At 42.1% G+C, this 264,231-nt stretch overlaps 5 protein-coding genes across 10 annotated transcripts; 2 read left to right on the top strand and 3 right to left on the bottom strand.

Moving 5' to 3' along the window:
- Positions 1-21,524: 21,524 nt before the first annotated feature.
- Positions 21,525-44,121, bottom strand: LOC127574102 (myosin light chain 1, cardiac muscle-like). The gene is made up of 7 exons (XM_052022774.1): positions 43,993-44,121; positions 39,364-39,391; positions 37,193-37,342; positions 32,940-33,113; positions 24,308-24,385; positions 22,688-22,750; positions 21,525-21,715 (listed from the first exon to the last, which is right to left on the bottom strand). Exons 1-6 carry the CDS (start codon positions 44,119-44,121, stop codon positions 22,722-22,724), a joined length of 588 nt encoding a protein of 195 aa, XP_051878734.1. The 3' UTR covers positions 21,525-21,715; positions 22,688-22,721.
- A 14,188-nt stretch (positions 44,122-58,309) lies between these two features.
- klhl18 (kelch-like family member 18) lies at positions 58,310-74,652 on the bottom strand. Its single transcript, XM_052022943.1, has 10 exons — positions 74,488-74,652; positions 74,006-74,136; positions 70,286-70,426; positions 68,845-69,043; positions 68,124-68,284; positions 67,338-67,474; positions 66,150-66,372; positions 63,972-64,076; positions 62,199-62,310; positions 58,310-61,477 (listed from the first exon to the last, which is right to left on the bottom strand). Exons 1-10 carry the CDS (start codon positions 74,602-74,604, stop codon positions 61,091-61,093), a joined length of 1,713 nt encoding a protein of 570 aa, XP_051878903.1. The 5' UTR covers positions 74,605-74,652; the 3' UTR covers positions 58,310-61,090.
- Positions 74,653-78,779: 4,127 nt separating this feature from the next.
- zgc:162816 (uncharacterized protein LOC571260 homolog) lies at positions 78,780-116,416 on the top strand. Of its 3 annotated transcripts, none has more exons than XM_052023514.1 (8): positions 78,780-78,857; positions 79,768-79,931; positions 83,964-84,244; positions 96,112-96,292; positions 102,921-103,042; positions 105,854-106,043; positions 108,740-108,845; positions 116,100-116,416. In XM_052023514.1, the coding sequence occupies exons 2-8, from the start codon at positions 79,783-79,785 to the stop codon at positions 116,187-116,189; spliced, it is 1,119 nt and encodes a 372-aa protein (XP_051879474.1). In that variant the 5' UTR covers positions 78,780-78,857; positions 79,768-79,782; the 3' UTR covers positions 116,190-116,416. The 3 variants fall into 3 exon arrangements, with proteins under 3 accessions (XP_051879474.1, XP_051879475.1, XP_051879477.1); XM_052023515.1 differs by lacking the exon at positions 78,780-78,857 and adding an exon at positions 79,552-79,593; XM_052023517.1 differs by lacking the exons at positions 78,780-78,857; positions 79,768-79,931 and adding an exon at positions 82,399-82,491.
- A 14,600-nt stretch (positions 116,417-131,016) lies between these two features.
- On the top strand, positions 131,017-153,744 carry nradd (neurotrophin receptor associated death domain). 2 transcript variants are annotated; one of them, XM_052023163.1, is made up of 5 exons: positions 131,017-131,161; positions 132,838-133,049; positions 147,846-148,053; positions 149,538-149,680; positions 150,307-153,744. In XM_052023163.1, the coding sequence occupies exons 2-5, from the start codon at positions 132,986-132,988 to the stop codon at positions 150,612-150,614; spliced, it is 723 nt and encodes a 240-aa protein (XP_051879123.1). In that variant the 5' UTR covers positions 131,017-131,161; positions 132,838-132,985; the 3' UTR covers positions 150,615-153,744. The 2 variants fall into 2 exon arrangements, with proteins under 2 accessions (XP_051879123.1, XP_051879124.1); XM_052023164.1 differs by having other exon boundaries at positions 131,020-131,161; positions 132,843-133,049.
- Positions 153,745-166,237: 12,493 nt separating this feature from the next.
- setd2 (SET domain containing 2, histone lysine methyltransferase) lies at positions 166,238-263,956 on the bottom strand. 3 transcript variants are annotated; one of them, XM_052022974.1, is made up of 23 exons: positions 263,328-263,956; positions 240,717-240,836; positions 221,289-221,304; positions 213,133-217,859; positions 210,735-210,863; positions 209,410-209,538; positions 208,049-208,172; positions 204,872-204,949; positions 200,628-200,725; positions 199,572-199,707; positions 198,385-198,519; positions 196,691-196,819; positions 194,605-195,228; positions 192,582-192,636; positions 189,552-189,738; positions 183,734-184,409; positions 183,408-183,560; positions 179,817-179,956; positions 177,457-177,568; positions 177,032-177,100; positions 175,351-175,434; positions 169,084-169,185; positions 166,238-168,377 (listed from the first exon to the last, which is right to left on the bottom strand). In XM_052022974.1, the coding sequence occupies exons 1-23, from the start codon at positions 263,360-263,362 to the stop codon at positions 168,216-168,218; spliced, it is 8,220 nt and encodes a 2,739-aa protein (XP_051878934.1). In that variant the 5' UTR covers positions 263,363-263,956; the 3' UTR covers positions 166,238-168,215. The 3 variants fall into 3 exon arrangements, with proteins under 3 accessions (XP_051878934.1, XP_051878935.1, XP_051878936.1); XM_052022975.1 differs by having other exon boundaries at positions 179,817-179,953; XM_052022976.1 differs by having other exon boundaries at positions 184,235-184,409.
- Between the last annotated feature and the right edge of the window lie 275 nt (positions 263,957-264,231).

The raw sequence follows: 264,231 nt of genomic DNA, 5'->3' as shown, positions 1-264,231 counted from the left end.
AATTTGGGTTGTTCTGGAGAAGAGGAACAAGAACTAACTTCATCTTGCAAGTCAGAAGAAATTGTAAGGTGAGGGAGAAGTAGAAAAGGAAAAGGATGATCATGTAGCCTCATGATTGATCTCTCCAACACAGCCATGGGCTATGGTTTCAGCAATACCACTTTTCACAATGGCCAGCACTACCTCTTACTACCTTTCTCAGTGTAACAACATTCCTGCTCCCACTTTGCCAATCTGCCATTACTCTTGCTATTGCGTCCTGTAATGCACTACTTAATCTTTCAAGAAAGGTCATCAAGGTCTGTCAGTGTGTATCCCATTATAGTTTTGGGTAACGTAACTGTCATTGTTGAATAGTAGTTGGTGTGCATGAGCTGTGAGTTATGGCTGCAAGGCTTGCTGCAACCCTGAATGTGATGCAAGTTATTTATATTGAAGAGCTAAGTCCCAATTATTGAAACTGTTAACAAGTAGTCGATGAGGGCATAGTGAATTGAGCAGTGGATGAAACTAAAGATGCAGTTAGTAGGAAGTATATGCATCTGACAATAGAACTTACTCACCCCAACATGTGTTGGATTATGATCTTTTTTCCTCCACTGCTACACTGCCCTCTGCCATTACATCTTCCCACTGCCTCTTGAAAATATGTCTTAAGAGTCTTAGAGTCATAGAGTCATAGAACAATACAGCATAGATGCAGGCCGTTCAGCCGACCATGCTGTGTACCTAGCTAGTCCCAATTTCCTACGTTCAGTCCATATCCCTCCAGGCCCCTCCCCTCCAAGTACCTATCCAAATTGTTCTTAAATGATACCATTGTACCTGCCTCATCTACTTCCTCTGGCAGCTCGTTCCATATACTCACCACCCTCTGAGTGAGAAAGTTGCCCCTGAGGTCCCTTTTAAATCTTTTCCCTCTCACCCTAACTCTAAACTAAATCTAATGAGCAAACTTATCAACCAAACCCCAAGACCCAGGACTCAACACCTCCCTTTGCAACTGGATCCTTGAGTTCCTGACCAACAGACCGCAATCAGTAAGAATAGGCAGCAATACCTCTGGCACGATTATTCTCAACACTGGTGCCCACAAGGCTGCGTCCTCAGCCCCCTACTCTACTCCCTATATACTCATGACTTCCTGGTCAGATTCTGCTCTAACTACATCTACAAATTTGCAGATGATATCACCATAGTGGGCCGTATCTCAAATAACAATGAGTCAGATTACAGGAAGGAGATTGAGAGTTTAGTAACATGGTGTCACGACAACAACCTTTCACTCAATGTGAGCAAAACAAGAGAGCTGGTCATTGACTTTAGGAAGGGAGGCAGTGTGTGTGCTCCTGTCTCCATCAACTGTGCTGAGGTTGAGAGGGTTGAGAGCTTCAAGTTCCCAGGACTGAACATCACCAATAGCCTGTACTGGTCCAATCACGTGGATGCCACAACCAAAAAAGCTCACCAACGCCCTACTTCTTCAGGAGGCTAAAGAAATTTGGCATGTCCCTGTTGACCCTCTCCAATTTTTATCGATGTACCATAGAAAGCATCCTATCCAGATATATCATAGCTTGGTATTGCAACTGCTCTGCCCATGACTGCAAGAAACTGCAAAGGGTTGTGGACATAGCTCAACACATCACAGAAACCAAATTCTCCTCTGTGGACTCTGTCTATACTTCTTACTGCCTCGGTAAAGCAGCCAGCATAATCAAAGACCCCACCCACCTGGGATACTCTCTCTTCTCCCCCCCTCCCATCAGGCTGAATGTGCGAAAGCCTGAAAGCATGTACCACCAGGCATCCCACTTTTAAAAGACTATTGAACGGTTGCCTTGTACAATAAGATGGACTCTTGACCTCACAATCTACCTCATCATGACCTTGCACCTTATTGTCTACCTGCCCTGCACTTTCTCTGTAGCTGTTACACTTTATTCTGCATTCTGTATTGTTTTACCTTGTACTACCTCAATGCACTGTGTAATGAATTGACCTGTATAAACGGTATGCAAGACAAGTTTTTCACTGTACCTCGGTACAAGTGATAATATAAACCAATTCTAATTCTAATTCTATGCCCCCTAGTTTGGACTCCCCTACCCTGGGAAAAAGACTGTTACCGTCCACCTCATCTATGCCTCTCATAATTTTAAACATGTCTTTAAGGTCCTCCCCCCCCTTCCGACCTCATTCTCCTACGTTCCAAGGAATAAAGACCTAGCCTGGCAAATCTCTTCCTATATCTCTGGACCTCTAGTCCTGGCCACATCCTCGTAAATCTTTTCCGTACTCTCTCCAGTTTAACCATGTCTTTCCTATAACAGGGTGACCAAAACTGTACATGGTATTCCAAGTGCGGACTCACCAATGACTTATACAACTGCAACATAATGTTCGAACTCTTATACTCAGTGCCCTGACTGATGAAGACCAGCGTGCTGAACACCTTTTCCACCACCCTGTTTACCTGTGACATCACTGTCACCAAACTCTGCACTTGTACTCCTGGGTCCCTCTGTTCCATTACACACTCTAATGCCCTACCATTCATAAGTCCTACTCTGGTTTGACTTTCCAGAACACTTTTCTGTATTGAAATCCATTCGCCACTCCACAGCCAATTCCTAACTGATCAAGATCCCCCTATAATCTACAATAATCTTCTTCACTATCAACAACACTCCTAATTCATGTCATCCGCAAACTTGCTGATCAAGCCTTATCAAAATCACTTATATAAATAACGAATAACAAGGGTCCCAAAACTGACCCCTGTGGCACACCACTAGTCACCAGTGTCCATTCTGAAAACAATCTTCAACCTTCACTCTCTACTTTCTACCTCCAAGCCAGTTTTGAATCCACCTAACTGGTTCTCCCTGGATTCCATGGCATCTAACCTTCCAGACCAGCCTCTCATGTGGGACCTTGTCTAATGCCTTGCTAATATCCAAATAGACAACATCCATTGCCCTACCCTCATCTACCCTTTTGGTTACCTCTTCAGAGAACTCTAAAAGATTCATCAAACACGACTTTCCTGCACAAAGCCATGCTGACATCCTCCTAACCAAATGCTGGTAGATCCTGTCCCTCAGAAATCCCTCCAGTATCTTCCCACCACTGATGTCAGGCTGACCAGCCTGTAGTTTCCTGGCTTGTCCTTGCTACCCTTCTTAAACAACGGAACGACATTAGCTACTTCCCAGTCTTCAGGAACTTCACCAGTGGCTAACAATGAAGCAAATATCTCACAAGTGCCTCCGCAATTTCTTCTCTCACCTCCCACAAAGTCCGAGGATGTACTTGATCAGCCTTAATGTGTCTTAAGGCTGCAGATACCTCCTCCTGGTAACATGAATGTTCTCCAAATATCTCCACTTGTTTCCCTTATCTCTTGAGCAACCATGATTTTCTCCTGAGTAAACACCGGGAGAAATATTCATTAAAAATCACACCCATCTCCCGCAGCTCAAGACATAGGCAGCTGTGCTGATCTCTAAGGGAACCTACTCTCTCCCTAGCCACCCTTATACTCTTAATATATCTATAGAACCTCTCGGGATTTTCCTTAACTTTACCTATCTTCTTTCCCTCTGTGGAAGCAGACTGTTTCTCTTCTGAATGCTCTGCAACAAGCCCCTAGTACAATGTCAGAAAACCTTGGGCACACTCTCTTTTAGGCTGACCACTTTAAAACAAAATCACAACTATAAACTTCTGACATCACTTCTGGTAGCCACCTTACACTGCTACTTTAGAGATGACAACTTCTTCAGTGTATGTTTCAGGCCTTTGCATGTAGATAATAATCACTCAGGTAGCATTCCACTGCCCCAATCATGGAAATAAACAGCCAGCATAAATGTAATATTTTTGTACATGCATCGACCAAGCATTTCCAACTTTTATCCGGCATAATCACCATTAACTCCATGGCAAAAATGCAATCTACCTTTCACCTACATCATCATTGCTCCTTATTCCATATAGAATGTACTTCTCCTTGACATGGTAAAGAAAACATAACAACTTTTGATTATGATAGAAAGTTAAGTATAACAGAATTGTAATTATTATAGGGATTTAATTGACGCTCCCAAGGGTCAAATTTTAGTTTGCTTTGTTTACTTTCCAAACGTGTCTTGTCAAAAGTTTTGTTCAATTAATTTAAGAGGTTCTTGTGAGTTAGCTGGGTGCCTGAGATTGTAAGAGAGACATCCATATCCTTAATAGACTCCAGGCTACAATGCTGCTTCAGGTCACATACCACTTAAATAAGCAAAGATATCTCTAATAGTTCACAAAGCACTGCAGGGGGTTTAACTTATTAAACTGCACCATTTGGAGAGATTCTCACTTCTTCACTCAACCACTAAGAGTGTCAGATTGTCTCAGTCAACCCTCTTGCCTTTAAATTAGAAAGCTCAAGGCTCAGTTTAAAAATCACAGTATACAATTTAGTCTGACAAAGCTGAAGTACTGAGAGAGGGCTGCTGTATTAGATGAGATATTAAACAAGAGCCCCATCTGCCTTCTTCAATTGATATAAAATAAATCCTATAGCAGTATTTGAGGAAAAGAGGTGTCTAAATAAAAGATCTGTATTTTAGTTCTATCATTTTCAACCAATATAAACCCATGAAGGAGACAGCCTACAAAAGAGGTTCATTCAGTCAATGTGGCAACATTATTTCAGTGAAATGAAATGTTTAATTAATTGCTGGAAATATTTCCCTTAGAAGGTGGTGGAAGCTGTTATAACTTCTTTATTTATTTGTTCAAGGAATGTCGATGTTGCTGGCATTTGTCCAAGAATTGAGGAAACAATTAAGAATCAACCATATTGGAGGATGAGTGGTCCCATATAGGCCAGAGCAGATAAGGATGGCAGATTTACTTCTTATCAGCCTTTTTAAACATAATCTAATGGTTTTACAGTTACCATTATGGAGACCAGCTTTTTTAATTTAAATTCCAAGATTTATTTAATTACTTAAATTTGAATTCCCTGGCTGCCATGGTGGGATTTGAACTTATGCCTCTGGATTAATGACGTAGCACAGTGGTACAGCTAATAGAGTTGCTGCCTCACAGTTCTTGTGACCCAGTTCAATCTTACCCTCCAGTGCTGTTAGTGCTTATGATGCCATTCATTACAATACTGTGGAGCTATGGTTACCATATTGAGTGATTTTTGTATATTTTTCAACTTATGGAGAAAATTGACTTACGGATATCTGTAAAAACGGAACCTGTTATTACCTGGGTTTCCTGCATTACAAACAACAAAGGTCCTAGTGCTGATCCCCATGGTATACCACTTGTTACAGACTTACAGTCAAAAAATACCCACCTATAACTATGCTCTGCCCCCTAACACCACGCCAATTTTGGATCCAGTTTGATCATACTCTTTGTGCCTTAACCTTCTGGACCAGCCTACCATGAGGGACCTCGTCAAAAGCCTTACGAAAATCCATGTAAACTGCATCTACTGCATTGTCTTCATCAATTTTCTTCTTTACCTCCCCAATAAATCAGCTAGATTTGTGAGATATGATCTTCCCTGCACAAAAACATGCTGACTCCTCCTAGTCATTCCCTGCCTTTCCAAGTGAACATAAATCCTGTCCTTCAGAATCTTCTCCAACAACTTCCCTGCCACTGATGTAAGGCTCATCAGCCTGTTGTTTCCAGGATTATCCCTACTGCCCTTTTTAATGGCAGATACATTAGCTACCCTCCAGTCTTCTGGCACCTCACCCACTGCTAATAAAAATGCAGAAATCTCTGCCAGATCCCGTCTAATCTCCCTTGCTTCCCTTAACATGCTGGTCAGGCACTAGGGATTTATCCACCCTAATGTGCTCCAATATTTCTAACACTTCCTCCTTCCGGATATAAATATGCTCCCTCTGCAACTGGATCCTCAACTTCCTTATCAGGAGACTACAGTCAGTGCGGATCAGTAGTAACATTTCCTCCTCGCAGACAATCAACACAAGAGCACCTCAAGAATGTGTGTTTAGCCCACTGCTCTACTCTCTCTACACTCATGACTGTGTTGCTAGGCACAGCTCAAACGCCATCTATAAATTTGACGATGACACTACTGTTGTTGGTAGAATCTCAGATGGTGATGAGGAAGCTTACAGGAGTGAGATAGATCAGCTGGTTGAGTGGTGTCGCAACAACAACCTTGCACTCAGTGTTAGCAAGACCAAGGAATTGATTGTGGAGGGGGAGGTCGGGAGAACACACACCAGTTGACATTGAGGAGTCAGTGGTGGAAAGGGTGAGCAGCTTCAAGTTCCTGGGTGTAAACACCTTGGAGGATCTATCCTGGGCTCAACACATTGACGCAATCACGAAGAAGGCATGCCAGTGGCTCTCCTTCATTAGGAGTTTGAGGAGATTTGGTATGTCACCAAAGACTCTTGCAAATTTCTATAGATGTACAGTGGAGAGCATTCTGACTGGTTGCCTCACAGCCTAGTATGGAGGCTCCAATGTGCAGGATTGCAAGGGGCTGCAGAAGGTTGTAGACTCAGCCAGCTCCATCATGGCCACAATTCTCTCCACCATCGAGGATATCTTCAAGAGGTGTGCCTCAAGAAGGCAGCATCCATCACTAAGGACTCTCACCATCCAGGACATGCCCCCTTTTCATTACTACCCTCAGGGAGGAGGTACAGGAGCCCGATCACCCACACTCAATGATTTAGCTTGTTCCCCTCCACCATCAGATTTCTGAATGGTCCATGAAAGCATGAACACTACTTTGTTATTCCTTTTTTTGCACTATTTACTTATTTTGTAATTTATAGTAAATTTTATGTCTTTGCACTGTACCGTTGCTGCAAAACAACAAATTTCATGACATATAAGTCACTGATAATAAACCTGATTCCAGAACACTCTACGCAAAAGATGCATTTCACTGTGTGTTTTGATGTACATGTGACTAATAAAGAAATCTTATCTTATAAAAGAAAGCTACCATGTTAATTCTAAAGAAGCTGATTGTTCTTTCTGGAGAGAAGAAGGTTAAGAGGAGATTTGATAAAGCTGTACGAAATCATGATAAATTTGGGGGTTGGGGGTGAACAGTGAGAATCTGTTCCCATTGATAGAGGGTTCAAGGACCAAACATGATAGATTTACAGTGATTGGCAAAGGCCCTGGAAAGAGAATTTCTTTTACTGCATACAGTAGCAAAGAACTCACTACCCTAAAAGGAAGAGGAAACAGAGTTAATCAGGACTTTCTAAACGGAATTGCAGAGGCATTTAAGGGAAAATAATTTGCAGGACTATGGACAAAGAGTAGGGGAATGAGGCTGACTGAATTGCTCAACGAAGAGCCAAAGGACTCAATGGGCCAACTGACCTCCTTCTGTTCTGTAATGATTTTAAGATTCAAAGCCAGAGCCCAGTACTGAAAGGGCAATGTTCCAACCCAATTAATACCACCCTGTCCCATCTTTGTAGTTGTTTTGAAAAAAAGAAAATAATTAAATTTATTGATACAGAGTATCTCTCATGACTTACAAATAAAAACAGCAGTCAAACAATGAGTTATTATTTGATGTTGACAGAATGTTTGAGTCCAGAGCTGGTTCTGGTAATAATTTATAGAAATGGATAAAATTAAAGAGATGCTCCTCCCCTCCATTCTCTCATAGAACCTTTTGCAATAATGCATCACAAACCAGGCAAAACCATTGATGTTTATATATGTTTTATTGATCTTCCATTATATTGATTTGTACTGAAGCTCATTCAGACTAAAATGGATCTTTGGCCACTGTCCAGCTGTGCCAATTAATAACATGTTGTAATTATTATGCTTCTGACAACCCTGAATGGTTCTAAGGCATTACAATACTGTTAGGCTGATAAATATTTATTTTTTATTTACAGTTAACAATTAGTCACTGAAAGTATGGAGCAGAACAAAAGACTAACTATTTAAGATGACAAAACACCAACTTGCATTTATTTAGCACCCCTAATAGAATCATAGAGTCATTTGTGCTAAATTGTTTCACAGAATGGTTCAGAAAAGTGTATTGGCAACCCACTTGAAATTTTAGTTCAGGTGACTGCAAGGTTGATCAAAGGTTAGTGCTTTTAAAGGAATAGCTTAAAGGGGATTTGGAGATACGGTGAAGCAGAGAGCAGGAATTCCAGAGCTTAAAGGCTAGGCAGCTAAAGGCACAGATACGTATCAATTGTGGGGCAAGGAAGTCAGGGATGCACCAGACATCAGAAGTGGAGTAACGCATGTCTCTTCCTAAGAAATTGGAAAATAGTCAGTGAATCAAATTAACAAGTGGACTTAATTAAACAAAAGACAGGCTTACAGTGACAGTCAATATCCTTGATGTGGCTTACTTCCACAGAAGGAACACACACAATAATAATAAGCCATATATTAAATCCCTTCTTTAATAATGAAAATAAATGAGAAAACAACATCCGAAATAACTGTCCAATCACTATGTGTTTTTATGTGGCACAAAGTTCCAGATACTTGGGTTGACTCATTGCCCTTCCTAATCTGGGCCTACACCTGTTCTTCTTTTGTGGGATGCCTTCCCTTCATTATGACTTCATACGATCTGCTTTGGATCTGTGTCTAGCTACCACTGACTTTTCCCATTTTTGGTGTTGGTCTAATGTGAACTTTATTCTCACTGTTTCTCCAATCCCAGTGGGAGCAGGTTTTGGCACCTCTGTGGTAGCAGTGTTTCTCTTTTCATTTTGTTGCCTCTGTTTGTCTTCCTTCTCTTTTTTGCACTTCTGGTTTCCTGATTTTGGGAATAACATCTGTACATTGATCTATCTGTTGCACATGTGAAGTGATTTCATGCACTGAAGTAACCTTCATGATCCATAACATTGTCCTTTTATGGGCCTCATCCTTCTCCCAGCAAAGCCATGGAACATTAAAAAATTGGGGCCTGACTTTATGGTATGTTCAGGAAAAGAGAAGAGCTAACTGAAGGAGAGATATAGTCATCATGGCTGCTCACAAGAATCAATGCAAATACACACAGTCTGTTGGTTTGTTATGGTGCTAAGGGAAATTTGTCTATAGCTTGCAAGAAAGCCAAGCAAGACATTGGCAACCTTAAGAAATCAAGTAGTGTGAACTGTATTGGGAAGCATAATAAATGGTGTTGTATAATGAATTGCAGTGCACCACTACTGATCAAGCTGGCTGAGTCCTGAAAGACATTTCCAGCAAGAGTAAGTCTGAATCACCTACCCTTAATAGTTAATGACATTACTATTGCTGACTCCCCAACCGTCAGAGTGAGTTAATATTGACCAGAAACTCAACTAGACCAGTGATATAAATACTTTGTTACAAGAAGTAACCAGAGATATCCTGTGGCAAGTAACTTGCCTCTTGACACCCCAAAGCCATTCCACCATCAACAAGGGAAAGGAGAAGACCATGATGGAACACCCTACATCAGCAAACAGAAAACTAAACATCATCCAGAACAAAGGATGCTACTTGATTGGTCATCCATCATCATCAACATTCATTCCTTCCTCAGAAAGCTAAAGAAATTTGGCATGTCCCCTTTGGCACTCTCCATTTTTTATCAATGCACCACAGAAAGCATCCGATCCGGATGTATCATGGCTTGGTATGGCAACTGCTCCATCCATGACCACAGGAAACTGCAGAGAGTTATGGACGCAGCTCAGCACATCACGGAAACCAGCCTCCCCTCCATGGACTCTGTCTATATGTCTCGCTGCTTCAGTAAAGTAGCCAGCATAATCAAAGACCCCACCCACCCCAGACATTCTCTCTTCTCCCCTCCCCCATCGGGCAGAAGATACAAAAGCCTGAAAGCAAGTACCACCAGGCTCAAGGACAGCTTCTATCCCACTGTTATAAGACTATTGAACAGTTCCCTTGTACGATAAGATGGACTCTTGACCTCACAATCTACCTCGTTATGACCTTGCACCTTATTGTCTATCTGTACCATACTTTCTCTGTTACTGTAACACTTTATTCTGCACTCTGTTATCGTTTTACCTTGTACTACCTTAATGCACGTTTGTAATGAATTGTTCTGTATGAACAGTATGCAAGACAAGTTTTTCATTGTACCTTGGTACATGTAACAATAATAAACCAATTTACCAATTTATCACTGGTACACCATTTCTGCAATGTGTACAAATCACCAAGGCTACTCATCTAGGCTGCTGCAACAGCACAAGCCCACATCCTCTGCCATCAAGCAAGACAATGTTGTTCTGGACCTTGTGATCATCATTTTGAAATAAATGAAGATTTTCCAAATCACGTTTCCTCATCTTCCACTGAAACCGATGTAGTGCAGGAGGACACAGCTTGAAAAGAGATATTACCATCTACTGACAATGTTCCAGCACAAACTGAGTTGCATCATTTGCATCATGTGAAGAAATTGGCTTTGTAAATAAAGAAATATTAGTTATCTAGTTTCTTGTTGCATTAAGTTTTTTTTAACTATATGCTTGTTTTCATCCATATTAAGAAGGAATGTGGGAGTTGTTTAAGAGAAAAGGTTCCTTTGAGAGACACCATGATTGTAATGTCATCAAGTTCATCTAGCAGAAATGAAAATGGCTTTGCTTACAGCAGTAAATGGTAAAGCTACTGGAATGTAGGTTTTGTTATTGCTTGGTTTGCATGATCAGAGTGCTGCTGTTATGATACAAGGGCACTTTATTAAACAAAGAAAGGAATTCCAATGCCACATAACTAGTGCAGTGACAGCGACAGTCAACTATACACTGAAACTTGACTCCACTTCTGTATGTGATGATACTATGTGGTGGCTATAGTCTCCTATAGACATACTTCCATTTCAGTAATCATTATGCAGATGCAAGACTATTCTGCCATTTGCCTCCACACTGTAAGAGGAGAAAGAAGGAACTTGAATTTATACAGCACCTTTCATAAACTCAGTTCATGTCCAAACACTTCGTCAGTTAAGTATTGTTGAAATTTAGTCCCTGTTGTAGTAAATGTGACAACCAATTTGTGCATAGCAAGGTCACACAAACAGCAATGAAGTAAATAACCAGACAAATTTGATTTTGGTTGAGATAGAAATATAAACAAGCCAGTCACCCTGTTCTTTTTTGAAGTACTGTCACAGAATATTTTATTCACAGGACAAAGAGCAGCTGGGTCCTTGGCTTCAAAAGTCAGAATGTAAAAGAGTGCAGTATTCTGTCAGCACTGATGAGAGGGGTCAGTCTAGACTGTGTGGTTAAGTCTCTGGAGTGGGACTTTAACACACAACATCAATGCAGAACTGAAAGCACTAGTACAGAGACTTAGCTGAAACCTTTCCCTTCAATTTTGAGCTGCCTCTTCTGTTTTAGTGAGCTGCCTCTTCTTTGTTCACCATCCTTTCAGAATTGATAAAAGATAATGGGAGGCAGAGAAACAAAGGACTGCAGATGCTGGAATCGAGATGAAAAACACCATGATGCTGGAAGAACTCAGCAGGCCAGGCAGCATCCGTGGAGAAAAGCAGGCGGTCAATGTTTTGGGTCAGGACCCTTCTTCAGGACTGAAGATAGGAAAAGGGGAAGCCCAATATATAGGAAGGAAAAGCAGAGAAGTGATAGGTGGACAAAAGAGGGGAGGCGGGTTGGGCACAGGGAGGTGATAGGTAGATGCAGGTAAGAGACAGCGATAGGAAGGTGCGGGGGAGGAAGGGAGAACAGGTCACCGGGGGATGGTTAAAAGGTAAGGAGAGAGAGGGAAAAAGGGCTAGGAAAGGGAAGAAGAGAAGAAGCGGGGGAGGGGGCGTTTGTGGGGAAGGGGGGTTGGGAATTACCTGAAGTGGAAGAATTCAATATTCATGCCATTGGGCTGCAACATTCCAAGACAGAAAATGAGGTGATGTTCCTCCAGTTTGCGCTTGGAATTCTCCTGGCAGTGGAGGAGGCTGAGGACCGATATATCAGTGATAGTGTGGGGGGGGGGGGGGGGGGGAGGGGAGTTGAAGTGACTGGCAAAGGGAAGATGCAGGTTGCGGTTACGGACAGAGCACAGTAGATAATATTAAGGAGGTGCAGGTGAGTCTCCGTCTCACCTGAAAGGACTGTTTGGGTCCCTGGATGGAGGTCATGTAGGGGCAGGTGTTGCTCTCAGACCCAACAGGGATAGGGTCCCCTTGTTCTCATATTTCATCCCACCAGCCTACATATCAACACATAATTCTCCACCACTTCCGCTATCTCCAACGGGACCCCACCACCGAGCACATCTTCCCCTCCCCACCCCTTTCTGCCTTTCGCAGGGACCGCTCTCTCCGCGACTCCCTCGTTCACTCCTCCCCCCCCCCCCCCCCACCCCACCCCACCCCACCACCCATCCCACTCCCATCCCGGGAACTTTCTACTGCCCCACCATGGGTGTAACACCTGCCCCTACACCACTTCCATCCAGGGTCCCAAACAGTCCTTTCAAGTGAGACAGAGATTTACCTGCACCTCCCTTAATATCATCTACTGCATTCAGTGCTCCAAGTGTGGCTTCCTCTACATTGGTGAGACCAACTGCAGACTAGGTGACTGTTTCGCAGAACACCTGCGCTCTGTCCGTAACCACGACCTGCACCTCCCCATTGCCAGTCACTTCAACTCCCCCTCCCACACTATCACTGATATGTCAGTCCTCGGCCTCCTCCACTGCCAGGAGAATTCCAAGTGCAAACTGGAGGAACAGCACCTCATTTTCCATCTCGGAATGTTGCACCCTAACGGCATGAATATTGAATTCTCCTAATTTAGGTAATCCCTACCCCAGTTCCCCAACCACTCCCCCCCCCCCCACCACCCCCACCATGCTTCTTTTCTTCCCTTTCCTAGCCCTTTTTTTTCCCTCTTTCTTCTTACCTTTGACCCATCCCCTGGTGGATCTGCTCTCCCCTCCTCCCTTGCACCTACTTATCACTGCCTCTTACCAGCATCTACCTATCACCACCCTGCCTCCCCTCTTTTGTCCACCTATCACTGCTCTGCTTTTCCATCCTATATATTGGGCTTCCCCTTTTCCTGTCTTCAGTCCTGAACCGAAACGTTGACTGCCTGCTTTTCTCCACGGATGCTGCCTGGCCTGCTGAGTTCCTCCAGCATCATAGTAAAGGGAGGCAGTACATTCTGAGGTTCTTCAAATAGTATCAGTGTTCTCATTCTTTTTATGTATTTTCATATTTATTCATTAAATTTAGAGCCATAGAGTCATAATTTGAATTACATGGAATTTTCACCGCCAATGTCCACTTTTCTATTACTTACAAATGTTATTTATGTTGGAACATTCAAGCGTAGGCTTAGAGCTAATATTGTAGGACATCATTGTGTTTTCAGAAATGTTTAAATGAGGTATAACAGCTGTACGAAACATCCTGCAAAAACAACTCTTAATTAGTGTTGCTTTTCCACAGGTCACAGATGCCATCTAGTCAAAAAAATGATGTAAGACAGCTGTGCCTAGAAACTGGATTTCCCCCTTTTATTGGTGCACTAAATAGGCATTGTGTTTAGTCGTAATACCCACAAGAATCATCAAATTAGCCAAAAGCACCTTTACAAAATTTGATGAGGAGATTTGCATCCAGACTTATTCGTTATGTTTTAAAACAGGACTTGCACTGTTCCTGCAAGGATCTCAGCCAATTTAATGCATCTGCCAACAATTATCTGTATGCTGATAAGGGTTGCAGCAACAGCATATATAATTGCTACCAATGAGAAGAGAAAGGATCTGATAGGGAGGGAGAGAAAAAGAAATTTGAGTTGAATTAATTAAGAATTCCAGGAGATTTATAGGGCTAGAGGAGTTTTCAAAGGTAGAGAAGGACAAGGCTATAAGGGATTTGAAAAAAAAAATTCAGATGGATAGTGTTGGGAGGAAAGATGCAGAAGAACTGAAGGAATGTGGGGTAATTGGTAAATTGCTTTATTATTGTCACATGTACCAAGGTACAGTGAAAAACTTGTCTTGCATACTGTTCATACAGATCAATTCATCTGTGCATTGAGGTAGTACAAGATAAAACAATCACTGAATCCAGAATAAAGTGTTACAGTTACAGAGAAAGTGCAGTGCAGGTAGACAGTAAGGTGCAGAGTCATAATGAGGTAGATTGTGAGGTCAAGAGTCCTTCTTATTGTACTAGGGAATCATTCAATAGTCTTATAATAACAGGATAGAAGCTGTCTTCAAGCCTGGTGGTATGTGCTTTCAGGCTTTTGTATCTTCTGTCTAATGGGAAGGGGAGAAGAGGGAATTTCTGGGATGGGGCCTTTGATTATGCTGGCTGCTTCACTGAGGTGTTGAGAAGTATAGACAGTGTCCATGGAGGGGAGGCTGGTTTCCATGATGTACTGAGCTGTGTCCATAACTTTCTGCAGCTTCTTGCGGTCACGGGCAGTGCAGTTGCTATACCAAGCCATGATGCATCCAGATAGGATGCTTTCCATGGTGTATTGGTAAAAATTGTGAAGGTCAAAGGGGACTTGCCAAATTTCTTTAGCCTCCTGAGGAAGTAGAGGTGCTGATGATCTTTCTTGGCCTTGATGCCTACGTGATTGGATCAGGACAGGGCTGTTGGTGATGTTCACTCCTAAGAACTTGGAGCTCTCAACCCTCTTGACCCCAGAACAGTTGATTTAGACAGAAGCGTGCCACCCCCCTTCCTGAAGTAAATGAACAGCTCTTTTGTTTTGCTGACGTTCAGGGAAAAGTTGTTGTCATGACACCATGTCATTAGGCTCTCTATCTCCTTCCTGTACTCCAACTCATCGTTATTTGAGATATGGCCCCCTATGGTGGTATCATCTGCAAACTTGTAGATGGAGATAGAGCAGAATCTGGCCACTCAGTCATGAGTGTATAAGGACTAGAGTAGGGAGTTGAGATACAGCCTTGTGGGGCACCAGTGTTCAGAATAATAGTGGTGGAGGTGTTGCTGCCTATCCTTACTGATTGTAGTTTGTTGGTCAGGAAGTCAAGGATCCAGTTGCAAAGGGAGATGTTGAGTCCCAGGTCTTGGAGTTTGGAGATGAGTTTGCTTGGAATTATAGTATTGAAGGTGGAGTCAAAAAACAATAGTCTAATGTAGGTGTCTTTACTGTTCAGCTGCTCCAGAGATGACCGTAGGGCCAGGGAGATGGTGTCTGCTGTAGACCTGTTTTGGTGGTAGGCGAATTGCAGTGGGTCGAGGTTTTCTGGGAGGCTGGAGTAAATGCATGCCGTGACCAGCCTCTTGAAGCACTTCATGATGGTGGATGTCAAAGCCACCAGGCAGTAGTCATTATGGCACCTTACCTTGTTTTTCTTGGGTACCGGGATGATAGTGGTCTTCTTAAAGCAGGTGGGAACCTCAGACTGAAGCAGGGAGAGGTAGAAAAATGTCTGTTAATACTCCTGCCAGCTGATCGGCACAATATCTAAGGACACAGCCAGGGACACTATCCGGGCCAGATGCTTTCCTCGGGTTCACACTCCAGAGGACTGATCTTGCGTCCACAACAGTGACTATGGGTTCAGGTGCATTGGAGGCTGTCAGGGTGGGTGGTGACATTCCAAACCCCTTCTGTTCAAAATGTGCGTAGAATGTGTTAAGCTCATCGGGAAGGGATGTGCTGTTGTCAGCAATGCTGCCCGACTTCGTTTAGTAGCCTATTAGAGCATGTAAGCCCTGCCACAACTGATGGCTGGTCTGGGAGTCTATTTTGGACTGATATTGTCTCTTGGCATCCCTGATAGCTTTAAAGAGGTTGTATCTTGATTTCTTATATAAATCAGGGTTACCTGACATGAACGCTGCAGTCCTGAACTTCAGTAGGGAGTGGATCTCTTGGTTCATCCATGGTTTCCGGTTTGGCAACACCCAGATTGTCCTCCAGGCTTGCAGCTGGGCAGGTAAATGTTGTAAACCAACTGCATATCTGGAGGTAGATGTGAACACTCCAAAACATGTGGTTGTGACAGCCACTGACTAGTTGGTTGCAACAGCCACAGACCAGAAGGTTATGAATTAGATTCTGGAGAGGTCTGCACTAAAAGTCCATTATAGTACAATCCTAGCATAAACAGGAATACAGTAGCATAATTTTGTTTAAATTTGGTGTTGCCAAGCATTGATCCTCTCAGGTGGGGGAATCGCATGGCTCTATTCTTTCTAAGGCAATGCTGTGTTCTGGCCAATATTTATACCTCAATTAAGGAAAGTATTGGATTTATATAGTACTTTCATTTCTCTTTCAGACCATCTAAAAGTGCATTACAACCAATAAATAACTTTTATTGAAGTACAGTCACTCTTTTAGTGTAGGAAAGAGAGCATTCAGTTTGCACTCAGTAGGTTTCCCTAAACTGCAATGTGATAATGATCAACCAATATGTACAGGTGACCCCCATGTTGTGGGGTGGGGGTTGCATTCCTAGAAAATGATCCATGTTGTGATTTTCTGTAATGCAGCCTACCACGTGCATCTGCTGCATGTGTCAAGAGAAATGAGTTGAAAAGAATCTTTAGTGTTTAGTTATGTGAGAGCAAATTTTATTGCGTATCTCAAAATTTTGGGTAGTAATTTGTGAATTCTGTAAGAATGAATTTCCATCACCTGAATGGCCATAACGCAGGGGTCGCCTGAATTGATGAGGACTCTGGAGGAAACCCACCTGCTTCAAAATAGTGCCATGCCATATTTATGATCTCTTGAGGGAACAGGAAGAGTATCAATTTGAATTCTCATCTGAAATCCAGCCCTCCAACAATGCAGCACTCCCTAATTATATCACTTGGTTATCACTGTTGGATTTGACTGTTTTAATTCATTTTTTTAACATGTAGAGTGTTTAATACACCTCAAGTGGCTGCACAAGGAATGGCCACTTCCTAGCTTATTGGTTCGTCCATCAGGTGAATATATGTGTTCTCATTGGTTAGTTTGGCCACAGGTATCTAATAGGTTTCCTGATTGGACTATTGTTAGCTAAGGAATACTTCTTATCTCAGGTATAAAAGGTGTTGTTTTTTCTTAATCTCTCTCTTGCTCCTCCTCCTTCTCCTCCACCTCCTTTTTCCACCCCCCCCTTCCCTCCTCTCCCACCCCACCACCCACCGGCCCTTTCTCATCTTTAGTTCCTTTTGCCTTGGCTCATCTCCTAGTAGTAAAGCTAGTGCCATGTGCTCTGTGACTGTTTCTTTGTTTTAAATTTTTCCAGTAAAACTTTGTGAAGCACCAAGTTGTTTTCAACTTATTCCTGGAGTCCTGAAAGAACCTGCAGACTCAAAAATAACCAGATCTGCCATCACCCCATACACTTAGGCCCAAATCTCTAGAATGGAATGAACACCAAACCTTCTGACTCAAGGTGAGAGTATTACTAAGGGAGCCACAACTAAAAACCAGCATTATTAAAGTAGATTATTAGGTCATTATCTTATTGCTGTTGTGTTTGGGCTTGCTGTGAAAACTAGCTTACTTACATTAAAATACCGATTACATTTTGAAACAACTTAATTGGTTACAAAGAGTCACCACCCATGGGCCAAATTTCTGTTGAAACTGGAAACCAATGAAACTATGGGGCTTGGTCATAAGGGAATGAACATTCTAGAAGAAAATTTATACAGTCAGTGATCGTTGATTCACAGGCAGTGTCCAAAGGAATCAGGTCTATAATGATCTATAGTCAGTTGTTCAAAGTAAACCAACCCTTGCATAACCAGGTCTTGCACATATTGACTGCATCTCAGATTCCAAGCCTCTTTTGCCACAATCAATCTCTAACTATTATTTTGCTCAACCACTCCCTTACCTAAAGTCATGTATGGGAGCGGCAAGCAGGTATATGGATTCATCCCACCCCATCCCATAAATCATTAAGCACATTGAGTATACATTTGTATGTCTATATGATTAAAAATATATGGGTGTACTTGTATACTCCTCCATCTCTCCTGTCCTCATTTCTATATTTCCTAACATTGTCTTTAGTTTCCCATGTCAAATTCCCTGTATAGCAAGCAATGACACAGATACAGTGGGCTGAATACATTCCTTAAGTTTTAAAAATTGCGTGGTAATTACTACTTATCAGTTCATGAGAATTCCATGCATGTTTTTTCAAAATAGTGAAGAAGGTTCGATTATATCCATGTGAGAGGGCTTTGTCATCTCAGTCAAAAAATTGCACAACTCAGCATAGTTTATGTACTCAGGTCTCTGGAAAAGAACTTGAACTCTCTCACTACTCCTCAGATTCTAGAAAGATCTCAGCAGACTAGAAAACTGCAATATTTAAGAAAAGACAGCTAACATTGGTCACCAGGAAAATGCTGGAGTAGATTATAATGTTATTTTTCTATTAGGCAGAATCAACATAGTCTTATAAAGGGAAATTGTGTGATAAATTTACTTGTATTCTTTGAGAATGTAATTAGCAGAGGATAAAGGTATATAATTGACACCCATGTTATGGCCATTTGGGTTACAGAAATGCACCCTTACAGAATTCAAAAATCAGAGATACAGAATAAAATTCAGTCTTAATATTATTTATGTGAGAAATAAATAAATGAACACAAAGTGCAAAAGAAACAACACATTTGATGTATTTTTATTATTTTCAACTCGCATTTCTTGATGCAAGTGTAGATAATGTGTCTCTTTTTTCAACACAGTAAGTTCATGTTGCAGTCTAGCAGTTTTTTATCCAAGCATTTTCCATACTATTTACCCTCAAGATATCTGGAATAGGGCCAGCAAGTTTAGGTGCAAGTTGTAAACCTAAACTGAAGACTGGACGGTAATAAGTGGAGACATAAAAGGCTGCAGATGTTGGAATCTTGTAAGTAAGGAAGGTGATAAGTGGAATCAGTCATTTTAGAATTTATTATCTGTCTCTACCTATCACCTTCCAGCCTTCAGTTTGTTTTGTTGCTCCAGATTACAGCATCTGCTGTCATTTCTGTCTCCAAAAATAGCCGTTGGCCACTTAAGAGATTTGCTTTGAAAACCAACAAAACAGTCTCCATGAATCTCCGCTGTGAACCAGCAGCTGCAGTACAATCATTACTGTTGAGAGAAAAACATCCTGTAGGAATGCATCTCCACTTAGAAGATGGAATTGAATGGAAAGTAGGATTTTGGGTTATGGAAAATCGTGATGTGGACATTTTTCTAGGAAAGCGACCCCTCCGTAATGCAGGGGTCACCTGTAATTGCATTGCATATGTGGCATAGAGTCTGGGCATTCAACCTAAAATGTCTTTATCAGGGTTTGTACTCCTTTGAGGCCTTCCTCTGGTCTTTCTCCATCTAAATCTATTGGCATAACACACTGTTCCTCTCTCCTTCATACGCTTGTCCAGCATCCCCTTGAATGTATTAATACCATTAACTTCAACCACTCCTTGCGCTAGCGAGTTTTACATGCTTACTACTATTGGTGATTATCATATATTGATGATTCTCTAGATATGCTTTTTCCCCCATATGGAAATATTCTCTATGTAGCCAGTCTATCAAGAACTTTTACAATTTTAAAGACCCCCATTAGGTCATCCTTCAAACCTTTTACTTCAGGAGAAGAGACCCACTCTATTAATCCTTTCCTAAAATCCTTGCATTTTTTCTATCGCTCTTTTAAACACCCACTCCATTGCTTCCATATTATCCTAATAATATGACAACCATAACTCCACAATAAGCTAGATGTGGTAAGCAAGAGTAAGACAGGTTTAGTATATCTTCTCTGCTTCTCAATTCTATCCCTTCTGAAATAAAGTCTAGTGTTTGGCTCAAAAAAAAAATTGCTGGAAGAACTCAATGGGTCAAGCAGCACCTTTGGACACAAAAGAATGTTCGACATTTCAGGTCAAGACTCTGTATAGACAATAGTGCTCGGCTCACTTCCTTAAAGGCTTTACTAATCTATGGTCTTCAGTCTGTAACATTAACTCCGTTTCTTTTTCATAGATGCTGCCTGACCTGTTGAGTGTTTCGAGAATTTTCTGCTTTTATTTCGCATTTCCAGTATCTGCAGTTTTTTGCTTTTTGCACAGTGGTTAATGATTGGTGTATTTTTATTCCAAGGTCCTTCGTCCCTCTACACTATCTGGACCTAGATCTTCCAAGTGATGTAGTGCATTTAGATTTCCAAAAGGTTTTTAACTGCCACATAAAATTTTACTTGATACAATAAAGGCTCATTGTACTGAGAGCAATATATTAGCATGGAGAAAGGATTGATTAACTGACAGAAAAAAGTATAGGTTTACATGAGTCATTTTCAGGTTGGCAAGCTTTGTGGCTTATTCCTGTTTCTATTTCTTACATACTTATGACCGCACATGCTTCTGATTCAGAGCCAAGAATGCTACTGTTTACAGCACTTCTATTGAATTAAACATAATACCCTGTGGCATTGATTTTTACTGCATGGGATTTAACAAATTGTAGAACCTGCAAACGGTATGGTTTTACCAAATAGTTTCACCCATAAATCAACATTAAATCTGGCCTAATTTTAAAATACTATCAAGATATTTAATCCTAGATTATCTAGTAAAGTGGATTTAAAATTTTAAAATTTGAGCCCGTCATTCAGATGCCCACATTTTCCCAGTGCATTCATCACTAAAGCAGTAAATTTCTTTCCCAACCTGATAAGATGGCTACAATGCTGCTGCTGATCTATTGTAAGGTTTGTAGGAACATGTTGAGACTTTTCTTATTTATTCAGTTGGTTACATTAGATGAAAGAGGGAAATGCATTTATGCAGTTTTTTCACATCTGCATGACATCCCAAAATACTTTATAGTCAATTAAATGTTCCTTAATTTATTGAGTGTTATAATGTGGGGATACATGGCAGTTAGGGTACCCATACCCTTATAAAGGTTCCAAAGGTGGCAGTGACCAGGGGCATTTGGAGAGGGACATTAAACAAGCTATATATGTAATACACATGTGTGTGTGTCCTCAATGTGTTTCATTATTACTGGTGGAGCCCATGCCCTCCATGGTCACTTCCTGTGCCTGCTTCAGACAATGAGATAATGAATATATCTGACTAGCCAGAGAGCAAACAGGAAGAAAATTGACTTCCTCTCCAAAAGGAATTGAATTTGTGGGAATATATAAGAAAAACAAGGGTAAAATCCACATTAAAAGTAAGCCAGTGAGTAACTGACTGTAGACAGACTAAGTGCAAGCTTAGATCTTTGGTCAGTAAACTGAGCGAGTGTAAGTAAACCTTTCCAGATAGTGCAGTGAGTGCAAGAACACTGGAAATATTTAAGCAAAAATTGGATGTCATAGGAAAGAATTATGAAGGGTCAAATCATTCTCCTCCTCTATAATTGTGATCTCAGGAGAGATATTAGGAAAAATATAAATGAATGTAACAAAATATTTCCTTTAATCACTTGAAAGGGTAATTTTATTATACAGAAAACAATGACTTTTAGGCAATACAAGGAAATCCTTGATATTAGTTACTGACAGTTTTACAGAAAGGTTTCAGTTCACAAGATATTTCACGGATATAAGTGTTCAATGGAATTTCAGGGCTGTTGAGATCAATAAGGGCTCAAAGGATGAATGTCCTGTCAGTCGAAAGGGAGGACAAGGCTGGAGAAGTCTTGAAATAAAACAAACAGAAAGGCGATAAAGTATAAAGGCAAGAAAAACAAAGGGATAATTTAGAAACACACAACATGGGCACTTCTGGGTTATTTTGTCTCACCAGGATACTTCCTGAAGAGACAAAATAAACACCTCTCACAACACAACTTGCTCACAACAAATCAATGCACTACTTGTCTCTTAATTTTGAAGTAGTATATTGCCAACCCTATCCTGCAGAAATATGCTGGCCAGAGATGATTGGCTTCCAACAACCATAATCATCTTCCTTTTTTCATGGTATAACTCCAACCAGTGGATTTTTTTTCCTTTGACTTCAGTTTTGTTGGGGTTTCACACTGCCATTTAGTCAAATGTTGCCTTGATGTCATGTGCAGTCATACTCACCTTATCTCTGGAATTCAGCTCTTTGGCCCATTTTTGGACCAAGTTTGCAATGAGATCTGGGGATTAAGTGCCACTTGATAGCATTGTCAAAGGCACTTTCTATCACTTTGCTGATGATTGATAGTTAATTAAAAGGGCACCTGGATCTGATCTGACTGCATTTTTCAGAAAGAATATTAAGGGCAATTTCCCACATTATTGGTTAGATATCGTGTGGAACTGTTTGACTTGGTACGTCTTCGGCTTTACAACCAAGACCTTTCTGGTTCCATTGCCTTTGCTGTTTTCAGCTCTCTCACCATTTCTTTATATCACCTGGAGTGTACTGAATTTTCTGAGGACAGGCTTTTATGGAGGAAGGTGCTTCTGGAGAAAGCCAGGATGGACCATCCACCCAGCCCTACTTCTTCCTGCATTAGTAGCCTTGTTGAGAGTTGTTGGAAGCAACCAACTCCCATCAGCCAATGAAGGACTCCAACAATATATCAGGTCTCAGTAACATTGAATGTCAATTGAATCACCTAATTTGATTAACAAACAATGTCAACAGAAAACAGATTATAATGAGCAGTCTTCTCACCAAAGGAAACATATTCTTCAACAGCTCCCAGTTTTCAGCCAGCCATGATGTGTTTTACAAAGGCTATGAAAAAAAAACAAAGAGAAAAATTATTTGAAATTGTTAAATGTGGAAGAGTTGTGATAACAACATTCATTAACTTGTTAGTATCTAATTTATCCCTACTTTTATCCATTTTGATGGAATTTCAGCATTGAGATTAGGCTGCAGAGTTTAAATCATTGGCAAAGCACAGGATTCAATAGACAAATATTTGTCTCCAAAAGGACCCTGAGGTCTAGTAAGGCTGGCATTGGATTCTGTATGAACCCAAGGAACCAAATTAACTGGTAGATAGTATTGAACTGAAGCCAAAGGAGTACTCTGCTGTACTCTGAATGCATAGATACAAAAGATTCCATAGCATTGTTCAAAGAGTAATGTGTCCTGTTGAATATTTATCTTTTAACAAATATAACTATCAGATTATCATGTTGAACAAACTTTCTGTTCATAGTATGAGTGGGGCTTTAAAGCTACTAAGTATACTTTGGACTGGACTCTAGATTTATTGGTCAGCTGATGTAGTTTGGCCCTAAGAATGGAATATTGGTGACTGAATATTGCTCTGGGTCAGGAACAGCACAGGATAAATGTAGGATTCTTTAACCCTGCCTCAACCAAAATGGCAGAGTTCCTACTGAATCAATCTGAAAAGCTGAATAGTTTCTCCACATCTCATCTCTGAGAGGGAATGAATTATCTCTGCTGCTGAGAGATGTGCCTCATCCTTCTGGAGCTGGGAAAATTCAGTTCACAAAGGAGCATTATGGACAGCTGTCAAAAGAGGCTGATATCTCATCAAACTCAGCTGGATTCAAACACAGGTTCAAAGATGAAAGAATTGTACCAACTAAACCATGAATATAAATGAATATACAGGCTGTCTGTAAAGATTTGTGTGTAGCTATGAATAATTTATTACTGCCAATTGAAGCAAACTGCTACTGTACTGCCTTTGCCTACTCAACATTTTCCACCTAGATATTTAATTATTTTGTTGTTCTAACCTTCCATGACCACATACTCAACCACCTTATTGTTAAACCAAGGGGTTATATTTCTCATGCAAACCAGAACGGTTGGAGAGATTGGTTGGGTGGGGGTGGTGGGGGAACAGTGTCAGTATCAGTGGGTATTCAGCAGTGAAAGAACTTCTCAAGAAAATCCAATTTTAACTACCACCCAGCATCCAAACACACGTACTTCCCAACAGGAGTAACAGGATACCAATCAGGACAGGAAACCTGGGAGGCATTTACCACTTCATCATAGAACAGTACAGCAATAGAACAGGCCCTTCAGCCCACGATGTCTGTGCCGAGCATGATGCCAAATTAAACTAAATCCCTTCTGCCTGCAGGTGATACATATTCCCCCATCCTTGCATATTTATGTGCCTATCCAAAAGCCACTTGAATGCCACTTTGTTTTGAAATGATGGGGCCAAGTGGAGTACACTCAACATAAACTGCATTTGTGTCAACAAGGGATTTACAAGACCAGTATGGCTTATTACAACAAAGCCCATTCTCTCTGTCCTATAGAACCCTACTCTTGACGTTGATGTTAATAACTTGCCTTCATAGTTAATGCATCCATTCGCATCTTCTTGACCAGCCAACAGTTGCTCTACTTCATCCTCTGTCATCTTTTCACCTGTTGATAAAATTTGAATAGTGTCATCAGCACAAGGAACAAGGGTAAGCCCTTATTGGGCGTAATAGCTGCAGACTCCAAGTCCATCATGATCACTTTTAATCATCTCGCATTTTCTCCCCTCTACTCCATGTTGCTGGGCCAGAGATGATGGTAAATGTCATGCAGGCATACCTCACAGTGGGTGCAGCAAGAGTTGAGGGGATCAGTTTGGCTGCATGTGGTCCCAGTGATTGAACCTAAGCTGCTCTTTTAGGTGGGTTAGCAAATTACTCTGGGCAATCAGAGATGGGCAATTAATGCAAAGTTTGTCCACATCCCAAGAACTAATTTAATAAATGGGAAAAAAAAAACTTGCCATTCTGCAGAGAGAATCTGAGCGCAGGATGACAAATGTTTGAGTTGAACTGAATTCATTTGGCTGGATAAGGCAAAGAAAGGAAGGTAGGATCTTTACCAGGGTTTCTACTTATAGTTCCAAAAGTCAGCAGGTCCCAATCACAACAATTGCACCTTAATTGATTCCACTGATGCATTTCAGCAGAAGTTATGGAATCAATGAGAAAATATTTCATCAGTAGCATTTATTTATATTTGGTATCAGCATATGTGATCCAGACTAATCTCCCTCCCCCAACCCCACCCAGCCCATGCCTACCATCTCCATACTTCCAAGGAAACTACTGAGTTCCTCCTTTCCCTTCAACCTCTACTACTCACGTCTCACCTTCTTCCAAAGGGCACAAGCTGACCTACCCTCCATTCTTGGTGGGGGACCCACTGACTGTGTATGGAGTTATTCCTTCTGAGGATGTCACCTGATATCATTAGTCTTGCAAAAGACAGGCTCCTTTCATGGTTTACCAAATAACTCAGAGTTGGCAAAACTCAGTTCATCCAGCCCCCTTCCTAGTTCAGGGTGCTCTGGTGGAGTTACACCAAATGTTTGTCCAAATATTTGATTGCATTCCTCCTGTCACACCAACTACAGCTGAAATATAACTAAAGTCTTTGAACAAAATGTTGGGATTCATTTTCTTCTGAAAAGCTAAAATTGCTTAGTAAAAGGATGGTATGGACATGAATACATACTCTGGGATGACGTTTTGTACAACGGGGAGGGACATTCAGATGTACTGACTTTTTGATGAGGTACCATCTGCCTTTTCTGTTGAATTAAAAATACCTTATGTAATCTTCAAGAAACAGCTGGGAGTTCACTTGTGCCTTTACTAATATTTCTCCTGCAACTACAACAGTAAGAAGGCAACACAGATTAATTGTCAGTCTTTTATTTGCTGTTTGTGAGTCTTTTCTGTGTACAAATTGATTGCTGCATCTACCTGTGTTACAGCTGTGATTGTACCTCATTCATTGACTGAGGAGTGTGAGAGGTGAAAGAAGAATACATTTAAACACTACTTGACAATTCACTTATTTGTGTTAGGCTGATAATAATAGGATAGTTTTAATGGGTTTATTATATATTATTTGTGCTGGCTGATTGAGCTGACACATGAACCATCAGCAAATTAATATTGCAGACAGTGATGCTGGTGTGCAAATATCTTTGCTCCCACAATGTTAACATGCACTATTAATCTTCTGAACATTTCAAGTGTTCACAGAGTAAGCTGTGTCTGCTGAGCCAGCTGTCTCTCAGCAGGGGATGGGTTGCTGTAACTTACTGCAGCTTTTTGCTGGGGAGAGAAATGTTAGCTAGGTTCTTACTCCTGGTCACCCTCCAATGAGCCTTATTAGAATGTGCAGGCATCTGTGGACATCAAGTTGATGAGACGACTAGATTCTGCTGTGATGTCCTCTGTAGTAGAGTCATGAGCTGAAACTCAAGGGGCAAGTGTGCAATTAAAACTGGGTGACTCAACCACCCACGATTCTAATTTCCTCCATTTTATTCTTCCACCTACTTCCTTGAGCAGGCAAGAAGAACATCTCCCTGAAGCCAATGACTCCTCCTTTAAATATATATAGAGGGTCCAAAGATGTCATTTAACTTTGATCTGAATGTAGAAAGCCGCACCAAGTTAAAATTCCCCTTGCAATTTTTATTTGCACGGTGCATTGTCTCATCCTTGGGTCATTTAAAAACATTTCAGGGTTTGCAAAACCAAAGTTAAAGTTTCCCCTCTCATCTGGACTCACCTATCACCTGCCAGCCTATGCTCCTCCCCCTCCCCCAACCTTCTTATTTCTGGCTTCTGCCCTCTTCCTTTCCAGTCCTGATGAAGAGTCTCGATCCAAAACGTCGACTGTTTATTTCCCTCCATAGATGCTGCCTGACCTGCTGAGTTCCTCCAGCGTTTTGTGTGTGTTGCTCCAGATTCCAGCATCTGCAGAATCTTTTGTCTAAAGTTAAAATAGATTGCTATTTCAAGAGAACTTGGATGTCTTTATGTTCCTCTGATATTATTACTTCCCATTTAACTGCAATGACTTACAAATATATAAAAAAATACTTTAAGTGTTAAACATCAATTAAATATTAGGAGACAATTCTTTGACATTATTTCCTGAACGTCTGACTTTTTACAGTGAAAGGGGACACCATCACCTCTGAGTCTCACCTATTCTGATTTAAACTTAGACATCTCCACTGGGTTAAAGTCCTGGAAGTTTCATTTTCATCAGCACTATGGCAGTAAGCACCCTCACAACATGGACTGCAGCAGTTCAAGAGGAAAGCTCACTATAACATTCTAAAGGGTGAGAGGATGGGCAATAAATGCAGCTTCCCCAGATGTACCCACATCTCAAGAATTAATGAAAAAACATACTGTGAATTACTTTTGGAGAGCAGTTATGGTTGCATCATTTATTAATGGAACACTCCACCAGCAAACATGAGATGAATGATCAGTTTAGTAGTTGTTTGGAGGAATGCCTGCCAGGCTGCTACATAAACGTCTTGTGTTTCTTTCAATAAAAAAAAGTTGTTCGAGTTGTGGGAAATATTGCTGAGGATAGTTACTACCAGGAATGACCTTTGAGTCTGTTCCTGAAATAAAATTGTTGTAGCTTCCGGTGATAAGCAGTATGGTGAGAGTGAACAATGAAAAAGACACAGGCTTGTTGAACCTAATGGCATTTCCTCATTACCAGAAGTATTAATGCTCTCATATACTAACCAATAATATGCAAGATAGAGGTGAAAAGGAATGATAATTGCTATCACTGTTTCTGGTAGCTCGGCCCTTTGCTGTTTATCATATATTTACAAAGGTCAAACCAGTCATTAATATATCTTCAGGCCACTGTCAATGATGTTGGAGGACATCTTGTCTTCATGTGTGCTGTGATATGTATCCATTTTAGATACTCTGACTTAATACCCGAAACAGCCATTGTCCCTCCTCCCCCCCCCCCCCGCATTAAATTGGCAGATGTCCCAGGCAGGTGCAAGTAAAGGGACAGCCCTTTTAATCCATTCAAGGGCAAGTTGTTGCAGTGATGCTGTTCTTCCATATTGGGGAATTTTCTGAATGAGCTAAATTCTCAGATCAACCAGGAATAGACATACCCTTGTAAACCTGGAACAACGCCCAGTTTGGGTTAATCTCTCACTGTGGCAGAGCCTGACTCTACCACAGTGCTAACTCCTTACTATAATCTTGTTCTCAATAGGATCTCTTTCAGAAGAAAGACCAAGGATAAGAAAAGCAATTGAGATCCATTCTAACCATGTCAATAATTTTCCTTTGAGTACCCTATAGCGTTCATCTATTACCTTACTTGCCAAGTTATTCCAAACATTTGTTCAGCCTTTCCATGTAGAAGTCTTTCTGTATCTGTTCTAAGTCTATATTCCACATGTGTTCTTATATAATAGCACTCAGAGTAAGGAGAACACATAGGCAAACATGGCCAGTTTTAACCCACAAAGGCAAAGAATTAGCATACTTCCAGAGACTTAGTTTTGTTTCCAGAAACCATTCTTATTGATGGCAAATTCATCCTGCTTTCTAGCAGCTAAGCAAGATACCAGACAGAAGGTAGCAGGATGCTTCCTTAAATAAGCAAGTCATACACAGGCTGATGTTATCTAGCTCCTTTATGAACCTCTGAGAAAATGTATTGTGACTTTTTCTACCAGACTAGTCTGCAGATGTAGGCGAGGAAAACTATTAACCTCGGCTTCAGTCAAGTGATTGAGATGGCCCATGCAGGTCTAACATCTTCCATTGTGTTGGATTCTGTGCGACTAAGCTTCTTAAATACACGAATCTCATCAGGAGATAACCTTTGGGCTGGTTTTAACTCCTTTCATTTTTATTATAAACTTTTAGCTTGTTTCAGCTCATCCATTCACAAATAAAGCTACATCGCATCTTCTTAAATTGTAATCATTGGTGCTTGGCCTATATAGTTATTTGGAAGTGAATTCAATAATGATTTAAAAAGGAGCAAAATAAAAGGATATATGGGACGGGGTAAAATGGATTGAATACTGGCACCAGTGAAATGAGCTGATTAGATTGATGTAACTTTCGTGACTCTTTAGGATTGCAAATTATCGACTCCTTCCAAGGAAGGGGAGATGGGCTAACCTCATGTCAGTGGTAAAGTTTTGGAGGCAAAAACCTAAGAAAATAATGGTTTCGCCTGTGAAAAATTAAGGACTAATGGATGAAAGTTTGTTAAAGGTAGATTATGTCTGACCACCTTCACTAAGTTTTTTGTTGAAGCAATGGAGTTGGATTGATGAAGATACAGTGATTGGAATTTTAAATGTAGTTTCCAAAAGTATCACATAATAGACTTTTAAGCAAAAAAAAGTGCATGGGATTAAAAGAGCAGTGGTACTGTGGATAAAAAAGGACAAAAAGGCAGAGAGTATAAATTAACAGTTGATTTTCCAACTTGAAGAAGTATGCAGTGTTGTTCCCCAGCAATTAGAACTACTGTTCATTCTTCTACACATTCATAATCTGGCTTTCAATATATGTGGCACCATTTCAAAGCCTGCACATGAAACAAAGCTTGAAAATAAAGTATGTAATGTGGAGAATAGCAACAAACTTCAGGAAGATATAAATAGAGTATTGAAATGAGCCAACAGATGGCAGATGCTAGAGGTAGGAAGAATGAGTAGCAAAATACATTAAACAGTGCAATTTTAAAGGAGATGCAAGAACAGAGAGCGATCAATACAAACCTTTGATCATGTTTGAACAAGCAGAGAAGAATGTCAACTGGCTTTATTAAACAAACGTAAAGTACAAAAACAAAATTGTTATGATGAGTCTAAAAATCTAATCTATAAAACACCAGTTAGGCCTCAGCTGGAGCATTGTGTCCATTTCTGAGCACCACACCTCAGGATTGTTGCTAAATGCTTAACAGAGATGTAGAAAAATGGTGTCAGAAATGAAGGACTTAAATTTTATGGATTAACTGGAGAAGTAAGAGTTCCTTAGAACAGAGATGATTAAGAGGAGACTTGATAGGGGTGCTTGATATCATGAACCATTTTAATAGCATAAGTAAGGAGAAACTGTTTGCAATGGCAGAATTTAGCTGATAGGCAAATAAACTAGGTGACATGAGGCTTTTATTCTCATGCAGCAAATTGTTGTGGTCTGAAAAGCACTATCTGAGAACACATTTGATAGTAGATTTCTAAAGGGAACTAGATAAATGGCTACAGAGAAAGAGCAGGGGCAATAGACTAGGTGGATCGTTCTTTTAAAGAGTTAGCAGAAGTTTAATAGGCCAATAATATTATCATCTGTTGCATAATATTATCAATTCTTTAAATCCAAGTCAACAAGGGTAAGGCAAACTATGTGCTGCTTCAAATCACTGATGAACTAGTGCTCCCCCACATTGGAAATCATTTAAGGAAGCATTATAACTGCAACATCAGTATTGCCTTCACCACTAAGTAAGAGGTTAATGAGATTGAACACTAATAAATCCCAAGCGTCTCATAATCTACATCCCACAGTTTTAAAGGAAGTTGCTATGGAGATAGTGGATGCTCTGTTTATCATCTTTCAAAACTGTATAGATTCTGGAATGGTTTCTGCAGATTGAAGGACAACATATGTGAGTTCACCACTCTAGGGAGGATAGACTGAGGAAACAAAGAACTACTGGCATGTTAACCTGACATAGGGATTTGGGAAAATGCTGCAAACTGCAAAAATGGATGTAATACTAAAGTACTTGGGAAATAACAATGTTTGAGCAATGTCAGCATGGATCTGTGAAAGATAAACCATGCTTGACTATTGGAGTTCATTTAAGATGTATCCAGTACAGTAGAGGAGGATACGCCAGTTGATGTGGTATAAATGGATTTCCAAAAAGTGTTTGATAAAGTCTCATACAGAAGTTTAGAGAACAAGGTTAGAACACAAAGAATTGGGGATAGTACATCAGTGTGGATTGAGATTGCCGCAATCAACTAGTGACATCAGCTTCATGCACTAGATTCATCAACCAGACACGCCAACCAGTCAAAGACACCAGCTCAATTAACCAGAAACATCAGTTCTTTGAATAGAAACCACCAGCTCCATTAACCAGAACTATCAGCTCAATCAACCAGAATTACCAGGTTATGGTAAGCCATCTAAGAATAGAAGAATGTACAGTGTGTACAGGGACTTGAAGGTTGATGTATACAATGATAGCTAACAGTTTGTGACATTATTTGAGAATGCTAAAAAAATATATAAGCAAGGAGATTGATAGTGATTTAATTGTAGGAGTGAATCACAGGTTGAATTAGTCCGATGTGAGATAAGGGGCAATATCGCATTATAACATTTTCTCGACTTTGTTGAACAGAAGTGATAAATTGGGGAGTTAGCTCGTTTTACTCAGACTCAAAGTGAGAAGTGGCCATCTGGTTGTAGTGAGATAAGAAACAACAGGTCCACACTATGACATCTCCAATTACATCCAAAGCCTCGATGGCGGACAGAAGAGCTGGAAGTTACTATGGATATAAGACATAACTAGATGCCTAGTTTAAAACTGCAAAATACCTAAGTGATGAGACTTGGTCATGGAATCCACATTGGGAATGCATCTATGCATGAACTGTCAGGAGCAATCAATTTCACGCTCCTCTGTACCTGATTGGCTCAGTACCAATAAATGGTGAAGCGGAAAATGGTGGTGATACTGTGGCAGTCAATAGTCCAGCTGCAACAGGATAGAGATGCAAGAAAAACATCATACTTGTACTGGCCTATTGATGTGGTGCCATCTCATTGGAGGAGAACAGAAGGAATAGGTGGGAAATGGGTCTTGGAAACAGGGTTTAATTCCTTAATGAATCTGGGAACAGCACGAGAACCTGGGATTGCAGAGAGACCCTTGGGCCCACACTCTGAGGAGAGACCCTGAGTCTGGGACTCAGACAAACATGGGGAGGACAAGTCTGACCGAGAATGATCACTTTGTAGTATACTGGTTCAAGCTGTGAGACTTTGTAATTAAGTGTTTGAACAAAGTATTACCTCTCACCAGTTGTTAGTGGTGTGAATCTAATATAAGAGAACATTCGGCATGACAAGCTCAATAAACCAGACACTTGCTCCATCAACCATCAACAGCTGCTCAAGCAACCAGAACAGCAGCTCAGGGACAGCACAGTGGTGAGCAGTTGGTGCTATTGCTTCACAACTCCAGGAACTCTGGTTCAAACTTGACCTAGTGTGCAGTCTCTGTCACTTTTGCATGTTCTCCCTATTAACATGGCAGTAGGTCTTTTTTTCTCCCTCCATACAGGTTCTGCAAGGTTTTTCTGGCTTCCTCCCACCTCCCAAACATATGCTGGTAGATTAATTGTTTGCTGTAAGATTACCCCTTAATATAATTAAATAGCAAAAAGAATCAAAGGAGAGTTGATGGGTATGTGAGAGAGGATAAGTTGCAGGGCTACAGGAAAATAAGGAGATGGAGAATGGGACTAATGGGATTGCTCTACTGGAAACTGGCATGGATTCAATGGGATGAATGGCCTCTTTCTGTGTCATAGCATGTAATTAATTAACCAGAAACACCAACTAAACAAACTGGGAACTCCAGGTCAATTAACCAGAAACACCAGTTTGGGAGAATTGAAACACTAGCTCAGCAAACTAAGAGCACCAGCTCCTGAGACTAGAAGCACCTGCTACATCAACCGAAACATTTGGTCCATGAGCTGGGGCTGCCAGCTCTGTGAATGAGACCACTAAAGTGAATCTCAGGTATTTCTGTGGTGCATGTTTTCTTCAATAGTTTCAGCTTCTCTCACGTTAGAATTTCAACAAAAATACTGCATAAATCTAAAACAAAACCAAAATCCAGCAAGTCCAAAGCAATGGTTCGGTGGGTTTGATATACAATTGAATAGAAGTTTGGTAATTTTGTTTTAAGGAAGCAAAAGAAAATAGGCAAAGAAAAACAAAAAAAATGGACAACTGCCTTTAGGCTGGTGGCAAGCCATGTTAATTTGCTCCCTCCTAACCTCAGTGTGATAAATGCCTTTGAAGTTACACATTCGGCACCTTTTATCGCTTAGTCCTAAAATACATACCCAATGTGGCTAAGACATGTCGAAGTTCAGCTCCCATTACTGTGCCATTTCCTTCTTTATCAAATACTCTCAGACCTTCAACAAAGTCTTCAAATGTTCCTTGGTCCTTAACCTTGCAGATATGTTGATGCATTGGCAGAAAGGTGTCAAAGTCCAGCATCTTGGTATTCATATCTAGAAAATAAATGAAGATAAAATTATCTTACAAATGACATCCACTGTAACTTGATGCAACATTGCAGGAAGAATTCATGAATTTTTATATCTGTATGCTGGACAATGGCTTCCACTGTAATTAAAACATAAAATACTGGGAATACTCAACAGGTCAGACAGTATCTTTAGATAGAGAATTAGGTCAATTACCTATTGCACTATGGCTTCTGTTTTGTTTCTCTATTCTCCCTCTATTTATACCCCCTTCAGACAGATTAGCTGTCCTGAACAAGTCTTCATCACCTCCTTAAATCAACGCCAGTCTGGGTCATCCATTTTCTCTTGGTCTTCACCCTATCACATTCATTCCCTTTGTTTTCTCCATCCCTTCCTTTCTCTTTAATTTAAACATGTCTGTTTTCTAGATTTTCCCAATTCTAATTGAAAGGCCATTGACCTGTGAAGTGTTAATTGTCTTTTTCCTTCCAAAGGAGCTGACGGACCTGGTGAGTATTTGCATCATTTCATTTTTATTTCAAATTTGAAGTGTTTTGTTTTTCACATCAACTGTAAATGCACTTAAATAGAAGGCCATTTAGCTCCTCCTGCCTGCTTTTTCATTCAGTAAGATAATGGCTGACCTTCTCCTTAGCATCACTTTCTTGTGCTAAGATTCAAAATTCCAACAATTGATTTCTGTCTTGAATATTCTCAGCAACTGAGTCTTCATGGCCCTCTTGGGTTGAGCATTCCAAAGGTTCGCTGCCCTCCAGCTGAATCATATTCTTCTTTTGTCTAAAATGGCTGACCCTTTATTTTGAGACCATGATCTTTGGTTCCAGAAACTCCAGCCAGGAGAAATATCATCTCTGCATCTACCATGTCAAGCCCTGTAAGAATTTTTTATGTTTCAAAGGAAAATTCTTCAAAACTCCAGAGAGTATAGGCCCTTTCTAGTTACTTTCTCGTCATTGGACAATCCCCTATTGCAAGAATAAATTAATTGTAAATGTATGTTTCCTTAGATTTGGAAGCCTAATCTGTACACAATATTCCAGCTGTGATTTCTTAGGGGCTACATGCTTGGAGTAAGATGACTTCAGTCTTGTACTCACATCCTCTTGCAATAAAGACCAACATACTGTTTGCCTCCCTAACTGCTTGCTATGCCTGTGTGTTAAATTTCAATAATTTGTTAATAAGGACATCCAGTTTTATCTAAACACTAACACCTTTCAATCGTTTAAAAAATATTCTGCTTTTATACTATTTTTATTAAAGTGAATGAGTTCAGATTTTCTCACATTATAGACCATCTGTCATGTCCTGGCTCTTAGCCTGTTTATATCCCACTGAAATCTCTCTGCATCCTCCTCACTGCTTACACTGCTTTCTGTCATCAACAAACTTGAATATATTACACATGGTCCCTTCATCCCAATCATTGATATGGTATTTGAACACTAGGCATTGGATATACAGATTTTTTAATATACTTTATTGTTTTTTATGATTATCCATGCCATGATTGTTCTCCCGATCTCTTTGTATTACATGTACAAACATTGATGTTATATATTAATCTGTATTAATTTGAAAACTAATAAAAAGATTGAAAAAGAAAGAAAGAACACTAGGCCTCCAGCCTCTCAACCCAAAATCATCAAGTAACCTCCCTCTGTTGGGACCTGCTCCAGATTCCATGGGAGATGACCTGTGTATGCAGGCAGCTAATTGCCAATGTAGAGGAATGTTCTGGGAGCTAAATACAGGCTGTCCTTTGGACCTGTGTGATAATTTATGCATGTTTTTATAGCAATTCACATCTTCACCTGAACTTCTGAAATGGTTTGGGAAGGTACTGATGAATCTCTGTGGTACAGGCACTCTGTGATTAATTTCTCACCAACTCCCAAGACAGGTGGCAGAGATTTAGAGGTTAAAATTAAACTTAAATAAATGTGAACTCCAACCTGCCACACATTTGTCTACTTAACTTTTAACCCTGGTGAGTTTGGGGCTGACCTAGTAATTCACTTTTGAAAAAGTGGTTGATTATTATTATGTTTAAATTGGAGTTGACTTGCAAGTCAAGTTGCAAAGGAAATGTGGCAACTGAATAGAGAAAATAGCTTCCATATTCAGCCGTGAGTCTTATTTCCCCTCCATGATCTATCCCACCCCATGATATTTCACCTGCAATCTCTGCATCTTTGCAATCTCTTCCTGCTCTCTCACAGTATTTCCCTGTCTTTGGGATCTCTCCAGGTGCATTCCCTGAAGTCTTTTATTTCCACAATATGTGTCTCCACATGTTCTTCCCTAAGAGCGTTTCCTTCCCAGTGAATTCTCCAGACATTTGTCCCTCTCCCTCTCTTGCTCTTCCCCCTCCTTCTCCTTCCCTCCTTTCTCTCTCTCTCTCTCTCTCTCTGCCCCAATCTAAGCACCAACAAACCCCCAATAACTAGTCCCCTTCACCATTTTCAACAGAGATGAGGATCTTGTTTTCAGAAAGATGGTGGGTTTTTGGAATTCTCTGCCTCCGAGGGCTTTGGATGCTCTGTTATTATATTCTGAGTGCTTATTTTTATCATTGACATTTAAATAAGGTAGGAGAACACCTGTAAAGATATTATATCATTGACATTTAGCTAAAATCCTCATACAATATTACTACATTTAACTGAGGTAAGATAATGTGTATAAATGCTCAAACTATATTACTGTCATTAAGAAGCAGGGTCTATAAATGTTCATATCATATTATATACATTACATTCAGCTGAGGAACCAGGAGGTCTAGAATTGCTCATACTGTGTCAGTGACCTTTAACTGAGGAACCAGGATGTTGATAAATTATAGAAATCACTATTGAAATGAAAGAAAATTTCCAAAACAGAGTGAGGCCCTTTGGCCCATCTTGTCTGTGCCGCTCAATAAAGAGATATCCAGCTGCGTCCATAGGTCTGCAAGTCATTAATCAAGTACACATCTTCAAGCACTTATTAAATGTACATGGGTTTCTGCCTTAACCACCCTTTCTATCAGTGTGTTCCAGACACCTACCCTCCACAAGCAAAAAAAAATTCCTGCAGCTCCCCCCAACCCTTCTACCAATTGCTTTAAATTCATGCTTCTTGCTTTTGACCCCTCTATTTACTCAATCTAGGCCCTCACAATCTTATGTACCTCTCCCTTCAGCATCCCCGTTCCAAAAAATAAAAACACCAGCATATCCAATCTCTCTTCATAGCAACAATTTTCCGGTCCTGGCAACAGCCTCGCAAATCTCCTCTGCACTGTCTCCAGTGCAATCACATCCTTCCTGTGACCAGAACTGTACACATTATTCAGACTGTGGAATAACTAATGTATAGAGTTCTAGATTAACCTCTGTGTTTTTATATTCTCTCCCATGGCTAATAAAGGAAAACATCACTTATGTGTATCTTTGACATTTAACTGAGGAGGCAGGATATCTATAAATGCTCACTGTACAGAACTGACATTGAACTGAGGAAGCAGGATGTCTATAAATACTCAGATTATATCACTGACATTTAACTAAGGTAGGAATATGTCTATAATTGCTTAGACTATATCACTGACATTTAACTGATATAGAACAGTGTCTATAACGCTCATACTATAACATTAACTGAGGAATCTGGCTCATGGTTAGAACACTGATGTTTAATCACTAGAGGAATGTCTATAAATATACCTTTCTGACATGTAACTGATTGTCTATGATTTCTCATACTCCCTCACTCATACCTAAATTAGGTTTGAGAGTATGTAGTTATGGGATTTAATGCAGGAAAAGATTTTATAACTTTGTGAAGAATAGTAAAGCATTGTCTGTATACCAGTCTCTAAATAGCTTTGTAGGAATTCCCTTCATTATACAGTGATTCAAGAAACAGGCACTGCCTTCTTCTAACAACGGATAGACAATAAGTACTGGTTTTGTAACACACATACCCACATCATAAGAATACATTCTTTTTAACTCATAAAGGGTCCATGGGACGGTGCCTGATTGCCTCCTCGTTAATTTACTCTTTTCATTTTTCCATTATCTTCAAACACTTACCTTCTTGTTTGGGTCTTCCTAAGACCTTCATGACCTCTGCATTGGTTGGGTTCTGACCCAGGGCACGCATGACATCACCACACTGGCCATAAGTAATCTTCATCTCTAAGTTGGGTGTTCTATCAAACAGGGTGAATGCTTCCTTGAAATCTGAAAGAAGGAAACAGTCTGAGAATGAACGTAGGGACTTTCTGTGCTTTATTTGAATTTTCTCCCCACCTTAATCAGGCTGATGCAGGATGCTGTTGATTCCAAGTTCTTTTTTTTAGTTTTTACAGTGACTATATGGCAAATCATTGTCTAAAGTGTGCCCATTCCCAGTCTATATGCTTCTTGTTGACTGATGCAGACAAGTGACCCATTTTAATTATGAGTTGATTTGTTTCAGTGTTTAGTTTCAGAAATAAGATATGGAAACGTATTAAATACAAAATGAGTGAGTCTCACTGCAAATGAATCAGTAGACCTCAGCTGTGTGCCTGAGTCTGCATGCTGTATCAGTGGAGCATTAATGCCTGTGGAAGAATTTGCGGCACTGGTAAAAGGCACAGAGGTAATGTGGCTTCCCTGCTATAATCTCACAATTCCACATGATTACCAGTGGGGAAAGGACATGTGCATTTGTACCTGAAAATTGCAGGTGGAGTCATACAACCCACTGTAAAATCCCTCATGGTAGGCTGGTCCAGAAGATTAAGCCACATGAGATCCACAGTGATTTGGTAAATTGGATACAAAATTGGCTTGGTCATACAAGACAGAGAGGGTAGTGGTGGTGGGGATGTTTCTCTGACTGGAGGTCTGTGACCAGGGGTGTTCCACAAGAATCAGTGCTGGCACCTCTGTTGTGTCTGATATATGTATGAATGATCTGGATGAAAATGTAGATGATCTGATTAGTAAGTTTGCAAAAGACACGAAGATCAGTGGAGCTGTGGATATTGAGGAAAATTGCAAAAGATATAGCAGGACATAGATCAGTTGGAAGTATGGGTGGCGAAACGGCAGAGGGAATTTAATCTCGACAAACGTGAGGTGTTGCATTTTGGGAAATCAAATGCAAGAGGAAAGTCTACAGAAAATAGCAGAATCCTTCGGTTCACTGATGTACAGAGGGATCTTAGGGTGCAAATCCATTGCTCCCTGAAAATGGTAACACAAGTGGATAGGGTGTTTAAGAAGGCATACGGCATTCTTGCCTTCATTGGTTGGGGCATTGAGTATAAAAGTTGGGAAGTCATGTTGTAGCTATATAAGACTTTAGTTAGGGCACATTTGGAGTATTGTGTGCAGTTTTGGTTTCTACAATAATAGGAAGGATGTGGAGGCTTTGGAGAGGGTGCAGAAGAGGTCAGACAAACCTGGATTGTTTTCTCTGGATTGTCGGAAGCTGAGGCGTGACCTGACAGAAGTATATAAAATTCTGAAAGGCATAGATAGGGGTAGATAGTTAGAGTCCTTTTCTCATGGTGGAAATGTCAAATGCTAAAGGATATACAATAGCTTTAAGGTGAGTGGGGGAAAGTTTAAACAAGATGTGCAAGGCAAGTTTTTTTTACACAGAGAGTGATAGGTGCCTGGAACACACTGCCAGGAGAAATGGTAGAAGCTGATATGATAGCAACATTTAAGAGGCATTTAGACAGACACATGAACAGGCTGGAATAGAGAGATACAGACCATGTGCAAGCAGTTGGGATTAGTTTAGATTGGCATCATGGTTGTCCCAGACATGGTGGGATGAAGACCCCGTGCCTGTGTTGTACTCCGTTCTACGTTCTAGGTCATAACTTGAAACTTCATATATTGCGTCCAAATCCGTAACCAGAAGACACAGATGTGTGATTATTAAATCATCCAGAAATAACCTTACAAAGCATATTTAAGTATAACTGGTAGTTTTGATTGGAATGCACTGCCTGAAAGGTGGAAGCAAATGCAGTAGTAATTTTCAATAAATTATTGTTGTGGAGGCTATTGTGAGTGTTGGGTAAAGAGGAGGGAATGGGAACAACTGGATAACTTTTACAAATTGGCAGCACTGGTTTGATGGGTCAATGACTTCCATGTTTGCTGTAATATTCTATGATGCCATGAATAGATTTTTGATATTTTCTTCCTTCTGTAACGATGCTGAGCACATGCAGTGTCAATGATGTCAGGACACTCACCTTCAATCTGATCAGGAGTGAATTCAAGCTGGAAAGGAAGGAATACTTGTGTTAGGTAAAAGTTTTAACTTAAAAAAAAGTAAAATAATTATTTATTTTAAAAATGATTAAGAATACACAACAGTACTGAAATATTTGTGTCTCTAATTGGAAATAAACTGTATTTATATAGTGCTTCAAATAAAATAAGACATCTCAAGGGACATTACAGGAGCATCATCAAACAATATTTGTTGTACAGTCATATAAAGAGCTATAAGGAGAGACAAAAAGTTTGTTCAGAGAGATAGCTTTTTTTTGGGGGGGGCATCATAAAAGAGGAAAGATAGGAAAATGTAGGAAGGGAGATGTTAGGACTCTGGTAGCTAAAAGACAGAGTCACCAATAATAGAAAAACAAAAATTATAAAGAAATAACTTGTGAAACATCAAGATTTCCTATACGGCCAAAAGAGTAGTCTTAGAAATTTAGTTAATGTTGGAGCAAAGGGAAGCACAGTAACCAATTTGTGTAACTTCCCAAGAACCAGTAAGATAACTAACTGAACAGACCATTTTGGTGATGTTGGTTAATGGAATAAATGTTTGCGAGTACATGGGCAAAACTCCCTTGTTTTTTGTCAAGTGGTGCCATAATCCCTTTTTAACTTCTTGATTACATTTTGGCAGTCTGACACTCAGGTGACAATGGTGGCAGAGTAGATAATGCTGCTGCCTCACAGCACCAGCAACTGTGGTTCAGTCCTGACCCCTGGTGCTATCATTGTGGAATTTACAGGTTTGTCCTATGACTACATGTGTTTCTGCCTGCTGCTCCGATTTCCTTCCACACCCCAAAGATGTGCAGGTTCATGGGTTATTTGGCTACTGTCAATCACCCCAGAATAGGTGGGTGGTAGGAGAATTAGGGTGGAGTTGATGGGCATGTGAGAGATGGAGGGGATGGAATTGATGGGATTGCTCTGAAAACTGGCATACACTTAATGGGCTGAATGGCCTCCTTCTATGTCCTGAGAAAATATTGGAATGTCTTCTGTGCAGCATGACTCATTCTCCAAAATTTATCATGTAATATTTTGCTCTATGGTGCCTTGGTCCTTTATGCTTTATGGATATAGATTCAACAAGAAACAGAGCCATAATCAAGCAGCACACAGAGAATCCACAGAGCTGACCCCTAGTGCCAGGGTCAGAGTTACAAGGAAAGGCAGAAGGAACTTAGACTTTGCAGCCTGGAATGGAGGCTTTTATTATGGAAGTTTGAGAACTAGTCAAACAAGTTGATTGTTTTATCACTTTAAATTATGAGAGTAGGACAGGAGTCATCAATTCAAACTTCTACTGTTTTATTTAAGGACACATCAGGAAATGCTTCTTCACAGAATGAATGCTCAATATCTGGAATGTTTCTGTGTCTTTCTTTAAGCAGAATGGTTGTTGCATTTTTATATATACTGGCAGGAACTGTTCTTCATTGAAATAATTGATTGGTTGATCTTTCATTACCAGGACTTGTATTCAACTTTAATCCTAACTTCAAAGTCATTCCCCTCTGCCAGCTATGTTTGCAAAATCAAAATATTGTGAATGCTGGAAATTTGAAATAAAACATAAAATGTTGGTAATACTTAACAGGTCAGGCAGCAGGTTTGGAGGGAGGATCACAGTAACATTTCAGGTCATTGATTTTTTAACAGACTTGAAGAATGCAACATGTTACAGATTTTAAAAAAATATAAAAGCATGAAAAGAAGGAAAGGGAGGAAAATGCCAAGGTAAAGCAGGAGAAATTAGATGACAAAAGGGGATAACTGTGCAAGATGAAAATGGATGTAAATGAAACAAGCAAAGGAACAAAACAGGACAAACACAAAATACTCTGAATTATTGGAAAGCAGAAATAAAAATATAATGCTGGAAATACTCAACAGATCAGGTTATCCTATGGACATTGAAGTAGTTAATGTGCAAGATCAATAACCTTTCAAATGGTTTAAATGTGGTGTAAATGAGAATAGTAGGATTATTGTCTGAAATTGTTGACTTAGTTCAGAAAGCGTAAGATATCGAACATAAAGATAAGGTGGTTTACACAGACAAGATAAGATAATAAGAAAATAAGATAAGGTTTACACAGGGCTTTGTTGAAGCCATGTTGGTAACCCAGAACAGAGAGATTGGAAGGGGAAGGGACGGGGTTGGGGAGGGGGAGGGGGTATGGAGATTAAAGTTAGAGATGACTGGAAGTTTAGGGTCATGCTCACTGGTTGAAATTAGACATTCAAAGAAAACAGTTCAATTTGTGTTTCATCCCCTACATTGTGATCAGTGAGTACAGTATGTTATATTGAAAGAAATCAAATAAATCTCAGTTCCACCTGGAGGAACTGTCTGAGACCCTGGATATTAGGAAGAGGGAGGGAAAATTCAGGTGTTGCATTTTTTGCAGTTGCACGGGAAGGTGCTATAATTTAAGGAAGGGCTTTGAATATGGAGACTGGTAGGGTGGAAGATAGGAGGGACTCTATCATGGTTCTTGGAGAGAGGGGGAGCCGTGAGGGTGCAAGTTTAGGAAAGATATTGGACGTAGCAGGAGCTTTGTCAATTACAGCAGGAGGAATTTGCAGTTGTTCAAAAAAGATTATGTATCAGAAACACTGGTATGGAAAGTAGCTTTGTCAGAACAGATGCAACAAACACCGCACTAGTAATTAGGGAAGTTTTCCAGCTAAGCAGAGCATTGGCTCTGCAATTCACTCTCTAACCCTCTCCATCGTTCTATCTTTCTGCCTTCCTTTGAGGTGGCCTTAAACCAAGTACTTTGGCCAAACTTTTGGTCACTTGCAGATGACACTAAGATAGGTGGTGTCATTGACAGTGAAGATGGTTATCAGGATTTACAGAGGGACCTTGATCAGCTGGGTAAGTGGGCTGAGGAATGACAAATGGATTTTAATTTGGATAAGTGAGAGGTGTTGCATTTTGGAAAGGCAAATGAGGGTAGGACATTCAAAGTGAATTGGGGAGTGTTGTAGAACAGAGGGACCTAGGAGTACAAGTCCATGGTTCCCTGAAAGTACTTGGCTTCCTGTATGACTCTATGACTTGCCCTAAGATATCTTTTCATGGCTGAGTAAAAAAATTTGTTTGAAAATGTTCCTCTGAAGTGAATTTGGATGTTTAACTACATAAAAGGCGCTACTTACAAGAATAGGCACATTTGATTATTTCATTCTTCTGCAGGAAATGGAGGTGTTACACTTGTACATTAAGACCAAGGTTCATGGGTAAAGTAAAACCAGATCTCTCATTTTTAATAATTCCCCGCTTCTCAAGCAGAAGAGTGAACTTGTTATTTATCCACTTCAGGTACACAGTGTCAACGTCAAAATCCCAGAGAAGGTAAAACATGCAATAGGTAAAAAATTAACCCCCACTCTTTGACCATCCTCACTGACTTGTGGAAATTTGTGGCCAGTGATTGATCAAAATGGAGAGGAACATCCAGGAAGGTACAAAGGCCTTGAAACTATTTGTTGGGAGCACACAACCCAGCAAATATGGTGAGAGGAGTGCACCACCTCCCAAAATACCCACCCACACCATCAATCACCTCCAGGATTGGAAGCAAGTTACCTTGACCCTGAGGACTTCCCAGGTAAAGATACTTTATCATTCTACCTTCTCAATGTCTTGTTCCAAGCTGAGCTCAGCCTCAATTCAAAGCCCACATTTTAACTACCAGATTCCCCATTTCTATATCTGCAATTTCTTTATTCATCTTGCAGCTGAACCACTAATTGATAGCTTTAAGCTTTCCATCATGAGGCACAATCATCCAATATCCTTATTCTTGTTTCCACCTGCAATTATAAGTTATATAAATTTCTTCCTGGTTATGGGGTAAACATGATAATATCATATTCATGGCCTGAGAATGTTAAACTAAGCTTTCCTTGTGAATGGTAGCATTGGTTTTTGCAAGTGCGTGGCTAAAAGGGCGGGTTAATTGGAATTAAGATTCAGTAGAATAATATCAAAGTGGAAGCACATGTAGGCCAGATTGAGCAGAGGTGGCAAAGTACTTTCCTTACACTGGTGAAACAGCAATTCTGTTTCTTTCTGGTGCCAGTCCACAATATATCTTTTGCTAAATGAGGAGAGTCCAAGGTTAATCCAATTCACTTTTTACTATCTATCCAGCAGCCATATGATACAATCCTTCCAGGTTTATTAAATTCAATTTCACACCTTGCCAGCATTTGAGCTTCTAGTTTGCTGGTACTGCACCATATCTACTATACAGTCCAAACTACAACATGCCAAATCTGTTGTCTACAAACTGTTCCATTCGAAGCTCTGTTCACTTACTGCTCCTGACCTTGACATCAAAACCTTTGTTCCCATTGACAAGCCTCAGCTTGGTCTTGCTGCCCCTCCCCCTCCACAACCTCTAAGTAAAACTTTCATTATTTATAACTTCAGATGCTCAATGTAGTGAATTTTTCCATTTTGTAGAGCTGTTCCCACGACAAAGTTTGTCTTATTTTCAAAAGTCATTCAGCACTTTGAACCATACACTGACAGAAGGTGATCAGTTGCCCTTTCCTTATGGGGGAGATGTACTCACAGTAACTGTCTTGGGGTCGAATTCAGGCTCCTTGGGAACCTCCGGCTCAGGTTTCTTCACCTCCGGCTCAGGTTTCTTCACCTCCTTCTTTGGTTCTTCTTTCTTGGGTTCGAGTTTCTTGGGTGGCATGTTTAGGTGTCAGAAAGAGATGTCAGGACAGCAAAGGGAAGGGACAGAGGCTGAGAAGAGAATGGGGACACGAAGTCTGGGACAGAGGCCTTTTATCTCGTCAGCTCTCTCAAGCATGCCACAGTATCATTTCTCCTTGCATTCCAGGCCTGACAATACAGTCTTCACTATAAATGGAAAAAGCATCTGTTGCTATTTAAGAGCAGCTGAACTTACTATTGTTACCAATCAGCCTTAGGTAGAAAAGACTTTGAGTCGACAAATCACAAAGGTGACAAAGTCACAGTCCAGATTCTCTTGCTACACCAGCAACAACTTCAGATCCTTTTAGATTTGGTGGCACTCATTTAAAAGCAGTTTTGTTCAAAATGTAGTTTTATATTGTTTATTTATTCTGGTTTTTAATATCAGAGTTATACACCATGGAAACCACTGGCCCACCACGTTCACGCTGACTATTAAGCACCCGTTTACACTAATCCCATGCTGTTCCCATTTTATTCTCCCAATGTTCCTGTTTTACTTGCCCCACATTGTCCTATTCTCTCCTCACATTCTTTGCAGATGAGTCTAGAAGGTGAGTGTTAGCATAATTATTAATTTCAACCCTCTGAATAAAAGATTGAAGACCTATTCCAAGAATTGAGCGTGCAATCAGGATCAACAGTACAACACTGCAGGTGTGCTGCACCGTCAGATTTTATGCTGTAAACTCAAACTTGTTGCTCATTCCAGTACTTCTGATTGAAGATTCCAAGGTAGTTTTGAAGACATGGGAAGTTCTGCTAATGTACTGATCAATATTTCTTCTTTAAATCATACCGGAAAAACTGCTGCTCAATTTATTGCAATTTATGGACTCTGACTATGTGTGAACTGCTGCTGCCTTTACCCAAGACTGTTGCACATTTAGTTCTGTAAACACCTTCTTGGGTTCCGTAGCACCAGCTGCTCCCTTACATGGGCCCAATTTTTGTAAGAGTCGATTCACATTGCACTCTGCGTACTTGGTGAAAAGCACACTTGGGGATGCAGCAGGAACACATCCTTGATTTTTTGTTTGGATATCTGAGATTTTTGCAAGCATATTTATTCAAACTTTTAATGGTGGATTGAAGGAAAAGGTGAACTTAGGTTTGAAATGAAAGTTATTTTATTTTACAGTAAAATGCACAGAAGAATAAAAGGTCATAGTCCATCTGCTTCAGCTTCTGTATTCTGGCTATTTACACGATACAATGATAATGTAGACATTACTAATCTTAACAATCTTTACCAATTAGTTTATAGTAGATTAATTTATCTAGTGTAGAAAATAACTGTGGCATATAGCTCTGGAACCATGCGTCTAAAGCAACCTCTTCTTTTGAAGCATGTTATACTTATTACATGTCCTGTCTTAAATTATTAATTTCTGAAAGAAAATAACTTGAATTAATCAATAATAACGGTCTCTACAGGAAATCTGTTCCAAATATTGATCAAACAGAAATGTACTATCAACGGATGTGTTCAGTGTCATGTAGTTCAGTTAGTGCAGTTTATGATAGTGCAATAATGTAAAATAAATATTAGACACAATCCTATTTTGCTGGAACTTCAGCATAATCAGATTAAATTTTCAGCATTCTATCTTTTGGTCACAGGATAGAACCACATCATTGGAGTTGAGAAGAATTAGGGGTGATCTTTCTGAAACATATAAGACCCTAAGAGGGGTATAACAGGGTAGATGTTGACATGTTTTCACAAGTGGGAGAGTCTCAAACAAGGGGACACAGTTTCAGTCTTTTAAAACAGAGATGCATAGAGATTTCTTCTTGCAGAGGGTGGTGAATCTCTGAAATTCTTTACACCAAAGGGTTGTGGAGGCTAGATCACTAGAAGGATTTAAAGTGGAGGTAGATACATTTTTTGAAAGATTGGAGAATTGAGGGTATGTGAATCTGGTGGAGAGGAATTGAGGGCTGGATTAGATCAGCCATGATCATATTGAATGGCAGGGCAGGCTTGAGGGACCAGATAGCCTACTCCTGCTCTAATTTTGATGTGTTCTTATGTTTTTTTGTGAGCTTTTCTCTGTCTTTCTGGAAGCCTGCCATCGATGTTAATCATCAGTCAGATTTTGACTTTCTGTCATTTACCCTTCACTCTCCTTCATTGGAGGGTCCATCGGCCTTAACTTGGAAATGATTGCTGCTGAAATCAAAGGAATAGGAACAGGAATAACAATGAACATGAACAGTTACTGCAAGATAAAGTTATCTTACCTTGTCTCCGGTTACTGGGTCAGATTTCCCATGTGAAATCTAATAGTTACTTACCATCGTACTGTTTAATGACATTTAACCCATTGAGAGCTATGTTTTAACCCAATAATAGCAATTTTAACACCTAAAAGACCAAAGTACTCCATAAACAGTACAGATTTTGAATTGTGGAGCAATTCTCTGATGTGGTTATTGCAAATGTTTTAGTATTAAATTTTGGCTAAATATTCATCCAGAGAGGAAATTAATGATGTCTTGCAACATTAACAGAGAAAATAAGAAAGAACTTTATTTAAATGGCTCCCCAGAGAGGTGATATGCAAATATCTGATCTGCTCAGTCCATGAGTTCTATGGCCTTTGCAAAGTTAACTATTTCAGCAACTAGAATTCTATAATTAAACTCAATACTCCTGGCCAAAGATGGTGAAAATCCAGCCATGGTTCTCAGTCCTAATCACTATCGGGTGATTCCTGTGTCTTGACCACAAAAAGAGCTGGAGAATGTCAGCTCTAATATCGTCCCTGGTTGAATAGCCGACCAACATTGTCTAGGTTCACACAGGGAGAAGGATCATTAAGAAAAGCTTTTGAGGATCACCAGAGCCCATAAAACCATTACATTGCAAAAGAGAGCTGAATCCTGGTGTCGTCCACTCTCTAAAACTTGTCCGCTGAAGGACTGTTTTCTCAAAGGCTAAAATGTTCAAAGGTACATTAATATTCAGAAAATTGGGTGAATGTCTTGGTAAATCCTGTGGATGAAAAACATGCTTCAGTGATTGAACTGTCGATACTTAATGCCTCACAGCAGGAAACCTAAAATGCGTTAAGTCTCTTTCAGCTCAAAATGATGTCACACCAAAGTCATCCAATGCTGCTGGAATCATCAAAATGCTGGCACAAAATGCCCCTCCTCTCCTCTTCCCTTCCTTTGGTGTCTGTGACATGCCTGATGAAAGCTGTTTAAATAGCCTGTTCCATATCTTCAATCCAATTCTGGACTTTCCCCTGGGAGGCACCTGGCATTTGTCCTCTCAAAGACATGAAGATTGATGACAACAGTGGTTACTACCCTGCCCCTACAGCATATGACTTTTTATTTTTAGTAAAATATTCTGGAACCTTCTGTGCAGATAGATTCTGTTTTGTCTAATGTACTGAATAAAAGAGTAGTAAAGCATCCATAATTCCAACAGATTCTTCCCAATTTTTTTTTATATTTCTTGATCACATTGACATCACTTTGCACAATATTTCTCAGTTATTTCTGCAGAGTCGGATTTTCTTTAATATCCCACATTGAAACCAACGGAAAATGTAAGTAGGATACTGACACGGGTGTGAGACCATGCCACAACGTTCTCCAAGCCACACCTCCATTCAGTGCAGCTCCTGCTGGAAACATACGATTACAAAATTTACTGTCTGGGCTCACTGCAAGGAATCCGGCTTATTCTTTCCCAGGATCTGTGCTGTGAAACTCTTGCCTCAGTTTTCATTTTGTTCTACAATTTACAGGCCTCCAAACCCAAATGGTACTTTATTATTTGACCTTTTTTTCCCCAGAATTCAGATGCTCAGTCCTAAAAGCTGGATGTGCCTTTACCTATCTAGTGCCCAGATAACTTGTTGCTGATAGAAGGGTTGGAGAGAATATTGTTGCCACTGTATGTCCACTTACTGGTTGTATCATTTTCCCTTTGTGAGCTAACTTGATTTTGGAAGCCAACAAAGTAGTCCCTCGTTAACCAGAGTAAACAATAAGTAATGATCAGTAACAACAATAAAAACACCAATGGACAGTAAGAGTGATCAGTGTAAAACCTGTAGATCCACAGTAGCTAAGGGTTCGACAACGCTCCTTAAAACATAGGAGCAAAGGGTGAACAGAAAGACTGAAAGCAGCGTAATAAGTCGCAAGTAACATTCATGCACAAAAACGAGGACCATCTACAACAAGAGAGAGTCTAACCACTTACCCTTGATCCATCACCTTCAATGTTGTGGGGATCCCCATTGACCATCGATCAGAAGCTCAACTGGACCTCCAACTAATTATTGTGGCAACATGAGCAGGTCAGAGTTTGGACAACCTCAAGTCTTTCCACTATCTACAAGGCACAAGTTATGAATGCGATGGAATACTCTTCACTTATCTGCATGAGTGCACTTCAGGCAACATTCAAGAAATTTAACTCCATTCAGGACAAAGCAACTCACTTGACTAGCACCCACCACTCACCACCCTAAACATTGTAGGCTACTCTGATGGTGCCTCTCAAACATCTCTCATATATGCCTCCCCACTGAGTGGATATGTGGTTTGAAACCATCATTCTTTGTTCTGAACCTTCCCAGTTGATGAAGATCTTACCTAATGTCCTAATGTCCGTTCCCCTCCATTCAAGTCTACTATTTAATATAATTATCTCTGCTACTTATAAAACCTGTTGTAGTGAATTAGATGCCAAATTTTAAACTCTATGTTTAACATCAAGCCCAGTGTGGCAAAATGCTCACTATTTGCAAAGACCATCAGGCAGCATCCATGGAAAGATAAATTTACTTAACGTTTCTGGCCAAAGACTTTGTCAGTGACCAATGGTCCGTGACCTAAAATATTAACTGTTTCTCTTTCTACAGATGCTGCCTGACCTGCTGACGTTCCACCATTTTCGGCTTTTACTTCAGATTTCCTGCATCTACAGTTTTTTTGATTTTCATTAACTATAAGGGACAGAGTTATAATGAGACTGGACTATCATTCCTTTACTGAGACATCGACAAGAAAATTCAGACCATAAAAGTTAACATTAAGTGGAACCAAGTAGCAACTCTGTTGCATTCTGGGCCATAGGATAGTGGGTGTGGGAAATTGCAATAGGGATAAGAGAATATTCTTCTGAAATTTGGGTGAGACAGATCACTCAAGCTATGTTAAGGAAGCTTTACTTTGTATCTAACACATGCTTTACCTGCCCTGGGATCACTTCATGGAACAATCATGCAGAACATGATGTATTGGATTTCCAGCTGGAGAATTAAAGAAAAATTCAGAGATGTTGGGGAAGATCTATGAGAGAATCGCCTTATGTCTGAACTCAGTGACTTTAAAGCAAGGCTCCTGCAGTCTTCCATAACTATTATGTGAGATTATTTCATCCAAATGTATAAATAAATGTACAAGTGAAATTTACCTTTAGAATCCCTAATCCTGGTATAGAGTTTGTCTTTCCAATGCTAAACTGTACTGTATAAAATCCCATTACACTGGCTCACAAATATGTCATATATCTGCATTTCTTGTAGCTATTGGAAGAACAGAGGAAAAAGGAAAGCCTTGATAGGTATATTCTTTTAATTGTTATCTCTTGAGACCACGAGATAGCTTATCCCAGCCCAGCACCTATCATTAAATGAGCAAATAAGGAGAGATGTTTTTCTTTTTTTTAAACATTTATTTATGTGATGTGGATATCACTGATAAAGCTAGTATCCTTGTACATGGACACTATCACGTCCTCCCTGGTCAATCCCTTCCCACCTACGTCTGCAACGTATCACACGCTCTCCAACTCTTCCACAGCTGTAGATTCTCCGGCACGCACAACCTCATCTTCACCATGGATGTCTAGTCCCTATCTACCTCCATTCCCCATCATGATGGCCTCACGGCCCTCAGCTTCTTTCTTGACCAGAGATAGAACCAGCCCCCTTCCACTAACACTCTCCTCCCCCTAACACTCTCCTCCCCCTGGTTGAACTTGTCCTCACCCTAAACAACTTCACTTTCGATTCTGCTCACTTTCTACAGACCAAGGACATATCTATGGGCACTTACATGGGCCCCAGCTATGCCTGCCTCTTCGTTGGCCATGTTGAGCAGTCTCTGTTCCAAGCCTACTCTGGCCCCATTCCTCAACCCTTTCTCTGCTATATCGATGACTGCATTGGTGCCACCTCTTGTAGCCTTGCGGAACTTGACAGTTTCATAAATTTCACCGCTAATTTTCACCCTGCTCTCCAAATCACTTGAACTCTGACATCTCTGTCTCCTTCCTCGATCTTTCCATCTCCGTCTCAGGAGATTCCTTATCCACCGACGTCATCTACAAACCCACTGACACCCACAGCTACCTCGATTACAGCTCCTCCCACCCTATCCCTTTTTCTCAATTTCTCTGCCTCTGCCATATCTGCTCCCATGATGAGGCTTTCCACTCCAGGACATCCGAGATGTTCAACTTCTTTTCTAACCGGGGCTTCCACCCGACTGTGATCAAGAGAGCTCACACCCGTATCTCTGCCATTTCCTGCACCTCTGCTCTCAGCTCCACCCCTCCCAGACCCAGCAGGGATAGGGTACCCCTTGTCCTCACATTTCATCCCACCAGCCTACATATCCAACACATCATTCTCTGCCACTTCCACCATCTCCAATGGGACCCCACCGCCAAGCATATCTTCCCCTCCCCACCCCTTTTTGCCTTTTGCAGGGACTGCTCTCGCCATGACTCCCTCATTCACTCCCCCCCCCCCACCCCAGGAACTTTCCACTGCCCCCGCCATAGGTGCAACACCAGCCCCTACACCACTTCCATCCAGGGACCCAAACAGTCCTTTCAGGTGAGACAGAGATTCACCTGCATCTCCCTTAATATCACCTACTGTATTCGGTGCTCCAAGTGTGGCCTCCTCTACATTGGTGAGATCAAACGCAGACTAGGTGACCGTTTCGCAGAACACCTGCACTCTGTCCATAACCGTGATCTGCATCTCCCCATCAGCAGTCACTTCAACTCCCCCTCCCACACTATCACAGATTTGTCCGTCCTCGGCCTCCTCCACTGCCAGGAGAATTCCAAGTGCAAACTGGAGGAACAGCACCTCATTTTCCATCTTGGAACCTTGCAGCCTAACGGCATGAGTATTGAATTCGCCCACTTTAAGTAACCCACCCACCGTGCTTCTTCTCTTCTTCCTTTTCCTAACCTCTTTTTTTCTACTTTTTTTTTTCCTTTCCATACCTTTGACCCATCCCCTGGTGGATCTACTCTCCCCACCTCCCCGCACCTGCCTATCACTATCTCTTACCTGCATCTACCTATCACCACCTTGTGCCCACCCCACCTCCCATCTCGTCCACCTATCACTGCTCTGCTTTTCCCTCCTATATATTGGGCTTCCCCTTTTCCTATCTTCAGTCCTGAAGAAGGGTCCTGACCCGAAATGTTGACCGCCTGCTTTTCTCCATGGGTGCTGCCTGGCCTGCTGAATTCCTCCAGCATCATAGTATTTTTCATCTAGATTCCAGCATCTGCAGTCCTTTGTTTCTCACTGATAAATCTAGTACTTTTGTCCATCCCAAATTGTCCTTGAGAACCATTGCAGTCCATCTATGAAGATTTTGGCAGGGTGGTTCCAGAATTTAGGTCCAGCATCCATAAAGGAAAGGTGATATACTTCCAAATAAGGGTACAGGTACTCCCCAGTTTATAAACACCTCTCTTATGTATAGCCTGTACATATGAATGAGTATTTGGGAGACTGGCAGGATGAATTTGCCGGCTGCTGTGGGGTTGCAGGCAACTGTTCTTAACACTATCTGGAATTTGCCACATTGAACCCAAGAAAAATATATTCTAGTTAACACATTGATGTCCATTTTGCCAATCCTATTAGAGACACACTGTTGGGTCCAGCAGCAGTGTCCTTTTTTAAAACTGTCAATGGCATTTAAAACCTTGTCTGCAGTAAAATCTTTTAGAGAATATCATTAATTAGCCAGAGATAGGTTTGGGATAAATTGTTAATACCAGTTTTATTATTAGGAATGGCACAACAAGATATAAAATGCTTCTCCAGACTATCTATTCCCATGCTCAAGCCACCTCTGCTGTGAGAACTTGGTTCGCAGCTGCATTTCTGACTTGTGACCTGTTTGGGTTACGTACAGTTCTCAGGAACGGAACCCTGCCATAACGTGGGGAGGAGCTGTAGGGTGTGACTTTTAGTCCCTTTAATTTCTCTGATACCATTCTTTTACTATCACTAATTTACTTCAGCCTTTATTCTCAGTGACCTGCTGCTCTTTGAGTTCATCATTCCCCCAGAACTGTTGTTTCAGTTTTTAAATTGTGGGATTGAGTGAGCTCATCTTTTTCTAACAAATATGCCAGAACCACTATACCGATTTAATCAAAAGATGTACCTTGGAAAACTCAAATGACACAGCCACCCAGTCCTTTAATTAATCTGACTATGAGACAGCTCTGTCATTATAGCCCTTGTAGACTGAAAGGTAGTCTGGAGAGGATAAAAATTATAAAGTTCCAAGATGCACTAAACTTCAACAGTTGATAAATGGCAGAGTAAACTTGCTAAACATAATGCAGGCTACTGAAGCACTTTATCTGATAGCATGATGATGCTCAGAAGCACAGAGGCCACAATCCCAGCCACACTAGAGCTGGTCCTGGAACATAGAACAGTACAACACAGCTACAGGCTCTTCAGCCCATGATATCTATGCCAACCATGATGCCAAATTAAACTAATCCCATCTGCTTGCACTGGATGTGTATCCCTCCATTCCCTACCTGTTCATGCTCCTGTCTAAATACCTCTTAAACATTGCTATCACATGCACTTCCACTACCTCCCTGGCAGCACTTTTCAGGTACCTACCACTCTGTGTAAAATAATCTTGCCTCGTAAATCTCCTATAAAGCTTTCCCCTCTCACCTTAAAGCTTTGCCCTCTGGTGTTTGATATTTCCACCCTGGGAAAAGACTCTATATATCCTATCTATGCTTCTCACAATTTTGTATACTTCTACCAGGTCACCCCTCAGCCTCTGATGCTTCAGAGAAAACAATCCAAATTTATCCATCCTCTCCTTATAGCTATAGTTTTGAATCCAGGCAACATCCAGTGAATTCCTTCTGCACTCTTTCCAAAGCCTCTACATCTTTCCTGTAATGTGATGACCAGAACAACACCAATAGTCCAAATGCAGCCTAACCAAAGTTTTATAGAGCTGAAAACATGACTCCCCTATTTTTATACCTAACTCCCTGACCGATGAAGGTTAGCATGCATGTGCCTTCTTTACCACCCTATCCACTTGTGTTGCCACTTTCAGTGAGCTATGGACATGCACCCCAAGATCTCTCTGCACATCAATGCTCATAAGGGTCCTGCCATTTACTGTACACTTTCCTCTTACATTTGACTCCAGAAGTGCAACACCCCACACACTTGTCCAGATTAAACTCCATCTGCCATTTCTCCACCCATATTTCCAACTGATCTATATCCTGAATCAGAATCAAAACCAGGTTTACTATCACTGGCATATGTTGTGAAATTTGTTGTTATGCAGCAGCAGTACAGTGCAAGACATAAAGACATAAAAATTACTATAAGTTACAAAAATAAATAAATAGTGCAAAAGGCAAATAATGAGGTAGTGTTCATGGTTTATGGACCATTCAGAAATCTGATGGTGGAGGGAAGCTGTTCCTGAAACGATGAGTGTGGGTCTTCAGGCTTCTGTATCTCCTCCCTGATGGTAGTAACGTGAAGAGGGCATATCCCGGATGGTGAGGGTCCTTGATGATGGATGCTGCCTTCCTGAGGCACCGCCTCTTGAAGATGTCCCTGATGGCAGGGAGGGTTGTGCCTGTGATGGAGCTGGCTGAGTCTACAACCCTCTGCAGCCTCTTTCAATCCTGCACATTGGAGCTTCCATACCAGGTGGTGATGCAACCAGTCAGAATGCTCTCCACCGAACAGCTGTAGAAATTTGCAAGAGTCTTTGGTGACGTACCAATTCTCCTCAAACTCGTAATGAAGTAGAGCTGCTGGTGTGCCCTTCATGATCGCTTCAATGTGTTGGGCCCAAGATAGATCCTCTGAGATGTTGATGCCCAGGAACTTGTAGCTGCTCACCCTTTCCACCACTGACCCCTCAATGAGGACTGGTGCATGTTCTCCCAACTTCCCCTTCCTGAAGTCCACAATCAACTCCTTGGTTTTGCTGACGTTGAGTGCAAGGTTGTTGTTGAAACACCACTCAACCAGCCGATCTCTCACTTCTGTATGCCTCCTCATCACCATCTGAGATTCTGCCAAAAACAGTCTGCAAATTTATTGATGGTGTTTGAGCTGTACCTAGCCACACAGTCATTTGTGTAGAGAGAGTAGAGCAGTGGCCTAAGCATACATCCTTGAGGTGTGCCTGTATTGATTGTCAGTGAGGAGATGTTACTACCAATACACACTGACTGTGGTCTCTTGATAAGGAAGTCAAGGATCCACATGCAGAGTGAGGTAGAGGTCCAGGTTTTGAAGCTTGTTGATTAGTACTGAGGAAATTATGGTGTTGAACACCAATTGTAATCAATAAACAGCAGCCTGACATATGTTTTGCCATTGTCTAGATGCACCAAAGCCGAATGCAGAGCCAGTGAGGTTGCATCCATTGTCGACCTGTTGTGGCAGTAGGCAAAGTGCAATGGGTCCAGGTCTTTTCTCAGGCAGGAGTTAATTCTAGACATGACCAACCCCTCAAAGCACTTCATCACAGTAGGTGCAAGTGCTACCGTGCAATAGTCATTTAGGCAGCTCACCCTACTCTTCTTGGGCACCGGTATGATTGAATCCCTTTTAAAGCAGGTGGGAACCTCCGACTACAGCAGTGAGAGGTTGAAGATATCCTTTAACACTTCAGCCAGTTGGTCGGCACAGATTTTCAGTATCCTGCCAGGTACACCATTGGGGCCTGACGCCTTGTGAGGTTTCACCCTCTTGAAGGATGTCTGTCGTCGGCCTGAGACAGAGATCACAGGGTCGCCAGATGCTGTGGGGATTCACACAGTATACTGCTGTATCCTTTGACTACTTTCCTCACTATCCAAAACTCTGTCGATTTTTGTATTGTCTGCACATTTACTAATCAGATCACCTACATTTTTGTCAATAACCTGGATAGACCCCATCAGCCCCTAGGAACTTATCACCTTAATGTTGTTCAAGAGCCCCAACACCTCCTCCTCGATATCAGCATACCCCTCCCTAGGTTAAAGCCAAGAGCAATAACCTGCAACACTCTCACAGACATGTCAAGGCAAAAAGATTGCTATATTTGGAAACTTTCATTGAGCCCAAAAACCAATCTATTGGCTCCAGCTACAGCACAACTACTTCCACTTATATGGTGCTTTTAATTTAACAAAACTTTTCAAAACATTTTGATAGTGCAATATCAAAAATTGATGCTGAGCCATAAATTATTGGTGTAGACTTAAAGCATAGTAAAATCTGTAGGTTTTAAAGAGCATTTTAAAGATAAAAATGTTGACATGCAGATTTTTGGATAAGGAAATAAAAGGATATGGGGTTAGTACGGGAGAAGTGGCAAAATGATCCAACATAATATTATTGAAATAGCACATTAAGTGCTAATCTTGCTTACCCAGGTGTTAGCTCATGGAACTTGCACTTCTAAGGGAAGGTAGAAAAAGAGGTGAGCGATATACAGATAGGTTTAGAAGTACAAGAGCATACTCATGTGGACTATAAACATCAGCTCAGACCAGCTGGGCTAAGTGGCTGGTTGTATGTGATAGATTTTATGGAATTCTTTACAATATGCACCCGTCTACATCAATGGTGCTGAGGTTGAGAGGGTTGAAAGCTTCAAGTTCCTGGGTGTGAACATCACCAACAGCCTGTCCTGGTCAAATCACGTAGATGCCACAGCCAAGAAAGCTCACCAGCACCTCTACTTCCTCAGGAAGCTAAAGAAATTTGGTTTGTCCCTTTGACTCTCACCAACTTTTACCGATGCACCATAGAAAGCATCCTATCTGGATGTATCACGGCTTGGTATGGCAACTGCTCTGCCCAGGACTGCAAGAAGCTGCAGTGTTGTGGACACAGTCCAGTGCATCACGGACACCAGCCTTCCCTCCTTGGACTCTGTCTTTACCTCTCATTGTCTTGGTGTAGCAGCCAGCATAATCAAAGACCCCACCCACCTGGGACATTCTCTCTTCTCTCCTCTTCCATCGGGTAGAAGATACAGGTGCCTGAGGGCACATACCACCAGACTTAAGGACAGCTTCTACCCCACTGTGATAAGACTATTGAACGGTTCCCTTATACAATGAGATGGACTATGACCTCACGATCTACCTTGTTGTGACCTTGCACCTTATTGCACTGCACTTTCTCTGTAGCTGTGACACTTTACTCTGTACTGTTACTGTTTTACCGGTACTACTACATCAATGCACTTTGTACTAACTCAATGTAACTGCACTGTGTAATGAATTGACCTGTACGATCGGTTTGTAAGACAAGCTTTTCACTGTACCTCGGTATAACTGACAATAATAAACCAATACTAATATGATTAAACCTAGAAGCTCTTTGAAATCAGAAACAGTTCCTCTACAAATATATCAACTGACCCATGACAAGATGGCATTTGGATTTAACAGTGAGGAATAGCATGCAAAAATTATGGAACGCAGTGCCCGTACTATTTCAAAAATATACTAATTACCACAGATCAGACATCATAGAGTGGAGGGCAGGGAAGGAGAAGGGAACAATAGATGACTATCGTTTACTTGAACCATCTTGTTAAGAGGCAGAGACAGTGAAAATTTTTGTTCTCTGCATACAAGGATTGGAATGCTGCTAAGGGCATTACTATCCAGCAGTCCCCACAATGCAGCAGTTCAAGTTAGCCAGCAATTTGAACTGAGAATGCTGCTTTCTAGACAGCATCACTCTCAGCAGAACAGACTTTTCATGCAATATTGCTACTAAGATTTAACTGATAAAAGGGCTGGAACATAGGCAGGTATCCCATTCCTTCAAGGTCTGAGGTATGAACACATCAAATAATCTGTAAGGTAATGTACACCGCATACAACAGATGCAAGCGTATGCAACCTGTGATATGGAACATGTATCACCTTGTTTCATCAAATTGTATACAATGGAAGGTTATGGCATTCTTCACAAGCAATGGGTGATTAAGCAATTGGACTTTCTTTACTCCAAAGAACTGGTTACATCAGACTATTGATAAATGAAACACAGACTCCCATGATTGGGCTCAGTATGGATGCACATAATTTATTAGTTCTTACATTAAAAACATTCATGTATTTCCAAAATAATCTGGTAATCAAGATACTGTTTACACCTCAGAGGAAGACTGAGCATACAATATATACTTCATTCATGAACTGAAGTGTGACCTATCATTTGCTAGGGAGTTGCTGTCATAGATGTACTACAAATGGAAATACATTTCCACGATGCCCATATTCCGTATGGAGAGTTCCATTAGCCACTTTCTGATGGTGACACACTTCTGTTTCCATCTTAAACTTTCCAAATCAGAGAAAGAGACCACACTGGATGTGATGAGGAAGTTGGAAGTAGAGGGATCAAATTACCCTCCTTTTTCCATTTAGTAGAATAAAGCTCCTTCAGAGCAGAGTCAACCCAAATACTCGATAATGATTTGGAAAACAGAACTCATCTCAGTGTATTAACAATTGGTCAGACAACTACTTTCACTTGTCTATTGCACCTTTAATGTAGTAAAATATTCACTGACTCGAGAGAGATCACACCCTTAACTGCGGTGTCAAAGCTCAGAATCCAAGTCATTAAAGGAGTGTATTACTAATGAAAAAGTAACTCAGTAACATTGATTCCCACAAGCCCCCACTACAGTCCAGTAAAGGTCAATGGCTCAGGACTGGGTTAAGGTGTCCAATGGGAAGTGCACTGGGTCAGTACATCTTTAGCAACCAGGACATTAAAATGACAAAAGATACGAGTGTGAGGTCAGTAGAATTATTACTGGGAAAACTCATACACGGCTCCCAAGTCTGAAAGAACTAAACATACTATAGCTTAAACCACAAATAAAATACATGTAAATGTTGAAACCTTAATTAGATTTGGAAATATCAACCTTGGGGCCTTACATTTAAAAGAAATTACACAGAGCATAGGTCCCAATTAAACAGTGCAAAATGATTTATAACCTTTTGGCTAGGAAATGTATGCAAGAGGATAATTGAAGTGGACAACAATAGTTTTTTTTTAAAAGCTTTAATTAGTTATTTCACGCTGCAATTCATTTGGTAGAAGTCTTTCTCAGTCATTTTCTTCAAGTCTGATACTAAAAACCTGAAGCATTCTATTAATTGCAGAGTGAATGAGAAGAACCTGTGATGCTGACTTTATATGAGAATATATTTAAAAAGTGGGTGTGAATGGATTATTCCTTTTAAATGCCTGCACATTCGTGATGAGCTGAGTGGCCATTTACTCTGCTGTAATGTTCTCGGATTTTTGATCTGAAGAAAATGAACTGTATGTCAATGAGACATCGTTCCCCTATGGCATATTTTATCAGAGATCCTACTGCTTGTGGTAGATGTTGATTAACCATATTTCCAGCTGTTGAACTCAACAGTGGTATCAACAAGGCCCTGCAGTTATCCACAGTACTACAGAAAAAGGACAGGGGAAGGAGCTATCCAAAAACTCCCGCATGGGCAGGGAGGAGGAAGACAATACACTTCCAATTTTATTCATGAGCTGAGATTTACTGTTGGCATACATTAAGGATGGCTACGTAGTGGCAGCAAAACACAGACACTTATTGTTGAGCTGTATCACAGTGAGGGCTGACATCTGCAAAGAGAAAACAATACAAAATGCTGGACAGCAATTTCGGTGTAACAATATTATCTTGAGACTGTAATATTATCTGAAACTTGTAATCTCACCACTCTGTCAATCAATCATATTCAATAAATAAACCAACCAAACCCCTTGATTAGATTTCAGAGTGGAATTCACCATTGAATATCTGTTCTACACATAAATTATCCAAACCCTTCACCAAAATTTCAGCCTAATATTGCTATATTTCATTAGTACATAGTAGTTAACAGTACAATATTAAGAACAGAATGCAATTTTAGACAGAAATTAATTATGCAATATGCTTCCTGGAGAAAAAAGTATCCCACAGTGGCAAAATTAAACTAAATTTTATCCTCCTGCTCAAAACAACCTCTTCAGATACACTCATACTTGCAAAGACAGAATCTGTAAATCACACAGCCAGTGGTTTTTAGTTTAGGAGAATATTGCAGGAAAAGTTTATATTACCCATCAAGTCCATTCCAACATCTGGAAAACATTGCTTCACCCCCATCCACCTATTGCAATGCTGCTACCTTCTGTAAATTCAGCAAACAGAGGAATTATCTCCCTCTCCACCAGGATCTCACCAGTGTCCCTCACCATCATTCGAACTCGTGCAAACCAAGCTCTTTTGTATTTCATTGCTTAATCCAACAAGGCAATTTCAACCAGATAGAACTTAGAAATCCAATTGGACGTCACTAACAAACATCTCAGTGAAAGATCTGATGCAGAAGATCTCTAACTTTGATTTTCTTCATGGGTTATGGCTATCCTTGAACTGCATCCACACAGGCTACAGCAGACTTGGATAAATTTCACAAACAGAAAATAAAAAACTTTTCCTGTGTGATTACAGTCATCAAGAACAGACAATGGAACACATGACAATTCAACAGCTGACCTACAAACATTAAAACAAACATGTATTGTAGTGTTATACTCTGCCACCACTGTGCATTTATCTGGCTCAAACATTCACACATAAAATTACACACAAACCCTTCAAAGGAAGTGCATGACCACTGATTAATTCTAATCTGCAATTCATTCTGGACATTACTCTAACAAACAAGGAAAGAAAAGTGAAGACCCATGTTAATTATCATGATAGTTGTAAACATTGAAAACTTTGACAGAAGCTCCAAAAGGGCAAACAGCACATGAACTAAGGTAGAATTAGGTGAAGAGGAGTGAGACAAAGTTTGGGAACCAGGACAACTGAATTAATAATTATCAGAGTGTGTGCAAATTTTATCTGGTTTAGGGATAGCAGCAGACTGCACTAAAAATCTCATCCTAGAAATGTATAAGCAGACCCTTCCACATTTGGACACCAACACATTTAAAAAGAATTAGAGTTTTCTAACAAAAATTAACAGGGCTTAAGATTCTATTATACTTACAACTCGTACCAGTAACAAGACAAATGTATATGCATCGAACAATTAATCTTTCTGAAATGGTAGGCTGCCCACCAGCCAAGGACTCCAGGAAGGAATGGAATCCCCCTAACAAAACTGCAGAAGAGCTCCCTCTGGAATGCCAATTTTGTACTTCCGACAGAGATCCTGATGCTGAAGGGAAAGCACCTAATCCATGACAATACTAGTTTGAGGGACTTATTTAATTGTACAATGCTCTGCATCTGCATAATCACTGAAACAAATTATTAATAAGTTAATATTTGGATTTTAAGAGTAATTTATAAGGGATTTATTATTTTACTAAATGGATACCTTTAAAAACATCTGCAGACTGAACACTGATGACTAGCAAGTACTAGTAAAGTTACCAGTCTTTGTTGGGAGATTGTAATAATAGTCACTGGACACCACCAATGCGCCATCAAAAATGGGGTTTAATTTTCACCCCACAAATGTACCATTGTTTTGACACAGCTACCAAGCACTAGACTCCCTGATATGGAGAATGTTGACTGCCCTACACGCTGAGAAGTGGTATACATCCTACACCAACTCCACCTTCGTGGCACACCATGGGTGCCATGAATGTCCAACGATTCATCTCAGCATCATACATCTCCATAGAGTTCAAATTATATTGTCCATCGTAACCGCCAATGGCATACAAGCGGCCACAGTTTGACACAAGGGACACTCGGCTACGACGAGTGTTCATGGGGACGAGAGGATACCACTGGTCTGAAGAAGAGTTGTAAACTTCCACGATACTCAGGAAACCTGAGCCGTCATAACCGCCACAGACATACATCTGGCTGCCCAGGGAAGCTGCCCCATGGCGACAGCGTTTGTTGAGCATGCTCGGTGCAGGGTACCAGGTGGTGGTGTGATGATTGTAACATTCAACCTGTTTTACATATATATAAAAAAAGTTTTTAAACAGGAGTTAGATAAAGAAACTTAACTCATCTTGCTCATTCAGATTAACCAAGAGATCTCCCAACACTTCAACTAATCTATTTTTCAGCATTCAAAATTGTTTTGTCTTCATCACTGTTCAGAAGCCCCTCTCTGCAAAGAACCTCGAATGAACAGACTTCAAGGTATGCTTTTTACATTTACTCCTGGAATTACTGGCAAGGTGCCACATCGCCTTTTCCTTGCTGCACTGAAAATGGTGGTGGTTATAGGCCTTTATCTTGAACAGCCAAAATCTTTTACGTGAATGTACTCTTGCATTGCTATTGGGTAAAAAGTTCGGGATTTTGACTCCATGATCATGGAGAGTATGTTCAAATCAGAAGAGCCTATTCTTAAATTTTCTAGACTGTGGAGTTCATGAATTGGCAACTTGCTGTGGTCCATATGTAGATGCTGCACACTACTGCTCTGATGCATCTGAGGAAGAGGAGTGTATTATTGGGCCAGTTGTGTTGCAATTATGAGGAGGTATGTTTGATTCATTTATATTATCCTTGTAACCTGGTGAACTGTTTCTAACCTGACATTCTTTTTATACTTGTTCCATTTGAATTTCTGCACTCATGAAGCCTTGTAATATGGCTCATAATGCTATTTGCTTCATGTATACCTCTATTCCCTGCTGGAGTTTGGCTCTCAAAACATACCGTATTAAATATCTGCAGTCCATCATGGCCTCCAGAAACATAGATCCTTCCTTCAAACACGGTGACTCCTGCTGCACTACGACAGGCACTCATTGGAGTCACAGTCACCCATCTGTTGGAAACCGGAGCAAAGATCAATTACCCTTTGCTTATTTTGCTGTTAATCTTAAATTTAGTTAACACCAGTAGAATTAATTTTGTCCTCTTCATTTTGTTAGAATGACCTTGAAAACTCACCTCCTAGATCAAACTTTTGGTCACTCTTTCTAATCTCTTTAGTTTAGGAGTCTATTTTCCCTTTACACTGTTGAGGCTGTTAATCCTAAACAGAAGTGTGATATTAATGATATAAAAAATTTTGGTTGGCATCAGCTAAGTGATTCTCTTTTAGTGATGGCTGTGGCTCAGTTAGTAGCACTCTTGCCTGAGTTAGATGATGTGGCTTCAAGTCCCATGCTAAAGATCTGAATACAAGATCTAGATTGGTGACTACATTACTGAAGTAGTACTGGACCATAGTAGATGCCAACTTGCAGAAGAGATAATATGAGACCTCTTCTTCCTTCAAAGGAGCATAAAAGATGTCACAACTGCATTTAAAAAGTATGGCTCCCAAGCGCTTGACTAGCATTTATCTCTCAACAAAAGAACTACAGCAGATTTTTTTGCCGTTTCTATATAGGGAACTTGTAAGCAAATTAACCAATTTCTTACAACACAGCAGTCACTTTGCTACAAGAATAATTCACCAGCTGTAAAATACTTGGTAACATCCTGAGGTCATGAAAGGGCTAATATAAATACAATATTTTTGCATACATTCTATGGTCTTTTACCTTTCCTGAAGAAAGTCGATGGGAGGCCTAAATGACAATTTGCTCAGGTTTTGGCCCTGTATTTGACATTCCATTTAATAAACATAAATGAACCTTTGATTACTTTCCACATTGCCACCTATCCCACTTTATCCTTGCTTGTAAATCTGATCACCTCACAGTTTCCCTCATAGATGGCAAATAAAACAAATCTGTTCACCAAAAGTCTGGTGTATTTCTTCCTAATGCTACATTATTATTTTCAAAAAATGTTCTGATCATAGCATATATCCTCAGAGATGGGTGCCAATACTATTTACATTAATAAAAAGGCTCACATTTATACAGCAGCTTTCACAATTTTTGCATATTTCAAAATGTTTTAAATCAAATGGAATACTTGTGAAATACAGGCATCATCTGTCATAATATAGGGCACACTGCCAATCATGCTTCCACAAACAGCAAGAGGATAATGATCAGAGAATACAGTGATGTTAGTTAAAAATAAATATTGACTATCACCATCACACTGGACTTCAAAGTCCAGATGGAGCCCTGGTTTACTACTCATCATAAAGTTCGTTCTCAAGTCTTTACAGTGGACCTTGAACACCACATTCCAAATTATAGGCAACTGTGCTATTACCTTGTCATAAGTGAATACATTTAATGAAAAATAGCACATTCTTATCTTTAACTGGCATCCCTTCCATTCTACTACACTCATTTAATATCATACACATTAACAAATATTACTGACCACTTTGTTTATTAAATCTACATTCATAATATCAATGGCATTTATTTTACCAACATGAAAGCTCCACACAGACAGTGGTACCTTTAAGAACATAAGGGTATTTTCATAATTCTTTTATTCTTCATGGTATCTAATTTAACTCCTTTAGTTAATCCATGGTTTAAAAAACAAAAATGGACCATTAAAATATCTTACTTGTCAGTCTCTGGAGCATAACATTCCACTGAATTGAGGGAGGAGATTCCATCGTAGCCACCACAAACGTAGATATGTCCATCCATTACAGCTGTCCCCATTGCACTAAAACAAAGAGCAGAAGTAGACTGAGATATGGGCTATTTGCTCCCAAAAACTAGGACTCCATTTATGTCATAGACAGAAGCAACTTATCTGACTGTGCAGGAGTTTGGTCAACCATCCACTTAGAAAAGTACAAAATGATGTGCTTGAATTTGCACCCAGTTTCTTGTCACAACTGAAGTAATGTTTCTAATCAAGCTTTTTCTTATCATTTACTTCCTTATATCCCTCTAAATAATCACCCCTCAGGCAACCTACGAGGCCAAAACTCCCAGGATTCCTGTACTGTTCTTCATGATTTAAATAAACCTGATGTGTCTTTGCTGTACATAAAGAACCAAGATAAGGCTCAGTTTGGCATGCACGCTCCCAAGAGTAGAACTCATCTGCAGACACTGTGGGTCCCAACTTATTTTTTGGCAAGTGTTCTGGGCAGACTGTCTTTATAGTTATGTAACTTGAGAACAGAGAGAATAATTTAAATTAAAGCCAGTTTTAAGCACAGGACTTGGTTCAACTCTGCTGCCTCTCAATGTCAAACAGTTTGGTAGCACTCATTAAGCACAGTAGGTGGGAGCCATCCACCACAGAACCATATATAGAATGAATTCTAGTGCCTGTAAAACAAAAAAAAGTTAAGATGATCGAGTGGGTAAGGAATTGCGTCTGTAAAAGATGGCCCCTATAGAGTGCCCTTCTCTCTGACACATGCTGGGCTCTGATCCAAGGACACCAATTCCCCTCTTGCAGCTGGACTTCAATTGTTAGTCTACCACAGACCTGGAATCACTATGATGTCTGTGGTTCAATACAACACGATGTAGTCAGCTACTAATTTACTCAGGCAATCTTTTGTCAAGTCGTTAAAGCACCAAATTTAGTGATTTATTTTTTTTTTAGCTTTTCCTCTCCTCTCCCTAAGACCTCTCATTGGGTATCAATTCCACATTCAGCAGTAGGTACACAGCTAACCCAAAGCAATGTGCAATGACTGCCTGCAAAGGGCTGTGGCTGCTCAGTACTGCATCCTGTGTGGCCTGGTGAATGCAGGTCATTGCTGTGGACTGGCAGCAGCAGCTCCACGTGTGATTGTACAAATCCTATCGACTCTTTCATCACCTCCAGTTGGATGTGATGGAGGCTGCTCTCTCCCTCTCTCTGCTTGACTACAAAGCTTTCACCTTGCAGTTGAGCCTGTCCAGGCTAGAAAGAGCTGTGCAGTCAAAGAAAGAGAGGGGAAGGCAGCAGTTTTCATTATATCCAACATCCAAGTGTTGTCAGTAGATGGAGTTGTCACTGCTAGTCCCCAGCAATGGCTTGCACACCTTGCCCTGTGGTGGCCAGGTTAAACAGTTGCATTGCCTTGGTGGCTCATTCCACATCAAGCCTCACTAGGTCATTTTAACCTTTTCAGTGGTGCAATAGTGCTAGCAGGGTCTGAGCCTTCAACCAGGTTCCTGATATAGAAGCATCCATGGAGGGCAGGGATTCACGTCAGGTTCCGGGCACAAAATCACTATATATACTACAAGGTCCTCTTTTAGCACTGATTTCACTAGCATTCTCTTTCCTGGGAAATTACCCTTAGTATTAAGTGAGGTACCAGTGTAATTGGCTTTTTTTTAGAAAGAGGAAGGAAATATACAACTAGGAAGAAAATGAAGCCAAGCTGGACCCAGAAAGTTGACTATGGCTCAGTCTGTAGCACCACTACTTCTGAATCAGAGGACATGGGTACATATCTCAGCTAAAAGCAGCACAAAAACCCAGGATAACACTCAAGTACAGAGCTGAAGAAATGCTACACTGCTGGAGGTCTCCCTCAAATGAATTGGTGTGAGCTCTCAGGTAAACATAAATGAACCGATGGCAAAATTTTGAAGGGTGGCAGACTTGTGCTGTCCTGGCCAATATTAACCTGGAATAAACATCATTACCACAAACTATCTAGTCATTATCACGTCATTGCTTGTGGGAACTTGCTGTGCCCACATTGGCTACTTTGGGATGCTGCGAGGTCCAGCATGCTTCAGATGTTCCACGGTGTGGTTGGTCTTGCCCATTTGTTCCTACCTGCGCTTACTGTTCATGCTGGCCACTTTGGTCCATGTGTCCGTCTCTGGATTGTAAACTTCCACTGTGCTCAACCTCGACTGCCCATCAAACCCACCTATTGCATACAAGAGCCCGTTTACCATGGCCACACCCACACGGCTCCGGGAGGTCATCATCTCCTGACACCGTTCCCATCGATTGGCAATGGGGTCAAACACTTCTGCCACATTCAAAGAGTCACCTACAAAGTCAAACATGCAGTAGAGGAGCAGTTAGAGGAGGGAGGGCAGAATCTGTAGTACATCCCCAGAATACCAAGGCAATCTAGCATCTAACTATTTAATTATAGCTCCAGGGGTACTTTGCTTACGACAGTTAAGTAATATATGATGGTAAAGAAAATTACTGGTTAGCATTGCACTAGGCACAGGCTGTGAGGGCAGACAGATAGACCACTTCTTTCAGTAGTCCCACACTAGGGCACACAGCCTTTCTCCATTTGTGATGCCTCACAGCAAACAGCATCCAATCGCTGCTTTCAGCAAGTCTATAACGTGTTTAAAAATTCTATTTGGCTAGTTAGCCTTTCCCTTCTCCCAATGCATTCCCATAAACACAAAAGCACACCAAGTGGGAGCAAGTGGCTAATATATTTATATCAATGAATAGAAATATCAATACATGGTCTACCTCAGCAGTTCCAACCTAGCTGCCTCCTTTGTGTGCCATTGTCAATATTCTTATATATCCCCATGATACAAATCATATATGCTGTATGAGATTCATGTTCGTAATCTGTCAGATTCAGAGGTACAATCATGTGAAAGAGACATACACAGACACAAAGACCTTGACTGTCATCTAAAAGCATCAAGTCAATTGGGTAAACTCAGTCTACTGAAATTTATCAGAAAACTAGGGTGAAGGCAAGTGACACAGGCTTAAGTTCCTTTAAGGGTATTTGTTGTAAGGTGGATCTTGAATAACTTTTTAAATAAAATACAGACAGAGAACGAGTTATTTGCAGCTGGAGGCTCATTACTAACTTTTTACGAGCCTCCAGCCAAAACAAACACTTTTGCTAATTGCTCTGCTCTGTTTTTTGATGAACAAAATAGGAAAGCTGCTCAATGAGAAGCCCAAAAAGTGTCCTTTAAAGGAGCCAGACTAGTCCAGACTTTCTGAACATCCTGAATTAACACAAACCAGCAGAATTGAGACCTCCCACAGCATAGATCAAGCCAGCAATGGAAGTGCAGCATCTTGGCCGTGTTTTGAAGGACGGCAGGTGTGGTCGGCGCTCTGGCATCAGATGATAGTCCTTTGCCTCATCAACAAGGTCCCTGCAAAACAAAGTCAGTCTTGAGATACATAGATTTGCAGTAAAATGATCTATCATACCATATAACCAAGGCCTAGAACTCGTCTGCACGTGTGGGCCTGCAAGTGCTGGCAAGCTACTGAAACATCCCAAAGAGTGCACAATTATTAACCAGAACCACTCAGGTCCTTGCCAATGTCCATGTAGAGCACTCCCCAGGAGATTTCACTGGAAGACAATTAGAGCCTCACCCACTCCTTCCATCACTTCCACCAACAAAACCCTGTTTCTTGCCAAACAATGCTAGGACCTATTTTAATATTTCTACAAATATTTCTTAATCCCATGGTGGACTGAATCCTTAGTTCTCTGACTGAGAAGTGAGAGTGGTACCAATCAGCCTGGGATGAGACACCTCATTCATGTAGGAAATATACCTTTCTCCCCCCTACTTTCACCATTCACAAGAACACGAAAAGAGGAGTAAGCCACCTAGCCCATCAAGCCTGCCCAACCATTTAATGTGGTCAAGGCTGATCTACACAAGTGCAGAGGTCAATCTATCTTGCCTGTGATTACCAGAATGAAGAAGAAAGGAAAGTTGACTCTGACAAGATTCAACTTGTACCTTGTTCTTGAACACTGTCAGAGGGATTATCATGTAACCCTACCTGCACTTGTGACAGCACCGAACTAAGTCGTCTTGTTGGACTCTGTCAGTTAGGAACTGTGGTCGGCAAAGAGGGAGGCGTACTTTGGTTAGCAGCTGAGGCAGATAGTTTTCTCGATTTTCACGATTAAATCGTACCCAAGCAAGGACTGCCTCGAACACCTGCAGGACAGAAGGAACAGCAAATTATAAAACAAAATACAAAAATTATTCTAGCCCAGCCTACTCTTCTCCATATTCATCATAAAATCAATAGTTAACCACTGTTAGTTACATGGAGTGCCAAGCCCTCAGTGTGAACTTTTGTTTGTCAATGAGTCATTTCTGGTGTTCTCAAATCTCATGTTATTGATTCAGTTTTGCTAATGGAATGTACTGAGTTGTGTTTAAGTTTTTTTTTATTTCAAAAGGGATATTACTTAAATTTTAAAAGGGCCACAGATTTGTGGTCATCTATGATGATTAGAGGTATAAACCAGCAGTAAGTAAAGAGTCATAGCTTTCAGGGTCAGGAATAATCCAAAGTATTTTCTTATTTAAAAAGAAGCCCATCATCCCTCCCTGTGCCTTTCCAGTAATCAATCATCCACCCTCCAGTGTTGTAAAAACCACCTCACTTAGCTTTCTTTCTGTAAAGAATTCCCTCCTCATGGCAACGCTCTTGTCAGCACTCCATCCCAGCCCCCTCACACAAATCACCCAAACACTGTAAATCCCCATACCTGTTCTTCAGATTTCACATTGAGCTCATCTCGAGCAACAAGTTCCAAAACTTCCTCAAAGGATAACGCCAAGAACTCCTCAGACATGGACACCTCCACAAAGTGCTGATGGATGAAACTGTTGGCCGAGTCATAAAGGACAGTGCACATCATCGTCTCTGCAAACTGACGCACCCCCAAGCAGTTTTTAGGATGCAGCCTGGAAGGGGAAGGCAACATTTATTACCACACTAATAACTGGAAACTGATACTCAAAACCAAGCTTACAGTGTTGAAAGGGATTAGCATTACCCATTAGCACTGAAGTGAATTACAAATTTAAATCTAAATGATGTAATCAGTACTTCAAGTCAGTGTTGAAATGTATTTTGGCATTAAGGCAACAGTGCTGCTGCGGGACTCAAAGGTAACCAAGGAATACCATGTTTAAAAAAAAAGAGCCAAGTAATTATAGACCATCAGTTTAATGAAATTAAAAATTATGAAGTAAAACACTAAAAAAGTAATCAACTAAACGTTTTGAAATTAATTGAATTAATTACCTGAAAATTTTCTCCTTTGGAGCAGTTCCTGTCCATTGAAATTAAATGGAATTACAAACCTGTGCTGAAGGTTCCACACCCAGATCCCTGGGAACTACAGGAAATTGACACTCCAGCCACTGGACTCTAGATATTGCAACACTGTCAGCATACCAGCAATAAAGATCTCTCAATAAGTTCTGGACCTACATATTCGTAAGATTGACTCTCCAGTGTAACTATATGGCATAGCTTCAGAATAAGGGGTCACTCATTTAACACAGATGAGAATGAATTTATTCTCTTGGGAAGGGGGTTGTGAATCTTCGGAATTCTCTACAAATGAGGGCTGAGGAAATGAGGTTATTGAATATATTCAGAGTAGGGATTAATATCTAACCTACAAGAGAGACAAAACATATGGAGAGAGAGTAGGAAAGTGGTGCTGAGGTCAAGCTTAGATCTGCCAAGATTTTATTAAATGGCAGAGCAAGCTTAACAGACTGACTCACCTACTTATATTCCTGCTTCTTATGGTCTTATGTTGCTGGGGTTAAACTCCACAGATTACATTTATCCCTGAAAATAACTTGTTCAATAGCTCAGCATGAGTACATCTATAGGCACATTCCAGCTTCAAACTATGTAAACATCAGCCAGCCATTTGAACAGGAAAGACATTGCAGCCGAAATGAATTCTGCCCTTATCTGACATTCACACAAACAAACTTTCCAGCAGGAATCAGCAGAAAAGTGATTAAAACCAGAATTCTGGATCACCTTTTCCTCTTACTAGCCCAAAAACTGCACTTCTTTGTGAAATCGGTCTGTAGGTGCTGCAGTGATACGTTGAGCCCCAAGAAATCTGGCAACAATGCTTATATAGGACTGCAATTTCCTCTCCCACTCCAAACACTCACCTCTCTCTGAGGAAGGTACAGCACGCATCCTTTACATTCTGTAGTTGCAGGAAACTGGCACCTATCAACAATGACTGCACATTCTGTTGGTCTATTGCCAGTCGACCATTGTAGGCAAAGTTAATAAGTGCTTCCAGGGCACTGTAAGATAAACAGACTCACTTTAGACTTTAATCACTTAAAATTTTATCATACAAACACCAGCAGGATTTAATAATGCTCCTTCATATTAAAACAATCAGCTCATGTCCAAGGCATGTCCACGTATAGCTTTATAATCCAGAGTCTCTCTCCAGGAACTTGTTTCCTCCCCATTTCCCCTGAAGATGTTTGTTCACATTGGGCTAATTCTAGACTGGTTTAGAATTACTACAGTAACTTATCAAGTGATCAAATGCAATGTTCAGTCCCCTCAGAATGGGTATGTTCAATCAATTGTTTTCACTTAACAACTAGAGGGCACAGTCAGGCAGAAGAAATTTTAAGCAGCTTCAATCTGCCAATACGTGTAGTCAGGACCAGCTCTAGTACAATATTTTGATTTCTAACACATGCCTATATATGTTGTCAAGTGAGCTGTTAATTATATCGGGTACACAAAAAGTCTTAAAAATTCATTACAGAACAGCACAAAAAAATGCTCAATACATTTTAAGTGACACCTTTATCATTGACGTCTTTGGTAACAACAAATGATTGGTGCCATTTACCAAACATAGGTGCCCACCCACTTGTGATAAGTGAAGACTTTTCCCATAACCAATAATAATATTGATAATGTTGCAAGTTGATAGAAAAATAAATCATTAACAAAATTAGAAAAGCACAGAATACCTCATACAATGAATCACTTTCTCTGAGTCTTATGATTGCTACATAGTGAAATGCGACAACTTTTCCGTGATGGCCACATCTAATAAATAATCCAGAGATAAATTCATCCTTTAGTTTGCAAAGCAAGGAACTGACATTGAACCTGAAAGTCAAACTGACACTGACTGAAACAGGCCCTTTGGCCCAACTTGTCCATGCGGACCAAGGTGCCTTCCTGAGTTAGTCCCATTTTCCTGCATTTGGCACATATTCCTCTAAACCTCTCTTATCCACGAACGTATCCAAATGTTTCTTAAAACATTGTAATTGTACTCACCTCTACCACTTCCTCTGACAGCTCGTTCTACATACCCACTTCTAGGCATGACCTAGCTAAAGTCGATGTAGACAAGGTCCACCACCCTGCCTCATTGATCCTCTTGGTCACCTCTTCAAAAAAACTCAAATTTGTGAGACGTGATTTCCTACACACAAAGAAAGCCATGCTGACTATGCTAATCAGTCCTTGCTTTTCCAAATGCAGGTAGATCCTGCCTCTTGGAATCCCCTCCAGTAACCTATCCACCACTGTAGGCTCCCCGGCCTGCAGTTCTCTGGCTTGTCCTTATAGCCCTTCTTAAATAAAGGCACAACATTAGCCACCCTCCAAGCTTCCGGTACCTCACCCGTGGCTACTGATGATACAAAATTCTCTGCCAGAGCTCCAGCAATTTGCTTCCTAGGATACACTTGACCAGGTCCCAGGGATTTATCCACCTTTATGCACCTCAAGACCAGCAATACCTACTCTTTTGTAATAGCGATATGTTTCTGGACATCACTGTTCACTTCCCTGAACTCACCAGCTTCCATGACCTTCTTTCATGGTGACTATAGATGAGAAGTGTTCGTTTAACACCTTGCTCATTCCCGTGGCTTCACACGTAGACACCACACACCTATTCTCTCCCTAGTTACCTGCTTGTTCTGAATATACTCGAGAATCTCATACAATTCTCCTTTACATCTGCCAAGGACATCACATGTCCCCTTTTTGTCCTCCTGACTTCCTTCTTGTTAAAAACACTATGATGCTGGAGGAACTCAGCAGGCCAGGCAACATCTGTGGAGAAAGGCAGGTGGTCAACATTTCGGGTCAGGACCCTTCTTCAAGACTGAAGATAGGAAAAGGGGAAGCCCAATATATAGGAGGGAAAAGCAGAGCAGTGATAGGTGGACGAGATGGGAGGTGGGGTGGGCACAAGGTGGTGATAGGTAGATGCAGGTAAGAGATAGTGATAGGCAGGTGCAGGGCAAGAGGGGAGAGCAGATCCCCCAGGTGATGGATCAAAGGTAAGGAGGGGTAGAAGAAAGGAAGATAGGCTAGGAAAGGGAAGAATAGGCATGGTGGGTGTGGAGGGGGTGGGGGTTACTTAAAGTGGGAGAATTCAATGTTCATGCCATTAGGCTGCAAGGTTCCAAGACGGAAAATGAGGTGCTGTTCCTCCAGTTTGCGCTTGGAATTCTCCTGGCAGTGGAGGAAGCCGAGGACTGACGTATCTGTGAAGGAGTGGCAGGGCAAGTTGAAGTGACTGGAAACAGGGAGATGCAGATTGCGGTTACGGACGGAGCACAGGTGTTCTGTGAAGTGGTCACCTAGTCTGTAGAGGAGGCCATGCTTGGAGCACCAAATGCAGTAGATGATATTAAGAGTGGTGCAGGTGAATCTCTGTCTCACCCGAAAGAACCGTTTGGGTCCCTGGATGGAGGTGGTGTAGGGGCAGGTATTGTACCTATGGCGGGGGCTGTATACTCCTACATCCTTTATACTCAAGAGATTTGCTTGATCCCAAGCTGGCTATACCTGACATATGCTTCTTTTGCCTCTCCGCTCTCAGTCCCGATGCTGGGTATTGACCCGAAACGTCGTCAATACCTTTCCCTCTGCAGATGCCGCTCGATCTGTTAAGTTCCTCCAGCAGTTTGTTTTTTTGCTGATCTATTTCTCCTCATCTTTCATGATCAGGGCCTCGTATATCTCTGGTCAGCCGGGGTTCCCGAATTCTGCCAGCCTTGCCCTTCACTCTAACAGGAACATGTTTGCCCTGAACTCTCCAGATCTCACTTTTAAAAGCCTTCCACTTGCCAGACATCCCCTTACCTGCTAACAGCCTCTCCCAATCAACCTTTGCAAGCTCCTGTCTAATGCCATCAAAATCAGCCTTGCCCTAACTTAGAACTTAAATTTGTGAACCAGCCCTATTATAGAATGATGGTGTCTGGTCCCAAAGTACTCCCCCAGGCACTTCAGCCACTTGCCCAGCCTGATTTCCCAAGACGAGGTCTAGTGTTGGCCCCCTGTCTCATAGGGCCATCTACATAAATATAAGTAGAAATAGAAGGAGGAGACCATGCAGGTCATTGTGCCTGTTCTACCATTCAATTAAGATCAAGGCTCATCTTCAGTCTCAGCAGCATTTAACTGCAACAACCCCCGATTCCTTAATAGTTAAATTCCTACCAATCTCCACCTTGAACATACTCAGTGACAGTCCTCTTAGTCGGAGAATTCCAAAGATCCACTACCCTCCAAATGAAGAAACTTTTCCTTATCTGTCCTTATTTTGAGACTGTGACCCCTGGTTTTAGACAGCCCAGACTGGGGAAACACCAGCTTTGCATCTACCCTGTCAAGTCCCATTTTTTTTACACTTCAATGAGATCACTTCTCTTTTTCCCAAGAGTGTCAAAGGACACTTAATGTTTTACTAAACCAGATGATTTAACATTACATTCGCCCAAAACAGCTGTCAATCAGCATTGCACTGCAGCAGAATAATGGCTAGGAACTAACAAAGATAAACGATCAGAAGGCAGTGAGATAAGAAAATGAGCCCAACAACTAACCTAGGGTCCATTCCCTGCATGACGATCTCGTCCTGCTTGCATTCGATCATATCGTTAGTGAACATGGCATGGAAGTAGGGGATGGATGCAGCCAGCACAATGCGATGGGCACTGTACTTGTGATCACCAACCTTCAAGGAAAGGCCGTTTATTTACTCATGTGTGTATGCATTAATTCACAAGTTATTGGTGAGGCAGGCAGAGCCCACCCCCCCCCCTCAACTTCCACACACCTCCACACCCCACACCCCCCCACTTCCACACACCCCCACACTCCCACCCCACCCCACACTCCCCCACCCACCCCCACCCCACACACTCCCACCCCACCCACACACCCCCACCCCACACACCCCCACCCTCCCCATCGACCAGCCGCCCCAACACTTTCCCCACCAAGGAGAACAACCAGCAGACGGTTGAGGACGCCTTGTCCCCCGAAGCCCCAAGCTTCGAAGCAGCCCCGGTTGCCGGGCCCTTACCCGCAGGGTCACGTCGCACAGTTTGCCCTGCCGCCGGATCTCCTCCATCAGGCCGTAGCCGCGCACCGGCAAATCGCTGACACTGAAGAGCATCAGATCCTCCTCCGGATCCACCATCTTTCTCAACCTAACGTCACGTCCGGCGCTGTATAACAGCACCACGTGATCTCCACTGGTCAGGCTTCACTTCCGGTTTTGATGTCTCTTCGATTTTGCTTCAGCGCTCTTTGAGCATCTAGGGAGCGTCAACAAATCCCCCGCGTTGCAGGAAACGCAAAGGACGGGCAGGTAGTTGAAGCTATTGCTGAAGGAGTGCTGTCTGGTGACAACCCAAATACCCTTGCAAGGTCACCAAAATTATGTCCTCTGCACAACACTGCCCCAAACTTTCAAATCTGCCAAAGTCAAACCTCCACCCTTAAAACATGGAAAACAGGAGCGGGAATAAGCTATAAGACCCTTCAAGCCTGCTCCACCATTTGCTACAATCATGATTTATCATCCAAATCCAGTTCCCTGTTCCTGCCTTATCCCTTGATCTGTTTAAAGTTTGAACTACAGCTAACTCCTTGAATCAATTTGGCCTCAACTTCCTTCTGAGGATTTACCCCTCTTCTGTTGAAGACATTTCTCCAAATCTCAGTTTTAAATGGCTTTCCCCTTATCTTAGTCCATGACCTTTAGTTCTGGACATTCCCACCATCAGGAACATTTTTCCTACAACCAGTCTGTCCGGAACCATCAGGATTTTATAAGTTTTAGTGAGGTCCCTTCTCATTCTAAACTCTGGTGAATATAATCACAATTGTCCTACTCTCTTGATATGTTAGTCCTGCCATCCCAAGAATCAGTGGTCTGTTTTTGCAAACCACTGTCAAGCTTCCCTACAATGACTTCTCCTTCTATCTCTTTCTCAATGTATCCAAAGCCTTTAAATAATCTATTTTTTCTTCGTAATTGTTCTTGTCTAAATGCTTCCATTTCACAGATCATGCAAAAATGGATGACGATTATTACAGGAAAGATGTGATTGCACCGGTGAGGATGCAAACGAGATTTATGAGGATGTGGCCAGGACTGGACAAGTCAAAAACAAAAAAACTGCGGATGTGAGAAATCTGAAATAAAAACAAAATGCTGAAAATACTCAGCAAGGCATCGGTGGAGAGAAAAGCAGTGCCAACAGCTCAGGGTCAGAATTAGGAAGAGTTAGTAATCAAACATATTTTAAGATGAAGAGAAGGTGTGGTGGATTGGGATGAAGAGAACATATGGAAGGTCTGTGATAGGGTGGAGACCACACAAGTAGTGCTGGTTCTGGCTGAGAGTGGCGAAGGCTTGTGAATCACAGCCGATCTACCTATAGGAGATGAAGGTAGAAGGAGAGTCAATAAGAACAAAGGAAAGAGGGGAAAAATTAATGCTGGAACTGTGGGATACGAAACACTGCAGTTGCAGGAAGTACTCAACAGGTGAGACAGCATATGCAGATAGAGAAAAACAGGTTGATGAACTTTCATCTGGTTGGTGACCTTTCAGTAGCTCATCTTCTGCCAGGCACTTTACTGCCCTCAGAACTCAACAATGAATTCAATAATTTCAGAAAATGAGCATTTTTGGTTTATATAAGGCCAGTAACATTCCTGGTTGGAAGATGTGCAGCTGTTCCTGAGCTAACGTTGGGCTTTGTAGATGGCCAGTAACAGAGAGGTTCAGAGTGGGTGTGGGAAGTCAATTAAAATGATAGGCAATTGAAACACGGTCACCCTTGCAGACTAAAAAAGTGGTGTGCTGCAAAGTGATCAGTCACTCTATGTTTGGTTTCTCCAATGCAGCGGAGAGCATATTGTGAGCACTGAATACAGTATTCTAAATTGGAAGAAGTGCAAATGAATTGCTGCTTCATCTGGGTTTCTGGGAAGGGAAAGAGGTTAAAGGGCAAGTATTGCAATTCCTGCAATTGCATGAGAAGGTGTCATATGAAGGAAAGTGGTTGTTGGTGGAGTGGACAAAACTGGATTTTTTTCTCTGGAGTATCAGAGGCTGAGGGCTAACCTGATAGAAGTATGTAAAATAATGAAGAGGCATAGATAGGGTAGAGAGTCAGAGTCTTTCTCCCAGGGTAGAAATGTCAAATACTGGAGAGTTTAGCTTTAAGGTGAGAAGGGGAGAGTTTAAATAAGATTTATGAGGCAAGTTTTTTACACAGAGCATGATAGGTACCAAGGGAAGTGGTGTAAGCAAATCCAATAGCAAAGTTTAAGAGGAATTTAGACAAGCATGTGAACAGGAAGGGAATGGAGGGAAGAGGACCATGTGCAGGCAGAGGGGATTAGTTTGGATTGGCATCATGGTTGACACAGACATCATGGGCTGAACCCTATTCCTGTGCTGTACTGTTCTGTGTTCTATGGACCAGGGAGTCATGGAGGAAATAGTCTCTGCAAGGGGAGTGAAGGGGAAGAATTGCCTGATGGTGGCATTGTGTTAAATGTGGCGGAACTTATGGAGAAGGAATGTGAGACTGGTGGGTGGAATATGACACAGGGGAAAGTTTATCCTTGCCATTCTTAGGTGAGAGCAGTACAGTTGGGAAATGGAACAGATGCAGTCAACCATGGTGGAGAGAAAGCCACAGTTAAGAAGAAACAAATTCATCTTGGAAGCATTGATGTGGAATGTGTTGGCATCAGAATAGATGTTACGCAACAGAAAAAACTGGGGAAATGAAAAAGAGCCCTTAGAGGAAGTAGGGTGGAAGGAGGTGCAGTCAAGAGGAAAGCTAGGATTAAGTCAATTGTTTTTGTTTGTAGGGGAAGCTGAAGGGAGGCTTAATTGAGGTGTACAAAATGATGAGGGGCTTGGTTGGAAAAAGAAAGCAATTACAGAGGACAACTGTGTTATGACTGCATGGGTTACCGAAGTTCACCCTTACAGAATTCACAAATCACTACCCAAATATTCACGATATGGAATAACATTTGCTCTTGTGAAATTTATGTGAAAAAGAAGTAAATAAATCAACACTAACATATTTTTCAACTTGCTTTACTTGACGCATGCACTGGTGACCCAGCTTTGCATTATGGAAAATCATGATATGGCCCATTTTCTAGGAACACAACACCCCACAACATGGGGGTGACCAAAGGTTCAAAATCCAGGGGATATAGGTTTAGAGTAACTGGTAGAAGGTTTAGACGGGATATGAGGAAAATGATTTTGACCCAGGTGGTGGTAGGAGTCTGGAGAAACTGCAGAAACCCTCACTGCACTTAAAATGTATCTAGATGTGTACTTGAAGAGATGTGATCTGTGGGGTTTTGGACCTGGTGCCCAGTCGTGGACTTAGGTTGTGTAGCTTTGTTTTGACCAGCACAGATAAAATGGGCCAAATGGCCTCTTTTAGTGTTGTAAATTTTCTGTGATTCTGCAACTCCCAGTTCTATTTCCAGGTGATCCTGAGCCTTTCAGATTGTGGATGGTGCCTGAACGGCTCTCCAGCGACTGGTACAGATGCACTAATTAGAGCCTACAGCCTAACACAACTAAGTTCAGTGGTGCTCAGATAGACCCAAGGTTAGGTGACCAAGCGTTCACAGAAATGTCTCTGGGTCCCTGTTAATGTTCAATACTGGAGAGTTTCTTTGATATATTCATAGCCATTTCTCTCAGCTCAGTGCTGTCTCTGTGTTGTCAGGCTGCTTGTCTGATTGCTAGATGGCCTGCAATTTCTTTCACATAAGCATGCAGAAGAATAAAACCATAAGTTTTAATCACTCTAATCTCCACATCCAAACCACAGGTGATGCTACATACACTGCATTGAAGTGACAGCTTGGATATGAGGCTTGTACGTGCAAAATTCCCGCTGGTATAAGACTGATCCTGCGTGAAACTAATGAATGGTGAGACTCAAGAAGTTGCAGATGGACTGATGAAGGGTCTCGACCCGAAATGTCGACTGTCCATTTCTCTCCATAGATGCTGCCTGACCTGCTGAGTTCCTCCAGTATTTTGTGTGTTGCTAATGAATGGTAAGTTGTTTCAACTCCTGCCATTTCATAGAACTAAAGTTGTTGTGGATGCAAACATTCTCATGGTAATTCCTGACAAGTAGTACTTCAAGTTTCCTGGTGTCCTAATCAAAACTTATATCACATGCAACACCACTAGAGTAGATCATTTGGTCATGCATTTGCTACTGATGATATTTTATGCTTTTTGTCCTTGTTTCCTTAAATTCAATTGTGCATGTTATCTTTTAAAAAGCAATTTATGGATAGTCCCTTGACACTGCAACATTGAATCTCTGTGTCTAACATAAGCTTTGAAGTGAATAAACCCTGAGAGACACAGGCAGTGAAAAGGTAAAACAGTATTAAATATTTTCTTTTAATAGAATGATTGCAAAGATCTTATCCTTATAGTTAAATGTAGCTATGCTTGTAGTTTGGATGTGTAAGACTTTATTTTTGCCATTTGCTGTCCTTCTGCACCCTCTCCCACTGCCTGGTTGTCTCCCATCCTTTGCTGTGTTATAATTCTAAGCATAGCAGATACCTCAGTCAAAAGTTACCTCTACATGTAGATAATGGTAACGGATTGTTGTACCAGATCTTGCCTTCATCCAATATACAGATGGTGTCTTGTCTTGCAAGAATAATAATCTTAATGAATCCACATACAGGAGAAGTCTTTGGGATGTGTAAAACTTTAATTTGTTGGGAGGGGAAGGAATATTTTTGTAGATCTCACAGAGGAAGTCAGGGCAGCCTACCTTAGCTTGGCAAATTGACTTCTCCTTTGATTCGTACACCACGTCACTATTTATTAGATCCAGTAAACTTTATCGGTAGCCTTATCAACAGGTCCAGATGCCTTTAACCTTGCTAACCTTTAACCATTTTCCTCCTTAAAACTCCTAAAGTTATGGTGGATCATTGCTGTTCAGTATTGATGTATTTACATTGTGATGGGAAAAGAATGTTCTGCAGCTTCCGAAAGTTAAACATTAATCTTCAGGACACCATTGTGAACAAACTAGGAGGAACAAGATGATGAGGCAGTAGAGTAGTGGGAGGAAGACTGTTTGATGATAGTCAGGTAACGAGAAAACCTTTCAACCTCACCTGGATTAAGTGCTGTGTAGGTGGATGTGTCAGGCAACCAATGGTAGAAGCAGGACAGATTGCTTTTGTAACAAATCTGTGTCATTAACCTAAAGGAAATGCACTAGCTGACAAAATCATTGATCAATGTTTGCGCTTTTACCTCTAGGGTTCAAAAGAAACCATGGCTTCTGTAGCATCAGTTCAGCAACTTTTCACCCCAGCATTCACTGTTGATATCAAGAAAGTTAAAAGTAATGCCAGGAAAATGTCTGAGCGATGTCAGACTCTCGGAGTTCAACTCAGGCCACATATGAAAACTCACAAAACTCTGTAAGTACTGGGGTGATGAAATAGCAAATGTGAAAAATCTGAAAATTCAGAGAGCTGGTGGGGACATAATTCAGGGTCCTAGGGGTGGTGGAGAGAACATTGTATGGCGGAATCTGTTTTGGAACTGTGTGTGCTTAAATTATTAACATTTTCATTCTGCAGTATTCTGCAAGAGCTGAAAAATTAGCACAGTTAGGATCTTAGAACATTTTAAATACATGCAAAGATGATGGAGGTTATTAATCAAGGTGTCTCCAACTCTGTGACATTACAACATCAACCTCAATTCTTTTTTGGAGAGACTGTTTCGGTGGAAACAAGGGTCTGAGGCACAAGGCATTAGGAGTGGAGTGAGGCATGAGGTAATGGAGGGGGATTCTGAGATAAGAGGCAATGGATGGAGCTCTGAGTCATGTGGCAAGGGGGAGGGGAGAGTCCAAGGCCAATCAGGGAGGGGTGCAGAGAATCACAAATTCAAGGCATTAGGAGTGGAGTTTAAAGCATAAGGAATTGCCGAGGACACAAGGGAAGGTCAGAGAGGTGGGAGTTGGGGCAGGCAGGGGTTGTAAGCAGACTGTGGATCTTCAGAAATGCATTGCAGATGATTAGCCATCTCTGAAAACTTTGGTGCAAATAGTACCTTGATTGGGACAGTACAGCTCCTGATATAGAGGCTATATTATTGAGGTGTTTAGTCATCTCTGCCAAGGCATTTGAGGAGTGGAAGGATTTTCTGGATAGTTTACTCCAAAACCTAATCACACCAAGGTCCAGGACCGCCTTGGTGTGACTGAGAATCAGCAGATTAAGGGCTACTTGTTGGTGGGGGGAAAGGAAGAAGAAACACAGAAACTAACACAATTGTTCTCAGACTGAGAACGAGAATGATTGAACAAGGAGGAATAACTTGCAAGAATAATAGAATGTCTACAGTGTCGGCAGCTTTTAAAATAAAGATACTGATAAAGTAGATGATCACTGTGATCTCAGATCTGCATTCCCAGTTTCATGTGGTAATCCTTCACCTCCTTGCTTATCAAGCATCTATTTACCTCTGCTTGGGAAATGTTGAGTATGTACACCATGACTCTGGGGGCATGGGCCTTTCAGTCAGAGTTCATTCCAAAGTCCCAGGAAACCTGATAACTTGCATATGTTGGAGACACAAGAGACTGCAGTTGCTGGAACCTGGAGCAACACACAAACTGCTGGAGGAACTCAGCGGGTCAGGCAGCATCTATAGAGGGAAATGGACAGATGACGTTTCAACCCTTCAAGTGGACTGGAACGAAAGAAAGACTGGATAGCCAGTATAAAAAGGTGGAGGAAAGGGGTGGAACAAGAGCTGGCAGGTGATAGGTGAATCCAGGTGAAGGGGATGATTGGCAGATGAGGGAGGGGAGAAAGTGGGAATGATGTCAGAAGCTTGGAGGTGATAGGTGGAAGTGATAAAGGACTGAAGATGATGGAATCTGATTGGAGAGGACGGTGGAGTTTGGACTAAATGGTGAGAGGTGGGGATGGGAACCAGTGGGAGGAGTGTGTGGGTGATGGGCAGATGGGGGAGGGGAATGAGATAGGCTGATGGGGGCCAGTTGGATCAGGAGGAGAGAAAAAAGAGAAAAGGAGAAAAGGGACAGAGAGGGAGTGCTTACTGGAAGTTTGAGAATTCAGTGTTCATGCTGCCAGGTTGGAGAGTGCCCAGGTGGAACTTGAGGTGATGTTCCTCTAATTTGTGTTTAGCCTCAACCCAGCAGTGGAGGAGGCCGCGGGCAGGCATGTTGGTGTGTGAATGGGAAGTGGAATTAAAATAGCTGGCCACTGGGAGATCCTGGCTAGTATGGCGGAGGGAGCAAAGGTGCTCAGTGAAGCTGTCACTGAAGCTCGGTGAAGGTGTTCGGCAAAGGCTCGGTGAACTTTCATAAATTACTTGACACTTCCAGAGGTGAGGGGAGATTGAAATCAAGGCCAAATTTGATTGAGTGTGTCATCAAGAAGCCCTGGTAAAATTGACGTCAATGGACATCAAGGGAAGGAAAAACAATGGTTGGACTCATACCTCATGCAAAGGAAGATGGTTGTTGTTGTTGGAGGTCAATTATCCAGAAACAGGACATGATTGCAGGCATTACTCACATTCACTTGCTTCATCAATGACCTTCCTTCTTTCATAAACTGGGGATATTTGCTGATAATCCCACAAGATTTAATTCCATTTGTAACTCCTCAGCATATGAAGTCATCCATGCTTGCATGCAATAAATCCTAGGCAACATTCAGGCAGGGGCTGATAAGTAGCAAGTCACATTAGCACTACAAAAATACCAGGCAATGAACATTGTCAAAAGAGAGAGAGAGAGACTAATAACCTATACTTGATATTCAGTGGCATTATTATCACTGAGCCCCTGACCATCAGTATCCTGGAAGGCACCATTGACCAGAAACTCATCTGAACCAGCTGAGTAAATACATAGCTGCAAGAACAAATCAGAGGCTGAGTATCCTGCAAGTGGCTCACACCCTGATACTCAAAATCTTTCATTCATCTACAAGGCAGGTGAGTAGTCTGATGAGATGCTTTTCACTTCCCTGGATCAGTGCAGCTCCCAACGATTCTCAGAAAGCTGACACCAAGCAGGACAAAGCAACCCGCTTGATTGACATCCCCTCAACCACCCTAAACCTTTATTCCCTCCACTAATTGTGTATTGTGGTTGAAGTTGTACCATCTACAAAATGCAATGCATTTACCTACCCAGGATCCTCCATCAGCACCTATCAAACACATGACTCTATAACCAAAGGACCTCCATGTTCCTCTCCAAGTTGCATAGCATCCTGATTTGGAAGTGGAGATGGGCAATAAATTTCATAAAGCCCAAATCCTGAAAAATGAATAAATAAAAAAATGTGGTGCTACAAGATCAATATGATCTTATTAAATGGTGAGGAGGCAAAAGGTGCCTGATCATATACTCATGCTTTTTTTTGTTGTATTCGTAGCTTCACCATAAGTGGCTTTGCCTTCTGCTGACAATGGTCTAAGCTCTGAAATTCACTCCTTGCAATCTATTCCTTTTGACCAGGCTTTTGGGTATCTTACGTGCCAGGTATGCTGGAAATGCCTGTGAACGTAAGTCCCATACCCACCTTTCAACAGTAAATGAAAATCAGAAAAAACTGGAAATCTGAAATAAAAATTGAAAATGTTGGAAACACTCAGCAGATCAGGCAGCCTCTGTGGAAGGAGAAACAGTTGACATTTCCAGGTCAAACACCTCTTGTCAGAACTATGAAAGGCAGAAAACAAGTTATTTTGAAATTGCAAAAGAGGTGGACAAAGAGAATATCTCAGAGGCCAGGGTTACCATGGTGATACGTTGCTGATGAAGCCAACTGGTTGATACGTTGATGAGAGTATTTAGAGAGAGAGAACACAAACAAAAGCTGTGACATGTGGTGCTGAAGGAAGTGTCCAGTGGGTCAGGCTGTGTTCGTGGAGAGAGAAAACCTGACTCAATATTACATTCCAACCATTGACTTCATGTACTTGTAAAGCATTAGGTTCAAACCGCCTCAGGATTATGGCCCAACTTCTGCTCATTGACTCCGATCTGCAGAGCAGTGTTCAATATGGCTTGGAGCTGAGATGGCCCAGGCTTCACGATGACTTTGCCATGTGGACTTCCATCCCACTCAGATGGAAGTGCCTGCACCAAGTGAAAAATGAGCTAAAGTAAGTAATTGGAGTTATTGTTAAATTTGTGCCAGATGTTATGAAGGTAATTCTTGACAAATCTAGGTGGATGTTTTGAGTTCATTAACATGATGGATGGAACAATATCTGCAAATTTTGACTAAATGGGGTTGCAGAAGGCATCTGACAATGTTTCACACAAAATGTTATTAGCAATATTACAGCTTGCAGAATTGTAGGTAACCTATTTGATATGTGGGAGAATGGCAAGGTACTCTGATTAGTATCAAACATCCACACAAAGCTTGTGGCTTCTATTTTTCTAATTTCAGGGAGTGTGCAGATATAATGACTGGAGGCTCTCGACGCTGCATCGCAGTCTCTACGTTGGCTGAAGCTCATTTCTACGCTGACAATGGCTTTGATGATATCTTGTATGCCTATCCGCTTCCTGTTGACAAGGTGGGAGCCTGTGCAGAGCTAGCAGAAGGTCTGGAGATGTTCCACGTGCTGGTTGACAATGAGGTGGCAGTGATGGAGCTCAAGAAGAGACGTCTGCGAGATGAGAAGTCATGGCTGGTGTGGTTAAAGTTGGACTGCAACAATGGAAGAGGTGAAGTGGTTTGGTGTGGTGTATGGACTGGGAAAGAAAGAAAAATGGAAAGGAAAGGAAAGGAAAGAAGGAGGGTCTGTTCATCATCAAACCATTCAATGCAGGAAACATAGCAAGGATCCACCATGTGGTAATGACTGTAAAATCTGATGATGGTTGAAGGATTAAATGTTGGCTAGGGTGCAGTGGAGAAGATATAGGAAAATCCAGGGTACTAAGAGTAATGTGGCTATGTTGTGAAGGTTAGGGTATTGTGATACTCAGCCTTGGCTCAGTGGTGGCGCCTTAATCTTGATGTCAGAAAATAATTTATTAAAGCCCTGTCCTTGGGATCCTCCAAAATGGACTTCTTTTAATTCTAATTGTGTTCTTTCTTGTATAATTTTGTATAATTTTTGTTGCTAATTTTATGTTTTTCTTCTGAATGCTGTGTATCTGATGCTATATGCCTGTGATGCTGCTGCAGGTAAGTTTTTCATTGCACCTGTGCATACATGTATTTGTGCCTATGACAATAAACTTGACTTCCTGACTTACTGACTTATATTTGTAATTCAGCCTTATACTTCAGAGTCATTCCAGGGCAAATTGCCATAAGTCAATAGAGACATTAAAGTAAGATCCTATCATCCCTCTTGGGTGGATATAAAATTCCATTACCATGCAATATCACTTCTTTTCACATTTTATCTCTTCTGCCTTCCACCTTACCTCATACCTGGACTTTTGTTCTCAACTCACCTTTCCCTTTCTACCTACCCTAAAACATATTTATTTCTGAACTTTCGTAGTTCTGATGAAAGTACATCAATCTGAAACATTAATGATTCTCTCTCCATAGATGCTGTGTAACCTGCTGAGAACTTCCACAGTTTTCTGTTGTTGCTTTAGATTTCTAGTTTCTGCAATATTTTGCTTTTGTAAGATCCCATGGCATGACCAAAAGAAGAGGGAGGAAGGTGTAATCAACAATTTTCCCTCAACCAACATTTCTACAACAAATTATCCCACAGACATCATGTTGTTTGTGGGACATAACACTGGCTGTTATTTCCCCACATTGCCACAATGTTTACACTTCAAAAGGTAATCTATTGAGTTATGAAAAACTGAGATTTTCTGTATATACATGCAAGTTTTTTATTTTGCTAAAGTATTGTGCTTTGATGGGAGAGTTAGGTTACTAGATGAATTCATTTTGATGGGAACACTAAGGTTTAATTTCTTTGCCACTTCTTTCTTCCCCATTATAAATAGTTCTGTCTCTATTGGGCAGGGCTTTTGTTTGAAATCCTATGGAAGCTCTTCCAGTCTGTGTTCCTGTTTCCTGCCTGTTTGCTGTCATTCTATCTTTACATTCTTTATCGGTTCTGTGGTCCTCCTTTGCTAAGTTTTAAAATGCTTCCAGTCCTCAGGCTTACTGCTGTCTCTGGCCTCTGTAGTCTATCAGGTGAATCTTGTTCACTAAGGAGTTCCACAATTATGATCCAGTGCTGATGAAGGAATGGATGATAGGTTTCTAAGACCGGATCGTGTGCATGTCTTACAATCAGTGGCATTCTGCTGCATCTGCTTTCCTTGTTCCTTTGTAGAAGCTGCAGATTTGGGAGATTCTGACAAGGAAAGCTTAAGAAATTGCTACAATATATCATGTAGATGGAACAAACTGCAGCCAGATTGAGCTGATGTTGAGGGGAATGAGTTTTGGGTGCTGGATACAGTGTCATTCGAGTGTGTTGCTCTATGCTGAATGGTGCTGAGGTTCTTGAGAGTTGTTGGAGCAGTGCCTTTTCAACCAGTTAGCAGGTATTCTATCACCTTTATGACTTGTGCTTTGTAGATGGTAGAAAAGCTTTAGGGAGTTGGAAGAATAATCACTAGATATCCATCTCCTGATCTGCTCTTATCACCACAGTATTTTTGGGGTTGTCCAATTATTTTTCTGATTGCAGTGATCTAGGATGTTGATGTAATTGAATACCAAGTGGAGCTGAATAACTGTTTCTAGCTGGAAACTGTCATTGTTGTGCACTTGTGTGGCACTTCTTGCTATTTCACAGCCAGGCCTGAATGTTGTCCAAGCCTTCCTTCATGCAGAAATTAATTGTGACTGCATGCTTCAGATTCAGCCCATTACTTTTAATTAGGTTAACACAGCAGTCAGTTTATCTGTAGTAAAATTCCACAGACAGCAGTAAGACAGCTGATTAAGTTTATTTGTTTCTGGTAATGTAGGTTGAGGGAGAAATATTGGTCAGAGAACAGCTTTTTCAATTATTCTATTAAACTCACTTTGTTCATCTGAGGGCATTATATATGTGGTATAAACATCTCTGCAGAAGTAACTCTGTGGATTTGTGAACTAGATATACCCAAGGACTTTTTCAACCTGTCTAGAAGCTGCAGGGTTCTCAGTTGTTATTTTATACAATTGTCTCTTGGCATTGATAAGGTTTCTGCTCCAGAGGAAGGAGACTCATGAATAAAATACAAATTGGCACCCTCCAATGCAGTTAGGATTCCAGTACGTTATTAAATGTTTCTGCGTGGAGATTGGAGCCCGGTGAGTTTGCAGAGAGTGCAGGATGTAAAAGTATAGCAAGGTCAGTAAAGCAGCAGTCGAGGGTGATCTTTCATTTCATTGTGGACTGTCATTCTGTTGGAATAAAAACAGAAAATGCTGGAACTACTCAGCTGCATCAATGGGAAGAAAAACAGAGTTAATGTTTCAGGTTGAAGACCCTTTGACAGAACTGGACACTTCCTGAAAATAACATTTGCTGTTTTTATTTCAGATTTCCAGCATCTGGAGTTTTTTTGATTTTCGTTGTCATTCTATTGAATTTTGCTTGTAACTTGGACAATTTTTCAATTAAAAAAGACTGAGAACAGGAGCTACTTTAGCTGCACGTTCTATTGGAGTATAGAAGAAGATGAGGAAGGTCAAAGGATGGCTAATCTGTGGGGTGTCTCAATCCCTGACACCCCAGGGCTCAAATCAGCATATTGATGGAATATGCTAATATGATTCTGGAAACGTTGGAAATGGAAAGGTTGAGCAAGCTTGGGCTTTTCCCTTTAAAGCGACACAGGAGGAGAGGCGACTTGATAGAGGTGTATAAGATTATGAGGGGCATAGATAGAGTGGACAGCCAGCACCTTTTCCCCAGGGTGGCAATGGCCAATACCAAGTTTGTTACACAGAGACTGGTGGGTGCCTGGAACTCACTGCCAGGGGTGGTGGTGGTGGAGGCTGAAAGAATAGGGAAATTTAAAAGACTCTTAGATAGGCACATGGATGTAAGAAATATGGAGGGCAATGGGTTGTGTAGAAGGGAAGGGTTAGATTGATCATGGAGCAGGTGTTTATATAGGTCGCACAACATCATGGGCCAAAGGGCCTGTACTGTGCTGTACTGTTCTACGTTCTATGTTCTATGATTCACTGTAGCTTCAGCGACACTTAAAAATGTCAGACCCATCCAGGACAAGGTAGAACACTTGAATGGTCTCTATCTTCCACCCTAATCATTCACTCACTTAAGCACTGATGCATTGTGGCTGTGGTGCATGCATGTTTGCCTGACTAAAAATGAAAGAGGCAAGCTCCCAGTTGTTGCATCTCCTGTTTCTGTCTGGCTAATTACCATGTACAGGAGGAGGTGACAGCTGTGATTGATGATTTGACCAGAGATTCATGGAGGGAACAATTCCTCTGTAATACTGAGAGGGTAGTGAAGGGACAGCAAAGCCAGAACATGGCCTGACCAGTGGAACTGACTGAGTGCAGGTAGGGCCTCATCACTGGGATGTTGGCCTGAGAAAGGGCAGTGTTGTTGGTTCATTTATCCTGCCAGTAAATCTGGAGGATTTTGTGGAGAAGACAATACCAACTCAAAATAGAGTCCCTGACCAGCCGCCAGTTATGGCAGGGCTTGCATGCCATAACAGGCTACAAGACGAAGTCGGGCTGCATAGCTAACAACAGTGCATCCCCTCCTGATTAATTTAACGCATTCTGTGCGCGTTTTGAACAAAAGGGAAGTGGATTGTCACCATCCACCCTGACAGCCACCAACCTGTGATCACAGTGGAGGACGTAAGATTAGTCTTCCGGAGATTGAACACGAGGAAAGCACCTGGCCCAGATGGTGTCCTGGGCCGCGTGCTCATATCTTGTGCTGATCAGCTGGCAGAAGTATTTGCGGACATATTCAACCTCTCCCTGCTTCAATCTCAGGTTCCCTCCTGTTTTAAGAAGACCACTATCATCCCAGTACCAAAGAAAAGCAAGGTAACATGCCTCAATGACTACCGACCAGTGGCTCTGACATCCACCATCATGAAGTGCTTTGAGAGGTTGGCCATGGCATGCATCAACTCCAGCCTACCAGACAATCTGGACCCATTGCAATTCGCCTATCGGCGAAACAGGTCTACAGCGGATGCCATCTCCCTGGCCCTACACTCAGCTCTGGAGCACCTGGACAGTAAAGACACATACGTTAGACTATAGTTTATTGACTACAGCTCTGCCTTCAATACGATAATCCCAAGCAAGCTTGTCACCAAACTTCGAGACCTAGAACTCAACACCTCCCTCTGTAACTGGATTCTTGACTTTCTAACAAACAGACCGCAATCAGTGAGGATAGGCAGCAATACCTCCGGCATGATTATTCTCAACACTGGTGCCCCGCAAGGCTGTGTCCTCAGCCCTCTACTCCCTATACACTCACAACTGTGTGGCCAGATTCTGCTCTAACTCCATCTACAAGTTTGCAGATGATACCACCGTTGTAGGCCGTATCTCAAACAGTGATGAGTCGGAGTACAGGAAGGAGACAGAGAGCTTAGTGGAATGGTGTCATGACAACAACCTTTCCCTCAATGTCAACAAAGCAAAAGAGCTGGTCATTGACTTCAGGAAAGGGGGCGGTGTACATGCACCTGTCTACATCAATGGTGCTGAGGTCGAGAGGGTTCACAGCTTCAAGTTCCTGGGAGTGAACATCACCAACAGCCTGTCCTGGTCAAATCACGTAGATGCCACGGCCAAGAAAGCTCACCAGCACCTCTACTTCCTCAGGAGGCTAAAGAAATTTGGTTTGTCGCCATTGACTCACCAACTTTTACCGATGCACCATAGAAAGCATCCTATCTGGATGTATCACGGCTTGGTACGGCAACTGCTCTGCCCAAGACCGCAAGAAGCTGCAGAGAGTTGTGGACACAGCCCAGTGCATCACGGACCCCAGCCTCTCCTTGGACTCTGTCTTTACCTCTCGCTATATTGGTGTAGCAGCCAGCATAATCAAAGACCCCACCCACCCGGGACATTCTCTCTTCTCTCCACTTCCATCGGGTAGAAGATGCAGGAGCCTGAGGGCACGTACCACCAGACTTAAGGACGGCTTCTACCCCACTGTGATAAGACTATTGAACGGTTCCCTTATACATTGAGATGGACTATGACCTCACGATCTACCTTGTTGTGACCTTGCACCTTATTGCACTGCACTTTCTCTGTAGCTGTGACACTTTACTCTGTACTGTTATTGTTTTTACCTGTACTACATCAATGCACTCTGTACTAACTCAATGTAACTGCACTGTGTAATGAATTGACCTGTACGATTGGTTTGTAAGACAAGGTTTTCACTGTACCTCGGTACAAGTGACAATAATAAACCAATACCAATACCAATAGATATCTGGTGGTATCTATCCTGTGCATTGAGGTGCCTGCAGTAGGTAGTCCAAGTTTCAGAAAAGTATAGGAGGACGGGAGTTACTGCTGCCTGTAGACCTCAAACCTGATATCATTGAGAGGTGGCTCCTGAGCTGTGGGAAATGGTCCATACTTTTCAGGGTCCTATTGTGGATCTTTATTGACAGAAGCTAGTGTTGTGCCATGGGGCTGGATTGGTAAAGAATTGCTGTTTTGCAAATGTTCAGAGAAAGGCACCTTCTTTTCGCATGCTTCAATGAGTGACCTAGAGATGACTTGCAGCTTGGTCTTTGAATACGTATTTGTGGAAACATTGTCTGCATACTGCAGCTTGTGGTTGGGGGTGACCTTAGTTCTGGAGTGGAGGCCACATATGTTGAACAGCTTCCCATTAATCGTGAAGATTAGTTCTACTCCAGTGGGAAGCTTGTTGAAGGTGAAGTGTAGGATTGCAGTGAGAAAGATTCAAAAAAGTGTCAGGGCAATGATACAGTATTCTGCACTGAGATTGTCTGTATTGTGGATCTATTGGTTAAGATCACTGCTTGTATACCATAATGCCACAAATGTAAGATGGTGACAAATTCCTGCGGGTGGCCAAGTTTGAGAAGGAGGTTTCGTAACCCATCCCAATTGATGGAGTCAAAGGCTTTGACTCCAGTGTCCCTGAGGACTACACCTGTGGGAAGTGTGCACAGGTACAGCTCCTGACTTGGACATACTTAGGATCATCCGGAATGATGACATTATCATAGACAGGAGCTTTAATGAGATGGTCAACCTAAGGTGCAGGCTGCAGATAGTTGGGTGACCACCAGGAGAGGTAAGGGGCAGATACAGACCGTGCAGGGTCCCCCTGTGGCCATTCCCCTCAGCAACAAGTATATCCTTTTGGATACTGCTGAGGGGACGATCTTTCTGGGCACAGCAGCAGTAGCTATGTTGGTGGCACTGAGACCAACTTTGAGGCTCAGCGGGTCAGGGAGAAGTCAGGTAGTGTTAGGAGACTCGATAGTTAGGGGGACAGACAGGAAATTCTGTGGCCACAAAAGAGACGCCAGGATGGGGTGTTACCTCCTGGGTGCCAGGGTCAGGGACAGCTCGGAGCTACTGCAGAACATTCTCAAGTAGGAGGGTGAGAAGTCAGAGGTCTGGTGTATGTTGGTACTAACAACATAGGTAGAAAGAGGGGATGAGGTCTTTCATGGTGAATATAGGGAGTTAGGAAAGAAACTAAAAAGCAGGACCTCAAGGTTAGTAACCTCTGAATTACTCCCAGTGCCATGTGCTGGCGAGGGCAAAAATAGAAAGATATCGCAGATGAATGTGTGGGTGAGGAGCTGGTGCAGGGGACAGGGATTCAAGTTCTTGGATCATTGGGATCTCTTCTGGGGTAGGGGTGACCTGTACAAGAGAGACGGATTGCACCTGAACTGAAAGGGGACCAATAACCTGGCTGGAAGATTTGCTAGTGCTACTTGGGAGGGTTTAAACTAGAGTGGCAGGGGGTGGGACCCTGAGCAGTAGAGTGGCTGATAAGAAATCAGTGGATAATACTGGAGCAAATGAGAGCAAATTTAGTCATCAGGGTAGACAGGGGCACAGTAAAGGGAGAGGAAAGACCATTGGTTTAAACTGCATTTATTTCAATGCAAGAGGCTTGACAGGACGTGGATTGGCTCTGGGGACAGGGATATGCTAGCCATAACAGAACATGGCTGAGGGAAGGGCAGGACTGGCAGCTCAATGTTCCAGGATACAGATACTACAGGTGTGATGGAGGTGTAGGTAAGAGAGGAGGGGGAGTTGCCTTCTTGATGAAAGAGGACATAACAATGGTCCTTAGAGAGGATATTCCAGTGAGGCCATATGGGTAGAACTTTGAAACAAGAAGGGGATGGTCACTCTGATGGGAATGTGTTATAGGCCCCCCAGTAGTCAGCGGGAATTGGAGGACCAGATCTGTAGAGATTGCAGCTAGTTGTAAACATAGTAGGTTAGTATTAGTGGGAGATTTTAGCTTCCCTAATATTGACTAGGCCAACCATAGTGTAAAAGGCTTGGACGGAGTGGAATTTGTGAAATGTATCCAAGAGAACTTCCTTGATCAATATATAGAGGGACCTACTAGAGAGGGTGCAACACTGGACTGTCTCCTGGGGAATGAGGTAGAACAAGTGGCGGAAGTGTCTGTCGGTGAGTACTTTGGGTCCAGTAACCATAATTCTATTAGTTTTAAAATAGTTATGGAGAAGGATATGACTGGTTCACAGGTTAGGGTCCTGAACTGCGACAGAGCAAATTTTGGAGCCATTAGGCCGGATCTTGCAGAGGTTGATTGGGTGAGATTGTTTGGAGAGAAAGGAGCGTCTGCCAAGTGGGAGGCCTTTAAAAGTGGGATGTCAAGAGTACAGGGCCTGTATGTTCCTGTTAGGGTGAAGGGCAAGGCTGGCAGGTTTTGGGAACCCTGTCTGATGAAAGATATTGAAGCTCTGGTTAAGAAAAAGAGGGAGACATACACTGCACATAAGCAATTGGGAGCTAGTGAATCTCTTGATGACTACAAGAAGTGTAGGAGTGCACTTAAGAGAGGAGTTAGGAGGGCAAAAAGAGGATATGAGAGGGATCTGGCACTCCCAAGGTGAAGCAAAATCCCAAGAGATTCTATCGGCACATTAAGAGTAAAAGGGTGGCTAGGGAGAGAATAGGTCGCCTTAAAGATCAGCATGGCTGTCTGTGTGTGAAACCAAAGGAAATGTGAGAGATTTTTAATGAATATTTCAAATTAAATTTTTTTAAAATTAAATTTTATTTACAGCGTGGTAACAGGCCCTCCCGGCCCAACGAGTCCACGCTGCCCATTTTTTAAAACCCAAATTAACCTACCCGTACGTCTTTGGAATGTGGGAGGAAACCAGAGCACCCGGAGGAAACCCACACAGACACGGGAGAACATACAAACTCTTTACAGACAGCGACAGGAATCTCTTCAGTTTTTACTGTGGAGAAAAAAATTGAAACTAAGGAAACCGGGGAAATGAGTGGTGTTGTCTTGGACCACATACGAATTAGCAGGGAGGAGGTACTGGAGGGTTTAACGTGCATTAAGGTGGATAAATCCCCAGGGCCTGACCTGGTGCATTCTCAGACCTTGTGGGAAGCTAGAGAGGAAATTGTGGAGGCCTTTGCAGAGATTTTTGTTTCATCTCTGGCCACAGGTGAGGTTCCGGAGGACCAGAGAGTAGCTAATGTGGTACCATTATTTAAAAAGGGTTGCAAAAACAAGCCAGGAAACCACAGGCCGGTGAGTCTGACATCGGAGGTGGGTAAATTGCTGGAGGGGATTCTGAGGGACAGGATCTACTGACATTTGGAGAGACGGGGTCTGATTTTGGACAGTCAGCACGGCTTTCTGCATGGAAAGTTGCGTCTGACAAACCTTTTGGGGTTCTTCAAGGAGGTAACCAAGCTGTAGATGAGGGTAGGGCAATGAATATTGTCTATATGAACTTTAGCAAGGACTTTGACAAGGTCCCTCATGGCAGGCTAGTCTGGAAGGTTAGATCGCATGGGATCCAGGGGGAGATAGCTGATTGGATTTATAATTAGCTCGGTGGTAGGAAGCAGAGGGTGATTGTCAAGGGTTGTTTCTCGGACTGGAGGCCTATGTCTAGTGATGTGCCACAGGGGTCGGCGCTGGGACCTTCGTTGTTTGTAATTTATATAAACGACTTGGATGTGAATGTACAAGGCATGGTTAGTTAGTTTGCAGATGATACTAAAATAGGTGGTGTTGCAGTCAGTGTAGGTGGTTATGAAAAATTAAAGGGGGATCTGTGGGTTGAGGATTGGCAAATGGCTTTCAATCCAGATAAATGTAAGGTATTGCATTTTGGGAGATCAAACCAGGGTAGGACTTGTACAGTGAATGGTATGGTCCTGGGGAGTGTTATGGAACAGAGGGACCTAGGAGTGCAAGTGTATAGTTCGATGAAAGTGGTGTCACAGGTAGATAGGGTGGTGAAGAAGGCATTTGGCACGCTGGCCTTCATCTGTCAGGGCATTGAATATAAGAGTTGGGAAGTTACGTTGCAGTTATATAAGATGTTGGTGAGGCTGCACTTGGAGTATTGTGTACAGTTTTGGTCGCCCTGTTATAGGAAAGATGTTATTAAACTAGAAGGTGTGCAGAAAAGATTTAGCAGGATGTTGCTCTGACTTGGGGGCCTGAGTTACAAGGAGAGGTTGCGTAGACTAGGACTTTATTCCCTGGAATGTAGGAGATTGAGGGGTGACCTGAGAGAGGTATATAAGATCATGAGGGGCATAGACAGGGTGAAAGCACATAATCTTTTTCCCAGAGAAGGGGTGCTAAAAACAAGAGGACATAGGTTTAAGATCAGAGGTGAGAGATTTAAAAGGGACATCAGTGACAGCTTCTTCACACAAAGGGTGGTGCGTATTTGGAATGAGCTGCCAGAAATAGTGGTTGAGGCGGGCACATTGGCAACATTTAAAAGCCGTCTAGAGAAGTACATCGATAGGAGAGGTTTAGAGGGATATGGGCCAAACATGGACAGATGGGACTAGCTTGCTGGGCAACACTGTCAGCATGGATGAGTTGGGCTGAAGGGCCTGTTTCCATGCTGTATGACTGTATGACTCCAGTGAGATTGAAATAGGCCATGTATGGTGGTTGCTGCTGTTCCCTGCATTTCTCTTGGAGTTGTGCCTTGTAGAGAAACATCAGCCAGAAATCCACAACTTCATTACTCACATCTGCAAAGGGGAAGATATGCCAGGAGACCTTAAAAATGCTGTAACTGTGACCATCTAGAAAAAGCAGACAAATCTACAGAGGGGTCTCCTTGCTCTCTGCTATGGGGAAAATCTTCTCCAGTGTCCTCCTCACCCACCTCCTCCCTGTGGCCAAAGAACTTCCAACCGATTCACAGTGTGAATTCTGTCCATCTAAAGGCACAAGTGGGCATGATCTTCATTGTGGGGCACCTCCAAGAGAAATAACGTCACCAGATCATTACCATGGTACAGCCAGGAGGTGGCACTGTGGGCTGTGGATTGCATATCATCCAGCATTAACTAACAATGGGGACTTCCACATACGTCTGAGTACAAATCCAGGTTTCCACCTCATAGGTTCATAGAAAGTTTTGCAATACAGGAGGCTATTTGTACCATTGTGTTTGTGCTATCCCATGAGCAGCTACCCGACCTAATCCCATTTTCCAGATCTTGACCTATAACTCTGTAGCTCTTCAAGGATACATCCTGACATGTTTCAAATGTGGTGAGGATTTCCGCATTTGCCTCCCTCTTACACAGTGAGTTCCAGGTCCCCACCACCCTCTGGGTGAAATATTTTTTCTTCATCTCCCCTTCAATCCTTTTACCAATTACTTTAAATTTATGGCCCGTAGTTCTTCAACCCTCTACTGAGGGAAATAGGGTCCTTCCTATTTAACCTATCTTTACCCCTCATTATTTAAGACATCACAATTAAATCTCGCCACAGCCTCATCTTTTTCTAAGAAAATACCCCCATTCTATTCAATTTTCCTTCATAACTAAAATGTTCCTGTCCTGGCCATAATCTCATAAATCTCTTCTGCACCCCCTCCAGTGTAGAAGATAGCCACAGATCAGGTAGAACAGTATGTCCCTCTAGAATGGTTCAGGCTTCTACAGCACCCAGCTTTTAAGTAATGCCAAACCTATTATTTTTGTTGATATCTGTATTTATAAAAACATCAGTAGTACACTTACTAATTCACATTATAATAGCCTACTCCTGCTACTATTCCTTATGGTTAGTGTAACGCGATTACAGCGCCAGTGACCCGGGTTCAATTCCCGCTGCTGTATGTAAGGAGTTTGTACGTTCTCCCCATGTCTGCATGGATTTCCTCTGGGTGCACCAGTTTCCTCCCACATTCCTAAGACGTATGGTTTAGGAAGTTGTGGGCATGCTGTGTTGGCGCTGGAAGCGTGGCGACACTTGCGGGCTGACCACAGAATACTCTACGCAAAAAGATGTATTTCACTGTGTGTTTCGATGTACATGTGACTAATAAAGATAACTTATACTTATGCTCTTTATGCATTTCTTCCTGCCCAGCCGGAGTGCAACCTGAGGACTCAATGGCGTTGTTATTGGCGAAATCTATAGCAGACAGCGAGGGGATGGAGCTGGCGGGTGTGTATGCACACTGTGGGAATTCTTATGAAGCGACCGGAGTTAAGGAGATCCAGGCTGTGGCACAGGAAACTACAACTGCCACATTGAAGTTTGTGGAGAAGTATGAGTATTTCTTTTATAGAATAATTTAATTTCCCTTTTATTTTGAGGATTTTGGAGGAAGAAAAGCAGTGGGGAATGTATCCATTAATCCAAGAGGTCATCAGTAGCTAACTGGCAGCACTTTTCCCTCCAAGTCAAAAGATTGTGAGTTTAACCTTCACTGCAGAAACTTAAGCACAATATTTAGGCTGATATGCCAGTGGTGTACTGAGGGAATGCTGCATTGTTGGATGAGGTGGCAGGCTCCTCCCTGAACTAACTTGATCCTTTGACACTAGTTAGAAGAAAATGGGAGTATTAACCTGGGGTGCTGGCGAATATCAATCTATCAATAAACCACAACAAATAATGGATTAATTCCCCATCACCAACTTGCTGCATGCAAAATAAATGCTATGTTTGCAATATTTCATCAGTGACTAAATTTCAGAAGTACATCAATGGCTGGAAAGTGTTTTGGGGCATCCTGAAGCTTGAAAGAAATTATATCAGTGTCACACACTAAGCATCAGGCTCAGAGCCAGTTAAAGGCCTCGGGCCATAATCTCAGTCTTGGTGTTCTGACAGAAGGTTTTATCTACCATTGTGGCAACAGCCCTCTCCAAATCTCCAAGGTCATTAAGTTTGAGCAGGACAAACCATAAAATCAGGAATATGTAAAATTAGGACAGATTTTCAAGGATCAGACATCCTAGGCGCTTGGTCATAGATCTCCCTTCAGTTGTTCAGACAGTCCTGCATTGACAGCTTTTTATACCCCTTTTCTACTGTACGCATTAGGTCCATCACATCACACTGGCAGGTTTTTAACACCTCATTTAAATGACCATTCTTTAGTGTGGAAATCTAGACAATGGATGCCAGGAGGGCTATTTGACACCATAAATAGTCACAACTTGAATTCCTGTTCTGCTTTTGCTCAATGTCCACAAGCACAAACTTTTGAACTTTGCCATTGGGGTGAGAGTTAGAACTGAAGGTACGGGGAAATAAAGAGCTAAAGATTTTTCTTCAGTGGAAACTTTTTAGGTGCAGCCTAGTTAACATCTTCCTTAACTGACCCAGCCTGAAGGATAGAACTCCAGCTTTGTGCCGTGGAGACACTTGAGACATTTTAAGAAAAGCTTCTGGTAATAACACATCCTTTGAACTCAACCCCATCAAACATCAGGGAAGTGGGGGAGTCGAAAGGTTATTAAGGAATGATGAAGGCCAGTAAAAGAGGCCTGTAGCAACCCTGCTAGATAATGGCTGCTTCCATAACATGAATTGTTAAGTGTTTAACAACTTCTCGTGACACTTCCCTTTTGCCCCTTCTTCCACCCCTGCCCTCAGGGCTCTCATGTGCAAGCTTTTTATAATTGCATGCAGATACTACAACCTTTAATTATTCTCTGCTTCTGATGTTGAACAAGAATCGGGTTACTATAGACTTCATGCAGGAGGCACCATCATGACCCACCACTGCTATTATCTGTCATTGTTTGATTTTTTATTAATTCTGTATTGGCAGCAGAGGATTAGGAGAAATCAGTAAAGATGTTTCTTTTAAGGAGACAGACCAGGAAGACTTATGGTTCCATTTTAGATCATTGTGAGTCATAAGCTCATGAAATAATTTAAGTTGCGAGAGGACATATATTCTTTAATTCAATAAATTCTATCCAGTCTCATTGTATTATGCAGCCGTCCCTTAGATGGGTTCTTGCTTCCAGTACATTTGGACAATCCAATCCTATTTCCATTACTCTGTGTAAAAAAGAATTTCCTGCTGTCAATCCCAAAAATACCTTTTATGAATATACAACTGTTTCTTCTTGTTCTGTTCTCATCGTTGCAAGTTATTTTCTGGATATACCTTTTCCATTTCCTTAATTTTCCTGTATTCCTCATTTTAAAATTAGGTCCCTGACATTTTCTTTCCAGGGCATTAATCCAGAGCAGCAGATAAAATATACATGGATTCCAAATATTGCCTCAAAACCTTCTAAAACCTGCTAATATGTGAAATATACAACATTTAGGACACTTCGTTACCTTAAAGATACAAAAGCTTGTGCTCCAAGACATCGTTGACTTATTCATCAAAGCATACAAGAGGATAAGTTTTACGCTCAATATCCACAAGATCAAGATCCAAACCAGCCTTCCAATGCTGCACCATAACTGCCCTTCATCAATAAAGATTCATGAGAACCTGGAAAACATGGACCATTCCCCATATTTCGGAAGCCTCCTCTTAGGCAGAGTTGATGATGAAATTCATTGCTGCCTTCAATGTACCAGTAGAGCTGTCAGTCGATTGAAGGAAAGTATATTTGAAGATCAATACCTCCAATGTGGTACAAAACTTGTGGTCTAACAGGCAACAGTAATCCCTGCCCTCCTATAAACTTTTGAAACCTGGATTACCAACTGCAGGCTGTACCAATGCTGCCACTGCAAAATCCATCAAGTTTACTTGATGGATAAGAGAATCAGCATGATCTGCCAGAACAACATTGCCAACACTGAGACCCTCATTACACTCTGCCGGCTACATTGGGCTGGCTGTGCTATTCGCATGCCCAGCAAGAGACTCCCGAAATGGACACTCTGTTCCAAGCTCTTTTATTGGAGGAGATAATCATGTGGACAAAGAAAAATATTCAAGGATGTGCTCAAAGCTTCCTTAAAGAAGTGCAACATCCTTATAGCTGTTCCAGTGATTGCTTCTCTTCCCATCTTGCAATGCCTCCTTGGGAATTTTCTGTGGATTTGTTTGTAGCCCTTACTCCTACTCATCTACAACTACAGTGGCACAGCACTTGCTGTTGCTACCTCACAGCTCTAGGAAGCTGGGACTGATCCTGACCTTGTGTGCTGTCTGTGTTCTACCCTTGATTTTGTGTGTTTCTGAAGAGTGCTCTTGTTTCCTCTCACATGACAAAGATAGATTAATTGTCTGCTGCATATTACTGTATATTACCCCTTAGTGTAGGTAAGTGGCAAAGGGGAGTTGATCGGCATGTGAGAAAGAATGAGCTGCAGGACTGCAGAGAAATAAGAAGATGGACTGATGGGATTTCTCTGCTGGGTGCAGCATGAACCTGATTGGCCAAGTGGCCTCCTTCTGTGTAAGTAAGAACTCATTGTCAGACATGCAGCACTTTCCACATATGCTGCCAACATCTTCTCTAACATGTGGCTTAAACTCATCACTACCTTTGTGTTTTCAGACTATCCAACATCCATACAAAACTTCATCTGGTTAAGTGTGGATATGACCAAAGTCTTTGTCAAAAACTCTATAACCTCACCAATTCCATTCTCCTTCCTGGCTCTTCTATTATCAGGTTGAACTAGACAGCCTGAACCTCAATATTCTCCTTGACTGCAAGGTAAGCTCCAATACCCTATTCTTCATTATAAAAGCTGCTTGCTTCCATCTGCTGCTCTTGCCACCGGAACATGGATCTCCTCACACCTAAAATGAAAAAAAATTCCTGTATTTGCATTTAACTTACTAACCTTCTTCCCTCTACGTCAGTAATAGTTTCCTCCGAAGCACCCCTTGCGTCCCACCGCACCAGTGCTTAGCTTATTAGATTGAGGTAATCTTTGCATTCTCCTTCACCCCGATTCGTTGCTCTACTTTTGCAGTCAAGCCTGGTTTAATGAGGACTGTAGAAGCCAATATGGATGTACCTGAAGTTGCCAACGTGATGAGGCTGCAACACAGGACCATGTGCATATTAAGCAGTATAAACTGAATGCATTAGACAGAGCTAAGAGCCCCAACTAATGGATCAGATCAAAGCTATGCTGTCCTACCATATCTATTCCTGAATGGTGTGGACAGTTAAACAGCTGATGGGAGGAGAAGACGACTCCAAGAATATCTGCATCCTCAACAATGAGAGAGGATATTCTGTGGATATCCTGTGGTGAATGACTCATCTTCTTACACCCCAAGGCCTTTCTGCCATCCATTAAGTGCAAGTCAGAAGCATGATGGAATACTCTTGAATTGCCTGGATGAGTGAGGCTCGAGCAGCATTCAAGAAACTTGACACCATCAAGAACAAATTAATCCACATGATTGACATCCCATTCATTCATTCCTTCCCCCATTAGTGCACAGTGGCTGCGGTGTGTATCATCTACAAAATACATTGCAGGTCCTCACTTAAATTACAACAGCATCTACACAAATTCTACCACCAAAAAGTACAAGGGCAGCAGCCACATTGGAACACCACCACTTGCAGCTTCCCCTCCAAGCTGTATGCCATCCTGACCTGGAAATATATCACTGGTCCTCCTTCGTTGCTGGATCAAAATCCTGAGCCTCCCCATTAATGAAACTGTGGGAGTAGCTTCCCCTGAAGGATTGCAGCAGTTTAAGAAGGTGATTTGTCACTACCTTCTCAAGGGTAATTAGTGATGGGCAATAACCACGATGATCCCAAAAAAAGGAGTTTAAAAAAACTTACATTTCCTCTCTTAAAAGATTCCATAAATCTACTTCTTTGTTCTGAGGCATCCTGGGTTCTTTTCAAGAGATTTGTAAAAATACATAGTGTTGCATGGTTGCTAAATTAATGAACAATTGTTGGGTAAATTCATCTTGGGCAGCAGCATGAAACCTGCAGCAGTGAATTGGCAGACTTTTACACTGCCTGTTTTTGTACTTTTCCAATTGAAAGAGAAATCAGGTGGACTGTAAACTGAGCTGCCAAGTAGCTATTGCCTGTATTATCCTGCCATCCATCGTGTTACCCAGGCTCAATTTAATTGCAATTTGGCCCTGAGGGCTATGAGTGTTTACTAGGAATTTCAGAGAAAGACAAAAGTCCTTCAAGCATCCATCATTTTATCAATGATATCCTGTGAGAATGTGCCAACTATGTCACAATCCTGTGTGAGAAACCACAAATACATTTAAGCTCAAGAACATTTCTATCTCATCCCAGTGTTGTTAGCTTACTCATTAAAAGAGTCACTGTGCAAACACTTCCAACCAAATTTCCGCTGTCCACAATATGTGGGCCATCAGATCCAGGTCTATCACTTATTTTAGGAATCATACAGCACTTTTCCATTTTATTAGTTCCAGGAATGAGACAGGCTCTTTCAATTTACTGTGTTGGCAGTGATCTGTGTTATAGACGCTGTCTGGTCTGTTCAGTGCAATGGGGGAGGGTTAGCTGGATGAAAGAGTGTTGCAACATCACTGCTTAGTGGTTTTCTTTTCCCTCTTCCTCTCCAAGCCATCATGGAGATGCAGTTTGCTCAATGCTGACATCTCATTTTGGCCACTTCATATAGATAGGGCACCATAAACGAGAGTGGTGTTATTCTTCCCCTTATCCTTCCCAGTTTTTCACATGAGTACACATAACATATTAACCTCCTCTCTGCCACGTATTCACCTACACTCAGGGATTCACATATACACTCACACATGCACAGGACTTCATGTACATGAACATGCACAAATTCACATGTATTTGCAGATATTCACCTATACACTCAAACGCAGTCACTGAAGCATTCATATTCATACCAACATTCACATTTAAGTATGCACATTCAACCACATACGTGCACACAAGTACACTTACGTACAGATAGACACTTTGGTCCACACACCTACACATGCTCAAATACACACACATGCACACACAATTATGTATGCTGACAAAGCACTCAAAAACCCGCAAAAACTATATACATTTTCCAGCCAAAAAATGGTAAGTGATCTTGAACAGGTTCCAGGGATTATTTTTCCTATCCCAACGCAGAGGATGTTCAAGTCAATTGTAGCTGACTTCCACTGGGGATCAGCTAACAGCACAAACTAAGAATTTAAACTTATCACAATTTAACACCATCTACACCTGCCCTGGAATTGTTTGCAGGAATGGTGGAGATTCTTAAATATTAGAATTGTAGAGTTATACAGTATGGAAAACAGGCCCTTTGGCCCAACTCATCCATGCCGACCAAAAGATCTATCCGAGCTAGTCCCATTGCTCGCGTTTGGTCCATATCCCTTTCAACATTTTCTGTCTATGAAACTGTCTGAATGTCTTTTAACCATTGTAATTGTACCCACTTCTACAGCTTCCTCTGCAGCTCGTTCTATATACTGCCACCCTCTGTGTGTAGAAGTTGCCCATCAGGTCTCTTTTAAATCTTTCTCCTCTCACCTTAAATCTATGTCCTCTAGTTTTAGACCTCTATAAGGTCACCCCTCAGTTTCCTACACTACAGAGAAAAAAGTCCCAGCTTATCCAGCTTCTCCTTATAACTATCCTTGTCAATCTTTCCTGCACTCTTACCAGCTTAGTGACAACTTTCCTATAGCTGAGTGACCAGAACACCAACCATTAATGTTTCTATTTCTGCTGTGCCACAAATAAAACCAAATTTTAAAGTGTCAGTGAAAGCATAACCATTGGAAACCTTAAATAAACAGAGAGCATTCTGGAAGTACACAGCACATCTGTGAAAACAGAGAAGTTGAAACAGAGGAAGGATCTCCATCCAAAGAATTTGTTTTTCACTTTGTACTGGTGACAGCTTACAATAAGTTACTGGAGCCTTATGCACCTGTATTGAAATTATCCAACTCTTTGCAGGTTGGAGAAGGCAGGTGTGAGGTGTCCTCGCAGTAGCATTGGATCAACACCTTCCTGCAGTCACCCTGTATCAGACATGGAACGTCTCAATGAGCTCCACCCTGGAAACTACATCTTTTACGGTGAGAACCACTTGCCTTATTTTGTTGCTGATGTGTGTGCCAAACCTCATCCAGATTTGGTTGAGATCATCTGAAGCCACTTGAATAAAAGTTATAGTCCAACATTTTATGATATGTCAGAAAGTGGAGTTTCAAAATAATGCAGAGCTAGGCAGAGAATCAGGGTATGTGCTAGGTGGAGGTAAGCAAGGGCACAAACCCCCCAAATAATTATTTTTATAAATGTAAATTGATGAATCTGCACATAGGTTTGTCCATCACAGTAAGGACATGTGTCCTTGCCCTCCAAATGTTTGGAAAATTTGAATGCACAAACACACCCTTACAGAGTAAATGGAAAGAAGCTGTTCACGTTAGTAAAGGGTTAAGAACTGGAGGACCCAAATTTGTAACTTTCAAATATAATTTGTTATCGTAGTTAGTTTCTGGAATGGATTGCCTGACAAGGTGAGGGAGACAGATTCAAAAATAACCAATCAAATACTGTAGTGAGATAGTGAAAGGAAGTGGCAAAAAGTTAGCATGGGTTCAGAGGGCCCAATGGTTTCTTTCAACTGCTGTTACCATTTTAAGGTTATTGAAACCAGGACATAATTTCTGCTGTAGCCAACAGAGTCCTGAATGACATAACACATATTCTTATACATTTATTTGGTCAGTGAGAAAGTAGGTAAGGAAATGTCTGGCCCACATTTTTATAGCGATTGAACATAAAAATTATTTGCATTCAGTGGCCTAGAAATTTGATTGCATACCTCAAAAGTAAATGGTACTGGGCAATTGAAAATTGGTTTAACTCAGTGTAGATCAATGTCCTGTATACCTTTGGGTGTCTTAGTGCCTATAGGGAGATTTGACTTCTAACTTTTTGGTGGAAGTTTCATTTGCCCTCGTACCTTTTTTCCCTTAGATGATGTCAACAGCAAAGCGACATGCAAAATTCGTTGGGTTGCATTTTCAATCTCATTCTTTTTCTTCTTGTTTATGCACAGAACAAATAAGTTTTACTAACCTCATAATGCTAAAACAGTGCAATTTTAAGGGATAGCCCTCAAATTGTCATCCTTGTCCGCACTGAGATCCGTCATCTCCATCAACTTCAAATACAGCCTCATCTGCATGGCTGGATTGCTTTGCCCATAAAGGTTAAGGTCACAGTCACTCAGCTTCCTAGGAGCATTCCAGGCTACTGCTGCTGACCCTAGCGACACATCACAGTTTGTTGCTTTTTGCCATTAAGGATGTCTTCAAAATTCCAGATTCAAGGAGTGGAGACTTCATCTACTTTTCATTCAGCCTACAGAAGCAGGCAGAGCAGATATTGGCATTGCAAGGTTTGGAAAAGGATGCAAGGGTCCTTGTTGAGGTTCATTCTGAGCAGCTGCATAAACAGAGGTCTCTCTGATCTACAGGCTGTCCCCAGTGATGCCAATCGAGACAAACATCAAGTCAGTGGAGGATTCACTTTGCACTCTGCCCAAAACCTTGTTCTGTACTTGTTCCAGTATTACAAGATGTCTGAAAGGAATGCTGCTGATTGGCACATTGCAGGTCACAGGAGTACATGTTAAATGATGCACTGAAGCTTGGTGCAGTCAATACAAAGGCTTTGTAGGGAAGGACTTCAGTCTGAGGTCCTTCTGCCACTAGACACTGAGGGGCTAAGCCCTGTGTAGAACCTTCTTAAGCACTTGAAGTTTTTATCATCTGAGGAGGCCATAAGTGGCAATGGTGCTCTATACACAAAAACTGCTAACACTACTAATGTAAAGAACTCTGTGAATGTATAGATTGAATGACATTATGAATGTTAAGAAAGCCTTGCAATGTTTTTTGTATTTCTTGTACATATTTTTATGAATAAACTTTATTTTTGAAATTTAAAAAAAATTGGCTTCCCTCCCAAAGTGCGGGCATTCACAGACTGCACTCACAGCTTTTCAGAGACCTCCCTGAAAATTCCCTGCATGAGCATCTGACTATGGCCTTGGGGGATCTCCAGGGTCCTCATGCACAAATAATTTGGCTCCTGTAAGCACTCTTTTACTCTAGCCTATCCTGTGAACCCCGTTTCATTCATTTGGTAGCATGAAGAATGTTACTTGTATTGTTGTATGTCCCTTTAAAAGCTCACTGCAGAGATCCCAGTTACAGTATGGGAACAGCAGCAGAATGAAATAAAGTTACTGGACTAGCAGCCAGAGCTTTGTACTATTAATCTTGAGACTTGGTTCAAATCATACCATGGCAGCTGTAGAATTCAAGTAATTATATAAATATAAAATGAAAAAATATATAGCCTTAGTAATATTAACCATGATACTATTGGATTACTATATAAAAACGTGGAGCACTAATGTCCTTCAGGGAAGCAAATTTCCTGCCCTTTACTGGTATGGCCTATAATGTGACTCAGATCCATCAACGTGGTTGACTCTTAAGTGCATTAAGGGCATTAGGAATTGACATTAATTATTGGCATTATCAATGACATCCACATGAATGAATAAAAAAGCTTTGATTGGTAGAGAACACATGACAGTATTAAGTTCAGTATGACATTGCACAGGATAAGCTGAAAGTTCTGTGAACCTCACAGTTGAAAATCTCAATCTTTATGTGACATCTCAACAGCAAAAGAATGACACACAATGCTGTTAATTCCATGTAAAAGTAGTGAAGCGATTTCTAGCCTGATGATCCTTCAAAAATCTAAATTATTTCTAATGATCCTCTGCATTATGTTAGCATGAGTCAAACATTTTTCAGACCAGATCTTCAAATGGTAATTTTTGAATTATTTTCTCCCAGATGTCCAGCAGCTGATGATTGGTTCCTGCCAGATGGATGATATCGCTGTGCGAGTGTTGACAAGGGTCATAGGTCATTATCCTCATCGCAACCAACTATTAGTGGACTGTGGCTGGACAGGATTGAGCCTGCACAGTCTGGGAAAGCTGCCTACTGGCTTTGCACTTGTGGAGGGGCATCCTGAGCTGAAGTAAGAAAATATGAACAACATTGTCTTTCTGAGTCCTCTCTGTGTTTTGCCTAATAGTTGTAATAAAGGCTGGGTTACTTCTACTTGGGCAGCAGTTGTCCTCAAGTTCATCACTTAAGAGGATACTCATCAGTCAGAGTAAGGAAGCAGATCAAGGTAGCCCTTGGTCTTTGTGCTTTTCAACTGCAGAGGGCATCATATCCAAAGCCACTATTGCTAGTGCACTTCCCATGCAAAACCCATGATGTTCAGGCTGTTACCCCTACACATATTCACAAGGTTGGGTTAAATGCATTATTTCTCTGAATAAGTTGATTGGATCCTTGTAGATCAGAGGACGAATTTCCCTGACCATGAGTTCCCAGACTTGATGGAGAGCAAACTCATTCTAGACAACAAAAGGAAGTTCTTCATATATATAAAATGCCATTCATGACCTCAGTACATTCCATGCACCTTACATTCTATTTAGTACCTTTTGTAGTTGCTATGAACAAGGAAAAACATAGCTTCATCTTTTTCTTAGGCAATCCTTTAGGATCAAGGATGACTTGCTTCCACTCTGGTTCTGTGAGTTTTAAGGTGATTGACAAGGCCAATTTGGGAACCATGGAGGGAACAGGAGATACCTGAAAGAATGGGTGGATAGTTAGATTGCGCAGTGGTGCACTCCTTATGTTCCCGATGCATTGTCAATGTTCTCAATACCATCCTGAATACTCCTTCTCCACTTTGAGTGGTTGTGGACTAGTTATTCTTAAGAGTCATTGGGTATGTTGCATTTTATCAAAGAGGCTTTAAGCACATCCTTGAATCTTCCCCTCTGTCTGTCTAGTAACACCTTGGCATAGAGCGCCTGTTTTTGAGCCTGTTGTCGGGTATTTGAACAATATGACCTGCCCAACAGATGGTACTTGGCGCCTCAATGCTGGGGATACTGGCCTGGGAAGGGTCACTGACATTGGTTTGCTTATCCTTCCCATGAATTTTTGAGGATTTTGCAGAGACAGCACTGGTGGTATCTCTCCAGTGCCTTGAGGTGCTTACTGTTGGTAGTCCAGGTCTCAAGAGCATATAGGAGAGCAGGGATCACCAATGCCCAGTGATCCACAAGTTTTGTCCCAGTTCTGGGGTCTTGATCTTCAGACTTTTCCTCAATTGACCAAAGGCTGACCTGGCACACTGAAGGCAATGATGAATTTTATCCTCGATGCCAGTTGTTGCTGAGAGATGCCTCCCAAGATAAGAGAAATAGTCCATGTTTTCTCTGGTCTTGCCATGAACTTTTATAGTCAGAGGTTAGTGTTGTACTGTGAGAGGACCATTGTCTTGCAGATGTTAAGTTTAAGGCCAATTCTCTTGTTTTCTTCAATGAACCAATTGATAATGGCTTGGAGTTCAGTCTCCAAGCACTGCAAACACAAGCTTGTCTGCTTACTGCAGCCCAGCTACTGAGGTGGGGGTGACCTTGGTTCTGAAGTGCAGTTACCACAGTTTGAACAGTTTCCCGTTAGTTCTGAAGATCATCTCAACATCCGCAGATAGCTTGTTGAAGACAAGCTGCAGCATTGTGATGAGAAAGACTGAAGGAAAGTAACATAGCAGACAAATTGTGGACAAAGTCCCATGAACTGTCATGAGATAATGATACAACTGAGGAATAATTATTACCCAGATACCAGGAGAATTCCCATGTTTTTCTTCATTCTGTTGTCATGGAATCTTCTGTGCCCATCTGAGAGGGCAAACAAAGCCTTGGTTTAATGTTTTATTCCAAGTCTTTACTCAATTCGGGTAAATATTGCTTCTTGTGCAATATAATTGGAGTAGCAGCTAAAGACAGAGAAAAATATGTTCTTTTTCTCTTTAGCTTTAATAGTATACCAGAGACAAGCTGGGGGATAAGGTTCACTGTACCTTGTACTCTTGCACCCATCCCAACCACCAAATGGCCCCTCTTTGGTTTGCATTTAAACATGAGGAACAGGAGTAGGCTATTTGGCCTCCTGAGCCTGCTGTACCATTCAAAATGATCATGGCGGATCTGATCGTAACCTTAGCTCCTTGGTTCTGTCTACCCTGATAACCTTTCACCCCTTTACCTGTCAGGAATTCCATATAATTCCACTTTAAAAACATTCAAAGTCTCTCTTCTTCTGCCCTTTGAGGTAAAGAATTCCAAAGACTCATGTCCAAAGAGAAAAACTCATCCCTGTCTTAAATGAGCATTCCTTTACTTTTAAACAGTGACCCTTAATTCTAGATTATCCTACATGAGGAAATATCCTGCCCACCTCATCTTGTCAAGACTGCTCAATGTTTTATGTGTTTAAGTCCTTTCTCACTCTTCTAAATTCAAGTGGATACTAGCCTAACCTGTCCTCATAGGTCAACTTGCCCATTCTAGGTATTAGTCTAATAAACCTTCTTTGAACTGTTCCCAATATATTAACATTCTTCTGTAAATAGGGAGACTGCTACTCTACACAGTACTCCATATGTGGTTGGTCTCACCAATGCCCTATATAACTAAATACTACTGAAATACACTAAACAATTTACTGAATCCCCAGAGATTTCTGGATCTCAAATTCTAACTTCTATGGCTGAGACCCTGTAAATCTAGTTGACTTCCAATCCCAAAGAGTCCTGGCACCCTTTACTATTTTAGTTTTAATTTGTGTTTTTCACCACAGGTTGGTGGGAATGACACAAGAGCATGGGAAGATCGAATCGATCTCAGGAAGGCTGGATTTTGACAAGTTCCCACTTGGAAGCCTCATCTCACTCATCCCTTATCATGTAAGTGTCCTGGTTCGTGATTTTAAGTGTTCTGCTTTGCTTTGTTAAATTTCTTGGTTTGCTATTGTGCAGACTTGTGTGTGTGAAGCTCAGAATATCTTTAATTCTTACAATAATGCACAATTATAACCTGCATCAACTATATAGACACACACTATAGTGAAATTTTAAAGATATAAAAACAATATGTTAAAATTTCAGTACAAATAATTCAGAGAAAATATTCCCCCAGCATCATTTCTGACCACTCAACAAAACAGGTAGAAACACAGAGACACAGAAGACTACAGATGCTGGAATCTGGAGCAACATACAGTTGATGTTTTGAGTCAACACCCTTCATCTGGACGGTCCACTTCCCTCCATAGATGCTGCCTGACCTGCTGAGTTCCTCCAGCGCTTTATGTGTTGCTGCAAGTAGAAACACAGGACCTTGGAAAGAATTTAGGTTTTTCATAGTTTAAACCAGTGGAGTTGCTACTGCTACATGAAAAATAAACCAAGAAATTCACTCTTAAAGCAAGAGTGAAGAACACTTTTACAGAAATGACTTACAAAATAATGTTGTTGAGGGCATAATTTCAATTTAGCCTGCCCAGTGGGAAACTGGAGGGGTCTGATCAGCTACTCCTTTTAAGTTCCAAACAAGATGACTTTCTATCAACCTTATTGGAAAGAAAACCCAGTGAAGTGTAAACAACAGGTCAATTGAATCAGTATGGTTAAAATGTTTAAGGAGAATTTTCTCGATTGCTAGGAAAAGAGCAGGGAACATTTAAGACGGTGCAATCCTTTTCCTGCAGATTGCAGCATCTGCAGAATCTCATGTGTCGTAGTCCATTTCTTGCCAATCCCCCAGTTAAATGTCAGTGCTGTTGGTAAGAGACTGTAGTGAGAAACTACGTGATGTAATGAAAATCATACCACAGTTGTGGACTCATGCCACATAAGGCTTGGAAGCTTGAGAGTAGCTGATAAACACCATACTTACAGAGGCCAAGTAGAGAGGAGGTGCTCCTCTGAACAAATTCTGGACCTTTGATACCATAGGCTCTTAACCCCCAACCAGCTGATGGATCAGCTCCTCCTCCTCCACTTTCCAATTGGTAATTATAATCTGCTATTTTACGATTTCCCAAGAGGCTACTTTAGTACTGAGACCACTATCCATACCTAAGTTCTGGCTGTGCACTGGCCATAAACTGGGTGGAAGCTAGGAGAACGGATATGCAAGCTGCCCATTTGAAAATGGAGATAAATAGAAAGTGTTGACTTTGCTAATCAGATGATACAGTCATCTGATTCGCAAAGTCAACAGTGGCCCAGTTGCTGCCCCAGTGATAATGGTTTCAGTACTCACTGCGGCAACAAACAATGTGCTGGAGGAACTCAGCAGATGGAACAGCATCTATGGGGGGTTGGGAAGGAACTGTTGCCATTTCGGTTCAAAACCCTGCATCAGGACTGTTGTTGCTCCAGATTCCAGCATCTGCAGTCTCTTGTGTGTCTCTTGTGTGTCTCTTGTGTCCTCACTGATTGCAGTGCTCCTTGAATGCAGATCTGGGAATATCCAATTGGGCATTGCCTCACTCAGTGTAGTACTGGGCTGTTAGAAACAGATAGCCCTTCCTTGATCTCTTAATTGGCTGATTATGGTTGAGGAGGTAGTATGATTAGATGTAGCTTGTCTTGGCTCAGGAGAGGAAAATTAGGCATCTTCTCAAGCTTTTATGTTTAAGCTTGCATGCGTTTGTAGATATATCTGTAGCTAAAATTTTGTGTTTGAAAATGTAAGCAAGTCTGAGAAGTATATGGGGCTTTGAGTCAGGATCTTAAGCAGTCATGTACAGTACAGTACAACCAATATGTCAGTGGTTGACATACATACACTACATACACTACACTCTACGTAAAATGGAACGATTACTTCTGGATAGTATGATATCTCATCAGTTCCTCATGAAGTCATAGTAATAGATAGAATCAGCATAGAAACAGCCCTTCATCCCACTGAGTCCATGCCGACCACCCATGTACATTAAACCTACATTAATCCTTTTTTTAGTCCCTTCACTTTCTCACCAACTGTTCCTGTACTTGTGCAGTAGACACTACATAGGGAATAATTGTGAATAATTTATTATTGACTGGTATTGTACAGTCTTGAAAGATACAACTGTAAATCTTCATAGATGACCCTTTGAAGCTGCCTGGATATTTTGTCCTCAACTCTCCCCTCTTTCCAGTTCCCATTATCTTTTCCCACATTTAGTCACCTTTGGTTAAGAAGGTATTGGCTTGTTTTGTCCCAGGGCTTCTTCTGGGAAGACCAGTGACATTCAGGTCTTCACAATCAATTTCCACAATTTTTTCCCCATATTATATGGGAAAAAAATTGTGGAAATTGATTTATCATTCCTATAAATAAACTGAGTGAGGAATGAACAAGTTGTTGGCACTAATAGTTTCTTTCCCAGGAAGACAGATCACCTTTGGCAGGGAGATAAAATAAGAGAGAAAAGAGTTTGTGTAATGTGAAACTGTGGTTGTTCTAACATGAGTTCTTCACTGCTCTTCATTGACCTCTTTGGTGTTGACATGTGTAGATACGCTTACTCCCTTATAATTGCCTCTTTATTAAATATCCTGCCTAATATAATAGGGGAAGCGAATTACAGATCTGTTTTCTTCATTTATGACTGCCTTCTGACAGCAGAAGATGCAAGCGTTTTTATTTTCAAGCTGTGATTGAAAGCTGCAGGACTCAGTAGAATTTTCTGAGCACCAGACGTGCCTGGACAATGTACGACCCACTACATTTAGTTTGATTCACAGATGATGCGGTATCAACTGAGCCCTGATTAGATCACATCAAGGGTACTGCGTTCAGGGTTTGGAGGAAATACTCATTTTGGAAGGGGATGAAGTTCAGATTTACCAAAGTTATACCAGACCAAAAATGATTAAACATGAGGACAGAATGGCAAATCCTGGCTTGTTTTCCCTTGAGTGTAGTCTAATGAATGAGGGATTAATGGAGTGTACAGCCAAAACAATTTCCTTAGTAGGGGTAGCTAGAGAAAGGGGCACAATCTAAATTTAGTGATGGGCATTTTGGGAGACAAATCAGGAAACACTTTAAGCAAAAAATAGCTATGACCCATTCCCACTCTGCTTGCTCTCACCCATTTCCTCTCTGCCTGATATCATCCATTTCCTCTCTACACTCTTCTGAGCTACCCGGTAACCTCCTCCTGAAATGTGCTAATCACAAAACATTCAGCCTCATGTATGGGCGTAGTGACATCAGACTCCAAAGCCCAGAGCTTGAGCTCCTCCAGCTGACAGCAATTCCCACATCTGTGGTTGTCCAGGACATGGGAATGATTTGAAGTTCCCACATGGCATAGGATACGCATTCCAGAAGAGTGAGCTGTCCTGCTATGCCTCTATATATTAATTTAACCCAACTAACAGAAAGAAAGTTCTTAAAGCACTATTGCTGTTAGATTAGTTGCTGTCTTACATATCCTGAAATCCTTGATTCTTTGTTTAAACAAAATTCTTCTTTAAACTCATTGCTTCTTGCTCATCTTTTAAAGTCATCCCTACCCATAAGAAGTGGGAGCAAGAACAGTCCACACCAACCCCGCCCCCCCCCAGCCATAAGCCTGATTCACCATTCAATATAATCATGACTGATCGACTTCTGTCCTCACCTCCATATTGCTGCCCAGTCTCCATGTCACTTCCGTATTTCCATACAGCAGAAGGAGGCCATTTCAGCCCATCAAGTCCATGGCAACCCACAGAACAATCCCATTCCCCCGTGAATTTTCCCCATAATTTATTCTCTCCATCCGTACACCAACATTACATAGGGACAATTTGCAGTGACCAATTAACCTACCAGCTCATGTCTTTGGAATGTGGAAGGAAAAAGGAGTTACCATGGGAGAATGTGCAAATTCCACACAGACAGCACCTGAGATCACAAATGAACCCAGGTCACTGGAACTGTGAGACAGCAGTGACAGCAGCTTTCTGAGTTAGAGTATTCCAGAGACTCACATCTTTCTCAGAGAATTCTTCTTTATTCCAGCCACCTAAATGCCGCGGCCACAGCAACAGATCAAAGTCTTGGATATGCTGATGATGTGACCAAGAAAGTCAATGAAGGCAGGGCAGTAAACGTGGTTTATATGGACTTCAGTAAGGCCTTTGATATGTTTCCACATGGTTGGCTGCTCTGGAAGGTTAGATTGCATGGAATCCAGAGTTGGTTAATTGGACACACAATTAGCTTGATGGTAGGAAGCAGATGGTAGGAAGCGGAACCATCGGGGTGATGGTGGAAGGTTGTTTCTCAGACTGAAGGCCCGTGACTAGTGGTGTGCCTCAGGGGTCGGTGCTGGGCCCGTTGTTGATTGTCATCTATGTCAATGGTTTGGATAAGAATGTACAAGGCATGGTTAGTAAGTTTGCAGATGAACCTAAAATAGGTGGTATAGTGGACAACGAAGAAGGTTATCAAAAATTATAGAGGGATCTTGATCAGCTGAGTAGGTAGGCCGAAGAATGGCAAATGGAGTTTAATTCGGATAAGTGCGAAGTGTTGCACTATGGAAAGTCAAATCCAGATAGAACTTTCACGGTGAACGGCAGGGTCCTGGGGAATAAATTGGTAAATTGGTTTATTATTGTCACATGTACCAAGGTACAGTGAAAATCTTTCTTTTGCATGCCATCCATACAGATCATTTCATCACATCAATACATCGAGGTAGTACAAGGGAAAAGCAATAACAATTCAGAATATAGTGTTACAGAGAAAGTGCAATGCAGACAGACAATAAGGTGCAAGGCCATGACGAGGTAGATTGTGAGGTCAACAGTCCATCTTATTGTACAAGAGGTCCGTTCAATAGTCTTATAACAGTGGGATAGAAGCTGTCCTTGAGCCTGGTGGTATGTGTTTTCACGCTTTTGTATCTTCTGCCCAATGGGTGACAGGGGGTGTGGGGGGGGGGGGAGAAGAGAGACTGTCTGGGGTGGGAGGGGAGGGAGGGAATGTTGTAAAACAGAGGACCTTGGAGTACAAGTACATGGTTCCCTGAAAGTGGAGTCACAAGTAGACAGGGTGATGAAGAAGGCTTTTGGCACGCTGGCCTTCATAGGTCAGGGCATTGAGTATAGAATGAGTATAGAAGAGGTCATGGTGTGGTTGTACAAGACACTGGTGAGGCCACACTTGGAGTATTGTGTCCAGTTTTGCTCGCCCTGCATTTGGACAGATGTTATTAAACTTGAAAGAATCTGGAAAAGATTTACAAGGATGTTGCCAGGACTTGAGGGACTGAGTTATAGGGAGAGGTTGGACAGGCTTGGACATTATTCCTTGGAGCATAGGAGACAGAGAGGTGATCTTATAGAGGTGTATAAAATCATGAGGGGCATAGATAGGGTGAATGCACTCAGTCTTTTTCCCAGGGTTGGGGAATCAAGAACTAAAGGGCATAGGCTTAAAGTGAGAGGGGAAAGATTTAATAGGAACTCGAGGACAACTTTTTTACACAAAGGGTGTATGTATGAGGAATGTGGCTGAGACAGGTATAATAACAACTTTTAAAAGACCGTTGGACAGGTACATGGATTGGAAAGGTTTAGAAGGTTATGGGTCAAATGCTGGCAAATGGGACTAGTTTTGATGGGGTATCTTGATTGGCATAGACCAGTTGGGCCAAAGGGCCTGTTTCCATGCTGTTTAACTCTATGACTCCATAACTCCTGCAGTAAGTGACTCACCTGATTTGAGATATAAGTGATTTCAGATATCTCAACTTTCTCCTAAGTTCAGAGAAAAAAGGGAAGTACAATAAAAGCTGGCCTTTCCAGAAATTTCCTGCAAATGATTGAAAGAACATCCTGACTCCCCAGAACCTTTCCATCTTTGGCAAGGCATGAGTAGGCACTTGATAGAATACTTTCCATATTTTTGGATGTGAGCAGTTTCATCAAAATCCAAGAAATTTGACTCCATCTAGTCTATCCCCTGAGCAGTCAGTCCCTGCACCACTGGCATACTGGTCTGATGTCTACCAGAAAGAAGGACAAGGGCAGCAATTCACATGCCATCCTGCACTGAAGTTATATTGCCTGTCCTCCATTGTCACTGAGTCTACACCATGGATCACTCTTCCCAGCATCTTTGTGGGAGTACCTTCAACAACACTGCGGTGGTTCCAGGAGGCATCTCATCACCACCTTCTCAAGGGTAATTAGGGTTAGTGCCAGTGCTGGCCTTGGGAACAATGCCTACATCCTAACACAAAATCCTGTGTTTAGATGCAATAGTGTGGCAGGGAGAGGTGGTGTTTTGAAGTAATCATTGGGGTTGGAATCAAGAAATAAAATAGTTGTGAATAATGTATTTGAAGGAGACTAACCAAAGTGTGATGATTAGAGGAGGTGAATACTGAACTGAAGGACTTGCTGGAAATCACAAATTAACACAAGAAGATCATTAGTTGGTGCCTGGCAGAGAGCCATATCATGTGTCAGACTCCCAGAGTATCAGTCATGACGATTGAGACCTCATCAGCAGGTGAGTAAATCTGGTGACTTTTGTAGCTCACCATTACCATTCCATGCCACACACCAACTGCTTGCCTCAACCACACCACTTGTTTGCTTACCCATGCCCCTGACCCCTCACCCTCCCCTTAAATTCCCTTCACATGCTAAAGTTGACATTTTCTGCCTCACCTTCAATTCTATCTCACTCCCAACCTCCAGGTTCTGAAACAGTTGAAATTTGCTAAATGGATGAGAATTTCTTCATAAATGCTTGGTATGTTCTGTTCAAATCATGGGAGTAATCTCACATTTGTCCTTTTTATTTCTCTCCCCCTTTTGTCCCTTCTCCCAATCCCTTATATAATCTCTTTATCCTTCTCTCATTGTTCCAACATCTCTTTTCCCCTCTCCATAACCTCTTAATCTTTCCCACTGTAATTTTTCCTACCTTAAAATCATTCCCCTCCTTTCTATTCTATCTACTTCTGAATTCTATTTGTTTCTTTCGCTGCTTTTTCCCCATTTCTGATGTCTGCTTCTTTCTTACACTTTCTCTGTCTATTTGATTCTCCTCTCCCACTCTCTCTCTCTCACTCTCTCTCTCTCTCTTCCCCGCCACCCCGCCTTCTCTCTCAATCTCTCCCTCTATCTTCCTGTCTGTTTTTTCCCTCCTGACAGGCCTGTGCCACTGCAGCAATGCATCCCGTCTACTATGTGCACTCGGAAGGGAAAATTATAGCTGAATGGAGACCGACGCGAGGCTGGTAGAGATGTTCAAGAACATTTTACATTTTACTCTGCAGAGAGGATAGAGAGCATAGATAAGATTTCTTTATTAGTCACATGTACATTGAAACACACAGTGAAATACATCTTTGCGTAGAGTGTTCTGGGGAAGTTCATCATTGTTTTTTTTAGGTCAAAACTGTTATGATGTCCCTAATGCTGTTTTCAAAAACTCTCATAAAAAGTTGTGAAAATCATTGGTGTTAATTCCAAAGTGGTGCAAGAGGGCTCTCTGTGTAACATCACTGTGCCTGAAGAATATTTGGGGTTAAATTTTTTCACAGCTTTGACTTTATGAAGTTACCCTTAAAAGGTAAAACATATATATATATATATATATATATGTGTGTGTGTGTGTGTGTGTGTGTGTGTGTGTGTGTGTGTGTGTGTGTGTGTGTGTGTGTGTGTGTGTGTGTGTGTGTGTGTGTGTGTGTGTGTGTGTGTGTGTGTTGTGTGTGTGTGTGTGTGTGTAAATAAATATATATATCAGTACTCCTGAGGTAAGGCAAGGAATGAGAGCATGGTACAACAATGAGTTCTCCTGGGAGGGCAGAGGAACTTGTACAGGCTTCTAAACAGTGCACACAGGAGGCAGTCATCTTGTGCAAAGGGAACTCCTGGGAGGAAGTTGCCACAGAGTGTCAGGAAGGGTATGGGTGCCCATTATGAGTGCTAGCACTTTTGGAAACCTTGCAGTACAGTCAATTACCCCACAAGATATGAATGCAAAAGTCACGTTTAGCAAAAACAGGTGGTTCCTCACCTTGCATGAAGACCTTTTCTTGATTTCTGCAATGCAGTAGTGAGTAGCAGAGTGTTGTATATGACATACCTCAGCAGAGACAGCCAGCAAGGCTCCAGAGGCAAGGTCTTTGAGAGTGAGAGTGACCCTGACTTCCACTGTGAGAGCAGTGCAGGCACTGTGTTAGATGAAAAGCTCTACTGACAAAGTGGAGAAATTTCTGTTTTGATAAACACAACTCTTGGATTGACATCTGTGAGAAGCATTTGGCTGGATTGCAAGGATCTGAAAAATACAGATATTTGTAGAGCCCCTTGTGCCTTTACAGACACCTCCCAAGCAACTTCCCACCATGAGCGCCATCTCTTTTGTTAGAAGCCCTTCCCCTGTTTTTTTTGCTCACTTGTGATCTGCTGAATGTGGAAATACTTCCCTCTTTCGAAGGATTTCTTGTTGCATTTCTGGCCACTTAATTTCGAGGGCAAACCTGGCTAAAACCACCTGGTGAAACAGAGACTAGTCTCTCTGTTAAGGTCAGTCTACTTGAGGTGAGTTTGAAAAATTTTGTTGTCCGCTACCTGTGACATGTGGTTGACCCTTGAAATAACATTGAAGTTAAACCTTCAGCATTATTAAAAGGCTGTGTTTCCTGTGAGAGAACATCACTGATTATGATTCAAACCAATGTGGTTGAAAACCTCACCTGAAACGAATTTTGGGTGTTACACTACTACTGACATCATTTGAGGGAGTTAGTTGCCAGAGAAACAATGCTAGGAACTCAAATTTCTTACATCCTTATTAATGACTGGCATTAAATCAAATAGAAAAGTGTAAATTTGGTCAATGCTACATTAATACAGATTATGTCTGTCTGTTTCTTGGGCCTAGTGCAGGTGAATTTTTAGGTCTGTATTCTTACAGATGCAACATCAATCAAATCCTGTGTCCTAAAAAGGATGATAAATTCTGAATCCCTCAGCTAAAATACTGAAATAAACACTGTTCTGTATCAACAGCCTGTGATCTCTGGGTAAATTTCCTTCTTATTTTATAGAATTTTACTTTGCTGAAGAATGCCTTTTGGCACATTGTTGCTCTGTCAACACTTCTGTTACTTTTTCCATTCACCTGCATTTTAGCCAAACGTCCATAGATTCCTTTTTCCAGTATTTATTTATCATTTAAAAATTATTAGAGTTTTCTTGATACTAGCAAAACAAATAAGGGAGAACTAGTGTATGTGTGTATTTGGACTTTCAGAAACCTCCGATAAGATACCATGCAAGAGGTTATTAAACATAATCTCTAGAGTTTACAGGAAATGGGAAGTGACCTCATTGAAATGTACAAAATTCTTATGGGGCTTGACAGAGTGGATGCAGAGATGATGTTCCTCATGGTTGGGTTGTCTAGAACCAGGGCTCACAGTGTCAATGTAATGGGTCAAGAAAGTTCCTCGCCAAGAAAGTAGTGTATAATTGAATTCTCTTCACAAGATGGCTGTGGAGGCAAAGTCAAGACATTGATAGATTTTTGGATAATAACGAAATCAAGGGAGATAGGTTAGTGCAGGAAATTGACGTTGAGGTAAAAGATAATTGTATCATGTGACTACCACATGGAAGAAGACGTATTAGATAGACTTTCATCTGGCAGTTCCTTTGATACTCACCTGAACTCCATCATTAATCACGGAAAAAATGTTTGAAAAATCTCAAAAAATTTTGATCAATGACAGTACTCAATAGGAAAATGGACCCTACAGACTGGGAAAATTCATTGTTCAATCCCCAGATTGTGCTGAACCACTTGAATACAGGGTAGGTACTTCAGCATCCACAGAGTTTGGGAGAATAAATTTCAACTAACTTTCCTATGCATGGTTCATATCAGCTGATGCCTGCTGGAAAACATGAATGCCATGTGAAGACTAAATCAGTTTCAGCTATGATACCTGCACATTTGAGAGCTTGCCTATCCTGGAACAATTGGGTGATGAACTGAAGGACTCTTGTCCAAGCAACAGAACCTCTGGGAAAAGGATTGTAATACTGAGTGAACACAAAAGGATAGTAACTATTTAATTAGGAATGTTCAATGTATATCAGAAAACTTCATGATTGATTGCTCTGGTCTACTGGGTTGTATCACCTATGAGTTCGAGACATTGCTGAGCAGGTGAAGCTGCTCTGGTGAATCAAGATGGCTCCTCCCCAACTGGAACGAGGACCTATGTATGTCACTGATCGTTGCGCAGAAATATGTTCAATGGAAAGAAAACCAAATAAAAAATAAATTTGGAAACATTTGGTTTTACTTTCTAAGATGCTTTTTGTTGCTTGTTACAGGTTGCAGAGGAGAGTTGTCAGTTCTGGATGGGTATTGGGAACCATTTTAACTTGTTTTCTTTCAGTACCACATCAGGCACAGTTTACCATTGTGGTTTATGTTACTGGACTGGTAATTTATAAGATGTTAACTCAAGACTTCTATGTAACAATAATAATCTGTTTAAGTGACGGATGCTGTTAGATTTTCTTTAAAACCCTTACTGGTTGCCTTATATTCTTAAGAAAAGGAAACATGACAGCCTGAACCAGTTTGGACCATTTGTGATGCCAGTTTTACAATCACATGATTGACTCTAACTGTTCATTAAGTTGGCCTGTGATACAATCAATTGGATCACTATGTTCTCAGAGCAATAAGTGTCAGCCATGCCATGATTTCCATACCCTGAGAATGAATTAAAATAAAGACTTAATTCAAATGTTGAGATTTCTCTTCCTTTTTCCTCAGCCAGTCAGTTCAAATCTTTTCAAGACAAATTATATTTCCGTATCTGGGGATATATTTTCTGCCTCTCACACTCCTGAATGACACACAGGAAAACTTGCCATCTCCTTCTTGTATGCCTCCTGCAGAGTTTTAGTTTTATTTATTGGTCCTGTGATGATGGCTGCTCTGAATTTTTCTCTGACTGCATAATTTCAAGTCCTCATCCTCCTGCTCACATTGAGATTATTCCATTCACTTGTTTTAAATGTCAGCTAAGTAGTAGCACTTCTGCCTCTGTATAAAATGATTGTGGATCTGAACACCATTCCAGAGACATGAGTACACTGGATAATCTAGTGGAGTACTGGAGGAAGGCTGCACTTTCCAAGGTGTGGTCATTAGGACAAGATGTTAAACTGAGGTCCTGCTTCCCTTCTCAGGTGGCTGAAAAAGATCCCATGATGAGGAGTGGAGGGCCGGTGGGGGGGGGGGGGTTGGCTGGTGGCAGTGATCCAATGTTCCAAACAATAAATATGCCTCAACCAACATTACTAAAATGAACTCTTCTCATTGTTGTATTGTTTCTGAGAACTTACTGTTTACTGCCTAAGAAGATTACAACAGTAACTAGGCTTCAAAGTATCTCATTGGATTTATTTGCTATAGGATATCTTGAAACTCTGAAAGGGGCCTTATTAAGTGGATGTTCTTGGTGCCTTCTCCTCAACAGCTTATACAGACACCCACTGGAAAATATTGATTCCCATTGTCTACCTTGCAAAATCCTCCCTCAATTTGCCTTCCCAATGCCTCCATACCAACCCCCATGTTCCCCCCCCCCCCCCCCCCAGCCCACTCCTCTTGACAATCAATGGATTTTTAAAACAAATACATGATCTTAGGTTTTCTGTATTGTTTTGATTTATCTTACGTTCTACTCTCTTGAATTGTGGTTAAAATAAAAATTCAACTACAAATAAATCAGGCTAAATTGAGGCAGGAAAACTCCTTTTGAGAGAAAGGTTTTTACCACTCTTTAGTTATGGTCTCTATACTGCTGTAAATCTCCCCAGTCCTTCCCAGGAGGAGGATCTGGGCCTGTAGTGCACATATACACCTCCAGACATCAGTGCACTGCTTTGATGTTGGGGCAGAGCTATTGTTAAGCGGGAAGCTTCCATCTGTCACTTCAGACAAGAACTCCCTCCAGGGGGTGAGGGGAACTTCAATAGTTTACAAGCGGCTGCAGTAAAACACTGTTTGTTGAATGATCAGGAGAGGAAAGTGTTAGGAGATGGGCATCAAGCAAGATAAAACAGTTTTTAAGACTGCTACATGATCACTTGGAGTTAAAGAAGGAGTAGATGAATGATAGGTAGATCCAAAACAGCTTGTTTACAGATTGGAATCTTCCTCATTCACATCCCTGATGGATCAGTTAATTAATGAACCACCAGATCTGGTGCACAGCTGCACAGACCAGAAAGATCCCAGGCTGTATCCTTGTCTGAGTTGACATTCAGTTTGTACAACAGTAAATAGCCAAACAATAAATGTGGAAAAGGCATTATTCTAGATTATCCATCCAGAGAGAGTTGAGGGATCGTAACCTATGTGTAGCACTGAGGGAATTGGAAATCGTCTTTTTTAATTATCCTTTAGATGAGTGCATCACCGTTATAATGTAAAGATGTAGCAGACAACTTGCACATAGTAGGATTCCACAAAGGAAAAAGAGATGATGGTTAGCTGAACTATTTCTGTGAGGTTTGTTGAAGGGTAAATATTGGCCAAGACACTAGGAGAATTCCTTTGCCTTTCTTTGAAATAGTGACATGGGATCTGTCTCATCCACCTGAGATGGGAAACAGGACCTTAATCAGGTATCAGCCACAGGTATGGAGAGGACAATCAATCTTAGCCTCTTCCTGAGGTTCCCACTACACAGAAACCAGTTTTCAGCCAATTTACTTCACTCCATGGATATCAATAAAGCCTGCTGGGAGCATTGGATGCAGGACAGGCTATGGAATCCAACAATATCCCAGCTACAGTTCTGAAGTCATGTGCTCTAGCCGGCCGATATATCCAGGACTGTTAAAACACTGGCATATACCCAATAATTACAAATATGTCCTGTGCACAAAAAAGCAAAGTAAATCCAGTGCAGTTAATTACCAGCCCAATAGTCTTCTTGATCATCAGCAAAGTAATGGAACTCAGGCTTAGGTTCCAGTTGTGTGTCCACCTCAACACCAAGGACTGCACATGTTTACACCTTACTGATATTCATGTAAAAATGTTGGCTTCCTTATTCCACTCATTGAAAAGAACCACATCAGACTTTCAGTCATCAGTTGCTAGCAGGACTGCTATCAGAAAGTCATGACTGACTTTCATCAGTCCTGACGAAGGGTCTTGACCCGAAACGTCAACTGTTTATTTCCCCCCATAGATGCTGCCTGACCTGCTGAGTTCCTCTAGCATTTTGTGTGTGTCACATTAGACTTTGCTGTATTGAATTTCATTTGCCACTTATCCATCTACTCAGCATCGTGGTAAGTTCAGTCTTTATTCACTAGCCCATGGGAGAAGCCCAACCATTAAGTTACATATTGCTGCCTGTCTTGGGAAGGACAATACTTTGGTTGGTACCTTTGGATAACCTCCCTCCTCATTTGCTTCCAGGGCAGGGGACACAATTAAAGGAAAGGTTTCTGTGCTCAAAGGGCCAGTGATAAAATGGGATCTGACTCACCATTCAAGGGCAAAATGTTAAGGTCTTCACTTCTGGTTGGATGCATTCTTGGAGGTTCATTATATAATGCCATGCCCCCAGCCACATTTCTCAGCCTTGTTCCCCCATATCCCTGCCAATGGTCACCCAACAGATGAAAACCCTTACTCTGCCTACCACAACATGAACTATCTTACTCTCTTAACTTTCATTTCCCTTGGTTTTATTATATGACAACAATGGAACAGTGACTAAACTTCAAAAATATATTTAATTGGCAGTAAGATACTTTGTGATGGCTTGAGGCTTTGAATGAATCTGTTTCATGTTTCCTTAATAATATGACTCGTCACAGGTAATTCTGCAAAATTCCAGGTCAGTCATGCATGGAGTTTGCCTGAACTTACATATTTCTCTTCTTTCCTATCTTTCCTGCTGTCATTGTCTCACTCCTCAAAAACTAATCCTACTTCCAACCATTGTTTCCTCTCCAAGACCTTTATAGATGTTGACACAAGGGACTGCAGATGCTGGAATCTGGAGCAAAGCACAAACTGCTGGAGGAACTCAGTGTGTCCAGCAACATCTGAGGGGCGGAAGGAGTTGTCGACGTTTACAATTTCTTTCCCCTCACACATGCTGTTTGACCTGCTGATTTCCTCCAGTAGTTTGTTTTTTTGCCTTTGTATATGTTGTAGTCACCAAATTCATGCCCATCTTTCCAGATACTTCTTGCTTGAATGCCTTCAATCAGATTTTTGCTGTGCCATGGTACCAAAATGACCCTTATTGAAGAAACAAATGACATCTGATATGACATCCTATATCCCAACAACATGTGAATGGGTGGGTTAATTGGCCACTGTAAATTGTCCCTGGTGAGAAGGTGAGTGGTAGAGTCTGGGGAGAGTTGATGAGAATGTGGGGACAATAAAAAATGGGATTAATGTAGGATTAGTGCAAATGGGTAGTTGATGGTTGGCATGGACGCAGTGGGCTGAGAAGCTTGTTACTGTGCTGTACCTCTCTATGACTCTTTGACTAAATTTAATCCATCCTTCATTATCTATCCGGAAATCCCTGCATCTTCTAATACTGTTGACGACACCATTGTTTTCCAGTGCCATTCCATGATAATCCAACCAGGTAGGACTGCTAGCAGTGGTTTCTCCTCATTACTTCATGTGACCCCCAAGAATCTGGCTTTATCCCCATTCTAATGCTTAACATTATCTAATTCCACAGCGTTACTTCCCACATTTAATCTGATGAGCCAGTTCTATCTCATCACCACCCCTCTGATCTACCTCTAAATTGGCTGCCTGTGTGATATTCAGTCTTTGATGAGCAGAAATTTATTTTAATGAAGTATTTGGAAGACTGAAGTCACGATTTTCAGTTCTCATCACATTGTTACCTGTTGACTGATTCCTTCCCCCTCCTTGGCAACTCTCTGAAACTGAATCCAACTCTTCACAATTTAGTAATCTCCCTCAGTCTTACAAACCGTTGTCATCTCAGCATCCTTCCAATTCTGTCCTCTTGTTCATGGCTGAACTTAATCACTCTGTCATCAGCCACTGTGCCTCCAGGTGCCAAGACTGTAAGTGCTGGAATTTCCTTCTTATACTCCATTGGCTCTCTCTTTGTTTGATAATGCTTCGGTGAAGTCTCTTGGAATGTTTTGCTGCTTTAGAAGTGCTATATAAACACAAGTTGTTAATTTTGTGTTAGTCGCTTCCCCTCCCAGCATTGCAGCACTGTAAAATTACCTTTTAACTTGACCACAGTTTATAGGGCTGGAGCAGATGAAGAAGGTTCATGTGTGAAGGCGGCTGGGGAGGGGCAGGGCCAGTGCTGGGTTTGATGGATGAGTTGTATAGTCTACCCTTTCCTATTGAACATGTTTTTAAAAAGCTCACTCTGTATTTCCTGAGTTGGAGCTCAGAAGTGCTTCAAAGGCACCGAAAACCAAACCAGGCTTAAATACAGGAAACCTGGCCTCCAGGGCCCCAAATAAAACCCACCCCTTTAAAGCAACACTTTTCTCCACAAGTTAATGTACAGCAGCTCTAGTAAAACAAATAATGTAAGATATTTTAACAAAATGTACACTTAATGCATACATTTGATTGTGTTTGTTTAAAATATTAAGGGACTAAGTTTTATATTTATTGAATATAATATAAAATAAAATCTTAATCTTTCATATTGTAATTATTCTTGGGATATGGATGCAGACGTTAATATTCAGCTGCATTTATGGGCTATTCCTAGTCATCCAGATTTGGTATCACTGAGGGACTTTTTTAATTTCAAAAATAGTCTTCTTTCATAAAATATATACACAAGAAATACAAAAAACAGTGCATGGATTTCTTTACATTCACAGCATTGTCCAGTCTATACATTGATAGTGCTATAACATCTATATATTTGTAGTATCAGTATATTCTATGCACAAGACATGTGGCCTTTTTGAATAATACACTTTGGGAGTTTGAGAGGCTTTTCCACAGAACCCAGCCCCTCAGTGTCTAGTGGTGGCAGGATCCTAGCCTGTAGTCCTTCCCCACAAAGCCTTTGCGTTGGCTGCAACAAGCTTTAGTGCGCCCTTTAGCGCATATTCCTGCAGCCTGGAATGTGCCAGGTGGCAGCAATCCCTTATGGGACATCTTGTTTGTACTGGAAGACCAACAAGTTCCATGCAGACTAAAGTGCACCTTTCACAGAGTTGGTGATCTTCCAGCAGCACTTGACGTTTGCCTTAGTATGTGTCCCTGGGAACAGCCCATAGATCAGAGTGTTACACAGCTGCTTGGGATGAACTTTGACTAACACTCTTGCATCCTTTTCTCAACCTTCTTTGCAAATTCACAGTCCACAAAGAGGTGGATGATCATCTCAACCTCATCACAGTGATCTTGAGGGCAGCATGTACTGTGGAGAGGTGATGTCTGTGCAGGAAAGATCTGATGGGGAGGGTCTGTCACAGCCAGCCAAGTGAGGTCTTGGTGCTCAATGGTGAATTCTGCTGATGAGGTATCTGGCCAAATGGTTTTGATATTCTTCTCAAGAAACCATCCCACAGGATTTATCATGTTCTACTCTCACAAGGCTTGCCAGACATTCCATGCTGACCACCGCCTGATGGACTTGTGGTCAAAAATATTTTCCTGAAAGAACTTTTCAATGAAGGACAGGCAGTACAGCAATGTCCAACTGAATAGAACATGGTAATGAGGTCAGGGTCATGCGTCACAACACTGGAGACAGTTGGAACCTCAGCACATAGTGACATCTGGTGCTGGCATAAAACTTGAAGCAACCACACACTCAGGTGACTATCAGGGCGAGGGCAATGTTGGGTATGCTTCCCCCCCACCTTTCTCTGGAGACTTGTGCATTGCAACCCATCAGACACGCTCCATCTTGGATCCTCAGATAAAATGAAAGATGGTTCGGGTGACTGCCATGGTGGATGTGCCACACCTGCGTCACATACTGAACACAGAGAACATCTTGCACCTGGTCCTGATTCTTGCCCTCCATGGAGAGGGACTGCCACTCCCTTTGCCAGGCCACTTCAGAGACTGGTTAACAGTAACATGTTGATGTGGGACTAGAATTGTATCGAGGCCAAGCTGGTTGAAGCCTTTTTTTATCAAGACCAGCTTTTGAGTTTCAAAATTTTAAAACTGAACCCAATGTGCTATGAACACATTGTTCGCAATCTAGTCTCAAAGCTGGATGAGAATTTATATTTTGTGCCTATGTCAGATACGTAGAGGAACAGGTCTGGATGTTGTATGTTCCATGATCCAATAGTCTTCTGCTCTTGTGGACTATAGGCCTATATATAAAAGAAAATACGGCGAGGAGAGGTTACAGGGGTTGTCTGTCACTGTGTAATCTCCATCCGAATAGGAGCAGAGAGAGACAATCTGACATAGAATTCCTATCCCTCCCATAGTGCAAGTATGTTCGAGGAGTAAAATAAATGAAGTTGCTCAATCACTTGAAAATTCAATTGCCTTCCTGTCAAGTCTCTTCAGTATAATTTAGATTGTAGTTCCCATATATTACTGTGTGTTGCACTGCCAGAAATATTGGCAAGTATGTTGAACATAACACAAGATCACAAGAAAATAGGTCTAGCAGTACTTCATCTGGCCCTTCCAGGCTGCCCGCCATTCAATGTGCTCATGGCTGATCTGCCCCAGGCTCAACTCAGGGAGGTTGCTAGTTCAGATACGTTTACCAACATTCCTTAACCAACCAATACTATCAATAAAACAGATTAATTACTCATTCATCTCATTGTGTGATTTTGCTGTGAAAGAAATGGACAATATGCATATCCACATTTTAATTCAAGCCTGAGATGTTTCCACTATTAAGTTATGTCTCTTTCAAAATTCTACATGTGTGAAAAAGTCAGACAAAGGAGATGTCTATTTATATAATATCTTTTGCATCCTCAGGACATCCCAAAGAGTTTTACAGCCAGTTAAGCCAGTCTTCTGCAACGTCATCACTATGATAACAGAGGGAAACAATTTGCATGCGTCAAAGCCCACAACCAGCAGGTGATAATGATCAGGTACCCTAGTGAGGGATTATTATCCAAAAATAGCATTCTCAACAGTGTCGTACTCTCTTGGTTGAGTACAACACTGCCAAAACTAATTTATTGCTCAACTGTTTTGGGTGGAACTTGAAACCTTTGCCTTCTGACTTTAAGACTAATATATTATCAACTGAGCCAAGTGTGACAAAAGTAAAGAGCTACAGTTCAGGTCCCTCCTGAATTCTGTTCAATTGTACTGAAGTATTCTTGATAGCTGTAGAGCACTTCCAATCACCCAGCTCATTGAAGCTCAGAAGGCAAAATCATAAGAGACACGCCAGGTGAGGTTTTCAGTTAATTCTCTGTGTTGAGTTGGGATAAAGGAATAGGAGCTATGGTTAGCTTCAGTATCCCTTGCCAATCAGAGATCTCATTCCAGATTGGTGGCAAATGAGTCCAACCAGACTGTCTGTCCACATTATAGCATGTGGTTATCAGGCAAGAGCATGCTGTAGTGTATCTGGTGTGCCCAAAGGAAAAATAAATGCTTATGTTAAAATAGCCTCTTTTTGCCCAGAATTCACCCAAAAGCACTTTAGAAGCAAGGAAGTACTTTTATGTTGGAAATGCAGCAGCTAATTTGTGAACAGCAAGCTCCCATGAACAGCAATATGTTCACTTCTGTTTGTGATTTTGATTAAAGGATAAATATAGACTAAAACGCTGCAGATAGCGTGCCTATTTTTTCTTCATAGTAGTGCTGTGAGATCTTGTAAGTTCACTAAAGAACACAATCAGGCATTTGGTATAACACCTCAGCCAAAATGACACCAACTTATATTTATATAGCCCCTTTAATATGGCAAAATACTCTAAGATGCCTTGTAAGAAGCTTATCAAGCAAGATTTAAAACCTAGCCACATTAGGAGATATTAATGAAGATGGACAAATGTTTGCTCAAAGAGTTAGGCTTTATGGGATATCATAAAAGAGGAAAGAGAGGTAATGGAATAGTTGAGGGAAATTTCAGAGTTTAATGCCTCAGGATCTGAAGGCACAGCTGCTAATGTTGGAGCAATAAAATTCAGGGATGAGCAAGAGGCTGGGGGGAGAGGACTGTAGATATTTTGGAGTGATAATGACCTGAAAGAGATTACAAAGATAGTGAGAGGCAAGGTAATCAAGAGAATTGAGAGCAAGAATTTAACATCAAGGCATTCCTTAACTAGGCACCCATGAGAATGATAGCACTGCAGCAGAGCCTCAGCTCTGCACTGGGTGTCAGCCTAAGGTCTTGTGCCTAAATCTCTGGACTAGGACTTGAGCTCACCATCTTCTGAGTTGTGGGGCTACTAACTAATCCAGGCTGGATAACCTGCTGCCAATCACTGTCTCAACTCACTCATCGAGATTGGCTGCATAGGTTCTGTGCAAGGAGTAATACCCACTAGGGAAAGTGTGGTAGGGAATGGTTAAAAAGAGAAGACAGCTCATGCTTTGAATTGTCGCTTTGCCTTCTGGCGTTCAAACATTTCCAAAGGAAGTAACTGCAATTGGTGTTATTTTAAGACAAGTTCACCCAAGTCACAGTTTGAGTCTACAAACAGCAACTAAAAAAAGGGGGAAGATTGACAGTTCAAACAGAGAGTACAAAACAAATCTGACAGGTTAACATTTGGGGAATGTCTAGCTCTAGGCAACCCAAGTAATAATCAGCTTTCCTTTGCCTATCAAATTAAATGCTACACAGACAATGACAATCTTGTGTTTGAGTCTTGATCTGTGCTGCACAAATTGGAAGTGAGTTAGAAATGAATTAGTCAGCTTGGGATCTCACTTCTGATCTCCATCCTGTGACATTAGAGCATCAGTAGGCAATTCAGCCCCTTGTCTGTGTCACCATTCAAACAGTTCAAAGCTGAGCTGAACTCCAACTGTATTTCAGCCTCTTTGCTCCAAATGCCATGGTTCCATTACCTAACAAAATTCAGCTGTTCTTAGACTTGAAAATCTATATCTCAGGGACCATAGCCTTTTGAAGGAAGGAGTTCAAGATTTCAGTTCCCTTTGTGTGAAAAATGTTTTTTTGACTTTAATTCTGAATAATTGAGCTAATTTTAAGATTATGTTCTTTTGCGCTGGCTCCTGCATGAGAGGAAACATTTTCTCTTTTTCTAACCAATTGAGTTCTGCGACTCCCTCCTGGAACATGTGCCAAAATTGAGTGAGGAAAAGGTTGTAGTGCACCCATCTGTTAGTGTGTACAGTCTAAATGGTAGGGCACGAAGGAGTGTGATGGAACACAGGGACCTAGGAGTACGAGTACATAGTTCATTGAAAATGGTGTCATAGGTAGACAGGGTGATGAAAAAGGCATTTAGCATGCTGGCCTTCATCAGTCAGGGCATTGAGTATAGGAGTTGGGACATTATGTTGCAGTTGTATCAGTTGTTGGTGAGGCCACACTTGGAGTACTGTGTACAGTTTTGGTCACCCTGTTATAGGAAAGGCATAATTGAAATGGAAAGAGTGCAGAAAAGGTTTACAAGGATGTTGCCAGGACTACAGGGCCTGAGTTATAGGGAGAGGTTGGCCAGGCTAGGTCTTTATTCCTTGGAGTGTAGGACAATGAGGGGTGATCTTATAGAGGCTTAGAAAATCACGAGGGGCATTGATAAAGTGGATGGTAGCAGTCTTTTCCCCAGGGTAGGGGAGTCCAAAACTAGGGGGCATAGATTTAGGATGAGAGGGGAAAGATTTAAAAGGAACTTGAGGGGCAACTTTTTCACGCAGAGGGTGGTGAGAATATGGAACAAGCTGCCAGAGGAAGTGGTTGAGGCAGGTACAATAGTATCATTTAAGAAGCACTTGGATAGGTATGTGGAGGGACAGGGCTTAGAGGGATATATGCTGAATGCAGGAAATTGGGACTAGATGGATGGGCACCATGGTCGACATGGACTTGTTGGGCCAAAGGGCCTGTATCCATGCTGTACTGCTCTATGACTCTATAAACTAGTGCTTAATCTTGCACAGGGGAACCTAACCCACCTGAGACTATTGTGAAGTGCCATGACTACAGGGACTTAAATGTTTCAAGGAGAAGGTCCAAATCACCTCCTTAAGAAACTATGGCATGCTTGCCAAATCCCATTCTTCCTTGAGATATCTGGAACTTTAAAATTAATTGAATACCAGAAAGTCACATTTCTGGACAGAAGGAGTGAGAAGAATTAATAAAAGAATATAAACAGTTCCATTCATGAGAAAGAGAACTTTGCTGTTTAGTTAAATTGTGCTTGGCTCAGTCAGTAGAATCTTTGTCATGGGGTCAGAGGGTGTGGACTTGAGCCTCACTCCAGAGGCATAAGCACACCATCCAATGTAACACTTAAGTGCTTCACTGAGTGTGAGCTGCACTGTTGATTATGTCTTGTTTTGTACGAAGTGTTACATTGGCACCCCACTTGCCCTCTCAGTTGGTTATAAAGGATCACATAGCATTAAGGACTGAGATGGTGTCATAGCTTGCTAACTGACATACACCTACATCATCAATAGCAGTACACGGTATTTAGCTTCATCGATATGTGTGGGCTATTGACACACGTAAATTGACTTCTTTTATATAATAGCAACCATTATACTGCAAAAACAACTTGCTGTCAAAAATATGAGAGCTGCTGTACAAAAATCAGTTCCTATGATCTTTGTGGTCTTCTTTTGATATTAGCAATGCAACAAATCAGATTAATTTGAAGGGGGCTTAACGGTTAAACAACTTAAAATCGCAATCTTCTGTCGTGTAGCTTTAAGAGCCCGCGCACTGGAACAGGATTATTATCTCCTGGGGAGTTTTAATACTGCAGCTCCCGGCCAATCATCATGAAAGTATGTTCCCCCTTCCTCCCCCTCCCTACATCAGCACCACGTGGGGTGGAGGTTTAACTTCCACCCTTTTTTTTTGTTGAATTGAAAAGTAACGAAGTGATTGAGTCACCGAGAGACAGAGGGGAAGACTGAGAGAGAGAGAGAGCAAGAGAGGGGTAAAAAAAAAGGACAGAAATCAGAAGAGAGTGGAGCTGAAAACCAGGGGAAAGCAGAGAGGAAACAAAGTGTAAACGTGAGTAAGAGAATGTTATTCATTCTGGGGTTTCAGGCTTGCCCAGTCCGTGATTTAAGATTTGCCTGCTGTGTGTAGGGTGGGGGGGAGGGGGGATATTAAGGTTTGCCTTGTGCGAAGTTGAGCTTCGTTTGATGCACTGCGAGACCGAAGGTTTGCCTGGTGTGGGACGGGAGGCTTCTCCTGTGAGAGGGTCTGGCTCACCAACGCAGAATATAATCCTTTCTAGTGTGTAGTTTAGAGTTCGCCCAGTGCATGTGTAATGTTTCCCTTGTGTGGGATTGAATGTTTGTCCAGTTTTGGGTATATTAGTCTGCCGTGTGGTGTGAAGTTTGTCCAGTGCAGGGGCAGAGTTTTCCCGATCAGGGGTATAGAGTTTTCCCGATCAGGGGTATAATGTTTTCCATCGCGGGAGTTAATTTACCTTGTGTGGGGTATAATGTATGTGGGGTGAGGGGGATCTTGTTTTCCTGTTTATAGCTATAATGTTTGTCCGACATGGGGGTTAGTTTGCTGGTGTGGGAATTCCTGTTTGCCTGGTTTGGGATTTAGAACATGCCAAGTGCCATGTGTAATCTATGCCTGGTGTGGCGTTTATGGTTTGCCCAATGTGAGGTACAGTGTTTGCCTTGTTGGAATTTATGGTTTGTCTGGTGCTGGGTTGAAGATTTGTTCATTGAGAGGTTTGGAGATTGGTATATTTTACCTACCCCAAGATTTATACTTTAATCCCAGTTCCAGTCAAGTGTGAGGTATTACACTTTGGGAGGTCAAAATTAAGAGGAACAACTGATGCACAGAGGGATCTTGGGGTGCAAGTCCATAGCTTTCTGAAAGTAACAACACAAGTCTATAGGGGGTAAAGAGGCATATGACATGCTTGCCTTCATTGCTGAGGCATGAGTATAAAAGTCTGGAAATCATGTTGCAGCTGTATAAAACTTTGGGAGTATTGTATGCAGTTCTGGTCACCACATTACAGGAAGGATGTGGAGCCTTTGGAGAGGGTGCAAAAGAGGTTCACCAGGATGTTGCCTGGATTAGAGAATATTAGCTATAAGGAGAGGTTGCACAACTTGGATTGTTTTCTCTGGAGCATCAGAGGCTGAGGGGTGACTGGTAGAAATATATAAAATTACAAGAGGCATAGAAAGGGGAGGCAGAATCTTTTTCCCAGAATGAAAATATCAAATATCAGAGGGAATGGTTTTAAGGGGGTGGGGAGTTTAAAGGAGATTTACATGGCAAGTTTTTACACATTAGAGAGGGGTGGGTGCCTGGAACCTGCTGCCAGGGGAGGTGATGGAACCAGATACGAAAACAACATTTAAGAGGCATTCAGATAGGCACATGAACAGGCAGGGAATTGAGGGATATAGATCACGTGCAGGCAAATGTGCAGTTTATATTGACATCATGGTCGGTACAGACATCGTGGGCTGAAGGGCCTGTTTCTGTCTTGTACTGTTTCATGTTCTTTGTTCATTCTCGTTGCCACCTTGTGACGTTGCCATTCTGCTAACACTGGGACCTGGTGAAGGAGTCTGATACCAGGACAAGGAGATTGCCACCTTGCCTAACTTCATAAAACCCCTTCATGCTTTTCTGTTGCATCTATCTTTCAGTTCTTCATTCTTTTTCAATATTTGGGTTATCATCCTGCACTCTCTCCTCAGAATAGTGTTATTCTGACATCATTACTGCAAAGGACCTGAATCAAACCACAACTAGAGGACACCCTAAACTAAATCTGGACTGGAATCTGAGCCACACCAAAGCAAGTCTGCATATTGAGCCGAGCCAATCTGCACAGAATACGGGAACATGAATTTAATTGATTCAGGGCTGGCAGTTGATGAAGGACAGGATGCAAATCCTTTTTTCCCTGGTAAGTGTAGCACTCTGGCCTTCAGGGGCCACCCGTCTTGTTACAATATTTTATATAAGATTTCAAAGTCTGTATTTCCAGAAGTGAAAGAACTTGCTTTTGTGTGGTGCCTTTCACCAACTCAAGTGACAAATGCTTTGGGTTAATTAAGTATTGTTAAAGTGGAGTCAGTTTAAGCATGGCAGACAATTGGTTACCCAGCAAAGTCCCACCAGCAGCACCAAGATAATGACTGGCCAGAGCACATGCAGACAGTGAATTGTAGAAGATTGAACATGGTGTTGTGGAGTACAAAGGATCAAGCCGTTTTCCTGGGGACTTTCACCAGGTGTCCTGCACCATATTGGACCAATTAGAATTAATACTGGTACTATGCTTGAGTTCCAATAACCAGCAAGATCCCAAACTTTTCTGGTTTTGTTGGCGTCGATAATGGTTTTCAATTCATTCTCTCTATGACTTGTTCCCCTGAGAAAGTGGTGAAGGGATGACTTTTTGATCCACTTCTCAAGAGTTTTGATACAGTTGAGTTTTAGGTCTGCTACTTTAGAGGCCAATCACAAGTCAACCTCATTGATGTGGGATTGGTTTGAATTCTCCAAGACTGTGCCTAGATTATTTGTCTAAATACTGCAGTTAGTTTACATTCAAACTGTTGGTGGTTGTTCCTTGCTAACTACTCATTCCTAGTGTGAAAGTCTGTGTACACCCAGTACTTAGGGTCAGTCTTTTCTGTGAAGGTGTCTCTGGTGGAATAGTCCTGCAATTTCATTGAGTAGTCACATGTAGGAAAGCTAAAAGGACAGTTTGTGGAAATGTAACTCTCAAATGTCAACAGTGTCAGTGGACAAGTTTAATAGTTGGTGGGGGGCAGGGAGGCAGATTGAAAAGTCCTTTAGGTAGTGACTCCTTTCATGGTTTGCTTGAGCTTGTGTGAAATCTGTGACTTATTTTGCACTAGTTATTCATAAAGTTATAATCATTCCAATGTGTACTTATTTCTTTATATATTCCTGTTAAATCCTGCAGTGCAAAGTGTGATATTCCCAACTCTATGGTGCATATATTTTATAGATGGACCATAGAAAGCATCCTATCCAGATGCATCACATCTTGGTATGTCAACTGCTCTGCCCAAGACCATAAGAAATTGCAGAGAGTTATGAACACAGCCCAGTCCATCACGCAAACCAAACTCCCCTCTGTTGACAACATCTATATTTCCCGCTGCCTCGGGAAAGCCACTAACATAATCAAGGACCCCTCTTACCCTGTCATTCTCTCCTCTCCTCTCTCCCGTCAGACCGAAGATACAAAAGCCTGAGAGTACAAGCCACCAGACTCAGACAGCTTCTACCCCACTGTTATTAGACTCTTGAATGGACCTCTCGTATGCTAAAAATGAACTGTTGATCTCCCAGTCGATCTTGTCGTGGACCTTGCACTTTATTTGTCTATGTGCACTGCCACTTCTCTGTAACTGCAATACTATATTCTGCACTGTTTTCTTTTTACTACCTCAATGTAATTGTGTATGGCATGATCTGTCTGCATGACACACAAAACAAAAGCTTTTCACTGTATCTTGGTACATGTGACAATAATAAACCAATGCCGAGGCCGTAACCCCACAGATCTTCTACATGGCCTGTTATCTTTCATATCAGATGTGGCCTTGTTAATAGCACAGTTACCTGAGTCACAAGACTTTTGAGTTCAAGACCTACTCCAAATTCTTGAGCACAAAATCTGGGGCTGTTGCTCCTATGCAGTACTGAAGGAGTATTGCACAGTTGGGGATGCTAGCCAGGGATTAGGCTTTAAACCAAGGTCCTTCATGCTCTTTCAGGTGGATGTAAGGAGCAAGGGAGTTATCCTTGGTGTCCTGCCCCATAGCTGCCTTGCAGTCAATTTCACAGAAATAGATTATTTTGTCATTATTACATTGTCACTTTTGGGAGCTTGTGGGTTGGCTGCTACATTTCCAACAATGATCACACTTCAAAATTTCTTTGTTGGCTCCAAAGTGCTTTCAGGTATCATGAACAGTACCATAAAATGCAAGTTATTTGTATGCTTCCAGGGTACAGTTAAGCAGTCACATTCTGATACCTTGTCCTAGTGGTTCTCTTGTAGAGTCCAAACAGCCAATTCAACTGCATATATCATAAAGTCCTTGTACAATGCTAGTTCTTACTCAACATGTGTATCCCTGTCCTTCGAGCAGAGATCCCTGAACGTGATTAGGGATGGGAGTGCTCCATCCCTAGTACTTTATTGTTGTTGAGGCCAACTGCAGCTCAGCCTAATTCTATGATCTACAAACTCAGAATAGAGGTCAAAGTATGAGACCTCAGTGCAGCACTCTGCTCTCTGAGTCAAGTTTGGAGGTTCAGCCCCTATTCCAGAGGCTCAGCACATGGTTAGACTGACAGTCCAGTGCAACTCTGAGAGAAGGCAGCACTGTTGGAGATGCTAATTTTCAGAGGATACATTAAAACTATGATGTAAAAGATTCCATGGCACTGCTCAATAAAAATTAGCGAATTCTTTCTTAAGACCTGGTCAACATCAGTAGAACAGATTATGTAGCCATTTATATAAGGTTGTGGAATCTTGCTGTGTGCAATTTAGTTACTCCCTTTTCTCAGCAGTAACCACACTTTCAGATACTTAATTGGGTGCCCTAAGGTTGTGATAGGTGGTACAGTATTTTATATATATAAAAAAAAATTACTTGATTGTGAAAACCTTGAGTCAGACCATAGGGCTCAGACACCAACTTTGGGGAAAGAGGTGTTTTAAGTGTGATGCACTGGATCAAGGAACACTGTGAAATTGGTTTCTTTAGTTGGGTGAAATAAGCTCTGTGTGAAGTTGTAAGAGTGTATAAGATGTCAGCTGTCTGCTGAATTGCAAAGAACCTAATTTATGCTCTAGCAGAAGGCCACCTGCTACTGGATGAATGCTGGTGTATTGGTTAAAAGGCTAGATTACTAATCTACCAAACCCTGATTAGTAATACGGGGACACAAGTTCAAATCTCACAATGGCAATTGAGGAATTTAAGTTCAATTAATAAAATAACTTTAAATGGATTTTTGGACCAAAAGGGGAAACGAAAGATTGAGGACCAGGTGGGAAAGTTGAGTAGAGGGCAAGACCAGCCATGATCTTACTGAATGGTAGAAGAGCCTTGAGGGGCCTTTGTAATTTATTTTTGCTATAATTTATCATCTTGTCACTTAGTTCCATCCAAATTAATCCATTGTCCAGTTTGTCTTGATATCCCACTCATTCCTCATAACCCCAGAAAAAAAATTTCTTTTCAATTCCTTCAGGTTTCTATTGAAGCTGCTACCACAATCCCTCCAGTCAATCTTCTTCAATAGTGCATCCCAAACCGACAATGTTTTGTACCTTTTGGACAGCAAGCACATAAGATCAGCACCACCTGCAAGTTCCCCTCCAAGTTGCACTCCATCTTGGCTTAAAGTTTATCTTTGTTACTTCATTGTCAAAATTGTGGAACTCCCAACCCAAAATCATTGTGGGAGCACTTTCACTGTGACTGCAGCAGTTCAACAAGGTAGCTCACTCAAGCAAATTGAGGATGGGTATTAAAAGCTGCCAAAAACACCCACATCCTGTGTATAAATAATAAAAAATAATTCCAGTTATAAAATTCCCACCTCACCAATACAAATATATGTGAACAAACTGCAACAAGTTCCTGTTCTAATTTGGATCCCAATCCCCTGTCTCTGCGTTCCGGGGCTTAGTTGGATTTTCCAGTGCATTTGTTGGATAAGGAACATGTGCAGGCCTTGCCTGACCTTTTTGGCTGTTTCCCTTCCCCCTATCAGCCTGAGGGCACAGACACCAGTGGTTGCAATTCAATTGATGTCCTGTCTATGTTCAGCTAACTGAAATCAGATTGCATTGCCAAACCTTGGAGTTTTCTGCTCAGCTTGGCTCAGTACCACATCAGATGGAGCTGTTGCCTATTGGACAAGCCTGAATAAAAAGCAGCTTTCATCTCCAGCATGCTGAGAAAGGGAACCGGGGTCATTTTTCAAGCCTTGAGGCCAGGAGCACCTCTACCTCCTCACAGCTGCACAACTGAAACCCACCTTAGACCCAAGAATTTCAACACCACCAAGTTCTGAAAAGCAGAATTGTTACTTAGTATTTTGTATTTTGAGGCAGAAAGCCAGTAAAGAGTCACATCAGTTTCTGTATAAACAATTGGAACTCTCCTCCTGGTGAGATAATTAATCCCAGGACATGGTTTTCAATAAAAAGGCCTTATTTAATGTTCCTTCCCAGTTACCCTTGAAGTCATGGTGGGTCTTTTTCCTGAACAATTGATTTGCTGCATTTGAGCACCTCGTTAGACCAGTCAAGTTTTCTGGGGATGGAGAAGAGGATGGTGAAGCAGGCAAACAATTCAGCAGGTTATTGGAAAAACCTTCACCTATAACTCCAGCAGTTCTTGCTTTTCTTTTGCAGTTAGGTTTCCCAAGTCCCAGAAAACTAGAGTGGCCAGTGTTAGTGACATGATAATTAAATATCAGACACACAGTTTCATTATAATGTGTAAGTTGCTAACGCAGCTCCTGGGAGTAGGTTTGTTACCTACCTAAGTTTCTCAACCCTTTTGCCACCGTTTAAACAAAGGAGTGGGTTAGAACCAGTTTGGAACTGAGCTTTATAATTTCATTCTTTTAATTTTCCACCCAATTCAAGCTTGCCTGTAATTAGTGGTTAAAATTTAGCCCTTTAATCCACTGCCTTATCAATGTGCCAGCTGGTCTGGAACTAAACTATGGATTTACAATTTTATCAAGCAAATTTTTAAAAAAAAAAGTGTTATCTTTTTAGTTTGCGACATCATTAGCATGGCCAGGATTTATTGCCCATTCCTAATTGCCCTTGAGAAGCTGCAGGTGGGCCACTGCAGTGTTTCTGATGAAGGTCTCCTACAATGCTGTTGGGACTGGAGTTCCAGGATTTAAACGCAGTGACAGTGAAGGACCGGCAATGTAGTTCCAAGTCAAGTTAGGTTGGTGCACATTTTGGAGGAACCCTGCAGATAGAGGTGATCCCAGCTGCTTGCTACCCTTATTCTTCTTGGTGATAGAGGTCATGGGTTTGGGATATACTATTGGATTAACATAGGTGAGTAACTGGAGTGCATTGTGGTGATGGCATACACTGGTGCACCAGTGGAATGAATGTTAAAATTGGTTGATGGGGTGTCAGTCAATGAGCTGCTTTGTTCTGGATGCGTTTGAGCTGTGTGAGTATTATTGGACTCATCCAGACGATTGGAGAGTATTTCATCATACTTCTTTGTTGTGTCTTGTAGATAACTGGACGTCTTTAGGATGTCTGGAGGTGAATTATTTATTATTTCTCTTTAGTTGGATCTTGTGATTGCCCGGCACTTCTGCGGTGCAAATGTTACTTGCCACTTATCAGTTTGTTTGACTGTCATCTTGGGGTTGAGGTGATTGACTTGCAACAACCACAACCCTCTTTCTTTGTGCAAGATATTGGAATGCTTTCCCTTGATGCCCATTGACGTTAGTTTTACCAGGGTGCCTTGACCATGGTCAACTGCCACCTGCATGTCAGTGGCAGTCACTCTCTCCTTGCCTCTCGCAATAAGCTATTTAGATTCAGGCTGTCATTGGAGTGGAGCAGGGCCATTGAAACCAGACTGACTGAGTTGTACTTTAATGCATTGGATTTTTTGTTCTGATTCATTTGTTATGATTTTTATGAACAAGATGCACTCAGTCAGGTTTCCACATTATTACACAGATGTCAGAATTGTAACTGTACTGTAACAGTTTGACCAGATGTGTGGCTAATTCGGGAATGCAAGCTGGGATGTTGCCTGGCCCCATAGCCTTTGCTTAATTTAGTGCTCTCAGCTATACCTCAGCAAGGAGTTGACAGTCGGAAGAAGATCACGTTGGGTGAGCAGAGGCAATTATCAGAACAAAAAAACACCTACCTTGTGTTCAGACGTTGTGTCCAAGGAAGTGTTTTTTTTCTCTCTCCACTGGAATTGGAACCCTCTCTATCTGAAAGGGAGAAGGAGAAATTGGAATTAAGTTTTCAAAGGTTAATGTGCAGTTGCATTTTGTAATGTTTCAATCCTGCCCTCGCATCTTACACTGGTATGAGTCCACAGCTTCAGGAAAGGAATTAAACCCAGCAAATATTTGACTGAAGGCTGAGTTTACAGGCTTGGAAGAGTTCCTGACTCAAGTAGAGCTGAATGAAAATTGATTTATTTGTAGGAATTTAGAAATAGGAGTGATCGGTTTAGCTAGAAGGTCAGCCCATGTGCCTGAACTAGTATGGTGTGCCTCTGCAGCTCCTTCACAAGATCATTACAAACAAAGGAGTCTCGTCAGCTCATCATAACCCATCTATTGAAGAGATTTCACTCTCCCATTGTAATATCCAGTGGTTTGTTAAATGGTTCATGTTTTCGTCTCCACTACTATAACTAAAAGTTTATTCCAAACTGTGAAAGACTTTTGTGTGAAGCAGCATTTACTGAGAACAGTCATTACATTTTTTAACTTTAAACTTTTTAAGATCAGGGAATGAGCGCTTATGGGGAAGTGGCACAGAAGAGGATTGGAGGCCAGTGTAGATCAGCCTTGGTTGAATTGAACGGAGGGGCCCAGTGGCCCACTCCTCCTCCTGTTGTGTTCTTAACTATCATTCATTTAAATTTTCCATTTGTTCTACTTCCACAGTATAATTGGAAAGCTGTTCTGGATTTTCCCCAAATATTCTGATCAATTTTGTATCTGCCTATGAGATTATCACTTGGCTCTTCCCATCTTGGCTGAAAGACCCTTGACAAGAGCTTTCTTGCTCTCCTTGGTGCTGCTCAAATGTCTGCCGGTTAGATCAGACCCCTTTACAGTTTCATCATTAACACCCCTCATTTAAACTTCAGTCCTGTACATGAAGTTTAGCATCCTGTGCATTCAATGAAACCTGCTGTTCAAATGAGGCCATTTAGGCCTTTGTGCTTGTAACAGCTGTTTGAAAGAGTTGTCCAAATAGACCCGCTTCTGCTCTTCTATTGCAGTCCTGCAAATTTGACTGTTTGAGGCCAATTGGTTTCTAATCCAACATCCATCTCAAAAATATGCTACCACACATAATATATACTTCACAGTTGAGAGGGGTGATGTCATAGCAGTGAAACATCACGGTGCAGAAAACGTTTCCCACAGGTAAGAGGAAGACCACGATCAATATTGTGCTAATTAATGGCTTAACAATAGAGTGGTGATGACCTCCCAGTCAGGGGAAGTGATCAAATGTCATGCAGGCCATGATGCTTCCTGAGGTGCAGGGTATCTAAATATACCTTGTCAAAGAGCATTTTTTTTTCAGATGATGTAGTATGTGAGCTAATTCCTCATTTTACAGAGACACACGAGATTCTGCAGATGCTGGAATCTGGAACAACACACAAAATGCTGGTGGAACTCAGCAGGTCAGGCAGCATCTATGGAGGGAAATAAACAGTCGATGTTGCGGGTTGAGACCCTTCTTGACCTGAAATGTCGACTGTTTATGCTGCCTGACCTGCTGAGTTCCTCCAGCATTTTATGTGTGTGATTTCCCCATTTTATGTTGGTTTGTGGCCCTGGTTTAGGGTTCTATGGAGGAAACCAGGAATTTGGGTATTTATGTGTGTGATTCATTAAAAGGTAGCTCATATCTTCAAAGGGTAGGGGGTACAAAGGGAAGCAAGTGCTTATTCAGTTGCAATAAGCCTTGGTCACGTTCAATGAAAGTAGATGGTATAAACTTGTTTAAACAGCTGAAAGGTGATCTAATTGAGAGTTTTAAAATGACAAAATGTTCAGTAGTTTGGATACAGAGAAGTTATTTCCTCTGATACAGAAATCAGAAGTGAAGGGCTTAATCTCAATCAGGAGCAATAGCATGGAGGTCCAGAGAAATCAGTTGAAATGCTACCACAGCAGTGTGGCAATGTAAATTTTGTTAATTAGATTAATTTTAGAATTTACAAAAAAAGTCTTATCAGTAACAATCATGAAACTACCAGTTTGGTTCACCTATAGCCATTTAGAATAAGAAGTCTGCCATCCTTATCCTGCCTAGCCTGTTTGTGAGTCTACAGCATTATGGTTGACTTTTAACAGTTCTCTGCAAAGGCTCAGTAATTTGATATGACATATTTAATTGTACCAAACTTCTGCATTAAAACTTAATAGAGCAAAACTCAATAGATAAGTCAACATTAACCTAGGCGCTGCATTTGAACACTGACAGTTGGATACAAATTCTTTGCCATGATTACCTTATGCCTAAATTGGGAGAGCTAACCCACATACTTGATGAGCAATGGACCCACTCGATAAAATGTACTTCTCAGCCAAAGCCCCAAGTTCCCTGCATATGACTTATCACACCAACAAGCTAAATCCACTGGAGGAAGTGCTACAAGCAATTGGAAGCTGTGGCTTGAGTTTTTTCAATATTACCTCCATACCTTGAGTAATCTCATTCCATCAGGTCAAGCATGGCCAAGGAAGCATTCTGCTGATTACAACCTATCACTCTCCATCAGTTTACATATCAATACTCAAGGCTGAACATTACTTCAACAATTACATCCACTTCATTTCTTCAATGCAACAAAAATGTCCCAAGAGCTTTACCAAAGTGCTACCAAACTAAAGTTGATGCTAAGTCACAGAAGAAGCTGTGATTGAATGGCATAATAGGCTTGGGGCTGAATGGTCTACCGTATTCTTTTTCATATTTTGCAGTTGCATGTTGACATCCTTCGTTAAGAATTGATCCATATATTTAGTTCCAGATGCATAAAACTGGGGCTGGTTTATCGTGCCCCTTGAAAGCTTCACACATTGACAAGTTTGTTCAGGCATGATTTGTTGGAGAAGACTTGGATCATGTTTGGATGTGTAAATTAACTGGAGGTGACAGATGGGTGAAGGATTGTGGATCAGTCATTATCTGCACCACTGTTTATTCTAATGACTGAAGGAGTGAGGTGATGCAGGATAATGTAGGTTCCCCATTTGGTTACAGGTAAATGGCAGCACTGATGGAAAGAAATGGCAGAAAACTCGATTTGGATTTTCTGCCATTTCTTTTCAGTACTGCTGCCATTTAGTTGCACCCAGATAAGGTGGCACAATGGGGCAGCAGTTAGTGCTGCTGCCTTACAGCTGTAGGAGCCTGGGTTCAATCCTGACCTTGGGTGTTGGCAGTGTAGAGTCTGCATGTTCTCTCTGTGACCAAATGGGCTTGTTCTGGTTCCCTCCCAACATCTTAGACTTCCTGGTAGTTGAATTGGCTACTGTAAATTATCCCTTAGTGCAGGTTAATCATAAAAAGAATCAGAGGATTGGCACATGAGAGGAGAAATAAGTTGTATGGGTGCAAGGAAACAAGGAGAGGGGGCATGGGCCTAATAGGATTGCTCTGCCAGGAGCCAGCATTGCCTGATGGTTGAATGTTATAAATATGCTGACTTTGCATTGTCTCTCTCCTTCCCATCCCTTGTTACCAGAGTAAAGCCCTGCCCCATTTATAACAGTCTGTAATACCATTGGTTTCTCTTGGCATTTACACTAAGCTTTCCAGAGAATCAGAGCAACTGTTGGCACAGAAAGAGGCCATTTGGTCCATTGTCTCCATATATACATTGTTTCCCTTTATTAAACCAGTGTATCACGCCACTGAATTAAGTCATTGTCGTTACAAGAATAGGCAAATAATCCTGTGTTGAGACTACACTATTCTTGTCCTTAATCCAATCAATTGTAGTTTACAAGCAAGTTGCCTTGCATGCTCAGTGTAAAAACTACTCAAAACTTACAATTATCAAGCCAAAATGCTTTTAACTTTACAGCCCAGCCCTAATTTAGAGAAGGGGGAGAGGAGAGAGAGAGCGAGCTGTTCTTTTAAAGAAAACCTGCAGGAGTTTATTGTGGAATGCTCTGGTTGTCTGCATTCAGGACCTCAAGTTGAGTTTAATTTTTTAAAAAAAAATGATCCTGCTTAATCATGGAGAGGGAATGTTTACCAGTCTCTGTCAGACACAGATTAACCTCCAGGCTCTGCCACAGATGCATCATCTGCACAGACTTTGTCTGAACTCATTTCCTCCTTAATTGCCTCTTCCTTCGGCTCTTATTGTGTGGAATTAAAGAATCTTAACTGTTTACAGTGAAGCTTCACTGCTCCAGTGTTCACTGTCTTTGCAGACTCTGATTCATTGGTGGTGTGTTTTGTTCATGTGTGGCTTTGGTGGCTAAGAACTCGTGCATGTGTTCTCTCCTTCCAAAAGCATTGCTAGGGTGCACGTCTGTTACCATCACTTGCTTTCTCATGATTTTACATTGGCCCTTGGTTCAAGGGAAGATGCACTATCTCAGTGTGTGAATGAGAAAGAAAAGGAGGAGCAGTAAACTGATGGTGAAGGATGCACATGAGGCCACATTCACAGGGCCAGGATGTCATAGGAAGGGTATAGGATGCTGCAAACTGGGATATCCCTGAGATCAAACTCTCCGAACGGTCTTCCTTCATCAATCTTCCCCCCACGATAGACCAACCAATCCCTCCCCCTGTTTCTCTAACACATAAATAGATCCATATTGATCTTGGGTTTGGTGTATTTGTTCTTAATGCCTTTGGGTGTTTGGAAAAATAAAAATCAGCCAAGGGTTCTGAACCTATTCATCCAGATTTTTTCTGAATTGAGAAAGAGGGATAGTAGTCGGGCAACTTGAGCCAAGTGCTTCAACCCTCAATCAGAAGATGATAAAGCTCAGCTGTAATGGTTCCTGCAAAGGAATAGTCAAACAGTAAATCATTATTAACATGTACCACATAATGCAGTACACCATGTATAATGCTGCCTCTTCTCCTTCTGCCTTGTGAAGTAGGATTCAACATTAATGGCATGGCAGGCAGAAGGACCCTGGGGAAACCTTTCAGGATCAAAAACCTTAATATAAGTCTTGGTGTTGGAAATGAAGATCAGAGGATCTGGGCCCCAGCAGCTGTTAAATTCCTTCCTATTGTGTTCACTGTGGGTTTTTCAAAGTGTAAAGATATCAACACAGAGTTTAAAGCTGTAAATAGTCATTTAGGATTTGAGGCAGCTTCACATGAGTTGCATACCCATAGTATCCTAGACATGTTAGAATGAACAAAGGAATTAGTTTTGTTATATTCATGGGTGTATGTGTCACTGGCCTGGCCATCATTTTTACCAATCACTTTCACCCTTCAGAAGGTAACGGTGAGCCACTTTCTCAAACTGTTTCAGTGTGTGCTAGTATGGTAACTGTTGGAGATTTAAGAGTGTAGTATTTTACAGAAGAAACCAGTCCTTAGCCACAGTGTTAAAATATAAGAAATAGAAGCAGGAGTGGGGCATTTGGCCCCTTGTGCTTTCAATGACAATGTCTGATCTCCTCCCTCGGTGCTACTTTCCTCCATCAGTATCCTGTCCCTTGATTCACTTAATATCCAACAATCTATTGATCTCTCCTTTGAATGTAGGCGAAAACCAGGTCTCTACAACCCTCTTGAGAAGAGTATTCCAAGGATTCTTTACTTGAAGAAATACTTTCTCCTCTCAGTCTACTAAATATGGCTCTTAATTTTGAGATAGTGAGCCCTGGTCTTAAACACCTCATCAAGGGGAATATCATTCCTGTGTTCACCCTGTCAAACCCTGCTAGAAATTTGTATCTTTCAATGAGAGCATCTCTCATACTTCCAAACTCATGATAACAATAAGCCTGGTCTGCTTAATCTCTCCTCCTAGAACAATCACTCTGGTGATTGTTGCACCTTTAATACACTTCCTCTATTGCAATTTTATCCTTCCTTAAGTGGGAAGACCTGACCTGTACACAGTATCCCAGATGTGGTCTCACCAAAGTCCTACATAATTGCATAAAGACTATTTACTCTTGTAGCCAAATCATCCTCCAATAAAGGTCAACATACTGTTTGCTTTTCTTATTGCTTGCAGTACCCACATGTTAAATTCAACTGATTGTATACAAAGACATCCAAATCCTCTGAACAGCAAAACTTTTCAATCTCTCACCATTTAAAAGAAAATGCCATGCATTTGTACTTCTACAAAATGGATGACCTCTCATTTGTCCATGTTATATTTCATTACTTGGCCTGTCCATATGCCCCATGATCTCTTTGCATCCTCCTCTGGGCTACAATGCCATCCAGCTAAAGCTGGAAAACCATCTTGTGTACACTGCATGAATTTATCCCCACACGATCAGAGGTAATTTTGTCCACCAGTCTCTACATAGATTAAAAGTTATGTGTGATTTACTCTTTTATATTTGTACAAGTGCCTGTAATTTCCTGATTTATACTCTGCCCTCCATTGCCAGCCTTTAGACGATTCCCACCCATGTCTTCTACCTCTTGTTTCTTTGCTCCATCCAAACTGATTCTACTTTTAGGTTTGTGAACTGCATTCCTGGCCTCATTGCCTTTATTCCATCGTATATTTTCAGGGCTATCCTCTTCCATTTTGCCTATCTTCTGAAATATTTAATTACCACCTTGGCTGCTTTGCAGTTATCTCCACAGTGTCTATAAGGTCAAAATCCGTTAATTTCCATCTGCTATTCATCTAATTTTGTTGCAAATGCTTCACAAGTTCAGGTACAGTACTGTTCAACTTGACTTTTTATTTTTCTTATCTCCCACCCCTGCCCCAATGCCACCATAGTTACCAACGTCCAATTATCTTTTATGTTGTTTGTCCTGCCCTGACACGCTGCTGCTTTTTACCCAAACTCTGCTCTGTTATAGGAGGTTGACATTGCTCTTGCAGATTTTAAACTCTTTCTTGAATCTTTCTTCATTTTATGAGTTGAATGCTGTATCTGCTGCCTTAGTTATTCAATTCACCAAGGCATTGGTTGTAATTTTCATTTGAAGCCTGCCCCAACGGAACAGTGTTCTTTTACTCTGTTGGTGCTCCAGGCAGCAAAACCTTCACAATGCTCCTTGTAAGAAACGTATAACTTTCTAATCTGTTTATCCTTAAGGCAGTTAGCATGTGGCTCAGGTAATGATCCAGAGATATCATCTTTGAGGTTTTTGTTTTTTAATTTGTAACTCAACTCCTCAAATTCTCTCTCAGCAGAACTTGAAGTCATACGGCACTAACACAGGCCCTTCAGCCCACCATGTCCATGCCAACCATCAAGTCCCTATTGATATTAATCCCATTTATCAGCACTTGGTCAATTGGCCACATTGCTTTGGCGAACTCTATTGCTATTTCTACCTACGTTCATTGCTTCCTACATGACTCTCAACAACTGGATTCTCCCCTTCCCACTGAGTTCTTCTCCTGCATTGGGGAGACGAACTTACCCTGGTTCAGGGTATGCGACAGATGGCAGCTGTGCTGAACAGTATTTATTCCTCTGATCCTATCCCTTATCACAACTACATTCCCTTTCACACCACCCATGCCATCCCACCCCAATGAATGGGGAGTGTCGCTGAAAGATCTACTCCTTAATCCTGTTCCCACACCAGCAAATTTGTCACCATACTCTGTGGCAGGACTTCGTGTGGGGCACACACCTGTTGGAATTTCCTGCATTCAAGCTGGGAATCTTCTCGTTGGTTCCATGAGCCCATTCATTTGAATAGAGATTTTATGTCAGCGAGGACAGTTGATAAGAACCTGCATTTTTTAAATAAATTATGTGTTTGCAGTAATGTTTTTTGACAAGTGCTTTAAGGGACATTCAGAAACACAGGGAGAAGGGAAGAGATGGGGAGGCTGGGGGTGTGGCCTTGTTGTATACCACATGTTACCTCAATGATTTTGTCAGTAGACCTCCAAGGCCTTGTCAATCAGGTCCAGGAAGCTTTTGTACAGCACATTCTTCCATATGAATATGCATATAGTAAGTGTGGGACCATTGTGTATCTCAGTGTAAATTTGGGCAGGAGGCCACAGTTAGTAAAATTAGGGCAATTATTTTGAAGAGTGGACAAATTGTTGTTGCGTTGGCCATTGTTTACCTTGTAACCAACACCACTAATAACGTGTTCAGTCAATTATCACAAAGTTGTTGTCAGACCTTGATGTCTGGGAACTGGCTAATTTGTTTCTTAGTGAGTCCATTTCAAAAACTACACCATTGGTTGTAAAGCAGTCTGGGATGCTTTTAAGCCAAGAAAGACACCATTTCCCTTTTCTCTTCATAGTTATATACCTTATCTACTGTTGTCTCCAGTGTTTATATTGTGATTGCTGAACACAATGCATGAAAGTTTTCAAATTTTCTCCCAAATGACCCAATTCTAATATGTTCCTAGTTCTGGAATAGAGAAATAGTTCATCTGCCTCGATCATCTTGAATCCTTTTAAAATGTTGAACACCTCCCTTAGTCTGCTCTACTGAAAAAAATACAACATGGATTTTTTCAAATGGTCCTCATTTAATCCTCAATACATATTACCATTCTGTTTCCTGATGGTATTTGGGTAAACTGGAAATAATCCAGCCTAATCTTATTACTACACACTTTTCCTATGTCCTATTCCATATCGACAATATTCTGTCTTATTAGCCTCTTGAGGTAAATGAAAACTTTCTCTTTCAGTTGTAGCAATTAATTTTTTTAATTGATAGTCAATGGAACTAAATTGTTTTCATTTCCTCCTGCCTACTATAGACAAAAACTCAACACTGCTGAGGAAACCAAAGGTTGAACCAGTGAAGGATGATCTCAAGTTTGTGATAACCGCAGAGCCGGAGCCCAGCACTGTAATGGGGGCTGTCAACTTCACTGCCTATGACACGGGGAGGGACATCATTCCGGTTTACTGCTCTATTCTCGCAGCAGTTATCGTGGGACTTATCATCTATGTTACTGTGAAATGGTGAATATCACACCCCCCAGGAACTTCAAGTGAAGATCTTTCAAAAACTGTGCTCTTCACATTTTGTTATTGTTTTATTTCTGCCTTGTCTGAAAAAAGAGGGAAAGTGTACAAGCAAGTCAAGTAGGTCAGAAAGCCACAAGTTAGACTAGAGTCATATACACCAGGGTGCAATGAAATTCCTTGTTTTCGTGAAGCTTACAGAGTAAACGATATACATGGTAATAATAAATACAGTGAGCACAAAAGCAGAGAATGGTGCAGAGCATGAGGTGCAAGCTGAAGCAGTGCAGCAACAACAAATGTCCTGGTTTGGTCCCTGGGACATTGAGTTGGTCAGTTTCACTCCTTTGGATGAGGAAATAGGAGGGAAAAAGGAAAAGATGGGAGAGAGGAAAAGGGGAGGGGTGGAGAGGGATGACATGGGAGGAAAGAGAATGAGGGAAGGGAAAGTAATGAGGGGGGGAAGGGGCCAAGCAGAAGATGGTGGAGGTAGTTTTTGACCAGTGAATGCTGTTTGACCTTGGATTTTTTTGGCAGAGTGATTGGCCTGATTTTGGTTATTTGCATGTTCCCTGATGTCCCAGATACTCTCCCTTAGAACATAGAACATAACATTACAGCACAGCACAGGCCCTTTGGCCCACAATGTTGTGCTGACATTTTATCCTGCTCTAATATCTATCTAACCCTTCCCTTCCACATAGCCCTTCATTTCTCTATCATTCATGTGTCTATCTAAGAGCCTCTTAAATGTCCCTAATGTATCTGCCCCCACAACCTCTGCCGGCAGTGCGTTCCATGCATCCACCACTGTGTATATATGAAGAACAACTTGCATCCCCTTTGTATCTTCCTCCAATCACCTTAAAATTATGCCCCCTCGTATTAGCCATTTTTGCCCTGGGAAAAAGTCTCTGACTGTCCACTCAATCTATGCCTCTTATCATCTTGTACACCTCTATCAAGTCAGCTTTCGTCGTCCTCCTCTCCAAAGAGAAAAGCCCTAGCTCACTCAACCTATCCTCATAAGACCTGCTCTCCAATCCAGGCAGTATCCTGCTAAATCTCCTCTGCACCCTCTCTAAAACTTCCACATCCTTCCTATAATGAGGCGACCAGAACCAAACAGAATATTCTGTGTGGTCTAACCAGAGTTCTATAGAGCTGCAACATTACCTCGCGTCTCTTGGACTCAATACCCCGACTAATGAAGGCCAACACACCATATGCCTTCTTAACAACCCTAACAACCTGCGTGGCAACCTTGAGGAATCTATGGATGTGGACCCCAAGATCCTTCTGTTCCTCCACACTGCTAAGAGTCCTGCCCTTCATTAACCACATCCTCTCTCTCCACAATAATTGACTGCTCCATATTTTGAAAATGTGCTGTGCTCTTTAACTCCCTCTTACCTCACTCTCTCTCCCTGCCTTTGCCCTTCACTCTTTCATTTGAAGTTCTTCCTTCTCTCTCCCTGCAGCTGGAACACCTGTAAACAGAAGAAGCAGCTGGCCAAGGCACGGGCTGGTGAGCTTGATGGAGGAGGTGAAGGCGAGAAGCTGCACAGTGACAGTGGAGTGTTTGTTGACTCTCACAGCCTCCATGAACCACAGCTCAGCAAAGGTATGCCGGCATCAGGAAGCAGCGGTTGTTTCATGGGTCCCACCAACAGGCACATGAGAATGCACTGGTATTGATTAGTTTGAACACCTTCAGACCATTCAGCAGTGGAGGCACTGCTAGCGGGGATGATAATGTTATCGACTAATATTTTTACAGCAAGGGCAGAGTTGGAAGGGGGTGAGGGGAATGGGATTTGTGGCTGGGCAGATCCAGTGTGGAGTGTGCCACTGATTGCTGGAATCTGGAGATGACAACTTAAGGATTGAATGAAGGGGGTGAAATGGTGGCGTGGAGTGGGTTAGGTTTAAGGTTAAAATCACCTCAGGAGCTTGCCTGCTCGCTTTTAAGTTCTTCTGCTGGGGAAGATTACTTTCATTTTCTGCTGATGTAATCTCTCGCTGTCTCTCTACCTTTTGCCATATCCCACTGCAGATCCCTCGTTAAGACCTCATGACGCCTCAGGTCTGCAAACCCTTGATCTGGAACATAGGTTGTTCTTATCATTTAGCACCTGAGTCCCTTGATTTGATTCCAGCTTATGACTGGAGTATCCATTCTCTTTGGCTGATCTCTGCCGTTTGTTCCAGTGTTGACAGCTTGTGGTTTTCTTCCTTTCTCTCCCTCAGTTGTTCGTGCAGACCCAGCCCTTTACAGTAAGCTCCCACTGCAGAAACGGGAAGAGATTGAGCAGCTACTTGGTGGCCAGGGAGCCAACCGAACTGACTGGCGCAACCTGGCACATCTCCTGGGCTATGATGAGGAGCGCGTGGCCACCATTGGCCGAGGGGAGGATCCGGCTCACACACTGCTGTCTGATTGGTCAATGAGGGCCGATGCCAACCTGGATGTGCTTTGCAAGGCTCTGGGAAGGATGGAAAGGGACGACATCGTAGAGCGTCTAAAATCGGAGCCAGCCGTGACTTCTGTGGTGTGAAGGAGAAGCCAGTACCCAATGTCTGAGACTTAAATGGGTCACCCAGATTCAAAAGTCCATCTGGTTCTTGCAAATTTATTTAAAAAAAAAACCTCTTGGTTGTAGTTTGGACATGTGAGGCAGTCCATTAATTGTATGAACTGGGAATCCATCAGCAGACAGTCTTGCCTTTTGCTTATACCTGACTATTTAGCATGAAATATGTGGGGTAATTTCATTTCTCTTGATTTTAAGTATCACGCATCCTGTGCATTGTTTCTCAGGCTGGGTGCCCTGCCCCACATAAAGAGTTTTCTACATTTGCTCTTCTTGTGCCAGTTCTCATTGTAGATTCCTTGCACGCCCACCCTCCACAGTCTCACCAACGTGCCCTTATTTTGTCCAGAGCAGCAAATTTTGGGAACTCTTTAGAGAGGCAACATAGCCAAACCAATCCTCTCTGCACTAGATCTAACAAGATGGGGCAGACCCTTCCTAACAGCTGAGGGCTGTGTGCCCCTTGCAGTATGCCAAGGATTTAATTTTTGGTATGGGATAGTGAGGAAGAAACTGAACCACAGGACACTTTTGGTTTAGGATTCCTCATCATTAAATTGGATCTAGCAAGTTAACATGGTTTGTGGCTGCTGCATATGCTACCCAACTGGTCAAGGTCCTGATCGCATCCTTTCTCCTTGATGGTGTTATCCTAAATTCATAAATTAGATTGTATGGTACAAGAGTTACTCAAAATGACAATCAGCTTCTATGAATCCTCACAAAATGATTTCCTTCAACATGAAGTCAACATGAAGTCAACACGTGCTTTAACCCACCAAGGTTAAGGAAGGGAAAAAGTAGTCAGAGATCTCCTTCACTGTGGACTGTGTGGCGAACTATTAGAATGTGCATTAATTGGATACTGAGGCCTAGAAATTGCTTTGTGGCATTTTCTTGACCCAGGGTTGTTGGGTGGGTTGGTGGGGGCAGGGGTTCATCCTAGCACTGTTTGTGGACATTGCATAGAGAGTGCAGACTTGAGACGTGAGGTTCACAGAAGAATATTGCTCGGATTCCCTTGTAAAGCTGCACTAAAAATTATATTCAGTATCAACACAATATTCTCTGTTAACATGTTGGAAGTTCTTGCAATTGTCAACAAGTAGTCCAGCATGTGCGATCTTTACAGTCTCTGAATGGCTGCACTTTTGGGGGAGCCTGTGTTACAGGCAAATGCCCGTGCCCACTCTGTGTGTTCTGGTGGGCCACAGGAAATATAGATAAAGTTGTCTTGGTGTATGGAATTAGGGTGACTTTTCTAATGTAGTGAGCAGCAACCCATGAGATATGGCAGTGATCCTTAGTAACAAAAGCCTGGAATGATCCTGGAAAGCTGAGAGTGACCATGATTCCAACCTTCAGGGGCAGAGCAGTGGAGGTACATTTGAGGTTGTAGGAGGTCCAACACCTTGGTAATGATTACAAATGCAATTTTTGGCCCTTTATGTATCACAGTTTCAGTGGAAACAGGGTTAGTAAAACAAAGCAAAAAAACAAACTGCTGGTGGATCAGGCAGCATCTGTAGATGGAAGTGGCCAGTCAATATTTCAGGTTGAGACCCTTCATCTAGCAAAACAAAATCCATCTGATTTGTGGATAAATTAAACTTGTTAGGTTGAAAATCTCTGCAGATGAACTTGTTGCATCAATGTCATTTGGTAGAGTTGTAGCCAGCTAAAAAATGCTAGGGAGAATGAAAGTTCAGTGAGAAGAATTTCCTGATGGACACTGAGGCACCCAGAAATGTGCAAAGAAAAGTTGTTTTACTCTGGATCAACTCGACTTTCTATAGCACAGCAGTTTTTTTGCAGTCATGTGAGTTAATTTAAAGCCTGGGGAATTTGGGAGAGTATTATTAGCTGTGACCCCTCCATTGTAATCCCATGCCAAGATGCTGTAAGGGTCATGAAAGGCTGTTTGAGGGAGAAGTAGTGGATTGGGGACGGTTGGTCAGTGTGTGTACCTGGAGAAAATTCAGAGAAAACACTGCAGCCAGCAGTATCAAGAGAAAGTGAAGAATGTTTCATTCTTAAAAACTCAACTTATTTGGCCTAAATCTATCTTTGCACAGAGTGACAGGTTTTAGTATCACTTCAAAGTTTAAAATGAAACCTCACATTGTAAATAGATGCAAGTTTCCACAGTGCTATGTGAGATAAGTTTAATTCGGTCTCTGAATCTAGTTCCCAGTGGAAGGAGCATAAATCTAGAATTAATTCAACTGTGGGATGATATGTATAAAACACAGCAGGCAAATGCAGAATCTTCCAAGGGAAAGTCTGATACAAATGTTGCCTGATCCCCAAAGACAATCAAGTGTGAAACCTTGATCATAGCTGGGTCAGCGGGTAGATCTGTGGTTAATGTTCAGCCCACTGGAGATTATGGAGGCACTTGCCTGCACTATAGATAACTTCATAGTTAACTTTGTGTAGTTCAGTTCCCACTGAAACTGTGATACTTAAAGGGCCAAAAATTGCATTTGTAATCATTACCAAGGTGTTGGACCTCCTACAACCTCAAATGTTCCTCCACTGCTCTGCCCCTGAACATTGGAATATAGTGTAACTTTGCTCTATATCTAACTGTTGCTAATGCTGTTCCTTTGTGAACAGACAAACTATAATGCTGGGCATTGAAAGCTTCACCTTGAGTCACACACAGTTCAATCAATCCAAACAAAGTCAGGGCTGTAAATGCTGATAGATCCATCAAAATGACCTCTTATTAATTAAAACAGTTGCCACATTAACTAAAATGGCAGCTAGTGTCCAATAATGAAGTATTTACTAATTAGTTCTTCATGCCAATTTTTTGATGTAATTTGCTAGCATTATTTGTATCGTTTATAGTTTTTTGTTAATAAATACTGGATGCCGGTAGAAAAGGCACAATCTCAAAGGAGGAATTGTCAACCTACTTTTTCTGGAACTTGTACATAAAGAAATGAACAGTGAGCTTTTTTTTGGCTCTTTTTACAAATAGTTTCACTTTGATATTGTACTGTAATTGCAGCATTGTGTCTGACAAACAAATTCATATCTTAAAAAAATCATCAGTTTTACATTATGGCAAATAAACATTTGGAAAAAATAATCAGGTTCCATCTTCTCTCTAGTACGCTCGTGGTTTTTTTTGTCTTGTGGCAGCCTAAGATTGTTCAGTAATCTGCTGCTGTGCCATCTATTTCCTTAGACTGTAAGCACAAACTCCCTTTCCCAGTCTCCACTCCTGTTAGAGTTATTGTGCTCTTTCATAAAGCCACTGCAAGCACGATGGACCAAATAGCCTTCTGTCCTTTATAATTCAGTCATCAATGAGCATCAGAGTCTGTTGGTGCCAAATGGACAATTGGGTTTCTGGTGTCTGTTATGAAATGTAAAGTAGCTAAGAGATAAGCATGTTGTTTGTGGACAAAACAATGAGGTGTGGTTGTACCTTTTAACAATGTGAGGAGGCCCGTCATAAACCTGAATCTATATTTGGTTCTTCTCAATTTAGTTCTTTCGTGCTGAGGTTTCACTACAAGTGCTGTGCACTGCTTGTCCCCATCCATCAGTAGCAGAAAAAGAAAGATGTCTTTAATTGAGATCAAAGTGATTGAAAGCGAATGTGATACTCTGGGTAAAAAGAACTTCAACAAGTTCAGCTTTGCTGAGATCAAAGGTGAAAGGCTGTGCCCTTGCAACTGGCATTGACAGTTGCTGTGTATGGAATGTATTTACTGACAAGTTTAGAAGGGTGAAAGCACGCTGGGGGACCCGAGTGTATAAATATCACAGAACTCCTCCCTTGACTTTCACCAAGAAGGTACTGACTGTCTTCCTAACCTTCAACCAACGGGCCGGTTTACACTTGAACCTTGCAAATGTATCACAGTCTGAATGTAAAATTGATGCATCGGTACAGGGGTGGTCAGAGCTCATCAGGAGAGCTCAGTGAGGATGTATCACATAAGAGCACATGGCCCCTCAAGTCTGCCCTCCCCTCCAGTACGATCATGGCTGAGCTGCCCCAGGCCGCCTCTTCTCTGCCAGTTCCACAAAGCCCTGAATTCACTGATCTTTCAAAAAATTATCTACTTCCTCTTTAAATACTTCAAATGATCTTGCCTTCACAACCCTCTGGGCAAAGAATTCCAGGGATTCAGCACCCTGCGTGAGAATGCATCTGTTTTAAATGACCGCCTCCTAATCTTGTATCTATGTTCCCTGGTTTGAGATTCTTCCACAAGTGGAAATATCTCAACATCTACCTTGACAGGCCACTTAAGATTTTATATGTTCCAATAAGATCATTTTTCTAAACTCCAAAATATATAGATCTAATTTCATTAGCAGCTCATGATAGAACAATCCTTTCATTCCAGGAATTAGGCTAGTGAATCTCTTTTGGCCAGCATAATCCTTTCTTAAATAAGGGGACCAAAACTGTGCGCTGTACTCTAGGTGTGACCTCACCAATACTCTAAACAATTGTAAACATACTTCCCTATGTCTGATGTTATGTACTAGCAACAATAGAAACACACCGAGCCATGTACAAGTGTTAAAAACTATTTTATTAATAACTACTTGTAATAATAAATAAAGTAAAAACATTAGATGTCAAACATAATCCCCCAAAACTAAACTTGGGCAAGTGTGTGTGTGTGTGGCAAATTCCCAAACTCCAAGTCCAGGAATAATTCTCAAAGTTCAGTTCAGCAAGTCATCAGGTGAAACATGAGTAAAAGGTTTTTGCAAAACCACCATTGACTGAAGAGAAAATGTTAAGAGAATGTAGAGAGAAATTATGAAATCCACATGTTCCACGATGGAACCCATACGACACCTCAATCACTGATGATCTCCATTACTTTGTTCCGAAGTACCCGCCACCCAGAAGGCATTCGATACATGGCCGTCCACAGAAATACCTGTTTCCCACCACAGGTTAACGACAAAGTGGACTCCACTTGTTTGCTCCAAAAATCCATACATGGATTGTAGTGACAGACATAGCTATTGTTCTTCATCTATCGATACAGAGACCAGCAGTCAGTGTCTCTCTCTCTCTCTCTCTCTCCTTTGACTCTCTTCGATTCACTGAGCAAAACAGCTAGCACATTGTTATCTTCTTGCTGTCTTGATGACACCACACACACACACACACACATACACTACTACTACTCTACTATGCCTTAAAGGGACATTCACCAAATAGCAACCTGACTTGTAACACTGAACACTTACCCTCTTCCAATAAAGGCCAATATGCCATTTGCCTACCTGTCTGCCCACTTCGTAATTCATGCACAAGAACAGCTAGATTCCTGTGTACTTTGCTCATTTTCAATGTTTTTCCATTCAGATAATAGTCTGCCGTTACATTCCTCTTTTCGAAGTTTATGAACTCACACTTTCCCAAATTTGATTTCATTTGCCAAGTTTTTACCCACTCACTCAACCTATTTATATCCAGTTAGAGTGCTAATATCCTCATCGCAACATACCTTCCCACTAATTTTCATGTCATCATCAAACTTGGATACCTTACGCTCTGTCCCATCTTCCAGGTCATTAACATAAAATGTGAATAATTGTGGCCCAAGAACTGATCCTTGGGGTACTCCACCAGTTACAGCCTTCCAGCCTTAAAAGGACCTGTTTATACCACCTCTCTATCCTCTGTACAATAACCAATCTTAGTTCATGTCAGCACACTTCCCCCAATACCATGTGCTCTTGAGCACCAGCCTTTATGTGGCACTTTGTCAAATACCTTCTGAAAATTTAAATACATGTCTGCAGGTTCCCCTCTATCAACACTGATCTAGGTTATATCCCCCAGCAAAGAACTCCAGCAAACTTGTCAAACAGCATTTACCTTTAATAAAACCACGTTGACTTGGTTTGATTAGATTCAGCTTCTTTAAATGACAAGCCACTTCTTCCTTAAAGCCTAAACTGTTGAAGGGAAGGCTGCCAGTGGTGGGACAAAGAGAGGGAGAGATACAAGGGCTGGAGGAAAGCAGTGTTCTGCAATGGTGGATGCTAAGCATCTTTTTCACTCCATAAGACAATGGAAAATAGTGGTACAGGTCTTCCCAAGGGGTTCCATTCCTGAGAAATGTTCGTAACCTGAAAAGCTCATAAGTCAGAAATATATTTAAATAAAGTCATAGGTCCAATGGCAATATGTAGTTAAACAGGGCATTTAACTCAACCATTCAGATTTATCTGCAAGATGCAATGATACTGTTGTTGCAGGACAACTAGTACTCACACGCAGTGATGTCTACCTCTGTATGGTATAAAGGATGGTTTGTTTCATTCATGCTACCTGAAGGTAGAACATGTACTGTGATCCCAACCTTGCACCAGAGCTGTGATCTGAGTTCCCACATGGCAGAAGATCCCTGCAGCCTTGCAGCAGTTGGCAAACCCATCCCACTAGTTTCCCAAGTGCTCAATCATATGTATGGGCTGTCCATAAGTCAGGTATTGTAACCTGTGGAGGAACTGTAATTCAAACTGACAAGAGTACCTTACAGGGTCAAGGACCATTTCTACTGTCGCTTTCCTCTTCAGAGGCGAACAGATTCTAGATGCTTCGATAGTAAAAGTGTTGCATGCAGAGAACAATTGGTCACATTATACTTAAAGTGGTACCAAACAATACTACACTCACCTCATTGTCATTGAAGGCGGTAAAAAAGTTGGATGAAGTTAACAGGGATAGTTAGTGTCTTACCCATTGGAAGGTTTTAAACACAAAGGGAATTTTAAGTTGGGAAATGTAGTGGTCCAGGGCCCAAGTTAGGTCAGTGATGTGGGGAGTCACTTGTGATTTAGATCTTCACTTCTGTAGCAAGTGTAAAAACCTAATTGAAATGTTTCAGTTAAGAAGGAGCTGAAAGTTAGGCAGGTATTGGCGAGATGATAAAATCTTCAAGGATTTCAAAAGCAAAATCCACAAATGCTGGGAAATCTGAACTAAAATCAAAAGTGCTGAGAATGCTCAGCAAATCAGGCAGCATCTATGGAGGGGGGAAGAGTTAACATAGAAACAGTTAACACTTAACGTTGATGACCTTTCATCAGAACACTGGGAAAAGTCTGTCACAAAACATTGACTTTGTTTCTTTCTCCACTGATGCTGCCTGATCTGCCGAGTATTCCGGCATCTTCTGTTTTAAGTTCAAGGGTCTGTAGATTTGAAGAGGTGACTGAGACTAGAGGTGGCAGCAAATACAAGGGCAGAGAGCTGAGAGTACAGAAAGATTTACAGCTTCAGCTGGGTCAAGGTCAGGAAGGGCATTTACAGTTAAAGGGTGAAGAGGGAGGGTTTTATTGAGAGAAGTTGAGATTAGGGAACAGGACCAGGAGTAGGTTGAGCGAGTGTTTGGGCAACACGACAAAAGTTCATTGAATATCTATTCCATATCTTGCCATTTTTGGTATTTGAATTCACAACCTCTCGCCCATTGTACAAACCACAAGGTTACCCACATTAACCAAGGAAGCCAGAGCAAGCAAACCCTAACTGGAACAAGAAGATGAGCACTGTAAAACAAAAGTCTGAAAAAGTTTGTAGACCTGCAAGCAAGTCAGATCTGGTTTTGGCCTGACATTCTAATCAGTTTATTGTAGGTAATTGGACCCCACTGCTCCAGCTTAGTCAGGAGGTAACATGTGAAGTTAATGAAATGCTCCTCTCAATTTTGAACTGAATGGTGAGCATATGATTTATTTTCTATTCAGTACTTAAACTTTAAGAGAAATAGTTCCCTTTCTTGTGTTTGCACACAGCTCCTCAAACAAAGCATTTTATCCAACCCTTTGTCATTCTATGAAGCTGGCAAAAAAGTGGGAGCAATATTTATGTTAACGCTCCTCTTCAAAGTAACTGTCAGCGTGGAAGGTCCTGTGGTTAATTACCGTTACATCATATTTCTTCTCTCCTCAGTTTAAGGTCTATGAAATAAAAAATATCAACCCTTATCAGACTGAAACCTAATCCATGTATGATTACAATTACGTGCCTAGAAATTGGACCCGTTTGCACCTGCTTTTTAATGGGTAAATTGCCAATTTAAAGCAAAATTCACCCGTTTTAGTGTTTGCGCTTCTTTCTGACTGAAGTCTGCACCTTGGGGAATTAGACTGGACATTTCTTGTTGTCATTTCACCCAAGGATAGAATTGACTTCCCTGTCATATTTCCTGCATGTGATAATGTTATCAAAGTGAAAGGCTTATTTAAATTAATTAATGACAGAAATTAAATCAGGTCATGACCTATGAACTTTGTAATTTACTCACAATAAAACATGGAGTACATTGTGCTGAACACAGTGAATCCCATGTGACTTAAGGGAGCATTGCTGAAATACTCGTATCTCCTCCATTTCCGTACACCTGGCCTCACCCTATCCACTCTCCCGACATAACAGGGACAGGGTTCCCCTTGTCCTCACCTACCACTCTATGAGCCTCCACATCCAACACATCATTCTCCACAACTCCTGTCACCTCCAAAGGGATCCAACCACCAGGCACAGCTTCCCCACCCCACCCCCGCTTTCTGCAGGGATCACTCTCTCGCGACTCCCTTGTCCACGTGTCCCTCCCCACCGATGACCCTCCCGGCACTTATCCCTGCAACTGTACAAAGTGCTGCACCTGTCCCTACACCTCCTCCCTCACCACCACTCAGGGCCTCAGACAGTCCTTTCAGGTCAGGCACCACTTCATCTGTGAATTCATCGTTGCCACTTATTGCATCTGGTGCTCCTGGTGCGGCATCCTCTACATCGGTAAGACCCAGTGCAGACTGGGGAACCACTTTGTCGAGCACCTTCGCTCCATCTGCCGCAACGGCCAGGGCCTCCCAGTGGCCTGCCACTTTAATTCCACTTCCTGTTTCTATACTGACATGTCTATCCATGGCCTCCTCTGCTGCTACACTGAGGCCAGACACAGGTTTGAGGAGCAACACCTCATATTCCGTGTTGGGAGTCTCCAAGCTGATGGTATCAACATCGATTTCTCTAACTTTCAGTAAACCCTCCTTCTGTTTATCTCCCCCCAACCTTTTCTCCCCCTTTTGTTTTCCCTCATTTCTGTGGCCCCCTCACCCCTTCTCTGTCCCTTCCCTCCCTCATGGCCTCCCTCCTACTCACCACCTCCTTCCCTTCATTCCATGGTCTACTGTCCACTCCTACCAGATTCCTTCTTCGTCAGCCCTTTGCCTCTTCCACCTCCCAGCTTCTCGCATCACTCCCTTTCATTCCCCTTCCCCCACCCACATTCCCACCTTCCCCTCTCACCTGGACTCACCTATCATCTGCCAGCTTGTGGTCCTCCCCCTCCCCCTCCCCCTACCTTTTTATTCTGGCTTCTGCCCTCTTCCTTTCCAGTCCTGATGAAAGATCTCGACCTGAAACGTTGACATTTTATTTCCCTCCATGGATGCTGCCTGACCTGCTGAGTTCCCTCCAGCACTTTTGTGTGCATTGCTGAAATATTGTTGTTTTAAAAATGTCTGCCACCATAGCATAGGGTGTGATGATGCCACTGTCTCCCAACTCCACCCCCTTCCCCTCCCCTACCTGGCACAACCTGCCTGTCATTTTACACCCCTCCTCAGTCCACCAATCACCTACTGGCCTCTGGCTCACTGTTCCCCTTCTCCTCTTTAAACTGGCCATCTCCCCTCTCCACTGATGGAGGGTTTTGACCGGAAATGTCAATAATTCCTTTCCTCCCGCAGATGCTGCTCGACCTGCTGAGTTCCTCCAGCACATTGTTTGTGGTTCTATCCCCCCAAAGCAGTTGGAGGCTGCCAAGTAGAGATTCCTCTAATTGTGCTGACTCAGTGGATGGGTTTGGGAACAAGGGTCACTGCTGCTCTGGTGCCACACATGCAGCAGCAGCTGTGAAACATGGAGTTTAGTTTTTAACATCTTTTAAAGAGAGAAAACCACCATAATGATTTCTTAAAAGGATATCCCAATTTCAAAATTCTTTTTAACGGGACACACCAAAAATGCCCGTTTCCAGGCAAAGATTTCCTTTCTCTATCTCATCAAAAACTCCCAGGCCGGTCCAGGCTAGTTTGATAGAGTAAATCTAACTCTACCTTGTATGACCCTCACAGTTCAGGTGTGATGTGGGTTAAATTTTAATCACAGGCCACTGAACATTTATGTAAGGATTTTGAGTATTGGTGAAACATAATGGTCTGCAAGTTCTCTCTGATTTGCAGCCTCCAATCCATGTAATTTATTGATTTATATATTTTTTAAGATATATGGGCATTACAGTCAAAGTCAGCATTTATCACATACCCCTAATTGCCTTTGAGAAGGTGATGGTGAGTGGAAAAATACTACCACTGCTGTCTCCACAAAATCCTTCAAATCTGCAGGAAGGAGAAGTGACCAGACTCAGGAACAGCTTCTTCCCCCCGTTATCAGACTTCTGAACCAATCACCTCTTTCACATCCCCTTCCCAGTAGTGTTGCCACGTTCTGGAACCCTTAATTCTACCTCTTCTGTTATTGTCACTTCAGCATTTCTTTTTGCACTACTTCAGATTGCACTACAATCTCGCACCGTTCTGTTGTTTTGCGCCCGTTGCTGTATTTATTATTACCATACAGTATCTACTGTTTAGTCTGTGAGCTTCAAACAAACAACGAACTTCATTGCACTCTGGTGTATATGACAATAAACTAATCTAATCTAATCTAACCAACATCACGATCCCCAGATTGAGGACCTAATTGCACTCAGTCAACTCCATTGGGCAGGTCAAATTTTCTACATACCCAACACTGGACTTCTGACAGATACTCTGTTCCAAGCTCTGATAAGGGAAGAGATTACCAAAGAGAGGAAAAGCTTCAAAGATGTTCTCGAAGTCTGAAAGCCATTCACCAAATCGTGCCTGTGCTGGCTTATTTAAAGAGCTCCCTGGTTAGTACCAATCCCTTCCCTTTTTGGGCATAGCACTGCAGACCAGAACATTATGAGAACCCATCTTCATCTACCCATCTTCCTGGCCCTACACTCAGCTCTGGAGCATCTGGACAGTAAAGACACCACTGTTGTTTATTGACTACAGCTCTGCCTTCAATACAATAATCCCAAGTAAGCTTGTCACCAGACTCCGACACCCAGGACTCAACACCTCCCTCTGTAGCTGGATCCTTGACTTTCTAACCACCAGACCACAATCAGTGAGGATAGGCAGCAGTACCTCCGGCACGATTATTCTCAACACTGGTGCCCCACAAGGCCTCTACTCTACCCTATACACTCATGACTGTGTGGCCAGATTCTGCTCTGACTCCATCTACAAGTTTGCAGATGATACCACCGTTGTAGGTCATCTCAAACAGCGATGAGTCAGAGTACAGGAAGGAGACAGAGAGCTTAGTGGAATGGTGTCATGACAACAACCTTTCCCTCAATATCAACAGAACAAAAGAACTGGTCATTGACTTCAGGAAAGGGGGCGGTGTACATGCACCTGTCTACATCAATGGTGCTGAGGTCGAGGGGGTTGACAGCTTCAAGTTCCTGGGAGTGAACATCACCAACAGCCTGTCCTGCTCAAATCACGTAGATGCCACGGCCAAGAAAGCTCACCAGCGCCTCTACTTCCTCAAGAGGCTAAAGAAATTTGGTTTGTCCCCTTTGACTCTCACCAACTTTTACCGATGCACCATAGAAAGCATTCTATCTGGATGTATCACAGCTTGGTATGGCAACTGCTCTGCCCAGGACCACAAGAAACTGCAGAGAGTTGTGGACACAGCCCAGCGCATCACGGACACCAGCCTCCCCTCCTTGGACTCTGTCTTTACCTCTCGTTGTCTTGGTGAAGCAGCCAGCATAATCAAAGAACCCACCCACCCGGGACATTCTCTCTTCTCTCCTCTTCCATCGGGTAGAAGATACAGGTGCCTGAGGGCACGTACCACCAGACTTAAGGACAGCTTCTACCCTACTGTGATAAGACTATTGAATGGTTCCCTTATACATTGAGATGGACTATGACCTCATGATCTATCTTGTTGTGACCTTGCACCTTATTGCACTGCACTTTCTCTGTAGCTGTGACACTTTACTCTGTACTGTTACTGTTTTTACTTGTACTACATCAATGCACTTTGCACTAACTCAATGTAACTGCAGTGTGTAATGAATTGACCCGTACGATCAGTTTGTCAGACAAGCTTTTCACTGTATCTCGGTACAAGTGACAATAATAAACCAATACCAATAATACCACTTATTATTTTGCCTGTTATCTTAAATCTGTGTTTAGGTTACCAATTCCACCTGTCAGTTAAAATGTTTCTAACTAATTGCCTGTTAAAATTAATTATTATTCCCAGTAGTCATGAGTGGGGTTTAATAAAAGTCAATGAAGCCAAAAAATTATCCTTGACTTAACCCATAGGTAATGACAAGAGTGAAGGATTTAAAGGTGGTTGTCCATTTGTACCCAATACCTTGTGTAGAATTAATCTGTAGGAAGGAAAAAGACAAGGAACCAACCTAAAAGGTACTTCAGAGAAGGAATGCTATATTTAAATAGAAACAGCAGATTAGAAAGCCACAGGCCCTTGTGTTTGGCATCTCTCTCATAGTCAACCTCCCCCCTCCCCAGCCCCCAACACCACCTCGAATGTTGGCAAGCCGGCTGGAATTAATCCTGGATTTTGGTTTGCAGTGTCTGCATATGATTAAGCAGCAGATGCAGAGGCAGCTGTTCCATTCTTTTTAACTTTGATCATCACAGATGAGAGGAACAGGGAATGGAATCCACATTCAGTGTGCAGCTACAGAGTTAGGAGTGATCGATAATAAGGAGACTTGTTGAAATGGGGGTTAAATTCATAACCACGGTAAAGGATTTGGGGCAATCCATGACCCAGCACTCCAGAAATAAGTAGAACCGTAAGAAGCAGCAGCAAACCCTCTGACTCTTGTCTTTGATCTCTTTTGCCACAAGTTTTTCTCTCCCCCCCCCTTACTCAAATTATGTTTTCCAAAGCACTCTGACATTTGCTGCAAGGAATTCAGCAGAAATCCAACCATAGAGTTACCAGCCCACAGCAGGTTTTGATAAAACCTCACTTGTTCTTTGTTGAGAAGTAAGCCCACAGTCCTGGTCATGCCTGAAATGGAAAGTCCATTTGGAAGTGAGGTAGCATCAACAATTGCATTCCCCAGCATTCAGAAGATTAATGCAGATCTACTTGAGGCATTTAAAGCGATAAAAAGAAAGGGAAACTATTTACTGTAAATCCAGAACAAGATGATAATCTTAAAACTTGAGCCAGGATATCCAGCATGGAAATGAGGAAGTACTTAGTCCACACAAACTGCAGTGGATATCAGGAACTCAGCTCTCTAAAAAATCTGTAACAAAAACAGAAAAGTATTGAAAACAGCAGGCCAGCAACAAACATCCACTGCAAGCCCACAGACTCCCACAGCTTTCTCCAACAGAGTTATACAGCATGGAAACAGGCCCTTTGACCCAACCTGTCCATTCCAACCATGGTGCCCACCATGTTAGCCCCATATCCCTCTAAACCCCTTCTATCCATGTACTTCCTCCCACCTTGCAAGGACTCTGTTCTTCCAATTCCTCCTTCTCCAAGATCCAAAAAGTTGTGGATATTGGGTCAATTCAAATGTGCAGCAGTGGGACTTACAAATTGGCACAAGAGGAGAGAATGTCCAGGGTGACTTCCAGAAGTATTCAAGAACTTTAAATGCACAGAAAATATAAAATATCAAAGTTAACACAGGTCGCACAAGTGCAGAACTCACAAGATACTGAAGGTGAACACAGGAAGGCAGCAACTGCAAAAGAAAAACAAGTGGAAGGTCTAACTGCAATAACAATGGCAAAAAAAAGCAAGATTAATGACGTGTTAAAACAAGCTTGCTGGGTGAGTGCGGGATTGAAGGTGGGTGGATGGATGCAGGAGGCAACGGTGGGAAAGGGCACAGCAGAGAGAACATGGTCATTGGAATGAGAAACCGAATAAGAGAATGAGCAGATATGGGGACGAGGGATCAACTGGCTGGGCAAGGTGGGAAGTGAGGGGAAATGGGTTCAAGAAAGAGGTGAGGGAGAAGCAGTGAGTGAGGAAGAGGGAGTTTAGGTAAGGGAAGAAGAGATGAAGAAGGTGATAAGGAGGCAACGAGTGAAGAAAAGGGAGAGAATGGATGCAAGGGTCAAAGAAGCCATAGTGGGTGAGCCTAGTTGTAGGGGAGAGAGTGATAGGACACAGGGAACAAGTGAGGGAAGGAACAGGGCAGTAAGGGAAGGTGTATGTTGGGGGCAAGTAACTAAGTCGGTGGGTGAAGAGATGAGAAGGATAGTAAGAGGTGGGAAGAGTGTGGGGGCAAGTATGTGAACGTTTGAGAAAGGGAGTTAGAAAAAGTTTGCACAAGGGAGATGTGGAAGCTGCAGGCATTAAAGGGGTGCAGACAAGGTACCTTGGTGGTGAGCAAGGGGAAGAGGTGGTCAAACAGGAGGGAGCAAGCTGGAGAGTAAGTGAAACAGCATGGGGAAAGAAAACACACCATTGAAGACATTTGGCATGCTGGCCTTCATCAGTCAGGGCATTGAGTTGGGAAGTTGTGTTACAATTAGACAAGATGCTGGTGAGGCCGCACTTGGGAGTATTGTGTACAGTTTTGGTCACCCTGTTATAGGAAAGATGTTATTAAACTCAAAAGAGTGCAGAAAAGATTTAGCAGGATGTTGCTTGGACTCAGGCAGGGCCTGAGTTACAAGGAGAGGTTGCGTAGACTAGGACCTTATTCCCTGGAACGTAGGAGATTGAGGGGTGACCTGATAGTTATACAAGATCGTGAGGAGCATAGACAGGGTGAAAGCACAGTGCTTTTCTCAAGGAGGGGTTACTGAAAACAAGAGGGCATAGGTTTAAGATCAGAGGCAAGAGATTTAAAAGGGGCATCAGGGGCAGCTTCTTCATGCAAAGGGTGGTGCGTATTTAGAATGAGCTGCCAGAAATAGTAACTGAGGTGGGCACATTGGCAACATTTAAAAGCCATTTAGATAAATACATGAATAGGCTTAGAGGGCTATGGGCCAAATGCAGGCAGATGGGACTAGCTCACTTGGCAACATAGTTGGTGTGGATGAGTTGGGCTTAAGGGGCTTTTTCTATGCTGTATGACTCTGTGATGGAACAAGTGATTTGGAGATGGCGGGGGTGACTGAGGTGGTGGCTATGCAAGATAGTGAGGAAGGGGTACAAAGACAGCAAGGGTGAGCTGGGTTACTGAGCGTGAAATTTTATAAACTAGCTGCTCATTGTACGAGAGAAGTGTTTAACATTAGCTTTCCAGTTAGATCCTTTCAAGTGTCCCTAATGCTAACACAGGGCTGTGGTTTCATAGTCAAACCAGTTGCACACTCAACCTTCTGCAGGTATCTTACCTCTTCCAAGAGCCACTTCACATTACAGGGGTCTTACCTTAACCTTAAATGGTTACTAAACAAAACCAAGAACTGACTATTTTAAAAGGAAGACTCCAAAGCAGATTTCAAACAATGTATATTTTTTTTACTTTTAAAAATACATGACATTCATCCCTGCAAATTTCCAGCTCCTAGCACCAAGTGAAATCTCTGCAAGTTGTAAAATTACAAACGCACAAGCCACTTAAGCAGAGAGCACCCACTGAAACCATTTTCCAGAAAGTCAGAGAGTGAGTGAGACAGTGAGAACATTCAGCAGCAGTCCTTCCTAGGTGTCAGCATGTCTCCACAGCTGCTTAACCATTTCAGAAATACTCGGGGAACTGTTGTTCTATTTAAAAAAAAATCATTGTCTATAGTACAGAATCAAATTGCTTTTCAAACTGGAGATTTTCTTCAAGCTTTTACTACCAGCCACTAAATAATTAATGTATCTATCCTGCTACCCCCACCCTTCCTCAGTCAGGGGTTTTAATTTAATTAATAATTAAAAAATCCTAGGTAAATCAAACATTTCTTTTAAATAGCATATTGGCTCACGCTACACATGGTTGAGGCTAATGAATGTTGGGCTGAACTTGAAACTGTTACATTGAGGGGAACAGTGATGGGTAGTAAGGCTCAGCTACTCATTATATACCCCCTACCATCAACTATGACAGAGAAGGCTATGAATGAGCAACAAATCTGTTATGGCTCCCACAAGAGTTGAAAGTTCGGTCCGCTGAATGTGGATGTGGCAATTGCCTAGGTTGGTAGTGGCAGGGAGTGGGGGTGGGGGAAAAAGATTCCGTAAATTCTTGCTAATTCAGTTATGCCAACACCAACTGTAGTGCTCAAAACAATGACACCGCACATTTTTGGGGAGCAAGCCAAGTCAGTAAATTGTGCCTTCTTAAAATAAATTTTCTGTTGATGGCACCTTCTTTCCTGTTCCCACCATCCCTTCCAAAAATTGCTTCAATTTAAGGAAGGTTTCTTGTGTCCCAATAAAGAGATATGGCTGCTCAGGTGCTGCCTCAAGGGGCCATTCATATGTGCGAATCTGGATTGTCAGTGCTGACAGCCTATTCAACTGTAGGGTGGCATGATGAAGGGGCATATTCCTATTCTCACACAATCCCTTTCTTGCTGAAGGTGGGAGAAGGGAGGGGAAAGGAAGGTGGGTGCACAAGATAGTCACTGAGAGCCAGAAGCCTGCTCAAGCGTTTGTCATTTCCCAACTCCAATCAAAAGTATAGTCTTTTAACACCAACAAGCTCCTCACCAACTCCAAACCAGAGATGGGGGGGGGGGGGGCAGGGGAAGAAGAAGGGGGGGAGGTGGGGAGCCTTAACTTTTCTGGCCTGGCCTTTCACTGCAGTTTTTGAAAGGGGATGGGAAGAGAAAGGGTGATCCCAATTAAAATTCATTTTTTTTGTTGTTTAACCAGACACTAAAGTTTTTCTTTACTTAGTGAATTAACACCACTGTCTGCTATCCAAACGAAAAAACAGCAACCTTTAAGTCAGTACTAGTCACAGATCGTTTTGTACAAGTTTTTTTAAAAAAACAAAAACAGTTTTAAAACTTTTTTCCAAAACACTTATTGTCACAATTCTCTTTTTGCAGACATTAAATTGTAAGCAAAAAAAGTTTTTTTAAACATTTTCTTTACATAAAAAAGTCCGTAAAAATTTAATACAGTAAAATGATTCTTTTTTAAAGTACGACAGTTTTTTGCTGACTGTCGGTGATATACAGTCAGACCGAGTTGATATCTAACCAATATTATAGTATTTACACAGTAAAAGAGGGAGAATGATGAATCCACCACAACCCCACAACCTATCCCCCTCAAAAATGTAATTATCAAAGTGAATGGGGTAAAGTTAACTAGAAGTGGTTTCATTGCTTTCTCAATATATTCACATATGCATTAAAACAGTATAATACAGATAGCTATAAGGAGATTGAGAAGCTAGTTATAGATCCACATGGTTTTTGCTCAAGGGCGAGACAGGCTTGTGGGAGGGGGAACAGGGAGGGATTTATTATTCAATCAACGTCCGGTTCTTCTTTAGGCTTGTAAACAGCGCCAAATTTCTGCATGTACTTCTTGATGTATTCCTTGGTTTTATGCTTCACATTTTCATTGCACTCCAGGTCCTCAGGATTCTTGCATTGTTTCAGCTCCTTGTTCATGACACCATGAGTCAACTGCGAGAGAGAGAGAGAGAGAGAGAGAAGAGGAAAGTGAGAGATGAGGGGATTCAAGGCAGGGTATTTGAGGGAAGGAGGGACTGAGGGAGGAGAGTAGGGGGAAATGCAGGGGAATGGGGGACCAAGGGAGGGGTGGAACCAAGTTGGTGGGAGGCGGCGGGTGAAACAAGGGGCGGAGAGGATGAGCAAGGGGAAAAAGGGAAAGAGAAGCAGGGGTGGGCATGATGTTGCGAGGGAAGAAAGGGTGTGTGGGATACGGGGCGGGTGGGGGGAAGAAGCAGGGGTAACGAGGACAAGCTGAGGGCCAGTGCTCAGAGGAGTGGCAGGTACTGAAGAGGCAAAAGGGCAGTGAGCACACTTCAAGGGATGTTTCCTTGAAAGCGGGAACTGGCACACTGCTTGGCCATGTGGTTTGTTCCAGCCAAATCTGACCCAATGGTCTCGAGCACAAGTCCAGCCCCTTTCCCAGCCCACTTTAAAAGTTGGTAGGGGCACCCGTAGCTTATCTACAACTCAGGTTAAAGTCAGTCTACTCAGCACTGGCTCAGTTGGCTTATTGATGCAGAGTCTCCTCTTCGTCAGTGCATCTTAGTACCATTACAGTCAGGCTGCCAAGAGGGCCTGTGTGACATGCAGTTTTCCAACTGAGGTTTCGGAAGAGAGATCCTGCAAATCAGGGAAAATAAACTTGCTGTGTCTTTACCTTCCGAGCCAGATGTTTAAAGTCCTCTGTTGCTACAATTCTTCCTAATTTACAGTCAGGTTTCCGGTAGGGATTCAGGCACAGAACGATGAACTGGGAGATCTGGAAAGAAGGAAACAGGTACAATGTGACTGAAGAAGAATAGCTGATACACCTTTACAGTAGGTACTTCTTTCCCCTGCCCCACACCATAAATATCATCAGGCTATTCTTGCTTTGGGAAGCGTCTGGCAAGATCCTGTGTAATTTTTTTTGGAAGATGTATCCAAATATAAATGCGAGGGCAGTACGGTTGATGTAATTCACATGGACTTCAGTAAGGCCTTTAACAAGGTTATGCATGGAAGGCTGGTCCAAAAGGTTAGACCTCATGGGATCCAAGGCAAATTGAATCCAAAATTATTTGGTAAAGGAGACAGACATTGTGATTGGAAGCCAGTGACCAGTGATGTACCACAGGGGTTGGTACTGGGACCCTTACTGTTTGCTATTTACATTAACAGCGGAGATGTTAATGTAGGAAGTATGATTAATAAGTTTGCAGATGGCACACAATTGGTGTTTTGTGAGGATTATCATCTCAGGCTACAGAAAGATATTGATCAGATGGTAACTTGGGTAGAGTAACGGCAGACAGAATTTAATCTCGATAAGTGCAAAGTGATGTATTTTAGCGAGTCATAGTTATACAGCACAGAGACAGGCCCTTTGGCCAACTCATCCATGCCGACCAAAGCGTCTTCCTGAGCCAGTCCCATTTGGCCCATATCCCTTTAAACCTTTCCTATCCATCAACCTGTCCAAATAGCTTTTAAATATTGTGATTGTACCTGCCTCTACCACTTCCTCTGGCACCTGTTCCATCTACCCACCACTGTCTATGTGAAAAACTTGCCCCTCACACCCCCTTTGAGTCTTCCACCTCTCAATTTGCCCTTAGTTTCAGTCTCCCTTACCCTGAGAAAAATCCATATGTATGCCTCTCATGATTTTATAAAGCTCTGTAAAGGTAACATGTCAGCCTCCTTTGGAAAACAGTCCCAGCCCATCCAGTCCCCATTTATTACTCAACCCCTCCAGTCCTGGCAACGTTCTTGTGAATCTTTTCTACACCCTCTCTAGCTTAATCACATCCTTCCTCTAGTATGGGGACCAGAACTGCATACAACATCCCAGTGCAGTCACACCAACGTCTTATACAGCTGCAATATGACATCCCAACTCTTTAACTCGAAGTCCCGTCCGAAGGCAAGGAGGCTATACGCCTTCCTCACCATCTTGTCTACCATGTTGCCACTTTCAGGGAACTATGTATTTGTACCCCTATGACCTTCCGTTCTACAACACTCTCCAGGGCCTTGTCATTCACTGTGTATTTTTAACTTCCCAAAATGCAACACTTTGCACTTGTCCGAGTTAAATTTCATCTGCCATTCCTTGGCCCACTTTCCCAGTTGATCTAGATCCTGCTGTAATCTTAGACAACCTCCTTCACTGTCCGCCACACCACCAATTTTGGTATCATCTACCAACTTACTAATCATGCCACCTACATTTTCATCCAAATCATTAATATACATGACAAACAGTGGACCCAGCACCCATCCTTGTGGCACACCACTGGTCACAGGCCAACAATCTGAAAAACCAACTCTCCAATACCACCCTCTGTCTCCTTCCATCAAGCCAATTTGCATCCAATTGGCCAGCTCACCCTGGATCCCATGTTGGGAGGTCATAATGAATCATGGGGTCCTAGGGAGAATTGAGGAACAGAGGAACCTTAGTATGCAAGTCCAAAGATCCCTGAAGGTGGCAGCACAGGTAGATAGGATTGTAAAGGCAGCATACAGGATGCTTGCCTTCATCATATGATAGAAAAATAAGGGGCTATATGGGAGGGAAGGGTTAGATAGATCTTAGAGCAGGATAAAATACTGGCACAACATTGTGGGCCGAAGGGCCTGTACTGTGCTGTAGTGTTCTATGTTCTATATTAGCTGGGGCACAGAACACAAGAGCAGGGAAGTTACAGTACAGCTTTACTAAAGATTGTTGAGGCCACATCTGGAATATTGTATGCAGTTTTGGTTGCCACAGTGTAGAAATGATGTGATTGCTCTGGAGAGTGCAGAGAAAATTCACCAGGGTGTTGAATGTGACTGGGTGTCTCAGTTATGACGAGAGACTGGATAGTCTGGGTTTGTCTTCCTTGGAGCAGAAAAGGCTGAGGGGGCACCTGATAATAAGTGTAGATATATTATGAGGGACCCATTTAAGTGAGACTGTAGAAAATTTCTCCACATAGCAGAAGTATCTATGACCTGATGGCATGGGTTTGAAGTGAAGAGTAGGAGGTTTAGAGGGGATAAAGGAAGAACATTCTCACTGAGAAGGTGGTTGGAATCTGGAACCTACTGAGAGGATGATGGAGGCAGAATCTCTCACAATATTTTAGCAGTATCTAGACAAGCACTTAAGTTGCCAAGGCATAGAAGGCTACAGACCAAGTCATGGCCGGCATAGACAGGGCCGTCCTGTGCGACTCGACATGCTCACCCAGTTACAAGGAAGAGCTTGCATTTGGAAAGCACCTTATCACAGAGTTCAGTTCTGAGCACTACTCTCAGTAAGAATATACTGGCCTTGAAAGTTGTACATCACAGACTAAAAGTCTTAATTGGTTATGCTTAATGATTAAATTATGAGAAAAGGATCAATAAACAGTTTGTGCAATTCATAAGAGGGTGGTCTAAGTAATAAAAAGGATTTAATGTAGGGAAACTATTTCTTCTGCAGGGAACTAAATTAGAGCCGGGCCGTTGAGTGAAGTCAGGAAGCACTTGTACGCAAGGGGCAGTGGGAACCCAGAACCCTCTCCTGTAAAAGGGTGGGGCTGCTGAGTTAAGTGAACTTCTCATTTCTAGATGAATGGTGAACCGGGCTCCAAGGGGATTAAATGGACCACTGCTGTTCCTATTATCAGGACTTGTCAGGGCCACAGGTCTGTGCAATCACTAAGACCATCATTTCGACCCAAGTAGCCTCACAGTTCTCAACCACTGCCTCTGCCCCTCTCCCCTGAGATGCTTCCCTTGCATTACCTTTGCAACAATTCCAAAACACTTCTGGTCAAGCTCTCATTTTACACTCTCCATGAATTTAAAATACATCCAAACTGCTGTTAATGTGTTAAACCATGCCATATCCAGGACACCCATCACTTCCAAGCTCGGTGACCTACCCCGGTTCCAGATTAAGCAATGCCCTGACTTTAGCATTCTCTGCCTCATCTTCATAAACCACTCCCCACCTCTCCCCCCATGGTCTTTGCTCTTCCATTCTCCAGCCCTCAACCCTTGGAGACATCTGGACTCCTCTGATTTCTAGCCATACCTTTAGCTGTCAGGCACTAAACACCAGAATTCCCACTCTAAACATTCCGCTTTCCTTAAAATACAATCCTAAAATCCCATGACCAAGTTTGTGGACTCTACCCTCTGTCTTGGTATCAAATTTTATTCGATAATGTTTTTATGAACATCTTTGGATGTTTTACTGTATCAACGGCACTGTATAAATGTGGACTCTTATTGCTGTTTTTGTTGGAACAAATGAAATGTGGCAGCCAATTCACACACAAAATCTCACAAACAGCAAATAGGTTAATGAACGCATCATTTATTTTACAGTGCTATTTGAGGAATAAATATTTTTCAAGATAGTGAGAAAAACCTTCCCGCACTTCTTCAAATACCATCTTAGGATCTTTTGCATTAACACGAGACCAAATGACATCCATTTTCAAAGGAAATCTGAAAAGCAGCACCTGCCTCAAATTGTATTATTCCTTTGTACTCTACTAGCATTTCAGCCGAGATTATGGGCTCAAGTATTTGCAATGAGCAACTTGATATAATAAAGAGAAGACATAATAAACTTGTCAAAAGACATTAATGAACTGGAGGACTTCCAGAGTGCGATCTGGAACTCAGGACTAACATCTCCTGGATAAAACTCTTCTGATGCTCCTGTGCTGTGCCTTGCCACTCCCCCATCCCCTACGAATCTGCAGCTGTATTAAAGCCAAACATTCTTGCATGGTGGCCTGGGGTGACCTTGTTTAGAGGCCATCACAACGTAAACCATTTTTTATAACTCGGCATACAGGCTATGAATCTCATTCTCTTCACCTGTCACCTCAATGAACTGCCATAACAAGTTGCTGTTATGGGGTCCACTCTTAAGATTGGCCAGTTCTTTTTTTATTTACCAAGATTCTTGGCACATTTCTCAACTCCACCAATATCCTTCTTCTACTCCCCCACAAATGAAGGAGTTGGTTCTTCTTGGGCAAGGAACTGTGGCATTCAGTTACACCTTGGTCTCTTGCAACTACTCAGGTAATTTGACTGTGAGGCTTTTGCTCATGAGCCTGATGTTTGCTGCTACTAGTAGGCCAGAAGGCAAATATTCCCCAACCCTGCCACCAGACTCTCACTGGCTACCATCATCTAACTTGGGTACAGGCCATTGGGTGCTGTGCTGGCAGGTTTGTTAGTCAAAGGGTGGAAGCAAAGTAGTGTTGCCTGGTGGTGTGCCAGTCTCTTGATAAGGAAATAAGAGAATTTTGTGGTGAGAGAAGGTGCTATTAGGCTGTCACCTGCTAATCACAGAAAATGCTGGAGGAACTCAGCAGGTCAGGCAGCATCCATGGAGGGAAATAAACAGTCGACGTTTTGGGTCGAGACTCTTCATCAGGACTGGAAAGGAAGAGAGCAGAAGCCAGAATAAGGTCAGAGAGGGGGAGGAGCACAGCTTTTGCCCTCTTCCTTTCCAGTCCCGATGAAGGGTATTGACCTAAAACCTTGTCTGTTTTTTTCCCTCCATAGATGCTAATTGACCTCCAGGCATTTTGTGTGTGTTGCTCCAGATTCCAGCATCTGCAGAATCTTTTGTGCCACCTGCTAATGTACTCCACTACCCCCTTTACCATGGCAACTGCATGCACTAAAGTAACCAATAGGGCTTTTTAGTAGCATTTTCTAAATCCATGACATCTACCAATGAGGAATAAAAATGAATTTTCAAATTTTCCTCTAAGTTACACATTATTCTGACCTAGGCATAGCTGTATTTTTATTGTCACTGGGCTGATGTTGTGCAAATTGCCAACAACATTGCCCCAACACTTTAACAGCGTTTAAGGGAGCTCAACAACTCATTCTCAGGACAGTATGTGACACCCATGAGAGATCTTTCTTAGGAGGACACATGCCTTAGAGATAGGAAATTCATCTAATAGCTGGGATGGGGGGGCGGGGGGGGGGGTGGAGTTCTGCAGGAATACCCATGAAAAGTTGGGCGCTTCCATGAGAGGTTGGAGAACATCTACAAGAATGGATCACATTCATGGGAGCTTGTGTTACGTTGGGGGCAGCACACTCATGGGAAGTAGGGGTACATTTTGATGCTCTGTCCATATTTGAAAGCTTGGATTACTTCCAGGAGGGAAGCATGAAGGAGGAAAGCTTTTGAACTAATGGACTATTTACAATGGAAATTAGCTACTTATTAAAAGTTTGTAATTTTTCTCTAGATGCCATGCAATCCCACAAATTGGTCTGTTTTACTGAAATGAAACCTATCTACTCAAAACCCTGCCCAAATTTTAACTGTATCAATCTTCTTTCTTTAGAAACACATCAAATTGTCTCTAAGTTGTTTATACTGATGAGCTTAAAGCACTTACCGAGTAATTTGTTCTACAATTCAACTGCTCTCCTAATTCTGCCCAATACCATCTTCTCACATGACTCCTCTACCTGCTACTAACTTCTATAGCTTTACCAGTGCAGTGCAACACCAGTAAATACACAGATAGGGAACATTTAAAACATATTTATAAAGCACTCAAATGATACTTCAGAGGTCTTGTTTTACACCCGATTAGTTATACAGGAGATGCAGTCATGAAGTAAGGAAATGCGGCAATTATTCATGCATACCAAATTCAATACGTAGCATTTAGGTAAATGACTTATCCTGCATTTAAAGAGTGTTGTGGGGGCTTATTTTATATGCAGCAAAACCTAACAAACAATGAGATAAATGACTGATTCATTTTTTGGGGTGTTCTGCATATATATATGCTTACATATGGAATCTTTTTTTTAATAAGTATGCTGGACTACAAGGAAATGCAGTTAGTGGAGATGGGTGAGAGGAGTGGGGAAAATGGAATGGGAAGGAGAAAGCCGAACTTACCTCCTTCCTGAACATCTCTTTACTCCTCTTGGCAAGCTCACTTGAAGTGTCAGCCTCTGCAGTTTTCGGCTTTTTCTTGGAAGACTGTAATGGGAGAATGAGTGGGGTTTTGGTAACTTCAGCAATGAAAATGTAGCAAGATAATTAACTGGAGGATTTCCAGATTGCACTGGCATCACACCAGGTTGCATCAGTAATTCCCAAAACACTGAGCAAATGAAATTAAAAGATCATTAGCTCAAGAAATCCTTTGATCTCAGTTCTTCTTCATCATGCCCATTCCCTCTTTTTAATTCCTGCCCCCTGGGTTTTGAACCTAACGTGCCAGAGAACAATTTGTCTTAATCCACATCAGCATCTTATTTCATAATTAAAATAATAAAATGTTTTCAAGCTCAACATTTATTTTGATGCTGAAAGCTCTGTCAAACCGGGATGTCCCTGGCTTGGGTGTCACCAGAGCAGTGCCCCTGACCTGCTGTCTCTGTCCTCAAATGCAGGGGGACTTGAGCTCCAGCACTCTACAGAAGAGACTAAGAGCTAACAGCACTAAAATGGTGAGGCATATTGTTCCAATATCCAACAGGAGGAGCTTCCCTTGACCACTTTTTCATTTGGGTACAGGGAAGCAACAGAGGGAAATAGATCTCAAGGGCCTCAATGATTTCAAAGGAGTGGAGGAGGGAGTGGGGGTGACAGGGAGGCTAGAGGTCACAGACATCTGCAATTATCACCAAAAATAATATATCAAGAAAACAGACAGCTAGAATAGCATCTGGGAGGCAGAATTGCAGGGCATGTTCTTTTTATTTTTTTTTCCTTCAATTCTGAGGAACATGTGTATTTTTCCCCCAAGGAAAGGCAGTTCCACTTCTTGGTTCTGTATTAACGTGGCCATTTCGCTCACAAGTGTCAGCATAGCTTTCATTCTTAGGATAAAGGACACTGTTAGCAAGGCAGAAGTCGAAATATGAACTTATCAATTATTTTTAAGAATTTCCCTACAACTCATTACTCCCAAGGAAGCTGTGGTGGGCTTGAATCTTGGGTCGCTATGCTTAGATATTCAAATTTTCCTAGAGTATTTTTAATATATACTCGACTTCTCCAGAAGCTTGTTCAGTGTCAACCACATTAGCATGGGACTGGAGCCAAATGTAGTCCATTTTGGGAAGGATGGCTGGTTTCCTTTGCTAAAGATGGACATAAGAGGCATCTTGTATTTCCCATGTGACACTGGATGTGCATTCAACAAGACCGAGCTGCTCAGCCATCCTCTGTTCAGCAGACTAATTCAATTGGTTGAGGTTTCTAAGCACTTAATATTTTTAAATAATTTATTTAGTGGAGGTTAATCATGTCATATATACTTTTTCATCTATCAAGCTTTTTATTTCTAAAATGCACTAACATACCAAGCTCAAGACAACATTTTAAATATTGCATGAAGGAGGAAGTGATACAGAGATAGTGAGTACTAGACAGGGAGTATTTGCAGCAGTGTGTATGAAATTCAGAGCATGTTAAAAGTGTCTATGTACTATATATCTCTCAAAGTATGAATATATTTGAAAGAAAGTAGATACGGACATGACTGTCCTTTTCATCCTTCTGAAAGTGAATACTCCAAATCCTTTCCCATCAGCATATGCACAATTATACAATATACACTTTTACACACCTGGCTGTATGAGTTGGGCGTCCCATCTCCACTACCATCTGGTCCATGTCGATCAGTGAGCATTGGATCCTAAAGTTCAACAAGCAAAATGCAATAAGACATCGTCTCTAGGTCCCTTTATGAATGGATGTTGCTCTCTTAGTCCTCAGGATAGAGCAGTACTGTAACATCAACACTCCAGAAGCTTAACTGAATGTCAAGGGAGACAAACAAAGCAAGATGTGGGGCACAATTTCAGGGAGTGAGGGATTTGGTGTGTGCTGGGGAGGACAAGGTACCCAGGGTAATGTCCTCCCCAGGAACACATCATTAAGTCATAGATGTGTCCAACACTGAGTGGCAGATGCAAAAATAATTTCTGCTTGCTGTGAAAATTTCACAAAGTCAAATATTTTCCCCCTCAGTTCAGGAGCAAAAAATGTTACCTTAGCTGGATGTTCATCATACGTGGGCGTTCCCAGATCCATTTCGGCTTCGTGACCCACGCTCATGTCATCGCTGCCTCCATCCCATAACGGCGGGTCCCATTGTGTTTGCCTGAAAGATTGAGCATGACTGAGTGAGACAGGATTTTTGCTTGCTAAGTCTTGCAGGCTCCAGTAAATGATTATTCCCAGAGTTCTTGCCAATCTCCTGATCATCACCAAAAGTATAGCAACTTCTTCTAACCTGAATGAAGTTGTGGCAAGACTGAAGGTAAAGAGCCACTTTACCTTTGATTGGATGCCTGAGCAAAGATCATAAGAACCAAGAATGTGAATGATGGAGAAAGGGAGCCAAAAGGGGACTGCACTGTGTTACTGTGTGTTCTGGGGTATACCAGATGCAGTCATGTCTATCACTGGTGTAGCAGTCATATGTTTGTACATACATTTGTACAAAGTCATACAGACAACAATGGCACTGGTTGAGCAATAAATGTGAGTGAGGACGCTAAAGGATCTCTCACATTCTTCTACAAAAAGCTGCTTTGGGAACATAAACGTCAGATAATTTAACAACTGATTGAAAAAAAATACAGCTTTTCTGATGCTGCAACACTCATTCAATATTACACTGAAGCATTAACTAGAGAGAGAAAGAGAGAGCAGTACAGCATGGATATAGGCCCTTCGGCCCATCTAGTCAATGCCGACCATGGTGCCCACCCAACTAGTTCCAATTTCCTGCATTTGCCCCATATCGCTCCAAGCCCTGCTCCTCCATGTACCTATCCAAGTGCTTCTTAAATTATACTGTTGTACCTGCCTCAACTACTTCTTCTGGCAGCTCATTCAACTAGGTTTTATGCTCAAGATTCTGGAGAGGCAAGACAAGCACCCAGGCCAACAGGCACCCAGCAACAGAGCCAAGTACAGTCTGTACGAGTCAAAGATGATCTTTTTGTGCTGTAAAATTCTACAATTCTATGAATTAAATTCTCCTACCTCCCTTGTAGACATGAAATGAACAGCTGTCAGGGTTATTCTAAGCTTCCAGCTGCATATCACTTTAATTCTCTATCTCACTTCCATTCTAACCTCACTGTCTTTGGCTTCTTACATCTTTTCTGTAAAGCACAGCACAAGTTTGAGGACCAGCACCTCTTCGTCCAAGTACGTATGTTATAGTGCTTGAGATGCTGTGTTGAATTCAACGATTTCAGATAACCAACCTTTCCAGTTTGCATGAAGATTGTCAATCCAAATAAAACGTCATCAAGATGTGATATTGACTCAATTTTTGTCTTGTCACATTTGTTGCCAGACCTGCACTCTGAATTGGAAGTATATCAACCATCCTTCATCATTACTGGGTCCAAATCCTCCTGGAACTCCCTACCTAACAGCACTGGGGTGTACCTTCACCAGCAGAATTGTAGCAGTTCAACACCAACGTGTTTTTAAGGGTGCTTCGGGGTGGGCAATAAATATCGGCCTTGCCAGTCATGTCTAGATCCCGAAAAATGAATAGGAAACATAAAACATAGAACACTACAGCACAGTACAGGCCCTTCGGTCCACAATGTTATGCCGACATTTTATCCTGCTCTAAGATCTATTTAACCCTTCCCTCCCACGTAGCCCCCTATTTTTCTATCAAAAACATTCTCTATTATTTCAGTTTGCACGAGTTCAGTGTTTCGTGTTGCAGAGTTCCTGTATTTTTTCCTTTTCCTCTCATTCTACTTGCATCTCCTCCAAACATGCCAGCAACAATTAACAAGTCTTCACCAACCTCTCCCTGTTGGTACCACCACCTTGGGCATCAGTCACTCTGTCTTGGCCTCCAGTTATCACAGACCTCCCCTTTGTTCTCTCCAATGTGTATGCACCTGCTCCACATCCAGCTGCTCTTCTACTTAAAACATGTCTAATTACTAACTTCAAAAAAATTCTGATGAAATCGGAAACATCATTTGTTTTTCTCTCTACAATTGCTGCCTGACCGAAGTGTTTCCAGCATTTTGTTTCTTTATCTCAGATTTCCAGCATCTGCATTACCTTTATTTAATTATAGATGGTAAAAATGTAGTCAGCAAGATTTTTTGGCTAAAAGGAGCAGAAGAGATTGCCATCCTTATTGAATTAAGCTCTTCTTAGTCACTGACACAGTTAAAAGCATCTCTTCTTGAAACCCATTTAGCCTGAACAGTTGCTACCATGTCTCGTTTTATGTTATGGGATTCATACAAGTTTCACTATCAAAAGAAGCTTGAAATAATTTTTCTTTTTTTTAAAATGGTAGGAGGTGGGAAGAATGGGGCATTGGGTGAATGGGTGGGAGATTCCTCAAAAGGACCAACCTGGTTATCACGTGGTAATAATAAATCTTTCCCTCAGGATCCCGTGCCGTCTTCCAGTTGGTAGGGAGCACGATGGTCTTTGGCTTTGGGGGTGAAGGAGGTGGCAAATCGAGAAGGTTGTTGACGATTATCAACTCCTGCTGGAGATCACAGATATAGTAGAGAAATTAGAAGACACGGTAATGACATATCAAAACAAGGAAAAGCAAGCAAGGTTAAAACAGAATGCTTTCTACCCACATAGCTGACTAGGCTTCCTCAGAAACTGACTGAGCTATAATGATCTGGAAGGACTCAAGGTTCATCCTGTGGACTGTGACAGTCAGAGCTCTTACTACCGACCTGAATCAGTAACTCCTCTTTGGAACACCCTCATGCATAGTCATCTACAGTTCAACGGAAACTGGCCCTTCTGCCCAATTCATCCACACTGACATCCCGCACACACGAACAAGCATTTGGGAGACTGGCGGGATGGAATTGCCGGCAGCTGCGGGCATCTTCTGTCGGGTGGTAACGGGGCATTTCCATGTGCCTTCTCTCCCCCCTCCCCAGCCAGGGGGGCTGGGTCAAACCATTCAGCCATCATTTGATGTCAAGGGCACAATCACGTGGATACAGTACTGCAGTCAAAGCTTCACGAGATTTGGGAAAGCAAAACAGAGGCAAAAGTTTAGAATATTGAAATCCATCTGTTTTCTGTAATCATGGCATGTGTGGCATTCCCTGGGCCTGTTTCCTGCCATCTGAGATAGGCTGGCAAAGGTAAACATAAACTGTTGTCGTATAAAGGTAAAGAAGTGATCACCCAATCTCTGTTAACTTACTTCATATGATACTAGAGGCCATTCAGCCTACTGGGACCACGTTGGCTCCTAGCAGAGCAAATTCCACGAGTCCCATTCCCCTTATTTCCATGTAGCCCTGCAAATTAAACGCCTTTTTCACATGCCAATGAGCTCGCCTTCAATTCTTCTCCCACATACCTACACTAAAATCAATTTACAATAGCCAATTAATCTACCAGTACATTTTTGGGGACTCGAAGAAAACTGAAGCAGCTGGCAGAAACCCAGAGAGGACATGCAACCTCCACACAGACAGCATCCGATATCAGGATTGAACCTGGGCCCCTGGAGCTGCGAGCCAGCAGCACTAACTGTTGTGCCACCACATCATCAGCACTGCAGTTCCACCCCAAGTTCTGATGCATGATATGATTTACGTACTGCTGGCTTGTGAAGTATTCCCACAGCAAAAAGGCAGGAATATTTAATCACTTCAAAATCACCTCCATAAACCTAGTACAGATTAAATAATTCCAGTGTAGCATCAAGGAATGAAGCCTAGGCAATGGCAGCCATGCATTGGGAGTAAATGGGAATGGAAGCAGAGTATGTATCCTGCTTGCACACTCATTTATTTCCAATGAGAGTGCATTAGAACCGGAACAAGATATTTGGAACAAATGAGAACGAGGGCTCGGTAATGGAGGCCATGAGTAAATGGGCATGAGATACTGTCTGCTCAGAAGTGGCAGATGTTGAAGTGAGCCCAGCTTTGGTAAAACTCTTGCAAAGTTAAAGAATAACTAATTGACAATAGTAATCAAGGCAACCCCTCGATGCACTTGCTGCCATCTCTAATAGTGGTCCTTTTGAAACTCTATGCACTTGTATGATAACAAATTACTGTATGGAATCATTGAACTTAATTTTGTTCAGAAGATCTGTGGGGAGATAAAGAAAAATGCGATTTCCCAGTGTCAATTCCTTGTTCACAGATCTCAATAATTCAAGGAAATAGGAAGGAAGAAATAATAACTAGAAGCTGCAATTCTTTGAGACACCAGAATGTGTAAAATAACACCTATTGGAATAAAAATCAGGGCTCAGATCTTGACAAGCTTTTTGAACGCAGCTAAACTGATTGAATTTATTATGCTCTTCCACCTTGAAATGTGGTGAAGATATTTCCACTGGAGGAGAGCAAGACAGGGGACCATGAACGCAAGACAGGCTCCGAGAAAAGGGAATTCAGGAGAAACCTCTTTCCACTGAGAGTGGTTAGAACGTGGAACTCACTACTATAGGGAGTAAGTTAGGCAAACAGCATAGTTGCTTTTTAGGAGGAAGTATTAAACATATGAGGGGCAAAGGAATTAAAGGGCATGTTCATAAATTTAGATGAAGGTGGGTGGAGAGGCATGAGGCTCCTGAGGAACGTAAACAAGTCTGAACAAACTACTTCTGTGCTCTGTATACAATGAAGGAAATTACTGGACTGGGAGAAATCTGGAGCCTGACTGTGGTTGTCATTCTTTCTTGCCTAGCCCAAGGTCACTAAATTGTGGCAATCTTCCAGTTGAGATTAGCTCATTCAGCTCAGAACGAAGAGATTCTGGACCTGTAAAATGGAGACATCTGGGCAATTGTTGGAGTGAGATTTTGTTTGGAAAGAAAATAACATTTACTTTTTTAGCTTGGAAGGACAGTGTCAGTAAAAAGTTATTCTCTCTAAACTTCTTAAAAAATATCTTTAACAAATTTGTGACAAAAAATGTAATGCCTTGCCAGATTTCATTTTGTAAGGCCCAATTCAAATGAAGACTTTTAACCAAAACTTTACTGTGTTTTCTTATTCAGCTGGTAAATCTGCAGCATTTCTGATTTTCATCCTTTAATGTTTTTCTCCTCAGTGAAAGATCCTTTGGGTCAGGACCACAATCCTAACTTATCTATTTGTGTAGGACCACACCTGTGTATAGAAGTATGCATGTTTACAGGAGTGTATGCATGATATACTTGTGTGTATACATCAGCATACAGGTGCTAAATACACAAAGACATTGGTATCCCTATATATCTATAGGGTTGTGACTGTGAGCCTATCTACATGCATTTGATTAGTTAATAGTCAAAAAATGTGGCTCACTTTATTGATTTCGTTTTAGTGCTTTTTAAACTCAGAATTTGTCAGGTTAACTGTCCAACAGTTTACGATGTTAATTTTAGTTTCATTTTTTTCTAAACATCTTAATACTGCTAGCAAGAGGCTTTTAATGGGGTCCTGTCACCCATCAGATTCAAGTATCCCACTGAATATCAACTCAGAGATTCAGCAGGACTGCTTGGAACCAGATCAATCCTTGCACCTTCTCACTCAGAGGTGGGAATGTTGCAGCAAGCAGCAGTTTGATTTATGGTGTAGGGGCTTCAACGATTCGGATGCTACATGTACAAACCAGTTCTGAACGTAGTTCAAGACTTGTTCTTCTCTGTAAGATTGGTGCACAGAGGAAAGATGCTGAAGGGCAGGCAGGAGGAGGAAAATGAAGGACTCTGCCATAACAAACCCAGTTGGCACAGGAATATACAAAATGAAAGCAGCAAGTGCTGGAAATACTCAGCAGACTGGGCCACTTCAATGGAGAGAGATAAACAGAACTAACATTTCAGGGCAATGACCTTACATCAGGACCTTTCCAGAGAAGAGTGATTGACCTGCATTGCTGAGCATTTCCACCATTTTCTGCTTTCACCTCGAGATTTCCAGCATCTGCAATATTTTGCTTTTGGCACAGGAATGTACCTGCTGTACAGTCTGTGGCTGCCCAGGCTGCTGGTAAGATGGGGCTGATGATGTCACGAGCATTCCCGTCGCTGGCTGTGTGACAGAACTCTGTGGGTGAGTCAGGAAACACTGCTGCCCCTGCGCACATTCAGGACTTGACTGAGTGTAACTCTGTAATGAGTAAAGACATAAAGGGTTTGGAGGGTGGGGTAGGAAAAAGAGAGGCAGGCACGCAGACTATGGAAAGACAGACAGACCTCCATTTATGTTCGCCTTATCACTCCATTAACACATTCCTCCCCTTCCCTGCAATGATTGACAAATACGAGAGGAAAAGGCAATACCTGGACAATTTGTTGCGTAGCTTGTCCATAGGGAGAGGATATGCTGTAGACGGTCTGACATGGCTGTCCTTGATAATAAATTGGTGTCTGCGACTGCCCACTGGCATACTGCTGGTGCACTGCTAGAGTCTGCTGATTGGGATCCCACACCCCATAGCTCTGCCCTGTTGCTTGAGTGCCCGACACTTGTATTACTGCTACGCTTGGATCCTGCGAAATAACGCTGGGAGTCTGAGCCAGGTACTGCTGGCCTTGGACATCTACCTGGGGAGACAGGTGCTGGACTGCAGGGTGTCCTGTTGGCATGGATTCTCCCAATATTGGCTGTGGATGCTCATAGCTCATCTGTGGCGGGCACATGGGCTCTACGTTTGGTGTTGGGAGGAGTACTTTGCCAGCGTTGGGGTTGACTGGGTCAACATAAGTCTGCAGAGGGTAGCCTGGCGGGTAACTGGCAAAGTTCTGGTGAGAGTTGGTATAGGTTCCACTGTCATAAGGCACCTGTGAGCTGACACAAATTGGTTGTATCTGCTGCTGCTGCTGCTGCTGTACCAGGTACAGGTTCTGTTTCTGGGCTTCCCTCTGAGCCACCTCTTGCTCAAAGAGTTTCCTCCGTTCCTCAGTGGAAAGTTTACTCCTGGTTTTCTTCTTCTTAGCTGGTGTTGCACCATCATACCTTTTCAATATAAAAAATACAACGATACACAGGTCAGTAAAAAAGTTTATAATTAGAAAAAAAAATCTCCTTTGCACCTAGGATTGAACTCTCAGTTTCATTTCAAAAATAAAAGAAAATTAAAAAACTGCAGAAATCTGAAAAATAAAGAGAAGATGCTGCAACACTGCAGGTTAGATAGCAGCTTTAGAAAGAGGAACAGTTAACATTTCAGGTCTGGGACCCTTCATCAGAACTGGGAAAGCGAGAAAACAAGTTACTTTTCAGTAGCAGGAAAGTGTGGGAAAGTGATGGGTGGGAAAAAAAAGAGAATATAATGTCATACAACATGGAAACAGGCCCTTTGGCCCAACTGATCCATGCTGACCAAGATGTCCCATCCAAGCTCATGCCATTTGCCTGCATTTGGCCCATAACCTTCTAAACCTTTCCAATCCATGTACCTGCCCAACTGTCTTTTAAAAGTTATCATTCTACCTGCCTCAACCACTTCCTCTGGCAGCTCATTCCACATACATACCACTCTGTGTGGAAAAAAAAGTTATCCCTCAAGTTCCTATTAAACCTTCCCCCTCTCACCTTAAACCTATGCCCCCTAGTTCTTGATTCCCCAACCCTGGGAAAAAGACAGAGCATTCACCCTATCTATGCCCCTCATGGTTTTATACACCTCTACAAGATCACCTCTCTGTCTCCTATGTTCCAAGCAATAAAGTCCTAGCCTGTCCAACCTCTTCCTATAACTCAGTCCCTCAAGTCCTGGCAGCATCCTTGTAGATCTTTAGTTACCTAAAGTTAGAGAACTTGATACCGAATCCCAAGGCCTCAACACACTCAGATGGAAAATGAGGACCTTGAGGTAACCGTACAGGACACCACAGGCAGAAAGGTCAGAATGGAAGCAAGTTGGCAAATTGAAGTGGCAGGTAACCAGAAGTTCAGGATCATTTTGTGGAATGAACACAGGTGCTCCTCAAAGCAATCACCCAATCTGTATTTGGTTTCTCTAATGTAGAGGAAGACATCTTGTGAACACCAAATGCAGTACACTAGATGGGAAGAAGAGTATGCGAATTGCCACTTCATTTGGAAAGACTGCCTGGGTCCCTGGATAGATGGATGAGAAGAAGTGAAAGGACAGGTATTGCATCTCCTGTTGTTGCATGGGAAAGTGCCATAGGATGGGGAGTGGTAAGAGGGGATGGAAGAGCAGACCAGGGAGTGGCAGAGGGAGCAATCCCATCGAGGTCTTGAAAGGGCAGGAGGTTGTGTAAAGGGCAGGCACAGCAGTGCAGTGGTTAGCGTAACGCTGTTACAGCACCAGCGACCCGGGTTCAATTCCGGCCGCTGTCTGTAAGGAGTTTGTACGTTCTCCCAGCGTCTGCATGGGTTTCCTCCGGGTGCTCCAGTTTTCTCCCACATTCCAAAGACGTACAGGTTAGGAAGTTGTGGGCATGCTATGTTGGTGCCGGAAGCGTGGCGACACTTGCGGGCTGCCCCCAGAATAGTCTATGCAAAAGATGCATTTCACTGTGCATTTCGATGTACATGTGACTAATAAAGATACCTTATGTGTGTGGTGGTGACATTTTGTTGGAGCTGGTGGAAATCGTAAAGGGTGATTTGTTGAAATGTGAATGCTGGTGGGATGGAAGGTAATGATCAGAGGAACTATCCTCTTGGACTGAGTGAGAACAGAGAGGATGAGGGAAATAGATGCCATGCAGTCAAGGGCTCTGTCCACTATAGTAGCAGGGAAGCCTCAGTTCAGGAAGAAGACAGACATTTGAAATTCAGCCGCTTTACCTTAAAGTTTAACAAGCATTTCACCTGTAAAATACTTTATGATTTTATTCTCACCATGTGCCAGACACGCCTGATGGTTTGCACAGCCACAACTGAGTGGTCGTTAGGTCACATAAGAGGGTATTAACTATTGCCCAATAAACTGGTGAGATCTCTCTTGTCCTCTTGCTCCTGTCGACAGGGAATAGAGCCACCTAGGAATGAAGGTTCAGACTTCCACCCAAAACCACCTTTATCCTTCCGCTGATTTGAGGCACTTTTTGAAAAACCACCTATTTGACCCAGTTTTTGATCACCTCTTCTAACGATCACTTCTTTGGCTCAGAACCATTTGGGATAACATTGGAATCCTTTGTTAAGGTGGCAAAAGCAGGTCATTTATCCTGAGATTGAAAAGGCCACTGTTAGGATTCTTTGTGCATGTAACAAATAGGATGGATAAAGGGGAACCAGTTAGATGCTTTCGTATTTGGACCTCTGGAAGACATTTGAAAACGTAACTTCAAAAGATTATGATGCACAAGGTTGGAGTAATATACTGGCATGGATAGTGGAATGGTTAACTTGCAGAAAACAAAGTTAGGGTAAATGGGTTATTTCTGGATTGACAAATCAGTACTAGCAGGATGCCATGGGGATTAGAATAGTCTATATTGTTGGGCTGTATGGAGGGACCGAGTTACTGCAACCAAGTTTGCTGATGATATAAACAAAAAGGTGGGTTTACAAGTTGTGAGGAGGACACAAAGAGCTTGCAAATGGGTATAGGTAATTAAAGTGAGTGGGCAAGAAGTTGGTAGGTGAAGCATAATGTGGAAAAACACAAGATTATCCACTTTGGAAGGAAGAATGAAAAGACATGAAGTAATACTGGAAGAGCTGATGAGATGGAAGCTGGTAAATTCCAAGGATCTGATGATCAACCTCCCAAAGTCTTGAAAGAAGACTGATTAGCACATTAGTGCATGGGCCCCAGCTATTCACAATCTATGACAATGATTTGGCGGAGAGGACCAAATGCCATATTTCCAGTTTGTCGACAATACTAAACTAGGCAGGATTGAGAGCAGGGAGGAGAATGTACAATGTAGGGAGCTTTGTGGAAAATGGAGAAGCTGAGGGAGTGTGTGAGAACATGGCAGGTGGTAAATAAATGTGGGAGAATAGGTCTTCTTAGAGGAATACAAAAATGCAGAGTGTTTGTAAATAGTGAGAGATTGTGTAATGTTGATGTTCAAAAGTCACTGAAGGCCAACATGCAGATGCAGCAGGTGACCAGGAGGGCAAATGGTATCTTTGCCTTGAAATCATCAGGGTTTGATTACAGGAGCAAGAAGATCTTTTTGCAATAATATCGGACTCTAGAGTACTGAGTACAGTATTAGTCTCCTTACCCAAGAAAGGAAGGCAGCAAATATTAAATTAATTGGTTGCAGAAAGGACAGATTTGCCATTTGAGGAAAGATTGAGTAGCTTGGGACTCTACTTTCTAGTTTAGAAGAATGAGCAAGACCCCTCATTGAAATGTACATAATTCTTAGAGTGTTTGACACGCTAGATGCAGGGAGGATGTTTCTCTTTACAAAGGAGTCTAGGATCAGAGGCACCATTTGCAAATAAGGAGTATGCCAACTAGGATTCAGAGAAGGAGAAACTTCCTCACTTAGAGGGCAGTGAATCTTTGGAATTGTCTGCAGCAGAGGGCTGAGGCAGTTCCATCATTGCATTCATTGAAAACAGCAAATGATAAATTTCTGGATATTAAGAGAAGTAAGGGAAATGGGAATAGTGTAGGAAAATGGTGTTAGGAAGGAAGATCTGCCATGATCACGATGAATGATGGAGCATGCTTGGAGGGCCAGATGGCTTACTCTTATGTTCCAATTTAAATCTAGTGAGACTACAAAACATTGTGATAGGGAACTGGGGTTCTAGTACATGAAACAAAACTTTTGCATGCAAGTACAGCAAGTAGTTAAGACTAATGAAATGTTGGTGTTTTTTCGCAAGGAGTATGGAGTATAAAAGTAGGGGAGTTTGATGTAATTTTACAAATGTGCTTCCAAGAACATACCTAGAGTACTGCGGAGGTGCAGTCATCGACTATGTTCAAGGCAGAGACAGACATTCAGACAACAGGGGAGTCAAGAGGTAATGGAGAGAGGAGGAGGAGGAGGAGGAGGAGGAGGAGGAAAGTGGTGTTGTAGCTAAAAATGGATCAGCCACCATCTTATGAATGGTGGAGGAAGCTCGAGGTATCAATTGGCTGACTCCTGCTCCTAATATTACAGGATTGATTGAATTCAGTATCACAATTGTACATACCAAATCACTATGCTTTGATGGCACTTTCCAAACCTGTAACCCCCATCACCTAGAAGGCCAAGGCAGTGGTGGATGGGAACCATCATATGCCAGCTCCATTCCAAGGCACATACCATCCCAACTTCAGCTTTCCTACAGGGTCAAAATCTGGGACCCCCAAGTGGCACTGAGGTGATTCCCTCAGTATCACAGTGGTTCAGAAGGCCTTCTTGCAAACAGACAGGGATGGACAATATAACGCAATTGATCTCCAAAAGCTGACAATTGCTTTGAGAACATTTTTTTCTTGAATTTGATTTCATGCCTCTCAAGCTGTCAGATCAATGCCATGAGCAGCACAATACCATAATTTATAATATATAAATGTACTTTTCACAATCTGGGACACCTTGAAGTCATCTCACAGCCAATGAAGTACTTTAAAGCACCATGAAACGTGGTTGAGTTGGAACATGGTTAATGTTACAATCAATTTGCACAGCCAGAGCAACTTGAGCACTGATTCCAAAACAACAGTTCATTGCTACATTGGGGAAATATACTGTTGGGCGTGTCATCTTTAAGCTGTGGCATAAAGCCAAGGTCCAGTCTGACCTCTCAGGAAACGCAAAAGATCCCATGACACCATTTGAATAAAAGCAAGCCAGATCTCACTGATACCCTAACCAATAATTTTCCATCAACCAACATCACTGAAAGAACTATGTGGTCACTGTATCATTGCAGCTTGTGGGAAGGGACCTTGCAGTGTTCAAATTGATTCCATCTTTTACACAACAGTCACCACTTCATTTGCTATAATTGCTTGGAGACACCCTGAAAGCTTGAAAAGCATTACTTAAACGCAAGTCTTTATGATATGTATTTTCTGGTCTCTTTAAAAAAGCACAATAGTAATTCACATTAACATACATGATAAGGCCAGTTACAAATTCTGCTGTGAAACATCACAACTAAGTAGCTGGTTGCAAGTCCTTGTCTAAGGCTTAAGGAAACAGAAAAGAAACTTGCCTCTCATCTGGAACTGATCTCTTCAGTCCTTCTCTTTCATAGGCAGAGGGAGGAGGGGAGGTCGTTGGCCTGCGCTTCTTCCGATCTTTGCTGAGTGATTTGTCCGTGTCCTTCTCTTTGCCCGAGTTCACTGGAGTTTTTGGAACCTGGGAGGCATCCTTTTGTAATGTTCCATCCCTGCCCCGCTCTGAAATACAAGGTACGTCAGCAGAACTTCAGCATCTTTCTACCATAAGAACCATTTTAACATGGGATTAAATCAACAGGTCCATCCCCTCAGTACTAATTAACAAGCTTTAAAACCTGGGCCTCCGTACCTCCCTCTGCAACTGGATCCTCTACTTCCTTATCAGAAGACCACAGTCAGTGCGGATCTGTAGTAACAGCTCCTCCTCGCTGACAATCAACACAGGTGTACCTCAATGAATGCATGCTCACCCCATTGCTCTACTCTCTCTATGCTCATGATTGTCTGGTTAGGCACAGCTCAAACACCATCTACAAATTCACCAATGACACCACTGTTCACTGTTGTTGGTAGAATCTCAGATGGTGATGAGAAGGCGTACGGGAGTGAGATCGGCTGGTTGGGTGATGTCACAAATAACCTCACACTCAACGTCAGCAAGACCAAGGAATTGATTGTGGACTTCAGGAAGGGAAAGTCAGGAGAGCACACGCCAATGCTTAGTGAGAGGTCAGCAGTGGAAAGGGTGAGCTGCTTCAATTTCCTGGGTGTCAACATCTCAGAGGATCTACCTTAGGCCCAACACATTGATGCAATCACGAAGGCGGCACGCCGGCAGCTCTACTTCATGAGTTTGAGGAGATTTGGTACGTCACCAAAGACTCTTGCAAATTTCTACAGCTGTTCGGTGGAGAGCATCCTGACTGGTTGCATCACCACCTGGTATGGAGGCTCCAATGCGCAGGATCGAAAGAGGCTGCAGAGGGTTGTAGACTCAGCCAGCTCCATTATGGGCACATCCCTCCCTGCCATTGAGGACATCTTCAAAAAGCGGTGCCTCAAGAAGGCAGTATTCATCATTAAGAACCGTCACCACCCGGGACATGCCGTCTTCACGTTACTACAATCGGGGAGGAGATATAGGAGCCTGAAGACCCATACTCAACGTTTCAGGAACAGTTTCTTCCCCTCCGCCATCAGATTTCAGAAGGGTCCATGAACACCAGCTCAGTATTCCTCTTTTGCACCATTTATTTATTTTTGTAACATAGTAATTTTAATGTCTTTATGCCTTGCACTGTACTGCTGCCTCAAAACAACAAATTGTCAGTTATAAGAAACCTGATTCTGAACAGGAAAATGTACATATTGATCTATAGATTAACTTTTGTTTCTATTTTCTCTTAAAATAAAACACAACCAAGATCAAATCCACTGGCTCCCAGCCCGGTCAGCAGAAAAACAGATTGGGGTAAAGGTTGGCACTTGCTCCAACAGAAAGTCTCCCTCCCCAACCCAGTGCCCACAGATTTTTTCCACATGGCTATTATAGTGGCAGTTGTTGGCAATGAAATACTAACAGGTAACCCTTCCCTTACCCCTAAGTTGCCAAAGGATTTCAAGCAGGAATCGACTTGACATCAAGTCAGGCTCAACAGAGGTGGTTATCTCGTAACTGCGCTCTAAAGAGATCTAGAAGGATACTGTTGTATTAAATGAAACCACCACCTTCCCAGAGCAACAAGGGATTGGTAATGAAAGTGTCACCTACCATCTGAGGAAAAAAATAAAGCTTTTGACTTCAAGTGAACTGTCAGGTGGGACTATGATCTCAGGATAAGAAATAGGAGCAGGAGTAGGCCATCTGGCCCATCGAGCCTGCTCCACATTTCAATAAAATCATGGTTGATCTGGCTGTGGACTCAGATCCACCTACTTGCCTTTTTCCCGTAACCCTTAACTCCCCTACTATGCAAAAATCTATCTAACTGTGTCTTAAATATATGTAATGAGGTAGCCTCTACTGCTTTTCTGGGCAGAGAATTCCACAGATTCACTACTCTTTGGGAACAGCAGTTTCTCCTCATCTCTATCCTAAATCTATTCCCCCGAATTTTGAGGCTATGTCCCCTAGTTCTAGTCTCACCTACCAGTGGAAACAACCTTCCTGCCTCTATCTTATCTACCCCTTTCATAATTTTATATGTTTCCATAAGATCCCCTCTCATTTTTCCCCAATTCCAGCGAGTAGAGTCCCAGGCAACTCGATCTCTCCTCTTAGGCTAACCCCCTCATCTCTGGAATCAACCTGGTGAACCTCCTCTGCACCGCCTCCAAAGCCAGTATATCCTTCCTCAAGTAAGGAGACCAAAAGTGCACGCAGTACTCCAGGTGCAGCCTCACCAGTACCCTGTACAGTTGCAGCATAACCTCCCTGCTCTTAAATTCAGTCCCTCTAGCAATGAAGGCCAACATTCCATTTGCCTTCTTGATAACCTGTTGCACCTGCAAACCAACCTTTTGTGATTCATGCACAAGCACTCCCAAGTCCCCCTGCACAACAGCATACTGCAATCTTGCACCATTTGAATAATAATCTGATCTATTTTTCCTATATTTGATTCATAGGAAGCTGTATGTGAGAAGGAAGTGAAGTAGTGGGATTTGTTCTGCATTGCTCTAGCAAATAGAAGGCGTAAACACAATGGGTCGAATAGCTTCCTCCCACACTCAGTTTTAGTGAGTAAATAGATCCATTAATAATTTAAAAGGAAACTAGTTGCACATCTGAGAAAGAAAAATGTAAAATGCTGCAGGGAAATAGAAAAAGGGACTAATTGATAAATAGTTTCAAAGAGCCAACACAGATAGATGGGGGCCAAATAGTGCAAGATTCTACACTTCTATGTATAATGGAAGGCAAAGTGAAAATAAATGTAATACAAACATATTTGCAATTCAACTACAAAAACCACTGAACTATAAGTGGGCAAACTCTAAGCTGTCCTCCGTTTCCCATCTTCCCCTCCCCTCAGGAATTGATCCCCACTGCTTATACTTACCAGTACTTTCTCGTTCTGCTTGGCTTCGGTCCTTCTTGGGAATTCTATACACCTCCTGATTAACAAAGATTGTTCTATTAGAAACAAGCTTTTATATCAAACTGTCACATCTCAAGGTACTTCACGCACAGCAAGTTACCTGGCACGTAAAAGGCTGGTCTACGACGCAAGAGCTCACAGTATGGGGATTGAAGACTGGTTGTCACACAGAAGACACAGAATTGGGATAAATGGGTGTTTTCCAGGTTGGAAGAATGTAACTAGATCACTCTTGACTCCCAATTATTTACTGGAGGATGAGCCAGTATGCAAGGTATCCAAATTTGTTGATGACATGAAAATAGGTGGGAAGGTATATGGCAGTAAAGATATTGGACTCTTCAACAGGATATAGGGAGGTTGAGTGAGTGAGTGAGTGAAAACTTGGTTTATTATTGTCACATGAACCAAGGTACAGTGAAAAGCTTTATTTTGTAGGCCATCCATAAAGATCATTTCATTACATCAGTGGACTGAGGTAGTACAAGGGAAAACAATAACAGAATGCAGAATATGGTGCTGCAGTTACAGAGAAAGTGCAGTGCAGATAGACAATAAGGTGCAAGGCCACGACGAGGTAGATTGTGAGGTCAAGAGTCCATCTTATTGTATAAGGGGACTGTTCAATAGTCTTATAACAGCTGGATAGAAGCTGTCCTTGAGCCTGGTGGTACATGCTTTCAGGCCTTTATATCTTCTACCCTATGGGAGGGGGAGAAGAGAGGATGTCTGGGGTGGGTGAGTTTTTGGAGTTTAATGAAGTTTAACGTGCAGAAAGTGTGAAGTTATGCACTTCCACAAGGGTAATCCAAAGGCAAACCTACCTGAAAGGAGAGTAATTGCAAATGAGTGAAGTAAAGGTGTCCTTGTGCAAGAAGCACAGTAGGTTGGCAGCAATAGTTAGGAAGGCAAATGGCAAGAGGACTGGAGTTTAGAAATAGGAAGTATTATTGCAATTGTACGGGCTGTTGGTAAGGACACACCTAGAGTGGTGGGGCAGTTTTGCTCCCTTTATTTAAGGATATACCAACTCTGGGAGCCAAGTCCTGGGATGAGAGGGTTGTTCTATTGTGAGCCACTGAGGAACTTGGATCTATATTGGTTGGAGTTTAGAAGAACGAGGGATGATCTTATGGAAACATGCAAGGACCCAAGGGGGGCACGACAAGGTCACGATGTTTCCAGTAGTGAGAGTCTCGAATGAGTGGACATATGTCTACTATGTCTCCTATATATATATATATAGATAGCTATGTCTCCTTGGTCATTTCAAACTGAGGTACATAGGAAGGTTTTGCAGAGGGTGGTGAATCTCCAGAGTTTTCTGCCCCAGAGGGTTGTGGAACTTGATTATTGCAGATATTTAAAGAGGTAGATAAACTTTTGAAATCTGGGGAATTCAGGGCTATGGGAACTGGCACAGAAGAGGAGCTGTGGCCTGGTCTGGATCATGTTGAACAGGGCATCAGGCCCGAGGCACCAGGTGGCCCATTCCTGCTACCATTTTCTTGTGTCCTTGTGTAAGCAGTGTTGGAAAATATGGCTGTCATTTTGTGCAGAGAAAAGAACATCTGCTCAAATTTTTTTTGTCTGAGGGATAAAAGTTGGCTAAGTCAATGGCAAAAAATTCCACAACCTTCTTCAAATGAGGGTATTGGGATCTACGGCATTCACCAGAATAGGCAGATGAGGCATCAGTCTGGTGGATCTGTGGCAGTAGAATACTCCCAGGCATTGAGTGGAGAAAACCTACTCGTTTTAGAACTTGAGAGGTCCAACGTTTCTGTTCCTCATAAGTACATCAAACATTAAATTATACACACTACCAAGCTAGCTAATATGCCTTTGATTTGAACGATAAAGAATGCAATAATTTCCCTAGTGAACCCATTGACCACTCACTCACTGCTTCCAAAGATTAGTTTAACTTCTCCCACCTCCAGTGCAGACTGTGCCCTCTCACAAGGTACATGCCAACACCCACCTTCAGGTCTTTCCAGACATCGAGTAACTTCATTGCCAACTCGCTTACATCTTCAATTTTGCAGGACTGCTCTTGGCTTCGTTCACTCTCTACATCTGACACACCTTCCTCTTCATCCTGTGATGGTGTCTCCACCAAGGCTCCCTCGTCCAGCTTCGCCCCATTGGTTGCCTTCAATGCGGGGTCCTGGGAATCTTGGGGCTCCGCATCGTCACCTGGCACCTCGCTATGCAGCTCCTCCTCGTCTGCGGGGAGACACGACAACGGCTCAACCGTTGTGACAACCTCATCCTTTGCCTCTTTGACCTCAATCTCCCCATCGGAGGCTTTGCTCGTGTCTGACAACCCGCTGTCCATGCTGTTCTCGCTCATGATCTTCAGTCTCCGCATCACCAGTTTTTTCGGGGTGTCGCTATCAGCCTCGCCACTCTGCTTCAGCCCGGGATCCTGGGTATTCAGTGGTGTTTGTGCACGGGAGGTGTTTTCACTTGAATACCCATCTGCCTCACTGACGTGGGGAGCCGATGCCTTTGTCTGGGCCCAACGCTGAATGATGGGCAGGAGCTTGCTTTCCTCAAGCATGTTCTTTGTGGGAATTGGTAACAGCTCTAGAGTCTTCATGATCTGCAAAGACAAATTATTCACAACTCAAATCAAGGCTACTTTCTCTCTGCAATTCAATTAATCTTCACTAACCATTGAATTTCTTAACATAAAGTACTTACTCTCCCATTTCAGAACCCAGATTTGACATTATTTGCTTCATCTTGTCCCCTACTCATTCCAACCTTTGTGGAACTCTTGCACTTTGGCCTCTTCAGCCAAGGTTTGCAGCAAAACTTATTCCCACTGACCCCACTCCCCACCTTCTGTACTGTGAGAGAAGACAATCGTAGAATCTCAGTGTAGAGTTTCCCCCCAGTAGAAGAACATTTGCTTTGAAACTGAAGTAGTAAATATACAGCAGTGTCCATCTTTTCTAACCCTCCCCCATTTTATCACCACTCTTTATACCTGCTCATCGCAGTCCCACATAACTATTTTTTAATATAGTTTGAGTAAAGTTTTATCTGGTCACATTCATAAGATGCAGCACAGATAAGAGTGAAGCTCCTTCTATACAGTTCTATCAAACAGTCCAGTCCAGGACAGTTACAGTGCTGAATAAATGTAATAGAAAGGTCCCTCTTTATTTTGCTATCAAACCAATCCAGAATACTGGTTAGGTGTAGAGGAAAATCAATTTCTATGCTTTTGTGTCAAATATATCCAGGTTTTCAGAACATAAGAAATAGAAGCAGGGTTAGGCCATTCAGCTTCTCATGCCTAGTCAACCATTCAATAAGATCATGGCCAAACACTTACTTCAATGACATTTTCTTGCACCAACCCACATCCATTGGTTCCCTTGATATCTAACAATCTATTGATTTCCTTGACGGAGCGGACTAGATGGAGTTTTACTCAGTATTTACCCATGCCACCATATGCTGGAGTAAGCCTTCAGCTGCACAATAATATTCTCATCTGACGAAGAAAGTACACAGTCAATCCCCACCCAACACAGTCTAGGTAATTAATGACCAGATTTCTGGCTCAGAATTTTGGTTTGACATCCACTAAGAGGTGTGGTGATTGCTGGTGGTCCCTGCTCAAGCAAAGGGCTGGTGAAATCCATAAAACCCTTATACCAGTGTGAAGCTAAGCACCCCATTGGCTGCAATAGTTACAGAGATGGAAAAAAATTCATGTTGCATCCCATTGAGCTGCTAATAAGCCTGCAAGTCCTGCACTTTCAAGGAAAGAATGTGAAGTTATAGAAACATCTGTCATCAAATGGTCATTACCAAGTGCTCAGTTTTCCAGCACTGGGTTATGCACAAAATCTACACAAACTTTTAAATCCCATTGCCAAAAGCTTATGCCAATCAACTGCTGATTGCCCATTTCACTCTCCCCAGTGTTGATGTTAGAGCTCCATCTGCTGGTGAAAGCTGAGTAGAGCCGAACCAACCCAAGCCCATGTTCAAAAGACTTCACTCTCAACAATCCCTGCAGGAATGCGAGAAACCTTAGCACCACGTACTTCAGTTTGAAGCTTAATATTATTGCTGGAATTCCCTCGGCTATCACCAAGTTCGGTCATCCAGATCCATAGAAGAGACAATCCATGATACTCCAGAAAGGACTTCAAGCAACTTTGCGAATGTGTGTTCTGTAAAGTAAATAAATGTTACCATACTGCTTTAAAAAAAACTCTGCACTTAAAAAAAAATTCTCCTCTCAGTGCCACTCTCTTTCTAAAATCAAAATTGATCTTTCGGACCTGGGCATCACTGGCAAGACCAACATTCATTGCTCCTCCCCAGCCTCCCTGAGAGGGTATTTGAGAGTTTTTTCCCCATCCACTGCAGTCTGCGTACTAAATGTTCTCAAATATTGTTAGGTAGGGAGTTCCAAGTGTTCTTGAATTGCTAGCTACAGTCTGATACAACTGCCTTCCTTATTAAACAACTTCAGTGAACAATTAAGAGACAATTATGGAATCACATGACTTAAACTAGTCAAAGACAGCAGACTTCCTTTGCTAAAGCACACCAGTGCCAGTGGAGATTTTGAATTAATCCAATAGCTTTGTAGTCACTTTTATTGTTGTCAGTTTTTCTGAATTCAATTCTCAAAATGCTTGTGGGATTTGAACTAGTATTCTCAGGAGCGTGGTGACTCATTGCAAGCTGCTCTCTGCAGATCCACTCATTACTCCTATTATAATCATTCTCTTTTAAATCTAACTTCTATGTCTCTAAGAATGCACTTTATTCTGCCTTCTGTTATTGTTTTACTTTGTACTACCTCAATGCACTGTGTAATGAATTGATCTATATGAACGGTATGCAAGACAAGTTTTTCATTGTACCTCTGTACATGTGACAATAATAAACCAGTACCCAATAAGTTCATTTTCTGGATTATGAGCTTTACTGGCAAGCCTAATATTTATTGCCCGTCTCTAATTCCTCTCAAGAAGGTGATGGTGAGCTGCCTTCTTGAACCACTACAGTCCTTCTGGCAAAGGTACCACCAGAGTGCTGTTGGAGAGGGATTCCAGGATTTAGACCAAATGACAAAGGACCTGTATTTCCAAGTCAGAATGATGTGCGACTTGGAAGGGAACCTGCGGGTGGTGATAGTCCCATGCACCTGCTTCCCTCGAACTTTTTGGTGGTACATGCTGCTGGTTTTGGAAGGTGCTGTCAGGGTAGTCTGGGTGAGTGACTGTAACACATTTTGCGCATGGTACACACTACACCAATGGTTGTTGGTGGGGTGCCAGTCAAGAACTTATTGAGAGCTGCACTCATCCAGGGAAGCAGGGAGTATTCCATCGCTCTTCTGACTTGTGCCTTGTAGATGATGGAAAGGCCTTGGGGCATCAGGAGGTGAGTCATTCACTGCAGGATACCCACCCTCTGACCTCAACTTTTAGCCACAGTTATTTACGTGGCTGGTCCAATTGTTTCTGGTCAGATGTGACCCCCAAGGGGGCTCCGAAGGGGTAATGCCACTGAATGTCAAGTATAGGGTGACTAGATATGATTGATGTGCCAAAGCAATACAAAGATACAGACAGATACTTAATCCACAATGCACATAAGGCAGCCAGTGATCCTCCCTCCAATAACATCTAGCTTAAATCTTAGCTTTAGTTATAATGGTGTTTCTCCCCCAAACCAGACCCTCACACTATTCCCACCCACTGTTCCAGGGCCTAGTCATTACCTGTATGATCTTGAGGCAGGTCAACTTCTGCTCCATTGTTTCTATCCGGACCATCAGCCGGGTTAAACTGAGCACTTGGTCTGAATCACACAGGCCGTCACCATTTTCTAGGAAGGCCTCCAGTTCTTCATCCACCTGACAAGAGAGGTTTTACCACTTGGTTTGAACAATACTGCTGCGGTGTCAAGTCCCTCCCCCTCCTGAACCTCTCAAGCATGCATGTCAGCTAAAATTGAGCCATGTATCCTGTGCCTCTACAGGTTGAAGAAACTACCCTACCCAGGCCAGCTGCATAAGTAACATTAAGGGCAAAGAAACTGTGCATCGTGATGTGAAACTGCACCAACCTCTGCTCTGCCAGGAGAGCATTTTGAATTCGACAACATTGATGTTTACACATTGATAAATCAAATTTAAATTTTCAGTTTGCTCTGGTAAGATCTGAACTCCAACCTCCCACTCTCTTGATTAATAGTTAAATAACATAATCACAACACTTCTGTATTGAGGGTGTGACCTCTTGACTCTGGTTGAAGAGCCCATTCACACTTGTACAAGATGACACAAATTAAACTTATGAAAAGTAACACAGGGTATCCAGCCCCCATGGAACATATACTCCTGGACTTGGACACGGTGGCAACTTTAGGAGAAGTGAGGGGGAAGATTTTTGTTATTTACTTTTTTAGATAATAGCATGGGCAGGCACAGTAGTGTAGAGGCAGGCACAGTAGTGTAGCGGTTAGCGTAACGCTGTTACAGCGCCAGCGACCTGGGTTCAATTCTGGACGCTGTCTGTAAGGAGTTTGTACATTCTCCTCGTGTCTGCGTGGGTTTCCTCTGGGTGCTCCGGTTTCCTCCCACATTCCAAAGACATACGGGTTAGGAGCTGTGGCCATGCTATGTTGGCGCCAGAAGAGTGGCGACACTTGCGGGCTGCCCCCAGAACACTCAACACAGGAGATGCATTTCACTGTGTGTTTCGACGTACATGCAACTAATAAAGATATCTTATGGTTGGCAAGGCTAGCATTTATTGCCTATTTCTAGCTACCCTTGAACAGAGTGCTCTGCTCGGCCACTTCAGAGGGCATTTTTAGTGTCAAGCACATTTGTGGGGGGACAAATGGAAGCTACAATTTGGGTGGCAGGGGTCACGTCGCAGATGGGTTTCAGACAATACTTACCGAGTCTTTCTTCCGGGACCGATCCTTGTCCTTTAGCTTGACCTTCCCTCCGGCTGCCCGAATGCTGACCCGGTTTTCACCACCCAAGTACCCACGGCAGTTTGCTGATCCACAGAAACACTTCTGAGCTTCCTTCCTGCATTCAGGGAGATTGAAATTGGTAATAGCGCAGCTCAGTAAGCTGAGCATCTTGTGCTCAGATACATGGTCACAACAACCAGTGCATGCCCAAGGCTGTACCTACAGCCACAACGTACCAAAGGCCATCCCGCTTGCTTCCTGTCCTGTCTGGCCAATCACCATGCATGGGCTGGAACTGCCAGTGATGTAGTTAAAGGAAGTGACCACTTCTCACGCAGCAAAGGTTGCAGCCGAAGACCCTCTGCCTGGTGCCCTCCCAACAGCAGCCCCCAACCCCCCTGAATCCAGGATCAAAGATCCAGGGATAAGATGCACAGAGACCATGGAAAGTCCAGTCTGATCTTCTGAGCATGAGTCCAGATCCAGGTTCAGGTCCATTTCCTGATCAAGATTCAGGTGGACTGTACCGGTGGGCTTGGGCTTGTCACAGGTGGGTACAAGTCTTTCACTGTACAATACTGGGCACAGTATCAATGTATAACAATGAGGTAGAGTAATGGTAGGGAAAGGTCACATCACATCAGTACTATGCTGGTAGAACAGGTCTGGCTGGGTGGAAGGAAGTACTGGCGATGTGGTGAACGGCAGCAGTGGGGGCAGCAAACAACAGCTGGGGAGGGGTCAGCAACAGGGCGAGTTGAGGCATTGAGATGAGCAGCAAAAGAAGCAGTAAGGAGGCAGTGAAGTTTGAGCAAATGGTCCCCTTGTCACTCTAGGTTCTGAAATCACAATAATCATCTTGACAGGTTGTTGATATGCACTCAGTGGATAGTACACACCGCATATCCATATTACAGCACCTGCATTGCATGCGTTTATATCTTTGATACAATACACAGTATTGAAGACCAATGTACAAACAGAGGAAAAACATAGGCACATCAACTGTGGAAACAGCTCACTGAAGAATCTTACCCATATCTCTGAAACTGGTAATCAAAGGTTAGCTCCGTTCCAGCCGGAACTGTCTTGGTTGTGAAAAATCCGACCCGCAGTTGTCCATTCACTGTCCACTATAAAGAAGAAATGCAAATTCAGAGCACCTTTCTAAAAAGATACACTTCTAGGTCAAGAAAATCAGCTCAGCTCACACTAACATCTCCCTCCACAGATGCTGCCTGACCCACTGAGTTGCTCCAGCATCTTGTTTGCCTTCCACTAACATTCTTGCCCGAGTGAGAATTTTTGGGTTCAATTCCCACTACAGAGAATGAAGCCATTAATCTATGCTGATGTTCCAGAACAGTAGTGAGGAATGCTACACCATACTTTTCAGAGGGACATTAAACTGAGACCGCCTGTTCACTTGGGTCAATGTAAATGGCACAATGACACCATTCAAACAGCTGGATAATTTTTCTGACCAAAATTATCCATTCATCAACACCATAAAAAACAATGACAAGGTCACTCCTCACATTCCAGAGACTTGGCTGCCATTTCTTTTCTACTTTACCAAAGCAATTGTACTTCAAGGATAATTCAACAGCCGCAAGGCTCTTTGGCTTAACCTGGGACTGTGCAAAGAATATAAGTGCAAGAGCTCTCTTTTAAAAGTTGAATGACCAACCCACAAAGCAGAATTAGCAATGGACTGGAAAAAACCTGTTTGTTTATAGTTAATTTTAATCCAGTTTGGGAAGGTAGGGTAGGGATGGTACAGCAGCTGGTAGACTTGTTGCCTCAAAACTCCAGTGACCTGGGCCTCCGGTACAGTCTGTGCTGAGTTTGCACGTTCTCCCCATGAAGATGTGGGTGGTCTGGTTTTCTCCCACATCCAATGTTGTGCTGGCAGGTTAAGTGGCCACTGTAAATTGCCCTAATGCGAGGGTGAGAGATAGAATCTGTATGGGGAAGTTTATGGGAATGTGGGGAGAATAAGTTACAAGGAAAATTAATGGGAGAATGGAAATGTTCCAAGATGTGGCATAGACTCCACCAATTTGACTGTTTCCAGGTCCCTCGCCTCAACAGGCTGATTTTTACCATGTACATACAAAGCACTTTATACCTCCACCGTGCATCAGGATGGCCTGACTGCCCTCCACTTCTTCCCTGAGTAGAGGCCCAACCAGTTTCCTGCTATCAACACACTCATTCGCCTGGATGAACAACTTCTCACATTAAACAATTTCTTCAAACCCATTCACTTTCTCCAGATCAAAGGTGCAGCAAGGGCACTTGCCTGGGCGCAAGCAATACCTGCCTTTTTGTGGGATATGTGGAACTGCCTTAACAGGAACATTCCCTCAAATGCTCTTTCCATACATCGATGCCTGCGTTGGTGCTGCCTACTGCACTCATGCAGAACCTGACCAATTCATTACTTTTGCTGCCAATTTCCACCCTGCTCTCAACCTTCACATGGACAATCTCTGACTCTTCCCTCCTTTTTCTGGATCTGTGCCTCCATCTTGGGAGATAACCTAGCTACTAACACCCACCACAAGCCTACCAACTCCCACAAGTATCTTGACCAAGCTTTGTCCCGTCCTGCCTCCTGTAAGTGACTCTATTCCATTCTCCCACTTCCTCTATCTCTGTCGTATTTATTCCGATGATGAGGCTTTCTATACAGGTGGCTCTGAAGTGCCTTCCTTCTTTGTGGTCCGTGGCTTCCCTTCTACCGTCGTATACAAAACCCTTTACCACACCTCACCCACTGCTCACACCTCTCTTTCACCCACTCTCCTCCAGGACAGGACAGGACGATAGAGTTCCACAGGTTCTCACCGACCACCCCACTAGCCTCTGCATTCAACAGATCATTCTCTGCAATTTCCTCCACCTTCAAAGAGATTCCATCACCAGGCACACCTTCCCCTCTCCTTTCAGCATTTCCCTTCCCGACTCCCAGGTGCAGCTCCTGTTCCCACCAACGACCCCATGTCTTACAGAACTTTCCCTTGCAACTGCAGGTGACGCAACACCCGTCTTTTCACCTCTTCCCTTCCCACCATCCAGGGACCCAAACAGTCTTTCCAGGTGAAGCAGTGATTCCTTGCACTCCTTCCAATCTAGTGTACACATTCTGGTCTCCTCCACATTGGAGAGACCAAATGCAGATTGTGTGACCGCTTAGTGGAATGCCTGCATTCAGTTCACAGGGGCGACTCAGAGCTTCTTGTTACCTGCTACTTTAATTCTCCATCCCACTCTGACCTGTTGGTCTGTGGCCTCTTGCACTGTGACGATAAGGCCCAAAGCAAGCTTGAGGAACAGCACCTCGTCTTCCACCTGAGCACTTTGCAGCTTTTTGGAGTCATTATATTCTACAACTCACGGTAATTTGATTTCTGTCTGTATCAGTTGTCCGTCTGCGATACTGACTCAGCTTATTTGTTTTTCTTTCCTCATTTTCTTTTTTTTTTCCCCCTCTCTGGGAGTGGAGGACATACCCAGCCTGACCTGCTGGGCATGTCTTCCTGCTCTGCAGTTTGCAACTTCCTCATTCTTTTGTTTATGTCTCACTCTCTAACTTCTCCCATTCAGTCATTGACCCCATACCTTGTTTACAGATTACCTCCATGGTCACACTGGTTTTATCCTATCAGAGACGTCCCTCTCCCCTACCCTTCCTGCAGCTTAACAAGCTTCTTTTCTCTTCTTCCAGTCTAAGCCCAAACATTAACTGTTTCTCTTCCCGCAGATGCTGCCTGATCCACTGAGTATTTACAACATTTTCTGTTTTTATTTTAGATTTCCAGCATCTGCAGTTTTTTTTTTGATTTCGACTCAATGGGCCAGACAGCCTCCCTCAATGTTGCATGGAAATGTGGAGTGCGAAGGGAAAGAATAGTTCAGAATTCTAGCTTCTCAACTCTAGAAACTCATCTTTTCATTGTTCCAAACAGGATTGAATTGCACAAACAAATTGAACTGCACAGTAAGAGCTAGAGCCTTGCTGTCCCAGATAACAATTGACAACACTGTCTTAGGCAGTGTCGCACCTTGGAATTACCTCAGTGAAACACATGTGGTTTACAAAAGGCCTCCTCAGCCTTGCCTGTGGTTCTCTAGGTTACAGACAAATGCTATCCAATAGCAATGATTGACCAGCCACAGCAGAAGTATTTTAGCCACAAATGCTGACTCTTAACAGGAAACACACCATATACTGTACTTCACATGCATGTATATTTACATAACATCAACGATTACTCAAGTAAACCTTCAGAGTCAGTAAACATTTGCACACTTGTGCTCATCTCACCCACCGTCTATTATACATTGTTAAATTGCTAGTCACAATTAGTTGCAGATGGATTCCTACTTAGGAACGTGGCTATTGGTGAAGGTACTGGACATGGCAGGACCAGAATTTTGTTGGTTTAATGCCAATTCCTGGAACCTGAAGCTTGCTGCTAGATGATTTACCAAAAAAAATGTAGTGTTTGTGGCCACCTCAAGATGCCCCAGACCATTTCCATCTAAAGTAGTACTTTGAAAGTAATCCATTAATTTTCCTGATTTGCCGGTGATGCCTGATTGCTCTCTGAAACCGTCTTGATCCAATGTCCCATCCATGTGACTGCATTACATTAGCAGGTGGCAGGGCCTGATGTAATGCCATCATACTGGCATGGAAGAACAAGCACCACCCAAAAACAGCAGCCAAAGAAACAGCAACCCAAAAAAAACGACACCCCTAGACTCCACATACTTCTGAATATCTCTGACATTCAGAAATATTCCAAAATATTCAATAAAGTTATTGGATTAAAGAAAAAGAAAATTAAAATAAAAATCTTAAAAACTGGAATACTTAAAAAAAACATTTAAGCACACTTTAAAAGGAGAAAGTGCTTGAAACTTGACTAGTTCATGAACAGCTGCTCTTCTTCATTCAAATAACTTAAATGCTGTTCCTGTACCAGGTCTAATTTGGTGCAGGCTCAGTGCGCATAACCTTTCAGCAACTGGAGTAAGTTCACATTCAGCCGACGAAGTCCTTGGAACACGTTCCAGGAAATGGCTTGTGAAGAGTGGCTGAAAATTTCTGGATTTCTGTGTTTGTGCAGGAATTCTGGTGGCAGCAGGAGACATTAGTGGGATGGGCAGGGAGATGGGGAGAAGGGAATGTAAAATGTAAAATGTAAAATGGAGGAAAAGAGGAACATTACGACCACATTACAGACTCATTGTTTCTATTCTCTCACCTTCTGGGTTTCACAATTGGGTTCACAGCTGTGGTTCATGAAACGAGAACAATTTCCTTTCAGAGTTGCATCAATGATCTAGTGAAAAGAAAAGCAAAAACAAAAGTGACATTTCATAAATAGATATTGCTCGTTATTATCAAAACAACAAGCACAGTGGCAGCTTACTTACTATTGTATTCAGACTGATTGTGGCCAGAGGGTGTTCTGCATAGTCAGAATTCACATCTCTTGGGCTGAACGTAAAACCGATGTGTCTTTTGATAAAGAGTTATCCTGCCCTGGCCAACATTCCTCTTTCAGCACTACCATCAAGGGGCAGGTCACCAGCTTACTGTGGTCTTTGGGGCTGCAATATTTTTAACACTCACTCCACTTGATTCACTGCAAAAATTTTACTCTGGTAGCCTCTCCAAAATCCATGATCTCTACCACCTAGAATGATAAGAACAGCAGGTGCATGTTGATTCCTGAGGGTGCAATGTGCCAGGTTAGAAGACGAGATGCAGAACATCTCCATTCTGTCCCCAGGGATGACCCCCAAGTTTCCAGATGCCTGTCAGTTTAATTTTCCATTGCACTCCTGCTCTGTCTCATGCACACATGAAGCAATGTGAACTCAAGGAACAGCACATCATCTTCCAACCCGACACATTGTCGGCTGCAGTGTTGTTTCCCCGAGGGCTGCAATTTCAGATAACCAGCTATTCCAGTGGTCATCCAATCGGTATTTGGTTTCCGTCACTGCAGAGAAAACTGTATCGTGAGCAACATAATTGTTGCACTGCACATTACGTAATGCGTCACTCCAGTATCAAACCTATAAAAGGTCTTCTCTTTTGCTCTCTCCTCCTTCCTCTTTCTTCGCAATTTGAAATTTGTTTCATATCGAATTTTTCCCAATGCTAATTTGATTCATGTTCATTGACGGCACAGTCACGTTGTCAAAATGCCGACTGTTGCAGATGTTGCAAATCTGAAATAAAAGCAGATAATGTTGGGATTTCTCGAAAGGTCAGGCAGCAGCTGTGGGGGCAGAGAGAGAGGGACAGACAGAGTCAATGTTTTAGTTTGTTGACTCATCTCCACAGATACTGCATGGCCTACTGAGAATTTCCAATGTTATCTTTTTTTATTTCAGACTTCCAGCACTTACAACATTTTTTTTTTTGACATGCATCACTGTACCTTCATTGAACACGACCAAGGGGTAAAATTAACAGTTCACCACTATCTTCTGAAAGGCAGCCACAATTAGATTATGTTTTAATGATATGTAAATAACTGCATTTCTCAGTTCCTTGCAAGGTTTCTAGAATGCAAGGCACCAATCCTAAACACCATGTGGAGTAGTCACATGCACAATCCAAATGCTAGTTGGTTTACAATTATGGACAAGCAGAATCAAGTTTATTATCACTGACATATATAATGTGAAATTTGTTGTTTTGTGGCAGCAATACAGTGCAAAGATATAAAATTACTATAAATTACAAAAGAAAGCAAAAAGGAACAACAAGGTAGGTACTGTTCATCGACGGGGGTGGGGGGGGGGGGGAGAGCTGTTTTGGAATCGTTGAGTGTGGGTCTTCAGGCTCCTGATCCTCCTCGATGGTAGTAACGAGAAGAGGGCATGTCCCGGATGTTGAGGGTCCTTAGTGATGGATGCCACCTTCTTGAGGTACTGCCTCTTGAAGATGTCCTCAATGGTGGGGAGGGTTGTGCCTGTGAAGAAGCTGGCTGAGTCTACAACCCTCTACAGTCTCTTGTGATCTTGTGCATTGGAACCTCCATACCAGGCTGTGATGCAACCAGTCAGAATGCTCTCCACTGTACATCTACAGAAATTTGTAATAGTCTTTGGTGACATACTGAACCTCTTAAAACTCCTAATGAAGTAGAGCTGCTGGCGTGCCTTCTTCGTGACTGCATCAATGTGTTGGGCCCAGGATAGGTCCTCTGAGATGTTGATGCCCGGGAACTTAAAGCTGCAAGCTGCTCTGCCTTTCCACTGTTGACCCCTCAATGCAAACTGGTGTGTGTTCTCCCAACTTCCCCTTCCTGAAGTTCACAATCAATTCCTTGGTCTTGCTGACGTTAAGTGTGAGGCTGTTGTTGTGACACCACTCAACCATCTATCTCACTCCTGTATTCATCCTCAGCAGTGGCATGCACAAGACTTTCAACTTGCTGGCTTTTGATAAACATATGTGCACATCCTTGATATCATAGGACAAACATGTGGATTTATGTCCATAAGCCATGTCCCTGCTTGACTCCCCCCAACCCCACCTGAATAAACAGTTTCCTCGAGGAGTTAGAGTAGCTAAGTGGACAGAAGAGTGAAAGAATGATTCATTCTTTAAAATGATGCACATCTTGTTTTAACTCCACCTGACGCAATATAGGGCCTTGTGTGAAGCAAAGTCCTACGTCCAGTCAATGTCTGTTAGGTGAATTCAGCCAGGCCAAGATGTTGGGTCAGCTGTGCCACAAGATCTTGAAGAATACCTCACAGAATACCTAGCACAGCCTCACAATGTTCCACAGTCTTCTGAGGAGTCACCGTATTGTGGAAAAATACAGCTGCCAATTTTTGCACGGCAAGATCCCATAAACAGTAATAAGAACCTCAGGAGAACTACACTCCATCTTATCAATATCATAGGATCTTTTACATACCTTTTGTGGGGTTCTGGTTTCGTGTGTCATCCCAGAGATGGCACCTTTGAGTGGAGCACTTGAATACTGCACAAAAATGATCAACTAGACAGCCCAGTAATAGTTTTCTTGCCTTTTTCTTGCCAACTCAGAAGGTTGAGAGTTACTGTAGTCTGGATTATATAACCACAGGCTCAAATGCATAATTTAGGCTACTGTAACTTAGACACTTAAGTAATTAACAACGTTTTTACATCTATAACAAAAGAATGAATAAAAGTTGGAGAATTTCTTTTTAAATAACTAAGCTTGTTGGGTCATGGATTACTCTATTTAGAAACAGTGGCAGAATCAGAATCCATACTGGCTTTTGAGTGGAAAATGAATATTTGACTGACAAATTTACAAGGGCATGATCAAAAGATGCAAGGTACAGAAATAAAGGGGATAATTCCTTCAATGAGTCAAGGGGCACCAAATGCCCTTTGAATCACATCACATAGATCATTTTCTCACCTCATCGTTTTTCAGTGCCATGAAGTAGTAATGGATGTTCTTATTCCGGGCATACTCCTTAACTCTGGTTTTGAATTCCTTGTGGTCCAGCACTTCCCCACAGTACTCCAGCACAAAGCTATTCCTGCAAAGACAAAGCCCACCTTTATTACAACAGTATTTTATTTCCCTACCCCTATTCCCTCACAACCAACACCTGCAATCTTGACTGCAAATCCAACCAATTTCACCCCGTCAAATAACCTATCCACTTGACAGAGGAGCTGGTACCCTACAAAAGCTGAGATCTTTTCACCTGACTATGATTATCCATGGTTGAAGACAAATATCCTTTAAAGATGATGAAAGTGGAAGGCCATACCTAACAGGGTGGAGCTGTTTAACTTCAAATAGATGACAGCAACCAGAGGGGAACGAGATCCAGAGTGATGAAAGGCGCAGTGACTGGATCTTGTAACAGTCATGCAGATTGAGTGATCAACTTTTGAGCAACAGCAGAATGAACTTCCACAAATACCAGCAATATAAACTTCACCAAGAGCTTAAAGAACACAAAGCATTTGGGCACAAGTTCAGAGTGCACACAAATTTACAATCACAAGTGGATGGTCACTTCGAAAATACACTAGGGCAAGATCTTGGAGACCATGAATTGAATCACAGTCCATTTTATCTTGCATTATCTGATTCTGGTTCTCAGGAGCATGTGCCTGGACAGGTAAAGTGCACTGAGACAACAACGATAGTTGAATTTGGAAATGTAGTTTTGTTTGTGTTGGGGTGGGGGGAAGGGTGGAGCAAAAGCAAAAAGAAAACCCATAAACAGCATCCAATCTGTTCCTAATTAGTCATTGTGGCATTAGTGGATGCCTGAAACTAGACTTCATTTGGAAGAATGGTTCATGAGGGGGATAGGTGACCAATGGAAAAATGGTGACATGTCCATCCTATGAATCAATAAGTAATGGCATTGTAAATGCAAACTAGTTCCATTCCCAGTACACATGGAGTTAGTTTGTTTCTTCTTCTGCAGCAAGTGAAGTTACATGGTTGACTTTAGCAATTTTAGGCTTGTGGTGGAGAAAAGTGGTGGGCAGTAGGATGAGGAAGACAAAGAATCCAGTGCCTCTTGCCTACTAAAGCGCGTGGGTGCAATTGAATGTTGCACAAAGACAAAGATGGGTTGGTCAGTGATGGCCCTATGGCTGAAGAGACCACCTCTAGGTGTGAGACTGCTTGTAGTCCAAAGAATAATCATCAGGTTTCTGGAAAGGACAACACCCACAGGCTAGGTGTGGAAAGGAGGAAGAAGTGATACATTGGAAATGTTTTACAAAGGCAATAAGTTCAGTTTCACTTACACTGATAATTCCTTATCTGCTCGGAGGCCCCAGCCTTTTCTCTCAGTCAGGATGACTTCTACATCTGCATACTGCCGCCTTTGAAACCTCCGGTTAGTACAGTACTCTCCATGCAGGCATCTTGATGAACTGAGAGGATGCAACAAAAAAAATGTCTGATGTTGTTGCAAAAAAGATACATACAAACAATTTATCCTCAAATAAGGTCAATCTGGGCCATTCAGTACTGCAATGAGCATCTTACTTCTCACTCCCCATGTTAGGACATTTCTTTGAAACTTTCATTATTTGCATGTTACTGACTTGAATTTCTGTAACATTTTACCATAGGTCACTACCTTGTCCTTCTAAAAATACCGTATGGTTTACCAGTAAATCTTCGTTGGTATCTTTTAATGGGTTTATTGTTACTTTCAAAAGATGGTACCTTCACCTCTCTGACAAAACAACATTCATGGCTTACTTTTGGTGGGCCCTTCTGCACCTAATAAAATTCTTGATTTACTGTGACCTCACCTGGAGTGCTAATCTCCTCCACAGATGTAGGTCCGAATTAATGCAAGATTAGATCTTTGAAAAGACCAACCAATTAATCCAAAAGGCACCGGAGGAAGTCACTCCTGCAGTTTTCCACCTTAGCTTAGTTTCCACTGGGCATTTAATTGCTACACAAACCGGATGCAACTTAGGTCTACGAGGGCCAGGCATATTCAAGACTCTTGCTCTGGTATCTCGCGTGGCTCCTCCAGCACTTCATTTGCAAGAAAGATGGGCAAGAACAGACAATGCTTTTCTCAATATTGGCTTCACAGCTTGCCTCTCCTCAGCCTTATATCTTACATATGGATTGCATTATTATTAACTTTCTTTTCTTGTTGCTCTAAGTTTTCAATCTCAACATTCAAAACCGTTTGTGGTTCTATGCAGATACACGTTTTTCAAAACTAAGACTGTGTGGGTCATTACATCCCTTTGCTTATTCTTTAATAGCTTCCCAAACCCAACACCTGGAACATCCCAATCCTCAGGTTTTCTCTACCACATTTTCTGAATGTGATATCACAGTGTCCAACATCAAGGAACTTGAATCAGTCTTAGGATTCTCAAATGAACACAAAACATGTGGAAAGATGGATGCTTTGGAGCATTATAATATTCTCTGCATCGGGTGAGCAAGAGCCAACTACTGGTGCTTGTTTGCAATAAGCCGACTTTTTCACATTGACATTTGACTGTCTACCAAGAAGTGTCAGACTCTGTAAGGAGCTGGGCAAAAGAGTTCATTCTGGGCCTAGGTATTTTCTAATCATGAGAAAGACATTTACCATTCAATCATAAGTAACCGATTGAGGCAATCTTCACCACATGCCAGCTCTCCTCTTTCCCGATCCTCTCGTGACAGCACACATTCACACTGCATACGCTTGATATCTCGGTGAGACTTGCTTTTCTTCCTGTGAAAGATAAATCAATCCAATTAAGGTTTGGGAAAGGCAATAAATGACACAAACCTTGCTAGGCTACACAAGTATCTCATGACTTTTTGACACAAAGTACTTCAACAGAAAAAGGGGGTAAACAAATATTCACCGGGGCAAGAAATCTCCAAACTCGGTCCACATTGTTCTAGACTTCCCTATCATTTTAAGAACAATGATTACACTAATTCCTCAACCTTTGAACTCAAAGGATAACTTGACTGCAACTTTCCTTTCTAACTTCTCTTAAGGAAGTCTGAAGATACATAGCAACAATAGCAGCGAGTATGATGTTTGAGGCCACGGGAAGGGAAACTTACATCAATGAATGGTCTCAGGTTTTTTCAAAGACATTATGGTGACAACAGTGGTGAAAAATGGCTGGCCTTGATGGCAGACAGGGCAAGCCAAATATTGCAAATAAGAACTAAAATTACTGGAAATTTATTAGAATCAATCAGCATCCATGATAAGAAAACACATTATCGATCCTTGTCTTCACGTCATTAATGAATTGTTCTGAATTATTTCCAGCATTTCTATTTTTATTCCAAGATTATTTCCAGCATTTCTATTTTTATTCCAAGATTACAAGTCCCATCTCTATTAGCAACAGTTGCTCAATCTCCCCAAGCCTCGCCATTGGTAAAAACATTTTGAAGGTGTCTCCAACCATTATTTCTTTCCACAATACCTTCCAATTTTTGCTTCGTTTCCAATGACTACCGCTGTATTTAAACTTTTTCTCATCCCTTGCTCTCATTAAAAAAACTTCCCTTTCAGTTTGTGTAGATTGTGCTGAGAATTCTTTCAATTAGCCACCTCTCACCAAGTCTATTAAACTCCTTTCTTGTAACCTGCCTCTCCTCCAGCATCAGTCTCTCCTCTTCCCCCAGTTCACTTCTTCTCCGTCAGTCTCCCCTTTTTCCACATCTCCCTTTTGATGTATGTGCTTGCTCTTTGTGCAGCCATTTCTTGTCTGTATCTCTCTCATTTCTGCTCCACTTTTGTGTGAATAGTCTTTTCTTAAATAGCTCATCAGGAACCCGTAGTGGAAAAAAAAGACACTGGAGGAATTATTTAGTAGCTCTGGTAATTTTTAACTCTTTTCTAACTTAGGACCTCAATCAGAAAATGCAATACAGGTAGAAGTTGTTGAAAGTCCTAACTCAGTCATTTAGTCACACAAGGATAAGCAACATAAATCAAGTTGGAACAAAAAAAAGTGAACTGCTGTTCTAAATTACACAATGGAGAACAAACATGAGATATACTCATTGTTAGCCCTTGCTAAGTGGCAGCATTCAACCGTCAGTTATATGGTTGCAAGTTTAAGCTCCAGTCCAAAGAATTAAGCATCTAATCTAGGCTGACAATATCACGCAGTATTGAGGGATACAGAATTTACTCACACATTTCTCTGAATATCCTCAAATTCCTTCATTATTTAAACTACCTAAAACTTCTAAACTCAAAAAAATACAAATATCTGTAATCTGCCCCCTTTTTATTTCCTGGTACCATTTTGGTGAATCTCCACTGTACTCCTTCCTGAAGACTAATGTCTTGAGCGCAACGTTGAAAGCAGCAAAAACTGCTGGTAGTGTGAAGACTGGAAACAGAAAAGGGTCAAAATGGTCAAACTTTGTGTTTGTTTTTGAGAAGTGCAACCTTATCACTAATTGGTGGTGAAATTCACACAGTCGTACAACTTTATCCTTTATCTGCTGGAAGTCTGCCAGGCTCACCCAACCTGGTCTAAAGGTGACTCCAGACCCACCAATGCAGTTGACTTTCAACAGCCACTTCTGTAAAAAAAAAGCCAATAGGAATGGGCAATAAATGCAAGTATTACCAGTAATATCCACATCCCATTAATGAACTAACAAGTAAATTCTCATCTTCCTTTCAATTCTTTTGCCAATTGTCCTAAATGGGTTTCCTCCAAACACCACATTTCCCTTCAAAACCCTTCACAATTACGAACACTTTAATCAAATCTTTCCTTAAATCTCCTCTGCCTTAAAGTGAACAATTCCAGTTCCTCCATAAAACTGAAGTCTCTCAACCCTGACATTATTCTGGCAAATCTGTACCTTCTCTAAGCCCTCCAAAAAAAAAGTGCAAGGTCTAGAATTGAACACAATACTTAAGTGATTTAAGGTTTGGCATAACCTTCATATAACCCTTGGAAAAATTAAAGTTTAATTAAACAGTTAATCGCAATAATGCTCAAAAAGGTTACCTCTCTGTCAGGTACAAGTTTTCTTCAATTAATTCAAAGTAAGGTGGCATCATTCCCAATTTTGATTGCTCCTTCCACCACTGAGAGTTTTTGAATTCTTCCATTTTGCACACAAGAGTGACCCATTCTTTGGGTGGCATTGTGACCAATGGATCAGGCTCAGCATGGACTTGCTCGCAATACCGTGTGTCAGCATCACTTTCCAAATCAGTGTCTGCCTCCTCCACCTGTGGCTTCTGGGAGTCCCCTTGTTCATCGTCCGACTTCTTCTCTAGCTCTTTGACCCTTGACTCTTTATCTGCTGTAGAGTCGCTGGCCTTCAGTACCAGAGTGGTCCCCTTATTAGAATTGCTGGTTATTTCATGAGCCTGCAGAGAGCTCACACCTTTGGGAACAGATCGCGGGTCACGGTTGACTGTTTCCCAGTTGTCGTAGCTTGCAAAGTCATCGGTCATCGAATCGGGTTGTACCTGTCCTTGAACATCCGAGCCAGAAATGTCTTGACCCAACTGGTAGTTATTGTACGTGACTGATTTAGCACTTAGTCTGGGATCCCAACAACTGGCTCTGTTACCTTGCCAGTAATCACTCTTGTTGCCCAAATCTGCTTCCTCTGTTTGATAGCTATACTTCCGGTATAGCCCATAGCTGCTATCTGGCTGCTGACAACTGCTACTAGGTTTTTCTGGCTGAGAGAAGTCCCAGTCAAGGCTTTCCAAATACTCTGGGCTGTGAAAAGATCCCTGATCTTGGGCCTGCTGCTGAGGCCAAGGGGCAGCCTGTCTGCTGTCTGGCTTTTCTGCAAAGTTTTTCTCTTCCCCATGAAATGACTGAGCACTGTTCTGTTCTGCTGTCAGACTGTCCAAGTGGCTGCTAGGTGAATGCTGGTGCCTTTCTGCCATTCCATCTGAACCTGGTGATTCCACTGAGCCAGATTTCTCGATTGACAGAGGGAGCTGATTTTGGTCAATAGAAAACCTCTCGGGCTGACTGGTGCTATCTGCCTTGTCAGTCAACAACTGCTGCTTGCAGCTCTTGTGACTCTCACTAACAGGTGAAAACTGACTTGATGAAGCTTGTGGTTGGTGCTCTGATACTTTTGGGAAGGAAGAGTGGCTACCCTGAACTACTTCACCACCTTGACCAGGGTCACCAACCATTTCCTGGGGGATATTTCCAAGTTCAACACCATTTGGCTGAGGTACCTCACTGGGTTTCTCATCTGTTTCTCGCTTGCTGCCTTCAACACCTGAATGTTTCTTTTCTGGCTGATTTATTCTAGAAGATGATATAGAAGATGAAGGAGAAGACATTAGACTCTTCTCCTCCAAAGTCAGGGTAGAATTCTTTGGGACTATCACAACAGACTGCAAGCGGTTCCTGGGGACACTACCGTCATCAGAATCCGAGCTCGTTTCACTTTCTTCACTCTCCTGTTCACTACTGCTCTTAGCATCCTCTGAACAGTCTCCATTTTCAGAGCTCACACTGTTGTATTCGACCTTCATACAGCTACTGTCACAGTCAGACTTGGTTCTATAATCCAGTAAATTGTGTTCCACTTCATTTGAGCTTGTAAGGTCAGCAGGACTCAAAGTCAGTGGACCTTCTGTGACCACCTCCATTGTTAACTCTTCATCACTTCCTTCCTCATCTTCAGAAGCTTCCATTGACTGCTCTGGCTCCACTTTAACAGAACTATCTGGTTTGGCAATGAAAGAGGTTTCTTCATTATTTGATGATGGAATTTCAGTCTTCACTGCTGCAGACTCCTTAGCTTCAGAATTAAGGTGACTTGGCAAATCCATGTACAATCTAACTTTCTCAACTGAGTCCCAATTCTGGTTGCTAGGCATTGCATTCTGTTTAATTTTGCAACTGCTAAAGCTATTTGCATTGTGAAATAGTTTATCATTCTTCAGTTCAGACCCACCTCCTTCATTGGTGTGTTGTTCCTTCCGACTATCTACAGCCCTATTTTCTGTTGACTCTTTGCCCGTGAGCTTTACATCTCTCATGCAACTTTCAGGGTCAGCTGAAATGGTCATCATTTCATTTAAATTTGAGCGGGACACAGTCGTGAACTCACCCCATTTGGGATAGGCCAAAATCTGTTCCCTCTTGGTGTAGTGTGAAGTGTTGAATTCCTCCACTTTTTGGTAGGCCAAGTACTTAACCTCATCTGGGCTGGGATAAGATGAAGTTTTCAAGGTATTAGCTGTGAAATGAGGTGGGGACTGCAAGTCATTTGGTAAGTCATGAGATGAAACCATCAAACTAGCCTCACATTGAGATAAAACTTTATGTTCTTCATCTGATTCTGAACAAGATGAAACTTTTGCCAAAGGTCCATCTAATTTAGAACCAGGTGAAGAATTAGCTATTTCAGAGGGTCTGGAGAGGCAGCATGTCCTTGATAAATCTGATGTGGGATATGGTGAGGTGCTTACGTAACTGTTTGATTGGTGATCAAGTGACAAACAAATATCATCTGATCTAAAAACATTTTGTATCGTTCCAGAGTTGTGCAGTTTAGAAACCTCTCTCAATTCATCCTCTGACTCAGAGCATGAAGTCCTTCTTAATTCTCTGTCAGATGGAAAAACTGGTAAAGTCCTCATCTTATGGGATCTGGAACTCGAAACATTTATTCTTGACTTCCGATCCAATCTACTGTTTTCCCAAGGGTCTAATTCTGTTTCTGGTTCAGAAGAGTCTACTTTAGTTAATTTCATTTCAAAGCAAGGATATGACTTGGAGTGAGATGGGGTTACTATTGAGTTCTTATCTGACCTACTGTTAGTCCACGAATCCAGTTCTGCTTCCACAGGATCCATTTTAACTACTTCCATCTCACAAAAAGTATTTGATTTAGTACGAGATTGTGTCACCATTACATTCTTGTCTGATGTACTGTTAGCCCACGAATCCAATTCTGGTTCAAAGGAGTCCATTCTAGCTACCTCCATTTGATGACAATTAGTTGATTTAGAATTCTGTGGGGATATCCGTGAATTAATATCTGGCTTGAGATTTCTCCTAGAATCAGATTCTAATTCTGGGGAATCACCCTGAGTTGCTTCTATTCCACAATAAGTGGGTGTCTTGGAATGAGATGGAACTGTCTTTGAGTTACTGTCCAGCTTAGAACATTTCCTCAAGTCCATTTCTGGTCCTGGAGAGTTCTTCTTTAACGAAACCTCATGGCAAGAGATTACAGATTTGGAATGAGATAAAGTCATCCTCGAATGACCATCAGATTTGGAGATTTTCCCGCAATCTAATTCTAGATCAGACAAGTTAGTTCTGGCTGCCTCAGGTTTATGACAGGAAGTTGATGATTTTGAATGACAAGAAGATATTTTTGAATGACAGTCAGATTTGGACAATTTTCTAGAATCTAGACCTACTTCAGACGAATTAATTTTAGAGCTTTCTGATTCAAAACAAGAAGCTGGTATCCTGGATATTTTATCTGATTTAGAATGAGATTTAGTCCTTCTGGTTTCTCTTTCTGATTCAGAGCAGGATGAAGTTGCTCTCAGATCTCTATCTGACCGTGACTGGTATTTCCTTAAATCTCTATAGGATTTAGAACGCAATGAAGTCCTTCTTAAGTCATTTGACCTAGGATGATATCTCCTAGAATCTTCTTCAGAATCAGAACAAGAAGAAGCATCTCTTAAGTCAGCACAAGGTTTACTACGGGAAGATTTGCTCCTTTCTGAGTAAGGAGAACTTCTACGATATCTGTCTTTATCAGAATAATAAGAGCTCCTTGACCAGTCTGACTTTGAGTATGAAGAAGGTGCCCTTGGATCTCTATCAGAACGAGATCGAGATGAACTGAGTCTTTCCTCCCTTCCATACTTTGAGTGGGATGAAGTCCTCCTTGTATCTCGATCAGATTTAGAACGACCACTGCTCCTTCTATCTCGTTCAGATTTGGAATGGGAAGAAACCTTTTCCACCTCATCGGTTCTGGAAGCTGTTGGATGTTTCTTAACTTCTCGAATGGATTCAACATTTTTCGTGTCATGCGACTTCAAACTAGGTGATTTCCTTACTAAGTCCATCTCTGACTCAGAGTCAGCCGATAGCGCTTGCACAACTTCTTCTGCCCGAGTAAGTTTCCTAAGCTCATCATTTTCAGAAGACGAGGAGACATTCTTGAACTCTTCTATGTTATCACCTTTCCCAACATGGGACGTACCAAGATTCTGATTTGACGGTTTCATTTCAACAGCCACCTTTATCACAGTTTCAGTTCCTCCTGCAGAAAGTTTCTTGATGGCTACATCCACAGGTTCCTCCACTGATGAGCTACACTGTTCCCTGTCTGACAAACTCAGAGGTTTGGCTGCATCGTTCAGATGCTTCTTCTTGAAGTGCACCTTGCTCCACTCAACCTTTGATTTGGGAGGTGGCGATTTTGCTGCCTCTGGAGCATCGGCTGTATCTGAATCACTTTTATTCTCCTGGCTCCCTTTCACGGGAATCAGTGGCAATGCTGGAGGTGGAGTCTTGACCTCGTCTAGCTCAGACCCAATGGCACTTTGGAACCTGTTCCGCAAGGTCTTTGTTACATTGAAGGTAAAAGACACTTTCTGACGTCCCTGGTCCTCAAGGTTGACCTTTGCCTTGGTGCCCTTCGGTAGAAAGCGACTACAGCCTTTTGACGCTTGACCCTTGAGAAAATTCAATACTGATGGATTCTCTGCTTTGACCTGCAACAGTATTGGGATACTTTAGGTACGGTTCTGCAAAGTCACATTCATTTCATTACAATTAAATCTCAAAGAAATGCCAATCAGAGCAACAATTCTTATCTCACAATTAAAAAACCTGGGAATTGAAGTAGACTATGTAAGTATGTTCTGCCATAACCACCATAAACTTCATAAATCTTAAAACTTGGTTATCAGAAATCTATCAATATGAAACTTCAAAGTAACAATTGATCAAAGATATATTGTCACCTGTGGTAGAATGTTTTCAATTTCTATCACCCTCTGTGAGGAGAAGCATTGCCTCAATTGGCCCCAAAAAAGTTTGGCTCTAATCCATGGGATATGCCCCTAATCATAAACTCCCAAATTAGTTCCTCTCTAACCACCCTACCAGCTCTCTGTAATGGCCTGAAAACTTTGGAAGGCTTGGGGATGACCTGATTCAAATTTCAGGAAGACAACCATAGTTTGTCACAATTCTTGGGAGTCCAGGTTTCATTCAGGTAAATCTGGCATATGTGCATTTCACCTGAATGCACTTACAACAGAATGTAAAGTTCAGAATATTATGAAGAATGGGAATAAGGAAAAGAAAGGAGGTGTTACATTGGTGTTCTTGTTTAAAAACAACAAGAAAGGGTTGAACTAATGAGCACCAGCAACCAGAGTACTTTAGGATAGAGGGGGGGAAAGCTTTAAAGCTTGCTCTAAATTTCAATCCAGAGCAAAAAGTGCTGGAGTTACTACCTTAAAACTAGATTTTTAACTACAGTAAATCATTCTTCAAAAAAGCCAGCTGAAAATCTTACTCATTTAGTAAATATAATTATAACAGATGTGCCAATGCAGAAGATATGCTGGGGCATGTGGAAACCATGGATCGATCAGCAGCAACTACATCTGCACTAGGTGTCTGTAGCTCAAGGAACTTTTGCTCAGTTTCAGGTGAGGAAAAAATTAAAAATTCAAGGGAAAAGGACAAAGTATTGGGGGTGGGGGATAGCAATAAAAATATTGATAAGAGTGTGACAGTAAAGGAACAGGGAGTAAGTGTGCAACAATAGGTTCAAAATGGGAATATTCCAGGGTACATGACACTTTGGAAGGATAGACTGAAAGGAAATGGTTCCGGTATAGCGATGTTAATAAAAGATGAAGTCCATATAATAGTGAGAAATTACCTTGGATTAAGAAGATCAAACCACAGGATTGGTTTGGATGGAGTTATAAAAAACAGCAAGAGAAAGAAGTTACTGGTGGGAATAGTCTAAAGGCCCTCTAACAGCAGACACTGTAGGATAAAGTGTTAATCAAATAATAATGAGATGTGGAAAAAAAAGGTTCTCCTTTAATTATGGGCAGCTTTTCTCTTCATGTTGATCAGATAATTCTAATGTATTTGCATTCAATTTTTGGGACTAGGGTGTTGCTGGCAAGACCAGCATTAGTTGCCCATACCTAATTGCCCTTGAGGTGTTGGTGGTGGTGAGCGCAATAGTCAGACTGGTGATGGCACTCTCACAACACTTTGTGGGTGGGGAGTTCAAGAAGTTAGGCACAGTGATACATTTCCAACTCAGGATGATATGCGACTTGGAGGGGAATCTGCAGGTGGTGGCATTCCCATCCACCTGCTGCTCGTGCTCTTCTTGGAGATAAAGTTTTCTGATTTGGGAAGTGCTGTTAGAATAGCTTAGACAAGTAGTGCATTTTGTTGATGGAAACTGACTTATGTACAGCCCGTTCATATTATCTCGCATTTGAGAGATGGCAGCATGGATTTGCCAGATGCTGCACAGTTGCAGACATCTTATGCCATGTAGGAACTCAGCTCGCAGCCTCATTTCTGATTTGCGAACTGTCCAGGTTACGAACAGTTCACAGAAATGGAACCTTGCTGTACCTGGGTAGAACCTGTAGCTAATTAGCCAGATTGGATTTGTCCTGCTTTTTGTGAATAGGACATACCTAGCCAATTCTTCCACAGGGTCAGGGAGATGCCAGTGCTGTAACCATACTGGAACAGCTTGGTTAGAAAGGTTGCTAGTTCTGGAGAACAAGTCTTCAATATTATAACTGAACGTTGTCTGGTCAAACAGCTTTACTGTATCCAATGTTGTTATCGGTTTCTTGATATCATGTCAAGGGAATTAAACTGGCTTCCATAAAAATAGGGGATTTCCAAAGGAGGCTGAGATGGGTCATCCACTCAGGGCACTTGGCTAATCCTGGCTGTGGATACTTCAGTTTTATCTTTGGGATATACATTCTGGACCCTCCCAACGTCGAGGATCAAGATGTTCTCAGAGACTTCTGCTGTTAACAGTTTTTCCAGCCATCACCATCTATGATTAGCCACGTTAGACTACACAGCTTTGATCTGATCCTTCTGTCTAAGATCCATCTGTTGTATGTTGTTTAGCTTGACAAGATTTCTCACACTGGCCACTCTTCCACAGCTTCTCCCTGAACTATGGGTTCCCCTCTATCATAGTTGACAGAATCCATGACTGCATCTCATCTATTTCCCACACGTGCTCTCACCTCCTTTCTTCCTGGAGGAAGCAAGGACAAAGTTCCCCTTTCCTCACTTTACACCTACCAGCCTCTGCACTCAATGCATATTCCCTGCAATTTCCACCTCCTTCAATAAGATTCTAGCACCATACACATCTTTCCTTTCCTTTGCAGTATTCCGAAGGGACTGTTCCCTTTGTGGCTGCCTGCTATTCTCTGTTATCTTCACTTCTCACAATAGAAGATGCAATATCTGTCCCTTTACCTCTTCCTTCCCACCCTCCAGGAAGTCTCATAGTCTTTCCAGGTGAAGCATATATTCTTTTGTGCTTCTAATCACAATGTGGTCTCTTCTGTATTGGACAAATCAAATGCAGATTGCATGACTGCTTTGTGGAGCACCTGCGGTTAGTCCACAGGGGTGACCCTGAGCTTCCTACTGCCCTCCACTTTAATCCTCCATCTCACTTCTACTCCTACTCCACTCTGTCTGCGGCCTCCTATACTGGAGTAACAAGGCCCTGCATGAGCTTGAGGAGCACCTCAACCCTCATCTGAGTACCTTCCAAACTCAATACTGATTTATACAACTTCAAGTAACTTGCTTCCTCTGTAACAGAACTGGCCAGTTCACTGTAGGTCATCCGAGAGGGTGAAACTCAGGAATTATCAATGGGAAATTAGGAAATGGCAGAGACTTTGAACAAACATTACATAATTGGTTTATTGCAGCAGACATTAAAAGTATTCCAATAATAATAGAACATCAAGGACAAGAGGAAGGGAGGAACTTAAAAAGTAGTAGGCAAACTAAAGGCTGACAAATTGCTTGGATTAAAATAGACGGATTCCTCCCACAATTCCCGCTGAACAATTAAGTTACAATTAATTGAACATTTAAATCCTTACTGCATTCTCGTCTTCTCTGTTGCCGATGATGAGGCAAGCCATGAAAGAAAAGAATAAAAGCACAAGGTTAGAAACTTATTCCAATACAAAACAAGGAATACAAAATACAGAGGGATAATTTCATTATGATACACAGATTACTCTGTACATTTTCCTGAAGGTGTGCACTTTCCCATTGTGTACCACAGAAATAAAGTATTTCCTGGTAGCACTGAGGTATGGTAATGTAGTAGTATTTTGGTAATAGACCCACATAATTCACTATTATTCTTTAGGGAAGGAAACCCTTCCTGCCTTTCCTGGTTGGACCAATATTTGACTCCAGTTCACAACAATGTCTTTTCTTAATTGACTTGAGGAGTGGCCGAGCAAGTTACTAGGTAGCCAGCAAATCATAAAGAATACCTGTCACTACCTTAACAGGACAACTCAGGAAGGACAATAAATGCCAAACTTTGCACACTTCAGGGATTTATAAAAACAGAAATCAATTAAACTGGCTTTTTTTAAAATCAAACTCACACAGCAATATTGGGTAACACACCCATGGTGAGCAGCATATATAATCCCTGATCCTTTCTTCTCCAATCTTCCACACAGATGCAATTTTCACCCAGGCATAACAGGATAGCAGTTGGAAGCAAGAATCCTGGCTTCCTCCTTCATGGTATTTTACTCCAATTTACCAACAGATGTCACTGAAGTGATGGTGATTCCATGATTCAAATTTCAGTGAATTGCTAAAAGAGCATAAGACTGAGAGCTCTTACATGCTTTGGCTGCACTCTGGGGCTTTTGCCCAAGTCATCATGCCCTACGTGGAAATCTAGATACAAACAAGAAATTTCACTGAGGAAGAAGGCATCAAGGCAGAGCCCGAGATCCTCTTTTCAACTGACATCTAATCTTCAAAGTTCCAATCCCACTCCAGAGACTGAAGCACGTAATTCAGTCTTCACATAGCAGTACAGAGATGGTGCTATCAATGTCATCTTTCAGGTAAAATACTAATCCAATATCTTCCACTCAGCTCCCTCTAGATCATTACCCTCCAATGAACATCAGTCCAGGTCTCCCAGACAGTCACTGACTTCTGGTGATCTCGTCTCCATAGGACTTTAAGCTTTACTGCCTCCAACCACACAAACAAGCCAACTCCTCCTGAAAATCCACAACCAAAACTGTCATGGTTCTTTTTGTCCCATGGAACTTATTTCTTCCTGCCTTGACTTTTCTTTTTCTCCTTTTCCAGTCAATTCTCTCTTACTTCTACATGATCTTTCTTGCCCTCCAGTTTCCTGGTCTCAGCTGGTTCACTTTCACACTGGATGTCCAATTCCTCAACACCATCATCCCACACCACGATTGTCTCGTGATCTTTTAATTCCAAATATACAAATTAGGAGCAGGTGGAGGACATTAGGCCCCTTGAATCTTCTCTACCACTTAATAAGTTCAAGGCTGACCTGACTGCAAGGCCAGCATGTCCAACCTTTCCTCAAGTCAGCTCATGCCATTCCAGTCATGTTTAATAAACTTTCTCTGAATGGTTTCCAATGCATTAAATAAGGAGACCAATATCTGAGAATACTGCAAACATGGTCTCACCAGTGCCCTATATAACTGAAGGATGCCCTCATTTTTTTTTGTTTTCAATTCCACTAGCAATAAACAATAACATTCTGTTAGCTTATCTAATTAATTGCAGCATTTGTACTTCAGCCTTTTGCAGAGATCCCTGCATTTTGAGAACTTTGCAACCTCTCGCCAATACTTTATTTTTGTAAAAAAAAAACATTTTTCCTGACAAACGAACAATTTCTCACATTACTCTTTCCGTTTCCTGTTAAATAGCCAATCTTCTATCCACACCAGTATGTTCCCTGCTATGAAATGAAATTTTACTTTCCGCAATAACCTTATCAAATGCCTTCAGGAAATCAAAGTATTTTAAATCCACTGGTTTCTCTTTATCCACAACACATTATTTCTTCAAAAGGCTGCAATAACTTGGTCAATCATGGTTTTTTGATATTCCTTGTCATAAAACTATGTTGACATTGCCCGATTATCTTGAATTTTTCCATGTACCTTGCTATGACATCACTCCTAATATTTTCTTCATGACAGATGTTAAGCTAACTGGCCTGCTTTGGTTCCTTTCCTTCATAAATAAAGGAGTTATATAGGCTATTTTCAAACAGATGGAATCTTCCCGAATCTGTGAAATGTTTGGAAAATTAAGATCAACTTATCAACTATTTTTACTTCTGCCAAGGCCTAGAATGGAGTCCATCAGGAGCTGTTGATAACTCCACAGCTCCAACAATTTGCTCAGTACCACTCCCCTGGTGATTAACACTTTCCCCAAGTTCCTCCCTCCCCAATTTACAGCTATTTCTAGGATAATACTTTATCCTCTATAATGAAGACTAAATGCAAAATACCTGTTTAATTCATCTGTTATGTCCTCATTTTCCATTATTTATTCCACAATCACTTTCTACTAGAACTCTTTGACAAGTCTTTTGTTTGTTTGAAAACCTACAGAATACATTACTGTTTTTGCATTTCTGGCTAGCATTGCCTCATACTCTTCTTCTCCTTCACTAACCTTTTAGTTGTTCTTTGCTTTTTTTTATATATATTCTATTCAATCTTCTGATCTTCACCCATCCTATGCTTTTTCTTTAAGTTTTGATACTATCTTTAACTTTTTTTTATTTAACCATGTATGGTGGGCTATACTGTTGCAATTGTTCCTTCTAGTTGGATCAATTCTGCAAAGTTCCATTAAATATCCGTCACTGAACTGACCAAACCATTAACCTCATTTGTCAGTTCACTTCAGCCAGCTCAGCTTTCATGCCACCATAATTGCCCTTATTTATGCTTGAAATACTAGTTTTGGACTCAGTTTTCTCACCCTCAAACAAAATGCAAGATTCAAATCATATTACAGTTGCTACTACCCAGGGGAATCTTCAATGCCAGGTTATTAACCTGGTTATTAACCATTCAAAACCAGGACTAATATAGCTTGATCTCTGCTTGGCTCTAGAACATTGTGTTCCAGGAAATTATCCCAAAACACTACGAACTCCTTATCTGGGCTTCCTTGTCCATCTGATATCTTCAGTTCATATGCAAATAAAATTTCCCTTGAACAAAGGTCCAAATTCACCTTTAATTTCACTCAATTCCTCCAAATCAGAACTATAGCTTTAGGAACCCGCATGGAATAAAACAATGCGCGTCTTATTGCAGAACACCTGGAACAACCCATTTCAATCCTAATTGGGCACCCTCTCTCATCTTTTCAGATACAGCAACGACTGCATTGGTGTTATTTCCTGCAGTCACACAGAATTTGAAAGTTTCACCAGCTTTGCTGCAAATTTCCACCCGGTTCTCACTTTCCTGTGGTTCACTTCAGAATCTTCCTTTTCTATACTTCTGTATCGCCACCTCAGAGTAGAAGTTAGTGGACCAAAATCTATTACAAGTTCACCAACTTCTACTGCTATCTTGACATCTCCTCCCATCCTGACTGCAATCTATTCTCCCAGTTTCTCTGGCTCTGTCACATCTGTTCTGATGACGATACTTTCCACCCAAGTGCTTCAGAGATGTTTTCCTTAATCGTGACTTCCCTCCACCACTGTTCACAAGGTTCCCAACCACATATATCCCATTCCCCACACTTCTGTTCCCTGGCCCTCTCCTCCCACCCAACAAAGAGAGGTTCTTTTGTCCTCATCTTCCATCCAGCAGCTCTACATTCAGTGGAACATCCTCTGTAATTTCTGCCACCTCCAACACAATGCCACAACCAGATACATCTTCCCCTCCCCTTCCAGCCTTCAAAAAGGACTACTCCCTCTGTGATTGGTTCAGTTTTCCTCCACCAACATTCCCCATCTCACAGCAGTTTTACAAGCAACTGCAGAAGGTGCAGCACCTACCCTTTCAGCTCTTCCTTTCACACCATCCAGGCACCCAAACACTCCTTCCAGCTGAAGAAGTGATTCACTTGAATCTCTTTCAATTTAGTGTTCTGCATTTGGTGCTAATCATACTTTTGCAGAGCACCTGTGATCAATCTGAAAGGGTGACTCTGAGCATTCAGTTGCCTCTCACTTTAATTCTCCATTTAGCTTCCAGAGACATCAAGGAGAGTGTTCTCAAAACTACAATGTTTTGTGAAAAATTGTTTCTTGATTTCACTTATGAATAATGCTTAAGTTTTCGGATTACTCCTGTTAGTTTTGGATTCGATCACCATAGGAAATAGGTTCTCTGCATTTAAACTGTTCGATCTTTTTTTTAAGTATAGGGGTGAGCTTACCCCCAACCCCACCGAGTGTGGTGAATATTTGGAATGAGCTGCTCAGGGAGGCATTTGGACAGGTACTTGGATAGAAAAGGAGTAGGGGGATACAGGACTAATGCAGGCAAATTGGATTAGCGTAGCGAGGCATCACGGGCAGCATAGACAAGGTGGGCTGCAAGGGCCTATTTCTGTGCTTTACATTTCTAAGATACTATTTTGAATAGTTCATGCTTTATCCATTCCATGTGGAAATAGCAAACTCTTGCAACAAGTTCCCTTAATTTGCTCTGAATAGCCTCTACTCTGTTCCACCCTAAAGCCAAAACAAACTTCAAAGGTGTGGTTCCTCAAACTGAAGGTGGCATTCAGCTGGAGCAAGCAAACCTCCTCATACTCCTGTTATATGAGCTGCATAATCTGGTTCTAAGAGACCCTACTAAGGTTGACGTAGTTGCTGACCTTTACATGCTGGCACTGCAGGAGGTCACTGAGGAGCAAGGTTCCTGCACTGGATAGCAAGCATGAGAGCTAACTAACTCTTGGCTTAATGATCTTTTCCTTGCCCATGCATACTAGGACTAACTTGAGTATGGCCTGGGTATCCTCTGATGAGCTGCATATTCCATGCTCAGATTTACGTACGAAATGCTTATTGAGAACTCAATGCAATAAAATGGATGTCAAATCCATCAAAAAGTCAATACACTTCTAGTCCACTTCAAACTCCTCCCCCACCTAGTTCCAACTGCCCATCACCCACACACCTATCCACCTGGGTTTCTTCTCCCTTCACCTTTCCTAACCCCTCCGCTATCTGGTTCCATCTGCCTATCATCCCTCCCTTATTTGGTTCCACTTATCACCTTCCAGCCTCCCCTCCCCCAACTGGCTCCATGTGCCCAATTTCTTTTTCCCCCTTATCACTCACCAGCACCTGTCTCAAAACTCCCCCCTCCTGCTCCATCTGCCCATCGTCCCCATCTCACTTGGTTCCACCCATTACCTACCAGTCCCTATCTGAGCCCTCCTTCTCACCTCTTTATACAGGCTATTTTTCCTCTACAATCTCAGTCCCAATGCAGTGTCTTGCCCTGAAACCTTGACCATCCCTTTGCCACCACAGATGCTGCTTCACCTGCCAAGTTCCTCCAGCAGTTTGGTTCCACACTTCTGGTTATCACCTGCACAGAAGCCTATGGTCCAAGACCACTTTCACCTTGGAAAGCACTGCTTTGAAGGTTTATTTTAAGGTTACAATGTTCCCCAATTCACCCCAAACCAAGCAACTTTTCACAACTCCCCACCAATCTATCAACTGTTGACTAAGGTGTGCATAATGTGATCCCCAATTCCTGCGTCAGGGATCAGGCTGAAGATCTTTTAACTTGGTAATTGTTACCAATCCACTGTGAACAAGCAGAGAATAACATATTGATAGAGAGGGTGCAGAGTTAAATCCAGATCAGGAATACAAGCACATTGTTGGCCCAAAAAGTGACTGTGCATCACCTCAATCCTCAGGAATAGTCCACAAAGTACAAGTAGATGTCTTATGTAGATGCCCAACAACTCTCAAGGGCAGTATGGCATGCAGGCTACTGGAATGGCTGAAGGCAGAAACTACTCATGTGGCCTTAATGGAGTCTCATTTGTCCTCTCAGGTACAATTCAAAGATTCCACAAGGCTTCTTGAAGGAGGCATTCTCTCTGCTATCCTGGGTAACATTCACTCCTCAATCAGAGTAAAAACAAGCGATCTGGTCAACAACCTCATGGTTGATTTGGTGACTTGCTGCTTCCAAGATGCTATTGCATTTCACATTATACCAGCAACTACACTATGAAGGTACATCACTGGCTGTGAACTACTTTGGTATGTCCTGAGTGTATGAGCACTTGATAAATACTATTTCTTGTTTTCTCATGAAAACAATAAAGTCAGAACAATCTCTGTAAATTTCTAATTATTATAGAATACCAAACCCTATGTTACCTACTTGTAAAACATTCAGGACAACACTAGAAGCTAAATTATTGAAAAGATCACAAAATATACCCATTTAAAAATAAACTAGTCCTAAATTTAATAGTTGGTGATTAAAAAAGTCAAAATGGCTGCCATAAAGGTATGTGACATTAAAAACAGAACATACATTATTTTTCCCCAAAAAGATTGTCATGGCTCCATTTCTGTGATGATTTAATGGTATTGAGGCCCCCTGCTGTTGCAGAACTTCCAGATTGAAAGTTGCAGTCAGTTCTAGTTTATTTTTGCAAAATTTCCCCAAACCATCAATGACATTTAAAGTTGCTGGGGCAGGGCCTGGTTCTCTCGTTACATCATGGTCAGGTTGCTAGGGGGTGAATAGATCTCGTGGGTAAATTTTCTTTGGTCACTCATTACACAAAACATCCTTGCCTCACTCAAAGGGAAGCAAGTTTGCGCTGAGGCAAGGTTAATGATGAATCCTGCAGTCTATGTTCCCATTACTGCTATTTCTACTGCCCCCACAGTGGTCTCTGACCCTTCAATCCTTCAGATACAGCCCTCCATTCTCCCAGCTATGTCACCACTGTTCTTACCACTGCTGTCTCCATCAAACCACTGTCCCTAGGTCCACCTCTGCTATATTTTACTGCCTTCCCTTTTTTGTTTCCTTGATGGCAACTGACAAAGCAGTTGGGGATTATTCCCTTCGTAACAACTGCAAAACAAAGTTGGCACAACTGGACAGTGGTACCATCGAGTTGTTCGAGTAGCAATGAGAAGAGTAAGCAGCATGAAATGGAGATGTAAAAATCAGGACTTAGGGCAAAGCCAGTTAGGAGTTTGGAGAGAGTTGCTGTTTCTGTAAGAGCCAGTGCAGGCTGGGGAGCTGCCGGAAGGGTATCTGAAAGGGCTCAAGGGAATCCAGGACAAATGCTGCACCTTTGCTATTCAGTGAGTGATTGCAACTAGACCTTCCCAAGAAAGGTCTGTCCCAGACAAAAAGGAATGGTCAGTCACCCCAAAGGCCATATACTTCCCTGAAGGAAATGAGCCAGTTGGATCTTGCATGGTTATTTTTCTGCAACCAGGCCACAAATTACCAGATTTATTGATTTAAATTTTCCATGATGGGATTTGAACTCATGACCTCTGGGTTCTGCCTGTATCACAACCATTAAAAGAGAAAAAACTTCAAATTATGAAAAGATCTCTGAATATCCTAAAGTTGCTTTACAACTAAAAAAATACTTTTGATTGTAGTCACTTGTAAAAAAAAAACGACTTAGCCAATTTAAACATCACAACCTCCTATTAACAGCAATGTGATAATCAGAAGATAATCTGTTTTTTTTAAAATGTTGATTGAATGTTAAAAATAGCCAGGGCATCGGGGATATCTCCCCTCCTCTTCTTCTAAAAGGTTTCAGAGGATACTTCACATCCACCTGACAGAAATTAAGCAGAAGGCCTTGTGGCTCATCCCAAAGTTTGCAACTGACACTGCAGCATTCCTTCAGTTCTTCATTTGTGTCCACCTAGATTTTCTTTTGCTCTTGTCCTTGGAGTGGAACATGTGACCAGAAACTTCTGGTGCATATGTAAGTGCTACCAAATGAATTGAACTCCCAAGCTACTGTATCCATATTAACAGAGGAACATTCACAAAATGAAGCAATTTTTTTTGTTGAAGAGCTGAATCTGCCAAGCCAGTTCTTAAAGTAAAAATAATAAATAATGCATTTTTGATCATTTTGTAACACATAACAGAATCATTCACCCAATTCTGAATGATGCCCTATTCATTACCAAGTTTACATACAGAACAAATCTAACTGGAACTGTATTATCTTAATGACAAGAGCTCATTTGAAAAAAAACTATAGAATTACACGAGACATGGAATATTTTCCAACTAATATCATGGGAGCCTTTTCACATCAATGTTTATGGCCCCAATTATAAAACAGATTAAAAAAAAGCAATGGATATATTTCTTTAAGATAGGTTGAAGCAACCTACCTGTATTTTTTATCTCATTGTGGAGAGTGGTTGTTGTTGGTGGTGGGAGGATGTGGTGGAGGAGTGAAGAGAGAGAAAGATATGCAAGGTAAATCACGATCTAATCAATTTTATAACTTTAAAATGAATCACATGTGTAAAATTGAGTGTTTTTATCCTTCTCTGGAACCTCAAGCTCATAATTCAGGCAGGCAGTTCACAAGACAACGTTTCAACAGAGTACTGAGGAAGCGCTGCAGTGTAGAAGGGACTGCATTTAACTGAGACTGGGGCAGCCTTTTCCTGGTGTCAAGGCCAAGCTGCTCAAATGCAAACACTGCTGATCTCTATAACCTGTAAATACATTTACATTAAAGTGACTGTTACATTTGTCACCTAACAACTTCCAACAGATGCTACCAGGTATCTCAATGACAGAAGAATCTCTTGACAAAAGACAACATCAAGATAATTATGGGGGATTTTAACATAAAAGTGGATTGGGAAAGTCAGGAAGGTACTGGATCTCAGGAGAGAGAGAGAGAGTTTGTAGAATGCCTACGGGATGGCTTTTTGGAGCAGCTTGTTGATGAGCCCACCAGGGGATTGGCTGTTTTGGATTGGGTACTGTGTAATGAACCCGAGGTGATTAGGGAACTAAACGTAAAGGAACCCTTAGGAAGTAGTGATCATAATATGATTGAGTTCAGTTTCAAATTTGAAAAGGAGAAGCTGATATCAGGTGTGTCAATATTTCAGTGAAACAAAGGAAATTACAGTGGCATGGGAGAGGAACTGGCCCAAATTGATTGGAAAAGTAAGCTAGTTGGAGGGACGGCGGAGCAGAAATGGATGAAATTTCTACAAGAAATGAGGAAAGTGCAGGATGGATATATTCCAAGAAAAAGAAAATTATGAATGGAAAAATGCCACAAATGTGGCTAACGAGAGGAGGTTAGGCTAAAATAAAAGCAAAAAGGAGGGCATACAAGGAAGCAAAAATTAGTGGGAAAACAGAGGACTGGGAAACTTTTAAAAACTTACAGAAAGAAACTAAGGAAGTCGTTAAGAAAGAAAAGATGAACTATAAAAGGAAGTTGGCAAATAACATACAAAAGGATACTAAGAGTATTTTTTTTTAACTATATGAAGAGTAAAAGAGAGACACGGGTACATATAGGTCCGATTGAAAACAATGCTGGAGAAATTATAATGGGTAACAAAGAGATGGCAGAGGAACTAAATGAGCATCTTGCATCAGTCTTCACTGTGGAAGACATCAGCAATAGACCCGATAGTCAGGGGTCTCAGGGAATAGAACTGAATACAGTCAAGATTACTAGAGAGAAGGTGCTAGGGAAGCTGAATGGACTAAGGACAGATAAGTCTCCCGGACCAGATGAAGTGCACCCTCAGGTTCTGAAGGAGGTGGCTTTAGAGATTGTGGAGGCATTAGAGATGATTTTCCAGGAATCAATAGACTTTGGAATGGTCTACTGGAAGGTTGCAAATGTAGTTCCGCTGTTTAAGAAAGAAGGAAGGCAGCAAAAGGAAAATTACAGGCCTATTAATGTGACATCGGTGGTTGGAAAGTTATTGGAGTCGATCCTCAAGGACGAGGTTATGGAATACTTAGAGGTGCATGACAAGATAGATCCAAGCCAGCATGGTTTCATGAAGGGACGTTCCTGCCTGACCAACTTATTGGAATTTTTTTGAGGTAGTCTCAAGCAGGATGGACAAGGGAGAGGCTGTGAATGTCGTGTATTTAGATTTTCAAAAGGTCTTTGACAAGGTGCCGCATAAGAGGCTGCTTAATAAGATGAGAGCCCATGGAATTACAGGAAAGATATTAGAATGGGTGGAGCTCTGGCTGATAGGCAGAAAGCAAAGTGTGGGAATAAAGGGATCCTGTTCTGGTTGGTTGCCAGTTACTATAGTGGTGTTCCGCAGGTGTCGGTGTTGGGCCGCTTCTTTTTACACTGTATATCGATGATTTAGATTATGGATTAAATGGTTTTGTGGCTAAGTTTGCAGATAACACCAAGATAGGTAGAGGAGCAGGAAGTGTTGGAGAAACAGAAAGGTTGCAGAGGGACTTGGACAGCTTAGGAGAGCGGGCAAAGAAATGGCAGATGAGATATAATGTTGAGAAATGTGCAGTTGTACATTTTGGAAGAAGAAATAAGTGGGCAGATTATCATCTAGATGGGGAGAAAATTCAAAATTCGGAAGTGCAAAGGGACTTGGAGGTCCTCGTGCAGGATGCCCTAAAGGTTAACCTCCAGGTCGGATCGGCAGTAAGGAAAGCAAATGCTACGTTGACATTCATTTCAAGAGGAATAGCGTATAAAAGTAAGGATGTGTTGATGAGGCTCTATGGAGCACTGGTGAGACCTCATTTGGAATACTGTGCGCAGTTTTGGGCCCCTCATCTTAGAAAGGATGTACTGATGTTGGAGAGAGTTCAGAGAAGATTTACGAGGATGATTCCCGGAATGCAAGGGCTTACATACGAGGAGCATTTGTCGGCTCTTGGACTGTATTCATTGGAGTATAGAAGAATGAGAGAGGACCTCATAGAAACATTTCGATTGTTGAAAGGACTGGACAGACTAGATGTGGCTAAGTTGTTTCCCTTGGTGGGTGAGTCCAGGACAAGAGGGCACAGTCTTAGAATTAGAGGGTACCCATTTAAAACAGAGATGAAGAGAAATTTCTTTAGCCAGAGGGTCGTGGATTTATGGAATTCTTTGCCACATACAGTTGTGGAGGCCCGATCATTGGGGGTGTTTAAGGAAGGGATTGATAGGTATCTAATTAGTCAGGGTATCAAGGGATATGGGGAAAAGGCCAGGAATTGGGGCTAGATGTGAGAATAGTTTAGCTCATGGTGAAGTGGCAGAGCAGACTCGATGGGCCGAATGGCCTACTTCTGCTCCTGTGTCTTGTGATCTTGTGAAGAATTGAACAAGGCTTTCTCCGATCTAAATGAGTTCCCCTGCCCTTCCCTCTATCAGGATATCAGTCTCCTCTTTTCTAGACCAGTCTGGTACTACTAGATGTTACTTCATGCTTCAAAGAGTACGAGTAAGCTCCGCCATTCAATAGAATCAGGAGCTGATCTTTTGCCTTAACGTTGTTTTCTTGTACAGGCAACCCCTATGTTACGGTTGTTTGGGTAACAGAAATTCGCCCCTATAAAATTCGTAAATCACTATACAAAAATTTGAGACATGGAATAAAACATGTTCTCATGGAATTTGTGAAAAAATAAACACTTTTTTTTAAAAAACAGAAAACGAGTTTCTTGATGCATGAGCAGATGATGTGGCTTCTAGAAATACAATACCTCCATAAACTAAGGGGGGGGGGGTCACCTGTATAAACCCAATATCCCTAGATATCCTTAAAAGCTAAAATATATCAATCTCTATTGAATATGCTTGTCTGACCCTCCATAACTCCCTTGTATAGAAAGTTCCTAAGATTCTCTAATATCTGGGTGAAGAAATTTTCTCTCATTTTATCACAAGATCAGGGAGCAGAAGTAGGCCTCTCGGCCCATCGAGTCTGCTCCAAGGAAAAGGGAAAAAAGAAAAAGAAATGAGAAATTGGGGGGGGGGGGGGGGGGGAGGTGAAAAAAAACACTATTCTAACCCCAATTTCCGGCCTTATCCCCATACCCCCTGATACCCTGACTATTTAGATACCTATCTATCTCTTCCTTAAACGCCTCCAATGATCTGGCCTCCACTGCTGTACCTGGCAAGGAATTCCACAAATTCACCACCCTCTGGCTAAAGAAATTTCTCCTCATCTCTGTTTTAAAACTGTACCCTCTAATTCTAAGATTGTGCCCTCTGGTCCTGGACTCACTCACCAAGGAAAACAGCCTAGCCACATCTACTCTGTCCAGTCCTTTCAACATTTTAAATGTCTCTATGAGGTCCCCTCTCATTCTTCTGTACTCCAGTGAGTACAGTCCAAGAGCCGACAAACGCTCATCATACACAAGCCCTTTCATTCCGGGAATCATCCTCCTAAATCTCCTCTGAACCCTCTCCAACATCAGCACATCCTTCCTAAGATATGGGGCCCAAAACTGTGCACAGTATTCCAAATGAGGCCTCACTAGTGCCCCGTAGAGCCTCATCAACACCTCCTTACTTTTATACACTATACCTCTTGAAATGAATGCCAACATAGCATTCGCTTTCCTTACCACCAATCCGACCTGGTGGTTAACCTTTAAGGTATCCTGCACGAGTACCCCCAAGTCCCTTTGTACTTCTGTGCTTTGAATTTTCTCTCCTCCTAAATAGTAATCTGCCCATTTATTTCTGTTTCCGAAGTGTACAACTGCACATTTCTCAACATTGAATTTCATCTGCCATTTCCTTGCCCAATCTCCTAAACTATCTAGATCTCTCTGCAACTTTCCTGTCTCCTCAATACTCCCTACACCTCCACCTATCTTGGTGTCATCCGCAAACTTAGCCACAAAATCATTTACTCCATCATCCAAATCGTTAATGTACAAGGTAAAAAGAAGCGGCCCCAACACCGACCCCTGTGGGATACCACTAGTAACCGGTAGCCAACCAGAACAAGATCCTTTTATTCCCACCCTTTGCTTCCTGCCAACCAGCCAATGCTCCACCCATTCTGTTATCCTACCTGTAATTCCATGACCTCTCATCTTACTAATCAGTCTCTTATGCGGCACCTTGTCGAAGGCCTTTTGAAAGTCTAAATACACAACATCTACCCCCTCTCCCTTATCCACCCTACCTGTGATTTCTTCAAAAAACTCCAATAGGTTGGTCCCGCAGGATCTTCCCTTCACAAAACCATGTTGGCTAGGACCTATCTTGCCTTGCACCTCTAGGTATTCCATAACCACATCCTTAAGGATAGATTCCAATAACTTTCCCACCACTGACGTCAGACTAATAGGTCTGTAGTTTCCTTTATGCTGCCTCCCATCTTTCTTATACAGCGGGACTACATTTGCGACCCTCCAGTCCTCCGGAACCATGCCGGAGTCTATCGATTCCTGGAAAATCATCACCAATGCCTCTGCTATTTCTAAAGCCACCTCCTTCGGAACCCGGGGATGCACCTCATCTGGTCCGGGAGACTTATCAGTCTTTCGCCCATTTAGTTTTCCTAGCACCTTCTCTCTAGTAATCTTAACTGAACTCAGTTCCATTCCATTAGACTACTGACTAACTGGTATATTGCTGAAGTCCTCCACAGTGAAGACTGATGCAAAATATTAATTTAGTTCTTCTGCCATTTCTTTATCATCCATTATAATCTCTCCCACACCATTATCAATTGGCCCTATATCAACCCGTGTCTGTCTTTTACTCCTTATATACTTAAAAAAACTCTTAGTATCCTTTCGAATGTTATCCGCCAACTTCCTTTCATAATTCATCTTTTCTTTCTTAACGACCTTCTTGGTTTCTTTCTGCAGGTTTTTAAAAAGTTTCCCAGTCTTCTGTTTTCCCACTAATTTTTGCTTCCTTGTATGCCCTCCCTTTTGCTTTTGTTTTAGCCTTCAACTCTCTCATTATCCACATCTGTGCCTTTTTTCCCATTCAAAACCTTTTTTCTTGGAATATATCTATCCTGCATTTTCCTTACTTCTTGTAGAAATTCCTTCCATTTCTCCTCCACCGTCCCTCCAGCTAGCTTACTCTTCCAATCAATTTGGGCCAACTCCTCTCTCATACCATTGTAATTTCCTTTGTTCCACTGAAATATCGATACACCAGTTATCAGCTTCTCCTTCTCAAACTTGAAACTGAACTCAATCATATTGTGATCACTAGTTCCCAATGGTTCCTTTACCTTTAGTTCCCTAATCACCTCAGGTTCATTACTCAGCACCCAATCCAAAACAGCCAATCCCCTGGTGGGCTCATCAACAAGTTGCTCCAAAAAACTGTCCCGTAGACATTCCACAAACTCACTCTCCTGAGTTCTACTGCCTTGCTGGATTTCCCAGTCCACCTTCATGTTAAAATCCCCCATAATTATCTTCACATTGTCACTCTGGCACGCTTTTTCTATCTCAAACCGCAACTTATTGTCCACTTCCTGACTGCTATTTGGTGGCCTATATATAACTGCTACTATTGTCCTTTTACCCTTGCTATTTCTTAGCTCCACCCATAAGGATTCCGCCTCTTCTGACCCAATGTCCTTCTTTTCTATTGATTTTATATCACTACTAACCATCATGGCCACACCTCCCCCTCTGCCTTCCTGCCTATCCTTCCTATACACTGTGTACCCCTGGACATTCAGTTCCCAATCACATCCATCATAAAGCCATGACTCAGTGATTGCCACAATGTCGTATTTATTAATCTGTAGTTGTGCCACTAAGTCATCTACTTTATTCCTAATGCTACGTGCATTTAAATATAGTACATTTAGTCCAGTATCTGCCATCGATTTTGTCGTACTTCTATTGTTCAGCAAATTATCCTGACTTCTCACCTGCCTGTCCTTCTTGCCATCCTCACTGCACACTGTCTTGGACTTGTTTCTATATACTTCCTCCCTTACCCTAGCATCTTGTATCCTAACATCCTGGTATCCATCCCCCTGCCAGATTAGTTTAAACCCTCCCCAACAGCTAAATTAAACATTCCTGCCAGGATATTGGACCCTTTGGAGTTTAGGTGCAACCCATCTTTAACGAATAGGTCATGCCTCCCCCAAAAGAGGTCCCAATGATCCAAAAATCTAAAGCCCTGCCCCCTGCACCAGTCACTCAGCCACGCATTCATCTGACAGAGCTGTCTAGTCTTTCTACCATTGGCACGTGGCACAGGCAGTAATCCTGAAATTACCACCCTTGAGGTCCTACTTCTCAACTTTCTCCCTAACTCCTTGTATTCCTCCTTTAGGTCCTCTTTTTCTACCTATGTCATTGGTACCTACATGTACCAAGACTTCTGGCTGCTCACCCTCACCCCTCAGAATATTTTGGACTCGGTCCGTGACATCCCGTACCCTGGCACCAGGGAGGCAACACACCATCTGAGATTCATTGTCGGTTTCGCAGAATCTGCTATCTGTACCCCTTACTATAGAATCCCCAATAACCACTGCTTTTCACTTTCCCCGCTGGACCACAGCACCAGGCATGGTGCCAAGGCCCCAGTTGCTGAGGTCTTCCTCTGTCAGGTCATCCTCTCCAATGGAATCTAAAATGAGATACCGACTTTCGAGGGGGACCGCCACAGAGGTACTCTCTACAAACTCTTTATAACTCCTGTCTATTTCCTGCTCGCTCTCCCTAATCAGCCGAAGGTCATCGAGCTGCTGCTCCAGATTCTCAACCCGTTCCTTGAGGAGCTGCATCTTGGTGCACTTTGTGCAGATGTAGTTATCTTGAATGGCAGACCCCTTACATTGAGATGACGATCTTTGGTTCTAAATACCCCAGCCAGGGGAAACATCATCCCTACATCTATTCTGTTCAGCCCTTATCCTTCTGAATCAGTTATGGCCCCAGCCTGCTCAGTATCTCCTGTTAGGCCAATACCGCTCCCCCCACACCCCCCCCCCCCTCATTCTAGGAAATAAATCTGCTGAAATTTTCTTGTACTCCCTCCAGTGCATTTATTTTTCCTAAGGTAGGAACATCAGACTTGAACACAATGTTTCAGGTGCAGTCTTGCAATGCCCATATAATATATAATCCTCGATTTCCCTGTAGTAAAAAACGTCTAATCCTGGAATATAATCAGTGATTCCGCATCCACAGCAAGTTGGAGGTACCGTTCCAAAAATTCGCCGTGTTCAGTATTACCCTTTAGTTCTAAGCCATGCCATCAGGGAAAATAAGCCCACAGCATCATCCTTCATGCCTCTTCAGAATCTTTTAAATGCTTCAATAAGATCATTCTTCTGAACTCTAGAAAGTATTGGCCCATTTGGCATTGTTCCTCTTTGCAAGACAACCCCTCAACTCCAGCAAATCTCTGTTGCACCCCCTCCAAGGTAAATGCTTTTTTACTTAAATAAATAGGCCAAAATTTTAGCAAACCTTTGTACAGTTGCAGCAAGACTTCCTTATTCTTGTGTTTCAACCCCATCCAATAAAGAAATATTTCATTTGTCTTGTACCCACATGCTAATTTTCTCTGATTCTTGTATACGGACACTCTGAACTATTTGAACACCAATGTTTAATAGCCTCATTATTCAAATAGTGTTCTGGTTTTTCCAAAGTGGACACTCTCTCATTTTCCCATGTACTTCAGCTGCCAGCTTCATGCCATTCATTTGACCTGCATATACCCTTTTGCAGTCTTCATGCCCTCCTATCTTTGTATCAGCAAACTGGGATATATTAAAATCAGCCCCTCCATCCAAGTCCTTAATATAGGCAACATAGCTGAGACCCCAGCAAGAATTCCCAAGGCATCCTACTAATTAAATCTTCCAAACTTTGTCACTTCCTTTTGTTTCCTTTTAATCAATCCATTATCCAAAATAATATCACCTTTAAACCCTTAAGTCCTTTTCTTTTGCAGTAACATTTTACATGGAAAATAATCGAAGGTCTTTTATAAATCCTTTTATTCTATGAGATACTTCCCCAAAGAATACAAATACATTTGTTATAACTACCCTTTCATGAAAGCACTGATAATCAAATCATGCCACTGTTATCACCTCCTTAACAGCATGCACCAGCATTTTCCCCAACACTGATGCTAGGCTAATCAGCCTGTTGTTCCCAGTTTTTCCTCTCTCTAGAATATATACATGTTCCATTTGCTGTCTTCTAAACTGCTGAAACAGTTCCAGAATCTAGTGAATTTTAATTTAAAAAAAGTCATCACGTCCCATGTTTGACATCTTTTTAAACATTGTGACCAGTACTATTCACAGTACTCCTAGGCGTGGCTTGTGACAGGCCCTAACGTAAATTCTCTGCTTCTCAATTTTAAATCTTTTAGAAGTGAGTTTATCACGTACCTTGCTCCAACCTTCCTCCCCCAAAGAAAGGTCCTTACTAACATGGAGTACTAACTTTTGGTGACTTGTTCCCTTGTTCACATCACTCCTTTGTGTAATTTAGACACTAATTTCACAAGTAGTTCATGGCCTGATTATTCATTCTACCAAAATGGAATACCTCACATTTATTTGCTAATTACACTCATCCTACAAATTAATGTATCTATACCTTCAGTTCTCCTCCATTTGCATGGACTCCTGTCCAGTTATACACACACACCTTCAGATTTTGATAACTTCCAACTCCAAATCAGTGGTCAGAGCACCAATCCTTTCCCCAGTCAGACTTATTAAATACACAGTTGCATGTAAACAAGCAGTCAGAGATAGGAATAATAATTCTAGATGTACCTCAGGGACAAATCAGTGTACTCTTAAGATATACAGAATCGTCTACTCTAGGATCTATAATTTGGCCTCATATTTTTTATGACATTCTTAATGTATCAGGGTCCTAATGTCTACAATTAATTTGTATGATGTGTCCACCCTTTTCATCAACAGCCTTGTGTAACTGTTTTATAAATTATGTAAAAGAAATGCACTGCAGAAATTTACCAAGGTTACAGATACAGTGTCTCCCTCCCCCACTACTGTTGAGGAGGACAAGGCAATAAATTGATTGCTTTGTAAGATAACAGTTGAAGAGATACACTAAAATGCTTTCACTAAGCCAAGAAAACACACTGGAGTCGCATGTAGGCCTAGACCCATTAAAAGTAACAGGTTCTCTTTTCAAAGGACATTGATCAGCAAGTTGGGATTCAATACCATTTAGCTGCTGCCTACAAGAACTAAGGGTCTTTGAGGAGAAAGAAAACTGTAGAAAGATGTACAGTAGGTATAGGGACTCTGCAGCATACACACAGTAGTACATAGAATCAAGAAAGAGATTTGCACCAACTAACCAATCAAGTGGTTGACCTAAAAGTCACATAGTCCATTCGAGTGTCTCCTTCAAAATAAGCAGGACAGAACATCTTTATTCAGAGGGGAAGGAAAATGCAATATTACTTGGAGTATTTGAGGTGAATAACATGGATGTATTAAAAAACTACAGGAGGGAGAAAGGAATGAAAGTTTTTCCTGGGGTGTTTGGTGAAAAGGGGTGGCAGGAGTCTCATATGCAGCATCAACTTCAGTATGGACCAGTTAGGTTGCAAGGTCCATTCTTATGCTGCAAAAAAAAACACAAAATGCAAGTTGAGCCAATCATATTGGACAACAAAATTCACAAACTCACTGCACAAATATTAATTGGGAAATGGAGTTAGAATAGTTGGTGTCAGTCATGACAGAGATATGATTAAAGAAGGTAGTATGTTGCAAGGACAGGAGACATTTACTTTAACAAAGTAATGACTTCCCATGGCAATGAACACGAGGATTGAGACTAGGGTTAATCCTCATGTTCATTGCCATGGGAAGTCATTACCTTGTTAAAGTGAATGTCTCCTGTCTTGTTTTCAGGTTAAGGAGGAACTAAGGTTGGCTAACAATTGCAGATAAAATTTGAGTTTCCAAACACCCTGTCCTTACTACTATTTTCAGTTAATACATGTATGATGGGAATTGGTGAGGCAAAAATGTTATGCTTTATTTATACCTTCAAGTTTGAGGTCCTGTAGTGCCTCCAAGTGATTATGTAGATGAGAAATTGGAAATGAAGAGTTATTTTATTGAATTGATAGGTTAATTAATTAGATTAATATCAGAAAAGAATATACATCTATTAACAAAATGACATTCATGAGAGTGCTGCTATTTCCCCTTCACTTCAACTTAAGTGTACTTCCCTAGACTCCAGTACTTAGAAGAGTATTGCCAATATTAACTTGGTTAATGTCTGCATTCTCCAAGGTCAACATAAGAGCTAAGTTTGCAAGTAAATTTATGGGCAATACTTCTACAACTTTATAGAAATAATTGCTGAGAAATATTTGCAAGTCGTCTTCATATTGTATAGATATCATAAACTTGGAACATACAACTTGATGCAGGATCATGGAGTGTACGTGAAAGCACAAGTAAGAGCAGGAGCTGTCTGTCTCACCCTATCGCAAGCACGTCTCCCGTGGACTGAACTTGGAGAGGCATCGATAGTCCAGGTGACATCTGAAGTTCGGTCCATCCTTCCCTTGTGGGTGATGGAGGGCGAGGAGAGGGAAGAGCCCTTGTGAAAAGAAAAGAAAGAAAGAAAGGTTGAGTTACCTTTTTTTTAAGCAAAGTAATAACAATAAGGCTAACAGACAACAACGGAACTGCCATATAGTCAAAGCCTTGTGCAAATCATCACTTTGGTGATGCAGCCTCTGAACGCTTCATGTCATAATTAGTCTCCATCCTCATACTCAGATCATATAGCGAAGAAAACATTTGCCAAGAATTACTCAACAGTGACTATGAACTCAAAAGATTAATCTCCTAGACATTGCAAGAAAATTGGATGCATGGCATTAAAAAAAATAGAATTGTATGATTTTATTCTGCCGTATTATTACTCAGTAATCCCTTGCCTTCAGCAATACAACTGTATCTCTACTGCTGTTAATTTGGGTGCCTTGCACCATCAGGCTGTCAGGCAATCCCCAGTTGCCATTAGTGAGCTAAGAAGTCATCTGGCCACTGAGTATCTTCTATAAAGAATTGCTTCAGTTAAACCGGTTTGACTACTGTGACCCCAACCCAGAACTGGTTCTGCTTCAGTTGAGAAGAGTGCTCGCGTCTTTTCTATGCAGAAATAGGAGCGCCTGCAAAGCACGGCTCAGTTTCTGTCTGGAAATCAGCAAAGTGGTGGTGCAGAGACTGACATTTAAATGAGTAAAAGGCAAAGATACTGAAAAGTTCTTCATACAAAAAAAATAGTCAGTGCTTGTAATGGACTCCCAAGCAGTGGTAGAGGCGAAAGTTCCAGAATCACTCAAAAATCAGCTGGACACCATGCTGGGTGGATGAATTAAGGAGATCTGAATGGCCTCCTTCATTTGTAATTTTCTTTGGAGAATGGCTTTAGTAAAACATATTTATGTCTGAAATTCTCAATTTATCCAAAAGATTTTCTAAAAGCAAATTACTTGTTTTTAAATGCATTTATTCTGCAACTTTAATAGATTCCAGTGCTCTGACAAGTCCTCATGAACACTTTCCAGTTTATTTTCAAAGATGAATTGGTTTTGTGTAATATATTCTCTGATACACTTTAATTACTGTTTGCTTTCAGAAAATGGGTTTTGGATGAATGTGGCTTTCCAGGCCATTCAGGGTGCAAGAACATGTACACCATATGCACATTTGTTCCTTGAAAAGCTACACTTCTGCCAACTGTTGTCCAGAGCACACTGTAAGGAAGGAATCCCACATACATTGAGTCATTCTCTTTCAGATAAGCTATAAATAAAGACCTCAAGACATCCAAAAAAAATGCTTTACAGCAAATGAATTACTTTTTAAGTGCAATAAATTAATAGCTTGACCGGCTTATTCATGTGCTGGCTGAAGAATAAATATTGACGGAATACTGGGCAGCAGTGCAGTGAAGCGTCAGCCTAGATTTTGCACAAATGTCTTAAGTGGGATTTGAACTGGTGATCTTTTGGTTAACAGCACTTCCAAAGCTGATGCTCAAACAAATAAAATTCTCCTACTCTTTCTCAAAAAGTGCAGTGGTATCTTAACCACCACCTTAGAAGACACATATGGTCTTCGTACTGGACAGAAGCATTATCCTGGATTTTGGACTTCAGCATTTGTATGAGGGTTTAAAGTCATACGGCTTTAAAAGGCAAGTGTCACCAGTGACTCAGGATCAATTCCAAACGGCTGATTTTACAAGTGGCATTAAAGATTTGTCGAACCTTTTAAACAGAGTTGCCACTGTTATGCAACATTCCTTGTTAAATGAGCTACTACTGAAAAATCATCTCCATTCTTTATCATCATGTGGTAAGGGTCTATCTTTAATCTATTCTAATCTCAAGGTTACATATTCATCTTCTAAGAGGAGTTGGCTTCTGACCTAGAAGTGAAATACTTCCAACTGAACCAAGCTATATCACCTTTTTGTTCCTCCTCAACCTCTAATCCCAACTCCATTCACTACTGATCTTCCCTCCCAAATTAAGATTTTACATATATATTGAAAGCAGTAAACAGATTATTAGATAGATAGATAACAGCTCATTTCTCACAAGGTTACGTGTTGCTATATGGTAAGAAAAGAATAGAAAGACAGTCACGAAAAGATTTGCACTTTTCGTAACTTGGTATACCCAATGTATTATACAGCAAATAATTACTTTGAAAAAGTTGTAAATGTTAGAAATAGATGCAGGAAGAATACACAAATATTTAAAAAACAGGTAATCTGTATTTCTACAATGTTAATTTAGAATTAAATATAGACCAAGACACCAGGAATAACTCCAATGCTTTCCTTTGAAATGTTGTCATCATGGGATCTTATTTACACACCAAGAACGGTAGACTGGGGCCTGGTTTAACATCTCATCCAAAAGACTGAACTGCCAGCAGTGCAGCATCTCTCCACCATTTCACTGGAGTATCAACGTAGAGTATACACACATACATATCTCCGAAATGGGACTTTACCCACGACCTCCTGACCCAGAGCTGAGGGTGCTTCTAAAGCTGATACTCAAACAGGAAATGGATCAGCAACAAAAGATCAAAGTATCCTAAATAATGACAGACATTTATAATTGGTCACAAATTAGCTGTCAACAAAATCTATTTTAAAGTTGTTTAAGGTTTTTCCTGCATTTAAATATTTCTTCTTTTAGAATAGCATAACTATTAGTGGAGATGGCCGGATTGATTATTTGAGATGCTTCCCAGGTCCTTTCACACAAAATTTTCAGAGGGGTCCTCCTCACTATCATTCCCATGTCACTCCAATGTTCAACTCCTCATGGAGTGCAGCTTTCTGCAGAGTAATACTTTTTCCTTTGAGATGAAAGAATGCAGTGCAAGTCTCACTAGATTTATTTAAGCATACTGTAGCGACTCACCATCCGAGCAAGCGAACCGGCTTGGCAGTCGGGTCACGCGTCGTCGGAGCGGCGAGGCCCAAGGTGGCGTTGGGCCTTCGTCTTCCCCGAGCGACAGGGAGAACCCCCACACAGGAAAGGTTCGATGATGTAGCATATACATCATTTCCATTTTCGGTGGGCGGGAACATTCTCTCTTAAAAGGCCCGCGCAAGGCGGGAAAATAAACCAGTTCTTGTTCTGAAACCCATCGACTAGTGTCTTGTTTTCACATGGCAGTAGCAGCCGCTACATCGGTGACCCCGACGGTCCAAACGGACTTTGGACCCGCACAATGGATGACAACGCAGCAGCCAACGCAGTGGCACTCAAGCTGCCCACCTTTTGGACACTTTGTCCCAGCGTCTGTTTTGATCAGGCCGAAGCACAATTCCACCTTCAGCAGATCACCTCCGACTCCACAAAGTACTACCACGTGGTCAGCTCTCTGGACCAGGAGACAGCCGCCCAGGTTGGAGACTTAATCCGGTCTCCTCCGGAGGAGGATAAGTACCCAGCTTTCAAAGACCTTCTGATTCAGACCTTCGGCCTCTCCTGTCGCGAGTGTGCCGCCCGCCTGCTTCATCTCGACGGCCTAGGGGACAGATCCCCATCCACCCTAATGAATGAGATGTTGGCATTGGCTGAGGGACACAAGCTCTGCCTAATGTTCGAACAGGCCTTCCTTGAACAACTACCCGATGACATTCACCTGCTGTTGGCTGACGCCAATTTCAGCAACCCACGTGAGGTAGCTGCCCGGACAGATGTCCTGTGGAAGGCCAAACGCGTGAGCGGTTCGTCTGTCGGCCAAATCGCTAGGCCGCGAGCCCAACGCCTGCCTAAACCAGTCCCAGCAACCAAGCGACCACACCCCAGAAACACAGATGACGCACTGGCGACCCGCTGTGTTTCTACCATCAGAGGTGGGGCGTGGAGGCCCGTCGATGCTGCCCACCCTGCAAGTTTCAGGGAAACGCCAGGGCCAGCCGCCGCTGACAAAGCCTCCTATTCGTTGGGGACAAGCAGTCCGGGCGGCGTTTCCTCGTCGATACTGAAGCAGAGGTCAGTATTTTGCCCCCCGACCGGCCACGACACTCGTAACAGGCAACAAGTATCTGTACTCAATGCCGCAAACGGCACAACAATACGGACTTTTGGTTCCTGTACACTTCAATTACAATTTGGCAGCAGCCGTTTTACCTGGACCTTTACCCTTGCCACTGTCGCCTGACCACTCCTAGGAGCAGATTTCCTTCAGGCCCACAACCTGTTAGTCGATCTGCGAGGAAAGCGGCTAGTCCGCTCCAGAATTTTCCAAACCTACCCCCTGGGAGAAGCCAGCCTACCAGCCCCGCGGCTGGACTCCATTTCCCTGTCTGGCAACGAGTTCACCAAGCTCCTAGCTGAGTTCCCATCAGTTTTGGCACCTCAGTTTACAAATTCTATGCCCAAACACAGGGTGCGGCACCACATCATTACCACAGGGCCACCCCTTCATGCCCGAGCACGACGGCTACCTCCAGACAAGCTCTGCCTGGCAAAGGAAGAGTTCCGTCGCATGGAGGAGCTGGGGATTGTTCGCAGGTCAGACAGCCCCTGGGCCTCCCCCCGCACATGGTCCCCAAAGCCACCAGCGGGTGGAGGCCCTGCGGCAACTACCGCAGGCTGAATGACGCCACCACCCCAGACCGCTACCCCATCCCTCACATCCAGGACTTCGCAGTGAACCTACATGGGGCCCCACATCTTCTCCAAGGTGGATCTCGTTCGGGGATACCACCAAATCCTGGTCCACCCGGATGACGTCCCCAAAACTGTGATTATCACCCCATTCGGCCTCTTCGAGTTCCTTCGAATGCTGTTCGGCCTTAAGAACGCCGCACAGACTTTCCAGCGGCTGATGGACGCGGTAGGCCGAGACCTGGACTTCGTGTTCATTTACTTAGATGACATACTAATCGCCAGCCATGACTGCCAAGAACACCTTTCCCACCTCCGCCAACTGTATTCCCGTCTCCGTGATTTCGGCCTCATGATCAACGTGGCCAAGTGCCAATTTGGACTTGACTCTATCGATTTCCTCGGCCACAAAATCACCAGCGATGGAGCAACACCCCTACCCACCAAGGTAGACGCTATCCGCCATTTTGCCCGTCCCAACACGGTCAAAGGCCTGCAGGAGTTCCTGGGGATGGTCAACTTTTACCATCGGTTCATCCCTGCAGCAGCCCATATCATGCGCCCTTTGTCCTTGCCCTTACCAGCCATCAGCGAGAACATCGCCCAGAATGACAAGGCTGCGGCTGCCTTCATTAAGGCCAAGGACGCCCTGGCAGATGCCACGATGCTTGTACACCCTAGGACAGAAGTCCCAACCGCCCTCACGGTGGACGCATCCAACACCGTGGTTGGTGGAGTACTGGAACAACTAATCAAAGGCTGTTGGCAACCCTTGGCATTTTTCAGCAGGCACCTTAGACCACCCAAACTGAAATACAGCACTTTTGATCGGGAACTTCTAGCGCTGTACCTGGTGGTCCGGCATTTCCGGTACTTTTTAGAAGGCAGGCCTTTCACTGACCATAAGCCTTTGTCCTTCGCCTTCTCCAAAGTCTCCGATCCCTGGTCAGCTCGTCAGCAGAGACATTTGTCCTACATTTCCGAATTCACAACAGATATCCAACACGTCTCTGGAAAGGACAATGTTGTTGCTGATGCACTTTCCAGACCAACCATCCACAGCCTGTCCCTGGGTGTCGACTACACGGCCCTGGCTGATGCACAGCAAGTCAACGACGAGCTGCCCAGTTACAGAACCGCAGTCTCGGGCCTGCAGCTCTGAGATTTCTTAGTCGGTCCACGTCAGCAGACCCTCCCTTGCGACATTGCAACAGGTCAACCCCGCCCTATAGTTCCTGCAGCCTGGAGGAAACATGTTTTCGACTCGATACATGGGTTGGCGCACCCGTCCATTAGATCTACTGTCCGACTGGTCACCAGCAAGTTCATCTGGCATGGCCTGCGCAAATGGGTCAGTGAGTGGGCCAGGACTTGTCCGCACTGCCAGACATCGAAAATCCAACGACACATCAAGGTTCTGCCACAGCAGTTCAAGCCTACCCGTAGGAGGTTCGACCACATCCACGTCGACCTCGTTGGTCCTCTGCCAGTTTCAAGAGGAGCCCGGTACCTCCTTACCATCGTGGACTGGTTCACGAGGTGGCCAGAGGCAACCCCTCTATCTGACATCATGACTGATTCCTGCGCCCGGGCGCTGCTCACAACTTGGATCTCACGTTTTGGTGTTCCGGCCCACATCACTTCAGACAGGGGCACCCAGTTTACCTCCAGCCGCTGGTCTGCATTAGCGAACATGCTGGGGACACAGCTGCACACTACCACGGCCTACCACCCTCAAATCAAACGGGTTAGTGGAACGTTTCCACCGCCATCTAAAATCAGCCTTGATGGCCCACCTGAAGGGTCCTAACTGGGTCGACGAACTGCCTTGGGTCCTGCTCGGCATACGCAGTGCCCCCAAGGAAGACCTCCATGCTTCGTCAACTGAACTTGTGTACGGGGCGCCCCTGGTCGTCCCAGGGGATTTCATACCCGCCCTTCGGGACCAAGAGGAACAACCCACAGCAGTCCTGCAAAGACTGCGCGAGAGGCTCAGCAACTTGGCACCGATTCCCACTTTGCGGCATGGTCAAGCCCCATCCTGTGAGCCCAAGGAACTACGAGACTAAGTTCGTTTTTGTTCGCAGGGGGACACATCAGGCACTGCTGCAACGACCATCCGAGGGGCTGTTTCGGGTCATCAGGAATAATGGGTCCACCTTTATTTTGGACATTGGGGGCAAGGAGGAGGTCTTCATGATGGACCGCCTCAAACCGGCCCATTTAGATCTACAACAACCGGTCGAGGTTCCAGCACTGCGACGCAGAGGCCAACCTCCTAAGCAACGGCTAACACAGCTCGTGGACCTTGGGGACCGTATCGCCGGTTTTGGGGGTGGGGGGGGGGTGGGGTGGTGGCGTTGTGTAGCGACTCACCATCCGAGCAAGCGAACCGGTTCGGCAGTCAGGTCGTGCGTCATCGGAGTGGCGAGGCCCAAGATGGCGTTGGGCCTTCGCCTTCCCCGAGCGACAGGGAGAACCCGCACGTGGGAAAGGTTTGATGACGTAGCATATACGTCATTTCTGTTTTCGGTGGGCGGGAACATTCTCTCTTAAAAGGCCCACGCAAGGCGGGAAAATAAACCAGTTCTTGTTCTGAAACCCATCAACTAGTGTCTTGTTTTCACATCGCAGTAGCAGCCGCTACAATATAATCCTAGATAACATATCAGTGCAACACAGGAGAGTTGCATTAGCAGTCCCATTTTTTGGACTTTACGTTAAAACATGGCTCAGTCTGCCAGTCAGGTAGACATTAAAGATTTTTTTGGCTCGATTTACAGAACAAATGAATGGACAGATTTGCATTTATATGGCACCTTGCAAAACTTCAGAACCTCCCAAACTGGATGAATTCTCAGGATTTAAGTCAAGCCCCCAAGAGCCGATGAGGTGATTCCTTCATCCTTTTAAATTCACACATTTGACGCATTGCTCTCAATTTGCTCCCAATCTCTCTCAGAACTCTTACATTTGATCCTCTCCAATCTGGTTTCTGCCCTGCCAGTGTACTAAAACTTCCCTAATCAAAGTTACAAATGACTTCCCATGTCTGTGATGCAACTGTACTGCAGCATTCATCTTTGCCTTCAAGTCTTTGGAAAATTTAATAAAAAGCACTTTGACAATGTCTGTTCCCCACTACCCCGCTCAATGAGATTCTCCTCGCTCATTTCACCTATGCAGGTATGGCCAGAGAATCACTTCTGATGGCTTCACACCAGCAAATTTTACGATTGCTGATCTATGGGAACTATCCTTCACCTATCTCTTCTTTATTTACATATCCCCTGCTGGTGTAAACATTCACTGAAATTATCCAATTTCACACATCTATTTTCACACATACCTGGCTCCACCCTCTACATCAATAAAATAGACAGAAAATGCTGGAAATATTCATCTGTGGAGAAAGAAACGCAGCCAGCGTTTCAGGTTGATGACCCAACTCTACACTATCTCACTTAATTCTTCCAGTCCCTTTACAGAGATAAACTGGTTGTCCAACAGCCAAATTTGGATTAGTCACAAATGCCCCTAGCTAATGTTGGGAGTTTCAAAACCAGTTCCCATAGAACCGTATAATTGTAACCGCTTGTCTCCACCATAGTCAAAGGCTAAATGATCTTCTTCACGACCAGAGCATTATTATTTTTAATAATTATGCATTATCCAGGAACAGGGTTCAGTATGAAGGCCAACGTTTATTGCCCATCCCCAACTGCTTTGAGGTGGTGGTGATCTGTTTTGGTTCTTCTGCTGAAGGTACTTCACAATGCTGTGTGGATTTGGACCAATGATACCGTTCCTTCTTGGTAGGATAAGTCACATCGAAAGGCATTCAAGTCCATCAAGTTGTTACGAGCTCTCAAAGCGCTCTCAACAATCCCATTCCTTCACTTATTTTCCCTGCGAACTATTCTCTCACTTGCCCATGAAAACCCTTTTGATTCTCCCAACAGCCATCTACAAAAGGGGTAATTTATAGTGGCCAATTTACCTACAAACAATCTCGTCTTTGGGATGTGGGAGGAAATCAGAACACACAAAGGAAAACACGGTCACAGGGAGATCATAGAAACTCTACCCAGACAGCACAGGGTAGAGTTGAACCCTGTCAATGCAACTGCAAAACAGCACAACTAGCTGCAGTATCATTCTACAGCCCATTCTGGTGTCTGGGATTTGGTAGATGAGTAAATGCAGTGCATTTTGCAACCACTGTGTGTTGGTGGCAGAGGGAATGAATGTCTAGGGTGGAGGATGGTGCACTGAGCTCCCCAAGTTATTGGAGCTGCACTCATTTAGGCAAGTAGACAGTTTTCCATCACTCTCCTGACTTATGGTTTCTAGATGATGGATAGTGTTTTGGTGTGGCAGAATACCTAGCCTCTGGCTGGCTCTTGTAGCCACAGTATTTATATGGCTGGTGTAGTTGAGTTTCAGGTCAATTGTGACCTTGAGGATATCGATTATGGAGGATTCAGTGACAGTAGTGCCAATGAATGTCAATGTTAGGTGACTGGACTTGCTCTTGTTGAAATGCTCATGGTCCAGAACCTTTAGTGAGTGAATGTCACTTATTTGCCCATGCCCGAAGGTTGTCTAGGTCTTGATGTAGGCAGACATGGACTGCTTCATTTGCTGAGGTGTTAAAAATGGAATTGAATATTATACAATTATCAACAAAACCACTACTTCAGAAATTATGATGGAAGGAAGCTCAATGATGACATATGATTTGGCCTAGAACACTGCCCTGAGGCACTCCTGCAGTGATGTCCTGGGCTGGGATAATTGACCTTCAACAACCACAATCACCTTCCTTTGTGTAAGGTACAACTGCAGCCACTAGAATCTATTCCTCTTGAGATACATTGAATTCAGTTTTAATCAGGGTCCCTTAAATCCACACTTTGTCAAACACTGCCAAGAGCTGCCACTCTCACTCATCTCTGGAATTAAGTTCCTTAATCTACATTTTGACCAAGGCTGCAATGAGGTCTGGAGTGGAATGGTCCTGGCAAAACTCAAGCAGGGAATTGGTGAGCAGATTATTGGTGAGTGAGTGCCATTTGATAGCATTGTCGATAATACCTTTCATCACACTTTGGCGATGACTGGAAGTAGACCATTTGGGCAATAACTAGACAGATTGGATTTATCCTGTGAAAAGCAGTTACCTGGGCAGTTTTCTACACTGCTCAGTAGATTTCAATGTTGTAGCTGTCCCAAAAAAGCACTTAGTTCCCGAGCAGAGATCAACCTTGTTTGATCTTCAATTGAGAATCCATCTCTATACCCTCTCCACAACAAATTCCACCTCCTCCCACTTATGTCACATCTTATCAATGCACACCCATGCATCTCTCATTTCCAAATTTGACTCTGTCAATATTCCATTTCAATACATAATTAAAAATAAGAGATGTAAAATTAACTGATATTCTAAAAAGGCAGTCTTTTTAAAATTATAAAAGCATGGGATAGAATAGATAGAAAAAGACTTTCCAATGATGAGTGAGAAAAGCTATAAATACTGGATTAAAAAGGCAAGAGGTTTATAGTGGACAGCAAAAGAGACTGCTACTCAAGTGGAGAATAAACACCAACATGAACTCACTCCAGTCTGGTTCTGATTTATCTCAGCTGATTTCTTATTATTGTCATTAATACACTGCCTTTAGCTGGAAACGTCACCCTGTTAGCCATCCCTTAAAACTACTGTTGCAAAACAGATTATCCAGCCATTTACCATATTTGTTCTTTACACAACCTTGCTATAGTGACAGTGAATGATTGGGTCCTGGGGAGTGTTGTAGTACAGAGGGACCTAGGAGTACATGGTTCCTGGAAAGTGATGTCACAGGTAGACAGGGTGGTGAAGGCTTTTGGCATGCTGGCCTTCATCGATCAGGGCATTTAGTATAGAAGTTGGGATGTATGTTGCAGTTGTACAAGATGTTGGTGAGGCCACATTTGGATTATTGTGTTCAGTTTTGGTCACCCTGGTTTAGGAACAATGTCATTAAGCTGTAAAGAGTGCAGAGGAGATTTACGAAGATGGTGCCAGGACTCAAGGGACTGAATTATGGAGAGAGATTGAGACCTTTTTCATTGGAGCGTAGGAGAAAGAAGAGTGACCTTACAGAGGCATATAGAATCATGAGGGGCATAGATAGGGTCACTGCACACACAGTCTTTTTCCCAGGGTTGGGGAATCAAGAACTAGAGGGCACAGGTTTAAGGTGAGAGAGATTTAATAGGAACCCGAGGGGTAACTTTTTCACCCAGAGGGTGGTCAGTGCGTGGAATGAGCTGCCAGAGGAAGTGGTTGAGACAGGAACATTAACAACATTTATAAGGCACTTGGACAAGTACATGGATAAGAAAGGTTTAGAGGGATATGGGCCAAATGCAGGCAAATGGAACTAGCTTAGATGGGAATCTTGGTCAGCATGGTCCAGTTGGGCCAAAGGGCCCGTTTCCATGCTGTATGACTCTATATGCAAATGTGCTACCATATTTATTTAAAAATAAGCAACTACACTTGAAAAGTAATTGACTTTGAACCATTTTGGGATGTCATGAGAAGTCAAAGGGTATTTTAAATTAATTACTTAGTTCAAATCCTCTCTATTTGGCAGACATTTTCCATTTAGATATTGAGAAAAGATAGGAGGTATTGGGGACATCCAACGTTCATGTAATATTGTCACCACACAGGCTTCAGGAAAGAAGGGGATAGAATAAGAGAACAGAAAGAGAGTTCTGATAGTTTCCCCACTCAGAGTCATCACGGACATTGAACTTTTTGGCTTTGTTCCAACTTGAATCAGGAGGTATAGAGGTTAAACCCCATTCAGACAAATCTGGAGAGAGGGAACTGCAGCTCTGGCTCCAAATTCTGTGTTGATGTTCAGTGGAATACCAGAGTTCAATGGCTGGGGGTGCCCTCTCTCCTCAATACTCCTGCCTTATACAAGCTGTTTGTAAAGACTAAAAGCACACAAGCAGCAGTTAGCTTGTGGCAGTCTAACTAATAATTCAGCATGCTACTCCTTCTGTTATCTCACACTGATGAAGTGAACACATTTACGTTGAGAAATCCTTATGATTTTGCTTTCTGGTTGCTTGCACCACTACCTAGGAATTTAATCTCCAATTCTTGACAAGCTCAGCAACTCTACCTGATGAAGACAAGATGACTAAAGCAGGTTAAAAAGATAATTTGATTATACCCTGTCCAATCAACTTCTGCTCTAAACTGATATCCCACATGTAGCTGAATCCAAGAAATGTGTAATTATAAAAGGGAAGGAGTAAAATAAAGTATCAGGCAAATGGGTAAAGAGGAACTTACCAAATCAATGTAATTTTGCTAGATGTTATGGATGAGAAAATAACGTGACCCAGTTGTCTCAAAAATCCCCAGTGTGTGCAGACAATGCATTGCTGCATTTTCCCCCTCCGACATTAAAATTAAAAAACTAAATCAAAATAAACTGAATGAAAATTTGCTCACTCTCTCTACCATTCAAGATTAGATTGTTTTTGTCAGCAATTTGTTACTGTAGTACACAGCTGTGTACTCACAAACTTTGTGGTCTGCATGGATTATGACATCTTAAATTCATCGAGATCTCAAGAAGGCATTAATTTGTGGAATGTGAACTACTATCCTTTTTATGAGACTTTAAACTGAAGCTCCATTTCTTCCTGGTGATAGAGGTCACACTGGGACATAGTAGGATCCAGAGCAACACTGTTAGATAGTTTGGGAAAAACTAGAGCAAAAACAGAAAAGACTGAAAGTTTTCAGTAGGTCAGGGAGTATCTGCAGAGAGAGAAGCAGAAAATTTCAGTTCAATGAATGTGAGCTAGTATGATGCTTACTTCAGGTCCCCAGCATCTATTATTTTGCTTTGAGAAAACTGACTTCAGATAAAATTATCAGATTGTCATAAATATCCAACTGCTTTTTAAAATTTCCATTACAGAAGCAAAACCATCTTTACTTGGTCTGGCCCGTCTGTAACTTTAGTCCCATAGAACAGCGCTGCACAGAAACAGAACCTTCGGCCCACAATATCTGTGCTGAACACGATGCCAAATTAAACTACATCTCCTTCTGCCTGGACATGATTCGAATCCCTCCATTCATGTGTCTATCTGAAACCCTCTTAAATGCCACTGCTTCCACCACTACCCCTGGCAGCCAGTTCCAGGCACCTACCACTCTGTGCAAAAACTTGCCCCACACATTTCCCTTAAACTTTTCCCCTCTCAGCTTAAGTGCATGTCCTCTAGTATTTGACATTTCTACCCTGGGGAACAGATCCTGACTGTCTACCCTATTTATGCCTCTCTTAATCTTATAACCCTTTATCAGGTCTCCCCTCAGCCTCCAATGGTCCAGAGAAAGCAACCAAAGTTTGTCCAACCTCTTCTTATAGCCCATACCCCCAATCCAGGCAGCATCCTAGTAAACCTCTTCTGTACCTTTTCCAAAGTCTCCACATGGACTCTTGACTACATAATCTACCTCGTTATGACCTTGCACCTTATTGTCTACCGACACTGCACTTTCTCTGTAGCTGTTAACACTTTATTTTGCATTTTGTGTTGTTTTACCTTGTACTACCTCAATGTACTGTGAAATGAATTGATCTATGAGTGGTATGCAAGACAAGTTTTTCACTGTACCTCGGTACAAGTGACAGTAATACACCAATTCCAATATCCTTCCTGCAATTGGGCAAAAAACATTGCACCCAATACTCCAAGTGCAGCCTAACCAAAGTTTTATATAGCTGCAATGCGACTTCCTTACTCTTATACTCAGTGCTCCAACCAACGAAGGAAAGCATGCCATACTCCTTCTTTACCTCCCTATCTACTTGTATGATCACTTTCATGGAGCCATGGACTTGAACCCCAAGATCCCTCTGTACATCAATGGTAGTCCCATACCATTCTGATCAATTTCTCTTGTGAAATTGATATCAAGCCACTAAGTTATATAAAAACATTACAAAGAATGTCAACAATGAAGAAGCACCTTCACTACACAGTGTTTGGTGGTAGTTTGCTGTCATATTCTCAAGGATCTGCCAGTGATGCTCATGTTCATAAAATTAATGTAAAAAGATTACCTGGCATTGTTCAGAGAAGGAAAGCAAGTTCTTCTGATGTCCTATACAATATTCACCCCTAATCAATTATGTCCAAAGTAGTCTAACTGGTCATTCAACTCACTGTGTGATCTTATTGTGTGGAAATTTCTGGCTACAAAACAGTGGCTTGATTTTAACATGATGCATGATTCTCAATAGGGTAGTGTGCAGGTATACCAAGTAATTAGGAAAGCTAACAGAATGTTATTGTTTATTGCTAGAGAAACTGAATACTAAAGTAGGAAGATTACACTAATTAGAGAGCACTGCTAAATTCACACTCAGAGTATTATGTACAGTATTCGTCTTATTTAAGGATGTTAATGCATTGAAAACATTCACAGATTTACTAGACTGATAACCGGAATAGGCAGGTTGCCTTATGAATGAAAATTGAACAGGCTTAGTTTCCATCTGCTGGCCTTCAAAGTAGTGGGAAGGAACTTAACTAAAACAGATCCAGTGGGTGGGAGTGGAGATGATGCTTCCTCTTGAGGGTGAATCTACAGCTAGGGGGTCACCGTTAAAAACAATGAGCAGATGAGGCAAAATTATTTCTCTCAGAGTTGTCAATCTTTGTCAATCCTTCGTCAGAGTAGGATAGAAGCAAAGTCTTTGAATAATTAAAGGCAGAGGTAGATAGATCCTTGATAAGCAAGGGGTGAAAGGTTACCAGTGATAAGCAGGAATGTGGAGCTGAGGTACAATCAGATCAGTCACCATCTTATTAAATGCTGGAGCAAGCTTGAGGGGTTGATTAACCTTTTGCTTTTCCTAATTTGCATGCATGTATTTTACATGCTTTTTATGGCCACATTAGGAGGCCATCCTTGGTATGGCTCACTGTTGACCTGTGGTTTACAGAATGGCCATAATGTTTAACTACCTACCACAGAGTCCAAATTGCTCCTTAAACTACTCCTGCTTCTCAAACTCATTGGACTGCATAGTTCTCACATTTTGGGCACATAGGTCAATATGTTTTGAGTAGAAATAACCAAAGGTTAGAATCAGAAAGTCATGTATTGAAGGCCCACTCCAGAGACTAGACCACTTGTAGACTGACGCTCCAGTGCAGTGGGAGCAGTACACTCCTGGAAGCACTAGCTTTTTTAAAATATAAAGATGCATAGTAAACTGAGACACTTGGAGAAGGGGTGAACTCCCTGCTGTCCTAACCAATATTACCTTCTGCCCATCATCATATCACTGCTTTGATCATTTATTTCACTGGTGTCTGAGAGACCTCGATGGCAAAAACTGGCTGTTGTGTTTCCAATATTATAATAATGACCACACATCAAAATTCCTATAGGACATCCTGTGTATTCATAATGCACAATACAAATTCTTCATTTCCACCACACCAGGACCCAAGCTCACACATTGAGAACAGCCAAGTGCAAGTGAAATGTCAAAGACAACTCAGTACCTTTATGTTTATTCATTCACGAGACACGGACATTGCTAGTATTGGTAGTGATTGGGTTTTCCCTATCTGGCACTAAAGGTGGTAGTAGAGGGCCACCTTCATCCACTACAGTCCAACTGTAGGTGCTGTTGCTGTATTGCTGTTTAGAAGGTATCCAAAGAAATGCTGAGAAATTTCCACGTCAGGATGGTGTACGACTTAGAGAGCAACTTGCAGCTATCAGTGTCCCCATGATTCTCTTGTACTTCCAAGTGCGTCTTGCAGATTACCATATAATATTCGTGGTGTGTTTGTGATGCAAATTAAGCAGACTGTTTTGCCCGGGATGCTGTTGAGCATTAGCAGAGTTGCAGGAGTTCAGGCAACTAGGAGAGTATCCCAGCATATTATTGACTTGTGTCCTTGAAGTGTCAGGAAGGGACTCACTTGCTACACTCAGCTTCTCACCTCTTGAAGTCACATCATTTATGCCTCATTCAATCATTTCTGGGCAGTGGCAAATCCAAGGATATTAATGGTGGGGAAATTAATGTCATGAGATGCCATGGACAGATGGTTTGAATCTTTTGTTGGGCTGCTTACTCCTGAGGCTTGAGGTGAGAATTTTGTATTATTTATCAGCCCAAGTGTAAACCTTATCCATGCCGAAAGTGGAGCAACAATCTGCTGGAGGAACTCAGCAGGTCAAGCAGCATCTTGCTGAAAATGGATTTGGACAGTCTTACTTTCTGGGAAGTTGCAAATGAAACCAAGGAATTGTCAGTGAACATTCCACTTCTGATTTTAAGATGGGGGCTGGGAAGATCATTAATGAAGCAGTTATAGCATTTGGGCCTGGGACACTGGCTTAAGAAGTGCCTGCATAGATTCTCTGGGATTGAGGCATTTGGGTTCCAAGAACCAAAATTTTCCCTTGTGCACAGGACAGCTGCAGCCAGTGTTCCTCCATTCTATATTTTCAAAAATGCTGCTTTGGTGTCAGAATTGGACACTCCCAAATCACCTTTGCATTTCAGCCCTGCTGTCTATCTTTGGATAAAGATTGTAACGAGGCTTGGAGCCATGTGGTCCAGGTGGAGGCCAAAGAGAGGTTTGGTGAACAGATTATTGGGTGTAGGCACCATTTAAGAGCATTACCATTGACATCTTCCATCACACTGCTGATGATTCCAAGTAGGCCAGTGGTATTGTAACTGTACAGATTGGATTTGCCTTGCTTTCTGCGGACAGGTCACATCTGGGCAATTTTCACATTTTTTGGGTAATGCAGTGTTGTAGCTGAGACGCAGGTAGTTTGGAAGATTGTCTTTAGCAGTACAGCCAGGGATGTTGAAGCTCATAACCTTTGGGTTATTTCTCGATATTATTCAAAACAAATGGATCAGAGGCTGATGACTGGCTTTGATGACGATGGGGACCTCAGGAGATGGAGATGGATCAGCCAATCAACACTTCTGGGTAACGATAGCTGCAAAAATGCTTCAGCTTTGTCTTTTGCATTCATGTGTAGAGCTCCACCATCTTTGAGGAAGGGGATGTCGAAGGACCCTCCTCCTCCCATTAGCTGCTTAACGCTCCACTGCCATTCATGACTGGATGTGGCAGAAGTGCAGAATGTTGATCTGATCTGCTGTCGTGGGATCACTCAACTCTGTATAAAGCACTGTTTCTGGTGTTCTGCAAGGATGTTGCCGATTATTGCTACTTTACAAGGTTAATGCTTAACTTTTAAGTAAATCTGATGGTAGATTTTCTATATTCGCTTATGCCATATTGTACCAGAGTTAGTCCCTTGGCTTGATGAGAACGGCAGAGAAGGAAACACCAGGCCATGAAGTTGTGGATCTTGGTGGTAAACAGTTCCACTGCTGCTGATTGCCCATAACGTCTCATGAATGTGCAGCTTTAAGCTGACTGATGTGGTCTGACATTATTGCATATAGCACCATGGTGGTGCCACACTTCATCTCCATAAAACCTCGCAGTGATCACTCCTAACAAATCTGTTACAACAGATGAATCTATGATAAATAGATTGAGGACAGAGAGATTGGTGGTGAGGAGGTCAAGTAGGTTTATCCCTTTTGTTGGTTCTTTTACCACCTGCCCCAGGCCCAGTTTGGGCTTGTCACTTGGTCTCTTTCCCACAGATAATCCTAGTAACTCCTGCAGGGAATGAGGAGAAAAAAAAACTTGTATTTATCTCGTCACCATCATTCCGCTGATATGTCCAAAAGCATCCCTCACAAGTGATTTGCCCAGATACGACCTGTCCACTTCTCCAGGGGAGAAGTTACTATTACGTGGAAAGATACAGTGACCGAACAGGTACGAAATGTTAGCAGGGAAACATCACTGATGTGGCCAACATTTAATGCTTTCTTAATTCACCTGCACGTGCTACATCACTTCAGAGGCCAGTTAAGAATAAACGACATTAATTATCACTTTTTCTGATAATAGTTTCTTATGTCTGAATTTTTAAAACTCAGTTCAAATTCTCAAACTGTCACAGCAGCACCTGAACTCAAAGCCTAGTGCAGTAAACTAACCATCCTGAAAACCAGGATATCCATTTGAGTGCATTGGCATCTATAATATGGCACCTATGACAGTGTTGCACTTCCCTAGATGTGTCAGCCTAGATTACATCCGTGACTAGGGCTTAAACCTCCAAACTGCAACTCACTGAAGAACATAATTTAAACAAAGCAAGGGCAGCTTTTATACTGGAAATTGCAACATGGTGCATTCTTAGATCCAGGCAGCTTGGTAGTTGCCACACATTTCATGACTTTCAAATCAGAGCCAGCTCAGGTCAAACACATCTTCAGTACAAGGAAGAGTGGTGCTCTACTTTTTTTTAAAAAATACTCAAGGAGTTCAAAAGCTAGATAGAATCTATTTCCTCTACAAAAGGAGGAGGTTTAATCTTAAAATTAGGTTAAGCTCTTCATGAGTAAAGCTGAGAAACACTTTTCCATGTAAAATGTAATAGAAAATTGGAATTCTTCCCCCTGAGAAAGATTCAATTAAAATTCTTGAGGTCCGAGATCAATAATCTTTTGTTGGGCAAGGATAGAAAGGGATATGGATCAAAGTTGGTTAAATAGACGGGGTGCAGATTTAAATGAACGACAGAGCAGGTCTGAGTTACTGAACTACTTACTCGTCCTTTTAAAATATTTGTAAAACATTCAACTATATTGAATTACACCCCTGTCAATAGTGATTAAACCAATTAAAAGACAATGTTTTCCTTATTTGCATTTGGGATATGGAGGATGCTGACAAGTTCAGCATTTATTTCCCACTCCTTGTGCTGAGGTGGGAGTGCATCCACTCAAATAGGATCAAGATATACATCAGTCAGGATGTAATGGAATGATGGAACAGGCCAGAGGAGCTGACTGGTCTATTCCCTTTCTTACAAAGGATCATTGTTATTTCTGACCTCCAAATGTAACTGACCGCTTCATATTCCAAACAGACAACATTCCACAAATACTACACCTAAGGGACAGACCAACTACAAATCTAACACATTTCAACTGCTTAACACTATCAAGTACCAACTAGTGAAAGCAAATGTCTAAATGTCAACTCTCACAACATCACAAGTAGTACAAGGCAAAAGATGCAGTACATTCAATCCTGCATCTCTGATGACTTTGGGTAGGCGGAGCCTGTGCAGCATGAACATAAACCTGCTTAGCTTTATTAACCCCAGACTTGGTGATGGATGGCAGTAGTGAAGTGGAAGAAAATAAATGAACAACCCTAGGCTCTTATTCTTGATCACGATCTTGTGAAAATATTTGCTCGTGTGGATGTTGGATGAGGACAGAAATGGCTATATCTGAGAAGGCTCCTGTAGTACAATTGTCTATGAATGCTCTCTAAAAATTTTCAAATGAAAAATGGACATCAACACTCAATTATGCATTATGAATTCTTACTCTAGGCTAAGTGTATCTGCCCCTTGTAAAGTTGCTTCTAATGCGCTCAAGAGTGAAGCACTGGAGAATTCCCATTGCCAATAGAAATACAGAAGTCTTTCAAAGCCAAGTGAGCTGGGATTTCACTTCAAGTAAATGAACAGGATCCCAATCTGAAAACCACAAATACACCAGGCAAGAGATGATACCAGTTCAAATTAATGTTGTTATTTTAAAGAGGAAAATGTCCTGGCTAATATTTTCTCTCTCAACCAGAATCACATAAAGCAGTTCAGTAAGTCAATTGGAAACACACAGACTGCAGATGCTGTAATCTGGAGACAAAACTGCTGAAGGAACTCAGCAGGTCAGGCAGCATCTGTGGAGACAGAGTGATGGTTGATATTTTAGGTTGAAACCTTGCATCAGGACCCACTGAGTTTCTCCACCACTTTGTTTTTTTGTCCCCCCCCCCCCCCCCCAACTAGGCCATACTTTACCACATCTCCTACATTCAAACAACATTGGCTGTGAGGTGCTTTGGGAGCCAGGTGAGATGGTGAAATACAAATATTTCTTTCTCAAAGTCCACCTTACACCAGGCTTTCAATTAAGCATTAAAAGCTCTCCTAGGCCGAGTGTATTTGTCCCTTGTAAAGTTCCTTCTGACTTTTTATAGACTCAAAGATGCTACACTAGGACAAGTTGTTGCAGTACTTCACTCTAGATTAACATAACTGCTCAAGAAATAACCTGATTTTGCATGGCCACAGACTACAATAGCATTGCTGGGTGAAACAGAATATAACTGTGTTCTAATGACAACACTGCTTAATATAACTGGAAATACATGATCAATCAACAACTGGTAAACAGACAAGGTTGATGGCAAATATTAACCCAAAAATCTCTCATTCTTTGCAATGTCTTAATTACAGTATCAGAAACCACCTGCATTAAATGTGGCCTCATCTACCATGTTTTCTCCTCAAGGGAACTCCTCCACTTCCCTACTGGTCTTAGAGGACCAGGGCATAGCATAGTTTAGTACTGAACGACAGAAGTCAAACAGGCCCAAAGCTCAAAACTCTTAACTGCAGCCAAAAGGCAATTGACCTCAATGCCATTCAACAGAAAAATCAACGGTGGTTGTTTAGGAAATAAATCAGCCAAGGTTTCTGTGCCATTTTGTTGAATCACGTGGAAGTCACTCGCAAGGCTGGCACTTACTTTTGATGGAGGTGGTGGGCTGCTTCCTTGAGCCACTGCAATCCGTGTTTGTAGTAATTGATGCAACTGAATGGCTGCAGAGAATATTTAAGAGTTGGGATGGGACTGAAGTCATATATACAGCAAAACTGATATCCTTTGGGAAGGAAGCTTTCCACTGGTTATCAGTTTTTGGAACAATCCAACTGTTTAACGGACAAACAGACATAATGTATGTTTTATTTCTGGATTGTTTAAAACAAATTGAAACCTGAACTCTTAATTCATGAATTATTAGTCCAAGCTTCCGAGTTATTAATCTGGTAACAAAGATACAACTTCACCCATTAATAATCAGCATCAAGCTACTACAGATGGAAATGGCAAGCTTGGGGAAGCAGATAAGGATTAGATGAGCATTAGACTTAGCTGGGTTACTCTATATGGTCCAATGTGCCTGGATAATCACCATCTTCCCTCATACATTAATGGAAAAAAAAGATACTGTGGGAAGTCTGTCCAGTCAGTGGTGCCATCATTTAGTTGAGGCACTAAACTGAAGCTCTCAGGTGGATGTAAAAGATCCCTATTCAAGTAGAGCTTTATTCAATGCCATGGCCAATAGTTTTCTTTCAAATAACATAAGCAAAAATAGATTATCTGGTTTATTTCTTCTAGTGTTGTGGGAACTTGATGTGTGCAAATTGCCTGCTGCATTACCTCATGATATAACCATAACTATACCTTGAAACTATTTAATATATATCTGAAGCACTTTAGCATGTGCTTTAGTGATGAAATACACTATATAAATACAAGTTTGTTTCTTCAGAATTAAACTTAGTCACAGTGGTAGTGTTGAAGGCAGGGTGCTGTACTTGATTACAAATTCTATAACTGAGCCGCACTATGCAAGTTGAACAACAAGGTAAAGTAGTACAAAAAGAAAGATATAAATTGGAAAGCAAAATAAACTTTGCAGGTGCTAAAAATCTAGAGTGGGGCAGGTAGCATTTTAAGGAGATTTTTTAAAAAAGAAAAGCAAGTCAATGCTTCTGGTGTACTCCCCTCACCATCCCTGCTTTCGTATAATGAAGGGTCTTCACCAGCAACACAGACTGCTTATTACTTCCAGAATATTCCACAGCTTCTTATTTTAAAATTATGCAGTGTCAAAATGCAGTTAGAATATAATGTGCATGAAGGACTTCCTCCTGCTGAGAGTAGAGGTTAAACAAGGGCTATATCTATATTTGAATAATGTGTTTCAATATTAAGAAAGTAAAATTCTTCCTGTTGCACGTGCAGATTTATAGAGAGATCTGGCTGATTAGTAAGAGCAGGATGTGTAAAAAAACCCTTGCTTATTACAAAATTCATAATGATTTTTTTTCCTTGATGGCTGTAATGAATTTGTGATAACAGCTTTAAGTGACTCAAGATGGCATCCAACTGTCTTCGTGGGTAGTGATGGTCACTGTGTATTTGTTTTTTTGCCTGGCTGTTGCTCAGTCTGCTGTTTGTTACTCATGATTCTGCCCCACTATGTTCAATGATATGGGGACAGTTGCCGATTGTTTTATACCAAACATCAGCACTTTGCCAAGTAAGACGAAGCCTCCTGAATATAGTCTCCACTAACCCTTCCGTGTATATTCACTCTCCACCCAATTCTCCTTCTTTCTGCACCACTGTCCAGTTAATCTAACCGATGTTGCTCTTAGCGCCCTTCAAAACACCGTCCCTCCCGTCGCCCTAAAGAGCCAGGTGTCGCAAGGTTCGCCACCCGCCTATTACAAGTACGCGAGTGCCGTGGATTTCAGGCCTGTTACCGTCCCTCCCCAAAGCTATCTTGTATGTGTGTGTATTTATTCGCCTCTTTTTAAAGTTTACCCGCCATTTATTTTCCCTTCGAGCCACACAGATAGGGAAATGATTTTAGTCAAAATAGGGGTGGGAACTAAAACATGAGGAAGAATGACCATCACGGGGGCCTGGGCTCCAGTCCTTCAGGACCTTACGCCGAAGCACTGGTTTCCCAAACAGTCTAAACTCTTTTTTTTGCACTCTTCCCTCAAGCCATATTTAATTTCTTGTATTCAGTTTCACTGGAAACGAGTCGGATAACAATTAAATAAATCAATTAAGTGATAAGAATAAAGAGATATTTTGGTTACTTACTCGGTCGGGTGCTCTGGGTCATAAGCGTCCCCCATCTTCACCGAGCGGCGCTATTTTACTCAAAACATTCAGCATGAAAAAGAAAAAAATAATAAAACAACGAGGGGAAAAAAAACCTCCAACGATTTTCCGAGCCGGCGTGTAAATTTATCTTCCACCTTTGCAAGGTTGAGACTTTTGCTCCGGGAGTGACAACTCGACGTTCCGAAATTAGAATCCCGGCGCCTGCGACGTTCCAAAATCGAACCTTTTTGTATCAATTCTCCCTTCCGATCCGATACAAATGTTGCCCTTCAGTTTTATTCCATGCTCGCTGCTCCGCCGCCGGCCGCCTTTTGAAATCCACACACGAACTCCCTCTTTCTAAAACATCCTTCCCATATTTAAATATATATTGTACCTTGTGTCTGTATGTACACATATAAAAAACACCAGGCACGCGATCTATTTAATCCCCGCTTTGCCTCTGCAAAACAAAATGAACGCGAAAAAAATCTTCCATCAGAAAAGAATGTATTTTTTTATATTTATAGCCATTTTAATTTGTCTTCTTTCTTTCTGGTTCCCCTTTTGCTTTAAGCACACATTATATTTGTGTGTGTTGTATTTTTTCAGCCTCGAGAAAGAACACTAGGACGATGTACGTCGCTCCGTAACAAACGGAAATGAACCGATAAGATTTTTTTTCAATGCGACTGGGACTTTCCTGTGAAATTGACAGTCACTCGGGCCAACTGAAAGTGTCGTTGCCAGTTTATGAAACTGACACAAGAGACATTTTATTATTTTTCATTTATGAGGAGCCGTTGCTGAAACTGATCAGGTTTGTATTTGTTTCGTTGCATTTGCGTGGGCATTTGCTTTTTGGAATAATTCTTGTTCCGAGTTTTAATCTAAAACTTGG

This window comes from Pristis pectinata, chromosome 9, assembly GCF_009764475.1.
Source record: "Pristis pectinata isolate sPriPec2 chromosome 9, sPriPec2.1.pri, whole genome shotgun sequence".
NCBI lineage: Eukaryota > Metazoa > Chordata > Chondrichthyes > Rhinopristiformes > Pristidae > Pristis > Pristis pectinata.
This window is presented reverse-complemented; position numbering and strand designations above follow the sequence as displayed.

Bases quoted from the DNA above. Each gene is read 5' to 3' on its own strand.
- zgc:162816 (XM_052023514.1), top strand. From the start codon at position 79,783: ATGGCTTCTGTAGCATCAGTTCAGCAACTTTTCACCCCAGCATTCACT. The intron at 84,245-96,111 runs GTGAAGTGGTTT...CTTCCTGCCCAG, and splicing joins GGACTGCAACAATGGAAGAG to CCGGAGTGCAACCTGAGGAC. The intron at 106,044-108,739 runs GTAAGAAAATAT...TTTTCACCACAG, and splicing joins GAGGGGCATCCTGAGCTGAA to GTTGGTGGGAATGACACAAG.
- LOC127574102 (XM_052022774.1), bottom strand. From the start codon at position 44,121: ATGCCACCCAAGAAACTCGAACCCAAGAAAGAAGAACCAAAGAAGGAG. The intron at 37,343-39,363 runs GTGAGTGTCCTG...TCCTTCTTTCAG, and splicing joins CACTCCTGATCAGATTGAAG to ATTTCAAGGAAGCATTCACC. The intron at 24,386-32,939 runs GTATGTATTTTA...TTTTATCAACAG, and splicing joins ACATGTCTTAGCCACATTGG to GTGAAAAGATGACAGAGGAT.
- setd2 (XM_052022974.1), bottom strand. From the start codon at position 263,362: ATGGGGGACGCTTATGACCCAGAGCACCCGACCGA. The intron at 177,569-179,816 runs GTTGGTCCTTTT...TCAATCTTTCAG, and splicing joins TATTACCACGTGATAACCAG to GCAAACACAATGGGACCCGC. The intron at 177,101-177,456 runs GTAACATTTTTT...GTTGAACTTTAG, and splicing joins ATGATGAACATCCAGCTAAG to GATCCAATGCTCACTGATCG.
- klhl18 (XM_052022943.1), bottom strand. From the start codon at position 74,604: ATGGTGGATCCGGAGGAGGATCTGATGCTCTTCAGTGTCAGCGATTTG. The intron at 69,044-70,285 runs GTGAGTGTTTGG...TTCCCCTTCCAG, and splicing joins TGTACCTTCCTCAGAGAGAG to GCTGCATCCTAAAAACTGCT. The intron at 68,285-68,844 runs GTATGGGGATTT...TCTGTCCTGCAG, and splicing joins ATGTGAAATCTGAAGAACAG to GTGTTCGAGGCAGTCCTTGC.
- nradd (XM_052023163.1), top strand. From the start codon at position 132,986: ATGAATTTAATTGATTCAGGGCTGGCAGTTGATGAAGGACAGGATGCA. The intron at 148,054-149,537 runs GTGAATATCACA...CTCTCCCTGCAG, and splicing joins ATCTATGTTACTGTGAAATG to CTGGAACACCTGTAAACAGA. The intron at 149,681-150,306 runs GTATGCCGGCAT...TCTCTCCCTCAG, and splicing joins TGAACCACAGCTCAGCAAAG to TTGTTCGTGCAGACCCAGCC.